Source organism: Neofelis nebulosa, chromosome 4, assembly GCF_028018385.1.
Source record: "Neofelis nebulosa isolate mNeoNeb1 chromosome 4, mNeoNeb1.pri, whole genome shotgun sequence".
In the NCBI taxonomy this organism is placed as follows: Eukaryota; Metazoa; Chordata; class Mammalia; order Carnivora; family Felidae; genus Neofelis; species Neofelis nebulosa.
In genome coordinates, this window is record NC_080785.1 from 50967318 (window position 1) to 51255675 (window position 288358).

Sequence of the window (288358 nt, forward strand, 5' to 3'; positions counted from 1 at the left end):
TTCTTATTGGTCTTAGTCATTTGTAAAACACTACTGTTTAATATTGACAACTTTGAAAGTCACTGAAAAAAATTAAATGGCAATTTAATGTTAACAGCTGCTTATGGTTATCAAATCCATCAAAGCCCTTCATGAATATATTAGGCACAAACCCACTGAATTACTGTTGCTAAAGACAGCTTGGTATTTTAAAATTGCCTAGTGAGAATAGATGTACTATAATAAGAGGAAGGACTCTGATCACAATTTACTGTGTTGTCTTTGAATATAGAAAGAAACCTAGGTCCGTTTCTAATTATTTAATGTTCTAAAATCTCTGCTAACTTAGCTATAAAATGACTCTAGAAGTGTATTAGAAAATTAGGTTTCATCTAAATTTGTTTTTTTTAAAAAAATAGCTACAATAACAAAACAAAAATAAAATTCCTGTAACAAAAATAATTAAAATTTAATAATAGTTCATATTGAGCCAATTAAGACTCAGAGCCCAGGGATGCCTGGTGGCTCAGTCATTAAACCTACGACTTTTGCTCAGGTGATGATCTCACGGTTTGTGAGTTCAAGTCCTGCACCGGGCTCTGTGCTACAGCTGGAGCCTGCTTCGGATTCTGCATCTCCCTCTCTCTCTGCCCCTCTCCCACTCACTCTCTGTCTCTTTCAAAAATAAACATTAAAAAAAAAAAAAAGACTCAGAGCCCAAATCTGAGTCTTCCAAAGTTTAATTAATAAAGCAGTCATGCTCTTCAGTTCCTTTCTTCTAGAAGACTGTCTTCTCATCAAATGTCGTTAAGGATGTTGTGGGGACCAGAGCTATCCTAAAGAAAGAGCAGGGCACACAGCATAAAATATACCCATGAACGCCTTGCTTGGTTTACACAGCTGGTCTGGAAACCATTCCTTGGAAGGTGTATGCAGCCTGCCTTTTCTTAGGATTTTTTTTTAATATGGTTTTTAAAATATATAAATGCTTATCTATTTTGAGAGAGAGAGAACGTGCGTGCACAAGTGGGGGAGGGGCAAAGAGAGGGAGAGAATCCCAAGCAGGCCCTGCACTGTCAGCACAGAACCCAATGTGGGGCTCACAAACCGTGAAATCATGACCTGAGCCAAAGTCAAGAGTTGGATGCTTAAGGATTGAGCCACCCCGGTGCCTCTCTCAGGATGTTTGAAATTCCAAAACACTGTTTTCAGTTATCTTTCATCCAAGCCACAGGGTGCTTAATCCAGGTATAAGATGACCTGACTGCTCAAACCAGTCTAGATTGAGGTGTACAGGGAGACAGTTACTCATCCACTCTCTTGACTCTGATTGGTAGAACTTCAGGGAGTGCAGGTTGGGATCATCCTTGGGAATGGGGTGGACTGGAAAGGCTTAATTTATATTGAATATATTTTTAAGTAATGTGAACACCCAACATGGGGCTCTAACAACCCTGAGGTCAAGAGTCACATGCTTTACCAACTGAGTCAGCCACCCCTGGAAAGGCTTAAACTATACCAGTGTCCTTGCACATTATCTCTTATATTAAGCTCCAGGATAATCTCTGTCTCTTCTGAGCCAAGAATAAAATGGAATCTTCAAGGTCACTCAATTTGGAACTCTAAGGTAGAAAATAAAGATTTTGAAGAAAATAATTACGGGAGAGAATCAAAAGTTCTTGTCTTTTGACGTAGCTATTCACGGTTCAAGGTGACTTCACCAAACCATGGAGGAGTAAAACAGTTTACATGGAAAGGAGGGAGGTCTGCATTCAATTTTATATAATATAAAGAATGAGCATTTTCTTGGTATGTTGTTAGTGCACATACTAACCTAGCCTGATTAGTAAAAGGCAACACAGGGACATGGGTCCATCCCTTCTCTGGAGATCTACCCAGAATCTACCAGAGATAAATCAAGACTGTAAGAATAAGACAGCCATAGTCCAAGAGGGCTAAAAGTAATCCAAACAAATATGTCCCTTTTACTGAAAGTAGGCAAGGTAAAAGACTTGGTTTCAGAACCCAGGCTGGAGAAACTTAGTTACTAGAACCAGGATATAAGGTCAGAGCCAGGTTACCATCAGGACTGACCTTACAATGGTGATGTCTCCAAAGCATTGAGAGTCTGGATAGGGGAAATTAACATCAGTTAAAGGGTGAAGAGGGCTGTTACCTGGGGAGAGAGCTGGGTAGCCCCTGACTGACAAGTCTGGAATGGGACGGACATTCTCTCACCTTATTCCTGATTGGTAGAATCCTAAAGGCATATAGCAGCACCTTGTTAAGAGCTCAAATCCGGTCTATATTAAGTTGCTTATTATTCTTTTAACATAATTGGCTAGGGCAGCAAAGTGCCTAAGCACACGTTTGTGTATATGCAAATGAGATGGAGAGCAAAAGAGAATGAATGTGTTTCCTTATCTTGTCAATAAATTACATTAATAGGATTAACAATAATCATGACCTAAAAACTGAAAAGGCAAGTTAGTGAGCTGCATCTGTCAGAACCTGTTGGCTCTGGTGGGTTCTGTGTCATATTTTTTAAGGGTAAATGACCTCATATGAATTCCAGTGAAAAAATAGTGTTTTTCTGGCTGGCACCACACAATGATAAACTCATCCCCAGCAGCCCTAAATGATTCAAATGAAGAGAGGGATAAGAATTTAGAAAATGACAACAAACCTTCACTTCTGAAAATTCTCTTATTTTTGATTTGAGAGAGAGAGAGAGTGAGCAAGGGAGAGGGGCAGAGGAGAGAGAGAGAGAGAGAGAGAGAGAGAGAGAGAGAGAGAGAGAGAATCCTAAGCAGGCTCCATGCTCAGTGTGGATCCCAATGCAGGACTCCATCCCACAACCCTGAGATCATGACCTGAGCCGAAATCAGGAGTTGGGACACCCAACTGACTGAACCACCCAGGTTCCCTGCCCCCACTTCTGAAAATTCTTTAAAAAGCCCATACTAGATGACTTGAAAGACACAGGTTTAAAAAGTTTTAAATAGGTATTAGGCCACAAAATAAATTCAAGATTTCGGGGAGCCTGGGTGGCTCAGTCAGTTAAGCGTCTGACTCTTCATTTTCACACTGACAGCACGGAGCCTGCTTGAGATTCTCTCTCTCCCCCTTTGCCTCTCCCTCTTCTCTGCTCTCTATCTCTCTCAAAATAAATGAACTTAAAAAAATCAAGATTTCAATTGCTTCTTTTGTCTAGTCCACCATATATATATATATATATATATATATATATATATATATATATATATATATATTTAGGTAATCTCTACACCCTGTGTGGGGCTTGAACTCATGACCCTGGGATCAAGAGTTGCACGCTCCACTGACTGAGCCAGCCAGGCACCTTTCCATTCTTATAATAGTACAAGTGTGTGCTTGGTGGCTTTGCAATCTGTCAACCTACTTTTCCTGGAATTCCCTTTTATGTGTTTCTGGCTGGGGTGGGTCACAAAAGAGATTCTTGTGTGAGATTTACAGGAGTGATACAGTAGTCACTTTGTAGCTCACATATATTGTTGCTTGTCTGCTGGTTCACCTCCGTGGCATGTGGCAGCAGCCAGGCCAGAAAGCCAGAGAGGGCAAGTTGCTCGGTCTTCTGCCGGATCCTCCTTTCCGTTTTGACTCTTGAGTCAAATGTGTTTTTAATTCTGGAACAAAGGACTCCGGCTTCTGCAGGATGTCAGGGTCAGGGGCAGCAGAAGGTAGCTTTTGTTTCAGGCGGTCCCCGTGACCATGGCTTGTGCTTCTGCATTCCAGCTTGTCGTGAGTCTCCTCTATCTTCCCTTCGTGACTCCCTGCCTTGTGGACTTCAAGCTCCAGCCACGGATCCAAAAGTAACAGCCTTACAGAGACAGTTTAACCACGTTCCCAAATTTTGTAGGGTCAAACCTCTGTGACAGATTTCTTCATATATCCCTTCTTATATCTTCATATATCTTATATCTTCGTATATCTCTTCATATATCTCTATCTCCATTCTGGTAGTTTCACTTCTCTGCTTGAACCCTGACAGAGATGGAGACAGTGAGAGTACAAAATGAAAAGGGATCTTTTGACTTCCAAAAGACCATTGACAGAAAGCTGGTTGAGCAAACTATGCAACTGAAAACATGGGTTACCTTTCATGGGCAAAGAAGGATGACTCAGAAGATAGAACCAAGACCCATAGAGATGTTATCCCAGGTGGGAATAGAATTGCTTTTAATCAAAGAACATTCGTTGGATTTTAGAATTGCTACGAACCAGTAATCACTGTATACTTCTTATTGTCCCTACCCCTTCTGAATAGGAACGTCTACAATGGTTATCTCTTTGTAGATAACCATCTCATTGTCTGTCTCACCATGCGTGTTATATGGAGAGCAGGTAACTTGTCTTTTTACTTCATAGGTCTTTAAGTTGAGAAAACTGTACTCGAGGAGCTGTGTTTAAGCAGCAGCATCCATACCCTGACTTGTTTTAGATAATGAGATGCTGGATTTTGAGCTGCTGTTGTAATAGGATGAGACTTTATAGGTGGCTTTGGGAGGGAATGGGTATATTTCGCATGGGAGAGAAATGTGAATGACTGGGTGGGGGGGGAAGAGGGCTGGCTGTGGTAGCTAGCTCTCAATACAGGCCCAGTGATTCTCCCCTCCTGGTATTCACAGCCTCGTATAGTCCCTTCCCTCTCTATAGCAGGTTTGGTCTGTGTCACCCATACGATATAGCAGCAGCAAAGTGATGCCACTTCTGAGATTAAGTGATAAAGACACTGCGGCTTCTGTCTTAGCTGTGCTATCTCTTGGATCACTTGCTCTGGGGGAAGCCCGTTGCCATGTCAAGAGGACATTTAAGCAGCCCGGGGAGAAGTCTATGGAGTGAGGAACTAAGGCCTCTTGCCAACAGCCAGAGAGGAATTGGAGGACTCCAGCCAACAGTCCCGTGGGTGAACTTCCTTGAAAGCTGATCCTCTAGCTACGGTCGAGTCTTCAGATGACTGCAACCAGGGCCACCCAGCTAAAATGTTCATGGATTCCTGACCGTCAGACACTACGCGAGATACTAAGTGTTTAAAGCCAAGTTTTGTTATGCAGCAACAAGGAACTATAGAATGCCTAAGTATAAAATATAATTTTTTTCCCCACATGCCTATGAATGCCAAACTAAAGAAAGAGGAGAGGGGTAGGGAAAAAAAGGTAAATTGTGTTTTAGCTCATTGTTTTTCTTCAGTGCTCCTTTAGATTCTTTTAATCCTAGGCCTATTGGCAAATATTTATTCAGCTAAATTTGAAAAACATCAGGAAGGGGGTCAGCTTTAGTTACAGGGATATATATATATACATATATATATATGTATATGTATATATATATATATATGTATATGTAGTTCTCTCTTTACATATCCATATTTACATCTTCATTGAACTGGAGGATTCCAGTTTGAGAAGACAAATATAAGATTTTCTAGTGTCTTCTTTGTGGAATGGTAGGGAAGCTGTTACTGCTCTAACAGGTTGAGATTTTAAATTTCATTTATTACTCTTTTTTTTTTTTTTTTTTTTTACCTAATGGGACTAGTTTAAAGAATGTAAAGTATGATTTGATTTCCTTCCTAGTTTTTGTTAAGGAAACATTTGGAAACAAGAGAAATAATATTTCTTCTGGCCTCTATTTATTTCTCTTCTGTCTTATAATCAATTTCAGTAAGTTTAACAATAAACAGTAAAAATGATAGAGTATACAAAGCATTGCCCAACTGAATCCATCACAAACCTGTGTCTGAGAATGGTTTCCTAAGTAGGGGAAATGTGTTTCACACAAAAAGTCCATTTTCTGTTATTGCCTTTTTTATTTGGACTACTAGATGCTATATATTTTAAGGCAATCTTAATAGTTTCCTGTCACTAACAAGAATGACTTGTCATAATGAGCAGTGTAGACACTGTCCATTTGATCCACTCCAGAAAACTGTCTATTTGATACAAGAGTAAATCACTTCAATTCCTTTGTGGGATGAGTGGAGTGTAAATAAATAAATGAGACACAAGCATAAAGAAAAAATGTGGTCAGTTCTATCAGAAGGAAACAAAGGATAGGAACATTTGGAGGCCTGGTTTAATAAAAAATGTGACAAGACAAAGAATTATATGTGATAACTGTAAAGGGAGGAAAGAATCCTCACTAATATAAAATGCCCAAGAAATAGTTTCTTTCTTCTTTAGGAAGGAAGATAATTTTGTAGTTTAAGAGTAATAATTCTCAATTCTTTGAAGCTGGAGGGCCTGTGTTGTAAAAAGACTATTTACTTTTACCTCCACCAAAAAGAATTCTAATTTTCAATATTCTTTTTTTTTAAATAAATTACATTTTATTTATTTATGTTCATTTATTTTGAGAGAGTACAAGTGGGGGAAGGGCAGAGAGAGGGAGAGAGAATCCCAAGCAGGCTCCACACTGCCAGCGCAGAGCCTGATGCAGGGTTTGAACCCATGAAACTGTGAGATCATGACCTGAGCGGAAATCAAGAGTTGGATGCTCAACTGACTGAGCCACCCAGGCGCCCCTCAGTACTCTTTCTATAATTCATCACATTACTAAATCTGAGTAGGAATTTCAGATTCCATTTTAGGGAGTTGGTTTGTTTTGGGTGTGTTTTATTATTATTATTATTTGTGTATTTTACTTCCATTATAAAGTTTTTGTCCTGTTTTTGTTTTTTAAAGTTTACTTATTTATTTAGATAATCTCCACACCCAACGTGGGGCTTAAACTCATGACCCTGAGATCAAAAGTCACACGCTCTTTTGACTGAGCCAGCCAGGCACCCCTGTTTTTTGCTTTGTTTTGAGAGGACTTCAACATGTTCTAATTTTTCCTTTTCCAATTAGTGTTTGTTGTACCTCTTACAGAATTGTACAAAAATGTCATTGCACTTGACTACTTAATTTTTTACTATTACTGTCTAGACTTTTTTTTGTATGAAATATTAACGGAGCCATTACTCTGTGAGATTTAAGGTTCCAAGTGGGGATGAAAGATATGTTATGACAAATTTTGTGCCATCTAGGAGCTGGAAAGTGATAAAGTGATTCTCAACATCAAATCCCAGGATGTCTACAAAGCAGGAAAGAACATACAATGGGAAAAAAACGAGTCTCCTCAACAAATGATATTGGGAAAACCGGACGGCAAAATGCAGAAGAATGAAACTGGACCATTTTTTAAAGTTTATTTATTTATTTTGAGAGAGAGAGAAAATTCAAGTTGGGGAGGGGCAGACAGAGAGGGGGAGAGAGAGAATCCCAAGCAGTCTCCACACCGTTAGCACAGAGCCCAATGCGAGTCTCAGACCCACAAACCATGAGATCATGACCTGAGCCGAAGTGAGATGCTCAACTGACTGAGCCACCCAGCTACCCGTGGACCACTTTCTTATACCATACACAAAAATAAATTCAAAATGGGTGAAAGATCTAAATGTTGAAAAAGGAAGCCATCAAAATACTAGAGAAGAACACAGGCAACAACCTCTTTGACCTCGGCCAGAGCAATTTCTTACTATCACCAGAGGCAAGGGAAACAAAGCAAACATGAACTAGTGGGACTTTATCAAGAAAAACCTTCTGCATAGTGAAGGAAACAATCAACAAAACTAAAAGGCAGCCTACAGAATGGGAGAAGATATTTGCAAGTGACATATCTGATAAAGGGTTAATATCCAAAATCTACAAAGAACTTATCAAACTCAACACCCAAAACACAAATAACCCAGGTAAGAAATGGGCAGAAGACATGAATAACACTTTTCCAAAGAAGATATCTAGATGGCTAACAGACACATCAAAAGATGCTCAACACTCATCATCAGGGAAATACAAATCAAAACCACGATGAGGTACCACCTCACACCTGTCAGAATGCTAAAATTAACAATACAAGAAAACAGGTGTTGGCAAGAATGCGGGGAGAGGACAACCCTCTTGCACTGTTGGTGGGAATGCAAACTGGTGCAGCCACTCTGGAGAACAGTATGGAGGTTCCTCAAAAAACTAAAAATAGAACTACTCTATGATCCAGCAATTATACTAGTAGGTATTTACCCAAAGGATAAAAAAAATACAGATTGAAAGGGTAAACACACCCCAATGTCTATTGCAGCATTGTCAACAATAGCCAAACTATGGAAAGAACCTAAATGTCCATTGACTGATGAATGGATAAAGAAGATGTGGCTGGCAGGCACACACACACACACACACACACACACACACACACACACCATGGAATATTACTCAGCCATCAAAAAGAATGATATCTTGCCATATGCAACCATGTGGATGGACCTAGAATGTATTATGCTAAGCAAAAGAAGTCAATCGGGGAAAGACAAATACTATATGATTTCACTCAGATGTGAGATTTAAGAAACAAAACAGATGAACATATGGGAAGGGAGGAAAAGAAGAGAGGGAAACAAAACCACCAGAGACTCTTAAAAGAGAGAACAAACTAAAGGTTTATGGAGGGAGGTGGGTAGGAGATGGGCTAGACAGGTGATGGGTATTAAGGAGGACACTTACTGTGATGAGCACTGGGTGTTGTATGTAAGTGATGAATCACTGAATTCTACTCCTAAAACCAATATTGCACTGTATGCTAACTGAAATTTAAATTAAAAACAACAACAACAAAAAGCCCCAACAAATCTCAGGATGTCTAGAATCAGAACTACCTGGGGCTCATTTAAAATGCAAATAATCAGGTCCCCCACCCTAAGTAGACAGAATTAGAATCTCTGGGAGTGGACCTTGAGACTCTGTATTGTTAATAGTTCTGTCATTGTAATGCAAACTGAAATTTGAGGACTATTGATTTAGTGAGGGTTGGAGGGTAGAGGAATAAACAATTTACACTGTGATTGGAACCACAATACAGTGTTTACAATACAATAGTAGCATGAAGGAAAGAGTTTTGCCAGGGCAGTTCTCATATGAAGTATGTGTGTGTGTGTGTGGGGGGGCATTAAGCATATATAAACACACACACACATATTTGGTATATACATATATAGAGAATATACACCGTATACAGAATACACACACACACACACACACACACACACACACACACACACACACACACTTACTTTAAAGACACCAGAACGTGTCTTTGGGGTTTTAGAGAAAATTGTTACGATTTACAGATAGAAGACATGCAATAAGCATTTTGTTGACTAAACGATCAGGTTGGATTGAACACATTTTATAATTCCATTCTAATCACTAGCAATTTTCTTTTTGATGTTGACAGATGGGACAGTAGTATCGATGTCTATTTAGCTATACATATTTTTTTTTTTTTTTTTTTGCTATACATATTTTTTAACTCAAAAGGCCAGTGACTAGAACTCCTCACTCTTCATTTGTACCGGGGGAAGTCGCCCCAACAATAAGAATCAGGCAGAAAAGTAATTTTAAGAGCCAATCGGATTGCTCTCTGGAGCAGTTCCAGACTGACCTCTCAGGGAAGACTGGCGGAAGATGGGTCTTGGTTACCTCATTCAATCGGACAAAGAAAGCCATAATAGTTTAGGGAGGCTGAAAATTCCTGCGGGTTACTACGCGAGGTGTTAAACCTCGGCCGGGCTTACCGTTGGCCAGAGGTCCCTTAATCGGAAAACTTAGAGGTACTATGGACACCTTAATTTTCGGGATCCTGGAGAAACGGTCAGCAGTTGTGGGGGTACCAGTAACCAAAATGGCTGCAAGGCGCTTCAGGCTCCGGATCAGCTGATGCAGCGGGGGTTCGCTCCCTTCCCACCAGCGGCTCCTCCCGCTCCCTTACGTAGAGGTGGGCGTGGCCTGTTCTGAAGCGCTTTTCCGAGGCTAGGAAAACCGAAGGATACACATGCGCAGTTCGGCCCCTCAGGCCCTTTGGTTCTCCTCCCAGCCCATCGCCCCGCCCCGATCTGCCGGGAGGGGCTGGGCCGAGAGTCCGGCAGCTGCTGGCTGGGGCTTTAGTGACTTCCTTGTTGTGAACCCCGGCCCGGCAGTGTCCGGACTCGTAGCCCCGCTGCCCTTAGCGGGACCGCTAGCCCGAGTCTAGGTCGCAGCCGCAACTCCAGCCCGTCGATTCCCTTTTCAGCACAGGTCTTTCCCCTCCGCACGCCTCGCGCTCCCTAACATGCCCAACCCCAGCAGCACCTCCTCTCCCTACCCCCTCCCTGAGGAAATTAGGAACCTGTTGGCAGGTAAAGAGCGGGAAGGGGGCGGGTAACGCTGCCGGGGCGGGGGCGGGGGCCAGGGGACGGCGAGCCGGTGGGGACAGAACCATTCAGAGTCTATGCCCTCCCTCCCCACGCTTCCCATGTGTCCTGGCCGGTGGGAGCGGGACTGGGAATGGGGAAAGGGGTTTGAGGAAGGGAGTGGGCGTGTGTTGAAATTTGGTCCGAGGATGTTGGGGGAGCCCTTTTTGATGAGCTACACTAATTGGATCAGGACATTTCTGTATGCATTGTGAGGGCGTCGTGTGCGTGTGTGAGAAAGAGAGGCGAGGGAGGGAGAGGGAATAATAATGCGTGTGTGAGAACTGGGAAGGGATCAGAAGTCAAAGAAGTAGTTCTTTGGTGGCCTGACCAATGGAGGAGAAGGGTGTAAAAATGCAAAAAGATGTCTGAGCTACAGGTGTTAGGGGTTGTGGGACGCAAGGTTTTGTCATTTCCCAAACTCCCATTTTTCTTAAACATTCATTGTGCTCATATTTAAGACTTTGAAAGAGGGTTTGATTCTCAAATAGCCACTTGTTTTCAGCCTGAGTAACATATTAAAACAAAAAAGGAAGTATGTATTAAGGTCCAACTTCCTGTGTCACACGATGAAAGTACATCTTTGCATCCTCATCTTCCCCTTTTAAGTCTTAAATGACCATTTATAGGAACTTACGTTAGGAGTTCAGGATGCGGTTCTTCAAGGCTGTGACGAATCCACTGCTATAGTGCATCACTATACTAGATATGGAGATGTGTATTTCTGCACAAGGCAGAAAATACATCTTTTTAGGGTAGCACAAATCTTACCTATCCTGATGCTCTTGGAATTCTTATCATTCACTTTGTCCTGCGTACATCAGAATTCTAGAAACTGAATTTGGATTGTTTTACTTGAGTCATCTCCTAAGTATTTATCTTTCAGTATTGCTCATGGATAACTGGATTAAAAGAGTTTCTTTTGGATGTATATTACAAGGTGCTTATTTTAACCCTTAATATCTGACATGTGGCATTTTAAATAGTAAGTTGCTATTATAGCAGTGTGAGACCAAATCTCCTAATACGCTGTTTTACTGGTTAGCATCATGAATATGATCAAGAGAATAAAACCAGTAGTGTGTGAATGGAGACTTGGGTTTGAACATGATTACAGGGTGATAAATGCATTTGTGGTGGTATAGTATTTTACTCTAAGAATTGCTTATTGTCATTAATGGGTACCACTAAGGGAGATATAAAGAACTGTAAAGACTGATTTAAGGCAGCTTTTATTCCATTATATGAGAGTTTCACACGAGTACTTCTCTTATTTTACAACAGTTAACATTTTCATTGTTACACTGCTGGAATTGTATGTTTAGAATACTATTTTAATAACCAGACCAGAGAAGTGTTTATCATTATTCCAAAAGTAGATGGCACCACTTTCAGGATTTTCTAGGTGTGAACTTTTTGAATTTAAGAACTAAAGTGCAGACCTCTGGGTGCACCCCTTTAAAGCTTGAGAGCTCCCAACAGTAAGCAGTTTGTTGTTTGGGTCCATAATCAAACATTTGCACATAGTATGATTTATAGGTTATGAGACTCATTATTCTCTGATCCCCATAATTACAAATATTTCGTGTGGCCCTTATTTTTGTAATTTAGTTGAAAGCTTAGAATTACATAATATTTAAATTATCTCCGAATGCTAACTTCCTTTATTTCTCTTTAGTCAGTTAATATGCCTGCATAATGTCTGAAATGAGTGTTTTAAAAGTCATCTTACTGTTGTTTTCATTTTTTCACATGACAAAATGCTTGTGAAAAAATGCTTGTTTTCATGTGAAAAAATGAAAACAAGCCACATATTAAAACACATGAAGTATTAAAAACAGATATTAAAATACTAACATTTTGGAGATTGTAAATTTGGCTTATACTTTATTTTCAGAGGACATTTTTAAGAGGTATGGATATGAGAAAATATCTATTGTCTATACTTTTTAAAGAAATGAAGCAAGTGAACCAGTGTTTTTCAGTTTTCTTTTTTAACTCATCATTCAAATAAAGTTGCTTAACATTTTATGTTTGACTGTAATTAAAATCTTTTGGGGGTAGGAAAGGTTTCGGGAATAAACGTTCTCTGCAGCCTTTTCACAGTTTCCATCCAAAAACTTCTGTTGGGATTGTACATGATTATTTGCATAATTCAAGTGTGTTGGGTAGTAGTACATGGCTAGATTTAAAAATTACTAAAACTCTACAGGGAGAGCATTGGCTTGCATTTTAGAGATTGCTGGATTACCTAGTACTTTCTTTGGAACCAAGAAGGAGATTTTGGTAGCCGTGGTTGTAGTTAACAGTTGAGCTCTCTAACAATGAATTCATGGTGCCGTGCTAGAATTCCAAGCCAGAGAAGACAAGGAACTAGACTTTTCAGGCACTTGAAATCCCTTGCCTACAGAAGAAAAGGATACAAGTCAAAAGATAATGCCTATCAAAATAACATTGCTTTGGACAGTTCCCTTTGTGTTTCGTGTGCCTATTTTCCAAAGCGTTATATGTCCTCTGTATCAAATGTTTGACATTTCAACTGCTTGATTGCGCTATAGGTGCTCAAAGGTATTCTTACCAATTTATATTATTTTCTCTCTATTTTTCTTTCTGATTGTAGCAGTTTTAGGCTTCGATATTTGTTCCCTTCTCCTCTCATTTCTTTCCCTCTAAAACGTTCTATCGAAATGCAAAAACCCATAGATGCTATCATTCTTAACTCACATTTAATGATACTCTTGGAAAAGTGGCTGTATAGTTTTGACTGTCAGCGATTTATATTTCTGTGGAATCAGTATATTAAATCTTGAAAGCCTATGCTCCTTATAAAAGTGTTGTATTATTCTTCTGTTACATGAATAGAGAAAAAGTTTACAGATTTTTTGTTAAAAGTCAATTTCGACCTGCCATAGGCACTACAGGCAACCTTTAATGTTTTTTTTTCGCAACATTGGAAGGAGAGGTTTTGCCTGGATAATTGGAAGCAATGGATAATTCCAAATCTTGTGCATTTAATCTTTTCCTACATCCAAATATTTTGACTAGGGCTAACAGCAAGAATAATCTTGATTTATGTGAGTTTTTCCTCCAGGCAGGCAGGAAAGTGAGAGGAACTAGAAACACTGGCCCCCAACCCCCTTCATTTGTTTAATCACCCTTTGAATACTGGAGCCTTAGTGGTTTGCAATCAGATATTCCCATTCATTCTCATACATTTGTTTTAGGACAACATGTTTAAAAAGGAAGCCTGTAAGAGGATATAAGTTCCTTTTTATTAAATTAGAAAATGACACCAACGTTAAAAGAAAAACATAGTGGTTGTCAGGACTATGAAAAATCAAAACCAAAACAAACCAACAATAAACAAAGTGGCCGTATCGTTTCTGCAATATCTGTGTGAAATTTTTTCACACAGCAGGCTTGGTTAGAAATATTGCATTTTCCCCTACTGGGGATTTCCAGAACTCTTTTTTTTTTTTTTAACCTTCACACATTAAAATCTATACAGAATGCAGTTCAGTTGAAATAGAGGGAGAATTTTTTCAATGCTGAGAATAGTATGGTTTGATTTCCACCTTTCCTAAGTTCTGTTTATAATTTGGTCAACATTTTGGGTTTATTTTTCCTATGAGAATTATTTATGGTACGTCTAGTGTCCCATAATTTCCTTCTGGGGCATTGGCTGAGTATGTAAAGGGAAGAGTGCCACCTACTGAGTCACCAATAGTCACCTACTTCTTTAGCACCTGGATTTTCCTACAGAGCAAGAATAAGCCTGCCCTATTTTGGCGGTAATAGCTAATGAGCATAAAGCTGATATGAAGACATTTGATCTCAAAGTGAAATCAGACTATGACACCTCTAAGGTTTTCTCCTCTAGAAACAGGAATATGTGTTTGTAAGTCAAGGGATCAAAAATTTTAAATTTCTTGTATGGGTCAAATAATGTAGATGAATTAAGATGTGATACTAAAAAAAATTATTTGCCTCTATTAAGCATATAATATTCTACCTTTTTTTAGGAGGGGATCTTTGGCTGACTTGTTTTCCGACATCGGTTTCCATTGAAAGTATTTTTATCTCAGATTACTAAATAAAGCTCTTGATAGTATGTATGGTTTTTATAGTTATTCAACCCAAGTTATCACTGGCTTTCTTTAATAAAAAAAAAGGAATCTAAATATATTGAAAAATGAGAAGTCTATAAAAAATTTCCAAATGAGTTTATCTCTACATTACCAGCATTAAAATATTACTAGAAGGAAGATAGAAACAACAGCATTGGAAAACCCTCTGGTGATTTGAAACACAGTTCAGTTGTCTCTCATAAATTTAAGATTAAGTGTCATATATGGGTGATAAAAGTGGCATAGGCTAGTTTTTATATACTCATTATTCACTTAGTTTGTCTTTTTCAATTAAAGCCAAGTCTATCTTTTTCATTCCACTGAGTTTACATTTCTTTTTCAATCACATACTGAACACATTACAATAGATGCTACCTAACAGTGAATCTAGTGTAAATCTCAGACTAATCTGTTATTCACTGTGGCTTCTTTGAAAATGAGTGGTAAAAAGATTTTGATTATTATAAGGTGTTATTTATCAAGAGTCATCTTTTAGAGGTGAAAGATGTTCATCTGTATTCTTCAACAGCCCAGTTTTCTATCAGAATAAATCATTTAGCCTCCAAAGCCAATTTTGAAAATTTTGTCAGATGATTGGATTCTAAGACTTAGGAATGTTTTACTTATTGTACTATGAGAACTCCTTGTGCTTGTTCACATTTCTTCTTCCATGTTTGGAAAATTCACAATATAACTGTAACCTGTAAAAGTGCTAGGTAATCAGGAGAAAGACATTGATTAAGGAATCAATAACTTTTCAATTAGCCATTTTCCAACTTTGGGCATTGGCTCCATTGATCTACATGTGCCCCGTTTGATTGATTTTTATGTTTTTACCAGTAGGTGTTTGGTCAGACCATACACCTCCCTTTAGCTGAGAAAAAAAGGCTTATTTTATTTTATTTTATTTTATTTTATTTTATTTTATTTATTTATTTTGTTCCGATGTCAGCCTAAAGTTTGGCTGGGACTCCTACCATGTTAAGTTTAGTAATAGTACCTTCGTGAATTCATAGTGAAACCTGGCCCAATTCATAAAGTAGAGAAAGATGTGCAATTAAGTAGTAAAGCCATTTGGGGGTGAGGTGTAATTGGTTTTACACTTATGTTATTGATCTGGGGCTGAGCAAATGGTAGTGGACTCAGTCCCATACAATTCAGGCCAGCACAGAGGCTGTGTGTGTGTGTGTGTGTGTGTGTGTGTGTGTGTGTGTGATGTGTTAGATACCTGTCCTAGCCACTTGGGCTCTAAGGGAAGACATGAGCGGTAGGCAGTTTTTCTGGGGGTCCATATGTACAGACAAAAAAGGGTAATTGGAGTACCACTCGATGATTTGGGGTACGCTATGTGTTTGCCTCTTAGGGGTTCCTATGGCTTTTGAGAGATTTTTAACTTCAACTGCTTGAAGATTGCTGAGCCAAGACATGATGTCATCTTTTCATTTTGTTTTCAGACGTTAATAGTTATCTACAGAGCAGTTGTAAGTCTGATCTCAGGGCCCTCTCCCCCAGATCTTTACAGTTGTACCGGGAGATAAGGCTTATTCTTGACAGTGTTAAGGGGTAACAGGAACAAAAATCACTACCACATTTACAGTCCTTGGGATAACTCTTTCCTTGGTGATGACTCCGGGGCAGAGGCTGATGGAGATGGAGCTAATTCTGGGGTTAAGTACCAGCGCGCTGACCTGAGGTCTGTGTGGCCGCGGGCGGGGCGGGAGCGGGAGTGGGGGTTAAACCTGCTGCATCGGGGCTCCTGGGAGCTGCGCATTCTCCACGCGAGCCGGGCGGGTCCCCACGCTTTGGTGACTGCGTGAATGGAGACCCCTCCCTCTGAGGAAGAGGAATTCTAACTCGCCAGGCCGAGAGGCTAGCGAGGAGGCGGGCTGACCTTTTCCTGCAATCGAATTACGGCTGTTCCCCGAATTACAGGCAGTCTGGAGTCAGTGAAATCTACATATTAACCGAGGGACACGACCCCTAAAGGAAGGTAGGAGAGGGCTAACACGCTTGCCAGTTTATCGTTTGCAGGGCTACTCAGGGCACAATCAAAAGCTTCAAATCTCTTTTCCGACCAGCCAGAGGAGCGCTTGATTTGTCCAGGACTTTTATTGGCCGCTTTTGAAATATTACCCTGGCTCTGGGCTACAAAGCCGCAGATCCAGTCGCGTTTGTCTGGCGAGGGCGCTACCCCAAACCCAGTGCTCCCTGCTCACAGCGCCCGTGACGCGGACCCTGGGGTTTAACAGTCGGAGGGAGTGGCGAGTGTTTGAGGACCGCGGAGCCGAAACGTCTCCCACGAAAGCCCGAGTCACTTTGCAGCGCTCGCCCTGTCTTTGCGCTGGACGAACGGGACGCCTGCTTCCCGCAGGGACCCGGTGGAAGGTCCCCCGCGCACCCAGAGGGTGTCCGGGGCTCAGGAGAGGCTGCTTTGGTTCAGTTCGAAAATAAATGGGCACAGTGTGGATTTTAAGAAATAGCCCGGAGTTCAAAAACTTCAAAACCGACTGAATCTGTGGGCACCAACAAACTAAGATTTCAGGAATCAATTCCACTTTCAAGTTCCTAACTCATTTGTTAAAAAAAAAAAAAAGAGGGGAAGACCCCCCCCCCCCCCCCAGAAAACAGCAAAAACAGTTCTTACACTTTTCACGTCTCCTTGGAAAATAATTTATTTTAAGAAATCGGTGTTTATTAAATCTTTTTAGTTGCCTTAACCCCCCTTCTGGGATTAATTTAAGAATAAATACATCAAACCTGTAAAAATACAGATCTTTTTCCCCGTGCCCGATCTCCGAATCTCCTGCCCCTCAACAAACAAACAACACGGATTCTTCCTAGAATCACACATTCTTTCAGCAAGCATTTCCTCATAAAATAGCATGGGTCAGTATTTTAAAAATATTTGGGGGGGAGTGTTAGGAAACCCTAAATAGAGCATTGCAGCTTTTTATGTTTTCCGAGTTTTTATAGAACTGAAATGACCTCTTACAGAAATAACTCTTGGGCTGTAATTCCTTCTGTTATTGCTTCCAGAGATTTAAAATAGATCCCGTTTGTTTAAATTTGGATTGTATAATGAAAATGTAAAATAGGCAATTAAATACTTGTGGGTGAGGGAATTAAAGACAAACACTGAGTGAGAGTCACATTAAGCAGACAATTCACCAATCATTGTGCAAGAGCTTCTCCCAAGTATTGAGTCCGGTTGGAAGAAAGAATCAGCAGCAGACATGCTGCTCCTTCCCTTATTCCACTTTGTTACTAGATTCATTCTAACCACCTCAGAGAAGCCAGTGATCTTTTCCATTTCACCTGATGTGTGAATGTCCAAAGGTTGCTTGTTTCTCTGTGTACAAAAATTAAAGAGTTTAGGAGAGAGCGATTTAAAAAAAAAAAAAAAGTTTCATTATTTTGAACTCACTTTAGAAATCTGAGTCTAATTTGCACTGGTTGTGGATTATGCCTCTATGTCCCCTTCAAAATATGGACCGCTCCATATTTTGTAAAGAGAAGCTGTGACATTTTGCTTTCATTTCATCTTGATACTTACTTGTAACATTAGTCATTAATGGATGTCAAACCAGAAAGCTATTTAAAAAAATTATTCCAGGATTAAATTTTAATTCTTTCACTTGTCATACTGATTTAGTAAAAGATTACCTCTATACATTTATTATGAATATATGGGATAACAGTTTAATCAACTTGCTTATTGGATCAAGATACTTTTGTAATCAAGAATTTAAAATCGATTATAACATTCTATCTCAAATACTAGGTTTTAAATTGTTAATTATAAGTACAGTTGAAAGACTGTTATACTGCTTTGAATTAATTATATATACTATTATCATATGCTTTTATCCTATCTTTTTGTCAGTGTGAGTTAGGAGACAAAGTAGTTAAATAAATAAAAAGAAAGTAAAATATACACACGTCTTTTCAATATGAAATATGGATGGTTTACAGTCATACCTACTTTTAAATTTTTTCATGGTCCTTTATATTAGATATCTCAAAGATTTGAACTCCTGAATAAAAATTAAAGTTGCATAATGTTTCATGAACAATAAGAATGGGGCTATTATAAAATCAAACCAGTAAGGATTAGTTGGAATCTTGTACTAGTGAGAACTAGAAAGCAGAATAATTTACAAGTTTACTAAATTTTAAAAAAAAAGGAGGCTCTGTGGAAATGTTATATGAATCTGTGAAAATCTTATTTCTAGGTTACTATATTTCTAAATAGTGGACAAATGTATTTTTGCCACTTCTTAACTTTATTTAAAAAAATATTTCCAGGTGGTAATACCAAGGCAAGAAGCAAGAACACACAAAACCACACAACAGAGGTTTTGGGGTTTTTTTTTCTTTCAATTTTTGAAGGTGGCTGGTCAGAATGGGTGGAGCAGGTAGGAAGGAGGGGGTTTGATCTGGGAATCTTGGTTAGAAAAAGGGATTTAGTTTTTCCTTTAAAACATTAAATATTGCCCATACCTCAAAATGGATTACACTGGGAAAAACAGGCCCTTGCCAGAGACATTAGTTTATATCGATATTATGTTGTGAATGACCCGTTCACATAGGAACTTCCCAAATATTATAAAATGATAGTAACACATGCATAAAAGCTCTGTGCTTGCTTTTATATGAGAGAATTTGTTTTATGGGGCACCGTAGTTTATTAAAACTTGTGCGCTTCTCCCCGGTTTAATGATGCCAAACATCCAAATAGCATTTGCTGTGCTAAGCATAAGTAGAGCATACAAATTTTATTAGCTAAGTGGTGAACAGATTTGTCCAACTTAGTATTTGAAACATATTTCAACTGTTATGCTTTGGATTGATAAATAACTGTAACAAATTGTACAGATATTAACACTTATGGGTAGAAACAATCATTGTCCTATTTGTCTTCACAAAAAATGATTCTTTCCAATAATTTGTATCCTGTTTCTTATATTTCATGGTTTAGATGTTGAAACATTTGTAGCAGACACACTGAGAGGGGAAAATTTATCCAAGAAAGCAAAGGAAAAGAGAGAATCCCTTATTAAGAAGATAAAAGATGTGAAGTCTACGTAAGTCACTTCCTTGCCATTTGTTACTTATTTCTTACTTAGAAGCAACTTTGTAGTTAACATTTTAATAAAGAATTATCACAGAATTAACTTTTTTTATGTCCAATTGAGTTGGTGTTAAATACTGTAAAGACAAAATATATGTCCTCTATAATAGTTTTTAAAAACCGACATGCTTATCATATTATCCCTTTTTTTTTTGTGGATGTTCTTGATTATATATTTTTTCTAAGCATGCTACCAAAATCCAACTGTTCGTTTGATTTTTTGAGGGTGTATTGTGTTTACGTGCTAGGACAAAGGTAGGTTGAGAATTTTAATATAAATACCTCTAGATATGGAAATGAGTAAATGTATGTGGTGCATTTTAAAGATTCTGATTTTACTACTCTAACTTCAGTCTCTAAAAATACTTTTATTATAAACCCATAAGCCTTTTGGAATTGTCATTTCAGGATGGGAAGTACTTTTTCTCTAAATGTGTGTTTATAATGCAGATTTAAAAATAGATTTGAATTATTGCCAACAAACAGACCTTGTTTTGGTTTGTCAGCCCTCATTTTAAAATATAATGTTCTTGCTTTCTTTTCCAGCTATCTTCAGGAATTTCAAGACAAAGGTAAATTTTCAAGTTTGTCAGACTTGACATTTTATTTTTCTTATGGAGAGGTTCGGTAGGGTAATCTAACACATACTGACATTTGATAGTTGGGATCAAAATTTAAATTTCCATATTGTATACCTAGACTTTCAAGATGAGAGTGCGAGCTCCCCCTGCTGAGAAAAAAATTAAAAAGCATATCCAGGATCTACTCTGCACAATCTGGTGCAGACATCTTATGTATTTGCTATCCTTAGGAGTTAATGTTTCTTAAAACACGTTGTGGCCGAAATGTGTTAAGAAAAGGATATGCTTGCAGTTACGCATGGAATGATTTGGTAAAGCACAGGTGAAATACCACGCCAACACCATTTGCCACAGCAGAGATGATTTTATAGTAGCAGTGGGCTCAGGAGGGCCTGGGGCCGGCTGTTCCGAGGTAATAATGTTTTTACAGGACAATTGCCTTAAAGACAGTATCAATTTATGTCTGGAAACACGGACAAAATTTTTTCAAATGATTTTTTTTTTTTATTATCATTGTGATTCTTTTGATGTGAATACATGTATGCTATGGAAATGTTCAAAGAAGGGAGTTCAGTTTGATTGGTTTGAAATACTTGAGAGTGCGGGTAACCTGATTGTCTTCCTTTAGATTTGAGGGTTGGTTGTTTAGCATGTTGCAAACCAAAACAAGAAAGGCATAGGAAGTTACTTTCACGTCTTCACTTCTGTAAGGGAAACTGGGTATGGCCCTTACTTCCAGGATGCTAATTCATAGGTCATGACCTGAAGCCTGGGGATGCTGGTATGAGGGTCACAACATGAGGTCAGCTAACCTATGTGAAGTTAGGCTCTGGGTCTGGGAGGAAAACAGTATGGCATCTTCTAACGAGGGCTAGCAGACACCACAGAGTAATTCATACCTCTGCCAACTGAGAGTAATGACGGTTTCAGTAAACCAAGAATTAACCAGACAACCCTAAACCCAAATAGTTAAAAGGAAACCGTAGTTTCTTTTCACATTAAATCGTCAAGATCATTGTGATTGGAGGGAATGAGATTTTTTTTTTCATATGGAAATCTTTAACACTATTAAACATTTTTTTAAATGTTTATTTATTTTTGAGAGAGAGAGAGAGAGAGAGAGAGCGAGCGAGCATGTGCACAAGTGGGGGAGGGACAGAGAGAGAGGGAGACATAGAATCCGAAGCAGGCTCCAGGCTCTGAGCTGTCAGCACAGATCCTGGTGCGGGGCTTGAACTCACAAACCAGGAGATAATGGCCTAAGCCAGTCAGATGCTTAACCAACTGAGCCACCCAGTTGCCCCAGAAATCTTTAACATTATTAAATAAAGAAAAGAGCAGGAAAATCCTCTTCCCCACAAATACGTACTTCTTTGTACTCTACAACCAGTCTTCAACTGTGGGCTTAATCATACTGCATTTTGCTTAGTTGAATATAGAAATAATGAATTTATACATTCTTATTATAACTTTTATACAGGGCAGTGTTTATAGAGGAATACTAGATTTCTGATTCTGTATTAGACATATTTTGTCCTGGTGATTATTTATTAAACTCTCATTATGACTTAATTATTTGTACATTAACAAATTTTAAGCTAAGAAAGCATGATAATGAAGTCATTGTGTAACTATATGATTCAATAATAGGGTAGGAGCTTGTTCAGATGTATAGATATTACTGAGATATAGTCTTTGTTTCTAAAGAGAATGGAGATTTGTACAGTATTTGATAGAAAGTGAAAAATGAGCCTAGAATAAGAGTTCAAATAACACAGAATTCAGAGATTCCCCATAACCATTTTTCTCTAAGTCATTTATAGTTTAATATTCCTATATTGAGTTAACTAATCACCAGGAGTGCCTGCTTAAAAGTAAGCCTGTGGATAAGTTAGGTGTATACCTTGGAGAAATACGAGATGCTGAGTAATTTTATGCCGTTATACCTTCAAAGTATATTCAGCTTTGTTCTAAAAACTATTCCTGTAGTTAGGAGTAGCAAAGTTAGTACTTAATAGTTGCAAAGTATTCAAGATACATTTTTTTTAAATAGGAAGTTATTAATTATCAGATCTCTACATAAATTCATCTAAGTGTATTTCGATATTGCTACTTTTTTTTTTAATTTAAAAAATTTTTTTTTTTAATTTTTAAAAAATGTTTATTTATTTTTGTGAGAGAGAGGAAGAGCATGAGCGGGGGAGGGGCAGAGAGAGAGGGAGACACAGAATTCGAAGCAGGCTCCAGGCTCTGAGCTGTCAGCACAGAGCCTGATGCAGGGCTCAAACTCACGAACCGAACTGCGAGATCATGACCTAAGCTGAAGTTGGACACTTAACCGACTGAGCCACCCAGGCGCTCCCACTTTTCTTTTTGCTTTTACATTTCCATTTGGGGTTTTGGGCTATCTTCATCCAAGGAGACCTGGGCAGAATTCCTTTTGGCTGTTTTCCTGCTGTCTCTCTCTCTCTCTCTCTCTCTCTCTCTCTCAGGTCAATATGGGGTCACAATGAAGTAAACAGAGGCTGTTTTCCTCCTTTTCACTGTTATATTCCTATTGATTTCGGCTATTTTATCTTTTCAAAATGGCAGTTAAGTACCATTTTAATATCATTAATGGAAGCAAAAGGGACCAGGTGAACAGTTCTTAAATAAAATGAATTAATTCAGAGTTATTCATTTCTATTAAGCGAATTAGTGAATTATTAGCTTGTCTAGTGTACACAGATGTTTGTCACCCTTCCTCCCTCCCTACCCCCCCCTTACACTGTAGGTGCTACCCCCTCATCCTGAGATTTCACAGTGCAGAATTTACAGTTCAGTGTTTTTCAATCCTTGAACTAGTTGAATTGATACAACTGTTCAAACACTGAGCTGCAGAGATCTTAGAGGATTTAAAAAGAAGTATTTCCTTTCTTTTTTTTTTTTTTGTGGGGGGAGAATAGTTTGTACTTGTAGGAACTTATTTTATTATAGTGGCTCCTAGATATTGAAGCTTGTTCATTAATTTTCTATTTGCTGTTTATATTCATTTTCGAAGCAAGCTGTTGTCTAAAGACTTCTGTTTTCATTTCTTTAATTTATTAAGGGTTCCTTATTTTATCTCCTTATATATTTAACTACTCAAGTGTAGACTCTCTCTTTTTTTTTAAGCTTATTTATTTTGAAAGAGACAGTGCAAATGGGGGAGGGGCAGAGAGAGAGGGAGAGAGGCAGAATCCCAGGCTTGAACTCATGAAACCGTGAGATCATGACCTGAGCTGAAATCAAGAGTCGGAAGCCTAACCGACTGAGCCAGCCAGGTGTCCTTAGATTCTCTTTTCAGGAGGTCTGATAAATTGTGACTTGAGAGTAAATTATCAGTTGATTTTCTAAATTCATGTATTTTACTTATATGTAAGAAAGATTTGAATGTAAGCAACCAGAACCCATCTTGCTTTGCCTGTTCCCTAGTATTTGAAATTTTGCCTACTCTATCTAGAGTAGAGAGCTCCTTCTTATAGCCTTCAAATATCATACATGATGGACTAACTATCCCTAGTTTCCTATTCTTAGTTGCAATATAGCCTGATAGTACAGAGTGTATGCCTGAATTTAGGCTTTATGCGCTAAAATTGTGCTACTTTTAGAATGATTTTAGAATAGAATTACAATTATTTTAGAATATTCCTGTCATATAACATGGTCTTAAATCTCTTAAATGTGACCTGAAGTAATTATTTTTGTAATGAAAATATATTACTAATTGAGTAAAGGCTGTTATTGACTGGAGTATAAGACAGAATTTTCTTTTTTTTTAAAAAATTAAAAGTTTATATATTTTGAGAGAGAGTGACAATGGAGGGGCAGAAAGAGAAGGAGAGAGAGAGAATCCTAAGCAGGCTCTGTGCTGCCAGTGTGGAGCCTGACATGGGGCTCTATCTTATCAACCATGAGATCATGATCTGAGTGGAAACCAAGAGTCAGATGCTTCACCAACTGAGCCACCCAGGTGCTGCTAAATCAGAATTTTCTAATATGTATTAGGTGTATGATAAAAATAAGTTTCACTTGTATCTTGCCCTTATATTAGTCTTTTTTTTTTTTACTCCAGTGATGATGTAGGTACAATTCATTTCTTTACAGATTGATTAAGATAATATGAAGGTACCTATGTGTGACACATAAGAGACAGTCAGTAAATATTATATTAATGTGTATTCTCAGATTCAACTTAATTTCTGAAGAAGATTTAAGTAAATCTTGTTTTATAATTCAGTTTTCAAGTAATTTTTGAGGAAATTATAAAATACTAAAAGAAGAGCAAGCATATTAATATGAGACAAATGTTTCAAGATAATATTTTCAACGTTTTTTTTTTTATTTTTTTATTTTTTTTTTATTTATTTTTGGGACAGAGAGAGACAGAGCATGAACGGGGGAGGGGCAGAGAGAGAGGGAGACACAGAATCGGAAACAGGCTCCAGGCTCCGAGCCATCAGCCCAGAGCCTGACGCGGGGCTCGAACTCACGGACCGCGAGATCGTGACCTGGCTGAAGTCGGACGCTTAACCGACTGCGCCACCCAGGCGCCCCAAGATAATATTTTCAAATTTGTAAAATATTAGTGTCTGTAGCTTAAAAATGTGAACATATTGCTTTCAGTTCCTTTTAAATGCCATAGCTAAAAAACTCTCATTTTCTTCCTTAAAATATTTTTCCTCTAATTAAAAAAATCACGTAATAGATTTTGTCCTTGAGACTTCATTGATATTGTTAAATATGCATAGATTTACTTAGCTATTTCCTTTGGCCTCATTTGTATTAAGTTTATTAATGGACTAAAGTGCTTTTTTAAATAGTAGGCCTGTCATGTAAGAAGGAATTCATTTCAGTTTGTTGTTATGGAATCCTTAAGAATAGCAGAAACGTCAAAAGTTTGGATGATGTTTAATTTCCTTTCCTTTCCCCTTTCTAACATAGTTTATGTTTGGTTGAAAGTTATCCCACTGATGAAATCTGAGCAAATAGCTTGAGTTCTCCCCTGGCGCCCCTCCCCCCCCCCCCCCCCCCCCCCCGCCCATCTCTGGCCTTGTATAAATGTGTTAAATATGTCTGAAATTATGGGGCCTATAGCAGAAGTATATTTCAGAGGTAGTGCTTGTTTTAAAGCTCCTCATATTTGTGTGCTCTTAAGTCCTCTTATTTTAGGAGAGTTATGAACAGAATCTTCTTACTTGTGGTGACGTACATCTTTCAAAGTCTTAAGACTTAAACTACAGATCCTATTAAGAAATGACAACTTAAATGCTTAATTCTGTCAATGTAGTTGTATATTATTACTTGAGAAATTAATTTGGACAAGTGAACTGAGTAGCGAATTAGAAATTAATTTGTTTTCACTCAAGTAATTTTTCTACTCAAGTTTGTCTTTCATGCTCTAAAGGAAGAATGGCTATCATCTGAGATTTAGGTGTATTAATTATTTATTTTAATATTTAACTGTGTTTAAAATAGGACTGTGTTTGACAAAACAAGCAGTAAATTGGTTAAATCACCTTCAATCATGGTAGAGATCATGACTCTTCAGTTGCTATTTGGGCTTCGTCTCCAGGCATTTAGGAAAATGTTAATTGATGATGAGTCATAGAAAAAGGAAGGGATAATAGTGATTTGAACTCAACTATTATAAATTTAAAAATGTTTATCAGAGAAATATGCTGCTGTGGTACGATTCAGCTTTGATTTTGCTGTGATATTTAAGTTGCCACTGAAATTATACGAAGGGAAGCCTTGGATCATTGTCTTTTAGACTGTTAACTTTGTATCGTTAATTAAACTTTTAAAAGTTGTGGGATAAATCAAATGGTTTTCTAGGGAAACAAGAAACAGTATTAATGAGCAACAACCCCATAATTATCCTTGTGAGTACATAACAGGGACACATTCATGTCTCTTCTTTGCGCAATAACTTTTACAAAGAAGTATTTTTAAACTGATCATTAATTTTATGACCACAGAAATGAGATGCAAAATTTATGCTGTTGTCATTGGCACAGGCTCAAGGCACCACTGACATTATGTGTGATTGTAATAGAATGGCTACCAACTAATGATTCTGTAGACATTTCATTTGAGCCTGCTTTTCTTTTAGATGTCTGATTAGGCTGTAATGCTTTCAATTATGTCTGTAAATTGTATTGGATACGTTTACCTGATGCCCATTGTTGCTTTGGAGTTCAGTTTTCTATTACATAAACACAAGTTGAACATTTACCTTTTAATTTATAGAAGACTTTGCAGGTATAGCTGCAAATACTCAGCCCCTGGAGAGAAAACAAAAAAAGCTTTGCACTACTCAACAGCGACCCCTGTGTTCAATTACAGGTCCTTGTAATACAGCTCTTTATTGGGTTGGGAAAAAAAAAAAAAACCAATTAGGAAGAAGGAAAAGGGATGGATCATGACTGGAACAACAGTAAAATGAAGAAGACCATTTTGAAAGATGATGTGTCCTTTCAACTTAATGCAGGTTGAAAAGGGAATAACCACAGAGATTTTTTTTTTTTTAACTTTCTGGGTTAATTCAAGGGAGCTTAAAAAGGGGGGAAGGGGGGGGAGGTAGAAATGAAGCCAGTAGCAATATTTAACTTATTTTGTCTTAGATAAATATAAATCATCACATTGATTACAAAAAACATTTGAAATGAGCTGCAGTCCTTGGAACGGGTAAGCTGAAGACAATTTCATGTTAATATAGACTACAAAACATTTTTATTTTAAAACAAAAACCACAGAAGTCTTTAGCATGTTAGGAACCAATGTGTATAAATGTTCTGAACTCATATTAAGTATTATTTAATTTATAGCTTTAATGATCTTTTTGCTGTGTGTGTGTGTGTGTGTGTGTGTGTGTGTGTGTGTGTATATATATACAGTTTTACATTGCTGGGTGTATATATATATATACACATATATATGTGTGTGTGTGTGTGTGTGTGTGTGCGCGCGCATGTGTGTATGTGTATATTCATGGATATACACATAAAAGCATAAAATGGATATTATTTTAAAAATCTTGATTTTCAAAGCTTTTTAACTTTTAATTTTTTTCTGTGTATTTCCACACAGAGTTTAATAGATTTAAGCCTGAGCATCTGAATCTTTTTCAAAATCACTTCCATGTGTTTATTGGTTTTAATCTTGTATTTTTATATTCATAATAGTGTAATAAGCTACGTACAAGTTAGGGTAGTAATGTATTTGAGGTATCCTGAAACTATTTTGTACACAGCAAGATTTATTTTATAGTTCATGATAGGAAATATCATTAGAAAACTCACACCATAACAGTTCTTACTTTATGAAGAATGTAAGGATACTCCAGCAACTAACACCAATTGAGAATTTTGTGATCTTTACTACTTTATGTTCCGTGAGCTGTCATTCCATGTCCAAACATACCTTTACTAGCATTTTATTGGGTTCCATCTTCCCTCATATTTGAAATCAGACCACTCTTCTTTCCGTAAGAGAAATAAGGGATCACTGAATGTTCTGAAAAGTACTTTGAACATTTTGAAAGAAAAAGAAATTAAGATCTAAAGAAAGAATTGTATTTACACGTCTTCCTTGGAATTTTATTTGGGGAAGGAACATCACCATACGGTGTGCCTGGGGTGGAATCACCAAAACCTGTAGGATAGTCTCCATTCTGTTCTTAACGCCTGATGGGAGAGAGCTTTTTCAGGATAAGGATGATGAATGCCGGCGAAATGCCAAAATTATAGAGAAATAGGAACATTGATTTTTTAAAAATTACTTTGACAGTATTTTGAAAAGGGCTGCTAGTTCCTCTACCAAAGATATGGTGAAAAATAGGGTGCTACCCATTAAGTGGGTATCAGAGGATACAGATATTTTTGGGGGGAGACTCGTAGCTCTTTCATCTGGATCTGCTTAGCGACTATGTTCTAAGAGGAATACTGTATGTAGGTCCTCTAGGATTCCCATGGAGATTTTCATCATGCTTTTTGGGTAATCCTTGAGGTGGCTGGTTTTCTCTTGAGTTGTTAACAGATAATTGATAGGTAGTAAGTCTACTTTTTTTTTTTTTTAACTTTGTTGACTTTTCTTTGGATGTGGTTGAATATGGGTGAAAAATGAGTGCTTATATGTAACTATGTAACCAGGCTAGCAAAGATCTGATACACTCTTTAAAAAAAAAATTCTAAATGAGTATGTGAAAAAAAACCCAAACCACAAGATTTTATTGTGGGGATTCAATGACTTCAAGCCAACCAATCCACCTAGGGTTTGGAAATCACATAGAAAATGGCTAGAACATTAAAAAAAAAAAAAAGGTAATATATCACTGAATGAGAATTGAAGGTGTCAAATTGTAAATCACTCTGTGTGAACTTACAAGGGTTATATGAGTTTTAAAGTAGTTTTTCCCATAAAGGATTCCTGCTCTTGAAAATGGAACTGAGCATTTTTAATCTACTCTAATGTAACCCTGTGATTTTTCATGAAAAGATAAAATGTTCATCTGGCTTTGAGTCATCAATTTCTCATTATAATTTTTCAAATTATTGAGTAGGTAAATAAAATTAATTTGAATTATTCTTTCTGTTGTGCTTTCCCTTTTGTTGTTGTTTGTTTATTATCATTATTTTGGTTCTGTTTCTTCTTTTGTTTGTTTTGGATACACACTCTGTTTTACCCTGCTTCTACTTTTTTGTATACATCTTTGTAGAGACCACCATCATTTTGGAACTGGTATCCTTTTGTCCCAGATATAAGCAGTTGTATGCTGACTTTCAAAAACTCGTACTTGATCTAAATTACAGCGATATACGTTAAAATAGGACCTGTTTTTTTACTTTGTTTTTTCAAGACAGTGACTAGGTTTAATAGAAAAATTTACCTCTTTTGACATAGTAACATTTCTTAAGGTGGCTAATTTGTAAAAGACTTTTCTCTGATTCTTCTATAGGTGATGCAGAAGATGGGGAAGAATATGATGACCCTTTTGCTGGACCCTCAGACACTATTTCGTTAGCCTCGGAAAGATATGATAAAGATGACGAAGCCCATTCTGAAGGTATGTGATATTTTTCCATCGAATGTACTTCTTGACCTTCCACCAGAAGACAATGCAATGCGCAGAGGTGATGGTCTTGTCAGAAAGCACAGAAATGCAGAGGCTTCTGTTAACTTACCTTTACCGGAACCTTTTAAGGAACAGAAGAGCTCTCTCTAGTGGTTTTCCTAAGTATGTAGTTCCTTCTTTTCCTAAGAAATTTCCTTCACTAGAATTTTTAAGAGAGTGTTTACATCATTGTATGAATATTATTAGTAAGTTTGTTGGTTAATTTAATATTATCAGATTCTTGCTTAATTTCATTGTGCTGCTTAATGGCTTCTTGTATTATTTATTTTATAAATAATGAAAAAGGTTTTTGGTCTTTTTTTTTGAAAACTTCATATAAAACGAGTTCATAAAATATTAAATTAATTATTCCTACATTGCTTTCTCACATTAAGACAGATTTTCATCAAATGCTTCTCTTAATGCACATTTTCATTTTTCTGATTGTCACCTAAAATCTCCCACGTTATGGAGCACTATTATGATGTTTTGCATTAATTGAATTAGTAATAAAGTTGATTGTTTATCTCTTAGTAATTTTGTTAAAACTCACCAAAGTTATGAAACTTCCTTTTAATATAGCATGTGCTTTCTCTGTTACAGCCAATTGAGTACGTCTGTATTGTAGAGATCTTATAAGGGTGATATATAGTTATAAATTAAGCATGTGTATCGATAAATTAGCTATGCATATTAATTCATGGCACTCAAAGTTTCACATAGACACAGAAATGAATAATGCCTTCTGCCACTGGATGATGATCAAACTGTGCAGTTCCATCTCTAAATACAATTGCTGAATGAAAATATGCTTCCTGCAACAGAGCACTCCACATTTTATGTTATCCAGATTATTCCCTTTGGAAACATAAATTGCTTTTATGAGGTATAAAATTATGTCTATTGCAGAACAGGGATAAGTCAAGTACATGCATAAGTGATAAACATTCTAACCACTGATTCAGAACAACACAATCTTTTTTTTTTTCATATTCAGAACTTTGCACAATGTGTAGCAATAATAATCATATCCATTTTATGTTGAATTTTACATTTTGGCAAAAATTTAATTTCTATTTTTAAAGGAAGGTATTTTTTTCTCTTATAGTCCCTATTTTTGAAAAAGATGCATGTTTCTCTTGAGTCACACTTATTATCTGAAACAGAGCATTACCCTTCCTAACCTGATCTTCAAAAGCATTTCTACTAGAAAATGTTTTATAATTGATGAAATAATATTTTCAGGCAAAACAATGAATTATTATTTGAATTGAACTATTTTTCAGACATGTGACAATGATTTGTTTTGCTTCTGTTAAGTGTTGGTAGATAGAAATGAGTGTGTATATGTATATGTATACAGAGACAGAGTATTTCCACTCGAGAGAATATATATACACAAAATGTTCATAGAATATATATGCTCAGAGTTTTAAAAAAATAGCATAAATATTTTGAAGTACAAGGGAGCATTATGTGCTTCTTAAAAAAATTGTAACCTAAGAAATCCAACAATTAAATATCTATGAGAGCCAGTGTTTTGTTAGAAAAGTGAATTGTTATTAAACTATAATGCATTTACATAATTATTATATTTTCTTTATTATGAGTAAATAATTTATCATATGTTTCTTTTCATAACCAAATATATGGGAAATACATTAATAACATGAAAAAGACTTACTGTTAAAAGATTAAATTATCAAAATTTGAATATTATTTAATAACATTATTATGTATATCATTAACTTTTTGTCAAATATTGGTGCATTTTCATTAGTTTTGATATAAGCAGTTCTTAAGCAGATTGAATGTTTAACTTTTAGTATTATTCATTTTTGGTATATAAAAACACCATATATGGTAGTTTTATATTTTCTTCTAAGAATATTGTAATTTAAAAACTACCACTTGGACTTTTAATTTCTACTCCGAAATATCATCTGGTCATGTCAGTTTCTCTGCCTTCAACATAGATTTGGTATGTGTGTTCTCTTTTCCTTGCCGAATAAATTTTTCTTCATTATGGGACCTCGGTCTAATGATATATTAATTATAAAAAGATAATGCATTTAACAATAAGCATAACTAAATTAGCACAGGTCACCAAAAGGCCTTTTGTCAAATCAGATTGTTGTTTTGTCCTTTTGACTTTTACCTTATGGTAGGCACTAACAAAGTATCTGAAGTTTGATGGATTATAAACTCTAAACATGATATGTATTTTTCATAATGCTAATGTAATTTTCAAGGTACTGTAAAGGTCAAACCTGCACATCTTTGTGTGCATTCTAAGTCTGTCTTTTCCTTTCATATTTCTTTTTCTCTGTTACTCTGGTTCAAAAGTTCACTCAGTTCCCAAATGGCTACCTAATTTTCCAGTTATTCCCTCAAGCCATATGTGTTTTGGTTTCTTTATGGTTTATTAGGTACTGTAGGAAAGTAGCATAAGTTATATCTTCTAATGAAATTCAAGCACACTTCAGTGATGCTTCGACTTGATTGCTGGTAGCAATTAAATCACAGCCAAGGAGAATAATGCGTAATCTCACAAGGTCCAGACACCCTATAGAAATTGAAAGGGGATGAAAACAGAAAACAAAAACAAAGTCTTCAAACCCTGCCAGACACACTGTTTCCAGCCTGCCTTTTTTTTTTTCTTTCTTTCTTTCTTTCTTTTTTTTTTTTTTTTTATTGGCCAACTGCCTGATTGATAGCAAAATCATAACTTGCTGCATGCTAACAGGCAGAGTTCACTTGTAGGTTATTGTGAGCTGATAAAGGGTTAGATGGAGTTTTGATTTTCGCATTGGACCTTGGTACACCAGATTAATGGAATTTCAATGAGAGACTAGAGTAGCCACAGCTTTGTCAGAGAAACAGATGGAGATTCTATAGTCATGTCTACTCATTAATACTAGTTGCCTGAAAGGTGTGCTGCTTCTCTATACAAAAGAGTTGATATAATTGATTTTTGAGTGGTGCATCGAAAAAAAGTATCTTATTGATGACTAGAATTGTAACATAGATGGTGACAGATTTTTGTATAGCTTGTAGCATAAAAATATTGTAGGTTGTAATTTTTTCTTCTCTCGCTTTGGAAGCACTTTTACTTTTATTTTTTTGAGAGGAAATACATTTTAAGACAATAGCAAAAAAGGAGAAAGTGACATGCTCAATTACCTTTTAAGAAAAACAGTAAGAGTCTGTATTTTATTTATACACGATTGCATGACTGCTGTTAGTTTCATTTTGATGTGGTAATATTTATTAAAAAAAAACACACTTACTAGAAATTTCATTTTATTAACTTTGTGCCTTTTTTTTTTCTGGAAAACTAAAACAATCATAATGGTTTCTAAGCTAGATTGCTGTTAGAAGTTTTATGCTATTGTGTGGCTGGATATACAAAAGTGTTAATATAAATGGGGCATGTCAATAATCAGATAAAATTGGAGAAAATGAAACTCAAAACCTTAAAGAAGAAGATTCCTCATTGTACGCGTTAGGATGCTTTCTTGGGCACTAAGATAGGAGATGCAGGGTAGCCTTTAGACACTGTGCAATGACTTGGGTTTCCATTTTTCTATTCTCAAATCATTTTTCATTCATTTTCGTCATCTGTGAAAGAAGGCTTCTAACCATGTAGCATTGTGGAAAGTCCCTGAGGTAAGGTGAAAGGATTCGATGAGCTAGAAGACATATATCGGCTGTGCCCATCGATGATAGGTCGAAGAATCCCAGTGGACATTTGTTACAAATCTGATTCAGTCCTAGACCATAATCACTTTGTGGATAAGATTCTGGAACCTCTAGGGTGTGAATATAGGAAGGCTAAAATGAAGCTAAAGGTATAAAACAGTCATCTATTGTCCTGGTATCTTCCTAACTAAAAATTCCCAAGCAACATAGGTTACTGAAAACCGTGGAGATCCTTGCATTGCAAGGACATAGGTTTATATGAAAAAAAAATCTTGGTTTAGGAGTGGAACTGTTTTTTAAAGCTTGGGGATTAAGAAAAAAAGCTAAGCCTGTCTTGATCATAATTCATAAGAGTAAAGAATGATTTTTTTTTTCTTTTTTGGTATACTTTCCTTTAAGAAAATCTAATGTATGAAAATTGGGATTTATAAAACATATAAATCACTTATTCCAAAAGATTGCTTTTAAAAAAGATTATCTCTGGGATGCCTGGAAATAATGAGCTCTCACAATGCATCTAAAACAAGCTTAGATATAAATCCATCTATGTGCACACACACTAAATTTAATGTGTGAATTTATATACATTGCGCACCAAACTTTTGAGGGAGATATCGTTTTGTGTAAAATTAGGTTTAGCACTAATCTGTTCTTGTAAAAGCAAGCAGTATGATGCTTTACTTCTCTCTGGGTTCCAGTAGAATATGAAACAATGTTTAAAACCAGGGGAAAAAGGTTCTTTCCCCACCTTTTTAAAAACATTTTATTTTGGAGTAATCTCTACACCCAACATGGGGCTCAAACTCACACCCCCGAGATCCAAAGTCATATATGCTCTACTGACTGAGCCAACCAGCCACCCCTCAGAATGTTTCTTTCAATACCTTACCATTAAGAGGAAGAGTTTTTGTACCATAGTATCATGTGATTTTTTTTTTAAAAATTTAAAGTTTCTTTATTTAGTTTGAGAGAGGCAGAGTGCTAGCAGGGGAAGGGAAGAGAGAGAGAAAGAGAGAGAGAGAGAGAGAGAGAGAGGTGAGAGAATCCCAAGCAGGCTCTGAAGTGTCTGTGCAGAGCCTGAGGCAGGGCTCGAACCCATGAAACTGTGAGATCATGACCTGAGCCGAAACCAAGAGTCGGATGCTTAACTGACTGAGCCACCCAGATGCCCCAGTATCATGTGATTTTTGATACTTAAATTCATGATTTTAAATTTTATTCTGAGAATTTAGACTAGTTTTGCAATTTGCATATATCTTTGTGTATATAATGTACATTACCGTTGCACTTGAGTTTTTTTGTTTGTTTTTTAATTTTTTGTTATTTTAGTATGCCAGTTGCTAGTTTGTGTGTGTTATGGGAAAATAAGAAAGGTGATTACTTTAGTTCTTTTGTAATGTATATAGCATAGTTTCAAGTACTTTGGTAGAAGTGAGGGATTATAGTTTGGGGAAATGATAAAAAGTAGAAAAACATTTAAGACTCAGGATATTTATTGTGTGATTGCAAATATAAAGTGCACAGATGTGAAATATTTTCATGATACAAAGGTATATCTAAGTAAATAAAAACACAATCATCTTTCTAAGTTTTATGCCAGGGAATGGGAAAATACATCAAAATAAAATGGGCCAATAAGACTATAACAAAGTGGACTAGATCAGAAAGATTGGGAAGGTAGGAAGACTCAACATAATCAAAAGTAACACACCTTTAATACAGCAAATTAGCAGGTATTTACACAGTATATGAAGGGTGCAAGATACCTGGACAGGGCAATGGGAAATTCAAAGATAAATAAGACAGCATTTCTGTTTTCAAGATATATGTAATCTGGGTGGAAGGAGAAGACAGTCACCTAAAATAAGGTGGTAATTAGCAAGCTAAGTTTCTAGTAAGGCAGATTCCAAAAACAGTTAACTAATGTGTGTTACACTGTTCAATTGATTTGGTCAGTACCTAAGCAAAAAGCTGGTTTCATTGTTTTTCCTCTCTAATTTGTTGACTAAGTCAGTCATATATCTTGACATCATATTGAATAAACCAAAGCATAAACTTTATGCCTATATTCTGAGAGGTTGTGGAGTGGATTGTGGAGGCTCCCCTTTTATTCAAGTGAGTTTTGTATGGTTCCTGAAGTTTGCTGGAGAGAAAGTGGGAAAAGATGCTGAAGAGAACGTTTGGAGCAGAAGTCCGAAAATCAGGTTTTCATCAGTAACTGCGTGTTCCTAGGGCCAATGCCTTAACCCAAGGAAGTTTGAGCCCCACTCACAGATCTTTAGGTGTCAGCACCAGACCAGTGGTAAAGATGTTTTTGGCTGCTGCAGAGCACCGTATCTCTTAAGACTTAGTTGCATAACAGGCTTTTCTTTCTTGCCGTGTGTATGTGGATTTGGCCTGCAGTCTTTGAATTTGGAGAAGTTGCAATATGGGGCTTCCTGCTTTCAGTTGTGTCTCCTGTTTGTAACCTGAACTAAACGGTGTATTTAGAGTTTTGAAATTGAGAAGCAAAATTCTTTAAGACAGTGGACTGACGGGGTGCCTGGCTGACTGAGTGGATAGAGCATGTGACTCTTGATCTTAGGGCTGTAAGTTCGAGCCCCACAATGGACGAAGAGATTAGTTAAAAACAAAATCTTAAACAACAAAAAAAGTCAGTGGGCTGATCAATTGGATTTTAGAGGAAGCCATGCTTGCCTTCACAGGATTCCAAAGGGAGCTGCCTTCCTCTGAAACAATACCTTAAAGGTGGCTGTGCTGGTAGCTGGGGCAGCATCTTCAAGGAAGGAATGAGTTAGTATTTATTGAGAAATTAGTCTGGCTCTGAACTAGATTCTTTCATGTACATTACTTCTTTAATTGGCTCAGAACGACACTATGAGGGAGACATTGTCCCTATTGTAGAAACTGAGACTAGTAAGGTTTAGGTCTCTTGACCAGAACATCCAACTAACTCATAAGTAGCAAACTTCAACTTCTTTGGGCCTTCTATGCCATGCTGCTTAAAGAATTAGACTAGTTTGGAGCACCGGGGTAGCTCAGTCAGTTAAGCGTCCAACTTTGGCTCAGGTCATGATCTCACAGCTCGTGAGTTCGAGCCCTGCATCGGGCTCTGTGCTGACAGCTCAGAGCCTGGAACCTGCTTTGTGTCTCCCTCTCTCTTTCTGCCCCTTCCCTGCTTGTATGCTCTCTCTCTGTCTCTTAAAAAATAAGTAAATATTTAAAAAAAAAACCAGAATGAGACTAGTTTTCTAATCACGAGAGACATGCATATGATTGAAAAAGAACAGAAGGATATTCAATAAGAGTGAAAGCCTTCTTATTCACCCCTCCCTGACCTGTCTGTTCTCTAGAGGTAGCTAGTTACTTGTTACAGTTTCTTCTGTGGTTACCTTAATAACTCCGGATACTCTACTTCTGTAGTATAATATAGAAGTATACTCACTTGATCAACCTTAAACAGTATCTCTTGACTCCCTTTATGATGGGTGATTCCTCAAACCTCTTCTCCTACTTCTTGTTGTGTTTGCTTTTGACTTAATGATGTTCTTACTTTGTAAAGTGCCAACCTCAGACAGTGCCTATTGACTCTTTGTTATAAAATATGAGGAAACTTGAGCACCTAGCCTTTCTGCCATCTCCCTTCTCGCTCTTCAATTCTAATTTTCATAATGAAATTATTTTTGCATTGTTAAAATCCATAGCATTTATATTTGATTCTGTGAGTTGACTGCGCTTTGTCTACGAGTTAGGTTTTAAACGTTGGTCCTTTTCCTTCCTGCTAATGCTTTTTCTCAAATGTCTGAGATCCTTGGTTATTGATTCATGTTTATGAGTGAAGGACCCAGTCAGATAGTGTAGGTAGCTTGTGTGGGGCTTCTTTGCTTTTGCATGTCTATTATCCTGCAAGCCTTTTCTTTTCTTTTCTTTTCTTTGCTTTGCTTTTTTCTTTTCTTTTCTTCTCTTCTCTTTTCTTTTTTTAATGTTTATTTATTTTTGAGAGAGAGAGAGAGAGAGAGAGAGCGCACCAGGGAGGAGAAGAGAGAGAGGGAAACACAGAATCCAAAGCAGGCTCCAGGCTCTGAGCTGTTAGCACAGAGCCTGGCGTGGGGTTCGAGCCCACAAACTGAGAGATCATAACCTGAGCCGAAGTCGTTCGCTTAACCGGCTGAGCCACCCAGGCACCCCTCTTTTGAATGGGAGGTTGTAAGTAAGGTGGGCGAGGCTTGACTCTAGGCAGCTTGCTGCAAGGCTCTTAGGAGCAGACGGGCAGACCCGGATTCCCACAGTTGTCAAAATAAGGAGGACGTTCTCAGGGGAAAGTGGAATGCTTTTCTTTAATTCCTAGTGACGGGCTTTTAACCCTTCCATTCTTTTTTAGTGTTGGGGTGTGGGCAGTCTGGAACTGTCTGAAGCTCTGCTCACTCAGCTCCAGTACCCTTCCCAGGAACCTTCCTCCGGAGCTGGTGTGCTTTGTTTAGAGGGTGGAGTTCAGAGTCTGGATGCAAATGCCTTAATTGCTGGCTGCTTTTGAGGACAGACCTGATGGTTCTACCTGCTTTGATTGCAGTTCTTTAACGAGTGGCCCTCTTCACCATCCGAGTGGCCCTCTTCACCATCCCATAATGCAGCTTGTAGCATTTCTGCGGCTCCTTTGCAGAGCTAGCACTTACTCTCCTTAGCATCCTCCTGGACCCTGGTTCCTCTACCGTGACTCCCTTACTCTTGTCTCATCTGCCTTTCAGTTGCTAGGAATTACTTAACATTTTTGATCCACTGGAGATACTGTTTCTTGACTACCGGTGCTATTAAGGTTTTATTCTTGGGGCGCCTGGGTGGCGCAGTCGGTTAAGCGTCCGACTTCAGCCAGGTCACGATCTCGCGGTCCGTGAGTTCGAGCCCCGCGTCAGGTTCTGGGCTGATGGCTCGGAGCCTGGAGCCTGTTTCCGATTCTGTGTCTCCCTCTCTCTCTGCCCCTCCCCCGTTCATGCTCTGTCTCTCTCTGTCCCAAAAATAAATAAAAAACGTTGAAAAAAAAAATTAAAAAAAAAAAAAAAAGGTTTTATTCTTTTTTAAAAGTTTTTTAACTTTTACGATTTTAAAAACTTATTTTGAGAGAGAGTGAGCACGCACACAAGCAGGGGAGGGGCAGAGAGAGAGGGAGAGAGAGGACCCCCTGAGGCTCTGCGCTGCCAGGCTAGAGCCTGATGCCGGTCTCAAGCCCACGAACTGTGAGATCATAACCTGAGCTGAAATCAAGAGTTGGCCACTTAACTAACTGAACCACCCAGGTGCCCCGAGGTTCTATTCTTTAAAAACAAACAAAAATAATTTCATGGGGGACTTTTAGGAGGAAAGGTGGGTGCTGTCTGTGTTCCTTTTCTAATAACATCAAGAGGCTGCTTTGTCCTAAAACATCTTCACAGGTGATCTGCTGGAATCATTCCTTGGGGAAGAAGTATGCTCCCTGGCTGCAGGTCAAAGGTAGTCCAGAAAGTATCAGTCAGACCTCAGATACAGTTACTTAGAGTGAGTGTTAGCTTTCTAGAAGAACCTAGATGCTGTAAGCAGTGGAGAGGCATTATCCCTTTCCCTAAAAGAATTGTAATCTTATCGTGGGTACAATACGTGTAAATCTAATATCTGGAAGCAACTTTATCAGCTCTGTTCCAACACAGAAATGTGTGACATTGGCACTAATGCTAGGAGCTAAGGAAAGGAAGACGCTGTTGCAAGCTGGTCTCGATGAATTATGTTTGATGGAACGAAATCGGAGTTTGAACCAGAACTTAACAAGGATAGGTAGAGTTTTAACTAGTCAAGAGTGGGGGAGAGAATGTTTTTCGGATAAGCTGAGGAAGTGATGACAATAGGAAGCGGGGCGGGAAAGCAGTGTAGTTTGAGGCACTGTGCAAAGACCAGCAGGGCTTAGAAAGTTAGAAGAGGTCTGGGAGATGAGGCTGGACAAGAGTGGCACATTATAAGCATTGGCTGTCTTCTCTCTTTAGGTTCTAATTTGTCTGCTGACCGAGTTCCTCTGGCTAAGGCACTACCTTTGTGAATTTCTTTCTACTTCTTTACAAAGATGTCCGTTATTTTAGGCCAAGGAGAACTTAATTATCGAGGATTGTAAATGGTGTCATAAGGAGTTGAATGAGTAGGCAAAATGAGCATCCATTTTAGACTTGTTGAGCAAGAGAATATTAATGATGAAAAGGTTTTTTGTTTGTTTGTTTTTTGAGAGAGAGTGAGTATGGGAGAGGGCAGGGAGGGGCAGAAGGGAGAGAGCGAATCTTTTTTTTTTTTCATTTTTTTAATTGCTTATTTAGTTTTGAGAGAGAGAGAAAAAACCAGGGAAGGGCAGAGAGAGAGAGAGAGAGAGAGAGAGAGAGAGAGAGAGAGAATCTGAAACAGGCTCTAGGCTTTGAGCTGTCAGCATGGAGCCTAATGCAGGTGTTGAACTCACTAACTGTGAGATCATGACCTGAGCCAAAGTCAGACGTTTAACCAACTGAGCCACCCAGGTGCCGACAGAGAGAGAGAGAGAAAGAGAGAGAAAGGTATCTCACGATCCTGGGCTTGATCTATTGACCCTGAGATCATGACCTGAGCCAAAATCAAGAGTCAGATGCTTAACCAACTGAGCCACCTAGGCACCCCTATGATGAAAAGTATTTTAGAAATGTTCAGCTAGTTGGAGGATATAGACGGGTTGCAGGGATGAAAACCTGTGGTCTGTGTGGTAAAAAAGATCTTTCTGTTAGGTCCGATGTGAAATGAAGAGACTAGACCAGGATAGTGAAACTGGGAAGGTAAAGATACACTTGAGAGAGAATGGAGAGAACTTGGTAAGTGGATATGTGTAGAATTTTAAACAGAAAGAAGCCAAAGATAGTTACAAAATTCTAAATAGGATGACTAGAAGAATTGGCTGAGATATGAACATTGGGAGAAGAACAGATTGGGAGGAAGTTACAAATGTTGGTGAGTTTGGGTTTGAACAGGTGAGTTTGAAGTACCAGTGAACATCCAGACTGCCTGGTACTTAGCTACATCCATGGGACTTGAACTTCGGTGAGCCTTAGCTTGCCCTTCTCATCCTAGTTTCGTTCTTTTGGGGGCAGATAAGGGATGAGACATACCCAGTCATCCTAAAACGAAGCATAGTAGTTGAGAACAGCTTCTGTGCTCATACTGTCTGGGTTAAAATACTGGCTCTTCATTACTTAACTTTGTGACCTCCAGCAAAATTGTTCAACTGATTTGAGTTTCCTCATCTGAGAAACTGGGGATTGTCACGCCAGGCTCTGTGCTGACAGCTCAGAGCCTGAGCCTGCTTCGAATATCGTGTCTCCCTCCCTTTCTGCCCCTCCCTGGCTTGCGCTCTGCCTGTCCACAGTAAACAAACATTAAAAAAAAAAATTGTTTAAAAGCCTTTCTGGGTCTATTTAAAAAAAAATGAAAAAAGAAACTGGGGATAGTAACACCACCCATATCCTATGGCCACTGTAAGGGTGAAATGGGTAAAGCATAGACTGAGCTTAGAATACTGCGTGGCCCACCATAAAGACATATTACATGCAAGGTATTATTGCGCTCCAGCCTATTTACCTAAGGATTGCCTTAGATCAAGGTTTCTTTCTGTGTTTGACACAGCAGTGTGCCTGAGGTGGTGTCCAGGTTTTGTACTGTTTAACTCCTATGTTTCATGGGCTAAGCTGGATCTTGGAGGATTTGCAGTCGGAAGTTTTAGGGATTCACAATAGGTGATCACTTTTTAAATGGAGTACGCTGCGTTGGAAAGTGTTACTAGTTAAGTTTTCCGTAATAAACTGATCATGCCTTTGTTCAGAACCATTCTGCCTCTCTGTGCCTTAACTTTTCTCTATCGAGGAAACAATGAGAATGTGAGAATAAAGAAATTTTGTGCCTGGGAGAATTGTGTGGATAAGCATCAGGAGCCCATGGGAGGAGTCCCTCATTTTATATGTGAACTCAATAGTCAGTGACTAGAAAGCTTGCAAACTTTTGAAACGATTTGAGTGAATTTGAGCTATGTTCGAAGATTCATGAAACTACACGTGGAAAAAAAGCGAGGGGAAAAGTGGCCGGATGTTAATAGGAAACAAGGGGGGACCAATCCGTGTCTCATTCTCATTTTAGAGTCAAATGGGATAATGTTAAAGACAATAACAGGTCCAAACAGAAGGAGTACACACAACTCAGATGCAGGGCTGGAACGTCATTAAGAGCAAATAAATGGTCTGTTAATAGAGGAGATTAAGGTAAAAACGGTTTCTTAAATTTTTACAAAGATTAAACATGGGATGCCCTCTTTGGTATCTGCTTACCAAAATATTTTTTCAAAACAGAATAGTCATCAGGGCCCTTGCTCCAGACTTCAGGGAAAATGGGATACACGTGCTGTAGATTTAAAAACAATATAGATACTATTAAAGAAAAGGTCTCTGCAAGGAAGGTGTCAGAATCAACTTGAGTAAATTATTTTTTTGAGGAGCTTTTTTCTTACATATGAGTAGTGCCTTGCAGTATAGAATTGGGGGTAAGATTGAAGCAATTCTTTTATTAAGCCTCCTAAAATTATGGCTTTTGAGAATGTATACAGTTATGAGGTTAAAAGGGATGACTCTGTTATAGAGTCCATCAACAGTTTGGGGGCAGTCTAGGGTTCTTAAAGTGTTCTTTTTTAAAGAATTAATACAGTGAACGAATCGAGGGTTGCTGGAGGGGTTAGGGTGGGGGTTAAATGGGTGACAGGCATTAAGGAGAGCTCTTTTTGGGATGAGCACTGGGTGCCATATGTAAGAAATGAATCACTGGGCTCTACTCCTGAAGCCAAGACTACACTGTATGTTAACTAACTTGAGTTTAAATTAAAAAGTATTAATCTTATTGGGGTATAATTAACGGAACCATAGAATTTACCCATTAAAGTATACAATTCGTTAGTTTACAAAAAAAATTTTTTTAATGTTTATTTATTTTTGAGGGGGAGAGAGATAGAGTGTGAGCAGGGGAAGGGCAGAGAGAGAGGGAGACATAGAATCCGAAGCAGGCTCCAGGCTCTGAGCTGTCAGCACAGAGTCCGACGCGGGGCTCGAACTCAGAAGCTGTGAGACCATGACCTGAGCCGAAGTTGGATGTTCAACCAAGTGAGCCACCCAGGCGCCCCACAATTCAACAGTTAAAAAAAAATTTTTTTTTTAAGTTTATTTTTGAGAGGCAGAGCCTGAGTGAGGGAGGGGGAGAGAGTGAGGGAGACCCAGAATCTGAAGCAGGCCCCAGGCTCTGAGCTGTCAGCACAGAGCCTGACACGGGGCTCGAATTCACCTGGGCTGAAGTCGGATGCCCAACCGACTGAGCCACCTAGGCACCCCTACAATTAAGTGGTTTTAAATAAATTCACAGAGTTGCGCAAGAAGCATCACTCTACCAATCAATTTTAGAACATTTTTATTTTCGCACAAAAGAAAGCCAATTTCTCTAAGCAGATACTCCCCATTTCCCCCCCTCTCTTTTTACACCCCATGAGCCTAAGCAATCGCAAATCTACTTTCTGTCTTTATAGCTTTGCCTAATTGGGACGTTTTATTTAAATGGAACCACAAAATATGTGGCCTTTTGTGCCTGGCTTCTTTTACTCAGTGTAATGTCTTCGAAATTCATCCATATGGTAGCATATGTCAATACTTCATTCTGTTTTATAGACTGATAATGCTTCAGTTGTATGGACACACCATATTTTGTTTGTCCATTCATCAGTTGATAGACTTTTGAGTTGTTTCTTCTTTTTAGCTTTCATTAACAATGCTGCTGTGAACATATGTGTATAGGTTTTTATGTGAATGAGTATGTTTTCATTTCTCTTAGAGTGGAATTGCTGTGTCATATGTTAACTCTAAGTTTCACTTTTCGTGATATTGTCAAACTGTATACCAAAGTGCTATGCCATTTTGTGTTCCCACCAGCAGTGTGAGAAGGTTTCCATCTCTCCACAACCTCTTCAACACTTGTTATTGTCTGTCTTTCTTTTAGTCATCCTAGTAGGTATTAGGTGATGTCTCATGATGGTTTTGATTTGCATTTCTATGATGACTAATGATGTTGCTCATCTTTTCACGGACTCATTGGCCATTTTTATATCTTCTTCAGACAATGCCTACTCAAAGCCTTTTCTCATTTCTCAATGAGGCTGTCTTTTTACTAAGTTCTAAGAGTTCTTTATATATTATAGCTACCAGTCTTTTATTAGATATATGACTTGTGAATATTTTCTCCAGTTCTGTGGGTTGTCAGTTTCACTTTCTTGATGGTGTCCTTTGAAGCACAAAAGTTTTAAATTTTGATGAAGTCTGTTTTGTCTGTTTTTTCTTCTGTTGCCTGTGCTTTTGGTGTCATATTTAAGAAGTCTTTACCTAACTACAGATTCTTAAGGTGTTCTTAACTCACGGCTAAGTTATTTCTTAAAATACTGAGCTCTTTTACTCTAAGAGTTATGAGATTAATGTGCTAGTTAGAACAGGGACATATTCTAGCTCACCTATAATGTTATTGTTGCTTAGCGCATATTTTAAAAATTGTGCAAATGGCAAAAAGTAATTTTCTTGCTGTGACTTTTCAGCTCAGTGCTCTCTTGAATTCTGTAGCCTTTAGCATCCTTTAAAAAAAGAATCCTTGCTTTGTGTTGTTACATATGATATCACTCCTCTCATTTCTAATCATAAATACTTATTGTATTCCATATATAAGTGTATAATCAAATGGATCTTTCATGTCGGTTTCACTTTAACAAATTATTTCAGGGAACATGTAGTCAAAGTAGATTATTTTGTTCATTTTATGGCTTTTTGATGATTTTCTGGGCTTTTCCATGTATAGTTATAGTGGTGAGATCTAAGCAGTGCTGGTATCATTGCTAGAAAAATGATTGCTCTTTTTGACTTTCAAAAAGAAAGTTGATTTGTTTCTTTGAATTCATTTCTTCTCCTTTGTAAGGATTCATCCCCCTTCCCCCACCCCCCACTCCATTTGTCAGTCACCAAACTGAGCAGTCTTGCCAGATTAAGGGAACTGAGACACAAGGAAGCTATGTGAATTATCTCAGTAATGCTACTTAATGTGTGGTCTGCAGACCGGTCTGGGTCTCTGATCTATTTGTTACTGGTCTGCAACAACATAAGTACAGAAGTTGAGAGTAAGCACTGAGAAATATTCATAGTATTTTGACATTCTGCATTAACCACATATATGGCCATTATTTTTTCCTAGTAATTCATATTACACTACACACACACACACACACACACACACACATATACATTATTTCCTGGTAATTCATATTTTATATGTATATACCTATATATGTGTGTATATAATTTATCATGTTTTGGGAAGAAAAACTCTTCCCCTCAGCTAGAATCATTGATCTAGAATCAGAGAGAGAATGAATTACATTGGTCTAGGACTCTTTACTTCTGATTTTTGGTTGTTTTTTCAGGAGCCCTATATCTTTCTCTGTATCTTCATCTGTTTAGTCATAGTCGTGTTTAATTTAAATATTAGATTCATTTTCATGATGGAGAAATTTTAGGAATTCTAATTCCATATATCTTGTCAAATATACTTTCAAGTTCCAATGTCATCATCAGCTATTTAATTTTATTTTTTCATGTGAAAGTCCTGAGAGCAGTGTCCAAGTTTGGGTGTTATGAACCAATGGCACAGCCTCAAAGCTTTTCATTTGGAATAACTAGAGAAAAGGTTAATGTGATTTGAATATCATCTAGTGCTTTTCCATGCCTAAAAAGCAGAAACAGATAGTGTTATCTTGAAGACTCTGTCAGAATAGTAATTTCATCTCAGAGATGTATTTTTGCGTCATTTTGTTTAAATGTTTTTAAAAGCCTCTCACTTTTTAATAGCAGCTATAAGCTTTACTATTTTGGACATGCCTCTCACTTTTTAATAGCAGCTATAAGGTTTACTATTTTGGACATGCCTCTCGCTTTCTTTAACACCAATTTAAGTTAATAAAAATAATATTTTAATATAAAAAATAGTAAAATTCTTACCATGGGGACAAAGAAATACATATATATTTCTTTCATTAATAAGGACTTGTTTTGGTTATTGGTATCCTGGGATCTGTGTCCTGGGATCTATGTATGCTATAAACCTCTAATGTGCTTAGAATAGGATTTCTTTGCTGAGAGAAAATGTGTCTTATAGGAGGTAAAGAATTGATTTTTTGAAAAATATAAGTAGGAAGAAAGTGGAACAAAGTTAGTTGTCTGTTTAAGGCAGAGGGCTAGATGCAAGAGAAGTTGAATTCGACAGATTTTACTGTTTGTTCTGTTAGACTGGGGGGAATAAGATGATTAATAAGACCTGTCATTGCCCCCAAGGATCTTACAGATTAGTAGAGGAAAGAGAGATGTAAATATCAAGTCTAATTCAAGGCAGATTGGTGTAATCACTGCTGCAAGACATATAGAGGAAGAAAGAAGGTGATAATTACGATTGGAGTGAAAACAGTCATGCTAGTCGGGGTGGCATTTCAGCCAGGTCTGGGAGAGTAAGAAGGCTTCTGATCTGTGGAACATGGAGGGAGTGACATTTCAGGTCTGTGAAACAGCTTAATAAAGGGATGTATTGATTCAAACTCTTAACGCCTGGGACAGAAGCTCAACCGAGCTCAAACTGGTTAACGCAAGAAGTAGGAAGGGGGAGTTTATTGGTTTATCTATGAGAGAAGGAAAGAGTTGGGGCCTTGCTTTGTGCCCACCTGCATCCAGGTGAGTGTTCAAACTGTAATAAGCATTCTCACTCACATCCTGCTTCCTTTAAAATGGCCACCAGCCACCGGCAGCTTCTCCGTTATTTTCTGTCAGCTTAGCAACCCTAATGGAAACAGATCTCTGAATAGTTGGTTGTAGCAGAAGTCCTTGGCTTGGGTCATGGTTATTCTAAATAATCACTATGGTCTGGGGTGGGGGCTGGGGGTGAGAAGTGGTTGATGGGGGGGGGGATGTAGTGCCACAATTAGCCAGAATGGGGTCACATGCCCAAAAAAGGAGCTGGGGGTTAGGGGTGAGGTCAGTCCCACCCAAACTACATAGAGATTGGGAGAGGTGTCATTCTCCAAAGGAAAATTGAGGAACTTATACTGAAAGAGAGAAGCAATTGAGGGCAGGCAAAGCCAGATACGTATTATAAGGTAAGATATTATGAAAGTATTACTAACCTTCAACATTGTAAATGCATGTGTGGGGAGGTAGGAGCATGAAGGGCTGGGGTGGACAGTATTATTAGATACATAGTCAACAGTAGGTAGCTGGTTAGAGGAGAGTGATGTAATTAAAGTGGTAGGTTAAAATTATTATTTAGCTTGCTAAATTTTGAATTATAGACAGAAGTGCTGGAGGCAAAAGGAAATGTTAAGAAGGCTGTCCAGATTGGTTACCTTTTTCTTTTTTTTAATCTCCAAACTTTCTTTAGGGTTGATTTTCCTGTTTAGTGAAGTTTTTTTGGTTTTTGCTTTTTTTTTCTTTCTATTTTTAAAAATGCTTCAAAGTTTTTATTTATATTCCAATTGGTTAACATATAGTATAGTATTGGTTTCAGGAATAGAATTCAGTGATTCATCACTTACGTACAGCACTCAGTGCTCATCACAAGTGCCCTCCTTAATGCCCATCACCCATCTAACCAATCCCTCCCCTGCCCCACCTTTTTTTTGCTTTTAACCTGTTTGCTGTTTGGCTGTCCTATTCTTGTCCTGATTATTTATTTATTTATTTATTTATTTATTTATTTATTTATTTTTTGAGAGAGAGAACCAGTGGGGAGGGGCAGAGAGGCAGACAGAGGATCTGAAGCAGGCTCTGCGCTAACAACAGAGAGCCCAATGCGGGGCTCGACCTCACAAACCGTGAGATCATAACCTGAGCCAAAGTTGGACACTTAACCGATTGAGCCACCCAGGTGCCCCTGGCTGTCCTATACTTTATCTCTTTTTAAGAGTGTATTTGGGGTGCCTGGGTAGCTCAGTCAGTTAAGTGTCCGACTTTGGCTCAGGTCATCATCTCAAGGTTTGTGAGTTTGAGCCCCATGTCGGGCTCTGTGCTGACAGCTCAGAGCCTGGAGCCTGCTTCAGATTCTGTGTCTCTCTCTCTCTGCCCCTCCCCTGCTCGTTCTATCAAAACCAAATATGCATTAAAAAAAAAAGTATATGTATAGAAAAGATTAAATAAATGAAGAAGATATTAAAATCTAAAGGCTTACAAGTATGAAAAACATAAAATATTACAAAATAAAGGAATTAAGTAGATGAAATAATCACCTACTTCTTAGCATACATATAAAAAGGTAGAGTTGTATAAATAGCTAAACAAAAATTTAATTTTTAGGTTATTTGAATTTAATTTGTCATTAATAAACCTGCCTTTTATTTTTATTATTTTTTTCTATTTGTATTGTTTTACCAAAAATATTGAGGCGGTTAACAAAGATAAATATACTACACAAAGGTTAAAAAAAAGCAAGTTTGGAAATCAGGGATGGGGAGAAGAAGGGTAGGTAGGAAAACTACAGGAAAATTAGGATTAGTGTTTGTATCTCAAATGGATACTGTGTGTACTCGAGACTTTTCCTAGACGCCACCCACTTACTTGGCCTTTAGCTTTCTACTAACCAGCGCAAAGAGGGAAGACTGATTAAGTACACGATTTATACCATCTTTCATATAAATAAGGTACCTATGAGTAGTAGAGGTCTAGCCAGCACTAGAACCTATGAAATTTCAAAGAGGCTTTAAAAAATGCCATGTGATGTGATAAAACCTTCAATAAAGCATTCAGTCACACTCTGGAATTCTTCCTTAAGAGATCCATCAACACAGGTACATAGATAGCATTATACCGAAACATGGTTTAGGACAAGTCATTTTACATGGAGCCAAAATAACTGTCTAGGTCAGAGGTTGGCCATCTGCAGTTCGAGGGGCAAGTCTGGCGTGCTGCTATTTTCATAAATAATATTTTATTGAAACACAGCCACACCCATTTGTTTATATATTGCCTCTGACTGTTTTTACGCTACAACAGCGGCAATAAGTAGTTGTGGCAAAGACTAAATGTTCCTCAAAGCCGAGAATATTTCCTGTCTGATCCTTTACTTAAAATGCTTGTCATTCCTGATTTAGATACACAACTCCCTGTAAATTAGTTTAAAATTAAGAAAGCATATAGAGCATGGAGAATAGAGGTCTTAAGTTCCACATTGGGCCTCTGCATGTATTTTGTTTGACCTAATTGGTATTTAGTTTTTTTGCAAATTTACACTAACCTAGAAAAATTCAGATTTTTGCCTTTTCTGAAAAAATTGGATAAGCTGGCAACCCTGGACTTCAATTGTGTTTGTTATTCCCCTCAGATGCGCCATACCTTTCCAATTTGCATTCCGTACTACACTGTTACCTCCCAGTTCTAGTCTTTTTCACATACTTTTTTGGTGACTAGAGAGATTTAATTTTTGGCCCCTGAATTAGAAGAATAGCCAAGCTGTACATTCTTCAGGTGTGTCCAATATAATATATTTTTTGAAGATTTTATTTATTTAGGTAATCTGCACACCCAGTGTGGTTTTGAACCTATAACCCTGGGATCAAGAGTCACATGCTCCACCAACCGAGCCGGCCAGGTGCCCCAAAATACATTCTTTGACTACTACCTGGAGTGTTGTTATTCTGTGTTACTTATAGTCACATCTTTTTAGCCAGCAGAATTAGAGGCAGGATTGATGTTCTCTTAAGAAGATGAGGAATGTCAATGATATGTGCCTAGAAGACCACACCTGTGCATGAAAGTGGGCTAAAGGATTTAGACCACAGGCAGACTAAATTTTCCTTGGAAGATAATTCTAGTTTTATCCCAATACAAAGATGAATGGCTTATCTCTTATATTTACTACTTTGGCTCATTAGTTGTCATATTTAACAAAGGTAAATATGGGTAAAGTAATAACAAAGGTAAAATAACAAAGGTAAATAGTAAATAACAAAGGTAAAATAACAAAGGTAAAGCAATAGTGGATTGAACAAGTAGAGATAAGGGTTGTGAGGAATATACCATAAGACAAGTAAAAATTTAGTTTTTTTTTTTTTTTTTTAATTTTTTTTTCAACGTTTTTAAATTTATTTTTGGGACAGAGAGAGACAGAGCATGAACGGGGGAGGGGCAGAGAGAGAGGGAGACACAGAATCGGAAACAGGCTCCAGGCTCCGAGCCATCAGCCCAGAGCCTGACGCGGGGCTCGAACTCACGGACCGCGAGATCGTGACCTGGCTGAAGTCGGACGCTTAACCGACTGCGCCACCCAGGCGCCCCAAAAATTTAGTTTTTGTGGAAGGCAAACTGGAAGCAGAGGAGAGAGACAGGGATTGGTGCACTTCTGAGAAGCAGAGGCCTGGGAAGGACCTGGCTGCAGGCTTGTGGTCACCTTGAGGGTGAAGACAAGGGATAGGGAATGAAGTACCGAGAGGGAACATAGTGAAGAACCAAAGGTAGACGTCATGAGTAGACCTGAGGTGAACTGTTGACACTTAGATTTTTTTCTCGAGGAAATGATACCATCTATAAAGAAAATGGGAAAATGGATTAGAAAGATCAAGTCTGTTGAACTTGAAGGAGGATTGAAAAATTCAGTCAAAGATATTTCAGAGGGAGTCTGAGATATGGGATAAAGATAGGGAGAATCATTGATTTATTTGCCTAAACGTGTTGAGTGTCATGAGAAAGATAAGACTTGCCAGAGATCGTAGAAGAAGATAGATTAGGGGGTTCCAAATAGAGACATCTGCTCCAGCTAAACCTCACAGGTTTACCAGGAGACTTGCTTCTGCTTCTAAATATGTGATCCTAATTTATAGAATTTTAGAAGCCATTAATTACTTTCATTCCTTGGTATGATTATATAGATATGGAGATATGTTTTTATCTTGATAATTTTCTTTGGCATTCCTTTGAACCCTGGTATGTTCTTAGGCTTTTCTTTTCTGTTTGTTTTTATTGTCTAGTTATATTCTTTCTTGTAATTCAGGCATTGTGTTTATTAACTATATTTTGTCTCGGCTGCTTAAACAATATTAAGCAATATTCAGGGCAGACCAGCTGTACTTCAAGGAACTGAAAACTGAATTTTGAAGGGCTTTAAAGAGGATAAATTTTGTACTTTATTATATCAAGGGTCAAATTGTATTGTTGTTAAGTGCACAGATTATGGTGTCACATATACCTGGGTTCAGTCCTGGTTTAGCATTATGACTTGGAAAAGTTATGTTCTTTCTAAGCCTTAGTTTCGTAATTGATAAAAATAGGGATACTTGTAGTATCTCTTAGGATTGTCGTAAGGATAAATGCATACCTGTCACATAGGACTTGCCCATTGTCAGCTCTTGGCTATTAAAAGTCACAAGATAACCAAGGTTATTGGATGGGTAACTTGGTTTTAATATATTTTTTCCTCTGGAATTTTAAAAAAATGGAGTATGATTGACATAAAACATTATATTAGTTTCTAGTGTAAAATATAACGATTCAGTATTTGTATACACTCCAGAATTATCTGGAATTAGCCTGTGGTTGAGCCTAGGTAGTTTACATTGTGTTTGACAATATATCATTTAATATTGTCATATTGTTGAATAACTAAAAGATGGGTTGATAGCTGTAGGATTGTTCTATGATTTAGTATTCAACTTTTTCCTGTAAATACGGGGCAGGCACTTAATGTGGTGGTTCACACATGTCACACCCTGTGTTAAATTTCAGTGATCTGTTTCTTTTTTATTTGGGTGAATTGTATTTAGCTTCCTGTCTCTGTCAGATAATAGGGAAGTAATGAAACAACAGCATACGAATTTGATCAAAATGAACCTTAACCCTGAGAACCATTAACAGGATTATTTTGACAGATAGCAATTCAATCAAAATGTGTATAATTTTGAAACTCTAAATGGCTCCATTCTTTGGTAGGATATTTGCATACTTGATGACCAAAAAACCAAGATACATAGTGACTCTAGACTTATATTAAGACAACATTTTATAAATCACGTTCATTTCAAATATACTTGGAGGTAACTTTTAAGAGAAATTTTAGTGGATCCTATTTTGTAAAAGGAAGAATTATTTTTTGTGATAATCGTTCCCTGTTTTTAAAATCAGGTTCTTAAATATTTGATTCTTTTCTAAAGAAATAAGCCTGTATCATGTAATTGTATGTTTCATGATTAAATAAAAAGTCTTACTATTGTTGTCTTAAGTTTAGTCAGCCAGAATTCTGATACTGATACCTGCAAAATTGCCCTTTGGATGGTAGAAATACATGAAATATAACTTAGTGTTGTTCTTTCTATGCACAATATTTATTTAATAGTAGCTCCTTTAGTTAAAATTGTTTCTTGATATATTTTTTCTTGCTCTGTTTTACTACCCATTGAGCTTTTATAAAGTGTCTGCACTCAGGAACTATTTCTTCTTTGTTGACATTATTTTAAACCCTCTCCAGTATTCTCTGTTCTATATGATTTTCATCTAACATTAAAATATATTTTAATACAGTTTGTGAATACAGACACTTCTATAAACTAGCTGTATTCCTCTGAGACCATAAAAACATTGCTAGTCTGTTATTTAGTCCAGAAATATGAAGGTTGAACAGCTATTTATTCCAAAATTATGGTGAGGGAATGTGTCCTAAGAAGTTGAAATGCTGATGTCCATTTTAAGTTTTATAACAGCATTTCAAACAAGCTATTTGAAGTATACATACACAATTTTAGTTAGATAAGGAAAAGTGAGTTAGGTATAGTTTAGATAAAGCATATCCTCTGAGATTAATTTTTCCATCACTGTGGCTGTCAGTGCCCACAACAGGGATTCAGATAGTGCATTGAACAACTCATGTTAGCAATTCATTTCTTGTCCTTCTGCAATATGCTAGAAAATGTATTGGAAAAGGTTTCAGTGAACATCGATCAAATTAGTGTGTACCACTGATTTGACTAATCCTTTTCTAGAAGCCTTGTAAATTCAGTCCTTGCTTTTAGATTCACAAACTAATTAACCAAAAAACTTTTTTGCCTTATCAAATTTATTTATTAATGAAATCTAATTAATCTGTTGCTAATTGGTTTTTGAGACTAAATCCAAAAGCCATCTGTCAAGGTGATTGCTCATATATTAAGTGAATCAAAACATATTTCTATTATAAAAATATATACTCCTAATATTTAAACAATTAATACTCTGAATTTTTAATACCTTAATATTCTTAATTTTCTTATCTTATTTTTTGGCCTATACTTAAGCTAGAGTAATACAAAACAGCCATGTACATTTATAGGTGCCAGTAGGCCAAGGAAGGGAAAGGTGGTAATAAAAAAAGCCCAAAAAATCTCCCTTAGCATAAGCTTCATCAGTTACTGCTGAGTGCATAACTATCTTGCATTTCAAAAGTAGAACTAAAACTCATATTAAATTTCTCATAATCATATAAATTCACAACGTGCCTTTTTCCTAGCATGATTTGCCTGGGAACATACTGTGAGATGCTAATGAAACAGTAACATCGCAAGATATGTTCCGAGTCAAATCATGCTAGGAAAAAGGTAAATGAACAGTAAATGAAATACTGTTTTATCAAACATTTAAGTCAGTTGTTCAGCCATGAGACCATCATAGTAACCATTATCTACCCATAAGTCCCTTTTTGGAACGTGATAAAGAATTTTAACACGTGCCATCAATGAATGAAAAGCAAAAGAAAACAACGACAACAACAAAGATAGCTTTATTTTTTCACAACCAAGCCACAACTAAAAGACCATAGGACTTCTTGTATGTGGCTCTTACGTGGTTGTGTCAGGTCACCATGTCCTTTGTGAGGGCCCATGGCGGAAGGCTGAGATTATCTTTGACTTTCACTACCTATGAGTTTATCATCCCCAACTCATAGTGGGCCTATTTAAACCTTGAACAATTCACTGGTATGGTATTTAAAATCCGCTGTTAGGGTATGATAGGAAGGATGTAGCGAGTTGGTGGTAATTGATTTATCCCCATCATGCTGAACCTCCCGCTCCTCTTCCACTTTGTTCTCCCTTGGGCAATAATCACAGGGTCGAGCTGCCAATCTGTAGACTTAATTTTTTCCAGCAGTAGCATCTGGCTCCTTGGCACCAGAAGTCATATTGGTTCTTTGTGGTTGCTGCTGAATTTGTCATATTGTTAGACAGCTGATAGGATGCTTCTTGCTATGTCATCCTAATTCTCTTTTAACTAATTATTGATTTTTGTTTAGAGAATCTTCTTTAGCCACTCATGAGAGCATGGCAGAATTTTATGGTGAGAAGAATAGAATGCACCTAAACAGATACTGTGTCAACCTTGAGATGCTCCTCCCTGTTATGTGCTAGCAAGTTCTTTAGCAGCCCCCCCCCCCTTTCAAGAGAGATTAATTTACAGTTAATTGTAGGGGTTTTCTGTTTCAGAGCCTTGTATCTCTATTTAAAAATTATTTCACTGTGTGTTCAAAATCCTGTTGTGGCTGCTGTCATTTCCCAATAGTGAACATTTAGAAATCCCTATCAGTGGCAAAGATAAGCTTCTGACTACTTTGTCCCATTTAAAAAAAATGGCCATTTGTGTATACCTTGTGTTTTATTTTGTAGATGAGATAGTTTTATTGGCATGCCTAGTAACACCCACAGATAATTGAAAGGACTGTTTATGAAAAAGCACATCCGAGTTTCAGTAATTAAAAAAAAAATTGCCCAAGCACACATTTCTATACACTTAAGCAGTTTTTTCATATTACATATAAACTACACATTTTTGTTGAAGGCAAATAATTACTTGATTTGCCCTATTTGTTTCTAAAGATCATGAACAAAAAATTATTGCTGAAATTCTTAAAAGAAGCTGCATACAAAGTAGTTCATTTTGACTAGTATTTATCATATTAGATTACATTCATTTTTGAAACAAGATGTATCTTCTAGAAAGTTTTTAGAAGCGCTCATTCATATAAAAGTGTTTCTCCTGAGTTTAAATTAGATGTTATTAATCTACATTGGTTAAAATGATGACAGGATATTCCTATGTTAGACACATGTGTTTCATGTACTTACTGTTGTTGGTATGTAGATGCTTGAAGTTCTTACACAGTGAGTTGGTTTGGATTATTTTACTACCACTAGTAAAATAGAAACCTACTAAAAACTGAAAAACTAAAACCATACTAAACACCTACTGAAAACTGGACTCTGGAGAACATTTTTATTTTATGTTAGATAAAATATACAGCTAACTTGCTGCAGTTTAGTCATGTTGTGATGTTAAAGCCGGTTGTTTAATTGTTTTGGTTTAAGTATATAGAGAAAAGGAGCACTAAATGTCACTTTGTAAGAAGAGCTAAGTCAGTTGTCAGTGAAATGATTCATGTGCTAACTGGTATAGTTAACATGCATTTTATTGTACTGTCTAGCAGGAGGAGGTGGGCTATAGAAAAATGAATTCTTCACTAAATAATTTACAACAATTATATCAAATTTTAATAACTTCAGCTAAGAAGGCACACATATGATTCATGTTTTCACAGTCACCTACATTAGAGATTAATTGTGCTTTCTTTAAACAGAAATGTACTCTTACAAATGTTTTTAATTGGTAAATCATGATTAGTTTTATCTTTATAGAATAGCATTCTTTGATCCGTTCTTGGCTATAACTTAATGTGAAGCTAAAATATTGCAGCTAATCTGTTGTCTGAAATGCCAGCTCATTAGAATTTGCCCTAATATCAAAAAATGCCCTGAATTGTTTGTTGTCTTTATCTTAACTCAAATATGTAAAGGGGACAGTAGAGCATTTTTCTTTGGAATCACAGAGAGTTCAGTGACCTTTCTGTGGCAAATTATGTAGAAAGAAAATATTTATATTCATTTAAAATAACCTCCGTGAAGAAATAGTCTCATTACCCTGTTTGATCAATTTCTTGTAGCCTGAGCTGTAGCATGCTGCTATTGCCATTGGTTGATGGAATACACTGAGTAGTGGCTAATGGTGATGGTGTTCATCAGGAAGGGTTCAGCCAGCGGTCAGCAACAAATAATTCAAGACTGTTTCTAAGTTTGTGGCTGGTGGAATTTGCTTCTTGCCCCAAGCCAGCGGCATTGCTGAGCTGGGCTATTTGATTAGAAGAGAGGCATATTTGCTTCTTAGCAACTGCACATTTGCACAACCCATAGTGCTCTACTGCCTCCAAAGGTTTTCCTTTTGTGATGGTAGAATAATACTTTATTGTTGATTGATAGACAAAAGAGGTTCCAATACAAGGCAAGCTTATAACCATTTTTGTTGTTGTTGTTGGCGTTGAAAATTTTCACCCGCACATAACATTTTTTGAAAAAGTATAGAATAAATATATGTATAGTGTAAATAGGCATGGGAAACCCCAACGGTTAGAATTTTAATATGCATATCAGCAAGAAGGTTCGCACAGCATGAATGCAATTGCATACTGTTACTTCTTGCCCAGCAGGTTCAATGATAGGAAATCAATTCTGACCCCAGTGTATGTTTGTACATATATTCCTACTCTGGGTGTTTGTATCTTCTCACTATAATTAATGCTAGAGAAAATTTAACTAATAATATTGAAAAGACAACGTTAGTGGAGTTGTTATACGGCTTTGTCAAATTTAGGAACCAGTCTTTATATAAGATTGGAAGTCAAATTTTAAGTTCTAGTACAGTGTGGGTATAGAATTTGGAACATATTTCTATGGAAATGAATCTGCAGAAGAACATGTGTCTTTAATAGAAGACAAAGGTATTTATAACCCGGCAGTTAAGAAACTAGTGAGAAAAGATAAATTTGGGAAGGACAGTCTGAGTTTTATGATCCTGGGAAGCCAGGACCAGAAAAAAACCAGGTTTTTTTTTTTTTGTTTTTGTTTTTTTTCCCCATGGTTTTATGGCTTTTCCTATTCAAACTGTATGGTTAGGACTTGAGTTTCAAGATTTTAAGGAAGATGGTATAAAAAGTGGTAGGAGTATGATGTTAATTTTACTCTTGCATTATTTTTTGATAATTAAAAAAATACTACTATACCTGAGAGGAATAGTGTAAAAACCATTTGAGCCTATATATTTTGATATATATAATTTAAATCCGTTATTTTGTATAAATTGTTGACATAATTCTTGGTAAAATGACATCACACGTATAAGATTAATGCAAGTTTAGATTTTTATATTCTTCTCTGATGTTATATGTAGAACATATGACTTTTCCAACTTAAGGGATGGTTTTTTTTTTCTGTTTTTGTCTCATAAGCTTCATGACAGATACGAGAGTTTCCATAGTTTAAAATGAACAACAGAAAGTGCATTGGTGTGAATTTTCCAGTTAACAAATCTTGAAATGTGTTTTGGGATTTAGGGAAAGTTAAGGCAAGTGCAGACATTAACACAGACATAAAGTGTATATGTGCAAATACTCTCAGTTCCCAATAAAAGGACCTTAGGGCATATCAGTATGCATAATATGGCCATCACTGTATTTACTTTCTAATAAATAGCCACTTTAGTGACAACCTAGAGCCCAAAAAAGGGGAAGGGAGTGAGGCTGAGTGATTAGCTATTGCAAGGCAGTAATATGCCCCGTCCTATCAAGCAGCTGTCCCTTTGCAATTTCAGTTAACATGTTTGAAACAATTCCTTTAAAAACAAATTGGACCTCCAGGAGGAAATGGAAGATACTTTTAAGAATGGTTTTGAATTGTTTAAAAATTAGCATGCCTGCAAGTCAATTGCCAAAGTTAGGATGTGAGTTTGATGTTAGAGAAATTAAGATTATAGCTTTTACGAACATTTTATTTACAAGGTAAATTATGGGAATTTGATATATTAAGGAAAATGTTCTTTAAATTACCAAAGTCTCTTGCAAATAGTTGTAGAAATGGCATTTTAAAAATTCTAATCTACTACATTAAAATTACTTGTATTTATTAGTCTATATCATTAGGTGGCACTTACTGTTAAATGTCCTTCCCCCCATTAACGATTTCTTATTTTGGGGTACATGGTAAAAAACAGTTTTCTTAGTGGAACTTTATAACAAATGTCATCTGCAGATAGGGGGATCTTTTTTATTATTAACTATGTTCTGCCCTCCACTTTCCATTGTGACTATAAGTACAAAGTAACGTATGGAATGACGTCCTTTTGGACTTCAGGTTTTACACGTAGGTCCATTTGTTGAGAAAGAAGAGAAACAGGGATGAATAGAGGTTTCTAATTCTCTTCCTCTAGGTAAGGAGGATGTAGGAATAGAAAAGGAGCAGGGTTGGTGGAGTTGAGGGAGGTGATGCATTTTATTAAATGTTCATCAGAGATTTCAGTGTATAGTGATGTTGAGCATTTTTTGATGTGTTTGTTGGCCATTTGTGTGTCTCCTTTGGAAGAATGTCTATTCAGGTCGTCTGTCCATTTTTTAATTGGATTATTTATTTATTTATTTATTTATTTATTTATTTATTGGTGTTGAATTGTGTAAGTTCTTTGGCTATTTTGGATATGAACCCTTTATTGAATATATCATTTGCAGATGTCTTCTCCCATTAAGTAGGTTGCCTTTTTGTTTTGTTGGTAGGTTTCCTTCACTGTGCAAAAGTTTTTTATTTTGTTGTAGTCCCAATAGTTTATTTTTACTTTTGTTTTTCTTGCCTTAAGAGACATACCTAGAAAAATGTTGCTGTGGCTGATGTCAGAGAAATTACCGTCTACGTTCTCTTCTACGATTTTTATGGTTTCAGGTTTCACATCCATTTTGAGTTTATTGTTGTGTATGGTGTTAGAAAGTGGTCCAGTTTCATTCTTTTGCATGTAGCTGTCCAGTTTTCCCAGGACCATTTATTGCAGAGACTGTCTTTCCCCAAGATATGTAAGCAGCCTACGTGCCCATTGTCAGATGAATGGATAAGGAAGATGTGGTATGTGAGTGTGTTTATACACACACACACACACACACACACACACACACACGCACGCACAATGGAATATTATGCAGCCACAAACAAGGATGAGACCTTGCCATTTGCATAACGTGGGTGGGTGTAGAGGCTATTATGCTAATAAGTGAAATGTAAGACTGAGAAAGACAAAACCATGTGATTTCACTCATATGTGGAATCTAACAAAACAAATGAATAAATAAACAAACACAAAGCAGAATCATCCTGTAAATACGGAGAACAAGCTAAAGTTTGTCCGAGGTTGGGGGTTGGACAAAATGGGTAAAGGGGAGTGGGAGATAAAGGCTCTCGGGTAAGGAATGAATAAGTTGTGGGAAAAAGGCACAGCATAGGGAATATGGTCAATGATATTATAATAGCAGTGTATGGTGACAGGTAATAGCTACACTTGCGGTGAGCATACCATCATGTATGGAGAAGTTTAATCACTGTTGTATACCTGAAATGAATGTAACATTGTATGTCAACTACATTTGGGTAAAAACACTTAAAAAAAGACAAATTTCAGTACACAGGTAGCTTCCTTAGATATTTAAGGTAAAATCTCTAGAGAAATATATCCGTATAAATTTTAAATCAGTATAAATTTTAATGGCATACATGGTGAATTATTGTTTTATTGTTGAAGAAGGTATGATCCAGAAAGATTTGGTGATTTGTCTAAAGCCACACAACAAGTTATGGTGGAACGGAGGTAGAAATCTAGATCAGTTTTTTTTTTTCTCCCAAAGCCTAGGATTTTTCTTTTGTAGGGCACTAATACCTGTCCTGCAGGTTTGTAGTGTGGAGGAACACGTGCTTTGGATACTGACGAGTGGAGATGAAATCTCTGATACTAGCTTTGTGACCTGGCCAAACCACTTGGCTTCTTTAAAGTTCACTTTCTAGTTAGATTAGCATAAGGATAATAATATCTGTTTGCATGGGGTTTGCAGATCAAATGAGATAACGTATACAGATTTTCTTTGTGAATCTGAAAGTACTTTACAGTACAAGATTATTGTCCTAATTGAATGGTGCATCTAACTTCCAGTTGGTTCAAAGAAGTTGAATTCATGTTTCTTGATTTCTAACCATGGGAATTATAGTCTTTTTATTGCTAGAAGGGACTTGGAACGTCACTTAGCATGCTATTTCGTCATCTTACAGGTGAACATTTGTGACTTACAGTGAATGGTTAGTTGGCTTCTCAAGGTCACATATCAAATTCATAATGGCATCACCACCACCACCATTTATTAGACTTTGATGTACCAGGCACTGTGCTGGGTATTTCCCATGTGCTATTTTGAATCCTCATAATATCCTTATATAGGAAGTGTTATACCCACTTTGCTGATAAAGTGAAATTTAGGATGATCACACTGCTAGGAACTAGAAAAGCCAGGATTTGAACCAGAATCTCTCTGAGTGCAGTGTCTGTGTTCCTAGTACACTGTAAACTGCCTTCCAAACACCAGGGCCCAGACTTCAGCCTCTGACTCTAGTTAGTGACACATGATGTCCTCATACCACATCTATGTTTTCTTTAAAGAATCTGTTCGTATTAGCTAGTGCAAAATTTGAATCATTTAAGTGGCCTTTCCTTCATCTGCATTTTAAAAAGTGAATCTTTTTTTTCTAGTTATGTGAGAGAATTCCAAGATGATAGGATTTCTTTTTTTTTTATTTTATTTTATTTTATTTTTTTCAATATATGAAATTTATTGTCAAATTGATTTCCATACAACACCCAGTGCTCATCCCAAAAGGTGCCCTCCTCAATACCCATCACCCACCCTCCCCTCCCTCCCACCCCTCATCAGCCCTCAGTTTGTTCTCAGTTTTTAAGAGTCTCTTATGCTTTGGCTCTCTCCCACTCTAACCTCTTTTTTTTTTTTTTTCCTTCCCCTCCCCCATGGGTTTCTGTTAAGTTTCTCAGGATCCACATAAGAGTGAAACCATATGGTATCTGTCTTTCTCTGTATGGTTTATTTCACTTAGCATCACACTCTCCAGTTCCATCCACGTTGCTACAAAGGGCCATATTTCGTTCTTTCTCATTGCCACGTAGTACTCCATTGTGTATATAAACCACAGTTTCTTTATCCATTCATCATTTGATGGACATTTAGGCTCTTTCCATAATTTGGCTATTGTTGAGAGTGCTGCTATAAACATTGGGGTACAAGTGCCCCTATGCAGATGATAGGATTTCTATGTTGAGGTTTTTTTGATGGACTTCTTTTATTAAAAAAATTTTTTTTTAATGTTTATTTTTGAGAGAGGGAGAGAGAGAGAGAGTGCGAGCAGGGGAGGAGCAGAGAGAGAGGGAGGCACAGAATCCGAAGCAGGCTCCAGGGTCTGAGCTGTCAGCACAGAGCCTCACGTGGGGCTCAAACCCATGAGCTGAGAGATCATGACCTGAGCTAAAGTTGGACACTTAACCTACTGAGCCACCCAGGCACCCCCGATGGACTCCTTTTACAAGGATAGGTATGAAAACATATTGGCCAACATAGATATTAGTAAAATAAATTTCATTTTAAAGTATAATCACCTAATTATTATTTTCCTTAAAGAAGGGAATTAGTGGGGCGCCTGGGTGGCTCAGTCGGTTAAGCGTCCGACTTTGGCTCAGGTCATGATCTCACGGCTCGTGAGTTCGAGCCCCGCGTCGGGCTCTGTGCTGACAGCTCAGAGCCTGGAGCCTGTTTCAGATTCTGTGTCTCTCTCTCTCTCTCTCTGACCCTCCCCCGTTCATCCTCTGTCTCTCTCTGTCTCAAAAGTAAATAAACATTAAAAAAAAAAAAAAGAAGGGAATTAGTGGCAGTTACAGTGGACTACTCTGAAACTTGTAGTATGTGTTTTTGAATTAAATGATTTTTCTTTTCTCCCTGGAAGATTTCTTAATATAATTTTGCTTGGGTTAATAGTGAAATGAGTTTGTATATCAAAAGTGCAAAATACCTGGGGAGTAGGTAATGGAAGCCTCATGGTATTTGATGCACTGGGAGAAACTGGTCAGTATAAAATATACCAAAACTGGGGGGGGGGGGGGGCGGGGTGCCTGGGTGGCTCAGTTAGTTAAGCCTCTGACTCTTGATTGTGGCTCAGGTCATGATCTCCTAGTTCATGAGATGGAGCCCTGTGTCAGGCTCTGCACTGACAGCGAGGAACCTGCTTGGGATTCTCTCTCTCCCTCTTTCTCTGCCCCTCCCCTGCCTCCTTTCTCTCTCTCAAAATAAGTAAAATAAACATTTTAAAAAGGTAAAAAATAAAATAAAATATACCAAAATGGCTAAGGCAATAAACACTTAATTGTGGGTTGAATTATTTTTCCAAAATGACATTATAATTCCTTCTTCAAAAATAGTAAAGTGCTATCATGCATCTTTAGGGTTCTGTACCATGGGACTGCTTTATAGTGAGATCACTTTATAAGGATGTTCTTTTGTTACTTTAGTAACTAAATCTTTTCTTCTGATGTCTAACATCTGCCTTCTAATGAATGACTTTTATAGAAATAATGTTTTAACAAAGGTAGTGTATTATGTAACTGGTATATAAAATCGTGCTTTTATAATAGACACTTTATTATTTTATAATATAATTTTTAGGTAACAAAATTTTGAGATAAATTAAGATAAATACAAAGAAACCTACAATATGGGAATACTTTGTGGAAAATGCTCCCAAAATAGATAAGGACGCTAATAAGAATTTATAATTATCCTGTTAGGGAAACACAAAGGAAGACAAAGTCCCTGCTTATGGTCATATACATTAAAAACTAGAACAAAAGCTAATGGTGATATAATATAAAGTATAACATACTTGGTGGGATGTTGTTTAACTACAAGTTAATTAACCAGTTTCTCTTTTCAATACCACTTTTAGGTAAAAAGACAAATAAATTTATATAAGTACTTTTTTAAAAAAGCTCTTTGTTGGGTCTAATATGGAATTTGTATATACTTAGCTCAAGAACTAAGACCTTTTATCTTGAAAGCCTAATTTAATGTTAGTATTCATAATCAGGACTTGGAGGCACTGTAAGATTTAGAAATATAAAAATTCACTGTGCTGGTACTGGAAGATTTTGTATGAAGATACAACAGCATGAGCAAAAGCTTGGAATTAATTATTCAGGAGTATGGTTGGACCTTAATAAAGGATTTTAGTGGATCTTGAGATATAAGGTGCTACCAATGTGGATTAGCCAGTCATCAACGGATAGCTTCAAATTCCAGAACCTGTTTAGACCTACATGCAGAGGAGAGGAATAAAAATTGTGGTATGGGAAGATAGTCTGGTATTTTTATGAAAAGTGGACTGTTCACAAGCAACAAAATAAAAAATAAAAAAGTGGGACTACATCAAACTAAAACGCTTCTGCACGACAAGGGAAACCATCAGTCAAATGAAAAGACACCCTATGGAATGGGAGAAAATATTTGCAAATCGTATACCTGAAAAGGGATTAATATCCAAAATATAGAAAGAACTCCTACAACTCAGCCAAAACAAACAGTCCAATTTAAAAGTGGGCAAAGGACCTGAATAGACATTTTTTCCAAGATACTCTAATGATCAACGGGTACATTAAAAAGTGCTCAAGATCACTGATCATTAGGGAAATGCAAATCAAAACCACAATGAGATATCACCACATGCCTGTTAGAATGGCTATCGTCTAAAAGGACAAGTGATAACAAATGTCGTCAAGGATGTAGAGCAAAGGGAACTCTTGTACACTGTTGGTGGGGATATAAATTGGTGTCGCACTATGGAAAACAGTATGGAGGTCCCACAAAAAGTTGAAAATAGAACTTCCATATGATCCAATAATTCTACTTCTGGACATTTATCCAGGAAATGAAACCACTATGTCGAAAAGATACCTGCATCTCCATGTTTATCAGAACATTGTTTATAGTAGTCAAGGCATGGAAACAACCTAAGTGCCCATTGACAGATGAGTGCATGAAGAAAATGTGATTTATATACACACACACGCTGGAATACTATTCAACCATAAGAAAGAAAGAAATCCTGCCAGTTGCAACATCTATGGACCTCAAGGGCATATGCTAAGTGAAATAAGTTAGACAAAGAAAGACAAATACTGTATGATCTCACTTATATATGGAATATTAACAACCACCACCACCACCGCCACCAAACTTAATTGAAAAAGAGATCAGATTTGTGGTTATCAGGGCAGGCAGTAGATGGTGGAGAAATTGGATGAAGATGGTCAAAGGTACAAACTTCCAGTTAAAAGATAAATAAGTACTGGGGATATAACACACATCATGACGGCTGTAATTAACACTGCTGTATGGTATATTTGCAAGTTCCTAAGAGAGTAGATCCTAAAAGTTCTCACAAGGAAAAAAAAAAATTATTGTTGTTGTAACCATACGAGGTGATGGATGTTAACTAAATTTATGGTGGTGGTCATTTCACATTGTATGTATGTGAAGTCAATATGCTGTACACTTTAGACTGATACAGTTCTGTTTACCCATTATTTCTTGAGAAAACTGAAAAAAAAAAAAAGTAGACTGTTGTGGGAAAACATGAAAGTGATCTGGTCACCACTGGCTCTTGAAATAAGAACCAAGATGTAAAAGACCTGGTTTTGCATTTCGATTTTGGAGGGCAAGAGTGTCAAATCTTAGGAACAAGGCAGAGGAAGCTGAGTGTACTAGTAACCGACACAGAAAAAGGAGGGATCAGAGAAAACTCCATTTGTAAGTCTAATGACGAGGAAATTGATTCTGGCATTTATTCATTCAACAAATATTTAGGGAGTACCTACTCTGCTAATAATTCCTATTATAAGTGCTGGAGACACAACTCTGAAAAGATAAACAGTTCTTGGCAGTGATGGGGATGTTGGGTAGAATTATCAGAGCATAGGAAAGCTAGTGCAGACATTTGTAGTGTATCCAAGATGTCCATCTACAGAGATGTAGCCATCTCTGTAAAATTTGAGGTTACACTGTGAACTCATCAAAGACATAGAAATAGAAGAACAAGGGACCTTAATGAGAAAGAAAAAAAAAAAGCCACAATAGAGATGAGAGTGGTTTGAGGGGGAATTAGTGTGGCAGAATGTCATGGAGAAGAAAGAGACAGCTTAAATTTAGAGAATAACAGAAGCAGTAGAGCGGTCACTGGATGTGAGAACTGGAGAAAAAAAATGATTACATTTGACATGGAGAAGGTTATTGTTGATCTTAAAGCGATTTGAATTATTTTCGATGCCTTATTACTCACTAAAGTCCATCCTTAATTCAGATTTCCCTAGGATCCTATCCAGGATACCACATTACAACGAGTCAGTATATCTCCTTAGGCTCCTCTTAGCTGGAACAATTTCTCAGACTTTTTAATGGCCTTCCAGTTTTGAGGAGTATGAGTCATCTCTTTTATAGAATATCCCTCAACTGGGATTTGTCTGATATTTTCCTCATGATTAGACTAGGGTTCTGGATTTTTGGGAGGAAGACCACAGAAGTAAAGTGCTGTTTTTGTCATTCATATCAAGGTATATGCTGTCACTATGACATATCACTGTTGGTGTCCGTCTTCGAGGTAGTGTCAGTTTTCTGCACTGTCAAGTTACTCTTTTCTCCCCTATTTTAATTATTTTTTGACTTGTTAAATTTTGATGTAGTTTACACTTACAGAAAATAATAGTACAAGGAATTTCTTTATACCCTCTTCTTAGACTCACCAGGTGTTTATCTCTCTCCATACACATGTATTTTTTTTCTTTTGTTCTGAACTATCTGAAAGCAAGTTAGCGACATCGTACCCTTTTACTCCTAACTAGTTAAGTGTGTATTGGTTGAGAAAAGAACATTCTCTTACATAACTGGTGCATGATTACCATCAGGAAATTTCACATTGATTATTACTATATTATGTATCCATAGTCCTTAATCAAATTTTATTATTTATTCTAATAATATCCTCTGTAGCTGTTTTCAATTCTGAGTTCACGATCCCATCCAGGATCACAGATTGCATTTAGTTATCATGCCTCTTTGGTATCTTTTACTCTGAGACAGTTGCTCAGCATTCCTTTGTCTTTCTTGACCTTGACAGAGTACAGGCCAATTATTTTATTGAATGCCCTTCGATCTGGGTTTGCCTGATACATCCTTATGATAAGATTTGGGCTGTGCATTTTTGGGAGGACTTCCACAGATCTGATGTTCTGTTCTTTTCAGTACTTTGTATCAAGAGGCAGATGATACCTGTTTGTTCCAATACTGGTGATATGAAACTGTGGTCACTTGGCTAAGCTGATGTCTCTTCACTCTAAACTTCCTGTTCTTTCCATTATAATTAATAATAATTAAGAGCTATCTAAGTAGCTATTCTTCATTGAGTTTTCACGTGCTAGTTTCAGGATCCACTAATGCTTTTCTAATTGTATGTTTATGAGTTGGCATTCCATTAAGAAAATAGTTTCCCTTCTCAGTGTATTTATTTATATCCTTATAGATTTACAGGTTCTTATGTTAGCCAATATGTTTATAGTCTGTTACTGTCCTTTACTGTCATTATTTTGATGCTGGGTTGTCCCAGATCTGGCCAGTGGGAACCCTTTCAAGTTGATTCTTGTGTCCATGTAATATGTTCCTGTTATTATTATTATTATTATTATTATTATTATTATTATTTGAGTACTTCATATAACAAGATGTTCATGGCTCATTTAGACCCAAGTCCTGGAATTAGCCTTTTCTTTAAGAAGTCTTGGTTCATATTAGTGGAGAATGGTGTTTAGATACCAAGATCTAGGTGTTCAATGTGCTCATGTTACTGGTAAATCATTGCTTCTAAGTTCTTATAGTGGAGAGGGCTAGGAAATATGTGTATGTATAATATATATGAATATTTAAAGATCTTTTCACATCACTGTATTTATTTCTGTATCTATTGTGGTAACTAGTTTTCAAGGGGCCACACCCGTAAGACACAGCTCTTAGTGTTCACATTTTCGTCTTGAATGTGGGCTGGCTCTGTGACTTGCTTCTGACCAGTAGTGTGTGATGGAAGTGATGCTGTGTGACTTCTAAGGCTTAGGTCATGAGAAGCCTTGCAGCTTTGTTCTGAGCCTCTTAGAATGCTCACTCTTGCGATGCTTTGTCTTGGAACCCAGCTGTTATACTGTGAGAAGGCCAGGCCATATGAAAAGACCATGTGCATGTGCTCTGGTTGATAACACTTGATGAGTTCCTAGCCTATAGTCCACATCAACTGTTTGGCATGTGATAAAGCCATCTTGGATGTTCTAGCACAGTTGAGTCTCTGGATGACTGCACCTCCTAAGCAGGCTTAGGATTGGCTAGTTTTGAGTGATTTCAGCAAACTCTTGGGCACTGGAGCAGTCCCTATTTGTCTAGTAGCTCTGGAATGATTAGGGCAGATAACTAATGGCCTGGAGTATAGGAGGTAGATAAAGAGGTGGTTGGGGGTGGGTTGGGGGATGTGGGCTTTGGGTTGGTTGGTTTGCATATGAAAGGCACACCTGGAAAGTAGAATTGGCTAGCCCTGAAGCGGCACTCTTCAGGATCAGAAAAGTCCCCGTGTGTCAGAACATCAGAAAATACATAAAATAAAAAGGCATGATTCACACAACTATGTGAGATAACGAAATGGTGGTTGTTTTAAGCTACTACTAAGTTTTGGGGTGGTTTGTTGTGCACCTTAAGCATCTAAAATGTCTGTTTATCTACCCATCTACTTATCCACCTATCCATGTCCTTATCTACTTACCTATTTACCTACCAACCTTTGAATAACTATTAATTCACTCTGGAAACCCCAATTCCAATCTAACATTACACACTACAATCCAATCTTTTTGCTTTCTGTCGTTGTAACTCCCATCTTCAATAGTGAGAAACTAAACTCCCATCATTCTCAATGTATTTACTCATTTGTTCATTAATTCAAAGAAAGTAGCTTCAGAATTGCTAACCTATATCACTATGAAAAGCAGATTCATAATTAGAGTCAAACGTTTGTTTATAGTATTTTAGATAAATACTACATACAACAAAATGCATAAATTGTAAGTGTGCATTTCGGTGACTTTTGAAAACGCATACACTTCATGTAACCTATACTGCTACCAAAATACAGAATATTTTTGTTGCCCCAGAAAATTTCTTTATGCTTTTTTCTAGTGAGTGCCCAGCCCTTGCCCCATCCCACCCTAAGGTGAGCCTCCCACTTTTCTGATTTTTCTTTACCACAGGTTAGTTTTACCTTTTTCAGGATATTCTTTTACTTTTGAGACAGAGACAGAGCATGAGCGGGGGAGGGTCAGAGAGAGGGAGACACAGAATTGGAAGCAGGCTCCAGGCTCTGAGCCATCAGCCCAGAGCCCGACGCGGGGCTCGAACTCACGGACCGTGAGATCGTGACCTGGGCTGAAGTCGGATGCTTAACCGACTGAGCCACCCAGGCGCCCCATTCAGGATATTCATAATACTTTTTACTTCCTCCACTGGTACTACCCTATTCTAAGATACCATAATTTTTTACCCAAAACACTGCAATGAACTTCTAAAAATCTCTCTGTTTACAATTCATTGGTTCCTAAAATTTTCTCCACATTAGTATCACCCACCCCCAGACATTTTGATTTAGGTGGCATGGCTGTGACCTTGGCATTGGCCCTTTTTTATTTTTTAATGTTTATTTATTTTTGAGAGAGAGAGAGAGAGAGAGAGAGCACAAGCGGGGGAGGAGCAGAGAGAGGGAGACACTGAATCTGAAGTAGATTCCAGGCTCTGAGCTGTCAGCACAGAGCCCTATGTGGGGCTCACCAACCTCGAGATCATGACCCGAGCCAAAGTCGGACACTTAATCGACTGAGCCACCCAGGTGGCACTGGAACTTTTTATTTATTTATTTATTTATTTATTTATTTATTTGTTTGTTTGTTTATTTATTTCAATATATGAAATTTATTGTCAAATTGGTTTCTATACAACACCCAGTGCTCATCCCAAAAGGTGCCCTCCTCAATACCCCTCACCCACCCTCCCCTCCCTCCCACCCCCCATCAACCCTCAGTTTGTTCTCAGTTTTTAAGAGTCTCTTATGCTTTGGCTCTCTCCCACTCTAAGGCACTGGAACTTTTAAAAGCATCCTGGGAAATTCTAATATGCAGCCAAGTTTGGGAATCACTTGCCCCATCTGTTTCAGGACTGGAAGAGAACGTAATTCTAGGGACTTCCATTATGGTGGTCTTCTCTGTTACATTGCCTCTTTAGTTCAATCAACACAGAGAATGTGCTTTGGACTGTCTTTAATCAGACATAAAAAAGTCTGAATGATGTTGGGGCTATCTGGTCTATTGTCACCAATGTCATTTCTTTTTCTAGAATAAAATCTTGGATATACCCTTCCTATCTGTTTCCTGTAGTCTTGGCCTAGGCTTTAGTTATCTTGCCCTTAAACTAGTTTTACAGTCTCTAACCAACCTGCCTGCCTCTTTTTCTTCTTCTTCTGCTTTGTACCATATTTTATACCAGCAGTTATGTTCCTCAAGTGTGCCATTTGAATCTGTGTTCAGAAATCTACACTAACCTTCCTGTTTCAAATGTGAGGTGTTTCAGACTTCTGGTCACACTAATACTTATATTTCACAGGGCTTTTCATTCATGTTTATTTTTCTCTAATTCATTCATGTTTATTTTTCTCTAAATATGCTTACCAATAATTTTCCCCGTTTTACCTTTAAGCCATAAATATTTTTTGCCTACCCCTTTTTTTCAAAATTGAGTTCCTTTTCTCCCTGAAAATTCTGTTCAGTACTTAGCTCTTGCATACCTTTTTTGTAGGCCCAAATCTCCTCGTTCTAAATACTGCAGTCACTCTGTATTTTTTTTAATTGCTGCTACATTGCTATATATGACATGATGTTTGTCATTAGTTGTAATAAAAAATAACTTTTTTTTCAGTTATCAGAAGCAAAACATGCTCATTTTATTATGATGATGACTAATGTGTTTTGAACACTTGTTATGTGCTTGGCACAGGGCTAACTGCTTTATATGGATTATCTTGTTTAATTCTTTGTAACAGCCTTATGCAGTAGGAATTGCTGTCCTGCTCATTTTGCACAGGAAGAAGTTAACATCTAAAGAGGCTGGGTCACATGGCTAGTAAGTGTTGGAACCTGAGCAGTTAGACTTGAGTAATTTTACTCCAGGACCTGCCTGCCTTTGTTTATTTTCCTATGGTGATAGAATACATGTAACATAAAATTTACCTTTTTTTTTTTTTAACCACTTTAAAGTATACCACTTTACAGTTCAGTGGTATTGAGTACAGTTCAGTGGTATTGAGTAACCACAGCTATTTCCAGACCTTTTTCGTCATTCCAGATAGAAACTCCGTACCCATTTAACATGAACTCCCCACCTCCCCTTCCTTATCCCCTGGTGACCCCTATTCTACTTTCTGTCTCTATGAATTTGCCTATTCTATGTACCTCATATAAGTGGAATCCTACGGTATTTGTCTTTTTGTGGCTGGTTTCTTTCACTTAGACGTAACGTCTTCGAGGTTTATCCATGTTGTAGCGGGTATCAGAATTTCATTCCTTTTGAAGGCTGAATAATACTCCACTGTACATATATGCCACAGTTTGTTTATCCATTCATTTGTTGATGGACTCTTGGGTTGTTTCCACCTTTTGGCCGTTTATAAATAGCGAATAGCCTGCACTTTTAACCACAACCCTCTTCAGGTACATAGCTATTTATTGCTGCCCAGTAAATTACCTAAAACCAATATATTATTTTATTATTATTTGTTAGTAAATAACAAACATTTTATTATTCTCACATTTTCTGTGGGTCAAGAACTTGCAAACAGTTTGGCAGTATGGTTCCGGCTTGGGGTCTCTCATGAGATTGTAGTCAAGATGTTAGCTGGGGCCGCATACATCTGGGAGTTTGACTGGAGGTAGAAAATCCACTGTCAAAGTGACTCACTCACATGGCTACAAGTTGGTGCCAACTGTTGTTCCTCACATGGGCCTTTCTGTAGCTGCTGGGGTGTCCTCATGGCATGGTGGCCCGCTTCTGCCAGAGCCAGTGGTCCAAGATACTGCCAAGTGGAGGCTATTTCGCTTTTATGACCTATCCTCAGAAGTCACATAGCATCAGTTGAGCTACATGCGATTCATTAGAAGCAAATCATGGAAGCTGACTTACATTCAAGGGGAAGGAGATTCGTCTTTACCTTTTGAAGGGAGGTGTGTCAAGGAATTTGTGAACATATTTGAAAATCACCACGACCAGTAAGCATAAAGGAGAAAAAAAAATCGTTGGTAACGGAAATAATCCTTTCTAAAATTGTGGTATATATGCGTCTACAGACATTTTTTATGCACGTCTGACGTCATATTCCATATACTGTTTTATATCCTGATTTTTCCGTATTATATACTAGAAACATCTTCCTGTGGTATTGTTTTTTTCTATATACTGGTTAATTTTTCAAATACTTGCCAAAAGTGCCATTTCATTGTTGTTTTAATCTGCATTTCTTTTTGTATCAGTTTTGAGATGTAATTGACATATAACATTCTTGACTTTTATTACTAGTGATGGCGAATTTTTTCATACTATTATTAATTGTATTTTTCGTGAATTGTCTTTTCCTATATTTACTCCTTTAAAAATTTGGCTTATTATTTTTCTTTATCAAATATCCATTATATGTTAACGATTCTAAAACATTATCATGTACATTATCAATATTTCTTCCTTGCTTAACATTTGTATTATTAAGAAAAATAAAGTGTAGAATTTTGGAGTTAAGATAACAAAGGGTATGAGGTCCAGCACTTCTGACTTATAGATCAAGATGCCTTATTTTCTCTTTCTCCAGATCTCTTCCTACCCTTCTTCCACCAAATCTTAACCTATTATACTCACTTGTCCATGTAGACTGTGCTCTGCTCATTACATAATAGGATTGATTAATTGCTACTTGCATTTAACACAGAAGCATTCCGTGATAACCCCAAACAATTAACCACTGATGATGTATTAGGTAAGAGCCACCAGGTTGTGGGAAAGATTTTGGCTTTTTAAGAATTAAGCAACTTGTGGACTGTCTGGCTGGGTCAGTTGGTGGAGCATGTGAGTCTTGATCTCAGCATTGTGAGTTCAAACTCCATGATGGGCATAGAGATTACTTTAAAAAAAAAAATCTTAAAATTAAACAACTTTTTTTTTTTTAAGTTTTAGAGAGAAAGAGGATGAGCAGGGGAGAGGGGCAGAAGAGGAGAGAAAGTCTTAAGCAGGCTCTGCGCTCAGGGTGGAGCTCGATGCGGGGCTCCATCCCATGGCCCTGGGATTCTGACATAAGCTGAAATCAAGAGTCAGAGTCAGATGCTCAACTGACTAAGCCACCCAGGCACACACCCTTGCCCTTCCCATCTTTTTTTCCCCAAATGGAGTTGAGGTGACGAAACTTTGATTATTTCACTTACAGTGCTGAGGATTGTACCTTGCTAGTAAATGTTGATTGGATTAAATTCATCCTCTTTTTAAAGTTATCAGAATGAGGTACTTATTAGTGAGAAGAAAAATTCAAAAATCTACTTATGAGTTTATCCATCCTTTGATCTAAGATAAGGTTAAAATATTTAATACTTAGATAATTCAATCTTATTAGAAAAGCTTAGTGATTTCTGGTGGGGAAAAGTGGTATGACTTAATATGAGGATATTCATCAAAAGGAATAAATTATTTACTGGAAAGGTCCAACATCTGAATCTTTTACATTCTTCTTCTTTGGCTGTGTATAATTACTGAAGTGTGTCTATCACAAGTGATAAGGAACTTGGCCCAAATTTCAAAGATGGAGGAATTTGATTGTATAAACTGAAGGAAATACTGTGTGGCAAGAATAATACTGAGTTTCTGTGGCTCTTATCTTATACATCATTAGGACTTTTTCTGTTTAGATGATAAAATGACTTTAATCTGGACGCAAACATTTATGTACTTACAATCAACCTTGTTTTGTCTATTCCTTTACCCATTTCTCCCTACCCCATTCTTTATATGGGGCAAATTGTTATAGACGATATGTATTGGCTTTGTACTATCTAGAAATAAAAATTTAAGCTTTACTGATCCCTATACTAAAAATTATAAAAGACCATCAATTATACCATTTTCAAAAAAAGGGGAGTGAACTTTTAAAAATTGGGTTCCTGCTGGGGATAGCAGCTCAATTGATTATAGAACTGGATGACTTTAGGGAATTTTCTTCTTTGCTTTTAATTTATTATGACCATTTTCAAATAGAAGGATTGGATTAAGCAGCCTCAGCTAATATATCAAATTCTTCATAGATTCTCATCCAATGTCTTCTTACTCTGGTCTTGGTTTCTTTTGAGCTCTAATTTCCTAGGCCAGGCATATTTCTTGACGGCCAGGCAAAGTAATTGTTTTCAAAGCCTGGATCTTGCTGGTTTAAAAAGTCTATCAGGGGGCGCCTGGATGGCGCAGTCGGTTAAGCGTCCGACTTCAGCCGGGTCACGATCTCGCGGTCCGTGGGTTCGAGCCCCGCGTCAGGCTCTGGGCTGATGGCTCGGAGCCTGGAGCCTGTTTCCGATTCTGTGTCTCCCTCTCTCTCTGCCCCTCCCCCGTTCATGCTCTGTCTCTCTCTGTCCCAAAAATAAATTTAAAAATGTTGAAAAAAAAAAAAAAAAGTCTATCAGTATTAGCAAGTGCAAAACTTGACTCCTTTAATAGTAGCTCTATAATTCATTCATCTGCTCTTAAAAATGAAGAATGTTTATTTTGCTCTGTGTGAGAATCATCAACTGTGAGAGTTAAAAGTGGTCTCAGAGATTATTTTACAGATGAGGAAACGGAAGAACTGATGTGTTAACTCATCCAAGGTCACACAGCCTGTGAGTAGCAGAAATGCTTCTATGCCTTAAAGATGGGTCTCTCTCATTTAGGGTTAACTTTCTGTCTGTGGCCCTTCCTTATTGGCCTAACTTCCTTGCCAGGTCATATGCGCAATAGTTGTTACTGTTTATAATGTTAAATTTTAAAACTCAGAACTAGGAAGAAGAAATCTTCCCTAGAGAATTTGGTGTGATTTCACGTATCGTGTGATTGAAGAGTTGTTCATCTTCCCCCCCCCCCCCCCAGGCTGTGGTAGTGAAGTGCCTGGCTCCTCTTTTCTGGATACTGACCTGTGAGGAATTTTTATGTAAGGATAGTTCACTTAAGACTTTCAATTTCTGATTCTAGGGCACAGGGTTAAGGAAAGGGCACTCTGGAGGCTTCCTGAAACTTTTTCTCATCTTGGAGAGTTAAGCGTTTAATTTCTGGTCAAACTAGTTTCGTTAAGGGTAGTAGTTGGCATTTGTGCCTGTTTCACAGGCAGAAGATTAGAGTCAGGGGAAAGTAAGCCTATCGGACCTGGGAAGGGTTATCCGAAACAGCAGGTAGGGAAAGAAGTTTAGCATTTCAGAAATAAGGCCCTCATTTCTAGCAAACTCCATGTCACTGCTGGTCTGGAGTAACCTAATTGCCATTAGGAAAGAATTGGTTTCTTAAAAAGGAAAAATAATGGGGAAAACTTCTTAAGAGCTTTATTACATTCTTTTTCATGCAATTATTTCTGTAACGTATTGATTAATATCTAACTTTAAGAATTTTATGTAGGCATTTCACCATTATGATTTTGAAATATGGAAAGTCCTTGCAAATATTCTTAGATTGCCTTCTGTCTGTCTGCCTTGTAAAAGATCCTTTTAGTTAAATGGACCATCCTCCTTAAATGATGTCATTAGCTCAGATTGAAAAGACATTGCCTGCAGGGAAATCATTTAATTGAACTAAAGTGCCTTATTTCTGTAGATCTGGGAGCAGCTCACTCACTCCTATCTTCAGATTAGATAATTTATATCAGATAATTTTTTCAACTCTATGAATGATAAAATGTTGAGGAAAGTAATCTTTTAAGGTATTTTGGTGTTTCATAGTTCTCCATTTATATCAGAGTTAGAATTGATGGTTCTTAAAATGTAGACTAAAGTCTTATTTTCAGACAAAAAGTGTTTTAGTTCATTAGACTAAATTATGCATTTGAGTTATGCAGGTCAGTGGTTTCAAAATAAATGTTTGTGACTTCTATAAAAATGAGTCAAGTAATTTTGCTCTTGAGATCTTTCCTCACTTTGGCTCTTTTTTGTTTTGTTTTAAAGTCAGATACTTTGAGGTATCATTTACATACAATAAAATTCATCGTTTCATGTGTATAGTTTAATGAGTTTTGACAGATGTATGCAGCTGGGTAACCACTACCACAGTCACAGTCCGGATGAAATACAGAACGTTTTCCATCACTATGAAGTGTTCCCTCATTCCTCTTTGTGGTCAATTCCTTATTCCCATTTCTAGCTCCTGGCAACCACTGATCTAATTTCTGACCCTATTGTGTTGCCTTTTCAGAAGGTCCTAAGAGTGGAATGATACAATATACAGACAGGGAAGTTTGGCTTCTGACACTTAACCTGATGCTCTCATGACTTATCCATGTTGTTCTATATATTTACTTCCTTTCTTTTTGTTGTTGAGTACTATTCCATTGTATGGATGTACCACAACTTGTTTATCTGTTCACTAATGATGGATACTTTGACTAATATGAATATGTTTGAGACAGGTCTTTAGGAAGGCATGTGGTTTATTTCTCTTAGGAAGTGGGATTGTTGGGTCATATGATAAATGCATGTTTAACTTTGTAAGAAACACCCAAATTGTTTTACAAAGTTGCCATGCCATTTTGCATTCCCACCAGCAATGAGAATAGTTGCTTTGCACCCTCACCAGTGCTTGGGATTGTCTGTCTTTTCATTTTAGTCCTTCAGGTAAGTGTATTAACGATTGTACTGCCTTTTAATTCTACTAGTTGTATATCTTAATTTTAATCCTTGAATATAAGAATTTAAAATCAGAAACAACCAAAACACGGCATCTACCTGATGAATCTCTTTTAAAAGAGTGGAATCTCTTTTAAAGATACTGGATTGGTTTGGTTCATGATTCTAAAACTGATTATGATCATCCCAGTTAAAAAAAAAATGTCTCTTGAACTCCATGCATTCTAATCACTTTTGTTATTATAGGACTAAGACCATTATCATCAAGTATACTGGACATATTCCTTAATATGTGACATAATAACGCAGTTGAAGCAACACATGACTCTTCATCTTTTGGAGTTTGTCCTGTTAAGAAAGATTTTATTGAATTTCCTTGGCAACCGTACATATGCTGAAATTAAAAAAAATTAAAACAATAAGTTTTAAAGTCTCAGTGTGTTGTTCAAGAGTTGTACCATTCTACAGCTTTTTTTTTTTTTAATGTTTATTTATTATTGAGAGACAGAGACAGAACATGAGCGGCGGGGGGGGGGGGGGGGGTGAGGGGGGAGGGGCAGAGAGCGAGAGGAGGAGACACAGAATCTGAAACAGGCTCCAGGCTCTGAGCTGTCAGTACAGGGCCCCATGCAGGGCTCAAACCCACAAACCACGAGATCATGACCTGAGCCAAAGTTGGATGCTTAACCAACTGAGCCACCCAGGAGCCCCACCATTCTACTGTTTAAATGTATTTTTTTTAAGGAAGATATTTCGCCATATTTGGCTATTAAGATCTTGATCTCTATCTTGAAGTTTTCTGGTGTCTTAGCATAATAGGAAGTATAGCTATGCTCACGGCTTTTTATATAGTGTGACTGTTGAGTAATAATTTTAAGGTCCTGCTGATATGTGGTTTCTGCTTTCCACTTGGATTAGCATTGTTTTGAAAGGGGGATCATTATTTACATATAAATTACGAGGGAGAGAATACGGTGCTGTCCTGTTTTCTTTACAGTCTACAAAGCATTAATTGTTTTGTCTTGGATGCTTTAAAAAACCTAGCAAGGCAGGATATTAGTATCAAAACAGAAAATGTTTTATTAAAGTAACTATTATGTGAAAGTTCATGTTGAGGGAGAAGATAGCATCAAAGAGAACAGTAGATTAAATTACATCAGTGATTGAATTATAAGTGGTAAAACCTTTTCTCAGTGTGTCCTCTGAAAGCTGGCTTGCTCTTAAATAACTGTACCTCATATTTTCCTGTATCAAAATGTTTCATAACTCATGTTATAAAACTCACATGTAAGATTTCTAAAAGTTCACCTTATTAAATTCAGATGATTTCATGTTATGCAGCTCTTCTGCAGTCATTTGATGTGAGCCTCACCCAAATCAGTCGCAACAACATTCAATTTTCTGCTAGTCTCTAGTTCAATGCTAGGTCAGCAAACTTTTATGGAGAAGGGAATGAAAGGGCAAACTGGTCTGGAACAGGTAATAGGCAGCTTTTTGTATCCAGGTGAGAAGGTTCTTTGCTTCCAGACCTAGGTAATTAGGGGGGTAAGAATCCTCCAATAATTCAGCCAATAAAGGTGTTTAATGATAGAATGAACAGTTAGAGGTGATGATTAATTAGCCTGGGCACTTTGGGCTGGCCAGTGTGCATGCTGTAGTACATACTGGCCATCAGCTGGTAAGCACGCAGTCTTGTAAAGGGCTTTCTGCTCTGACACTGGTCATATATCATTGCAGCTGTGCCCTTTGATTACTGGGAGGGCTTGCAGAGTGATTAATAGCCAGGATCAATGTTTCTGCCCAGCACATGACATTTGGTCACAGAGCAACCATATACTTATTCCCCTTTGGCACAACGCTTAGGAGGAATGAAGGATGAGACCTGCCAATTTATAGCTGAGGAGCTTCCAGTTTATAAAATGAGTCAACTTTGACTGTACAAAATTATTCCCCATTGAAATAATTAGTGCAGCATTAAACACAATTAGAACTAAAACTACAGGAGCATGCTTGCTGAATTCAAGCCAGTTGACAGATGGTTAAGGCCTGATATTTGGCTGCCTATGATGACCAAGAGTTATTATTTTGCTGAGAAAATGAAAACGCTTGAAATTGAACAGTGGCTACTTAAAAAAAAAAAAAAAAAAAAAGCAAGTAATATGATGCAAAGTTCCCACTGAAATACACTGGGATGGTGGGCATGTTCAGTGGGACAACTCTGTAAGTGTCTGTTACACAAACACTGTTGAATGTATCTTTGTGTGAACGATGCTTGTTATTAATGCAGTGCACATCCATTTAAAGCACATCCTGTTTAAAACAAAGTTGGTTACGTGAGGGCTACTTCAATAGGGTATGGCCTTATTTTGTGACGTGTGTTGGGGCTTAGCTTACTTTTAGTGCCACTTATAAACCCTGCTAGAATAGAAGTTTTGTTGGACATCAGATATCATTAAAAACTTCACTACACAGCAAAAGTGTTTGAGTTAACATTTTTTTTAAATCTCAAACCTTTACCTTGGAACCTTATATGTAAATTAAGCTCCCTTGTGTTAATTATGTCAGCATAATGGGAAAAAGATTATTTCCCACCTTCGCAGCTTTTTCATAAATTAAAGTCCCTATACCCTAAGAGAGTAGAACCTATATATTGTGGTCTTGGATTTTGATAATACTACTTAGCCGATAGTGGTTCACATTGCACTTGAAGTGCTGGCATTTGTAGTTTACAGTATATTTTACTATTTCTAACAGCAGTGTTGGATGTGCTGAGTCATTTGTGTGTACCATATACTTTTATAATTGTTTCCAAGATATTTGCATATATGTGTGTGTATTTGTATATGATAATAAGCATATGCTTTGAGGGGTGTAGGAGAACTTAGGATTTGGAAGAAACTCCCCAAGAAATTTATATGAATAGAATTTTAGCTTTCCGGTGTCCACACTTAATTCGAGCTGGAGCTGCATTTTGTCCTCATGGAAACAAAAAGTCAATTTTCTTACTGGATTTTTCTTCTGAATCATTAAAAAGGGATCTAAGACTAACATGCTGTTTGATAGTTATGTGTCCCTCTATTTACAGTTAGAAACATGTAGAGCCAGTGTGAATCCTGGCAGTTTGGGGTTAATCGTTTAATTTATGACATGTCTACGTTTCTTAATTTGTAGTGTAAGAAAGATATGCTAATTTTTACCTGTATTTATGTAGTAGCTTTTTTAATTTTTTAAGAATTCCAAGTGCTCTCTGATTTCTCCTATAACATCTTTCCTTTTCCTTTTTCCTCTTAACCTCTGGGGCGACTGGCGGATACAAAAGTTCAGTGTTTATTCAAGAGCACAGCCAGTGACACAGCTGTTATAAGAAAGCAGGACTTGCTTCTAACTACCTACTCTTTTGTTGCTATGACTTTATGACGATATGAAGTCAGATTTCATGAAATCTAATAAAACATTTTTAGTAGTATTTTATAAATATCAGATCCGTTTTCTTTTCTTTTTTTGTTTCTTGAAGCTATGGTGATTCTGTTCTTATCTATCCACACATGGTATTTATTCTCTCTTGATTAATATAAATTTCTGAGTTGGTGGGAGTTTGAAAAGAGGTGATTAAAAGTCATTTATGGCTGTGAGTTAGAGCAAAATTCTGATCCCAAACCAAGGAACTTTGCTTTATTCTTACTTGTGCTAATCAGAGATAGCTGGATGTGGAATACATAAAAACTAAAAATGAGCTTAATTGATTACTTGAAGGCCTTAGATTTCTCCTTTACTTCGTTTCCTGTCCCATATGGATATATAGTAAGAGTTTATATGCTTAAAAATTATTTATGGGTAGGGGCACCTGGGTGGCTCAGTTGGTTGAGCGTCCAACTCTTAGTTTCAGCTCAGGTAATGATCTCCCAGTTCTCAGGATCAAGCCCTTTGTTGGGTTCTGTCCTGATAGTTCCCAGCCTATTTGGGATTCTCTCTCCTCTCTCTCTCTGCCCCAATCCCCCCCTCCAGCTCCCATTCTCTCTCTCTCTCAAAATAAATTGAAGAAATTGTTTATGGGTAAAACAGATGCAAAGTGTTGAGTTAATTGCATATTAAATAGTAGCTCTCTAAAAAAGAAAGATCTATGGAAGGAAGAGAGATAAGATTTTCTTAACCTTAAAAGAAACCTGGAGAACTCTATAGTTTAGGTAAAATCCAAGAATTATATGCTGAGAGAAACGAGGTTTTCCAGAAGTGTCTCTCTGGGGAGAAGGTATTTGTTTAGATAGAGACAAATAATGATGTACTCCAGAGGCCATAAGCCTACTCTGGCTAAGGCACTTGTTTATTATATGAAGGACTTCCCCTTTTCCTGGCACATGAGCACGCACGTGCGCGCGTGCGTGCTCACACACACACACACACACACACACACACACACACAAACCCTTTGAAGGTACCAGTCTCACTTCTGCCTTGGGTCCTATGCTCTGCGTAGTACTTTGCCTGGTCCTCTCCCGCACTCCTTCACATCCCTCCATGTGGACGGGACTGACTCCTTTTTATCCTTCGGTTCAGCAGTCTCCTCTTCAACAAAGTCTTCCTGGATCACCCTTTCTAAAGTAGTCCCCCAACCTCTGCCATCGTTCTCTATCCCACTTGTCTGTTTTACATTCTCCATGGCACTGTCCATTATCTGAAATTATCTTATTTATGCGTTTCTTTACTTACTTGTTTCTTTTCATTAGAATGTAATTTCTGTGAGGGTGGAGACCTTGTTTGTCTTGTTCAACATTATATCCCCGGTTCTAGAATGGTGACTCTTTAATAAAAATTGGTTAAATAGATGAATTTAACTTTTTAATATATATTTTTTGACATCTATACTTGTAGATGGGAATGGCATGGAGTTAAGTTAGTAGTTTTTGTGCTATATGTGTCTCTCTTGGAGGGATTGAATAGCAACCTTAGTTAAAAAGAAAATTTTTTTCTTGGGCATTTTCATCCGTCCTTTTTTTTTTTTTAACCTTTTTTAAAATGTTTATTTATTTTATATTTGAGAGAAAGAGAGAGAGAGAGAGAGAGCGCAAGCGAGCGTGGGGGAGGGGCAGAGAGAGAGAGGGAGACACAGAGTCCAAAGCAGGCTCCAGGCTCTGAGCTGTCAGTACAGAGCCCGACATGGGGCTCAAACCCACTAACCATGAGATCATGACCTGAACCGAGGTTGGACACTTAACTGACTGGGCCACACAGGCGCCCCTTCTCCGGTCAGGCTTATTAGTCATTTGTATGATATTGCCCATATAGCCTCTAGACCTAGACAAGAGGGGACTTTAATTGGGCCCTTCTCTAGTTGTACCCATTTGCAAGCTACAGTCATTGGAATCAAGGGGAGGTGCGAACTCATGTATACATTTCATTTCACCTTACCTTCTGAACTGTGCTCTGGGGACTCAGAGTCCCTGAAATCCCTGCCCAGATGGCCCCAAGCTTGCTCCCAGGGTCTGTGTGGGCCTCTCCCCTGGGGTTGTCCTCTGGTAGGTGGACTGTATTACTGGTGTGTATACACACAGGCATAGGGAATAGCTGTGGGTTTTGTGTAGGAGGATGTGGACATATCATGGAAAGGTGGGCCTATGTCCAAGGCTCCTTGAGGGTGTGGGATGGATCCGGGGAAAGGAAGAGAAGAAATGTGGAACTCTTGGGAAACAAGATTCTAAATGTGACCCTGGCCTTCCACCTTATCGTAATGTTGTCTATTTGTCAAATTTGAAGGGTAAACTGTGTTTTAATGAATGATTTTGTTAGTTTGATATGTAACCTCTTAATATTTAATATTAGACATATGTTATGTAGGCCTCTGTTTGTTGCAGGCGCACAGTTATCAGGGGAAGGTTAGAGTGTTGTATCTAACACTTAGCTTCCTCAGGATCCTGAAGGCATGGCGCCCTTCATGCAGAACTTGAGACTATTGAAAATGTGTAGCAGGTTGTAAATGTAGGTGAAAAATATTTGTACATCCTATGAGGAAAAAATGATAATTCGGATTTGCTCCAACAAATTTGCTCCAAAAATGATGTTCATTTATTTTTGAGAGAGACAGAGACAGAATGTGAGTGGGTTGGGGCAGAGAGAGAGGGAGGCACAGAATCTGAAGCAGGCTGCAGGCTCTGGGCTGTCAGTACAGAGCCTGACGTGGGGCTCGAACTCACAAGCTGTGAGATCGTGACCCGAGCCGAAGTCGGATGCACAACCGACCGAGCCACCCAGGCACCCCAAGGAAAATTTATTTTAAAAATATTAAGTGTCTAGAGTGAGATTTTTTACTTAGTGTCCTGTTAAAAAAAGAATTCCCACCCTTAAGTCTTCAGACGGAAGTATATTTGTGTCTGCAATTTACTTTGAAATGCATTAGACAATAAGATGAGTTGAATGAATGGAAGGATGGAAGCTCATATGTGATAAAGCAAAAACAGAAAAATGTTAATGATAAAATACAAATGGTGGGGCGCCTGGGTGGTTCAATTGGTGAAGCGTCCAACTTCAGTTCAGGTCATGAACTCACGGTTCATGAGTTCGAGCCCTGAGTCAGGCTCTGTGCTGACAGCTCAGAGCCTGGAGCCCGCTTTGGATTCTGTGTCCCCCTCTCTCTCTCTCTGCCCCTCCCTCCCTCCCTCCCTCTCTCTCTCAAAAATAAACGAACATTAAAAAAAAAATTAAATGAAATAAATTTTCCTTTAATTTGATAAACTTTGTTATGTTCAGTCACCAACAGTGAGTTTGAGCTCCCACCATGTATCAGTCTTTGTGGGAAGATGCCTATGTTGGGAGACATGTATAGTAGCTTGTCATGTGGCACGTGTGATTTACGTCTGATTTTGTTCTGTTAAATCTGACTTTGAGAGGGCGAAGGTGATCGTGAAGGACTCATGCCCTTCAGAAACAAATTCTAGGGGGGGACTGGAGACACCAACCTAGAGAATTACAATGCAGAGTGATAAATAGTGATTTGCTGGGAAATGTTGAATTACTGCCTCTTGTGGGGAAAACACTCTGATTTGTAACATTTGTAACATTTACTGAATTCCACTGTATGAACACTCCCACATGACCATGTTGGGAGGAAAAAAACCCCTTTCTTCAGTCAACTTCTGTCTGAATGGTGGTGGTGGTGGGAGGGTTGTGTCTTACTGAGAGTAAGAGGAGAAAAGACCAAGTTGATTCCGTTTGTGTGGGAGCACTTGGTACTAAGTCACTCCCTGAATAGCCAGAGATAGAAGTTTATATACCAACTTAACAAAAGGAGGAGATTTAGCCTTCTAAGGATGGAAGGTTCTAGTGAGGCTTGGTTACACAATATTTTTGAAATGTCCTGGTGCCCAAGGTTAGTCGCCTCCCTGGCAGGAGCCTTCTGGAGTAGATGGGGTGAGGGCGTTGTGTTGTGGCAGCCGACTCTAGTAAAGCTCTGTTTCTGTCAGACAAGGGGAGTTTAGATAAGATTTCTTTCTGCATCCACTCTTGGGTTTTTGGTCCCTTTAGCCAGTCTCAAGCAGCCAATGTGATGTCACTGCAGAGTTACGAAGAGACGGTAACAGCTGGCTCGTGATTAGCTCCTGCTGCTCCAGCGTACCACCAGAAGTTGTGTAACAGAGGGGAGTCCATAGACAGGATCTTCCATCTAGAGGGAGACATCTGGAAGAGATGGTACTTAAGCTGACTCTTGAAGGATGAGTACGAGTTCAATGATGAAGAGTGGGAGATTGGGCGAGGTAATGCTGGGTGAGTCGCGTGTTTGTTCGGATCCTACAGGATCTTGTATATGTTGCCAAGGAGTTTAGAGGTCATAAGGGAAACATTTGGAGGATGCCAAGTTAGGGCAGTGGCGTTTTCCCCCCAAAGCATCAACCTAGTAACAGTATGTGTTAGAAGAAGACCAGAATAAAGGCAGGAAGGATGGAGAAGAGAGGAAAACCAAGAGATATTTAGGAACGTGAGTAGGTAAGACTTGGTGACTGACTTGGAGAGGACAAAGTCAACGGTAAGTCCTAGACGTTGGCCTTTGGCAAATAAATGGGGAGTGGGTATATTTCACCATGGCAATTCAAGGAGGAGGAATGATTGGGAAGATTTAAAAAATATTCATTTGGAGCTGCTTTGTGGACATACAGGTGGCAATGTCAGCTGTTCGACATGAGTCTGAAGCTCAGGAGAGCAGTCTAGCATAATAATATATATATTTCAGGAAAGACAGAATTTGGTACCTTTATCATGTTCTTTTTGTGCATGTTTCTAAAACATTTGTAATGTTTTAGAAAATTAAATTTAAAATTAAATAATAAAATTAAATTTTATTTAAAATTATTTAAAATTGTTTAAATTTATTTTAATAATAAATTTAAATTTATTATTAAAATAATTATTTAAAATAATAAAATTAAAATTTAAAATTAAAACATAAAATTAAAACATTGCATTATTTAATATAATCCATTTTGAGTTAATCTTTTCTTTTTGTAAAAACAAAGACAAACTTCATTCTTTAGAATTAGACCTCTTTAGAAGATGTCTAAGATAATATTTATTGATTATAATTTGATTTACCATATGGGGATTTACATCTGACTTTGTTCTGGCCAATCAGAGTTTTTGGCTGATTGAGACTTATCCCTACCTTACATTAATTATCAGTTACCTAACTACTAGGTTAAGGTGATTCTTCAACGGCAACAACAAAAAAATTCCTCAACACGTATACAAATGATACCATGTCTTGTAGCAGGTGTAGTAGTTGATAAAATCGTCAAACTCCTGCTAGGTGCCAGGATTGGGCCACGTATTGGGGATACATCAACCCTGGCCCCATGAAGCTTAAAATCAAGTGGAGAAAGTCAACATTAATCACACAGGCATAGAAGCGTGTAACAAGAGTATTATTTACAAATTCACATGACATAAAGGAGAGGTACATGACGCTGATGGGCAATCTGACCCATCAAAGAGGTCAGGAAGGCTTCCCAGAGAAAGGAACAGTTGGGCTGAGGTTTGAAGAGTGGCCAAAGAGTGGGCGCTGCTAAGGAGCTGTTTCCGAAGTCTGGGGAAGAGATGACAGTAGCTTGATCCAGTGTTGGAGGTGACGGCCAAGACAGAAGTGATGGAGATGCTTAAGGAGTCCAATCATGAGACTTGGTGATGGATGAGCAGCAGAAAGGGAAGTGTGAAAAGTTGAGTCTTAGCTTTTGATTTAAAGCCCTGCGTTTTTATTTAGGAGTTGTTATTTAGTATTTAAATGAAATAAAAATGGCAGCTACACAAAGCCAAGAGATAATACCTAACTTCCTTTTCAAAGGTCCCCGTTAATGTGTCTCTTTTTGAACTAAGGATTTGTTGCAAAATTGATTCATTGACCGTGTAGTCGCAGGTAGATATGCAAATATCTCTGCCGGGAACAGTAGCATCTAGGTTGGCACGTGCAAGTTCCATCTTCTTTTGACAAATATATGGAATTTTCACTGTTATGAATTGTAATTATATGCCACGTGAGCAAACATGCCTTTATTTTTTTCAGAAAGACTTCATCTTTTTTTTTTTTTTTTAACTAGGAGAAAAGTCCCACGAAACATTCTTTTTTCTCCACTGGGTTTTAGATGCAGCCTGCTCTGTTCAGAGCTAATGTCATGTAAGAACACTGTTTGACAGACTGTCTTGTATCACATTTGTATTGATTGTATATTGCGGAGGGATAAACTTTCATCTTCCCCTTTTATTAAAAGTGCGTCTGTTGGCAGGGATTTGGTGAGATTGGATAAATATCTTCTTTTGTTGCGTTAATGAAAACTGGCAGCGGCTCTAGTTATCTTGTTAAATAAGCATTGGTAAACAATACTAATATCACAAGAGAAATTTTTATGTTTTAGTTATGAACTCCGTAAGCTTTCAGTTGTGTAGCCATATCCTTAATACAGCAGTATAGCTTCAGACCCAAAGGAAACAGTAGAATAGCCTTTTCCACTGTTTTAGCCATGATTTTTTTATTGGTATGTTGCACTGTAGCAAATTGGAGAAAAAATTGAGCCCATGAGCTAGATATTATTCCTTATGTGAAAATAAATTTTGCTGTTTGAACACTTAGAAGTTAGGAAAGCTGATTATATTCACTTTGGTTTTATAAATGGAGAAATTATGACTGAAAGGGTCATATATTTATATTATAAGTGTCTAGATTGGCAAACCATGGCCTGCCGCCTGTGTTACAGTCTGTTCTATAGTAAGTTCAGAGTGGTTTTGCATTTTTATTTATTTATTTTATTAAAAAAATTTTTTTTTAATGTTTATTTATTTTTGAGACAGAGAGAGACAGAGCATGAACAGGAGAGGGGCAGAGAGAGAGGGAGACACAGAATCTGAAACAGGCTCCAGGCTCTGAGCTGTCAGCACAGAGCCCGACACGGGGCTCAAACTCACGGACCGTGAGATCATGACCTGAGCCGAAGTCGGACGCTTAACCGATCAAGCCACCCAGGTGCCCCAAGTGGTTTTGTATTTTTAAATGATTAAAAAAAATCGAAAGAATAATATTTTGTGTCACGTGAAAATAATATGAATTAAAAAATTCAGTGCCCAGTTTGTGGGCCACAACCATGCTCATGAATTTATGTAACACCCGTGGCTACGTTTAGGCCGTAGTAGACTGAGTGGTTGTGATAGAGTCTTTCTGGCCCCAAAGTAAAAAATATTTACTCTCCTCCCATGGTCTAGATGCAAGAATGGGAATTATTTAGGTGATTCAGAACCCATTGCATGGTTTTGAAAGAAGGGTGATAGAAGTATGGGTTGAACTAAAGCAGAATGAAACATCTCTACCAAATAACAGCAGCAGCTGGCATTTATTGAGCATTTGCCTTTAAGTACTGTATACACCTTAACTCATTTAATCCACACAACTCTGAGCTACCAGTTTGTCTCATTGTACAGTAAACAGCACAGAGAGGTTAAGCAACTTGTCCAAAGTCAGCCAGTGCTGAAAACGGGCTAGTTGAGCTTTCAAATTTGTCTCGGTGGTTTTCTCACAAGTATGTATATTATAAGTACTTCCTATTGGTGTTACGTTTCTTTTTGTAAATTTTTTTTATTTTTTTAACATTTGTGTATTTTTGAGAGACAGAGACAGACAAAGCACAAGCAGCGGAGGGGCAGAAAGAGGGAGACACAGAATCTGAAGCAGGCTTCAGGCTCTGAGCTGTCAGCACAGAGTCTGACACGGGGCTTGAACCCATGAACCATGAGACCATGACCTGAGCCGAAGTCGGATGCTTCACTGACTGAACCACCCAGGCGCCCCACATTTCTTTTTTTTTTTTTTTTTAAGTATTTATTTATTTTGAGAGAGAGGGAGCGAGCATGAGAAGACGAGGGGCAGAGAGAGTGAGAGACAGAACTCTAAGCAGTCCAGAGCCTGAGGAAGAGCTTGAACTCATAAGCTGTGAAATCATGTCCTGAGCCCAAATCAGGAGTCAGCCACCTAACCAGCTGAGTCACCCAGGCACCCCTAAGCATCGACTTTTGATTTAGGCTCAAGTCATGATCTCATGGGTCACGGGATGGAGCCCTGGGTCAGGCTGTGTGCTGGCACTACAGAACCTGCTTGGGGTTCTCTCTCTCGCTCTCTTTCTGCCCCTCCTCCACTAGTGCGTGCACATACTCACGTGCTCTCTCAAATGATAAATAAACATTTAAAAAACTAAACAGGGGCGCCTCGGTGGTTCAGTCAGTTGAGCGTCCGACTTTGGCTCAGGTCCTGATCTCACAGTTGGTATGAGCTCAAGCCCTGCTGCTGTCATTGGGCTCAATGCTGCTGCTGTCAGCATAGAGCCTTACTAAGGATCCTCTGCCCCCTCCTCCCTCCCCAGCTCACACTCTCTCAAAAATTAAAAAAAAAAATTTTTTTTAATTAAAATAAAAAATATATGGACTTCAAATGTTTTTTTTCCATTGTTTATATCTATTTTTTTTTTTATTTTTTTCTATATTGTTTTAATTGTTTACATTTCCCAGATCAGAATCCTCCAGTGGTTTCCCCTTATACTTAAAATGAAGTTCCGGTTTCTTGGGGCGCCTGGGTGGCTCAGTCAGTTAAGCGTCTGACTCTTGGTTTCAGCTCAGGTCATGATCTCACAATTTGTGAGTTTGAGCCTTGCATCGTGCTCTGTGCTGACAGCTTGGAGCCCGCTTGGGATCCTCTCCCACTCTCTGTGCCCCTTCCCTGCTCGTGTGCTCTCTTTCTCCCAAAATAAATAAACTTCAAAAAATCAAGTTCCAGTTTCTTAACAAGGCTGATGTATGTTATCTTGCATGATGAATCTCTACCTATCCTGTTCGGGCCTTCCTTCCCTCACTGTGCTGTAGCTACACTGGCCTTATTAAAGTTTCTTGAACCAACCGCATGTTCCCCTGCTTTTACACATGCAGTTCATCCTGCCAGAAAACATTCTTAGTCTTAACCTTTTCTTCCTTCACATCGTTTCGGTCTCGACTTAAAACTCACCTACTCAGAGAGGCTTCTTGATCATCTCTTCTCAAATGAGTCTCCTTTTCTGCCCCCTGCGTTAGTCTTCATCCTTTTTTGTTTTGTAAGAGCGCTTAAGGCGCTCTTTGTAGTATTTGTGTTTATTGTTTGTTCTTCTGTCCACCTCCTGCTGTATTGTAAGTTTCATGAAGGAAGGAACCAGGGGTCTTATTTATCATTGTAATCTTCATGCTTAGCACAGAACGCAACATACAGCAGGCTCTTGCCAGGAAAGTAATGAGTGAAAGAGAACTACTTTCACTGCTACGATTTTGTCCGGGGACCTCATCACAAAGAGTTACTGTGGCTGCCTCTTAAACGAAAAGATCTCTTAAATTCATTTTATGCTCCCAATTCCATCTTGCCAGATAGATTTTATAAAATACCACGTTGATAGAATCATTCCCTCTCTCAAGATCCTACAGCAGTTGCAGATTGCCTACTGAATCAAATCCAGATTCCTCTGCTTGTGTTTTAAGGCTCTCCATAATCATAATCTTCTACTTTGCTCTCATGTAACCCTTTGCTTTTATTAGGCTGGCCTCTTTCACAAACCATCAGCATTTGTCCTTTATGCTTTCTATCTTCCAACACTCAGAAGAAGCCTGCAGCTTCCATGTCTTGTCCTATAAATCCAGCCTTTCGTTCCTAAATTCCCATTGTAACAATTGCCCGACCCACACTTAGAACTTAGATTTTGATTGTGTATTTGAACAGATTCTCCAATATAAATCTCAATGATACTGAATGTCCATTGTGAAAGTTTTGCCTCACTATTCAATCAGAAGCTAATCCTAACTTCAGAGTACATTTTATAAATGAGACGAATGGAGGTGCTTTGTTGTATGGCTATCAATTTGGGGATCAGAAAAAGATTAAAATGATACTATTTGTCTTGGATATTAATTGGGATGTTTAATGTCAGTGAACAAAGTTGCATTTTATCTTTACTAAATTTCACTGAGCCTAGTTAGGCTTCAGACTTTTTCTGATCTATAGCATATGGAGAACTGCTTACAAAATTAATGGAACCCCATTTCATTAATTCAGAATTTTGGTAATAAGGGCTGGAGGTTGTGTTATCTCTGAGAAAAGATGGGTTTAGTCATGGTGCAAAGAAAGGTCATAAAGAAAATATCTTATTAGAATCATTCTTGTATTTTGTAAACAGGTATTTAATGACAGCAATTTCAAGTAATCTTCAATAAGTTTCTAAAAACGTATTACCCCCCACTACATCTTTATTTGGAATTATTGATAGATCCAAATTTCTAGTCACAATCAAATTAAGAACACTTAACATCACTGTGTTTTATGAAACTTTTTTTTAAATTCAATTTTGTCACCCATTCATTTTTATTGCCTGCTAGTTCATTTTAACTAGTGGATTTAACTTTCTGAGTCCTTTGAAATTTCAGATTTAAGTTTAGAATTTCTTGGCTATTAAGGCAGATATTACATAGTCTGAAAAAAATATCTTTTTAGCTGCTTTTAATGTTGACAAGAAAGATCATTGTACTTCATTGATTTGTTTTTTGAATTGTATCAAATATTTGAAGGAGAGGAAATAAATCTATTTTTACTTTAAATTTATTTTACATATACTGTAGTATATATGTAATGTTTGAATTATGTTCACATTACTTTTTTTCTTAAATTGCTTATTTTTGAGAGAGAGAGAGAGAGAGAGAGAGTAGGGAGGGGTAGAAAGAGGGAGACAGAAGATCTGAAGAGGGCTCTTCATTGGCTGCAGAGAGCCTGATGTCGGGCTTCAACTCTTGAACCGTGAGATCATGAGCTGAGCTGGCGGTTGGAGTTGGAGGCTTAACTGACTGAGCCACTCAGGCACCCCTATGTTTATGTTGCTTATTCACAAAATATATTCCTTTTAGACCCCTTAGGAAATATATGTGTTTGATATAAGGTGTTACCTGCCTTCTCAGGTAAATAACTTGCTTGAGGTCATCCAGCTATTGAGTGGAAGAACTTGAACTGGGAAATCAGTCCTGTCTAGCTCCTGAGCTCATGACTTTGACCAATGTGCTGCACTCTTCACAGACATACAGATGATCTCAGCCCTTAAAAGTCTTTAAGTACTTTTAAGTGCCTGGGTGGCTCAGTCAGTTAAGCATCTGACTCTTTTTTTTTTTTTTTCAATAGAATTTTTTTTTTATTTTTATTTTTTTTATATATGAAATTTATTGTCAAATTGGTTTCCATACAACACCCAGTGCTCATCCCAAAAGGTGCCCTCCTCAATACCCATCACCCACCCTCCCCTCCCTCCCACCCCCTATCAACCCTCAGTTTGTTCTCAGTTTTTAACAGTCTCTTCTGCTTTGGCTCTCTCCCACTCTAACTTCTTTTTTTTTTTTCCTTCCCCTCCCCCATGGTTTTCTGTTAAGTTTCTCAGGATCCATAAGAGTGAAACCATAAGGCCTCTGACTCTTGATTTTGACCCAGGTCATGATCTCATGCTTCATGAGTTCAAGCCCCATATCAGGTTCTGTACTGTGTCAGCACAGAGCCTGCTTGGAAATCCCTTTCCCTTTGTCTCTGCCTCTACCCCTTGTGCTGCCTCTCTCTCTCTCTCTCTCTCTCTCTCTCTCAAAATAAATAAATAAACTTAAAAAAAAAGTCTGAGTATGTATGTAGCACTGATTGTTATTAGCAGAATTATAGAATATGGAAAAAATGGGCCTGGAAAACTGTCAAATACTGTTCTTTGCTTTACTTCATTTAATCTTCAGAATAATCTTATGAGATTTGTGCTCTTATTTACTTATGTAGCTGGGGAAACTGAGGCTAAATAGAAGTTAAATAACTTGTGTTCCCAAGGGGGCCTACAGTAAACCCAGCTCCCCAGCTCTGTACTTTTAAGTACTATGAATTGCGCCTCCCTGAAATGTTTTTTTCCCACCCCTTAAAAGTAACTGCTTTCTTATTCACCAGTAATGATTTTCCCGTAACAAACAACTTTTAGACTTGTCACTATAATTCTTACGGCATGGCAGTGTTCTGACTCTGATCTCAGTGGTCAGAGATCAATTCAGGCTCATTGAAAGGAGTCTGTACCACCTTTTGTTGTAGTAGAACTTATGTAAATGTTAATTTATGGGATTGCCATGTCAAATTTACAGCTCATAAAGTTATATATTTCTAGGCTTTTATTAGTTTAAACACATACAAATCAGTTCATTTATAGATCCTGAATTGTAAAGCAATGCACATATAGTATTTTACCAGAAACTTAGCCTGTTTTCCTGTTTTTCCCTGACGATCCCTTCCATGCTTCTCTTCGACATGTTTTCTTCCTACTCCTCCCTGCAAGTATTTTGTTGTTTGTTAGTCTTGACATCACGCTCGAGATTTGTGTGACGGCGTGTTGTCCTCACTATTTAGTACTCTTATGTTTGTATACAAAAAAGGAACAGCTTCTTTCTACAGGCATTTTGGGTACTCATTTATAGTCCCACAGTGATGATATTATTTTGAAACACACTGCTACCCTGTGGATAAGCAGAAGAATACACCGCCTAGGGGTGTGGACTTACCAGTCTATTATCAGTTCTTAAAGGCATGGCAAAAATAATAAAAGAAGATTAAAACTAAATCATTAGGAGTCCTGCACCTCTGAGGAAATGTAAATTATTGAGAAAACTCTTACCGTGTATTATTTTAATATTTAGCAAATTTTGTGAGAAGCAAATTTTATTTCCTTTTTTTCTGTTATCATTTAGTTTCTTTGGGGAGCAGAAAATCTTACAGTATCTCTGAAAAACCCTTAAGTTAGACTTTATTTTGTGTTATGGTCAAGTGTCTAGAAGATTATATCAGCTACCTCACTTCTCTTTCTGGCCTGTTTTGGGAGTTATTTGAATTTCAGCCTTTGGAGTTGAGGGAACCAAATGGCTACCATCTCCTGACAAGCTGTATTTTATGTTAAGATTTGAATTTGAAAAATTCAAATTGAAAAATTTGTTCTTTTCTTTAAATTTAGATTGTTGTTAAACATTTAAAATTTCTTTTCCTCTAAATATCAAATCAATTAGGGATTTCAACCCTTGACTTCCTAGAAGCCCCAGCTGCCATTTTGGTTCCTTCAGAGAGCACTCCAGATTCCATATTTGGAGGCCTGAATCCCTAGTGTGTAAGACAGAACATTTGGGAATTGCAAGTCATTTGGAATGGGAGAGCTTAAGATAGAAATGTATGAAAGGTGAAAGAACACGGAGACATAGGCAAGGGGTAGATTTTTAATGGCCTTGTTCATTGCGCTAAAAAGGTAGGCTTTATCATATATGCAACAGGGAGCCGTTGCAAGACTTTAATGTGGAAATGACCTTATCAAATTTGCATCCAGGGAAGTGCATTTAGCCAAAGCTTGGAGAATGACCTAGAGAACACCAGAAGGAGGGAGAAGCTGTTGTGATGATACAGGTGAGAAATGACAAGGGCTTAAGGTAAAGAAATGGTCATGGGGAAGAAGGGGATGGAATAGCTTCTGGAAGTATTTCAGGAATAGAACTGATGAGACTTGGCGATGTGAAAGTGAAGGAGAAGTTGCATCTGAAATTTCAGGTTGACGAAACAGATGTGCTATGGTTCACTGAGTCAGGGCTGTAGGAAGAAGAGGAAATGGTTGGAATTAGGTCAGTCATAGGAGAAGAGGGGTAGTGGGTTAGTTTAGTTTTGGGCATACTAGATTTAGAAGGTGAGCCACCTAGTAGTCATTTGGAAACATAGATTTGGAATTTCGGAGGAAGATCCTGGTTGGAGTCTTCATCTTCTAGGGAGTAGCAGAAGTTACATGCGTGGGTCAGATGACCCTGGGAGGGTGTGGAGATTGTGGAAGGTAAAGCTCTGAAGATGGAATATGGGGAGGGTATGAACATTAAGGACTTTGAGGAGGAGGAGGAGGAGAGTCTATGGAGGCAGACTGAAAACGAACAGTGTAAGAGGAGAAGAGAGAATGGTCTGACCAGAAACGAACGGAGAAGAGGCTTTGAGGGGAGGGATGAGTGGTCAATAGTGTCATTTGCCTCAGGAAGACCAAGAAAGACAAATGTCAAAAATTGCCCATCGATTATGGAAATTAGGAGATGGTAGTGACTTTTATGACACATCTGTGGAACAACACGGGCAGAAGTCAAATCGCGGTGGGTTGAGGAATGAATGAGAAGTAAGTAAAAGAGGAGCAAACGAATTTTTAAAAACAACGGGATAGTAGCAGACCGTGGTACCCACACACCTTGGAATATTACTCCACAATACAAAGTAATGTATGACACACATAACACCTCAGGTGAATCTGCAGGCAGTTATGCTGAATGAAAAAAGCCAATCCCGGAAGGGTGCATACTGTAGGATTTTGGAGATGACGAAATGAAAGAAATGGAGAGACAGGGCAGTGGCTACCAGAATTTAGGGAAGGGGCTGGGTGAAGTTATAAAAGGGCAACACGAGGGACCCTTGTGGTGTTGTGACTGTTAAGTTTCTGGGCTAGAATACATACATTAACCTAGACGGGTGATAAAATTATATAAAACTTAACACACACGTACACACTCAAATGAGCACAAGCAAAACTGGGACAATCTGAATTTTGATGGTGGCTTATACCATTGTCAATATCTTAGTTGGGATATTATACTAGATTTGTGGAGTGTTACCATTGGGAGAAACTGGGCAGGGTATACAAGGGACTCTCTGTATTATTTCTTACAACTGCACGTGAATGTATAATTCTCTCAATAAAAATAAAAATAACTCAAGCAGTGAAGGGGAGGAAAGAGGGCACAATAACCAGAGAGAGAGATGCAATGTTAAGGGAGGGACTTGAACATGTTTATATGTTACAGAGCAGGCAACAGTGAAGAGAGGGAGAGATTCACGATACAAGGAGAGAGAACTTTCTTTCTTTCTTTCTTTCTTTCTTTCTTTCTTTCTTTCTTTCTTTCTTTCTTTCTTTCTTTCTTTCTTTCTTTCTTTCATGTTTATTTATTTTTGAGACAGAGCATGAACGGGGGAGGGTCAGAGAGAAGGAGATACAGAATCTGAAACAGGCTCCAGGCTCTGAGCTGTCAGCACAGAGCCTGACGCGGGGCTTGAACTCATGGACCACGAGATCATGACCTGAGCTGAAGTCGGCCGCTTAACAGACTGAGCCACCCAGGCGACCCGAGAGAACTTTCTTTAAATCAGGAGGAAAAGTAGAAGGATGAGTGTGAATCTGTGTTGTGGCGTGTGTGTGTGTGTGTGTGTGTGTGTGTGTGTGTGTGTGTGTGTATTTATATGGAAATTCGAGAGAATTACCCCTTGATTGTCTGTCTCTCTCTGATTCATAAAAACGACCCTAATCACTGCAAGTTAATTTTTTTAAATCCATAGAGGTAACAGACTTGGGTATCCTCTCTTTAAGAAGGTCCCTTTAAAGTAAGGTTTAGCAACTCCTTATTCCAAATCAACATGTGTGATGTGATGTTATTTATCCACCAGAGGCAATAACAAATTGTTAACTGGTAGCACTCTTCTCTCTTACTGTGATTGCCGTCTAATCTAACTCAAAATACTTTCAGTGGGGTTAAAAAATCTATACAGATTCTTGGCGCTATCCCTGTCTTTTCTGAGCTATCATTTGAATCAGCCCACAGTATATGTGTTACTATTTATAGCATATCTTGAAACCCGAAGTTTTAGAATGGTATTGCTTGCTTACTAGGCTTTGGCAAAAGGAGCAGTGGCATGGTCCCCATTCACTCAGAGGAGTGAATCTGCATGGTCCCCCTGAACTAAGGGGACATTGGGCTGCTTAGGGATTGGTTACTCTGGGAGAGATCATTTTGACTGGTAGCATATATAGGCCTCTATTTACACATATACAGCCTGATCTTGCCCTTCCTTCGCAAATACACATCAACAAGGCAAAGAAGCTGGAATTATTTCTCTCCTCCTTTCTTCTCTTCAGGATGCCTGTTGCTCTTTCTCAAGCCTTTCTCTCTTCAAAGTTGTCCTCAGTGTGCTTTTAGTCTGATTTTACCTGTAAAAAGGATTGATGTGCGGGAGAAAGAGAAGTATACCGAGGGATCGTTCTTCAACCCTATCTTTCCAGCCGGCCCTGGGCTTCCCATGTCATACCTTACAATACCCTTAACCTGGTTATTACTGTTTTGATTGTATTTGATTTGGGTTTTGTATTAAGCTTATGTAACACACACAGTTACTGTCTCATCATGTGTTGTTGTTGTTCACTTGCAAGATATGAGCTCGTTAAAGGCAGGACCTGTGTTGACTTTGTCTTTGTCTCTTTGAGATCTAACATTGTTCTTGATATAGGCCAGGTTCATAATAAATGTTTATTGCTCATTGAATAATGACGATCATGCCTTGTTGACATGGAGTAAAGACTGTGTGAAAAATATTTTTTGTTCTGAAATAGAGTTCGTAATTGAAGTTGTGAGGTTTAGATGGAAAGGAAAAGGGAGAAATTGTTGGAAGGTACCCAGCACTTCTTCCTGCTATGCAATTGCAGAATCACTGTATTAAATTGGTGTTTGCTCATGCTCCTTTGGAAATGTATTAGCTAGAAGATGCAAAGTAAATCTAACTGAGAAAAGCCTGTAGCATGCCAAGAAATGCCTAAGGAGAATGCTAACTTAATACAAATTATCTTGCCTTCATCCTCAGGAGGGCAATAAATTTCAGTTCGTATAGCCTGAAATGGGAAAAAGGAGCGTTTTCACCTTTATATCCCTCAGTGGGGAGACAGGATGAGGAAAAAGTAAAATGGCATCTCATTCTATTCTTCGATGCCCTCAGCCAATCTGTAAGGCACAGTCATAGTAAGGGGGCAGGAGCCCATGTTTATGGCTACCGGTTGTGGGCCTACATAATTCATACCTGAATTGGCCTCTTTGTTTTGGGGGAGCTTAAAGTGAGTCCAAACTCCAAACCATACAAAGTATATTTCTGGAGAATATTATCCTCATCCCACATGGGTGCGTGTTTTATAGATGACACACTGAATCATCAAGATCGTCAGTGGATTTATCTAATAAAACTGCTTGAAGGCCTGTAGAGCAAGCTAGGTGTTGTCATTAGAGCCGGCATCATGATAAGCACGCAGAATTTCCCTTTAGTGTTAAAAGTTTATTGGTTACATATTCTAAGCTCTATGCGTAACTGAATGAACATGTAGTGCAACTATAAAGTATTTTATATCTGCCACCAATTAAAGCTACATGCCATAAAAATAATTGGCTCCCACAAAACAAACACACACATGGGTTGAGTTTCACTTGGAATTTCCTCTGGCTGGCTGAATGTTTGCCAAGTGCTTTTGTAAAGTGCTGCATACAAAAAAAATCAGTAGGCCTTGGTTTTTTGGACATATACCTAGTGCATGTGGACTTCAGTGAAAGCTTTATTTCCTGTGGAGGGCATCATTTGACTTTATGGCCCACCATTGTGACAGCAGTTTAACGTAAAAAGTAAAGCTAATCTTTTGGTTAATAACCCGTATTTATTCAACACACACTTGTTAAATGACTACATTCCAGGCACTGGCCAGCGGGAATAGGAAGATGAATAAAACTTGAATGGTCTAGTCCTTAAGTACCTATGCCCAAACCTGCATCTGCCCAAACCTGTACATCATGAAATATAACGTTCTCTTTGCTGCTTTTCTGGTGTCATCTTTTTGCCACATATTGTAAGAGTCACATGACCTGCTTCAGCTTTTATTTTGATCATTTAAATTATTTTTATAAAAAAGTCCATTTTTGCTTCATATGCAGTATGTATTTATTATTTTCAGAATCTGCTAAATCTGTGGAACTTTGTCAAGCTTTGTACATTTATTGACAATCAGCTTGTTAATTACCATTTTATAGGTGACGAAAGTAATTATTAAGTCACAAATATAGAGACAGCCACAAAAGTATTTATTCCATTTTAGCAAATGTGTAAATATTTATTCTATACATGTTTTTACATAAGCATGAGTATTCCTATATGTTGTATGTAAAATGTACATACGTACAGCTGACTCCAGCCAAGAAATTGTACCTGTGCCCTGGTATTGCAACTTTATAAAACTCTGTCAGTATCAATTGCATCACCTCCTTATCATTCGATGTACGTTAGTTCTGTTTTATTCTTCAGCTGTACTTGTTAACTTCCTTTCCTTCAAACCATCAAGGCAAGTTAGGACGAGAGTCCAGATTTGTTTTCTTTGTTGAATCTTGGAGAAGAGCTTTAGAAACCAGGCTCTTTGATTAGAATAGGCTGGCGTACCTTTTGGTTTGAGTCCTCAGGTCCCAGGTTCATTATCACTTAAAAACCTTACTATCACTGGCTATACCTAGGGGTAGGTTGGCATGTTAACAGGTTATATCACTTATTTTACAGACAATGCCTTCTTTCTCTTTGTTGGAGTAAATTTATACTATCTAACATGAACAATAGAATAGTGACTACTGTGTTATAAATCATAACAAGAAGCTTCCTGAGAGGAATTACGATTTTATTTCCTTTGGAATGTTATTAGGTAAGCCTCACCTAAACAATTAACATGCTTTCCTCCAGTTGTAGTGTTATTTTTTTCTGATGGGCATGAAAGATACGTGATAGATACTTTTAAGAACATTCTTGTGCAAATCAACATTTTAGCATTGTCACAATGTAGAATACTACTTGTAAGGAAGCTTACAAATTATCTAGCCTATGTCTTGTATTTTACAAGTGAAGTCTAGAAAGGTTGAATCATCTAGGTGCCTACAATTAAATATAGGAGTTGACAATAGTAGTCTTCTGACTTCCAATATATTTTTTATTTTTCTTCCCTCAGGGATGACTATAGTGTTACTATTTTTTATTGCATAATTTTTCTTGATATCTGCATTATGAGATACACCCGGTTGTGCTCTGTGTGCATGTGCGCACACACACACACACACACACACACATATCAAGTCATGTTTGCAGAGTTTACCAGAGCAAGAATCAGCTATTTCTCTTTCCTAAATATTCTGTTCCCTAACCATTGTTGTTTTTCTAGCTTTCCCCTTTTCCATATTAAGAGTATTTAACATGTTCATTTGTTAAAAAAAAAAAAATGTTGAAAACTGCCCTTTGCAATCATGATAGAAGTAATTCAGACAAGAATCATCAATAGATGCTAAAACTTAGTGGGTGAAAGTTGGAGGAGGAACAGGATCTTAAAGAATCTTCTCATGAGATACTAACTATACAGTGAAAAATAGCAAATGTGACAGGGAGAAGTTGGCAGATACTGTTGGGAAAAATTGACATCATATGATTCCTGATATGGTGTGTTGAACCATAGTCAGTGACTTTTGAAAGAAAAATGTTTTGCCTTTGTATTTGTAGAATTCTTTAGAATAAAAAATTCAGACTTTAGGTCTTGACATCTGAATCTACAAAGAAATGTATGGCATTACTAGATCGCTTTCAGTGTGACCACTAATTTTCCTCTTTTGAGATTTTCTAATATGAGAAATCTTCATAGTTTTGGTTCTATTAATGCAACTAAAAACATAGGAAAACTGGCTTTGTTCATACTTCAGCAAGTAAATATTTGGTATTTATTAAAATATAAATGGAAATATTTATAGAAATCTGAAGTCTCAGACTTGAAGATAACATTTTTTTCTTTTTCAAGTTTTTACTAACTTCTAGTCCATTAACATACAGTATGATATTGGTTTCACGTGTAGAATTTAGTGACTCATCACTTACATACAACACCCAGTGCTCATCACAAGTGCCCCTCCTCCCTTGCCCACCATCTGTTGTGTTTCTTAAATTCCACATATGAGTGAAATCATATGGTTGTTGTCTTTCTCTGACTGACTTATTTTGCTTAGCATAATACTTTCTAGCTCCATCCATGTGGTTGCAAATGGCAAGATTTCATTCTTTTTGATGGCTGAATAATATTCCAGTGTGTGCATGTGTGCGCACATGTGTATCACATCTTCTTTATCCATTCATCAGTAGATGGACATTTGGGCTGTTTCCATAATTTGGCTATTGTCCATAATGCTGCTATAAACATCAGGGTTCACGTACCCCTTCGAATCTGTATTTTTGTATCCTTTGGGTAAATATCTAGTAGTGCAATTGCTGGATCATAGGATAGTTCATATTTAACTTTTTGAGGAGCCTCCATACTGTTCTTCGGAGAGTGGCTGCACCAGTTTGCATTCCCACCAGCAGCGCAAGAGGGTTCCCCTCCACATCCTCCCCATCTGTTCTTTCCTGAGTTGTTAATTTGAGCCTTTCTGACTGGTATGAGGTGGTATCTCATTGCGGTTTTGATTTGTATTTCCCTGATGATGAGTGATGTCGAGCATCTTTTCATGTGTCTGTTAGCCAGTTGTATGTCTTTGGAAAAATGTCTGCTCATGTTGAAGATAACGTTTTCTTCAGAACATGTAACTTCAGTCGGTACATGACACACAATCCTCCTTCCCCCTTATACCCTATAGGAAAAACTAATGCTTGACTAGCAAGTTACCTTAGTCAAAATGTATTGTTAAGGAGGCCAGTGTTGCATGTTTGATCTTATATGGTGTTATTTTGTTCTCTGGCTGTGCATGTAACATTGGCCAATCGGCTTGAAAACTTACAATTTTGGTTACTTGGTTGTCTTAAGTAAAAGTATGAAAAGTTTTTGAAAGCAGTTATAAAGTGCCCTCCTTTGAAACATTCAGTTACCTTCATTTTAAACAATGTTTTTTAGAAAATTATTTTAGTTGCATTTAAAAATATAAGCCATTTATTAACATCACTATGATTTCTTTATTGATTTATTTATTTACTTATTTACTTACTTATTAATGGAGAGGGGAGAGAGACAGAGAGAGAGAGAGAATCCCAAGCAGACTCTGTGCTGCCAGCGTGGAGCCCAATGTGGAGCTCGAACCCACGAACCACACAAGATCATGACCTGAGCTGAAACCAAGAGTTGGATTTTACCTGACTGAATCACCCAGGCACCCCTATGATTTAAAAAAAAGCCAAACATTATCTTCTTTAGAATTTGCTAGGCAGCATTATGTGTCTGCATTTCACACACACACACATATATACACACAATTTATGTATGTGTTTAATGAGAGAGAACACTAAAATAATCCTATGTATAGAGGCTCCAGGAATGTCATTAAGAGGTTCAAAGACAGCTAACAGTAAGCCTAAAAAATTCCAATGATTAAATATATAGTTTATACAATAGATGTGTTTTTTTTAAAAGTTATGTATAAATTGAACTTTGCAATATCATAATTTAGATGTGCTAGAGAACTATCACTATTTCAAGATAGTGTGGAATAGCATTGGTAACTATGGCCTCTAAGTAATTTCTTTTTAATTTTTTTTATAAAATGTTTTATTTATTCTTGAGACAGAGAGAGAGACAGAGCATGGGGTGAGGGGAGGAGCAGAGCAAGAGAGGGACACAGAATCCGAAGCAGGCTCCAAGCTCTGAGCTGTTAGCACAGAGCCCGACACGGGGCTCGAACTCGCAAGCTGTAAGATCATGACCTGAGCCGAAGTTGGCTGCTCAGCCGACTGAGCCACCCAGACGCGCCCCGCCTCTAAGTAATTTTTATGGTTCAAAAGAATTTTGAAATTTATTTTTCTTAACTATCGGAAAACTTCCTTACTTATCTAATGTGCCGTATTCTTGACATGGACGGATCACCTATAATATTGAACCAGTATTGCTGTCTTTTTATTCACGCTATATAGAGTGAGTTTCTTTTAGTAAGGCTAATTAGAACCAGTTGTCTTGCAAGATTTGGTGATGTGTATAATTCTTCTTACAGCAAATTCAACTCACTAGCAAATTATTTTGCTTACTATCTGAAAGGCTATTAGATTTTAAGATTGCATTTTAAAAATATGCAATACACCACATAAGACATTTTGGCATTACATTACAGATGTCACCCTAAATTTTTGAATGCTAGTCATCATTTTTAACCTATTAAATTCACTTTTTAACATTACATATGGATGTATTACCACCAAGGAAGGTTTAAAATGGTCCGATTTTTAAAATTGCGGTATTGGCTTTCAGTATTTTGAAGACTGGTTGTTGCATTAAAGTGGAATTTGGTACAGAAAGGGAATATTACTACAAATATTGAATTAGAAAATAAATTGGAAATGCTTTCCTTCCTGGCTCTTGTTCTCTCTCTTCTTCCCCGCACTGCTGAGTGTTTTTGGTTTTTTTTGTTTTTTTTTTTAAAGACCAATTATCTTCTCTTCATTTCACTCTCTCTGTTTTATTCCTTTATTACGACTGGCTTCTGCCCACGCTGCCTCTTCCCTCAGATCTCAGCAAGATGATTATATGCTCCTAATATCCATATTCAGTGAACAGTTTCTAGTGCTTCTCTTCCTTGGCCTTTCTGAAACAACCGATATTTCTGACCATTCATTCATTCCTCTCCTAAATTCTGTACTCTTTGGGCTTCTGATCAGAACATTCTCTCCTGGTCTCAGCCTTTTTGTGGCCTCTGCTTCCTGTCAGGGAGAATGAGAAGTATAAGACTTATGAGCATGCTTGGTATTCCTTATTGGACACAACTAACCAGGAGTTGTACATGTAAAGGACTTGTTCATGTTATCTGAAAATAAAAAATAATTTCATTCAGTATATTGGGTTAGGAAACAATTTTTCTCTCTGTACTTTTTACTCTTAATTTGACATGAATTTGCTTTTTCTTTTCCTTCAGTGGTCTCTATTAAGGATGCATAGACTATCAGAATTGCAATAACTTTGTTAAGGAAATGTATGTTTGGTCTTTAGATAAAATTTAATGTATTCCTAAAGAGGAGTTTGTTACATTCGTCTAAAATTGTTAAGGGTGATTAAACTTTTTTATCTCACAATTTTATAGTATCTTTCTGTTAGCACAGAACACTTTATTTATAATACTGTCAGTCAGGTATATCTATAAAAATGTATCTTTATTTCCATCCAAAGCTGTAAGTATGAAAATGCTTTTTTTTTTTTTTTTGAGATTTTCTTCAAGTGTAGAACTTTGGAGTACCATTAGCTGAGAACTTGTACTTCATATATAAGAATTCTCCAAATGGTTCTGTACGTATGATCCTCTTTCCCTGGCCAGAAAGCTTCTATTTACCTTGACCTAAAAAATTAATAACACAACATGCTTTATGAAGAGGCATTCTGGAATCCACCACAAGACTTTTCAAACCAAAAATAGGGATCTATTTCCGGAGGAGCATGAGCTCAATAAATCAGGCGACGAGCTGGGAATGGGTAGTCGTGAGCCCATTTGTAAACTTTGGGATTCTGAATGTTAATTTTAAGCTTCCTTTTGAAAAGGCCTGTGTTTGTAGAGCTTATCCCGTCAGCAATAACCTGTGTCAGTTGTCAGGTCATGTTTAACGTGTGGAGATGTATTAATCTGCCATAGCTCTAGCGCTATGCGAGGCCGGGATAAATAGAGGGTTCAGCAGATGAAGAGGGATTAACTGTGTAGATTGAGCAAACTCTTCAATCACTGAACCAGTGATTTTACAAAGGATTAGCTGCTGCTTTTACAAATATTGATTACTGATTTTGCTACTCAGAATGGAAATGACCTAACTTGTGCAGTTGCTGTGCGGTGTGCTATGTGAAATGTGCATCATTCATATTAATGGATTTGTCATAGGCATTACAGAAACAGACAGATTTATTATAGCAGCAGTTGCTAGAACTGTTATGGTTAAGGCTGTGTCAGCCTATCTATTAAAACTTCAGGATTTTTGAAGTTTATAGTATAGCCATAAAATCCATTTTCCAGGTGGAATTTGGAATACCAGTTCTAGCCTGGCACAATTATTTTTGTGCATAGTTTTGCATGAATCAGTTTGAAGGCATTTAAGTTGAACAGAACAAAAAATACATTATTCTGTTATTTTTGTATCTCCCCCCCCAAATTTAGATTATTTCATTTTGAAAAAAAAAATTTAAATCCATTGTAAATGTTTCTTTTCCAACCAAGAGCATGCCTAGTACATGTGGACTTCTAAGAATCCATCAGTATTTTTCCCAGAACAAGATTTGTCTTGAAGCTTTTTCTTCAAGTTTGTTTCTATAATCTTCAATAGTTTGTTTAGAAAATACAGAAATATCTGGATAATTAATAATCAATGCCTGGAGCGCCTGGGTGGCTCAGTCGGTGAAGCGTCCAACTTCGGCTCAGGTCATGATCTCACGGTTCGTAGGTTCAAGCCCCACATCAGGCTCTGTGCTGACAGCTCAGAGCCTGGAGCCTGCCTCAGATTCTGTGTCCCCCTCTCTCTGCCCCACCCCTGCTTGTGCTCTGTCTCTTTGTCTTTCAAAAATGAATAAACATTTAAAAAAACGTTTAAAAAAATAATCAATGACTAATTTGTTTCACTTAAGTGGCCTTTTTTACAACACTAAAAAAACAGTAGTTTAAGAATTAGAATGATCTCTATAAGAGAAAATATTTTCTGTTAATCTTTTTTAAGAAATCCAGTTTTCTTGCAAATGTTGCATTATGTTGCAATGGGAAGGCTTTCCAGAGTTGAGCTGTATCTTGAAGGGTGAGCTGGCAGCTTTCTAGGCAATGAAGGTGGGTGGCATCGTGAAGAAAGGTGAGGGGTAGCACATTCTGGGCCACGCAGAAGCTTGTATAGATATGTGAGACATGGCCTACTTGAAGAATAGGTACGTGGTCATTCTCACGTTCATAGCCAGGTACGTGAACATTCTCAAAGTGTAATACCTTCATATGAATTGAGAGGGTTGTTTTCAGGCTGTATTATCTTACCATAATTGATTAAACTAAATCTTTTAGATCAGTGGTTAAAGCTTTTCTAGCTATGATTTAAATAATATAAATAGATATAATTTAAATTACTTAAAAACATGTAGACATTCTTTTTTTCGTTTTCACTTAAAAATTCTATTATGTGAACTTATAAATGTAATGCAAACAAAATGCTGTATCCTCCACCAAAAAAAAAAAAATCCCTAGAAGAACTATTTGTCATTCTGAATATGTTCTTCAGACAGAATTGTACAAATGTGTGTGTGCTAGAATGAATATCAAGTCAGATTTTTAAAATTAAAAATGGGATATCACTGTACATACTATTCTATGCCTTATATTTTCACTTAAGTATCACGATCATCCCAACCTGAGTCTCTTGTAGACAGCAAATAGATGAGTCTTGTTTTTTTATCCATTCTCATACCCTGTGTCTTTTGATTGGAGCATTTAGTCCATTTGCATTCAGTGTTATTATTGAAAGATATGGGTTTAGAGTCATTGTGTTGTCTGTAGGTTTCATGCTTGTAGTGATGTCTCTGGTACTTTGTGGTCCTTGCGACAGTTCACTCAAAAAAAAAAAAAGTATCACCATCACCTTTCTACATTAGTATCTATCTTACCACATTAACAAACATAGATCTACATATGCATGTTTTAAATAATAAGCATTATTTAAGACAGTTTCAAAATGTCTTTCTTGCCAGATATGTTCCATTTTTCTGTTGTCACAAATTGTGTTTCAGTATCTGTTTTGGCACATATACCGTTATGAACCTGTGCTTGATTTTTTAGGGTAGATTCTTAGGAGGTGAATTCTTAAGATATTGTCAACTTCTCATGCACCCAAATGTAGGAAGTTACATTCTCACAAGTAGTACATGAGAGTATCATCTCTTCCCATCCTCCCCACTGTTGTTTTTTTTTCTCCCCACTGTTTTTTCTAAAGATTTTATTTTTAAGTAATCTCTATGCCCAACGTGGGGCTGGAACTCACAACCCCAAGATCAAGAATTGGCATGCTCTACCGACTGAGCCAGTCGGGTCACTCCCCGTCCCCTACTGTTTGATGTTATTAATCTTTTTAGTTTTTACCAGTCTCACAAGTTAAGAGCAGTATCCTGGTTTAGTTTGTTTTCTTTAGTTTTTAGTGAAGTTTGTTCATTCATTCATCAAAATTTAATGAGCACTTACTGTGTGTCCCAGGCACTAATTTGGCACTTAGGGATACACAGTAGACAAGACAGTGTAGTCTCTGAGCTCGCAGGACGTACATTCTATTAAGGGTGAGGAAAGCCAGGGGAAAGCCAGTAAATCAGTAAATACTATCTTTTCTCATGTTTATTAGCCTTTGTCCTTATTCTGTGAATTGCCTGGTTCGTATTCTTCACCTGTTTTTCTGTTAAACTGTTTATCTTTTCTTATTGATTTGTGGGAGTTCATTGTCTATTGTGACATCCATGCAAATATTTTTCCTACCCACCCCTTGAAAAAAATCATCATTTGACAAATTAATGGTTGTCTTAATTTTTAACCATGTATGGAATTGTAATACTATACCTGATTTCTAGTGTTTGGTAAGAGATCATTGGACCGAGAGTCAAATTTCCATAATTTAACATGCTGTGAGGAATTTATAAGAGCTATTTCTTTTCCTTTCTGTTTTTTTTTTTTTTTTAAGTAGGCTCTATGCCCAACATGAAGCTTGAACTCAGAATCCCCAGTTAAGAGTTACATATTATACCAACTGGACCAGCCAGGCACCCCAACAGTTATTTTTCTCTATGTAACATATTTTGATATTAAAAAAAATACATTAGAACTTTGAGTCTTGCATGAGGCTTGGGGATATCCAGATGAAGGGAACTTAATTGAATTCATTGATTTGTTTAATAACTATTATCTCATTATTGGGAAGATAGATGTAACATGGTGTATGTATAAATGTTTTTATGGTGAGAATATACATCATGGTCTCTTCATACATGATTTAATTATAGGCTGACTTTGTAGAAAACATGTAATGGAATATCTTTTCATAAGAGCTTGCCATATCTGGATTGCTTTTGAGTAAGTTGTGTCATATCATTTATTCATATGGACTTACAGTGGGATGTATATTTTTTGGATTTGAAGTCTTTTCCCATGTTTATAAGAGATCACTGTGTGCTTCAAATATTCATGAACAAAGTACGGATTCAGAGTCAGACTGTTTTACAGGTTTACAACCCCCCGCGGTAACTGTTGGCACCCCCACTGCAAGGAGAGGCCACAGTTGCGCTGGCGCTCCCGCGAGGGTTGCAGAGACCGTCTGTTTGCACGAAGTTGAGTCCCTTGTTTCATGTTGCCAGCACACACTTTATTCCATGAGGCTCCTTTTCAAAGTTTTATTTTGACATTTTTTTAATGTTTTATCTTTATTTTTGAGAGAGAGAGAGAGAGACAAAGTGCAAGCAGGGGAGAGACAGAGAGAGAAGGAGACACAGAATCCGAAGCAGGCTCCAGGCTCCCAGCTGTCAGCACAGAGCCCGACGTGGGGTTCAAACTCACGAACCGGGAGATCATGACTTGAGCCAAAGTCAGGCACCACCCAGGCACCCCTAATGTGACATTTTTAATTTGAATCAAAAACTGACACTTCAGTGGTGAAATTGTTCTGGTAATGACTGACGGCTCTGAATTGGGCAAAAGGGGAGCTCTGACAGTCAGGTTGTGTCAGCTCTGTGAACCCCGGGGCTGGGAGAGTGTGTGCAATGAACAGAGTCCTGGATCGCCTTATGATGTCTAACTCAGAATAGACACGGCTTTCTATTTTTGGCAGGTGATTTTTTTTTACATCGTGGATACTAATTTTTGAAAAATAGGTTGAAATCACATAACTAAAAATGGGCGCTTTTCATACTCTCTGTTCTGTCCCAATTTCTTTGTCTCCTTTTTATCGTATCTCTTGCTTTATGTTGGTTGTTACAAAGTTCAGGACCGCGCTGGAGTGTTACTAACTGTGGAAGTCGGCAGTAAGGTGGTGAGTGAGCGAAAAGGAGGATGACCTCTTTGCTCCCAGTTGGGGTCGCCCTCACCTGCTCTCCTGCTTCTCATTCTTAATTTCCTCATCAGTTCTTTGGTGAGAGAAGAATTACATTTTTATAAAATCATTTTAATGATTCAAAAGTTAGATACTCTATAAATAAAAATCCTTCTCCTCCTGGGCATTTACATATCTGGCCCTTCCCTTTTCTGTTTTCAGTCTTGTGCCGGTCTCAGAACTGTATTTTATCTACTTATTGACATTCCTTTGATTTTGCATTGAACATGATCTTAGAGCATGTGTTTAAAATCCTATAAGACAAGCATTAAATGAAGTTTAAAAAAAAACGCACCGCTAAGAGCAATGTAGGTACTTTACTTCAAAATTGTACTTCTGCATTGTAAGTAAGTACCCTTGGTAATGTTGCTGCACACTCGTTGGAGAAGCACCGTCTTACGATCTCTTACTCAAAGGCTAGTGAAAAAAGACGAACGTAGGAATACAGCCCAACATTGTAGGTGGTGCCATAGAAATGTCTCTCTCCCTGGCCAGTCTCACATATGGCTGTTAGCAGTTACTCCCGTCTGAAGTTAATGATCAGAAAGCATTAAGCGTGTGGTGTATTTTTATTTGCAGGCACTAGGAAAAAATGCTACACATCAATTCTTCTAATATTGAAGTTTCCATGTGTATTCTTCGGTGATTTACTCCGTTTCATAGATAACAACGCTCTTGCAGTTATCCAGGTGTACATATTATCACCGGTACATACTAAAGAGTAGACTTGGGCATTTTATCATTCTCAGGAACATGTTGTTCTGTGGATGTTTTGTTTATGTGCAGTAGGCATATGCTTAAACTTTTTGCATGCTAGAATTATTCTGGCACTGAGGTAGAACTTTTATGAGCAATTGCTGATTTGTTCTTGTGTTAAGGTGACCTTCATCCAGGTATATGTCCCCGTAAAGCTGTTATACTTCATAAATTTATATGTAAATTTATAAATAAAAGTATCACAACATGACTACCAGCTTGGCTGATTGTTAAGGGATAGGGCTCTTAAGCAGTAACATAAAAGCTGTGTTGGCTTCTTGCAGGGATCATATCTTCTGCTTGGGATTTAATATTTACCAGAAGTTCGACGAAGACAAATAGTGTTTTGGAAAGATTGTCTGAAAAATGTGCAAGGTGTCTATTCCTGTAGGTATTCTATGGTCTTATCCTTGAGTTTAACAAAGCTGTTGGAGAGCTTTGTACTTGGGCTACCAGGTTTGTGCTCGGTAGAATTACTTTTAGTAAATTTTGCTTTGGCATTTTGCTGTTGGCTTGACATGAGTGATGTTATACAAAGCAGCCCTGTGAAACTTTTATTTTACCTACTATAACAATGTTATTGAGGACATTGAGAGCGCATGGGAAAAATTTCTTTCTCATTCTAGTACCAGGAACCGGGAACAGTGGTTGTATATTCCTCCCTGAGCAATGATCTGTATTTATCTAATGGGCAATGAATCACATAATTTATTATTTCCTGCTTCATGTTGGTTGTTATAAAGCATATAACTGAGTTTTTGGCCCCCTCCTGCTGCGTGTAAATGACTTTGTAGTTCCAACTTGTTTTGTGTTCTACCCTGACTCCTAGCTTTGTCTTGATTTATTACTTTTTTTAATTTGAAATAATGTCATTTATAGAAAAGTTTCAAGAATAGTACAAATAATTCCTATTATACCCTTCGTTTAGATTTTCTTAAATCATTACCTTAGAAGGAAAACCCATAAGGCTAGCAGGAGATTTTTCAACAGAAACTTAACTTTAACATTTTTTAATTCAGGTAGTTGCTTCCTCTCTGTATATACACAATTTTCTCCTATTTGCTTTAATATCCATGCCAAATGTTATCTGTACAAATGCCTGTAAGATGCTTTATTGGAGGGAAATGAAGCAGTATGTTATTATATAAACAATAATAGATAAAAATGATTTCATACCTATATTGAAGAAAGAGACTTAAGGAAAGACCTGTTTCAGATGGAAGGAAGATAAATTGTGTGTGTGTGTGTGTGTCTGTGTGTGTGTGTGTGTGTGTGTGTGAGAGAGAGAGAGAGAGAGAGAGAGAGAGAAAGAGGGGAAGGAAGGAAGGAAGGAAAGCAGGAAGGAAGGAAAGCAGGAAGGAAGGAAGGAAGGAAGGGAGGGAGGAAGGGAAGAAGGAAGGGAGGAAAGGGAACATCCATGTGTTTTAAGAGGATACTTTAACACTTTGAATGGCAGAACAGATTAAATGCCAAAGCCCTTTTGATTTAAATAAAAATTAAGGAGTTCTCTTCTTAAATGAAAATAGGTAATACATACTAAAGCATGGAGAATGTTTGGGGATATATTTACTTTAGTAATCAAGCCCATTTTAGTAATCAATCAGAGTAGAGCCATAAGCAGAACCTTATTTCAGAATAATTTCATATTTGATAGTTTTCATACTAGATATTTTTTACTTATTTTAACCACCCCTCAGTAATAAGGTTCTTTTGGGAGATGGGAATAGAATGACAATTGTTTATATACGTGTTCTCTTTCTTCAGAGTAAAAACATATACATATGCTTTATTATATTATATAATATGGAAGATGTTCTAACTGCATATTCCTATTTCAGACACTTAAGATATATCCTTATATTATGAATGGCTCTAAAGTTTTGTACACAAATAGGAAAAATAAATGAATAAAAATAAACTTAGAGAATGTTACAAATTAGAAAAATGTTATTCATATTCTGAAAATAATTGCAAAATTTTATAGTTTTTAAAAATTAAAAAACTTTTTTTAATGTTTATTTATTTTTGAGAGAGAGAGAGCATGAGCAGGAGGGGGTAGAGAGAGAGGGAGATACAGAATCGGAAGCAAACTCTAAGCTCTGAGCTGTCAGCACAGAGCCCAATGTAGGACCTGAACTCACAGTCTGTGAGATCATGACCTGAGCTGAAGTCAGATGCTTAACCAACTGGGCCACTCAGGCACCCCAAAAATTTATAGTTTAAAGCTCACAGCATTAAACAGTTGCAAAAAAAAAATTGTCCTATGGCCTATGGGAAAATAGAACATACTTGAATGGGAAGGAGCTAAAGAATTCAGTCTAAATTGTATTAATTTTTTAAAAAAATTTTAATGTTTATTTATTTTGAAAGAGAGACAGAGCACGAACAGGAGAGGGGCAGAGAGAGAGAGGGAGACACAGAATCTGAAGCAGTCTCCAGGCCCTGAGCTGTCAGCACAGAGCCTGGTGCAGGGCTTGAACTCATAAACCACGAGATTGTGACCTGAGCCGAAGTCGGACGCTTAACCAACTGAGCCACCCAGCGCCCCTTAATTATATTCATTTCTTATTTTTGTGTAATTTGTTAGATACCTCTTTTAGTCACATAAAAGAATCTCATTTTCCTTCTATACATGTCTGTTTTCCCTTTTCTGATTTGTTCCGTGTGTGTGTGTGTGTGTGTGTGTGTGTGTGTGTGTGTGTGTGTTTAAACTAGAATGGGAGTCTTTTTAAAGACATTTTTAGGAAGCAAAATTGACTTCTCTAAAATCTTGTAGAAGATGAAAGAGATATCCTAGAATTTTAAATTAAGTATTTTAAATATATCATTCTGTTACTGTTAAGGAATTAACTGTAAATAATTGTGATTACTTTAATGCTGTAGAGTAGTAGTTCAATGCTGTTTTCTTATACAGTTTCCAGTAGATGGCATTCACTTATCTGATCAATGATAGAACATAGCATTTCAGGGAAGGGAGGCTTTGATGGACGGACCTGGAGGTCCTGGTTCCACTGCTCACTGTGTGTGACCTTGGTTTCCCATTAGTAACATGCAACTGATAATGCCTCCTTCTTGGGGCAATGTGGGAAGGAAATGAGATGATGACTGCATCATGTTTAACTAGTGGTTAAGGCTTAATAAGTGTTAGTTGTTGCAATTGTTATTACCTTACTGAACCATGCTGATATTTGCTTATATGTATTTGCTATTTAAATTATGATGCTTTAAAAAAAAAGAATGCTTAGAACTTATAGTCTAAGGATATGGCAAATGTTGTGTTTCATACAGAGGTAGTATAGGGAAGGAAGGAGGAAGACCAATTTTAGTTATTTATTAAATTTTATACGTAAGTTCTTTGACTTTTTAAAAAAATGCTTTCAACAAGTTTTCAGTGAGGTTCAGTTTATTTTTCCTGGCTGCCTACGTTAGGTAATATTTAGAAAATGGCCTGGCATGTAATATACACTGGCAAATATTTATTTAACAAGTGAATGGAGTGTTCCTTTTCATTTATCCTAATCTTTACTATGTACAATACCATCAAATATTTTTTTCATGCATCTTTTTTTTTTTGGCCAAATATCTACAGCTGGAAAGAAATTGGCATTGTTAAGAGCTATTTGGCTTTCATATTTTATTGTAGTTGTTTTATCATTTCAGCTTTCTTGTTTTCTTGTGTATGGAACACTGGACTTGGCAAATTTGAATTGCCATTTACAGTAATAGTAATAATAAGAACTAACATGTCTTCGAGTTATCTTAAGTGCTACCCTACTAAGTCTCCACAGTAATTCTCCATTATTACTTATATTCAAAGATTGGGAAAGTCAAGGTAACAAAATTGAGTAACTTGTCTAAGCCCCGGGGCTAATGGTCAAGCTGCAATTTGAATCCAAGACCCAAGGCTTTAACCACAATTCTAAGATGCAAAATCAGATTAGGGGCGCCTTTTTGTATTAAAGATGAACATCAAATTAAAATTCAGTTCATAATTTATATCTTTTATATTATTTAGAGTATCTGTGAAAATTGTGATATTTAGAATTTTATTTTTATTTATTTATATATATATATTTTAATTTTTTAACGTTTATTTATTTTTGACAGAGAGAGACAGACAGAACATGAGTTGGGGAGGGGCAGAGAGAGAGGGAGATACAGAATCTGAAACATGCTCCAGGCTCCCAGCTGTCAGCACAGAGCCCGACACAGGGCTTGAACTCACAGACAGCAAGATCATGACCTGAGCTAAAGTCAGACGGTCAACCGACTGAGCCACCCAGGCGCCCCTAGAATTTTATTTTTAACTGAAGGAAAAAGTATATTCCATTTTAAGCTTGTATCTCATTCTCTCAAAGTATTTGTATATCAGAGACTTTTTTAAAAGGTGGCGCTTTTTTTCTGAGTTTAATTTTTGTGACAGAAGATGATTAAGATATAGGTGGATATTACATACACACACGCATGCACACACACACACACACACACGCATACATATAAAACCAGTAGCCAATTGGTATGTGTAATGAGGGATACAGTAGGTACAATACTAGCCCCCCAGAGAAGTCCACATTCTTATCCTTGAATGTGTGAATATGTTACTTGGCAAGCGGGAATTAAGATTGCAGGTGGAATAAGGTTGTCAGTCAGCTGACCTTAAAATAAAATTACCCTAATTGTTATTCAGTTTTTGCTTGGTGGCTTTCAGAGTGACTTGGCACTTTACAAAGGGGTGGAGAGACTAACAGATGGCAAACCTGTGAGTTGCAGCCTCTGCTTTTGCCCCCCCCCAGTGTCATCCCATGGGCCACTGTATCAGTCTTCAAAGCCTTGTCCCCAAGGCTTAATCTCCTTGGGAATTCTGTGGTCTTAAGAATAGGAAGCTGACCATTTTTGTGTCTAAGCATGATATGAGCCTGCTTTTTTTCTTTTTTTAAAAAAATTTTTAAATATTTATTTATCTTTTGAGAGACAGAGAGACAGAGCACGAGTGGGGGAGGAGCAGAGAGAGAGGGAGACACAGAATCCAAAGCAGGCTCCAGGCTCTGAGCTGTCTGTCAGCACAGAGCCTGATGCGGGGCTCAAACTCACGGACCCTGAGATCGTGATCTGAGCTGAAGTCAGATGCTTAACTGACTGAGCCACCCAGGCACCCCGAGCCTATTTTTTTTTAAAGAAATATTGTTAGTCTTAGAGATCACCAGTACTAGCATATTCATTGGTTAGTCCTTTCTGAAAAAAGTAATAATGGGAAGGGAGAAAACAAGCTCTGTGAAAGGAGCATGCTAGGCTAACATACTTAACAATTATTTTAGTTACTGTAGTGATTCTTTTTTTTAAAGGTTATCGTTGTTTGATATGTCCATTGAACACATAATAATTTTCTTTTTGCCACTAAAAACACTGATTAAAATGATTTGAAATTCCAAATTTTATATGTGGAGGGGAGAATTATTAGGATATGAAAAATATTTAATGTATATCTTTCTTTCACAGGTATTCCAGGCCAAGATTCTAGCTAGAAATCAAACCTGTGGAATGACAGAAAATAATTCCTTGCTAGATCTAAAGAAAGTTATCAGTTCCTCTACAAAAAATATGTGACGTACAGTTTCCACATTTGATATCTTTGAAAGTTGAACCCATCTTGGTCCTTGGCCATTTGTTACCGAAAGAACAAGAAAAACATTAATGTGGATATGTTTAATAGAATCCTAGGATTGGGAGGGCCTTAGAGATGATATGATCTGTTTGTTTTTTATTTGTGTGGTTTTTTTTCATGTTTTAGATGAGAAAACTGATAACCCAGAGAGGCTTAGTGACCCAAGGAAGGTCACAGATTTGCAGTGCTGGGATGTCATTACAGACCTCTCTAACCTATAGCACGCATCTTAAAATCAGTATCAATGTAAAACTACTCTAGCTGGCTGCTATAGCATAAAACCATTTTATTTAATATTTATATCCAAGTTAAATTTAGGTTTCTCTCCCTTGCTAGGAGATAGACTTTCTGTTTTGCTTTGTTTTATTTTACAGGTATACTAGTGAAATTTTGTAAAAGTTTTTTTAGAATAAGAAAAAAGTGTCAGCAACTCTATGTCTTTGTATCTATTTTTGTGTGTATGTGTGTCTTTGTGTCTATTATATATTCTCTAGAAACAGGGAAAATGGAATCTAACGTTTGTGCAAATGTTAAGTAAAACATAATTAACTTGTACTTGTGGAATAATGAGTTCTGAGCCAGTAATAGCTCTGGGAACCGAATGAAGCTCATTTATAGACTGTTTCCTAAAGCTAAGTACTCAGTGTACCCTTCACTCAGCCAGAAGTCGCTACAAGATACTGGACATCATTTGGAAAAATACAGGAAACAAAGAGGAAAGCATTTTTTACTTTTACAGAAAATTACAATGATGAAATACTGACATCTGAAAATAGACCTTAGTTCTGATGACTGCTTCTTAAGAAAAATGAACTTGAGGGGCACCTGGGTGGCTTAGTCAGTTAAGTGTCCGACTCTTTGATTTCGGCTCAGGTCATGATCTCATGGTTCATGGAAATGAGCCCCGTGTTGGGCTCTGCACTGACAGTGTGGAGCCTGCTTGAGATTCTCTCCCCCTCCACCCCTCTCTCTGGTTGTCCCTTGCTTGTGTACTCTCTCTCTCTCTCTCTCTCAAAATAAATAAACTTAAAAAAAAAAGAAAAGAAAAGAAAAATGAACTTGAACTAGAGAAGTTAATCTAGACAATAAAATAACCCCTGAGTTGATCAAGGTAGAAGAGGGTGTTGCCAGCATGAAATGAGAAAATGATTAGTATTTTTGGAAAATCGAAGCCTAATATGTGTTTTAAGTATAAAGTAATCACTAAGTGGATAGCTATATAAAAAATGGGGAGGGTGTCTGTTTATCAAATTTAGCACTGCTGGAATGACAAGGCATTTAAAAAAGTTTATCACATAAAAGTTTAGAAGAGATCAAAAGGAAGCCCTATCCCTTCAAAGAGGTAGCCACTTCATGGAACTCAGTATCCCAACTGTCGGGCAAAAATGAAGAATTTTAAAAGATTTAGACAAACTCATGGATGTTTTATTCATATAAATTGAGAGAATAAAAGATATTGTTGAGGAACTTGTCCTTAACTTTTTGCGGTTCAAGGAAAACCCATTGTGTGGTTACAGTAGATGAAGATCCAAGCTCCAGGGTGAAAATTCTTATGAGCAAAACCAGTCTTTTACATATCTCCTTTTCCCCCTAGTATTAGGGAAGAGGAATCAGTTGTGTAAAAGTGGAGGGGAAAAATGATATTGATTGAAAGTTTAATGTTCATGTTGAAAACTATACAAATGCTAAGTAGTAAAAGGGAAAAGCCAATAAAAGATGAGTAAATCAAAACCAGTAAAAGGTGATATTCAGAAACCTAGCAGGGATTTTATACAAAGTCTAGATTGAAGAATCATAAAACTGTGAACATATTAACACAGCAAAACTCATAAATCATAATAATTTATTGATAATAAGATAGTAAAAATGAGGCTTTGGATTCCTTAGAAGTGTAGCATTTAAACTGGACCCCAAAGTTGCATACCAAAAAATAAAAAAAGGTAATGAGAAGCAGTTGTCTATTTTGAAAATGTCTCTGAAGCACTCTCATCTCTTGACACTTACTCATAGTTCCACATGAAGAGCTAGGTAGGCAGGAAGGAAACTAAATAAAAAGTTAATTCCAGGACTTAGTAGTTAGAACTCCTACAGATTAAAAAAAGAACTCTCTAAATTGTGCTTCAGAAATGGTGCCTCACTGTAAGTCTTAGAAAAAAATAAATGTGTTTAAAGAGGTGTCAGACAGGGATATACTTGCAAGTGTGTGTGTGTGTGTGTGTGTGTGTGTGTGTGTGTGTGTGTGAGAGAGAGAGAGAGAGAGAGAGAGAGAGAGAGAGAGAGAGAGAGAGAGAGAGAGAAAGAGAGGAGGAGTGGATTAGGTGACATGGTAGTTAGTGTTGGAGAAGGCCCAGGAATTGTGCATTGAGACACTCAGTGCCAGACAACATTGTGAATTAAGCAAGATTTTGTTTATTTAGATTATTTTGAGAAAAGACGTACAAAAAAGAAAGGATGGTCAGCCCTCTCTCTTCCCTCAACTCTTCCCCACCCCCCAACTCGTAACTCGCTCTCTCTTCCTCGCCCTCGCTCCCTCTTCTACTGAAGGGATTCCCAGGATGTTCAAAGTCTTTTCTTCTGAGTTAATCATTTTGTGGTGTATGTCAAGTAAAACATTCTGTGGTCTACACCTATTTTTCCACTTTTTCCTATCCTCTCTGCAGGAATGCACCTGTCTACCTTACAGTGCTAAGATAGGTTTTATACCCAGCCAAAGTAATGTGAAATATACCTAAGTGATACTTCCTAGAAAAGAAAATTCATATTTTTCTCTGAAGTTGAAATCATTATTTTTCACTTCGAAAAATTTTAGTTAAGTAAATAGTTAAAACTTTAACTTCTTAAATACATTGCAGGTATTTAAGCATTCAAGTATTTTTCTTCTTAGATTCAAGGAAAAATGTTAAAACAATAACATAATAAAGTTGCTAAGATTGGGGAATACCTTAGTTTTTCGGTAATTTGTTTTTGATTTTAATACTTTGGAATTCTCCATTTTTTTTTCAGATTCTAGAATCTACTCCTTTAGCTTGCTGGTATACTACGTCTACTATCTACATAGTTTATTTTTAAGGCAAAATTTTCCAGACAAATTTTTGAACTCTTGAGTTATCTTTTTTTAAAAGTGGCCCTGTCAATAAAATACCACCCTAAGTATAAGAAAATTCCACTTCTGCCTTTTTCCCACTGAGTTGCTAGGAATATAGTAGGCCCTTGATTCTTGTTTATTTGAATTCATTGTGACCTTGTTTGTTAGCATTTTGCATGTCTGAAATTCCCAAATTATAAATCGGAAAAAGGCCCATTCCTTGGCCATTCTTGTAGGGAATGTCTAATATTTTGAGCTGCTTTAGAAAAGCCAGTAGTATTATATAAGAAATACGTGCTCGTTTTATAAAAAGGAAACTAATCTTTGTCAGTATATGCTTATTGTCTCAGAGTGCCAAAAACTTGTGGCCACTTAACCTATGAAGTAATTGCCTGCCATATAAATAGGCTGCCCTAGAGAATGGGTTAATTTTTTTTCTCCCCTTAGTTAGAATATAATTTCTTCATCAACTGACTTTCACCTAACCAAAAGGAAATCTTTGAACTGCTTTAAAAATAACTATAATGCTTAACTCATGCAGTTACCAAATCATGCTTTTTTCCATCTTTCTGATTAAAATTCTCTAGGCATTGTTAAGTAGTCTTACATTTACATTGGAACCCCTTCATTTGTATTAATAGGTACAGGTACACTAACATGTAGTACTGATATTTATTTGTGATAATGAAAACTAACATTTAATAAAAGCCTACTATGTGCCAAAGGATTCAGGCTCCGTGCTAAACTGGTTTCGGGGACAAGGCATGAATTTTGATAGTGAAACAACTGGCAGTGTAATTGTGAATTTGTTGTTGTGTAATTGGCTATGTTGCATAGTTTCCTGTAGTGAGATAATGTAATTTTGGTATTTGGCAAATGTTTAGCGGCTCTGTGTTGTTGCCTGCCAGACAGGTTTATATTAGCTTTACCTTCCTTTTCTTCGTGTATCGTTGTACCTACATTTGCAGACTCTTAACTCTTTGGATCAATCGGAATGTTCTTCAATGGTGACATACCGTTGACCGTTGTAGGTGTAGTGATATGAAGTCTAACTGATGTGAGAATGCATGTTTTTTAAAGAGAAATTACTACTTGTCATATCTTGTTACCAATTTTCAATTTCTACCATTAAAAAGTATGAAGTGTTTATATAGTTATGGTGCTATGCAAGTAATTCAAATGGTTCTTCTAAGAACTTAAAATCTAAAGTCCTTAAAGGGATTACTATTAATACACCTTTTTTGAAAAAAATTCACATGTGCACATTAACGCACATATAAATGCATATAAAAACATAAATAAATACACTTTAAAACTTCACACGTGCATTGAGCAAATCCTAGATATTGGACAAATAGCAAATTTAAGAAAATGAGATTTCAGTCAGAAAAACTTGATTTTTTCCCCCCTTTAGGAATGAAATAAAAGATTTTATATTAGAAACATGAAATTGAAGTTCATAGTAAGTATTGCTTGTGACATCAAATTTTATTGTGATTTATCAGGTGGAAATCTTTAAGGCAAAAGCACTAGGTTATGTGTATATTCACTTACTAACTTCTCATTCCCTCATGTTATTACTCCTCTTTCCTCTCTCCTCCTTTTTTTTTTTTTTTTTGGACCAGTACATTTCTAAACTGGAAAATTATGCTAAAGGCACCTGTTTCCCTTCAGAAAAAAGTTTTCTCTTAGGATTTAGAGTGTTTATTTTTTATGTGAAGAACATTTATTATGCCCCAATGGAAGTGAGAGAGTCATGGGACGACTTCGCAGTGAGCCTTATTAGCCACGTGGAGGTAATTAATGCCTCCCATGACCAGTTAAAGCAGCAGCATCAGACCTTAAGATGGAAAAGTGGCCTCTTCTTCTACAGTTTAATTTTATCTAAGACGAACAGTGCTTTAGAGTTTGTTTCCATCATCTTAAAGATACAGAAATATTTATAGGATGTGTGCAGTGAATATTCTTGGTTTTACTGCTGTGAACAAACCATTTGTAAATTTTTTCATGACGTACAATAATCGTGTTAAAATATTTAATGAATGTGTTTGCCTTCTCATTCTGAAATGCCACCTGTATGATGCTTCTTGCAATGAGATTTTGTGTAGTTGACTTAAGAATTCTACATCCCAATTATATAAAAGCCTGAGCACAAGCAAAGAGCCACAGAAATTAAACTATGATCCTGCTAGTTGGAGAAGTGAATCCTTTATTTTCAGGAATCTTATTTAGAAAGAAAATTTTCCTAAATAATTTTATGTTAGCTAGAATTTCATGTTTCTATACGATACAATATTTCTGTTTACTTTTTGTCAGTGTAGCCTAGGTTAAAAAAAAGTGCTATTAGTCATTATTTTTTTCTTTTTTAAACACCTAAATCAAACCATAGTTACCTTCTTTAATTTAGTGGTTGACTAGGACTTGTTCACAAAAATAAGATTTCTTTATGTGATCTTTATTTTATATACAAAAATACTATAGTAAATAACTTTTACCTTTGTATGGATCAAATTTATTCTGAGAAAAGGAAACATGGATACATTGACTGAACAACTACTCAGATGTTTACATTGGCTCTCCCTAAAATTTTATATACATTTCAACATCAGTGCACTGTTTAAAGGTATATTTTAATGATAATTGTTTTGGTCATTGAGTAAAATTGATCTGCAGGGAACTGAACTTGGTACTTTAATTAATTTTAGAGAGACAAGGAGGGAGGGAGGGAGGGAGGGAGAGGAGCAGAGGGAGAGAGAGAGCAAGAGCGAGCAAGAAAGAGAGAGAGGAGAGAGAGAATCTTAAGCAGACTCCACGTGCAGTGTGCAGCCCAACACAAGGCTGGATTCCATGACCCTGGGATCATGATCTGAGCCAAAATCGAGTTGGGCGCTCAATTGACCGAGCCACCATGGTGCCCCTTGGGTTTAGTTTCAAGCTTTATTTCTTAAAGACAAATATCTTTATTTTAAACATTATTTCTTGAAGAAAAAAATCTGATTTTATAATTACTGCGATCCCTATACTATTGTTAAAAAAACAAAAGACTTAACCTGGTAATTCTGTGATGAATCTGTACATAATAAACTTCCTACTATTTGTACATAATAAATTTCCTTCCTTTAAAAAAAACACTTTAAAAAAATCATAAGCTATATTGATGTTTTTTCCATTGGGTGTATTCCACAAAAACTTGTATTGGATTGGTTGTTTTCACTTGTTAGAATTCTAGTAAAATGCTGAGATAACTGTATTATATTTCTAATGAAGTTTGTAAAAATATTGAACACTTGTGAAATTATTGAATAACCTATTATGCATGACCATGAATATATGATTTCTAATTGACTTGACTTTTGGCTTAATCTTTCATTTTTTTGTAGGTATCTAATATTTGTTTGTGATAGTTCTTTTAGATCTTTTAACCTAGTTTTGGACTCTCAGATGTCCTAGAAAAACCTGAAGCATTCAGTTGAATGTCTACAAGGTTTCTCTTTGAGTACAACCAAGAAGAGATAGTATTTGCTATGTATTTAGGGAAACCAATTTTGGCATTTGATTTTTTTGGGAAAAATCATTTTATGATTTATTTGGTAGGGATGGAGATACGCAGGTAAAAATCAACAAGCATTAAAATCCTTGAAGAGTTATTCTAATATAAATGTAAAGAAGCATATGTGATTTGTTTAAAATCCCTAACTTCTCTTTCAGGGGTTTATGGCATTCATTGATAATAGTTCCCCGATTGTTTCCTTATAGAAGGTAGATCGTAAAGTATTGCCCTGTAGAGATTATCTGGCTACATAATATTACTGTAGTTGAAGGAGCATAATATATTAAAATATAGGAGCTCAGAGCACTTTTTTGCTCTTGAGATTTATAGGAGAGGGACAAGTTTATGAATGGACAAAGCTAATAGACTCGAATTTAAATAATTTCGGTAACGAAAAGAATGCTGAATCTAATGCAGTCTGGTACTTGGTTTTTCTAAGGTGGATTACTCACTACTTTTTTCTCCTCTTCTACTTCCTACAGGAAACCAGTTTCCTCCAATTGCAGCACAGGACCTTCCTTTTGTTTTAAAGGCTGGCTACCTTGAGAAACGCAGAAAAGGTAAACTGTAAGATTCTAATGAAAAATCTAAAAATGGCTTTATCCTTGCATAAAACATGCTTGCAGTATACATGTGGAGCCAATATTCTCTTTAGGTGATTAAAGAGTTTTAAGACTGTAAGAAAATCTGAACAACATTATCCAAACCACAAAATACAGTTTTTAGTTCTATATAATTTTTTTTAAAGTTTACTTATTCTGAGAGCAAGAGAGAGCAAATGAGCGGGGGAGGAGCAGAGAGAGAGGGAGAGACAGCAAATCCCAAGCAGGCTCTGCACTGTCAGTGTGGAGTCCAATGTGGGGCTTGAACCCATATTTCATGAGATGATAACCCGAGCTGAAACCAACAAGTTGGACACCTAACCAAATGAGCCACGCAGGCACCCCGCTCTGTAGGATTTTTAATAGAACATTTGGTCAGGTTTCTGGTTGCCAATCTTGATTATTTGTAAATGATTCAGGAGCTGTTTCCTGCCTCTTAGAGGACAGCTGCGGGCCATGACTGTATTCTCAAGGATGGGATTTCTCACCATTCTCCCACCCAGCTGAGCAGCAGGTTATCCCACACGTGACCTGGCTTACACCATGTCTGCTATGATTCCCATCAAGCCTGGCATATTGTCTGCCATTTTCTGTTATTCATTCAGTGTTCCTCTCCATTGGCCATGATAATTGGGAGTTGACCATATGGTCTCGCTCTTTCAGCACCAACATATAACGGAAATGGACTATGGAGGTGGTGGTATTATATGGGAAACAGAAAACAGAAAGTCCCTTCATTACCATTTTGCTTTTCTCCCAGGTAGTCCCCTTGGGCCTTTCTATTTATATTCCATTTGCTTCCCTTGGTTTTCTTAGCTGAATTTTAAAGCTGAGAGAGATAGTAGCAGTCATCTAGGTCAACTCCTCCCCCCCTCCCCCCCGACCCTTTTATAACAGATGAGAGAAGGAGACCCAGATGAATCCCTTCTCTCAAAGCTGTGTAGTCAGATGTCCTTTTGACTGTCCCTGTCAGGAAGGTGTGTTAGCCACAAGTGTCGCAGTCCCATCTCTGCTTCACTTTATTCCTTTTTAGCTTTGTTTTTGTTTTTTGGTTTTGTTTGTTTGTCTCTTGGAGAAGAAGCTACAAGTTAATTAGTCATAGAATTTTAGAGCTGGCAGAAACCTTAGAAGTCACATTAACAGGTTTTTCGTTTTAACGGTGTTACATTTATACTATATATGTAATACATAGTATCTAAACTGTTCCTTTCCCCCTTTTATTGTAGATCACAGCTTTCTGGGATTCGAATGGCAGAAACGGTGGTGTGCCCTCAGCAAAACAGTATTCTATTATTATGGAAGTGATAAAGGTAGTATTGGGGTTCAATCATACTGACTTCTATTGTGGAAGGGTTTTAGGGGCCATTTTATACCCCCTTTTTAGTACAGAATAAACTGAAGACAAAGGGAGAAAGACTAACTGAGCATTTTAATATTTGCAGTCTCAGACTGTGTAATTCTATTTTATTATTTGCCGAATGCTCCAAATTCCAGAATTCCCTAAAAGTTAACACAGTTGTGTTTTATTGAGTTAGGAAAGAGATGAAAATTTATGTGGCTTTTCATTTTAGGAAATATTTATCATCCAAGGTAATGTAGAATTTCTGGAGAAGTGAAGACCATTAGGGTTGTGAGAGTTTTGAAGGGAGGAAAAGATATTTTTTTTTTCTTTCAGATGTTTTAAAAGAGACATTTAGATGAAATGAAATGCGTGCAATACCTTTCTCAGCTTCTTTTAAATAACAACAGCAAACACCTATATAGAGAATGCTATTCTAAGCGCTTTAGCTATATTAACTGGTCCAGCAGCAACTCTGTGAGGTAGGGACTACTATTAGCTCTGTTTATTTTGCGGTTGGGAAAACTGAGGATTAACTGAGGTTAAATAATTTGGTCAGGGTCACAGAGCTGGTAGGTGGCCAGTGTGGGATTCGAGCCTAGGCTTATGGTAGAGTCCACGCTCTAACCAGCAATTTGGAAACATTAAGACCATTTATAACTTTACATGCTAATTAATACATCTCTTGATCACAGCTCACATAATTTTAAGTTCCGTATTTGAACGAATAAAGCATAAAATATTGAAATTTGAAGAATATCAGCTTCCTTAGTTTTGTTTTTTTTTCTAGGGAAAGCAAGTCAGAAGTTGAATATTATAAAGCAAAGGTAATGTAGAAATAGCTAGCATCTGTTTCTGGAAAGGACCCGTAAGGAGAAAAAAGGCATAGAAGTCCAGTGTCACTGATTCCCATGGAATCATTTACCTTATCAGTGTTTTTTGGAAGTTTTGTTTCATTTGACTTCACTTGCAGGGTTTAGGTTTTTTCCCTTATTCTAGAACCTTGCAGATAGGATCATTGTACATATTTCAGGTAAATTTGAAACACATAGGTGATGCTAGAAGTTGGTCTTACCTTTTGGCAACTGGCATTAACAAATTAAGAATTAACTTAGTGGTTAGTTTGCATTACATCACTAATTTACAATAGATTCCAACGGAACAATGGCATCAGCGAAGTATAAACTATAAACAGCTATCATCAGGCAGCCTTCTTTCTTCTGCTAAGGGTAAGTAGGTGATTGTATCAGAAAAATTAACCCAAGTTCAGTTATTGATTACCATAGGTCGTAAGTATAAATGATTATGACAAATATAGTATGCACACCATTGTGAATTGAGATCAAGATCTTACTTTTCCACAGAGAAAGACCTTCTATTTCATAAGACTAGGGGAGAGAGGCTTTACCTCCTTGTCACTCCGGCTGAGTTAGGTTTCTCATTTCTCTTTTTTATTTTTTCCTTTATTTTGAGAGAGAGAGCGCTCATGGGCATGTGCACACGAGTGGGGGAGGCGCAGAGAAAGTGGGAGAGAGAGAATCCCAGGCAGGCTCCAGGCTCAGGACGAAGCCCAATGCGGGGCTCCATCCTGTGGCCAAGAGGTCATGACCTGAGCTGGTATCAGGAGTCAGATGCTTAACTAACTGAGCCACTCGAGCACCCCCTCATTTCTAATTTCTTTAAGAGTCCATGACTACTAATGTTCGTTTCCTCCACTCCTCCTAACTGGTATATACCAAATGTTAGGCCAGAGATTAGCAAGAACTTTCCCAAAACTTAAGGAAGGTTTATATTTGTTTCAAGTAAGTATATTTATTTCAGTAAATAAGTTCTAGTTATTTGTGGATGCTATTAGTTAAATTCCTACTTCTGTTCTTATTTGATGGGACCTTGTGGCAATAACATCTTTGGCATTTGTGTTTTAACCATTTTGTGGTACATTTAGCCACCTATACCACCACTGCTTTTTAAAAATTACTTTTTTAGGGGCGCCTGGGTGGCTCAGTCGGTTGAGCGGCCGACTTCGGCTCAGGTCATGATCTCACGGTCCGTGAGTTCGAGCCCCGCGTCGGGGTCTGTGCAGACAGCTCAGAGCCTGGAGCCTGTTTCGGATTCTGTGTCTCCCTCTCTCTGACCCTCCCCATTCATGCTCTGTATCTCTCTGTCTCAAAAATAAATAAACGTTAAAAAAAAAATTTTTTTTTAATTACTTTTTTAGTGTTCCTTTCTCATGTGGGTATTTGAAGATCTGGTGTATATTTCCATCAAACTCTTCCGTGTTGTTATGAAGTATCCGTTGAGGATTCAGGTGTGTTTTTGTGGTTCTTTTGGCTGCTTCCCTTAGAATTTTTGGCTAGTTCTTCTTTGGGGGACTCAGAAAATAATCTGTCTTTGAACACTTTTTTAATTTGGCACGATGCTGAGTTCCTTCCTTTGTATCTTTTTCTTTCTAGGAAAATGTACCTGTCACGTGAAAGTTTTACTTTCTTTTGTGAAATTAGATAGCTGATTTGTACAGCCTGGTTTACTGTATGTATGAACCACTTGTCTAACCCTTGGAAAGAGCTATTTAGATGTATGAGAACTGTAATCCTCCAGCTAAGCAGGATTTAGATAAATGGATTATAGAGGCACAGAAGGAGTCGATACCACTTACTAGGTTAAACTGTACTTTGTTACTATTTGACAGATAACATAGTTCACATTTTATAACTTACGGTGTGTGCCAAAAAACATTTTGACCCATCAGGGTAGTAATGGCTTAGAAAAAGTAGTTCCAGCCTCTAGGGAAAATAATGCACTTACCTTTGTACTCATAAATATCATTTATATGTATTATTCATGGTCATTGGCTGCCCTTAAGCATATATACAGTACATATTTTATCACTTTATGAAATCACATCCATCCTTTTATCTCCTTCTTCTTCCTTTGATTGTCACAAATCCTATTCATCAAACTTCTTAGGTCTTAGCTATTCAGAGTGCCATCAAGGTAGTCATTCATTCACTCACTCATTGATTCATTTTTTGGTTGAATAAATATTTATTGGCTAGTTGGTAGATACTAGGCACTGAGGTTCCAAAGATAATCCGGCCTTAGAGATACCTGAGAGTTTTTTTTAATGTTTATTTATTTTTGAGAGAGAGAGAGGGGCAGAGAGTGAGCGGGGAAGGGGCAGAGAGAGAGAGGGAGACACAGAATCTGAAGTAGGCTTCATGCTGTGAGCGGTTAGCAAAGAGCCCGATGCGGGGCTTGCACTTAACAAACCGTAGGATCAGGACCTGAGCTGAAGTTGGACGCTTAACCGACTGAGCCTCCCAGGTGCCCCTCATTCTCTAATTATCATAGGAGGCTCCAAGAGGCTAATATGTATAGGATAGTAAGAGAATCTTTGTGTAATGTTTATCTTAACAATAGCTATATGTTATGTTAGTCTAATAGACCATATCATAGTTGTCCGATTTCCAGTTGTAGAGGAAAACAGTAGGTATAGCCAAAAAAAATAGAGGCAGGCTTTAGATTCCCGTTTTACAGAAATGCCAGTAATTTGTTCATTCTCCATTCCCTACCACCTCGCACTACCTTGTTTTTTAATTGCGTGTATACCTATGGTTGAAAATGTGTTCAAAAACCACTTGATTTTTATGCTTGTGGTGTAATTTTATTTTAAAGAAAAACAGAAGGTTTTGGAAATACCTCAGATTTCCTGTCGCAAGACCATATGAGCCGCACTTTTAATTCTAACTAAAGTGTTTCCCTTTGGACTCATATATATTGCCTGGGTTTATTAGGCAGAGCCCCTTGGGGCCCCTAAGTAACCAATATATATGTAGCATATAGTATTTTTCATTTAAAATAGTAATAATTTGATATTTCCTCACAGTATAATTCAAAACACCAGAAGTGTATTTCACGTGGCTGAATTAGCACTGGCAGCTGTATTTCTGTGAGCTTTACAGACAAGGAAAAATGTTCATATATCTTTACCTGAGGGCCTAGAACAACTTGTTAATCAGTTTGATGAAGTTTAATGCAAAGGCTTAGTGTTAAGGGGCATATTTTCCTCTTTCCTACTAATAATAAGCATTAAAACATATGGAAACAAGAGTTATTCACCCAGGAGAAAGGCCTTCTTAAATATAAGAAGCAGATGTTAACAAAAATTTCTGCACGCTTTGTATGTCTTTCTCTTCGCTAGCCATTTGTACCAAGTTAACATTCTTGGTATAAACAATAGAAACCAACTTTGACTCTGCAGAAAAGGAAAATTATTGGGAGAATATTGGCTCTCAGGCAGAATTGACGGGAAGGCTAAACAACCAGGCTCAGAAGGCAAGGACTGAGAGAGGTAAGGTACCTAGAACTTCAGCCCAGTCTCTGCCCCCAACGAGAGTCTAACTGGGACACACTGCTGGCCCTGCCGTTGTGCAATGCCACGGACACGAGGATGGTGTCAGAGCTCTCCCCTGATTCTCTTGTTAGTCAGTTTGGATGTAGGTTCCAGTTCAGAGCATCTGACTGACTGACCTAGACCAGGGAAAAACCTCCCTCCCTCCCTCCATCTTCTGTGGTGAGAAGCTGGCTCTGGCCCCCAACAATCTCAGGACTGACATAGGAAAGATACTTAGATGTCAGATGTCAGGCATCTTCAGATGGCAAATGCCCACAACCTATAGGGATGCTAAATGATCTGAAATTATTTAGTTGCTGTGTTTAGTAGGAATTATTTATTTGTTATCTTGAAGTTGGTAGGAGACTGGTTGGTGTTTTAAAACCTGTTGTCTGAGAGCCAGCAAAAAAGAAAAAGCAAGCATATTTGTAAGAAAAACGGGACTGATTGGATTTTGGTAGGTAGCGATGGAGTAGAGGGAAAGAATATGGGGCAGTGGATGTGGAAAAAGGAAGAAATCAAGAATGATGCTCCGTTTTCTGGTTTGGAGTCTTCAGTTAATGGAGGTGCCATTGATCGAGAAGGAGGACACAACAAGAAAGATCACAAGTGTTGCAGGAGTGGAGATAAGGTGATCTCCATTGTGGGCATGTTCTCTTCATTGTGCCCATAAGACATTCAAGAAATGAAACATATATACTGGGCAGATAAAGGTTTGGATATAAAATCCTGAAGCTGGACGAAAAATAGGGAATTATGAATCACAAGATACGAATAGAAGTTGAATCCTAAGGATTGGGTAAGATTGCCCAGAGAAAACCGTAAAGCAGGAAAAGAGCAAGATTTGGAACATAATGCATCATGGCTGTTTAAGAGATAGACAAAGGTAGAGGAGCCCATGAAGCAAGCTGAGAAAGTCGGACCCAAGTTGCAGAAGGAAATGCAAAATAGCATTCATCTTCTCTAGCAAGATTTCATAAATTACATGTTCTAGAACAGTGGTTTTTCAAACATTAGTGTGTGTCAAAATCACCTGGGTTGCTTGCTAAAACTTTGGTTTCCCACACCCACACCCACACCCAGAGATTTCCACACAGCAAGGGCAGGGTAGTAGCCATTTCTGCATTTTTAATAGTCTTCCAAGATCTAACATAGTTGGTGATTCTTGAAATATACTTTGAGAAACATCTTTCTAGGAGACAATGTGAAATGGTTGAAAAAACAAGGCTTTTTTCAGACTTAGGTTAGGGTCCTGGCTTTTATAATCTACTGGTTATATGGCCATGAGCAAATCAATTATTTTAAGATTTGTTTTTCCATCAGTGCTGGGGATGTAATAAATAACTTCTTCCTCTCAGAATTATTTTGTGGTATAGATGAGATATGTTATTAAATTCCTGGCCTACAGAAGGAGCTCAGGAAGTGTGAGTTGTCTTTTGGACACTTAGCAAACCCAGAACACAGCTGTAAACCTAAAAGCCAGTGAAAAAGTAGAAGGAAATTGCTATCATTAACCTCACGCATTTTGTTTTGTAAGAGATCAGAGCCGCCTGCTTTTTACCTTGAACCTACTGAATTAGAATTGTGTAAAATTAAGTTACTGATTTAATAGATTTTATTATCTAGTTTCTCCTGGCAGACTTCAGTTCTGTAGACATTAAATTTGAACAGCATGATATGGGCAAGGTTAAAGTGTGAAATAGAAGCTGAAGGAAATTTGATAGAGGGACAAATACCTCAAAAATCCTGAAGGCATTAATGTTATAAAAGCTAGATACTCAAATAATACTACTAAATTGTCAAGAAAATGTTAAATTATGTTTGAAAGAATTGTTTGAGAAGTCAGGGAAGTATATCTTTCAGAAAGATTTCCATTATAATGACTAACATTTTACAGATGTTTGGCACTTAAAGGAATAAGCTTGGGCTATTTCGGAAGTTCCCATAAATGCAATACTTATTAGTCTTTTGCAGTTTTGGGTAAATCAACTTATATGACTTAATTGGCATGTTACTGTTTTTAACACTTCGTCTCAAGTCAAGAAGTGTTCTTGAAACTATCCTAGAAGGCGTTGTGGAATTAATCTATATATATATTATTATGGATTGCCATATAATGCTATGGTTTTCTCCTTTTTCTCTATCTGGAAGAGATGCTAATGTGAAGAGAGAGGAGCAGAGTCTTATCAAAGCCATGACTACACCCATTTCATATCTTGAGTTTTTTGTCCCACATTGTCTGATTAGAAACATGGCTACTGGGGTGCCTGGGTGGCTCAGTCAGTTAAGTGTCCGACTTCGGCTCAGGTCATGATCTCATGGCTGATGGGTTCGAGCCCCGCATCAGGCTCTGTGCTGACAGCTCAGAGCCTGGAGCCTGCTTTGGATTCTGTATCTCCCTCTCCCTCTCTCTCTGTCTCTCTCTGCCCCTTCCCCACTCGTACTCTGTCTCTCTGTCTCTTAAAAAATAAACATTAAAAAAAAAAAAAAAAAGAAACATGGCTACTTTATGGTCATGCATGTACAAAAGCTATTGAGAAAGAGAAAGAATTATGAATTTCCCTCCATTCTCTTCAGCCTTTCTGGTTCCATACCTTTACCCTCACTTGCATGCTTATATGATTATTTATTCCCAAATAGTCAACTGTCAGCTGAATAGGTCTAGGTATTGGTTTATTTTTATTATTAGTTTTACTTGGTTAGAAAACACCGCCTTTTGTCTTGTAGTCTTAGTCTTTCTTTGGCTGAGTGAGGTTTTCTTTTGTTGTATCTTTGGTTATTGACTCTGTGTTATTTGTTACTCTTCTTCTGGATCACCCATTTTTTCTTACGTTTTATTTTTGTTAGTCTTCCATGTCTATCATCTTTCTCTTTTGTTTCTCTTCCTCCTTATTTTTTTTTCCTACCTATTGGGGTAGAATGTTTTAGGTATATCTGATTTGATTTTTCAACGATGTTCAAAATTTTCAACTTTTTATCACTTTAATCATTTGTTTTGCTGTTGCATTTTTCATTTCCTTATACGGTCTTTTTCCCTTATTTTACCAGCTCCATTCCAGTTTCTGTCCCAGCCATCTCTCTTTTATTTTATATTACATTGTTTCATCTTTCATCTCTCTCAAATATTTTTTTTACTTTATAAAAGATGCAGAATAATTTAAAGTTTATATCTGTTTCTCCTTGTGTGCTCTTGCTTTCTATATCTTGAATGCTATGTTATGTTTTTGTAGCACATGGTATTTGTTTGATTTTCCTCTTTTACTTCTGTCTGGATGTTATATATCCTTGTCTCTATAATCTGGGGTGCTTACTTCTATGTTGGATTCGTGGCCTTTCTCTGGCTTATCTCACTAGAGAGAGGTTGGTTGTGTCTTCCTCTTAGATTCTAACAGAAGATCTGATACAAAGCCCCATAGCATATTTCTGGGGGTTTGGTCTAAAGTGGATCAGCACGTCTAAGGAGAGGTCACCTAATTTGGCTGCCTGGTTGTCTTATTTCTAGATAATCTTGCACAAGAAAGTTTCTTGCTCCCTGCAGCTCTTCCTAACTCAGTCTTTATAGTGCTGATTTTACATCTCCAGATGTAAACCACTCCTCACGCATTTCCATCCCAACTGATGTTACATTGCCAAGAATTTCAGACCCAGGTTACAGATAGAAAGCATGGGCTTTAAATGAGACGGACCAAGTGATGAGAGCATTTGAGCCCTTGTGCAGCAAGGGAGCCACGTTCTTTCATCTGGTCTTTGAAGTTCCTTTTTTTTTCTTGGAAAGTTTAAAGACCTCTCTCACAATTGCCCTGTGTGGCTTTAATATTTGGCCTCTGACAACTTCCATTTTTTGTAATGAAATCTTTTGGCAGTCTAGTGGATCACTCACAGGGTAAATATTCCTGGAGCACTTAAATTTGTATTGTGTGTGTGTGTGGGGGGGGTATGTGTTGCACTGGGAAGGTGAGAAAGGTCTAGTAAGGTGTTAACTAGATTTTGTCCCACCATACCTACAATACCCCCTCAGTTGTTTTAAGAGCTCAATATAAATTTTTTCCCTGAATGAATGAATGACTTAGTCTTCTTTAAGGATTTAAGGTTAAGCAACAATGCTTAACCATTTCTTTCCCCAATATTATTTTTTCAGTTAGATGTTTTGTAAAATATGTCCCGGGAGTACCAGTTTCATAAAATGTTCTATGAAAAAAGGGTTCCATGTACAAATAATTTTGGGAAAGGCCACGTACTGAATCCCTCTCGTGGAAATGCAAGCATTATGTAAATATATTAAGGGCCTCAAGAAGGCCTGGATTAACAAAACCTGGTTAACTCTTTTTAGCTCAGCATTTCCCGGACGTATTTTGTCATAGAAACCTATTAATACCTCATAAAACACACTATGAGAAATGCTGCTCTAATCTTTGTTGTTTTTTTCCTGAACATCACAGAGTATATTGTAGGCTTTTTCCACGAGGCAAGCTTCTAATTTTTAGATCATGGAAAGAGATGTAAATTATGACTTAATATGATTAGAATGTCCAGATTTCAGTCAGGAATTTCTAACTCAGATTTTTTTGTCCTCATTTGGTGTTTTGAACAAGATATGATCTTCATAACTTTTTAAAAATGTGTGTTACTTCAGGCATTAAATTAGTATATTTAAGAAAAGGAGATAAATATTTTATTGGTGCACAGAGCCAAGAGACCCCTCCACCCCATGATATGGAAGCATTTCTGTATTTCCCCCGAGCTCAGTAAAAGAGACAGTTGCCCTTACTCATGATTTTAATATTGTGTGTTAATCTAGGAAGTAAACATATAGTTGTACAGCTTTTCTATCAAAATGGTATAACTGGGTGAGTCGGAAAGCAGACTAATTTTATTTCGGTTTCATAGTATTAAATCTTTTCTTGTATTCCTACTTTATTTGTCTTTAAAATAATATCTGCCTAAGCTCAAGTTGTCTTTTCTTTTGGATCTTTATCATGCGGGATTCAGATGTGCTTTCCTAGTTTACCATTCACTGACTGGCTAAGAAGCCTACTTTTCTTTGGTTTTGTTTCAGCAACTAATACTTCCGTGCAGGCTTTACGTCCCTCTCCATCCAAATGCTTTGTTTTCCACTTGTAAGTTTTTATAATTAGTAGTTTTGTTTTGCTTTGCCTTTTATTTTATGCTTTTAAATCAATTCTTTTTATGTTTACTTTTTTTGTTTTAGAGAGAGAAAGTGTGTGAGCAGGGTAGGGGGAGAGGGGAGAGAGAGACAGAGAGACAGAGAGAGAGAGAGAGACAGAGAATTCCAAGTAGGCTCCGCAGTAAGCGTGGCTAAGCATGGCTTGATCCTGTGACCTGGAATCATGACCTGAGTTGAAATCAAGAGTCGGATGCTCCACAGACTGAGCCACCCAGGTGCTCTGCTTTGCTTTTTAAATTTACGGTTTGTAAAATTTCAGTTTGTACCAATTTAGGAGATATTTTTGGGGAAGAAAACCTGTGATTTAGAGCTTTTCAGAGGTGGGATGTTGGAAGGCAGTAATGAGAAGGGATGGTGGTAAAAAAAAGCCCAGTGAGTTTTCGACTCCAGGTTTCCCCACTGGCTCATAAATCTGAGAGAGCCATGGATTTGTAGCGGGTTTTTCCAGCAAGTTCTGAGTTCCCGTTCTTGTATTTTCCCTACACGTAAGTATCCTATTTCCATACTTCCTTCTGAATAAGACTGTATAAAATAAGACTGTATAAGACGTCTGCAGACGTCTTCCTCTCATTCCCTAAGATATCCTTTTTAAACCCAACCATCTCCAATACTTCTGTAATTTTAGAATTAAAAGTGTTAGCTAGAAATATTATTTTAAACATTAAATACTATGAAAACAATATGAACAAAGCATAACCCCTTCCAAGAATTGACAAAGAAAATCTAAATAAAAGATAATCAACTGGGCATTTATATTCACTGCAGTAAAGGAAAGTCTGACTTTCGTTTTATCTTCAACAGACAAGCAACAGAAAGGTGAATTCGCAATAGACGGCTACAATGTCAGAATGAATAACACTCTCAGGAAGGATGCAAAGAAGGATTGCTGTTTTGAAATCTCTGCTCCTGATAAACGGATCTATCAGGTTGGAGTTTTTGTGTTGTTTTGAAATTAAGTTGATAAAAGGTCCTGATTTCATTTATAAAGACATTAACATTTCGTTAAAACAACCCTCCCTGACATGTTAATAACAATAAAAAATACTGATCTTTATACAGTGAACATTCATATAAGAGGAAGTACATTTTTTTTTAAAAATCTCAGATTCGTTCAAGTGATACCTTCTCGAAAGTGAACAAGCGAATATGTAATTTATCAACTACTTTACATGTTGCATTTTATATCTGTTTTAATAGAACTGTGTGATTACTTAAAAGAATTACAGAGCAGAAAGAGTAAAATTATCAAAAGAAAAATATCTGAGCGTTAATGCATACTGTATTGCTTAGGGTTGTGGGAGAAAATGAAGTTAAAGGCACATATCAGCTCTGTGATTCGAGAGCTATCAGCTAGCATCAATATGGAATGTATGTTTAATAAGTTTTAAATATCTGAGATTGCAGTTGAAAGCCAGTTAATTAAGTTGTCAGGTAGTGTGTTGGAATCTGACAAGAACATTTTTAAGAAAAGTGTACCCGGCAGTCTAAAGAAATTCATGGGTGTCTTCTAATTGTCAAGGGCAAATTTTGTTCATCAGTTCTGTCTTTGACATTGATGAAGAGAAGCAGCTTTTTTTCCTGCACAGCTGCCAGCTGCTGATCAGAGTTTCAAATCCATCATCCTCTGCTTCAATTACGTAAATTTGTCAAAATTAACCGTACATTATAAGGAGCATCCTTGCAAGAAAAGTAGTACGAGACATGAAAAGAATTACTAATGGTCTTAAAGAAGTGATAAGAGTGTGACATGCCTTTCATATTTCCACCGTGGGGATTTTTCTTACTCTTGTTTATTTTTTTATCAGTTCACAGCAGCGTCTCCCAAAGATGCTGAGCAGTGGGTACAGCAGCTGAAATTTGTATTACGCGGTAAGAGCAATCAATCGGACTAGTCACGGCAGTCTTTCAATACTGAATAACTGAATGAATTTGGATTTTCAAGTATAAAAGGTCGTTGGCTCCTATGAGGACGACCGAGGGAACATGATGGTGCGCTTCAGAGCTATAAAAGTGTTTCTTCTCTAAGTACCAACTGGCAACTTTGCAATTCACACATTTGTGTAGTGATCTTTTTTTTTTTTTTTATAACAATGTTCCAAGTTAAGGATATAGCATATGATAATGTCGTGACTCTGTAGGGCTGCATCAGTTTAGAAAATAAGGTTTTGAAAACCACGTTCGCGTTCTTAAAAAATTTGCCTGATGAACCACGTTTTTTCAGACATGGGATCTGATGTTATTCCTGAAGACAACGACGAAAGAGGGGAACTGTATGATGACGTGGACCATCCTCTGCCAACCAGCAGCCAGCCACCTGATGATGAAATTTATGAAGAACTTCCAGGTATTTATCGTCCGGTGATTCATTTAAGGATTTTAGGGCTTGTTTCATTTTTTCTCCCCCCTCAATGTCATATATCATCACGTTGACAACTGGAGCGGAACATGGTGAGCTATTAAAAACAAGGACAAAGAAAATCCCTCAAAACCCTATTTTATGAAAAGGGTTCTGCTTGAGGTATTTCAAGCGCGTGGATGTATACTCATGGAAAGTGAGTGGGATGTTAAAATGAAGCAGAGACAGTCCTAATCTCATGGGACTTTTGGCTCATTAGCATTGTTTACGCGACATAATTTTTTAATTAAAAAATCGACTTGCCTTACAGTTTTTTCCCACCAACTCACACATCGTTTTTTATTTATATATCTTGGAACTTGCATTAACCAGAAGTTCTATGCACACCCCATATGTCAACAACTTCTGCCTCGTATATTTCTCTCTGCTGTGGCGAATTGCACTGTCTTAGAAGAATATTGTCAAACTATCAACAAAAGCCTTTGAGGCTTGAAATTTTCTTGCTTGATATTTTATCATCGATATGGATAGGTTTTCTTTTTCTGCACTTACAGGCATTGTTGAGTGTTTATATGCCTCAGCATCTCTTACATAACATAAAATTAATTCTCTATTAGCTGTTTGACTTGTAGTTTTGAGGATCAAGCAGGACACAGAAAGGTAGGCATCTGGAACTTAGGGTACCTAGAGTGGGAACGCATTCAGGGAATCACTGCATTACTAAAACTATAGGTTGAAATGAGCTTTTTTCTAGCTATTAAAAAATCAGTAGAGAAGAAAAAGGGATTATGAACAATGTAAGTGAGATTTAACCAACATCTCACGTGGAGAAGTTGTTTTTCTCTGAAAATTGGTTTCAGAAATGCTTAAAATGTTCCAAATTAACGTGCAAATATCATTTTCAGTGAAGTCAATGGAGCATAGTAATAACTAGCACATGGACCTTAGAGTCAAAGTTTAAATTTGGGCTGTGCCATTTACTACCTCAGGGACCTTAACCCTTGTCTTCTCCCTCATCTAGAATTCTTCATCTTCATCTATAAAATTCCTTTTTTCTTCGTCAATAAAATGGGGTAATATCACCATGAGGGGAGAGTGAGGTGACTGTATCTGAAACTCTCAGCACAGTGCTTGAATCATGACAAGCCTGCACAATAAATTGTAACATCATCGTTATCATTTTCATTATTGTATCCAGTAAATTCTTTTTTTTTTTAATTTGTTTTTCATGTTTATTTATTTTTGAGACAATGCAAGAGACAGAGTACAATCAGCAGAGAGGGGCAGACAGAGGGAGACACAGAATCTGAAGCGGGCTCCAGGCTCTGAGCTGTCAGCCCAGAGCCCGATGCGGGGCTCGAACTCACAAACCGTGAGATCATGACCTGAGCCGAAGTCGGACGCTTAACCGACTGAGCCACTCAGGCACCCCTATATCCAGTAAATTCTTACAAGTGCTTATATGAGGATGTAAGAATGGTTTTCTGATCAAGTAAGAATTAATGATTGTAATGGTATTATAAATTCAAGTACTACAGAAACGACTCAAATATGCATCTACATATTGTTTTTTACTGCCCATGGAAGATGATTAGTCTAAAAGCACAAGTTTGTGGGGAATAGTAATCTGGACATTTTTATTATTTTAATGGGGCTATATGTTTATAGCCTTTTCCTTTCTGATTTATCCTAGGGAAATGGCATCTGCCATAGCATTAGTTATCCTCAAGTCGGGAAGAATATTTTCTGGCTGCTTGTTTTTAGTCACACCATATCGTTAATAGAGTTATTTGAGTTTGAAAAATGTCCGAAAGAGCTTGTGAGAATGTATACTGATGTAAAATGGAAGCGGGCAGTGCCCTTGAACGTGGTATTACTGTCGTACACATTGTATTCCTTTAAAACCCTGCAAATGAATGGGTTACGTTACAGCGGTCGAATTGTCTGTTAATTAAGTTCTGTGTTTCTTCAACTTGACCATCCTGTCCCCACCATCCCTCCCCCCCCCTTTCATAACAAAGATCCAAGGAAGCTCTCCTTTAGGTGGCTTGAAATCTTGAAAGGATGAAAACATCTTGTATTTTCTCTCACTGCAGATATGCTGCTTCATCCCTTTTTTTTTTTTTTTTTTTTTTTTTTTTTGGCTGAGGGCCACATAATTGTTGGAAATAACCGTTACTCCTTAAGGAGTCTTCCTTCTTGCAGAGGTGCTGGAAGAAATCTAAGCTGCTCTGGGATTCCTTGCCCCTGCCTGGGATCCCAGTTGCCGTACAAAGTGATTGAGCTCGATAGACCCTGCAACAGTGCCCCTGGGAAGGAAGCCGGCGTAGGCGGCTGTGGATTGTCTACTTCTTGCTTCCCCAGTGTACCCAAAAGCCGCTTCAACATCTGCACGGTGCAAGCTTGTCCAGTTGGAGCCAGCCGCTGCAGAGGGGATTTTTCTTAGCGAAAGTCCTCAAGTCGTCTCTCCGAGTGTGAGGGTTTTTTTTGTTGTTGTTTGGTTTTGTTTTTTGGACTAAAACTAGAAAGTCACTTTTCTTTCTTTAAAAAAAGGATGTCCCATTCAGGATAAACGTTGAGGTAGTTGCCTTCCCCTCTGTGAAATACGAATATAATTTGGAGAGGAGGTGAGAACAGGGGAGGGGCAGTGAACACACTCGCAAACTGTGGGTATTTTTCCAGTTCTGGACCAAAAACTATGTCTCTCTGAAGTCTGACTGGTTAAATTCCAAGAATTAATTCCTGCTACCATTTCAACACACTTTTCTATTACATATGGTTGAAAATCCCCTTAGTTGAAAGATGAGGCGTACACATATGAAGAAAAATCGGTTTTCAGTGTGTTACTGTAAATCACAAGGTTCTTTTTCTGAGAGAGTAGAGCTCTCACTCTAAAAAATATATTTTTTTAAATGTAAGTAAACCTGTAGTGTTTAAGTCTTTTTTTTTTTTTTTAATTTTTTTTTCCACGTTTTTTATTTATTTTTGGGACAGAGAGAGACAGAGCACGAACGGGGGAGGGGCAGAGAGAGAGGGAGACACAGAATCGGAAACAGGCTCCAGGCTCCAAGCCATCGGCCCAGAGCCCGACGCGGGGCTCGAACTCACGGACCGCGAGATCGTGACCTGGCTGAAGTCGGACGCTTAACCGACTGCGCCACCCAGGCGCCCCTGTAGTGTTTAAGTCTTAATGATAAGAAGAAAACATTGTTTAAAAAATCGTATTGCAAAATATCCCTTGAAAAAAATGTTTGGTTCTGTGGGACCGTAAATAGTTGCCTTGCAATTGTTTTTCAGTGAGGATCTTCTAACTTTATTACAGGAGCTTCTCTTTCATTTCTTGTTCATTAATTTTTAAGTAACTTCACAAAAGAATAAGAATAAATTTGTAAGATTTCTTTGTGTTTAGGGGATTTATGCATATGCAACTCTTCTGTAAGAGTTGAAAGAGTGCCGTTTCTGGGGAGTGGTAAAGCCATCTGGCTTTCCTTCACATACACTAATGGCTTCAACATCTCTTATGGCTTAGGACGCCTTAGCCTAGGTCAGTCAGGTTTGCTTACATTGTGGTATTACTATAGCATATTTGTGTTTGCACAGCTAATATATTGATCAAAGCGTGTTTACTGTTTCATAACACGGTAAGGAGTTCATTTGGCTTAGAACAGATTTCAGAAGTCAGTGCGCATTGTTTTCATTAGAAATACAGAAGAATCGTTTTTATTTGATTTTTGAATCTTCAAAGAGGAAACAGTGCTTGAGAAATTGCTGCAGAGATCGTCACAGCTTGCCTTTCTCTTCTAGTTACCATGTCACTTGATTTTTCCCCCCTTTAATGTCAGGAAATTGTGTAGCGACAACAATTAAGACTTTCTAAAGATATAGACTGAATAGAATCAGCCCAATAACAAGGACGGTAACCGCCCATTAGCCTATTAAATCTATAGCTTTACAGCTACAGGGGAATTGCCTTTGAAATTCTTCTGGCAAGTGGACTGGAAGAGACAGGGCAATATAAAACAGGAAGATGAATTTCTAATTCCATTAACCTATTTTTTAAGTGTTAATTCATTTTTTTTTTTTTTTTTTTTTTTTTTTTTTTGTAATGACAGATTGAACTATTCTGAGCCAGAAGCAAAGGATATTTTTATCCTTTGGTCATTCAAATACATTTAAAATGTATCCATTCCAGTGTCTGTATCTAAAATGGAATATAAAGTAAAATGCAGCTATAGATACATATTTTTCAAACTATTACGGATACATAAAAAAGAACAGTGTTTGGTTACTTAAATCTGAAGCAGTTTCTGGCAAGTAGACACGAATGACGTTAATCAGTAAGTGGTCCCAACCCCCGCCCAAGATACATTTTAGCTTTGCTTTCCTGCTGAATCCTTATCACTCCTATTACAAAGTTAATATCAAGACTATAGGGGAGTCTGGAGTCTCTGATATTAACATCACTGTAAGGGAGAACATCTATAAGTTAGGGTCACTGCACACTTTCAATTGTTTATGTTTTGGTCTTTGCTGAATATAGATGTGACTTTCGTGTTGTTTATGTTGCCTGTTTCATGATATGGCATGAAGCTGTGGAATAAATACAGTTGTGACTATCACGTAGCTTTTTCTCCACCTTGCTGTTGGCATTGCAGCACATCTCAAAACCCAGAATACCTGCAAAGCATAAATGGCTACTGGTAGAAAGATAAACTAACCCATTTTTGCAACTTGGAGCTCCATCAGTGGTCCTCAGCCACCAGAAGTTTTGGCCCTCCGGGTACCTATAATGATTTCGGAGGCATTTTTGGTTGCCGCAGCTGGTGTGTGTGTGTGTGTGTGTGTGTGTGTGTGTGTGTTACAAACATCGAGTGGGGAGAGGACAGGGTTGCTGCTAATGTGCAGGGCGCAGGGCAGCCGCCACAACAGAGAATTATCTGGCCCGAAATGTCAATAGTGTTGAGGTTCAAAAACCCCCAGCCACACGCATGTAATAGAAAGCTTTCGGTTTATCGCCTTCTTATCTGTATCTCTCGAGTGATAGAAACCCATACCCATGCTCCGTGTAGGAGTTTGTTTTTATGGCCACAACATGGGCCATAAACATATACGTAAACATATACATAAACATATATGTTTTCTTACATCTAGAAAACTAGGATTACATACAGCGGTTCTGGGTTACAGAGGACAAAATGGACTCGTCTGTCACTCTTTCCTTCAAGGGATTGAACTTCTGTCAGTCTTAGTGTAATGAGAAAACCGTGAAAGATGACAAAGGAGGGAAGCCTTTCCTCTGTTTTCATGAGCATAATCTGTGAAGGAAGAGTCTTTTTTTTCGATACTGCATATATGTGTCTCTCTCATACAGATACTTGGCTTATAATACTCTGATAAGGCTGCTCTTTTGCAGCTGAAATGAGACCAGTGGGTGAGGATTGGGTCTTCTGAAAGGGAGTCAGGCCTCCTGGGAGAATGCAGGGCCGAGCAATTCCAGGGCCGCCTGAAGTTTGGCTCCTGTGGGACTTCTCTCCCTTCTCCCTTCTTGGGCCTGGACTTTGCAGAGGTTCATGGGCTCGAGATGGTGGGAAGACAGTTTGTGTCCCTGGAGGTGGGCAAGGAGGCAGTGAGGCAGCCCCATGAGGGATAGTGAGGACGGGCTCACGTGAGTGTGCTTCACAACAAGCCACACCAGGTGCTTCTTCCTTATTCTCTCTTCATTTCCTTTTTGCTACTGCCGAGTTTTAGCTTCTAAATCTTGATTTTCCAACAACACATGCTCACTGGGAAAACCTTAAACATGGCTGACGTGCACAAGACAAACCCTCTGCCCGACGTAAACATTAATGGTTTGATATGCATCTTTTGTCTTTTCTTTCCCATTTACAAACATACAGATGCATATACAGATCTTTGTAAAATAAGATCCTTTACGGGGCGCCTGGGTGGCTCAGTCGGTTGAGCATCTAGCTTCGGCTTAGGTCATGATCTCACGGTTTGTGGGTTTGAGCCCCACGTCGGGCTCTGAGCTGACAGCTCAGAACCCAGAGCCTGCTTCAGATTCTCTGTCTCTCTGTCTCTCTCTGCCTCTCCTGCTCACACTCTGACTCTCTCTCTCTCAAAAATAAACATTACAAAAATAAAATAAAATAAGGTCGTTTATTTCATTTCCTTTTTTTGACTTTATTTCCTTTCATTTCCTTCCTACTATTATTTTCTTCCTTTTCTCCTTCGTTTTTCCCCCTCCCTTCCCTTTTCTATTTCCATCCTTTGTTTTCTTCCTTGCTTTCATTTCTTTCCTTCCATAAATATCTTGAGCACCTGCTCCATGGCAGACCCTGTATACAGGTGCTAGGAACTCCCCTGTCATTCCTACATGGGTCCTAAAGGGGTACAGCTATGCTTTCCCTTTCTGGCCCGAGCCTTGACTCACTATTGCACCCTCAGTTCCCTGTGCTTATTTATGTCTTATGTATATACGCTGTTTTCATGTCTCATGAGTTTGTTGTACTGGCTTTTCTGATACAGGAATCCTGTCTTCCAGGGTATAGTTTCAGAACTATTGTGACACCTTCTCTCAGACCGTCCTGCTCCTCCCCTCTTCCTCTCCAGCTGCCCTTTATCTTCTGGCTCTGTCCCCCTGCCCTGCACACACAGAATACCTTTCCCTATATCTGTGACCAGTTAATTTGCTGTGATAGAGAGCAAGGACTTTGAAGGCAAACCTACATTTGAATCCCGGTTCCGCCCCTGCCTGTGTACGTTAGCCAAAAGGCAAGCAAACACAGGAAAAGTGGCAATGCAAGAAACAAGAACATAGACATGGGCAACATGTGTCAGTAACTTTAACTACAGATTACTCTTAAACGAGCTTTTTATTTTTTAATTTAATTTAAGAAGTAAAACTAAATTTAGCTAACAGTTAAAAAAATTTATCTGGGATGAGGCACCTGGGTGGCTCAGTCGGTTAAGCTTCGATTCTTGATTTCAGTTCAGTCATGATCTCATGGTTCATGAATTGGAGCCCTGCATAGGGCTCTGTGTTGACTGTGCAGAGCTTGCTTGAGATTCTCTCTCTCCCCCTCTCTCTCTGCCCCTCATCTCTGCCCTTTTCTCTCAATATAAATAAATAAACATTAAAAAAAAAATTAACCTGGGGCAAGTGGGAGATGGGAGACAGTGAAAGCATGCTAAGTGTTGTGCAGGAGGAGAGAGGAGAAAAATACTGAGTAACCGTAGTCTTTGTTAGGAAATGCATGTTAAAATTTCCAAGTACTAAAGAAATAGGAATGCAATCTTGGGATTCCCAAAGCAGCAGAGGGGAAATAAAAGATGATCACAGGGAAAAAAAAAAGAATTCAAATCCAAAAGAAGGCAGGAGAAAGAAAGAAAGAGCAAAGAGAGAAGATGGTAAAAATAAGCCCAAATTTTAAAAGTAATTACAATAAATAGAACTTGATTAACTCAATCTAATAAAGGACAAATTATCACATTGGATTTTTTTTTTTTTTGATCTAGCAACTTACAGGAGCTATTTCTGAAATGAAACCACGTAGAAATTTTCCAAGTAAGAGAATGGAAATAAATAAACCAGGCAGTCATATTCAAACAAAGCTACTATCCACATTAAACGCTAGACAGTGCAAAATTTAGGGCATAAAGCATTAATAGGACTGGAGAATGACCCTACATAATAATGGTAAAAATAAGATAAAGCTTAAATGCACTTAACTGCATAACCAAAAACTTAGAAGATAAATTTGACAAATCTTCAATTATAGTGGGAGATTTTTACATACCACTTTCAGAAACTGGTAGGCCAAGGAGGCAAAATATTAGTAACTGTATGAAAGATCTAAACCAAAAAGATTGATGAACAATCTAGTCTATCCAAAAAGATATTTAGTACACATAGAATAGTTATGGAGATTGACCATATGAGTTCACAATAAAAATCTCAACAAGTTTCTATGAATCTCTATCATACAGACTGTGTTCTTTAACTGCAATGAAATTTAATTAGAAACCAACACTAAGAAAGTAGTTGAAAATACCCAAGCCCCTGTGTTTGGGGGCTGAAAAACAAACTTCTGAATAGCCTACAAGTCAGTGGAAATCACAAAATATGTAGTTGTGAGAGACAATGTAAATAGTACAAATAAAAACCCGTGACATGGGCCTTAAAAACTCTATTTAGAGGGATATGGTGGTGAGTAAAACACATGAGAAAATCAATTCCTAATGAGCTGGAGCTGAGAGAACTATAAAAAAAGATGAAAAAAGGCTGTAAAATAAATGCAGTAATTAAAGAGACAAAAGAAGGAATGAAAACTCTAGTAAGTGAAAAAGGACGCTATGAAAAAAGATCAGATTTCTCTTTCAAAGAACCAAATAGACTCATTGTAAATTATTGGTGGTCTGGATTATTTAGCCACCAAATCGTAAATTTTTAGACTCACATATTTATGTTTACATTGCCTAGGGAACCATTAGAATAATTATTAGAACACCCTATTCTAATAATATAATCATTAGGAGAATCAGAATGTTTAAAATTTTGAACCAGAAGATAAGCAAATGTCAGCCACTCTAATCAGACCAAAATGCTCACATTTATAAAACAAGAAGAAAAATTACACTCATGAGCCTGGGCCGTTAAGAGTTTTCTGTGAATCTTAGATGAAGAACTCTAAATCTGTGCCAGAAGGGGAAATATTCACATTGTAAGCTTTATATCTATACATAACTGAGCACTCTATTTTTAGCATCGAGAAATCTCAAGGGTTAGCTTCAAGGTACAGCTTCTAATCACCTTCGTATCACCTTTTTTTTTTTTTCCTAATGTTTTATTTATTTTTAAGACAGAGACAGAGCATGAGTGGGGATGGGGCAGAGAGAGAGGGAGACACAGAATCTGAAGCAGGAACCAGGCTCCGAGATGTCAGCACAGAGTCCGATGCGGGGCTTGAACTCTCGAACTGTGAGATCGCGACCTGAGCCGAAGTCAGACGCTCAACTGACTGAGCCCCCTGGGCACCCCTCGTATCACCCTTTTTAACTGTAGTCTTCATTCTGCAGATATGAGTCACTTTCCAAGTAGAATATACACAGATCAGAGCCTGCTTTTGTTTTTCATTCCTCCATGTTTTCAGAAGATAGAATATGATAAAGTTTATAGTAGCTTTACAAAAACTTATTTGCTTCTTTAGGTCCCAGGGGGAAAAAAATACACACACATCCATATACCTGCATGAACACAGACGTCTATAGAGACAGACACAGCAAGAGAGCATCAGGCTTCGCCATTTTTGCAGATAGGTCAGCTGGGAATATCAACTTCCTAAGAGTACTCAGCTGCTTACTTTAAAGCAGTGATGAATAAGAATGGACAAGTTCAACAAAATGTCAGTGATAAATATAAGCACTCTTCATATCTGGCCTCAGCACGTGCTGCAGTGGAGTAAATGCAAGCCTTCAAACAAAGTGGGGGAAAAAATCCAGTCTTAACTTAAGCTCAAGTGAAATTTTGCTTTGATTTTGTTTCAAACAAGACTTTCTTCTATAGATTTGTCCCCCTTTATTAGAACTGATTTGGAATTTTTACAAAGAAGTAACAACTTCTTATACCTGTGTCTCTGTTAGCCCCTTGATTTCTTAATGCAGGAGCTGAGATGGGGCAGATAATTTTTCTCATAGACAAATAAGGAAATTTAGATGCAGAGTGGCATGAGGAGGTCTCTTTGGAACAAGATCCCAAACTTCCTGGCTCCTTGTCCGGGCTGTTTTCCGTATTCCTGATCCTGGTGCAAGGAGATACAACCTAACTCCGTTTCTCTTTAGCATAAAAATTCACGGGAGAGCCATTTATCCTCACCTGCTCACCCTTTCATCCCTGGCAATTTGATTTTGTATTCTTTTTTATTATTATTATAAAGAGAGAGAGAAAGAGCATGCATGCTTGGGGGGAGGGTCAGAGGGAGAGAGGAAGGGAGAGTATCTTAAGCAGGGTCCAGACCCAGTGCAGAGCCGGACCTGGGGCTTGATCCCACGATGCTGGGACCCTGACCTGAGCCGAAATCAAGAGTTGGATGCTCCACTGACTGAGCCACCCAGGCGCCCCATGATTTTGTATTATCCCTTAACTAAAACAGCTTCCTTAAAGTCACCAGCACTCTCTCAGTCATCAGTTTCTGTCCTCAAATTCACCTCCAGAAATTTTATTTTGCCGACCACCCCTTTCTTCTTGAAATTCTCTCCTCTTTTGGCTTTTGCCATCTTGTTTTCCTGTTATATGTAGTATTTATACCTAAGCATCTCAGCACTGTTTTAGATTTCCTCATTTCCTGATGTTTACTGATTGTTTTTCTGTTTATCCATTATTTCTTTAATAGTGAAGCTTTTTGCTTGTACTTTGTCTTCTCATTATACATTCTTAGTATTATGCATCCAATTAATGGATTCAACAAATATTTATTGAAAGTCCATTACATACCAGGTTCTATTCTAGCTGTGGGGGGTTTCGGCATAAAAAAGGCAGACGTTGTCTCTATTAAGATAATTATGGTTTATAGCAAGTGCTATAAAGATCAGAGGTTGATATGGGAGGAGTAACTGTTTTATAGTCTGTGGTCAAGGAAGGGGTGGCATTTAGGGGCACCTGGGTGACTCAGTCAGTTGAGCGCCCAACTCTTGGTTTCGGCTCAGATCATGATCTCATGGTTCAGTGGGTTCGAGCCCCACCTCAGGCTCCGTGCTGTCAGCGGAGCCTGCTTGCGATTCTCCCTCTCTCTCTCTCTTTCTCTCTCTCTCTCTCTCTCTGTCCCTCCCCCACTCATGCATGCCGACAAAAATAAATAAACTTAAAAAAAAAGAAGACATGGCATTTAAACAAGCTTCTTGGATAAAACTGGTAAATGCAGAAAGTCAAACGAAGCACTTTCTAGGCACAGGGAACATCAATGCAAAGGCCCTGAGGCTAGAGAATGCTGAGGTGTTCAAGAACCACTGGTAGCCCCTCAGAGGTTAGAATGGGATTGAAGAGGTAGGCAAAGGAAATCATCTAGACTAACATCTAAACATTTAGAGCAAAACAAAATGTCTTCACTGAGTAGCTAGTTCATCAAAAGATTTAAAAGGTGATATGATAATTATAACAGTAGAAGTTAACTCTTAGTGTGTTCCAGGTACTTTCCTAAGTATTTTCTCATTTACTAAGTATAAATATTTTATGGCCTAGGTATTATTACTACCTCTATTTTATAGGTAAGGAAGCCAAGTGGTGGAATTAGGACTTGAACCTAGGCATTCTGGCTCTTAGCCAATACCTAAACCGCCTCTCAGCAGAAACTTGTGAGAATCGCTTTGTCCTTAGCTATCAAGTAAGCACTTACTGGCACACGTGTACCAAAGATACCAGAAAGGGTAATGCACCAATCAAATTTCATCTTCACGTCTGACCTCTCCTTTGAGCTTTGGCCTCCAATTTCAAGTGACTTTTGGCCATGATGTCAAACTCCTGTCTAAGATCAAATCCATCATCTGCCTTGTGGCTCTTTATCTTTCTTTTCTATTTCTATTAATAGCATTAATAGTCATGCAGGTTTTAAAAAATAAAACTCAAAACCATCCTTGATTCCTTCCTTGATCCCTACTCCCCGAATCCAGTCAGTTGCCAGTTGCTACTGATTCTGCCTCCAAAGCATCATTCATCATCTCCAGTGCTCTGCTCACTCAGGCTTCAACAGTTCCTCAACCTGAGTCATTATCAGAGCTCCTAAGTGCTCTCCCCACTTCCCATGTGTATGTCTGTCTCACCAACCAATTTGATCATCTATTCTATGCACTGCCAACAGATTGATCTTCCTAAAACATGACATGGTCACAGTTACCCTTGCTCAGTAGCCTTTGTGGGTCTTCACAGCTTAGGGGATCAAGGCCAAGCTCACTGGCCCTTCCGTGATGTGACTTAACATCCACCTTTCCACTCCCATTCCCACTTCTCAGACCCTTTATCCAGCAGAATGAACTCTTACCCACTCTTTATTCCCGCCCCATGCTCCATCTCAGTACCTTCATCCCCTATATAGCACTGGGTGCCTTGTCTTAAATCAATGTGCTGAAGGAATGAAGTACTTAAAAGACAAAAATTCACTCACATAGCATAAGATAACACTTTTGGTTGATTTTTTTTCCATCCACCCAGTCCACAATCAAATCTACCTTATTTTCTAATATAGTCTCGTTAGCCCCAAGATATAGAGTGGATGCCCATGAGAAACGAGTAAGAGGCCCTTGAAAATTCTCTATATTTAGGGGGCACAGTGCAGTCTCTTAAAGTATAGAATGGTACAATACCACACACAGCATAGTATTACGATATGGTACTAAATACATTTTTACTGTGTCCTCTACCATCCCGGGCATCGACACTTTTATCAGGAATGTCTTAGCTGATGTTAGGAGACGGCATATGCAAAAGAACTTAAAATTACCTTTATAAACAGATTAATTTTTCATTTAATAGGGAGAATATTTTCAAGAAACATAAAATTCAGAAGTTTCGTAAGTCCTATCTTCTACTGCCACAAAACGTTGGATGGCTGTCCGCTTCCCCCAGGACAGAGGGCGTACTCCTTTGGCATTCAGAGATCTTCCACAGGCTGATGGAAACCTCACATTCCAGCCCACTGTTTATTACGCTGCACTAACTCTCCAGTTTCAACAAACTGGCTTATTCTTCCTTCTCCCTCAGACATCCTTGACTTTTCTCAATACTTTTGTTCATATATATCCATCTATATGGAATGTTCTCCTTTTAGTCCAGTCCCTAACCAGATTTTCCTGACTTTCCAGGCTCAGATCAAATCCCGTCTCCCCAGAAAGCCTCTTCTGCCCATCCCAGCCAAAAGTGACCACTGCTTTTCAAGCACCGTATGTTTGAAGATGAATCACACACAGCTTTTGTGGCATTTTTAATGTTGTTATCCACCATGCTGTAAATCTTCTGTTACTTTTCATGTCATTGTTTATTCAGCAAATGGATGGATCTTTATAACTTATCTTTATTAATATATTTATTATACATACAAGCTCCTTGAGGGTAGGTATCAAACCTTATATTTCTTGGCATTCCTTAGAATAATACTTAGATAAGTGCCCTCCTCATAAGAAGTGTGAAAATATAATAATCTAGTCTTCATTTAGAGGGGTCTGTTAGTTAAGAGAAACTCTTTTTCTCTCCATGATACTTCTTTTGCTAATAACAGCAATTCCTACAGAATCTTAAAAGGATGATTGTACTAACCAGTATATTATCAGTGGTATATTGAAGCATGGCTGATCTCCCAAAACCTCGTTAAAATCTAACATTACTGTTCCAGCGAGCATAGTCTCAAATAAATAAATTCGTGAAATGTAATACATTGAGTGATGAAAAGCTCTAATATCATCAATCTTTTGCCCCATTAAAGATAGATCATCTACTGTGAGCAACAGGACCGACTTGAGTTACCATTTCCCTCTGGTAGGTTAGTCATCTCAAGCAAGACATTTCCCAGGAAATGACATTCTCCTCTGCTCCCACTCATTCATTAAAGACCACAGGTTTTCACTCTTATGTGGATCCTGAGAAACTTAACAGAAGAGGGGGGAGGGGAAGGGGAAAAAAAAGTTAGAGAAGGAGGGAGCCAAACCATAAGAGACTCTTAAAAACAGAATAAACTGAGGATTGATGGGGGGCGGGAGGGAGGGGAAAGTGGGTGATGGGCATTGAGGGGGCCACCTGTTGGGATGAGCACTGGGTGTTGTATGGAAACCAGTTTGACAATAAATTATATATTAAAAAAAATTTGTAAAAAAGAAGACCACAGGTAAAGTAGGTCTAAAGAGCACAGGACCACAATGTGTCCTGTGTATGATTTTTAAAAGCTGACATCTGCAAGGACAAAAATCAGGGTTTAATGTCAGCAGTAAGAAAGTGATGAGCTTCGTGTTTAAAAATAAACTCAGATATGGAAAGTTGCATAAGCACCATAAGGGAGTGTGAAACAAAGAATTAACGATTAGGTAGTTGTGTGGGGAAAGTGTTTAGAAGTTATCTTTCAAGCCACGACTTTGATTCGGTGGGTGTGGAAGAGTCTTGGGAGGGTCTAGAAAAGAGGAAGGCTGTGGTCAAGATTCAATTTGCTCACTCCTAGTACCAGCCATGGCTTACATTAAGTCTTTTGTTTCCCTTCTCTGCTCCACACCCTTTCCTTCAATTAAGCCAGCTCCTTTTCCCAGCCCACTGTTTACATGTCCTGCTCCTGATTTTACATTGCCTATTACATGCTCTCATATACCAGATAACCTCATTTCACTTCCCTTGTCCGCCTGTGTTTTCTTTCAAAACTTACCTTACATCTTAGTTCTTCCTGGAAACCCAGCTTGATTAGGCAGGTCAAGATGAAGGTCATTCATATTCATAATAAACTATAACCTCTCTACATATTGCTTAAGGCGTAAGTGTAAGAGATGGTAACCTCAGAACATGTAGATACACATATCTAGACATTTTTAAATATGTGGGTTTTGAGTCTAGTTGTTTGATATTTCCTGGGGGTCCAGCATTAATTTAAAGGTATTCAGAAGTAATCATTTAAAATTCTTTTTTCTTTAATTTTTAAAAAATGTTTATTTTAGAGAGAGAGAGAGAGAAAGAGAGAGACAGTGCGAGTGGGGAAGGGGCAGAGAGAGAGACACATACAGAATCCGAAGCAGGCTCCAGGCTCTGAGTTGTCAGCACAGAGCCTGATGCAGGGCTTGAACTCATGCACCGGGAGATCATGACCTGAGCTGAAGTCAGACACTTAACTGACTGAGCCACACAGGCGCCCCAGTCATTTAAAATTCTAATAAATGGACTGAAAAGGAGCAGTGAAGAAAATGCAACATAAAATGAAATGAGACAAGAAAAAAGAAAAAAGCCTAACTTGTACATGAGCAATTCAACTATTTATTATTCATGCAAGAAACTTTTGTTTTAAAGTTTTTACTGAAATTCCAGTTAACATACAGTGTAATGTTAGTTTTAGGTGTACAATATAGTGATTCAACATACAACATCCAGTGCTCATCATGACAGGTGCACTCCTTTATCCCCATCGCCTATTTAAACCATCTCCCTGCCCACCTCCCCTCTGACGGCCATCAGTTTGTTCCCTAGTTAAGAGTCAGTTTCTTGGTTTGCCTCTCTCTTTTTCTTCCCTTTGATCGATTGTTTTCTTTCTTAAATTCTACATATGAGTGAAATCATATGGTATTTGTCTTTCTCTAATTGACTTATTTGCTTAGCATAATATTCACTAGCTCCATCCACGTTGCCTGCAACAAATTATTATCAATTATTCATGCAACAAATATTTATTAGGAAGCTATTATATGTCAGGCACTATTCGAGGCACTGGGGATACAGTATTGGCCAATAAAACTCAGTTAGTTGAATAGCACTATAAAATAATCGGTAAGAAATAGTTTTGAAGAAGTTATCAGAAGACTGAGGAGAGACTGATAAACAATGATCAAAGCCAAGTCTATGCCAGTAGATGATCTGTCTATCTGAAAGGATCGTACTCAGTGAACAAAATGTGGTTCTGAACACCAACTAGGAGCGTTTTGAAGGTGAAAGTGAAGTGATCAAGGTAAGGGAGTTTATTAAAAACATGTTCGGGTGGGGTAACTATTGGTATATTTGGAAAAGGCCAGATTATAGCATATTCAATGTCATAGGGAGAGAGGGGAATTTGTATTCATGGAAGGATTGGACAAAGAGTTAACAAGAAAGAAAAAGATTTTTAAAAACAAGTGCCAAGCCCCTTTAACATCTAAACCTATTTTTTTTTTTTTTTTGCCCCAATAACAACAACAACAACAAAAGACTTTCCAAAGGAAGTGGTGGAAGAAACCCCATTGCTTGAGACATTAAAAACCAGATGGTCCAAAGCCCCGGAAAATATTCACGCGGGATCAATCCTTCACTGGGTGAAAAAGCAGGGGGACCAGTGCAATTTGTGTTTCGAATCTCTGGCTCAGCAATGCTCTGAAAATAACGATTTATATTTCCTCTGACCTTTCCTTAGTTTCTTAGCTCCCCTTTGTGGTCTCAAAGCATTCTGTGTTGACTTCTGTTAGGGCCGGCCACACAGGATTTGCCTGTTTACTTGGGCATCTCTTGTGCTGGCTCCAAGCATTGCGAGCTTATCCCTGACCCCGCAGGAGTGCCGTGTGCCCCGGGTTCTGGAAATGCGCCTGCACGATGGTTTTGCATTTGCTTCTGCCACAGCCCCAGGAGTTTCAGTCTTTGAGTTAAATTTCTTGGCTGGGGAAAACCACACTTGAGGACAGTATAAATTTGGAACTCACATTGTACAGGCCTGGGGTTTTGATTTCTCACAGGAAACCCTTTCCCTCCCCCTCTGACCACCACCATCCAGAGCCCTAGAAAGACAAAAAGCTTCCTTGTGGTTTCCCTGGGTTGGTGGGGGTCTTACTTCCAGCTCTCTGCTTCTCATGGGCCCAAGGCCATGTCTCCTGTATCTGTGAAGATATTAAAGCTCCAGCCTCAACCCCAGCCTGCAAATGGTCAGCATTCTCCTTTGAGCAACTGAGGAGAGACAGGTCTGTTTCAGCTTGGTTGACCATATCGCTAGAGGCTGAATTCCTAGTCAGTAATTGCAAATACACAACAATGGAGACTTAGCTGAGTTATAAGTCCTTGATTTATATACTTTAATTCAAGTCAAATAAACAAAAATTGGAGCATATACGAGGCAGATGTGAGGTGTCTAATATTTTTCTCCTGAGCACCAATGGTCTTTATACTCTTAATATTAATTACTTCTTGATAGCAAAGAAATTTTGTTGAATTTGTGACGGAAAAGATCCTAAGGCTACTGATTACAATTTACAGGAAAAATGACATTTGTATATACATAGAACTACCCAGAAGTTATATCAACATAGAGATCCGTCCAGATCCAAATGTATGCTCTGCTTTTATAACTGAAGAATAATTTGTGTTTGTATCTGAGGTCATGTCAGATGAGGTTAATGTGGTTACATGAGACTATATCTTAACAATGGGGTTGGCATTCCAATCAAATGAAGTTCTTCTAATTTAAATAACATATTTTACTCCCTGTGCTGATCAATCATTTTCTCTCCCAGCAAGTCAAACCAGTTTTTGCACTATTGATTTGCAAAACTTACATGGCATAAACATTATGTGACAGAAGTTGTTTGTTATTAAGAGAGAGAATATCATCTCTAAGAAACTTGTCATCTGGAAATAGGAAAAATCACACCAAGTAATTTTATTTGTATCATGGCTTTTTCACTGTCGGCTCCACTTGTGACAGCTGATTTCATATTAAATATTAACAGTATTTTTTTTATGCTTGAATGCGCCATAGTAGGAAGTAGGTTTTACTCAGAACTTTCCTGGTGAGAAAGTATATCATTCCAGTTTAATGATACATCGCAGACCAGTTATAAAGAACATTTTCTCTATCTAAGACAACTAGGCTACCACTTGGATGTCAAAATTTTGAAGCTTTACTTTAGTGTTAGGAGGTTGTTGTTTTTGGAGATCAGAATTGGTAAAATATTGGGAGTTTCATTTGGTTTGTACTAATATAAACAGGCATAGCTTTTAGAAATCACGGATGTTCATATACATTATATATGATTATAATGAATGAGCTATGGAAACAGTCCATCTGTTGTTGGATTTTTGATGTGGAAAGCAAATTAGAATTTAGTTTTTTTCATTTTCAAGAAGACTAATACAATAAAAAAAACTTGTGCATTTAATTTATTTCTGGTAGTGGTAGGACAAGTCTTATCAGTAAATTTTTATGGAATTTCGGTGATGTCTACTTTAAAACAGGCTAACTGAATTGTGTTGGATCTCTTGGGTTTGTGAAGTGTGTCTGTGATTTGTGCTGTTTTGATACTACTTTTCAATATATGAAAATACCCACGAGACAGGCTCCTGCTGAATTTCTGGTCACTGTGTCATCAGTGCTACGAGTGCACGTTGTCAGTTGTTTAAACATTGTGAAATCCACTGTGGGCTGGCAAGAAGCATCTGGGAGCCAGACTTTTCCTGTGGACACATGCCAAGGAGTGTATTGTATTTCCTCGCTAAAGTGAACTATATTGAGATCATTTTTCTTTTTGAGTTTTTTAATCCAGGAATTATTTTCTAAAGCTAAGGAAGGATCACATAATAAAATTGTTTATAACTACCTGAATTCTGGAGTAGCTGGTTGACAACTACTCTTATGTAGCTACAGTAGGTGTTGTAAGTCATGCAATTAAACTACTTTGGGTAGCGAGCAGTATTCTCCTAATTAGACTGCTCAGGAAAGTTGATATGTCATTTCATATACTCTCCTTCAATCGATGATTTACTCTACGTATGGACAATGAACACTGAATGACCCCTTGAATAAGTACTGTAGTTGGCATGTCATTAAATGCACATGTTTGATTGCATTATTTAATCAGATATAAACCTTAAAATGCATTTTCATATACACAATTGCAGAATAACCTTTATTTTAACTAAACATGCCAGGAAAAGTTTGTAAAATGTCATACTTAGCTTTAAAAAATCTGAACAGTTGTGAGTCTGGGATGGGAAAACAAGAATGCTTTGTCATACTGGAAAAGAGGCTGGGGGGTTAGCACTGACACTGCCTAGACTGTAGTTTCCTAAGGTGGCAGGGACTCGTGTTTCTAGAATGGATACATTTACTCCAAGTGTTACCCTGCGTCACTGTTGGGTGAGACCTTAAAAAAGGAAAGATCTGGTTTGCCTGCTATGGACATTAAAAATCCCTTGGTCCTTTTACATGAGAGCAGACATTTTGTTTATGATGGCCTTATTTCTGGAATCCAAGTAAAAGACACTTTGCAGATGGGAGTACAGCTTATCCCTTTAGAGAGGCAAAACCGAGCAAGTGTGGTTTCTCACCCCCCGTTTTTTATTAAGTTTCAGGTATACAGCTTTATAATTCACAGTACAAAGTGATCACCACTGTAAGTCTAGTTACCGTCCATGATAGAGTTGACCCCCTTCCCTTCAGTAACCACTCGTCTGTTCGCTGTATCTATATCTATGAGTTTGTTTTTGTTTTACTGTCTTTGTTCCTTTGTGGAAGGAATACCTCTTCTTTATTCGTTCATGTATCAGTGGACACTCTGGTCGTTTCTATATCTTGGTTATTGTAAAAAATGCTGCAGCGAACATGGGGTGCATATTTTGAATTTGTGTTTTTGTATTCTTTGGATAAATACCCAGAAGTGGAATAGTAGTTCTAGAAGTTTTTTTTTAATGTTTTTAATGTTTATTTATTTTTGAGAGAGAGAGAGAGAGAGAGAGAGTGAGAGAGAGTGCAAATGGAGGGGGGGCAGAGAGAGGGGAAGACACAGAACCTGAAGCAGGCTCCAGGTTCCGAACTGTCAGCACAGAGCCTGACGCGGGACTCAAACTCACGAGCCGTGAGATCATTAACTGAGCCGAAGTCAGACACTTAACCGACTGAACCACCCAGGCGCCCCTATAAGTGTGTTGTTTTCTAAGCTCAAACTTTTATTCTTATGAACTTTAAAGAACATCAAATACTATTTTGCAGAAATGAACACCAAGACCTCCATCAAATGGGCTCTGTGTGCCTAACTTCCCCGTCTCCCCACTGCGGGTTCTACCTTGCTTCTTTTGGCAACTCCTCTCTGCAGAAATAAACTACTTCTAGAAGATCTTTCATTGTCTAGACACTCTAACATTTTTTTTTTATCATAACTTTGTGTGTCAACAAATACCTCTTAACTTCGAATTAAAAATGCCTGAAACACGTCATTCTGAAAGCCCACGCACAGCCCCTCGTAGGTACTTGGAAATTTTTATTTCCAGAGTGCCATTCTTTTGTATTATGTAAAGTGCTTTAATTTGCTGCATTTTTCTTTTTTTATTTTTTTTATTTTTTTTAATTTTTTTTTTTTCAACTTTTTAATTTATTTTTGGGACAGAGAGAGACATAGCATGAACGGGGAAGGGTCAGAGAGAGAGGGAGACACAGAATCGGAAACGAGCTCCAGGCTCTGGGCCATCAGCCCAGCCCAGAGCCTGACGCGGGGCTCGAACTCACGGACCGCGAGATCGTGACCTGGCTGAAGTCGGACGCTTAACCGACTGCGCCACCCAGGCGCCCCAAATTTGCTGCATTTTTCATGTCTTGCTGCCGTCAAATCTGGTAAGAAACTAGAGCCGTCTCATTGAGGATTAATCAGTCTTCTTGGGCTCCCGGCTAGGACAGCGGCACTCCTTGCTTCAGGGCTTGGCCTTCTTCTGTTTTCTCATCAGATTCAGCCTCTGAGAGGGAGGTGACGGGAGATGATTTTTCCATTTGCAAGCCGCCTTCCAACTGAAAGAAAAATGGAAGGGGCAAATGCCAAGCTTTCCACTTTTTGTGGCCATTACAAACATGACTCCTCTCCTGTTTTTCAGCAGGGTACGCTATTTTTCAAGGGAGCTATTTTTTTCGTACTGTCAGAGGTAGCCAAGTTATTTTGTCATTGAAGAGTGTTTAAAAAAAAAAGAATATATGTCAATATGACATCATGAATATTAACTTTCTCATAAGTTACATGTTATGGCAGTGGGTTAAAGTGCTGTTTAATTAATTAGCCAACACAAGAGCAAGTGATCTGTGGAAGGTCCTCCATCGAAAGGGAGGAAAAAGCGTAGTGCTTCAGAACTTGGGTTCTGGAGGCAGCCTGCCTGGATTCAAACTCTGGGACTGCTTCTTACTGCTGTGTTATGCTGAACAAGTTACCTAAATGTTTCTGTGCCTTCATTTCTTCATCTGTGAAATGGGACTAACGGCAAATACCTTCCTCACGGGGTTCAGAGGATTGAATGAGACGTATGCACGTAGTGGCCGGCATGGTGCTTGGTATATAGGCAGCCCTCAGATTACTATTGTAACCACTTGATTATAAATCTTCACTGTACTGGGCATTATACTGGCCACTCGAACCTCATTTCATGCTCACAATAGTGTTGCTCTTTTCCAGGTTGCAAATTGAGGTTCAGAGAGTTTAGTTAGCTTGCTGAATTTGCACAAGTGGTAAAAGAGGGTAATATGAACTTCCGGAATACAAATTTTACTTGCATTTCTGTGGTTCCACTATGTCTTTGGGGGTTAATATGGGATCCATTTCCGCTTTACTGGCTCCATTATAGTTAATTTTATATTAGTATTATTTAGTGAGGTATACCTATATTTTGAAGTTTAAAAGGCAAGTAACACCTGAAGATACGATGCTCTAATTAACTTACATTCAAATTATGATAGAACACAAACCATTGAACTCTTAGGTAAAAGAAACCGTCCGAAGGGATACCTCTGTGTCAGTGGTTCTCACAATGCGGTCCTGGGACCAACAACATTGGCTGGAAGCTTTTTAGAGTTGCACCTTGCCAAATCTGAATCAGAAACTCTAGGGGTGGGGCCCAGCAACCTGGGTTTCAATAAGCCCTCTGAAGTTTGAAAACCACTACCGTCGGTGAACAATACGTCATGGTGATATGCCAGAGATAATTGATGTAGTTCATAATATCTAGTCCCAAACTGGAAGTTACATATCACAGAGGGAGCATGTGGTGGTAATAGAAAAATACAAGTGGGGCTGTTATTTGATAATTGTCCTATAAATATTAAATATTCAATACTGTGTGTTCAATCTCTTCCATTCCTTGGATTTAGGGCTTCTGAGCAGGTGGTAACTATTGCTTTCAAGCACAGCCGATGGAACACAAAGGACTGAGAGCGACAGACCGAGTGACTTTCTCCCCAACCTCAGCTTCTTATGGCTGGGACACACAGAGCTAGGGGTTGGGATGGTTAGGTGTTTTGTTTTCTTATTTTGGGGGGAGGGGCGTGACCAGGGGAGAGGCAGAGAGGAAGGGAGAGAGAGAATCCCAAGCAGGTTCCGTGCTGTCAGCACAGAGCCCGACACAGGGCTCGAACTCAGTAACCGTGAGAGCATGACTCGAGCTGAAATCAAGAGTCAGACCCTTAACCGACTGAGCCCCCAGGCGCCCCACTTGGGGTTTTTAGTATTTAGCAACGAGGAATGTTCAACTACGAGGAACTGACACTAAGAATCTGGAGACGGAGGAAAAGCAATAAGCAGTCATTACCATTGCATCTTGTTCCTTCTTCAGGTATAGTTTGAACGTAGAGTAGCATATGAAACAATGAAGGAGGCCAAAGGATATAGGAAATAGGGAAACTGCTGCCATATCCAGATTTAACTGTGGAAAAAATTAGACAAAAGCAGTTGTCACCTTAGCATCCAACAAGGAAAAAATTGGCCATCAGCCAGACATTTGCAGACTTTAGGAAGGTAGATTTCAGAAAAGTCAGAGAATGAAGAGACACAAATGTATGGTATTAAAGACGAATGAGTATTTTAAAATACCATTTAATTCCAAGTGATCCCAATGAGGAAAATAGGGAGAGGAACTAAAATCCATCAGTATCTTTGTGCTATTATAATCTATCCAATTAATACAACTTTTACAGGGTCCTATATCAAGCACTGAAATGGCCAAATAACCAAAGGAAATATGAAAAGAACTGACGTTTGTAAATTAGGCTAAGTGCAGCAAAAGGTGCCCATAATTGCTATGTGGTCTTGTTTGGTTTTGAAATTTGGGGGAGGGCAGTAATTCCAAGAAAACAATCAGTTTCTATTTTATTTGTTCCTTTTCTGTCAAGATTATCCCCCTGATAAGACTGGTAGGAGGTAACAAAAGCCCAGGACGGGCAAAGAGATTCTAATAGAATACCCAGCTAACCAAAATCCATTTGATTTTCATTCATCAAACGTTCATGGAAAACATTTTTTGGTCCCAGCCCCTCTGTTAGGCCTGGTTGGAGAGTTCACAGAGGAAAAGGACTGGAGAGTTCACAGTCGGAGGAAAAGGAGACGAGTAGACAAATGTCTGTAGTGCTTTATGAGAGCGGTGATAATGGAGGCCTGTACTGAGGCTGGGAGATCACCAAGGGGGAGTGCCCAGCTGCCTGGAGGGGTTTGGGGAAAACACTCTAATTGGGGGACATTTGAGCCATGTTTCAAACATGAATAGGAGTTAAGTTTGCCTCTGGTTTCCTTAAGTGTACATCAGAAGACTTGCAAATGAAATCATTGAATTACTGTCACTGATTTTAAAGGAAACATGCAGGAAGAGAGAGATGCCCCAAGTATGGAGTCTAGCAATTAAATGGTGAGCTCTTCAAAACGGGTAGAAGGTTGCAGTATCCGAAGTTGGGTTTCCTGAAACAGACTCTGAGACAGTTGTATGTACAAGACTTACTGGTGAGTGGTCTTGGGAGATACCGTCGTGTGAAAGCAAGGAAGGCAGAATCGGGCGGGAGAAACTGGTCTACGACACAGCGGTGACTGAGGCCTCAGCCAAACTCTTGGGGGGCTCTGGGTCCGGGATGCTTCTTCAAGGTTGTTGTTGAGGCGAAAGGGGCATGTCTTTATGTTCCTACATCAGCTCGTCACTGGCTCCAGGCTGTCCTCTGGGAGGGGTGTGATCTTGAGTGAGGCAGCTCCCTGTAGCTGAGGACAGTTCCTAGTGGGGGACACAGCTGTGAGCCAGCAGCAGTCCGAGTCCCAGCAACTGGAGGACGGCTGCGTCAGGCCTGAAGAGGGCTTCTGGGAGGAGCGCCACATTATCCACTCTGGATGGATTCTGCAAACCACCGCAAAGTTTAGGAACTTTGAAGTGGACTCTAAGGCATCAAAGAGAGTCTTCTGTGCTATCTAGAAGATGAAATAATGATTACCAGAACCCAGAATGAATGTATTCAGGGAAATGACAGACATGTGACTAGACTTAAGTAAGTGAGGCATTTGGCCAAGATTGTCATGAAATTTGTATGGGTGTAAAGACCGTTGGATAACTGACTATACAGCTGTGCCCAAAGGGTGCTGGTTAATTTATTTTGTGAATGTTTTAGAGCTTAATTCTCAATATTGGCATACCATTGTATTCGTTGATGCCTAGATGAAGATATACAGGCCATGCTCTCAATAGACTGAAGTCATGGATCAAATCTAACAAGATGAAATATAATAGGGGATCACACTTGCTCCAAAAATCTTGTTGCACAAGTACGAGAAAGGAAAGACTTGGCTTCACTGCAAATGGGAAGAACACCTAGGGATTTTGGTCAACAGCTCAATATGAGTCAACAGTGTAATGAGATTCAATCCTGAGATTGGGTGCTTTGGGAATATAAAATAATTATCAGATAGTGTTCTGGGTTACCAGGCTATCAGTTTTTCTCATGTTGTGGATCAACAACGTTTAGATATTTAACTAAAATGACATAGATGAAACTAGAGAGTATAATGCTAAGTGAAATAAGTCAGTCAGAGAAAGACAAATACCATATGATTTCACTCATAGGTGGAATTTAAGAAACAAAACAAATGAGTAAAAGGAAAACAGAGAGAAAGTGTGGGGGGGTGGGGCGCAAGCCAAGAAACAGACTCTTAGCTATAGAGAACAAACTGATGGTTACCAGAAGGTGGGGTGGGGGATTGGTTAAATAGGTGATGGGGATTAAGGAGTGCACTTGTTATGATGAGCACCACGTGTAGTATGGAAGTATTGAATCACTATATTGTACACCTGAAACTAATATCACATGGTATGTTAACTGGAATTTAAGCAAACACCTAAAAAAGAAAAGAAAAGAAAACATAGGGCAGTGATTCCCAAACTTTCTGGTCTCAGGAGCCCTTTACAATTTTAAAAAGTATTGAGGACCCCAAAACACTTGATTTATGTGGGTTCCACCTCTCCATATTTACTATATTGGAAATTAAAACTGAGAAATGTTAAAAATGTTTATCAATGAGTTTAAAAATCTCAATGATAAACCTATTACCAGTGAACATAAGGTATTTTTAGGAACGAATAGCTATAGTTTCCCAAAATATCAGTGAAAAGAGTGGCACGGTTTACATTTTGGCAGATCTCTTGAATGTCTAATTTATTTTTTTTATTTAAAAAAATTTTTTTTAACGTTTTATTTATTATTTTTGAGACAGAGACAGAGCATGAACGGGGGAGGGGCAGAGAGAGGGGGAGACACAGAATCGGAAGCAGGCTCCAGGCTCTGAGCCATCAGCCGAGAGCCTGACGCAGGGCTCGAACTCACGGACCGCGAGATCGTGACCTGAGCTGAAGTCGGCCGCTTAACCGACTGAGCCACCCAGGCGCCCCTTGAATGTCTAATTTAAAAGAATACTTGTAGACTCTCAAATCTGCTTCCGCATTCACTGTGTTGAGATATGTTGTTTGGTTTAAGTCTAGGTAGCATATGGAGAAACCCAGCCTCACACAGGTATATAGTAGGAAAAGGCAAGGATTTTAATAGTCATAGGAGCTATATGTTCTTTGATAACTGTACCCAAACTGGACAAGTTAAAGGTTAGTTGCAAGGTGGAATCCAAAACCGTATCAATGAACTTTCTGTACTTTGTTACATTAAAATTCACGGGTCTGTCTTATACTTTGACTGGATCTCTTCCCAGGCGTGTTTTGTAACATCATGCATTGGTCATTTGGAAAGTATTGGTTCACTGCATTATGCAGAACTTCCAAATATTGGTGAAATGATGATACAGTTAAAAACTAGGATTCATTAATATTACCACCAATCTCATTAGAAAAGTCTTTCAATACTGGGGAGCGGTCAAGCTTACGGTGGCAGATCTAAGTTTCTAAAATGCTAATTTTTGCTTGAAAGCTTAAATTTTATTGTGGCAATCGTTGTCAGTTGTTTTCTTTGAAATAACAAGCTCACTTAGTTCATGTTTGAGAAAATATCTGCCAGATTCCCAAGTCTGAGTAACCGCAGTTTGTCTGTCACTCATTCATTCAAGTAAAAATGGTGTCCCATGAAAAAAAGCTCGTTCAGCTTGCCACTCAATCTTTTGCACATCTAGAAATGCAGCACGAGTGCTTCATGCATTCTTCTGATTTTGTCACACAGAATATTAAATGGACGTGTTCTCAGGGTTGATATTACATGAAAATAATAATTTGTACTGCTTCCCCGCGGACATTCTTCGGTGAAACTGGCTTGTTTGTTTTTAATGCTAGTGCAAAGCAGTGAAGAGACAGTGACAGCTTGGTGCCATTGCCTTGATTTATGCTGAGGTGTCAGCCATTTACCCATCATGCTCCGCAGCATCAGTGCAAATGTTAACACAATGAACAAGGCAAATGTCTTCATTTTATTACGAAAATAGTTTTGACCTCATAGACTCTCCACCTCCCAAAAGGGTCTCGAAACCACTGCTGTTAGAAGGGATGTGGAACCGATCAGTCCAATGGGTGATGGTTCCCCTTATGTTCCCGTGCTCTTTCTTTCCTAGGCTGTTGAAAATGAGGTGAAGGTGCACCTCACGAGAAGAGGGTGAGTGTGTTTGCATAAACAAACAGGAAATAGAGCCAACGCCTCTAACAGCTGAGTTCTGGTTCCGTCTGCTTTTTTCTAAGGTGATAGTAGACAGTTGTAGATCCATATAAAACAGCCAAGTTACCATGAAATGATCTCAACACCACCCTGTTTATCATTAGATGGTATTTTTTACGGAATAAAATTTAAACCACAATCTACATTGAGAGGAAATATTTTACTTTCTAAAAAGGAACTCAGAATAGTTTATAATAAAATACAAATACATTTGGAAGGAATGGATGATTCTTATATATATGTATATTATTTCATATGAAATAATGTATATATTTCCTAATAATGAAGTACGTATATATTTGGATATTCCTATTACTCAGAAACTGAGTAGAGGTGGTCTAGGAGAAGATGTTAATAGTGGTTACGGATCAGTCTTGGATGATTTAAAAAATGTAAATATATATATACACACACACACACACACACACACACACACACACACACACACACTTGCTTATTTCTGTTGTCTGACTGCCAGCAATGAACAGATACTGCTTTTGTGGCAAGAATAATAATAAAAAAAGATTAATCTAAATTAAAAACCAGAACTATTTTTAGTGGCAAACTATAACTGTACCAGAAGTCCACAGCCAGATCGAGGTTACTGTACCTGAGAAACAATTTAATTTGACTTTCTTGGGTTAAAAGAATTTTAATATCGCAGAACTTATTATAGATGTGAATTAAAAAGCTACGAGTTTGAGCTTTACGGAATGGTTAGGAGAATTTTCTATCGTGGGATGGGTGAGTAGAATATGCCCCGGGACAGGGAAGAGCCACGTTTCGTTGTTCCCTTGTGCCTGGTACTCCTTGGGAGTAAAGCCTTCTCCTGACTCACAGTCCCTTCTGACTGACAGGATCTGGCCCGTTCAGACCTTATTTTTAACCGACATACTTTGCTTACCATAGTTGCCTGTGGGTGATCAAGTCTGTGTGAGACTGCTCCTGAAGAGAGAAGGACCTCTGGAGCAGCAGAGACTTTTCCAGAAATGTCCGCAGTGCATGTTGCATAGAAGGCAGTGCAGGGAGAGAAGAGCAGAGCGCAAGTTTCGTGACCTTGGCCCAGTCAGTCATTCAGGACCCCATTAATGAAAGAAGGAAGTTGAACTAGATTATAGCTAAGGTTTCTTTCCCTAAGATTTTGTCCAGACTCTGCCAAATGAAATTCTTGCTTGAATTTGAGGTTGTCCCCAAGATCCCAACCTTGATGCTGGCAAGCTTAATGTCTGTGAAAATTTATTATTTTTGCATTTTCAGGTTTGTGTATAAATGATTAGCTTTAATATAGTATAGAGATGTACTATGATCTTAGGGAGCTTATTTTTGCTTTTGAGGGGCAACTATCAAACCCTATAAGAATAAAATGTCAAGGTTGAAAATTAGATGGTATGATTGAATAACTACTGCTTATTTTGTTGCCTTTTATATCATATTAACCTTCTTGGTTGCCAAATTCATAAGCGGTTGCAAAACACCTAGTTTCTAAGATAATGACCCTGATACTGCAGGCTAATTGGGTATTTTTTTCCCCCTGGAAATCCGATTGTGTCATTACCCTGTCCCAGTCCTGTTCAGAGTGCTTTGTACTTTACTGAGATGAGAATTACAGTCTCAAGGTCACAGGTGTAACTAGAACTCTTTGTTGACATTTTATTATTATTATTTTTTTTTTTTTTTTTGAGAGAGAGAGACAGAGAAAGAGAGAATGGGGCAGAGGCAGAGAATCTTAAGCAGGCTGAGTGCTCAGCACAGAGCCCGACGCAGGGCTCCATCCCGCAACCACGAGATGGTGACCTGAGCCGAAACCGAGTCAAATGCTTAACCGACTGAGCCACCCAGGCACCCGAGTAACTAGAACTTTAACGGTAGGCCCCAGTTTGCCTAATTTCCAGGAGAGTAAACATGACTCTAAATGTACCATTTCAGCCATTTTTATCTTTCTTGAAGTTCATATAATACTAAAAGGCACACGTTTCTATCTTTAAAAAAGTATAGGAGATATATGCCAGTCTGTAAAATATATGTCAGTCTATTAGATAGAAAAACCCTACAGAAGTGTCATATTTTAACTTACCAGTATAGGCCCCTAGGGAACTCACTTTTCCTCCTTGTCTTGGTGTGAATTCCCTTGCCCGTAGCCCTCTGACCCCTGCTCTTCTGCTTTTACCTACTGCCAGCTTCCGAGCTGCGCCCCGGGTGCGGAGAGCGAAGAGGGGCTCAGGTGCCATTTGTGTGAACCTCCTGAACCCTCCCTCTTTCACACTGTAGTGCTGGGGCTAGCCAGGTGTCTTCATTCCCCTCGTTGCATCTGTCCCATCTTCTCCCAGCCAGGGACACATTGCTTGCAATGCCCTGGAGCCAGAACCCTTGGAGAAATGTGCAGGATAGTTTGTTGCTCTGGAACGGAGGCAAACGTCTTTGTTGGTAAAAAGACCTGCCATGTGCTGTCTGCATTTGACCATGTTTCCCTTCTTGAAATCCAGTGAAGAAAGAAAAGCTGGCTGGCCTGGGAAAAAATTATGAAATGTTATTTCATAATAAAATAGTTGACATATTTTTGCAATAATGAGTCACACTAGAGACCTTTCCAGAGTACGAAGTGGCACGTGCTGGCTTCAGGGCACTTGAGCGTGTGCACATCAGAGGTGGGGAAGGAGGGCTGGGAGAACGGAAAGGAGATGTGGGTTGGGGGCATCCCAGCTTGAAATTCTGTTTCTAAATCCTTGCTTGTGGGGCGCCTGGGTGGCTCAGTCGGTTAAGCGTCCGACTTCGGCTCAGGTCATGATCTCGCGGTCTGTGAGTTCGAGCCCCGCGTCGGGCTCTGTGCTGACAGCTCAGAGCCTGGAGCCTGTTTCAGATTCTGTGTCTCCCTCTCTCTGACCCTTCCCCGTTCATGCTCTGTCTCTCTCTATCTCAAAAATAAATAAACATTAAAAAAAATAAAAAATAAAAATAAATCCTCGCTTGCAAGGATTGCTTACCTTACGATGTCCTCGCGGGGTGCCTGAGACTTTGGCTCAGGTCATGATCTCACGGTTTAGGAGTTCGAGCCCCGCATTGGGCTCTGTGCTTATAGTGTAGAGCTTGCTTAGGGTCCTCTCTCTCCCTCTCTGTCTGGCTGTCTCTCTTTCTCTCTCCCTCTCTTTCTCTCTTTCTCCCCCTCAAAAGTAAACATTGGAAAAAAAAGAATAAAGGTGTCCTTCGCATACAATGCTATGGTAGAGCAGAATCTGTGCACTCATGTGGAAATGTTTTCCGGGTCCAACAGACAGCTGGTATGCACATGAAATTTTAGAAAACCATCTATGAGCTGAATAGAAGGTGAAAAGAACTGGCATTTGCTGCAGTTTCAATCCCTGCTCTAATTGCACATGTGAACTCGGACAGGTTACTCAAGCTTTGTAAATTCCATTTCTGCATCCATAAAATGATGTAAAAATACCTGTTATCACCTCATACAACGGTTATGAGGATTTAGTTACATAAGGGATATAAATGCAAACAGCATGAACATTCAAGCAATAAATGTTAACTTTTCTTGAGACAAATGTGTAGTTTTGTAATCAAATGAAGCCAGGGCAGGTAGAAATCTACACCCAATCTTTATTTCAGAGCATAGCTTTTGATTCTGTGTTTTAGGTCTTGAAAATACATTGTAGTTCAGCAGAGCCGTTTTCTGAAGATGCTTAGTGAGAAAGGTAATCATTGTGTGTGAGTCGAAGGTTTTCTGATGTTGTCCTCCTCTCCCTGGAAGATGTGATAAGATCAGTTTTCAGCCCTGATGTGAACATCACACATCCTATTTTGGTGCCAACAAATTGTCCTCAACCTTTTTCAAGCAACGTCAGCTGTCTTTGTCATTTGCTTATAGCTTTTCTCTTTTGGTTGTTTTGTCCTTAAAACAAAGAACGTTAGTAAGGAAGAAATAGCCATTTTGTATACAAACTGCATAGCTAGACAGATTCGTGATTCTTATTAGGGTAATAATCCATCTGTTATGGAGCTGGATCAATTTGTAAATTAAATTGATTAATCTAGCAGGGGACAAAAAAAGGTCTTGAGTTCTCCCACGTAGGCAAATGGTAGTCATCCTAAAAAGATTTGGGAGGACCCCGTTCTCTGCTCTTCTCCCTTTCTCTGCTCAACTCGGACGGAAGACCAAGTATCTGCTGAAAAGGGGAGCGAGAATGGAGTTCAGGCTTTTGGGTTCTGAGTGCTCCTGGAACTTCCATATTTTTGACCGGGCTCTCATGTTAAAACCTTCTGGTGACTACCAGAACATGTCTGATACTCGCTGATTAGTTTAGTGAATGTACAACTGTGTTTGAATTATCTTCTGCAGTGAGTTTACTGTTATTTTCATCTTGTCTGATCAACAAAATCTTCTGATGATTCTGCTAACAATGTGTGATTGGAATAATAGCATCACATGTTGCAGAGTTTTGTGCTGCAGCTGAGAGGCATGTAAATACAAGCTGCTTATTTGCAAGAAGCTTCCAGATTTGCAATATGATTGCTATGGAAACCACATAATGAAAACCTTATAACCATCTGTGTGGTTTGATGGATTTTACCGCATAGCTGAGCTGTTTTTGTTTACTGTTATTAAAATGTTGAATGGAATATATTAACCCCACAAACATTGGCTATTTGAGGTATTAATTAGTATTGTATAATGACATTTGTGACTCAACACCAAAATAAAATATGTTTAATAATAAACCTAAATAAAACAACATGTGTATATATTTCTAATATATTGAGGAGGTAATTATTGCCTAGAATTTTCATTTGTCCTTATATAGTTTTTGAGTGGTGTAGAGAGTTTTTCTCTGTTAATAAATGAACATAGTAGGATTTATTTTCATGATTTTGAATCTGTTTGTTCACTGCATATTTATTGAACATCTCCTCTGTATCAGATTCTGTTCAAGATTTCAGTCTGAGTTTCTCTCCCTAAGATTAAAACACACACACACCGCAAATTTTATTTTGTTTTCTTTTGTATGGAAGCTGTTTGTATTGTTAGCCCAAGATAAAATGAGTTGTTTGAACATCGTTAAGGAAAACTGATGTATGAAATGCAGAAGCTTTGACCTGAAAATATCATTACTCGGTTTAAAATGGAGAAAGGAAGTTTTTTAAATGAGTATTTCCTCCTCTAAAATACTACTTGTTCAGCATCTCACATTGAATTTGGATACTTCTCAGTAAATATTGATACTTAAGTAAATATTTTAATAGCATTATTCTGATAATTTACGAATACATTGTGCACATTTATAGCACTTAAATTTTAATAAAATAATACAGTCACAGTAATAAACTATTCTAAGTTCATTGTTTACTTTGCCAAGAGCAGAATTTTCCATTTAATTACCGTAATTAGTTTTTGTGATAGCTTGACCCTAACTTTGGATGGTAAGTCTGTATCCCATGATGTCTTCTTAAATTTTTTTTTTAACGTTTATTTATTTTGAGAGAGAGAGACAGAGAATGAGCAAGGAAGGGGCAGAGAGAGAGGGAGACACAGAACCTGAAGCAGGCTCCAGGCTCTGAGCTGTCAGCACAGAGCCCAACGTGGGGCTCGAGCGAGATCATGACCTGAGCCCAAGTGGGACACTCAAAAGACTGAGCCACCCAGGCGCCCTTCCCATAATGTCTTCTTAAGAAAGAGGTGCTTCCTATATTGTTGTGCTTAAGGCTTTTGACTTGAGGTCAAGAGCCCTTCACGACTTTTGACTTTACTCAACTGTCTGATTTGTGACCAGCTTGGAGGAGAGGGAGCCCTGAGGAAAGAGAAAGTATGACAAATAAGTAAAGTTTTCTCCTTCTCCTTTGAAAAAATTAACCATCTATAAAATAAGTTGGTTGGACCAAATGTCTGTAAAACTTGTATATGAAAACACCCTAATAAACCGTTTACAATCACGAGGCCTTGAGGTTTGGCATAAGTAAGATAACTGTTGTTGAAGAGAAAAGAGACAGGATTTGGGTTTTTTTTATTAGTTCTTCCATGTATTAACTGCTCTCTGGCTGACTCATATTAAATTGCCGACACTGCGGTCAACTTAATGTGTATAAAGTGCCAAATATTTCCAGCTGTTCCCTTCTTTTGGAGCTCTCCTTATTTTGTTTGAGTTGAGTTGCAGAAATTCAAAGCAGTTGAAGGTTTGTTTTAGAAGTACAGTAACCCTCAAGCCTGAGTTAAATGGTGAATTTTCTGAGTCACCACTTTAACATTTGCATGAGCCTCCTAACTTTGCATCTAGTCCCCTGTAGATGCAAACTTGCGAAGCCTTCCAGTTGCCCCTGGACGTTTCCCCTGGGTTGCCCCACCGGTACCTTCAATCTCTCACGCGGCTCCTGTGTTCCCTTGGCAAAATAGCTTATCTTGGCTATTCTTTTCTTAGGAATGGTGTGTTCCCATTTCTCTGCCAACTAAGCTCACAACTTGTGTCATCCCTGGTTGCTCTTCTTCCCTTAGCCCTCCACATCCAGGCAGGCACAAAGCTTATCGATTCTGGTTCCTTTTCCTCTCATAACCAGCTCCTTGCATTTCCTCTGTCCTTCAGTTAGGACTTCCTTCCCCTTTAGCCAGACTCTAAGTGGTCTGTCTCCCCCCATGCCCTCCTTCAGGCTCTCTGGGACAATGGGACCAGATGACCATTCCACAAGCATAGTGTTAGTTCTGCCCTTTCTCTGCTCAGAAGTCTTCGGGGGCTCTTACTGCCTACCAAATCAAGGTCTAAAGTCCATAGCCAATGTTCATGGCCCTTCAACAGCTGGCCCAAACTACTAGCCTTCTCTCCCATCCTGTTCTTCCCCTTTGAGTACTGCATTCTTTAGCCAAATGGATAGTACTGAGCTTTGTTGTTTTGCTTATGACTCTCCCTCTGTCTAGAAATTTCCTCCTCCCCATCTCTCTCCATTCAAATTTTCTCCATCCCTCAGAGTCTTCGTGGTATTCCCCACTTGGGTGGTTTCTAGTCTGTGTTCCTTCAGTTCCTTGTGTCTCACGGGTCAGGTTTTATGTCCCTCATCCCATTTTCCTTCAGGTACTACTGTCTTCTGTGCCCTCCCTGTAGGCTCTCAGCTTCCTGAGGGAAGAAGTTTCCTACTCTCTTTGCCTCCCTGGTAGAAGCTGTCTCTTACAGGTAGTTAATACTCAGTGGATTATTTAATAGCCATAATGGCTGTGTTTACCTATTTTGCATACTTTACTTTAACGTTTTTTTATTTTTCTTGAAATTATGATTCTTTTGAACACAGTTTTTCTTGGGCATGCCATTTTGTTCATACATCCCGCCTGAAATATCTCTAAAGTGTATAGAAATCCTTAGGTGAGGAAAGTGGTCGTATAATAAATGTTTCTTTAATGTAAAATAATTAAAGTCTATTGACTCTGTTTAAAACTCTTCTCATTTAGTCTTCTCCTATTTCTTCCTATAAGCGGGGGAATGAATGTGATAGGAAAGTGTGGGAATAACAAAGGTAAGGCCCAGAATATATGCAGGGTAAAGCACATGGACATTATGATCACAGTCCTGAGTTGGAATAATAAACAGTGGCAGTGTCTTTACCTTTTTGAACCTCAGTTTACTCCTCTGTGAAATGAGGATTTAAAACTATTTATCTGTGAAGTCTTAACATCTGCTGTGGTATATGACACATAGTAGATCCACAGTATAATTTGGGGGGAATTGTCCTGAAGGAGGAGGATCCTTTTGGTATTCTCCCATGAAGATCAAGGGAGAAAACATGAAGGGTCTGATACTCAATAAATGACTTATAGGTTAACTGTATTTTATATCACACATTTTCCCTGTGTTCTACTGATGGTTAGGGACCGTGGTTTTATCCTGCCTCGGTATAATGTGGTCTGTCCATATAGTGCTGGGTGTTACTTTCCTGGATTTCAGGGCTGATCTGGATTTAAGAGTGTTCCAGAGGACTTTCCAGTATGCGAAACAAAATATGTGAGGCATCAGCACGTATCTTAAATTTTATCAAGCCAACTGGTAAGGTCGCTATGTGGCACTAGCTAGAGGTTTGTTTGTTCAGCTTTAGATTATTGACAAAGGAATGTGAATGTTGAGCAGTTTCATTCTTTGAGGAGGAATATTTATGCGTCGTGAACTTTCAGTTTTGCTCGTAAAATCGGGTGACTACTGTCTTGTTATTTCTGAGGAAACCCTTCAGCGTGCCATTTCTGTTGTTTGCTTACAGAAGAGGAAGAGGACAGTGCTCCCGCAAACGTGGAGGACCAAAGGAAGACGAGTCAGGACAGTGCTCTCCCCGCCACAGGTACTGAATCGTGAAGCTTCTTGGGAAGCTTCTTTTGGTTTTGTTCACTTTCCCTTTCGCCACTTTTCTTACAGCTCTAAAGAGGGTTTACCCAACTCCCCCGAAGTTGGCTGCTTCGATCTGGGTATCTTAGGGCGGATAAGCTGCTTAGTCCCATTTAGGATGCATGAAAACCACTTGAGAAGGATTTATAAAGTAAGCCAATTTATACAAGGTATTCCTTCCTGAATTACTTTGTAATGACTCAATTAGCTTTCATTTCTGCACAAAGGAGATTTAGTTGCATAAATTAGCTTATCATCATTGAGGAAGTGTCACTGCTAAAGGACAGTTTATAGATACAACATGCAGTTGCTGTCAAACCTATAAGAATGTAATATAGACATCTGTGTATACTTTGTGCTTGAGCAGAACAGACTTCTGCCATTCAGAGACCAACAGGGGACAACAAGTTGCCCAGGGGACTGGCAATGTAGACATCTCTGAAAAGGTCAACTTGACACAGGCTCTGACAATCGACCCGCAGCTCTGTCTTCTTTGATAAAAATCAGATAAACTTAAGACCGCTAATTGATCTGCAGCCTGTTTAAATGTTGGCCATGCATATCTTCATTGCATATGATTAACACAGAAAGCAAATGAATTGGGTAAGAAATGCCAGAGTCCGGTGACAGCGGTTTAAAAATTGGAAAAGGACACTGATGGCCTAGAAGGCTAGGAAGGATATTCCCCTTATCCATTTCCACTTGGCACATGGCCCCAAGTACTAATTATGACTGAGCTGGGAAAAATAACCACACATGCTGTGTACAAGATCACATGATATGGGCGACTTTTTTTTTTTTTTTTTTTTTTGCGGGTTGTTATTTCCAAATAGCAGGAGATAAACCATATCTGGAGGGCAAGCACGAGGTTAGCTTTGATAAACCAGCAATTATTTTACACGGCAAGAAGAGAGGGGATGCCTTCTTATCAGGACTTTTACACCTCTTCGTAGCCACATGTCAGCTGGGGCAAGGTCTCCCATATCATCCTGTGTCCTGCACAGAGCTATAGTTGAGGGTCACCTTCCCTCCTCTGATACATTCATACATCACTCTTGCCAGCTGTCAGAGGCAGGGTGGACAGGAAGTGTGTGTTCAGGAAGTAGCTTTCCCGAGTCCTTCCTACCATGACACGCGGAAAGGAACCAGAGGCCTGACTTCCGGACCTGGACAGGAAAGCAGGAGCAGGCTGCTGCAGAAGGTTTGGTTTCCTTTTTTTCAGAAAGGAAGTGAGGACGAAGTCATTAGATGTTAGCACTCTGGTCCTGTAAAAGGCAGCTATAAAATCCTAAGACTGAGCGAAGCCTTGAGGATGATCCACGGTGGTAATTTAAGTATGTGTTTTAGGATGTATCAAAAGCTTCTGCCGAAAGCACGAAGGGTTTTTGTTTTTGTTTTTGTTTTTGTCAGTGCAGGTGTAGAAGCAGACACACGTAGGTATCCCGTCCACAAATAGAAGCGTTCTGGCTTAAAAGCAGCTGTATTTTTCAAAAACCCTTTTAAAGTACCCATCTCCCAAATGTTTGCCTTTGAGGGAAGAAAGAAAAAAGTCAGTTTTTCTTCAAAGGAATGCACTAAGTCCATCTAGCTTTCCGTGCAATAGCTGTAAAGCGCTGCAATAATTCTTATCTTTAGTGACATGAAATTCTTTTCAAGCAACAGTTTTAATGCTTTTGCATAGCAGTGACCTTTGCTCTCTTCGGGCTGTCGAAGATGTAACACTAGAAGTTTGTTTGCTGTGCAGGGCAGTGGGTTGACAAGGGTATTACTATCTTGCCGAGCATCACATGACGTGAACTTCTAACCTTACTCAAGAATGTTATATATTTTTCACATTGAGCGATTTTACTTAAAAAAGGAGAAAAAAAATTCAGACTGAAGTGCAATACATAAACAACATAATCCTGTATTTCTTATACGTTCTTTTATGTTCAAGCTTGCACATCTTGCATGTTTATATGTATGTACAAAATGACTCCATTTGATTTTTTTCAAAAATGTTTAATGTTTATTTATTTCTGAGAGAGAGAGGGAGACAGAGCACAAGCAAAGGAGAGGCAGAGAGAGAGGGAGACACAGAATCAGAAGCAGGCTCCAGGCTCCGAGCTGTCAGCACAGAGCCCGAAGCGGGGCTCGAACTCACAAATGACATAATCATGACCTGAGCCGAAGTCGGAGGCTTAACCAACAGAGTCACCCAGGCGCCCCTGATTTTTTTGAACCCTGTAGAATTTGCTTATCTTTCTGAAATCGTTTTTAAACGACTGCTCGAGAAGAGATTTTTCATTATCTTACATATTGTATGTTTCAGCCACTGCCATCGTATTTTTAAAATCCTTTTTTGTTCTTGTAAAAGTATCTCCAATGTTTAGCCTATTTTTCCTAATGATTCTGTTATTGCCCAATGATCTGTTTTTGAGTGTTGGAAAAAGCAAGAACGAGTATATTGTTTGAATCCTTCAGAGGCTGGCTAATTTAGAATGGTTGTTTTTTCTGTCTTTACCTTCTCTTTTTAACCATTCATGCCTCTCAGGACAGGAAACATAACGAGGTGAGGCTTTTTGTCATTTTGAAAACATAGATCATGATGCGGGAAGATTAATCCATGCAGTGATAACAGCTAAAGAGACTTACTTGTATTCAGAACGTGGGATTATCTGTGGCATTACATTTTTGTTTTTTAAAAACGTATTTTACACGGATTATTTTTCGGTGTATAGGTGAACAATGCTAACTCTTGTGAGCTCACTGTGCTTCTGAGGCTAGACCCGTGCGTAATTTTTTGAGGATGGTTAGCCATACTTAAAATTTCAAAACTTAAAATAGTGAAAAGTAAACCAGAGAAGCTCACTGCTCTCAAAGGAATAAAGCAATTCCTAATTTTTATATCTGAAATTCATACCAGGGCACCTGGGTGGCTCAGTTGACTGAGTGTCCGACTTTGGCTCAGGTCATGATCTCACAGTTCATGGGTTCGAGCCCCGCGTCAGGCTCTGTGCTGACAGCTCAAAGCCTGGAGCCTGCTTCGGATTCTGTCTCCCTCTCTCTCTGCCCCTCCCCTACTCGCACTCTGTCTCTGTTTCTGTCTCTCAAAAATAAATAAAACATTAAAAAAAATTTTTTTTAAATAAAATTCATACCAAGAATTTTAACGTTACTTTCCTGAGGAGACTAAGGCTAATAAATTTTTATCATCAGGCCTTCTCGTTAGTTGTGGTTCTCCTGCTTTATACCTACTACTGCATTCTGAAACAGATAGAATAGTAAATTGTATGTGTGTATAGCCATGTGACATAAACAACTTATTATTCTTTAACAGAGCTCACATATGGGACACAGAAATGAGGTTGGTCTTTGGGTAACATCATCATCAAGATTATCGAAAACACAGTAGAAAATGCATCTTTTTCCCAGTATTGCCAAGTAGCTAGCTCTGTTGCCTCTTTACAGCAGTGAGATTTAATGAAATGCTCATGATGCACATCTAGGGAGAAATGCATCTTGCACACGGTGGGGGTCTCCCTTCCCCTCATGTGCTCCTGTAACTCCCATTAGTGTTAATGGGAGTTTCACCAAGCGCATCGAGGGGAAGAGAGACCCCAAAGTGATAAGGATTATGTGTTAGAAATCACCATATACTTTTCTTTTCCTTCTTTCTTCCCCCACCTCTTGAAAATCTATTGAATGAAAAACCGTCGTGAGAATATCTGAAAAAGGAGGAGCAGGCAGCAGGCTGGGCAGCTGGGGACGCGCTGGGACGCTCGAGCTCAGCCAAAACTTCCCTCGTTTTAGCCCAAGTTTTGTTTCTTTAACCTTTTTGGATCAAGCCTCAGGCTGAGCAACATTGGGAACACACAGGAGCCTGGGCCGGGGAAGCCAGCTATTTACATCCTTTTACCTCCTGGCCGGCGACTGTGGGGGAGGGCCTTGCATGTGAAATGATGTCATCCTCTCTTTGCTCTAATTCCTTGACTTTTAAACTGACACTGACGGACTGCTTGGGGCGCAACATTTGACCCATTTAGCAGTTGATTTAATCGGACTAGAATGTCTCAACTTCCAAATCTCTATTTGTCTAAATAAGTGGTTTTTAAAGGAAATCAGTCACTTTATTATTAAGTAATTCTTTCTAAAAGAAAAAATTGACAATGTTTGGAGTGATCTGTCCAGCCGGAGTGCCCTCTAGTGTCCATTCATGGAATTTACTTAATAAATTGCTTTGTGGGGGGAAATGTAATGAAGGGTAGCCACGAGCATTGTTAGTTCTTGGTTGGATCCCCGGGCTTGTATACATGCCTGCTGGTATCGGTGACGAGTGCTCAAATGCTGGAGTGGAGAGGTCAGTACGGAGTCTGTCTCTCTCTGTTCCCCTCCCTTCCTCCCTCCTTCCTTTCTTTCACTCCTCCTCCTGTTTTCTCTCCCTCCCTTCCCCCTTCCACAACCCCCCCCCCCCCCGCCCCCGGGAATTTTTAGAAAACAGGAGAAAAAACTTGAATAGGATTTTGCAAGGTGGCATATTCTAGCCACTGTTTATTTTCTTGAAGCTTAATCGAGAAGTATCATCTTCCTAAATTGTCACACTCCACGCTCCTCAGATTTTCTCTTTGGCTCGAAAAAAACCTTTCGGATATTAGAAGTTTGAAGACTTCTAACAAACTTAGCACTTTGTGTAAATCACAAACCACGCGATATAAGATGAATACCCAGAAGACCTGCTCACGTGAGGAGTTGTGTTGGAAATGCCAAGAAGCCTGCTGTTTGAGAGCCATATAACAAAACTAGGATGACAGGCCTGACGCAGCATGCGTCCCCACAGCTATCCCCTCAGAATTCAGAGCTGACATTCCAATGATGGAAGTTGTCAACACGTATACGTTCTGCCTGGTTAGTGAATACACGGACATCTTATTGATATCGCTTGCATTCTTTTTGCGTTAACTCATCAAAACTCAATTATCATGAAATTAAAAACAGGAAACAGTTCTCAGTGTAACAAAAGCATCCAGTGTATTTAACTCTGTGCTGTGTTTCAAGAGACCCACATTGTATAAGTGACAAAGCATTTATTACCCGGTTTATTGTGGTATTACAGAGCGGAGAGCGCTAAATAATCAATCAGTTAATGGTCTGTATGGCAGTTTGAGCACATCACATCCATTGTGCTTATGCCGTTAGAAGGATGAGCTGGTAACTACAGTGTATGTTGCATGTTTATTCAGAGCGTAATGTCCTAAACTAGGGCTGACAGAAATCTTGAAAAATGCAGCTTCAGCTTTGGCAATTTCAAAGTTGCTAAAATATGTTAGAAATAACTTTTGTGAGAGGCTTTCGGTACAAAAGTCCCCAAAGATAAGAGCTGGAATTACCCTCTGTGTTATTTCCACTTTACCCTCTTCCTCTAACCGGCTGTAGATTTTAGAATTTTTTTACAAAAAATTGTTGCCGAATTTGGGTTATTTCTATGCCCTACTGACTCCTTTATTATTCTTTATTATTGTTTATGAAGTGTCCCCAAATTTTCTCTCCCTCCCTCCCTTTCTCTCTCTCTCCCTTTTTTTATTCTTTTGTAATTTTTAGAAATTCTGTAAGGTGGTTGTTTCACAGTGTGTTTATCACATGTCATGGATACTTGCTCATCATGTGGTGTGGCTGATTCACCTTCAAAACATGTTGCAAGTGGGTTTAGGTCCATTGTAAAAAATAAATGGGAAGGAACTTTTTGGTGCTGGCTTGATGAGAGCACATGGCAATTACAGGCTTTGGATAAAACAAGAAAGGGGGAGAGAGAAAAGAGACATTCAAAATGAGATCTTTTTTTAAAGAAGGTCTCATAATGATATAATTAGAAGAAGTGGGATTTGTATGTAAGGGTAATCAAATGTTCTTTGAATCAGGACGGAATTTTTTTAGATTGTTTTGGTGGTGAGAGGCCCTTTAGTTTCTATTGGTTCATGTTTAAGCAAGGACCCGTTACATGAAAGCTCTAACTCATGTTTTCTCTCTCTTCTTCCTAGGAGATAAAAGCACCGATTATGCTAATTTTTACCAGGGTTTGTGGGACTGCACAGGCGCTCTTTCTGATGAGTTGTCATTTAAACGTGGTGATGTGATTTACATTCTTAGCAAGGTAAGGAGACACCCCAGCTGACAACCGTAAAGGGTGAATACAAAGCTAGATTCTTCTGCATCTGGGTTTACAACACTGGGGAAAAATGCCAATTGGAATTCCTCTAGGTCCTTGTTAACAATTGGGAGTTCACAATAATTAATTATTTTGTCAAGTGAAATATAATCAAATTTTAAACACAATCAGATAACAGGATTCAACTTAGCAGTGTGTTTACCTATCACTTCAGCCTTTGGCTCACATCCACACCCTGCCTTCTCCAGAAACAATATACTTATGTGAAAGTTAACATTGTGAGGTATTAGGTTATTTATTATGTTTTTCTTTCCTCTTCCTTTTTATTCTTCTGTGTGCTTATTCTGATTTTGTCTGCCATTCACTACTGGAAACACTGTTTATAGTAGGAGTTTTTCATCTTTATGTAAATACATTGGTGTTCCGACAATTTAAAAGCAATGTTTTTTTCTATTCAGATAGGTTTAGGTAATTTTTAACAATTTAACATAGTTGTATTTGTAAACGTAATGACAGAGTCTGTTGCTATGAACTCACCTCTCTCTCTCTCTCTCTCTCTCTCTCTCTTTCTCTCTCTCTCTCTCTATACACACACACACACACACACACACACACACACACACATATATATATAAAATCTCTCTCTCTCTCTGTTTCTCTCTCTGCCTCTTAAGATACTGGATGACTCAAATCAGTGTCTCTGCCTCTTAAGATACTGGATGACTCAAAATCTTTCTGTCCTTAGATCTAAAAGTCATGTTTCTTATAGTGGTGACATGTGTGAGCTGCCTTAATTTTCATATCTAACTTTCCCTGCTGTAATATAGGGATTAAAAAACTTGCTCAGTCTACTTTATGAAGCTATTCTAGAAACAAATGATGTATGAAAACTAGTTAAATGTAAGTAGGGAGATGTTCTATAAATCATAAGTCTAGAAGTTTAATGTGGTTTCTTGATTAGAGAAATATTTTGTACTTTTCCAAAAGATAATATGGCTTGCTAGATACAGAAGAGATTTGGAAATAAGGTCATTTATTGAATGTAACAAAAGATGGCTGGTGGATAAAATCATAACCTAGGAAATCATAGAACATTGGAATGAGGAATCTGCATGATGATCATCCACTTATTCTTGGTTTTACAGATAAGGGAACTTGGGTCGAGAAGGGGCCAGAACCAGGACTTAACCAGGCACCTTGACTCCCAGACCAAGGCTGTCTGCTTTTCTCTCGTGCATCTTCCTTCCTCCTTTCCTCCCTCGTGTGTAATTTGAAGCTGTCGTAAAGCATCTACAATGTGCGAGGGCCTGTGCTAAGCACCAGGAATCCAAAAGGAATACTACAGAAGCACTTGTAGGTCATTGGGGGAAAATTTTTAACAAGTAAATATAAGCAGCCATGATCATTGCTAGTTGAGGTGCCCAAAGCTAAGACTTCTCATCTTTCTTCGTCCTCTGTTCCTTAGTATGTTTGTTTTTTTGTTTTTTAAAGAAATACAGGTTTAGTTCTTAGAAGCTATAGATAACCAACTCTTGGATGAAGCATTACAAGATTATTGAGCACTTTATTGTTCTGAATTAAGATAACACTTTTTTTTTTTTTTGAGTTAATTACTTAACATAGAAACCGAAGCGATTCATTTCAGTTCAAGAAAGTCTCTTGGAATTATTCCCCAAACGTACTTAGCTCGCAGTTTCTTTTGCCAGCTGAGCTGCAGTTGCGTATAAAATAAAAGGTTGATTGGCTTCTACTTGGAATTCCAAATTATAGGGATAAACGGCATGGAGTCATTATATTATTACGGTAAAATGCGAAACTTCTAAAAGCCATGTGGGTCTGCCCTTAAAGCCTTCTTTATGACTCATGCTGTCTTTGTGGCTGAAAACCTCAGAGTAGCGACCTCCGGGGCAGGCTGTCAAACAAGTAGCATTCCCATTGCCTCCGAAAATTACTTTCTGTTATTATGAAAGTAAAGGTAGCGTCATAGGTGTATGTCACACTTCTGGGATCCCAGGGAAGGCACTTTCTGTTCTCCCAAACCTGTTTTGTGGAGATTGTAATTTTATGTGTGAAGCCTGGTCATAGAGCTAAGGTTAGCAGTGGTCTGGCTCAAAGGAAGAGTATACCGCCATCTAAAATTTCTAAATGCTATTATTTGGGCATGTGCCTACCAAAAATAATTCCTCTCTCAGCCCTTCACAAGGCGTGAAGTTCCATGGGCAGCATGATTTCACGAGAGGCCTCCTAGAGCTCATTTTGGTTTTGGAAAGAGGCTAGACATTGTTCGCCAGCGCATTATCGCTTATTGGCGGAATGATTTAATGCCAGTATTTATCCCACTGCGGAGCTGGTAGAATCAACCAGGTAAATCTTGGTGAGGGTAAAAAGAAAGGACACTTAGCTCTCCCTGGATGGAATTTGGACAAATTTGGGGCTGTTAGTGGGCATCTTGGCTATTGGTTTTCAAATTGCTTTGGGAGTCAGTATATGTTTGTGAAGACTTGCACTTAGCGATTTGGGGGGAACAGTTTCAGGGAGGAATCTTTGGAGACTCTAATAATTTTTTATTGGCTTGGTCTTCCAGTTTTTACCAAAACTTTGGCCAAAATAGACCATAAAGCAATATCATAAATTCATTTTCATGGGAATGACAGCAATTTGAATGTTTAAGACTACTGTAAATTCAGGGGCGCCTGGGTGGCTCAGTCGGTTGAGCGTCTGACTTCGGCTCAGGTCATGATCTCACAGTTCGTGAGTTTGAGCCCCACGTCGGGCTCTGTGCTGACAGCTCGGAGCCTGGAGCCTGCTTCGGATTCTGTGTCTCCCTCTCTCTCTGCCTCTCCCCCACTTGTGCTGTTTCTCTCTCTCTCAAAAATAAGTAAAATGTAGAAAAAAATTTTTAAAAAAGACTACTGTAAATTCAGAACTCAGGCTCTTAGAAGAGAGTGAAAAATTGCTCAAAAGGACTTGTTTCTAGATTAAGGTAGATCTATATATTGTTATATATATATATGATGAAGAATTCCTCAGAAGGACTTGTTTCTAGATCCAGGTGGAGAGAGAGATTTTTTTTTTAAAGTACACTTAGCATAGAAATCACCAGCATTGTTGTAGGTCTAGAAATGTGTTTCATGTTTCTCAGAGTTATATTAGGTTTTGTGGCTATAGAACGAAATTTTACCATTTTAATTTATTTTTTACACCATCTAGTGGCTCAGAATGAGTGGTGCAGGTAATTGCAGCTAATGTGCACAGTCAAAATGATGTCATAAATTCAGCTTGAGATCTAGCTATGGATTATTACTTTCCTATGTCGTGTCAATAAAGTATTAGTATTAATCATAAAATTTTTAATCATTCAGAATTGAATGTAAACATTGTATACATACCTTTTTAAGGAGTCTTAATGCAATATTTGTAGAGGCATAAAAAATGTGTACCTTGTGAAGAAATTAATGCCACAATTTTTCTAATAAATAATGCCATTTGCAAGATTTGAAAGAAATACGCCTTGCTTTTCAAAATTAACTGATCTGTATTTCGCAATATTTAGTTATCACTGATCTGACTTACCTTCCAGAAGGTTGTCAGTTCTGAAAATACTCTTTAAAAAAAAAAAAAAAAAAAAAGGAAACACAAGACAGTTTAAGAAAAGATGCATTCTTAAATACAATTTGGATAAATCAAGGACTAAAACTGGTGTGCATTGTAATGAAGAGTGTTTTAATTTTGTAAATGTAATGACAGAAACAGACTGAACTGATGTGACCATTGGGCTGTCTTCGTTAAAATTCACTGTAGGAATATAGTTTCGTTTTAAAATTCAGTCTTCTTTCTCTGTTTTTGCAAGGAAGCCTTGATAGGGTGTCAGCTGTGCTCAGTCAGCCTGGGGGTGATTTATGTATTTCAGGCGTCTTTTTTGAGAGTTATACGAGTCTCAGACTTAAATTTTTTTCTCTAGTGCAAATCAAGTGTTGCAATAAAGAAGGGTAAGCAGATCACCTGGCCTGCCCCCCCCTTCCCTTTTTAACATTTTTCAATTAGCAGCTGCCATGTGACCCCTGGCTGAGTTCGCCTCTCTTTCAAAGTGTCTGGCATTTTCTAAGTTTTAACCTTTGAAGCTCACTAATACTAAATTTAAGTACTGCTTACCTAAAAAGGAGAGCCAGTGACTTTTTGCTTATAGTTCTTTCCATGTAGGGTCACTGCTGTTGTTTGTGTATTAGAAGAAAACCCTGTTACGTACATCAGTAGTTCAGCAGAGATTTAGAAATCTTTTTATTCTCCCCTAAAAACAATGGCGCACATTTACAGGGACAGATGAAAATGGGGTTTGTAATTTTATTGACCGCTACGTTGCTAATGAATTAATTCTAAAACTCACGGCCCAGTTTCTGATTCATTGGATCGGGGGGGAAATCATATTTGAAGTAAAAAAAAAAAAATCTTTTTAGTTTTTTAAAAAAGGAATCAGGTTGTTTAAAATCATGCCAGATTCCATTACTAGGTTACATGTCACGTTTATTACCACCTTAAACAAGGACATAATATCCTAGTTAATAGTATTTACCTAGAACTATGTTTGTGAGGTGTTAGGATTTTAATAGCAGGATCCAGGTTATATGGCTATAGGCGTATTCCCTTGCCCCGAATACCTCTTTGGTTATATGACTCTACTTGCTGTTCTGGATTTACATCGTCTATTAGTTTATCTTTCAATCTGTGCTCATCGGTACATGGCTAACCACATTCCTATTCTTACTTTTAAAGCAATAAATTATTTTTAGAGACTTAACGACAGCAGAGCTATGCTTCGGCAGGAAAGAAGCACGCTACTTTGTCTGGTGTTAACAGAAAAACAAGGGGGTGAAGAGTCCTGGGCTATTTTATCTGGTCTAGGACACATGTGACTTGAGCATTGCAGCGTCTTAAGAAATTTTTTATTAAGTGAAAAACAGGAAATGTAGGTTGACAGTGTTCACTCATGTACAGTAAGGACGCTTTTTTTTTTTCCTTTTTTTAGTATATATTGGTTGGAGGGTCAAGCATTGTCTCCCATTATATCTGTGAGTTTTTTTCAGCGATTGGTGAATTGTGACTGTCACTGACCGTTTGCTTCTCATTGTAAAAACGTAAAGATTCCATGACCAGGATTTTTCTGGCTTTCAAACCTACCAGAAAAAGGAAATAAAATGAAAGGCCTCCGGAGCTCTGCTGGCAGAGTTACTTTTCAGGTGTCTTCATTTTCCCTCCGTGACCATCTGCCCCCGCGTGCCACAAATAGCATAACCAACTGCTGAAGAATAACTAGGACATCTCAATATAGGACATAACGTTGTTGATGCTCAGCTAGCTCCCAAAATGTGGTTATGTCTTCCAGCCTTTGGGGAAGGAGGAGGAGTAGCTGTATTGTGACCGTGTCTATGTGGGTCTGGTGGCATTTAGTTTCTGTGCTGTCGATACGGGAGTGTTGTGGGTACACAGTGAGGCCAGGTAGACCTGCTCTGCTCACACCCGCCCCTCCCTCAGGAGACAGTCTGGTTCCACTCATGGGACTCCTCTCGTTATCTAGGTGGGAACAACACGTTCAAGTCCTTCCCTGTGTTCTCTGACCTCAAATGGAAGGAGCGTTTCAGGAAAATGTTGACAGATGAAAGCGGGAAGGTGATTCTAGAAAGTAGGTTGGGAGGCTCAGAATAAGCCGGAGGGGTCAAGGAAAAACCGGCAGGCAGCGTCCAAGATGCAGGGTGGGCGGAAGTGGCAGGGGCTGCTATGGGCTGCAAGGCCTGTGCGGTTTAATCCTGCGCGGAATAAGCCAGGGTCTGTCAGAAGCAAAACAAAACGACTTGAAAGACAGCACCTTGTTGATAATTTTTTTTTTTTAAATCCTAAATTGAAAAGTCCATGATCTCTTAGGCGCTTCTTCTCCCCCACCCCAAAAACTCAGGAGCCCCCTTAACATATATGTAGCAGCATTCACTCCTCTGAGATGTTCCCCCCCCCATCCCTTTACAGGCCACATTCCCTTTGGAAGAGCAGGGTAGAGAACCGCTCATAATCAGATTGCCTGGGAGTGCACTCCAACACACTTTTTTTGTTGCTCTGGCATTTTCCTATACCCATTAGTGGGAAGGGAGAGGGAGGGAACAGCAACAACAAAAAGAATTCGTTGCGTACCCACAAGGACCCGTTCTAGGCACTCGGTATGCTTTCGCTCATCTGATCATAAGATAACTCTACGGTGTTACGGTGTGTTAATTTTCCAGAGTCGGAAACTGATGCCCAGCAAGGTTGTTATGTGAATCACCCAAGGACACCAACTAGAAAGTACCTTCTCCTGGAATCAGTGCAGGTCTGACCCTGGAGTTTTCTCTTTTTACACTGCTACATCTAAGTGGGGACTAGGAGTTTCCATTTCTCTCTCTTTCCACCCTGAACTCGTTGAGGCAGACACTGTGTCTTAAGTATTTTTATATCCCTGATACCTAATAGTATGGCAGATATATGTTTATTTGTGTTTGTGAAAATACAGGTAAAAATAGGAAATAATCCTGACCTTCTTAAAACAATTTAGAATGATAGAATCATAGAGTTAAGGAAACCTTAGTGCTAGTGCTTTGCTTTATAGGTGAGGAAATCTCAAGGCTCAGTGTAATTGGGGAAAATAAATAAAAGACCCAAGGAAGAAATGACTACCCCTGTGGAGACCTTAAAAGACTGGAGTTTGGGCACTTGAACTAACAACACAGCCTGGAGCTTCTCAGCAGCCAGACTACAAAAGGGAGAGACAAGGAGCTAATAACCCCTTTTAATCAAAAAGGAGGGATCTTGGCTTTTCCCAGATCTGGCTACTTTAAAAAAAAAAAAAAAAATCTCCACTAGAATTTCTAGAATCTTCACTGATTATCTGACCTTAACAACTTTATATGACAAGTACAACAGTGACAGATAATACCCTCAACAAAAAATTTTAGAGTAAATATGACAACACACTTCATAAAGGCAGTTCTGTGAGGGTCCAAATGTGTCACCATTAGACTTCTTGATTTATGTTAAGTACATAACTGGATTATTGTGGAGTCTCCGAGAGTGCCATAAATATAAACCCAAAAAATCATCCCTAAAAAACTTGGGGATGGCCCAAGGTTCCATACCTAATTAGTAAAAGAGCTAGGGGGTGAGACTCTGGAAATTCTGGGAAGATCGTCACAAGAATAATCAGGACCTAAAACCCAGTAGATTTTCCTTTACACCTGCCACACTGTTTCTGCCTTTACAGGGTTCTGTCTTAACCTCTTCCATACATACAATACATTCAACTCAATTTGTTTCTTCATAGAACTGGAATTACCTGGTCCCAGTTCAGCAGGGGGACAGATCTCTTTCTACAGGTGGAATCTAAACTCTTTAGATAAGGTCTCCTGTACAGCTCATTGGAAAACGGGGTGGACAGCAGCCAGCCACAAGTAGGAACGACATACTTCAGACTGAGAAGCTGAATGCACTTCAGAACAAAAGTTTGTTTAGTCATTACTAAAATTCTTCAAGTATATCTAACATACACAAAGGAAGAGATAGACCTATTGGAAATCACACTTCTTAGGAAGATGTCTAGGATTGTCGACTCGTGCATCATCCAAAATGAGTGTGGCATCCATCATCCAGTCCGTATTTATTGAACATCTTTTATACATTGTGGGGCAGACAGATCAAGTAAGATATTGCCGTGATCTCAGTGAGTCTGTACTTTATTTTAGTTGCAGGAACAGACCTAAAGTACATAAAATGAGGAATAAATGCTCAGCTTGGAATGAGAGACGTAAGCGTGGATTAAATAATTTGGAGAAAAAGTCACGACAGCTAGGTAACTTGAGTTGGGTGTTGGTTGCTGATTAGGATTTGGGTGAGGAAGGGGAGATGTTCCCTGGGGAGGAGAGCACCGCGTGCAGAAGCAGGAATGGGTGGAAGGTTGGACTGTGTGGACCGGAGCAGTGAGAGACTGTTGCCAGCAGGGCAGGAGGGAGCAGAGCTGAGGAGTTTGCAGTTACCGCCTGGGAGCTGATGTGAGTTTCCGAGCAGTTCTTGAAACTGACCAAGTCAGTTTCTGGGAAGAACAGAGAGGCAGAGTTGATGCAGTAACCCAGGGTGAGGTGATGAAGGTCTGAACCAGAGTGGCGACAGTTGGAATAGAGACAGGTGGGTAAGCTGGAGAACAGTCTTGTACAGGTCGGTGAAATACACTGGGTACCAAGGCCACTTTCTACCGAATATGATTTGACCTTTTCTTTGCCTACCAGTATCTTTGGCTCATCAGTCTGAATAGCAGTTTTTACTGTGTGGTATTGTGAATGTGGACTGTGTAGAAACTTGAATTAAATGAGTCTTGACTCTGGAATATAAACTAAAATTTGTTGTAAGAATTGAATTCCTACTATCAGCTCCTTTGCTTGTCCTGTATCTCTCCTGCTTTAAAAATGGAGTGCACAGTGCAGGGAGGAAAAAAAAAATAGTAATTCTTCAAATTAGCGTAATTCAAAGTCACACCTGCGTAGTGAATTATAAAGTAATGAGGTTGATTTCCATAAGCCACTAAGAGACTTGGTGTCTTAAAGCAGGTTCACGGAGGGTGGTGTTCAGGCATCACAGAGGACCTTAGAGAGTGTTAGTGTCAGTTTCCTCATTTATCAGCTTAGGAGATGAAGATTCAAGGAGTTCATGTGTAGATAATAATAGTGAAACACTAAGGTTGTCAGGTTCCTGTTGTGCACTTTAAGGGATGAAATGATGGATGTAGGAGAAATGAAGGGATTCTTACAAAGTTTCTAACTGGAGATAGTAAAAAGGAACAGATCCAACAGGTACCCTTGAAGAAAGTAATTCTGTATTTTGCATGGGTATCTGGTTTTCATATTACTACAATGTTTATGAAAAATCGAGACTATCACAGTGAACAGTTGGAAAACAGCAGTGAAGCCCACGGGCTCTGAAACCCGATGCATTTTACATTTGTGAATAAAATTAACTTCATTTCTGCAAAAGGCTAGTATGTTTCGAAGCACAGATGTATGTTTGGGGGACAGGACACACGCACAGTCTTTCACCCGTTGCATTCAAACAGATTGGTAACTAGTGTCTGGAAGGGGGAGTGCATCACAGAATCTTATTAGTGTCTCAAGTTTCTGTTAAGGTGACATTCTTTCACCTCATGGTTTGCAGAAAGCGGATGAACATACTTGAGAAATGAGAATCACGGTGCTGAGAAGGACTTAAGTGAACGCTGGGGCCTTATTTAAGTATTTAAGTGTAAGATAATCAACAGGCAGAGAGCGAAGATTTAGCGAATGAGTAAACATGGGCATATGGCGGCTGTCATGTCAGGTACAGTCGGTTTCACATGATCAAAACGAGCCCTCTCCCCCTGCTTATTACATAATCGCTTTCGTTTGTTGCTTAACAACTATTAGTCGAAGCCTCACATTTTACTACAAAACAAAACAAATAAAAAACTATTTCAACGGCGTGAAAATGGATAACAGGGGTGAGAGCACAACTGGGCAGTGCCACTTTACCATTATCTTCCCGGGTTATTGGGCAAGTTTGGCTTTTTTTGCTTCCTCGCCTGCCACGTTGCATTTTGCCTGGAAGCCATCCATTTTGCAGATACTGAATTTCTTTTGAGTACTATTTTTATACAGTAAGCATCGCCACACCTCTGGATCTTGATAGCATTAGTACGGGAGGAGAAAGAAGCTTTGTGTTAGTAATTACCTAACATTGTCAGAAGCTGACTGCAGGCCTCTTTCTAGTGATAACAGAATAACCGCATAATGTAGCTTTATAGCACATGATTAATAGAAAATAATTACACGTCCTACAAAGGGATGCAATATTTCTTATAAATTGACTGGAATGGTTTCCTGTAGATTAAAGGACTCTTCATTATTTTATCAGTCCTCCTGAAGCACAGCCACTTGCCTATGTTAGCATTTCAGTTGATGTTAAGAGCCGAGTAGGGTGAGGGATACCAGATGGCATACCTTCTCGTACCTGAGACCTCGTGTGCCATAAAGGTGGCATGATGCTTCCTAACCTTTCAGAGATTTAGATGGCAGCCTGGAGTGGTTGTTTGTCTCTTTCTTTTTTGTTGTTTAATAACAAGATAAGGTTTGAGGGTTGTTGATCTTTTTTTTTTTTTTTTTAACGACCCACCCGCGACTTTTAGAACAATACTATAATTAGCACGTGGACGGTAAGACAACATTGTCTGGATTGCATTCTTTCCACTGTAAGTAATACATCATTTGTAATCACATTTATTTGGGAGCGGCAAACAGGGGAGGCAGAGAGGCAGATCTGCTTCTTCAGAAGGAAAGCTCGTAGGATACTGAATCTTGAGGCTCAAGTTTAGAATACCGTACTCCAAAGCATCTTCTTTCCAATTTATAGGCTGCAAATGGTTTAATTGGGATTCATGTTGCTCAAGAGGCTCATACAGAGGATGGTAATGATAAAAGTAAAAGCTTCTGTGTTTGCAATCTTGTCGACATACTCTAATGGCCACAGTGTAAATCCATAAATTTGCCTCCTAGATTTTTACCTCACTGTATTTTATCTTGCCTCTTAATTCCACACAGGAGTGTTCTGTGGAATCCTCTACAAAGTAAAGTAATGAACGTTCTGGTTTTTTATTTTTACCCTTTTCTGATTTAAACCTGTGATAGTTTAGAAAACTTTTATGAGCAAATTTCATATGCTTTTGAATTGTTTTAAATTAAGTGAAGCATTTAAGATAATTTGAGTCTGAAACTTTATTTTTTCCTAGAACGTTACTTCTAAGGGATTTGTTTGCAGCTGCATAAGCCCCTCCCCCCTGTTTTCAAGGGTACTTTCTATTTAATGAATCTGACCAGTGACCATCAGGCAGAATTCTCTCAAGTGTGAAGTGTGTCATTGGTCCTTTGGTGAAATGATTCATTGGAAATCCATTTTCTTAACTTTGGATGTGAGTGAGCTTTTTGAGAATGATGATATGCCCTCAATTGAGGGTACAGATTATAACCAACGTGGAATATTATAAAATGATATGAGCATTCTTGTTTGTATTTGAATTTAAACCTGGAAGCCCAGATTGAGTACTAGTCTCTGAAAGCCGATTTGGGTCTTAATATGCCCTCTCATTGAATATGTTCTCTGTCTGCCTGTTGGGGGCGCTGGTTCCCTTGCTCTTTACAAACATTCAATTTTTTTTTTTTTTTTTTTTTAAAGTCTTACATTGACATTGGGTAAGAGCTTTCATACTCAGACCTACCCTGTTAACTATCCACTTTGAAATCTTGCAGTGTAGGCCTTTTGCCTCTGGAAGGTTAAATACATTTGTTTTGTTAAGCATTAGGCTCTAATTGTATTCATTGCCTTAAAAATTGAAAAGGGCAGTTTTATTAGGTTCCTATTAAGATATAATGGTTGCTAATCATAGCTTTCAGTAAGTTGGTGTTTTCTTCTGATAAATCTATCCCATGTAGATTATAGTCATTATCACTAAGTTCGGGCATCAGACTATTTTCATTGCTTTTAGATAGTTTTATCCACTAAATTCACACTATCGTTGAACTTTTAAACTTAAAACCTTGAGCCCTCCATCTTCATTAACCAGAGCTGTGCCCTCTTGAGAATAAGTACAGGATTAGCCTTACCCCCCCATCTCATATTTTCCTTCCACCTTTTTCTTCCAATAAACCTAATTCTTGTACAACCCACCGTTTAAAAAGCACATAGAGGTTTTAATCCTGTGTTCTATCGATAGACCACATTATCAATACACACATGCTAATGTTTTTACATTTGTATTGAAGAATTGTATGATTTTCCTTTCAGCTGGTCAATAGCATGCTAATCAATACAAATGTGAAGTCTGTGCTAGTCTGAATATTCCTCCCCACCTGTAACTCAATATGCATATGCACATTTATCTAGGACTCAGATGTTGGAAAATCATAGCCTATTGAATTACTTTGGGGATTGATTTTAAAAATTTATCTTCCATGAAAAATTAAATTTGGGTCCTACAATGCTTTTGCCGAGTATTGCTTTTGGAAGATATTATTCTTGAAACTTGTAATTCATTTTACTTTGTTTGTATCTCACTAAACATAAATAAATTTGAGATAAAAATACATTAGTCAATCTGGCAGACATATGAGACCAGTTACAGAGTGTTCGTAATGCTTAAAGCAGTGTTGTATCTGTCAGTGGAGGCAAAGGGGAGAAACGCAGGTACAGGTTTATCTCACGTTGCAAAGTAAACGCAGCAGTGACTCATCAATCACTCTTTTTTTACAGCTAGATGAATATTTTGCCTTTATAACTTGAGATCCTTTATTTCTTATTGATCTTCTACTGTAAGGGTGACTCCTAACACCACCTTTAAATTCCTGCCACCCATCCTTTATCTAATGAAGTTTATGATTAGTTGAAAGCAATAATAAATGCCTTAGGGAAGCTTTTTAAAAGGAGCCTTTAAAAATTATTTTGTAAAACAAATATTTGTGGATATTATTAGTGTTTTCTTATTCTTTCATTTGTCTGTTTAAAATGTCTACACACATATTAGATTTTTCTTAAGAGGAGGCGTAGCTCGACATTCTAAATGATCTTTAGTCATATGAGTTTAGTAGGAATTAGTTTATTGTGAAAAAGTAATTCTTTCCTTGCTAGATGATAAGCTTCTTGAAGGCAAAGATAGTATCCTAAGGATCTTGGCTATAACCCTGTAGCATCTAGAGCTGGTGTTTGTGTAGAAAAGTTGTCTCCCAGGCCACGAGTGTGCTTGCCTGTGCGTGCATGCGTCTGTGTGTGTGTCTGTGGGGGGGGTGGGGGGGGGGAGGGAGAAGGGAAATGGGCCCCGGGAACTGACTTCCTCATGTAGTTTCATTTGCTAAGTTCTTATCCCAAGTGACTGTTTCTGTGTTCTATACGGAGTCATAAACAGGCTTTGTCTTACACGTTAATTTAAATCTTTGCCTAACAGCATTTTTAAGTGTCCAGAAACAAACAAACAAACAAAAAGATTAAAATGTTTCAATTTGCAGCTCAAGCTCTTGTAACTTTATAAAAAGAAATAACATTTCGAAGAAGTTGCATATAAACGACATTGTACTTATACCAGTCTAAAGGTTAATATTGCATATTGTTTTCAATTAGGAATACAATAGATATGGCTGGTGGGTAGGAGAAATGAAGGGAGCCATTGGCTTGGTGCCGAAAGCCTACATAATGGAGATGTATGATATTTGAGAGTCCTGGGTAAGTACATTTTAATCCAATATTCTGTAATAGCTCATATGTTCTCTTGGTCTCTGCATTATGAGTCTTTGCCTTTTAAAAAGTCTTTGTAGTTTTCTGATAGCACCAAGATCATGCTTCCCCCATCATCATCATCATCTTTTTTTTTTTTTTTTTAAATCTGGTTTAATTTTTAAATAACTTCATAGAATTTACTTTGGAAATAGATTCATTTAGAGAAAGTCCCTTTGCTAACAACTGGATGTTTTCCCAAACCTTCTCCTCTTTAGTAAAGTGTCACTTTTTACGGCCTTTCTGAGGAGCTGAATTGACAAAGTGTTCATTTTTCCTTGGCTAAAAATGTAATTTTTTTTCTAAGCAGGAAAAATCAACATTTCAACTGAAGAAAAAAATTAAGCTGCAACTTTCCCTTTCTGCCTGCAGAAAAGGAAGATTCTTCTGCTAGTCAGTAAATGCTTTGGATTTAGAATCATCTTGAAAGCCTGCATGGCAGCTCATAACCTTTTTGTGTTTTCTTGAACGTTTGTCTTTAACTGTTATTTTATGCATTCATTATAATATTCCTCTGATGTGAAATTAAATAAAGAATATTAATGTAAATTAGATGCAGGCAGGAAACTTGTACCTGTTGCTATTCTGCTAAGAAATAAATGTAGTTTTTATTTACTCATTTGATTTGTGTGAAGAATTCAGCATAATTTTCTATGTACTGCACAGTCCCTGCTACTTTCATTATGAGTTGTAATTTCTCTTTGTGTTGGATGTCAATTATATTTTAGAGTGTAATACGTAATTTCATAGAAATTTGAATTGAGTATATCATGCCAACTTCTGGTAGATGCTATCTAAAGAATGTGGCTTTGATAACCATCTTAGTACTTATCTTTCACACAGTAGTAACATATTTTCATGAAAGAATCTTACTGATTGGCAAGTTTCCTTCGTGTTAAATATAGCCACAAGAAAGAAAAGATGACAGGCTTCCCGATGGCAGTGCACGGACACCTGTGACACATGCAGACCAGAACCACGGTCCATGCCGAGCCCTTTCTCAATAGCAAACATCCTGATTAGATGATGGACTTGCCAACGTTTTCCACCACCGTTCTGTATTTAAATGGAATAAAATAAAAAATTCATAAGAAAGCCCATTCTGTGTAATACAATGGCCTAAAGAGTCTCCGTATGCAGTTTCAAAGTAAGGAGACCTAACGGAGCACTGCCTTATCCTGCCCGATCACTGCTGTGCTGTTAAAGTCCCAGCACAGAACAGTAGAACCCCAGATCTGAGTCTCCTGTACACTTCTCAGAGCAGTGAATAGAAAAGGAAGGGCTCAGAGAGGAGAGCATAGAAATCATGGTGGGAACACGTACCAACAGGCGAGTGGAAAGGTAGGGTTAGCCGACACTGGAGGTCTGTGTTGTGCGGCCGGAGCAAGATTTGTGGAACGATTACATCACCTTTCCGTGTATATTTGAAATCAAGGGTATTATTTTCAATGCCAACAAGGTAGCAGTGTGGCCTTGATACATATCAAAATGCCCTGCTGATTGGATAACTATTTGATGTGGATAGACTCATGTAATTTTGAATCATTGATTGGGGGGTACCACCTTTGTTGAACTTTTCAGATGTTTGTTTTATAAAGGTAAAAATGCTAACCATGAATGAGTTGAAACCCCCCTTTATTTATATAAAACTATTTATAAGCAGTATTTCAGAGCTTACATTTAACGTTATCTTCTCAATACTGTGGTCATCAGATTTCAAATGGGATGAAGTATATATTTTAGTTTTAGGGATTGCGGGTCAAGTCCAGTTTACATAAATTAGACATTGTCAAGTTAAAGCTTTCGGAAATGAATTTGTGCACTCGTCAATCTATTCCTAATAGAGACCCGTTGGAGCAGGTTGAAATCATCTCAGCATAGATGAAGACAACTGGAGACAAATTTAGTGCTCTGCTTTTCAAAGCCTGAGAGACGAAAAGCAAAAGCAGTCGTGGGTCTCCCCTGAAAATGTAATTTTGGTAATGGATACAGGTTTCATGCTTCTGGTTGAAGGGAAGATTTTCCTGCTCGGCCAGTAGGTGGCAGCAGCTTTTCATCACATACCAAAGCACTGGGCAGCCCCTCCCCCACTCGGGCACAAACTGGAGCTGCGTGTAAAGCATGTAAAAGAGTTTTGCCTCCTTTTACAGTTAATCCAGGAGAGGGAGTCCTTTGCCAACTGATGACCAACAATTCCAAGCTAGATAGTCTCTGTGAATGGTGACAATACAGAAATAAAGTGTTAACTTCTGTCCAGAGCTGCTCTGGCCTTTGTTCTTGTTTAACTTGAATATAGGTGGGAGACAGGAAGGGAAACGAAAGATTTCAAATTAGAGTGATAAGAAAAATAATCATTACTTTCAATGCATGACTCCTTTGTATTCATTTGGCAAAATCATTTGTATACTACCAGGGAGAAAGTTTTCTTTACACCCTTGACAATATATCACACTCTCTTCAAGATCATAATAATATCATTAATGTGAATTTAAACAACATGGCTTGTTAGAAAATATGCTAATTGCTATGTTCTCATTATGTTTGCTTAGCTTTTATTTGTTTTTCTATGAACAGTTAGAGAGCTAATTTTTTTCAAAGGTGATTGTAAGTCATATTTTATATAGCATTTTGCTTGATTATTTGCTCTGTACTGAATTTGTACTCTATTGCCATTAGATCTTACAATAATGTTCCACTCTGCAAATTTTTAAGGTTCAAATAAAGTTTAATTGTTTGCAAACTGTTATGATGCTAATAATTCAACAGCCTGCTGTGTTACTAATGAAATTACTTTGTTATGATTAATTTGGAAAATAGTGTGTTGATTGTAGTAATTAAGCACAACAAGGTGAAGTAAATGATTCTAATGCCATCTGGCCTCCAAACTGAATGAAGAAATGAAATAGAGCTGTCATCTGAATTTATTCAAAGAAGTAAGGATAATACAAATGACTTTCATTGCTATAGGATTTACACTTAACCACAGCTCACTCCATTCTGTTTTTTGCCACTTTGTTGCATGTGACCCTTTCTCTTATGAAAAACGTTGCTTAGCCTTGTAATTGTTCTGAATACTTTATATTATTTTCAGTTGACTATTTTTACCTTGTGTTCATTTAATTACAGATAATTACATAAAGTATCGTAGGACCATAGAAAATTACTTTTCAGCCATCTGTAAGTGAAATCTATGCATGTGGGAGGTGGGTTGCTATCAGTGTGGAGATAGGATGAAGAGTGGAGATTTCATTCAGTTGTTTCTAAAATGTTTCCAGTTAAGATTCCCCCATAGTTCGAATGATTTCTAATTTCCTGTAATTTCTCCTGCCTAAACTATTGCTGTTCACGTCATAGAGGCTGGTACCTTCCAGGGTCATGATTAAATGCAGAACCCAGAACTGAGTTCTATAGTAGAGATCCAGAATTGCAGTTCAGCCACCATAGGGAAACTGACCTTAGCGTACGTGTGGTCTAAAAGTTTGAACTTCACCAGTGAGACCGAGCAAAGTGTTGCAAAAATTTCTAACTCAAGAAAGAGTGCCTCTAAATTTTGGATAAATCGGTTGTTTGTAATTCAGTTGAATGGAATTATAGACACAATCTGTATAGAAATCACTTTTACGTCTCTTCTTGAGTTCAAGAGAGGCGAGAGTATTGAAAAGCAGTCTACAGGGTAAAGAAGGAGGTGTTAGAGATTAAAACATGCTCAAGCCATAGAAAACTTGACTCAGAGGTCGAAGGAATATAATTAATATCCATAACATAAAAACATTTGTTAAAATGGCTTAGTTTGTGACTCAAATCCCGAGTATTCCAAAATACAGAGAAACAAATAGTGTATTATTAAAGTATCTTTCTACCAACTTAACCTACACTCAAATGCGTAATTTAAACAGTTTATGCTCTGGTGTGGGAGCAAGGAATGTCTAGACATCCGCAGCTTCAGCCTACATATACCGGTCACCACCTTCTAGCTGAGTTCTAGAATAGCCGTTAGAACCCCTGATTGTATAACATTTTGCGGGGATGAGGTAACTACTCAGAAAATTATATGGTCACAGTAACATGGAATGGCATTTCATTAACGCCAGGTTTGAAGAGCTTTTTCTTTTTTTCCCTAGTAGAATCTGCTCTATCATTAGTTGGACACAAACCCAGGATTTATTGCCAGCATGGTACTTCAGAGTATATGGTGTGTGTCCAGTAAATATTTGTTAATTAACTGATTTGGCAACCTACCGTTCTCTCAAGACTTGAGAGTTAAGAAGAAAAGAGCCTGACTTCTGCACCTAGTAGAGAAAATGCCTCCATGAGTTAATACCTCAGCTTTCTGACCGACAACATTCTCCCCATCAAAAGATCAGTCCCTTTTACTGAGTCTTTAAAAGTAGTTTCACTGTCCCCATAACACTATCGGCAAGTGGACTGGATTTGATCGGTGGCAACAGAATTGAGGGAGATGGTAAAAAACAAAGTTGAGTGTGCCGCTCGTCTTCAGAGGTTTCCTGCCTGCCTTTGCTGTTCGTCGTAACTCTTTTCAAGAAGGCACAGCCGACCCAGGCAGCGTGGGGCAAGTGATCTAGTTTCACTTTCCATTACGTTCTGAATGGCAGCTGGCTTGGATTCCACCTGGCCGACGTCAGAGAGGCCTTCTGACCTTGGAAGCTGTGGCCTTGAATGGATCACAAAGGAATTTCGGAAAGCGGGAAGTTGCACTGTGGTTGCCCAATCCAACCACAACTTATTTTCCTGGTCTTCTTTTTTTTTTTTTTTTTTTTTTAACCTTTACTCCCTATTTCTTGTATTATTACGTCAACTGGAATGCTTTGACTCCCCGAGATGAAAGGAACCATAAATGTGGAAAGTAGCCTTAGTCATACCAGTGCCCAGGGTAGGTCTGTGATGGTGGGAAGGAGGCGGGAAGCTCAGCAAGTCAACTTGTGAATATTGGCAAAGATGAAAATAGAAATCGTCTCAAATGCCCACTTCTTTTATATTTATTTATTTATTTGTTTGTTTGTTTGTTTGTTTAAAGAGAGAGAGACAATCCCAAGCAGGCTCCACACTGTCAGCACAGGGCCCAACGTGGGACTTGAACCCGTGAGATCGTGACCTGAGCCGACCCGAGAGTCGGACACTTAACCAACTGAGCCACCCAGGGGCCCCTCAAATGCCCATTCCTTAGGCGATTTTCTTGACACTGAAACTTTGGAAAGTGTTTTCCTAGGTTACTCTCTTCTCCCTTTTCACTTTTTTCAATGTCCATTACTCAGAGAGGTAACAGAGAACAGCACTCGTCTACTTTCTGTTTATTGGCCTCAACTTCGTAATATAAAAATATCACTCCTGCTAGCGCGAAAGCGGGTGCCATTTGGTAGCTTAAGCGGCAGTTTGCGCCAAGTGTCCTTTTCTCCGAGGAGAAAATTCCTGACAGCAACGTACCCCAATTAAAATTGACAGCTTTAGGGGCGCCTGGGTGGCTCAGTCGGTTAAGCGTCCGACTTCGGCTCAGGTCGTGATCTCTCAGTTGGCGGGTCTGAGCCCCGCATCATCGGGCTCCGGGCTGACAGCCCAGAGCCTGGAGCCTGCTTCGGATTCTGTGTCTCCCTCTCTCTCTGCCTCTCCCTCGCTCACGCTCTGTCTTTCTCTTTCAAAAATAAACAGACATTTAAAAAAATTTAAAAATGACTATGTTAGAGGAGGAGAAAGTTCCAACAAACGAGTAGATTGCCATACGCTGCCCCCTCTTCCCAGCCCTCTCTGGAGTCCATTTAGCAAACCTCGTGCTCTTTAACTATTATGTCGAAGTAATAACAATTTGACGAGCAATAACAATAGCCAGCAGTAACTGTTTATTATTTGTCTTGCTCTGTACTTTGCATTGAACCCTTCTAGCAACGCTATGAGGTAAGATCTGTTGTTTATTCCCATTTTCCTGATTAGGAAACTGAGCATAAGTAATTTGTCCCAACGTCCAGAGTAGGAAGTTCCCGGCCTCCCTCCCTTAAATGCAGCAACATTCTGCTTCCCAGTACTGTGACAAATTCAAACCAAATGCATAATTCTAGCATATAGTAGGCACTCAATAAAAGCATATTGACTACTGGCGATGGCACCATTCTTATGAAGTAGTCTGGAGCAGGTGAAAAGTTCAAGAATTGATCATCAGACAGCAGAATTTGCCTCATTTAGTAGTTGAAGCAGCCCATGGTGACTGTATCAAATCTGAAGCAGCTAATCCACAATGAAGGAGAAACTTTAACACAGGAATCTTTCTATCCTTGAACTTCCAGTCTGGCTGAAAATAGTCAAGGCAGCAGAGAGCCGAGAGAGGACACCAGGCCAAAGGGACGTGCCTCTAACGACCTTTTCTCATCCTCTCTGCCTCTCCAAAAGAAATGCCCCAGGCAACTGACCAGCCAGGAAAGCCTTAGAAGTCTTTAAAGTGGCTGCTTCTGTCTCAAATAGTTAAGTAGTTTTAATTAGTTTTGTGTGTGTGTGGAGTGGGGGGGGGGGGGGGGGGTAGGGGAGGAGTGGTAAATGGATCTTTATTTTTTTCAGTTTAAAGAATTATTATTAACTGTTCAGCCCTTTTACAATCAATAAACAAACTTCATTATAAAACTTGTATAATTTTGTAGCTTTTATTGGTCTTTCCGACTCTAAGAGGTCTTATTTCTTGGGCACCTACGTGGTACCTTGTACAGGGCTTCATAAAGTCTTCTGTTTTGTTGTTTGAACAAATGCTTTGAAAGAAAAAGAAAAAAAAAACCTTTTTGTATGTCAGGGATTGGAAGCTAGCAGGGGTGGGGGAATAGGAGATAAGACTAACATCCGTTTTAGGGCTTTGCGGTTTCGCCAGAGGAGGGGTAAAATTGAGCCCTTTTATAGTCGAGTACATCCTGCACCATTGGCTGTCTCGTAGCCCAAAAGAAGGTGAACTGAAGTTCAGTTTCCAAGGGGTACTTCATTGTATCGGCTACTCTGAAATGTTTCCATGCCTAGTACTCAGGACAGGGAGCAATGGACTTTGCATTGTCTTGCTCGCCAGCAAGCAAGTGGATCGAGTTGGTGTAATATAACCTGTCCCATCCAGGCAGATAAGTGATTCACTCCTAATTCCCAGTTCAAACCCTTGTGGTCCGCCCTTCGTTCATCTTCCTCCACTTTCCTCCTCTTCCTCAGACTCTCCCAAGGAGCTCCGTCCTATGAGGCATGATGTGTGGAATTCTTTACCACTCTACGGAGTGATTAATATCAGCCGTGTTCTCTGCTTTCCGTGAACCTGCAAAAACAAGGTATATAACTGTGTGTCTATCCCGTTAACGTATGTCCTGCATTGAGAAATTGAAACGTAGCTATCTTGTGAGTGTGTGTTGTTGCCTCCTATCTGTTGCTTTGCATCAGTCGGTCAGCATATTTACTTTATTCTTTATTATCATCTCAGGACTTGCTATTTCTCTTCCTATCTAATTAAATGATTCCATTTTGAATAATTACATTTAAGTGCCAACAGTGTGCTAGGGGCATTTCAAACAGCATTGTCGCAGTCTTTTCCAAGAAAACTCAGGGTCTAAATAAAATAGACAGGACATAAACTCAGGGAAGGAGAACAGCCCCAGGTAGTCTTACCTTTGTGCAGTCCTTAGCAGTTTAAATCATTAGCAGTGTCCTAAGTCATTTAAAAAAAAAAAAAAAGGCTCTCTGATTTTGTTAAATCTGAACCTAGGAGACTATCTTGAATATAAGCTGGGAGTAACACACACACGCACACGTGCACACACACCCTGGAATGAATCTCTCTATCTTTCTATCTAATTTTTTAAAGTGTACAGTTGGGAAGGTAGGCGAGAGGGTTTCAGTATTGGTTCAGACGAAAAGATTGATTTCTGGAATGCTTGTACCTACTGAATTAAGTGTGTGGGGAACCAAAACCAAAATATTAGGTGTGTGAATGATGTGACTATCTTTTAGAGTTGCTGCCAGTTATGGTAAAACATCGTTCAGAAAGCCGAGTGGCCCCCTACCGCTTTAGGGAAAAAGACTCTGGGGCGCCTGGGTGGCTGAGTTCGTTAAGTGTCCAACTTCGACTCGGGTCGTGATGTCACGGTCTGTGAGTTCGAGCTCCTCATTGGTCTCTGTGCTGACAGCTTGGAGCCTGGAACCTGCTTCTGATTCTGTGTCTACCTCTCTCTCTCTCCCTTCTTCGTTCTCTCTCTCTCTCTCTCTCAAAAATAAATAAGCATTAAAAAAAATTAGAGGCAAAAAGACTCTTTTCTTTCAGTTGGGGACAGAGTTGCACCAGCCGAGCATGGGTCGTAGGAAGACCATTAGAATTGGGGTCAAAATTCTAGTTTCGGTTCTCGAATGCACTGTGCCCTAGAATAAGTTTCCTCGCCTGCAAATACCAGCAGCACTGTTCTTTCTTCCTCCCAGGGTGTAGTTGGGCTCAAGTGAGGTTATATTTGGAGGTGACTTGACAGACCAATGACAGCGTTAAATAGGGCTTTCCTGTGTTGGAGGTATGAGAACTGAAATGAAGCAATGGGTCAAAATAAAAATGTCTCCTTCCCACCAAAAGCAAACGAGGGGAAACAATTGTAGCACTCAGCCCTGGCTGTGCTGCTGTTTGGGATAATGTTCGTGGGCAGCTGCTTTTATTATTTTATGGAGAGAATTAACGCGAACCATCCTCAGGGAGTTTGGGATTGAATTCTCCTGTAATCCTAAATGCATTTTTTGAATCAAGCCACTGTTTGTCCAAGCTATGGTTACTTTCTGTTAATCGGGGTTTCAATAACAGAGATGTTAACTTCCATCTGGAAAATTTCAAACTAAACTTTTCTTTTGGTATTAAAAAACCATCAATCTGAATAATAGGTTTTAGGTGTGTGTTGTTCATAGTTGGTTGGACTTAACTTAGCCTTTGAATATTGTTTTGTAACAAATACTCTAAGGAACATTTTGGTACAGGTTCCTTTTGACCAATACCTACTCTCTTTATGAACCGTGTCTTCCAGATGGGGTAGCATTGATTGTTCACCTGTGAATACGCACTTTGGAGTTAAACATTTTCTTCAGGTGCATATCTAGGAATGAGACCATCCGGTTTGATCAAATTAGGCTTGTAGAGTAGCACTAGTCTCAGGGTGGAGTTTGTGAAAATATGGGACTGGAGATCAGGGCAAACTGGAATCTTATTACATGTAACCTTAATGCTTTAATGTTATAACTTTAGGCAAAGCTAATAAAAAATGCAAAGGACTCTTAAATAATTTAAATTATCTAAAAAATTGAGCATATTCCTTCAAATAATAATGGCTTTCATGATCTGATTTTTTAAAAATTCATTTCTCATATCTTGAATTACTTAGAAGTGTAGATATCAAAGTAAGTTTGAGTTTATTTAAGATTATTAAATATATTTGTTATCATACAGCGTCAGAGAAGATTCCATTTTTTTAGCCTAGCGGTGATAATGTATGTTATGCAGTATAGAATTCCAGCAACATATCCAATAATGCCATTATAGCATAGAATTAATTTTTAGCACTTCTCTTTAAGATAGTGCTCTACAATGTGATTCCTTGATTACTTTGAACCAGTATTCAATTCCACTAACTTTAAAAATAGTCGCATTGTATACCTGTTCCTATCTGCTTTCTAAAATAAATGCTTCTCTTATCATCATAAGCTTTACTGGGAAAGTATTCCTGTCATGATGCATTTTCATGACTATTTTGGTCAAGGAAAAGAGTTGGGCATACAATGAACTGTGGTAATTGTGATTAAAATAAGTCAGATCATTCTGAAAACTCTTCCTCCTCTTCCTAAATAATTATAATAGAGAATTTTTACTTGCTAGCACACCGTCCTTTGCTGCTTCTGGTGCTGTGGCGGATAGCAATAAATAGTGTGTATTGATTACTACTTAATTCTAATGGAAGTATACTAAGGCTGGCAACACATTATAGCTTAGCATTTAGTGCTAAGTTTTTAAACAGTTTTTAAAATTTAAAAATTGATAGAATTGCCCCGAGTATGCTTTGGTTATTGGATTCGTATCATGCTATAAAATTATTCTCATTTCCTACCTTTTCTAAAGATTATTTTGTTCACAATTTATTTTCCTGGTACTTCATTGCTATTTTTGCCTAACTGAAGATCTGTCATTTCCATTTGAGCTCGGTTTGAAAATTACGAGCACCGTATTAGAGCAACACGTTTGAGATCAGTACAGAAGCACAAAAAATTAACGGGCGAGAGCCACGTAGAGATTTTAAATTTAGTAAAAGTATTCAAATGTGTAATTTTAATCCATTAATCTGATTTGAGACTCCTTTAAAAGAAATATTTCTCCCTTAACGAGGTTTTCTCATTTGAAACATATTGAGAGGAGAAGACTCTCGCCTAAAATAAATACTGGGTTTTGTTTTGTTTTGTTTTGTTTTTTGAAGAAAAAGGCAAGGGGAGAGCTTCCCTAATACTGGGCTATAATTTATTCTTAGTCAAAACCAGATTGCCATTTACATACTAGGTATTAAAGGCTAGTTGTAGTCATTAAAGGTGGTCTCTCTAATGCTTTGCATTAAGATATTCAACACAAGATTTATTTTCGAGCTATTTCAGGGCCACGAGGGAAGTTGTTTTCTTTATGAAGGGAATTCTGTATTTTACTTCATTATTTGTAGCCCTTTTTTTTTCTTTTCTTTTTTTTTTTTTTTTTTTTTCGTAAATATAAAACAGAGAAGGGGGAGAAGGGGAGGTGGTTGTTTCTTTGAATCTGAATACAGTCTGTCTTCTTAATGAACCTGCAGCAGTACCCAGAAAACAGCTCCTTGGAAATAAACATGCTAGAAGTGATTTAGCCACAATGTCCAGACTGTGTAAACATCTAATTATTACAATAAAATTGTCAATAAATTTACATTACTGCTCCCTTTTCAAACGTTAACCAACTTTTTCTTCGCTTGATAAAAGAGCATAAATTGTATTTTTTATGTGTTGGTGTTTTTGTTTTCATTACACTTCTTGCTGCACTGTAGACAAAAGACTGCAAACCTTAATGCCCTGAGTTATTCCTGGATGGAGAACACTCCTACAGTTGTTTATTAACGTAATGTGCTGTGTTTCCTTTCACAGGGACACGGCCTCAGCGGCTTCACAATCTGATCTTTAGTCACGGCATTTAAAAAAAAAAAAAAGAAAAAAGCCATAGAGCTGGTATTGTGGTCGCTGCCGCTTTAAGAGAGACACAAAGAATTAAGGCCTCTTATATTCCACTATTAGAATGGGAATTTAAGTTACATTAGAAGCACAAGATAAAATGGTAAAATGCAATAATTTCCTTTAACAAAGATTACGTCCAGTTTTCAGAATTATGATATCATGTTGAACATAATTGTGGAAGAACTCCCCCCCCACCCCGTATTTCTTATATAACTGGTACATTAACATTAGAAAAGCAGAGTGATATTGAATTCTAATGAGGTCTGGCCTATATGCTCTGCTAGGAGAAGAATGAGGATAATTCATTTGTATTCTACAAAGCGCTCGGAAATCCACGCACATCCCTGTGGCTTCAGTGCGTGGTGCTGATCGTCTGTTCCTCCCGGGGAGGGGGTGGGATTCATTGCTTTGAACAGCATCTGAGCTGGGGAAGATAGTTAACCACTTTCCTGCTAGCTGTTGTTTCCTAATGACTATTTAATATGGTTGCTCTGTATCTGCATTTGCTTTACCTGTTCTCTCCGAGGGTCTTAAAAATTGCCACGCTTATTCTGTTGGTGACAGTGCACCTCCGTAAAAAGCCAAACAAAGAAAGCGGAATGAAATTCAGCAGGGTAAATGTGACTTCCCCATCCTCAGTAAACATGTCGCTTTTAAGTAAACAATGAGATGACAGTGAGGTATTTGTTCATTAAAAAAAAAAAAAAACAAAACCTGAAAAATGCTCCATTTGATCTGATATTGGCCGTTCGAGGAAAAACTGCATTCATTTGTGAGTCTTGCTGACATTCTGAGAAAACAGCCCATTTTGGAAAGTTATATTTAGCAAAACCAAGGAATGAAAGATTTTAGCAAATTGCCACGTAAAATGATCTGCACAAAAAGGCATTGGGGAAGTGAGCTAAGGCCTGTGCCAAACAGATGGTACCCCCTGCTGTGTTTTTGATTGAAAAAGAAAGGTAACATTTGCAGCCACGTCAAAGAGACAGTGATCAGCTGAACAAATTGGTCTCCGAAGTACCCCATCGCTGGAGCAAACCCCGCTGCAGGGGACAAGTGAGGCTGTATTTCAAAATAATGCTATGTTTGCGTCTTTCCGAAGTGAGGGGATATGTCCCCTTCTCATGCGGCAGAGGGAAGATGAGGTCTTTGTTGAAGGCGGCGGCCGTATTATCTGCAGAATAAGCAATAGAACTCAATAGCACAAGTGCCTGTTTTCTCTGATCACCCCCGAACGCCTGCAGATGATATTTGGGAAGACCCCGGCGGCTTTCTGAGTGTTGTTCAGCGTCCTGTGTGAGGTCTCCAGAGTTTACAGAGAAGAAATTGGTACACAGTTTACAAAAAAAAAAAAAAAAAACCACACAAAAAACAACTACCAAAAAATAAACAGAAAAAACAGATGGAAAAAAAAAAAAACAACACCACCAAATCATCCAAAGGCATAGTTGGGGGAGGAGGAAGAAGGAAGGGGTGATGATCGGGAAACCTCTCCTTGCACTGGAATTCAATTCCAAAATACAAACAACACCAATGGCAAAGAGCGTGTCAGTGCGCGAGTGTGAGTGGATGCGAAGGAGGGGGGGGGGGGATTTTTTTTTTTTTTTTTTGGCTCATCTCAGCTGGCAGCCTTATTCCGCTTCAGTAAAGACAAGGTACAGAAATGTCCTTTGGGTGACATTCAAAACTCGATATAAATCCTCTGCTTTATGAGACTGCAGCGCAATAAATTACTTAGCCTAATTGTAGATGTAATGAATTACCATAATTAGTCATGGGCTACATTAAATTAATCAGCATGGTACATTATTTTGCTAAATTACATCTTTGCCTTCCAAAGCCACCAGTGCAGCAATCAGTGTTTTTTGCAAGAGGGGAATGAGGCTATAATGAGAAGCCTTTCTGCTCCTAGAACAGTGACAGGATATGAATTTTGATGGGAGGCAGGAAGGTTTGGAAACACTGGAGTTTCAACTTGTGCCTGAAGTGTCTTTGGTTGTTAATGACACCCCCGTCCTCATGCAGGGGAGCAGTGGGCTGTATCTTGTGGAGGTTGTAGGAGATTCCCCTCACAGGGGAAGAAAAACACTTAGATGGTGCTTTAAGGCAAATAATATAGCTGATACAACAAGTCACAAAGCAGTGGGGTGGCAGAAAGATAATGTCTTTGAAAATATTAATAGATTTAGAATGTTCTCTTACATTGGTTGATGAGATTTATAGTTACCAGGTATTTTTTTATGATGATTATTATTATTCATACCGTTTGGATCCGAGATAAAGCCTGTAGCTATTCCTGTTTTTTACTTAAACCTCCAGCTGTTCAAAACCTTGCTTCTGCTTCTCAGTGGGTGATCTGGAGGCAACCCACATATGATCTAAATGTTATTCACTATTCAGGAAAACGCTGGGTGTTCGCGGAGCTCACAGACCCATATTTCTGGGTATATCGGTACCTTTACTAGCTTTAGTTGAAGGCTTTTGTTTTTGTTTTTGTTTTTGTTTTACAGTGGAGTTGGGGGCCCATGCTGTCAGGCAGAGCCCCAGAAAAGAGATACTTCATTTGTGTTAACTCTTTGTATGAAATACCTTTGTAAGCTCCACTCTCTGGTGTTTGCTCTCAAACCCTGCTGCCCGATCCCTTCCGGTCATGTGCTGTTAGGAAAGAGGGCCTCTGCGATAAGGTTGTCTTGATCCCAGATCAAGTTCTTCTGGGTTTTTGTAATATTTTCGAGAGTCTCTCGGTTCATTTTAAAAGAGAACAACTGTTACCGACCTGCCCATCTGTGTAATGGAAACCCAAGCAGGGCTCACAGGACATCTTCAGTTGTGTTTGTTCTTGTCTGCTTACACCAAAGGAAAACGAGTGATCAGCCAATTTGGAAGCAGCGTTACAGTGGAATGATACGGAGAAGGACTAAAGTACGCACACAATCTTTAAATAGTGGAAGTGAATTAAAACCTAATATCCAAAGAAGTATACAAGTAAAGCTTGGTCACAGCTGTAGAAAAATGCATAGGGATGCAGAAAAGCTCTGTATTGTAATTTGTGTTTTTGTCCTGGTGGGAACCCATTTAATTAGTGCAAGAAGGTATTGAATTTTAGCTTATCATGCATATTGTTTTCCAGCTGTACTGAAGATTGCCAAGTTTCTAATGGCCTGACCCTGTTCTGTAAATCAGCAGTAAATTGCGGCATTTACACTGAGCAAAGGCAAAGGGCTCATTCTGTTGGGTTTGTGCTGTCACAGGAACCTGGGCTAAGGGATTAATGGGCTGATGTTAAACATCTGTCCCCTGTCTTTGGGGGGACGTAAACACACAAAGAGGGAATCTAATGCCATCTACTAAAAGATCTTCAATGAGAGGAAGCCCTTGCTAACATTTCCATCCAGTGGCACCTTAGACACATTGCCTCTTTATGCTAAAACCCCACAGCACTAAGGGCCCTATAAATAGTCTCCATGTGACAGCTCGGAGAAGAAGAGAGGTTTCCTCCAGACATTAGTTGTGCTAAAAGATTCATCATTACCTGCAGTCATGAAATAAATCTTTGATACTTACAACTATAATATCCATGCTCTACGTTTTATTGCAGATATAGGTAGACAGTCATTATTTCTGACACTTTCTCAGCATTACAAGGAGTACTCTAGGGGAAAAACTAGTGCACAATGCTACAGAAATAGATTGATATAACCACATGGAAACCAGTTACTTTAGTGAGCCATTGTAACCAACACAATATTCCCTTAATGATATTAAACAGTCACATAGATTCCAAATTCCGTGTAAGACTCCTATCTCAAAACAACCCCAGTTATCTACAAATTAAGTTGCCAAGAGGCAAATTTATTTTCTTCACATCACATGGTAGTTCACAAGAAATACATTCCTGAGCGAGAACGGATTTTTTTTTTTTTTTTAGCATTAAAGTTTATTATTATATAGGGGACATTAAAACAAGACGATGGTCAACAGCAATCACTTTATAGCACTTGCGGGACATTAGAAATCAGTATATTGAGAAGCCTCCAGTTAAAGAGGACTTGGAGTGGTTACCGTGCAGCAGGCATTGGTGTCGCATCAATTGCGATAACATGATATGTCATAAAGACGAGGTGCGAAGGTTGTCTTTGGCCGTGAGCTCTTTAAGAGAGAGGCTCTTGCATGCTGTTTTTGAGCCCAACAAGTGAGTTACGGAATCCTGTAGGAGTCCCTCCTTACCCACAAGTCACTGCTTTTAGCCATGGTGGTCGGCTTTTCAAAATCGCTCAAGTCATAGCCAGGGCAGGATTTTAACTTCCTCTTTAGTCTCGCCAAATGCCCCTTGTTCTCTCATTTTCCGTGATAAGAGGCCGGAGGCTAAAATGGTGGCATATCACCGGTCTGTGGGAAGCGGATTTGCCCATTCGGGAATTCTGTGGTTGTAGTGGAGTGATTGGGACAAGCATGGTGACATACTCCTAGGGCCGGAATCTCATGGAACCGCCCGGTCGCTACATTGGCACGTGTTCTACCGTGGCAGCTCTGGAAGGCTATCCGGTCCACCTGGGGACCACCTGTTTTCACAGCCCAGTCCCCGGATCACTGAATTCAACTAGTGGCAGCCCCTTCTGAAAAGAGTCATCAATTCAAAAAGAAATCTTTGTGTTTGCATATTTAAAGCCAAGATAATTATTGGCAGTCTCTGCATAACAAATGTAATTTCAATTAGACTCTTTTTCTAAATTAAAAACTATTGCTCGTGTGTAATGAGTATTCCTAGTTTTTTTTTTTTTTTAGTGCATTTTTAATGTTTTTATTCGAGGAACATTAAGAGCATTGAACAAAACGCTGTCCAGTTACTGTATAATGTTAACAAATATGCCGAATCCTTCGTTTCTGTGCGAGTAAGTGAAGCTTGTGGAGCAAGACGGGGCAAGCCGATGATCACCGAGATTTTCAACGCTAAGCTAGATGGGACAATATTTGAAATTACATGGCTACAGAATAGATTCTTTGGCTTGAAAGTTGCCAGGAGTTGTCAAATTCTTCTTAATGGCTTACTGTCTCTAACATCTTTTTAAAGTTTATTTTTGAGAGAGATCAAGTGGGGCAGAGAGAGAGAGACAGAGAAGCCCAGGCAGGCTCCACACTGTCAGCACAGAGCCCACGGTGGGGCTTGAACTCACAGACCGTGAGATCGTGACCTGAGCCCAAATCAAGAGTCAGAGGCTTAACTGACTGAATCACCCAGGCGCCCCAGTATCTCTAACATTTGATAATGTTGTACGTTTCTTATGTTGAAACATTGTTGAAACTTCTACCCATACCTCGGCTATTGGATCAAATTAAAAACAGTATATGGCCTTCTGATAGTATATGAAACGATTGGTTGCAAAGAAAAATTTTGTCGTGGGACTCAGGGTCATTTTGGTATTCTCCGGCAGATTCCAAAAAGATGGAATTGAATAGAAAAATCAAACCAGACATCCTTATCTCCTTGCCTTGCTAACTGGTTTCTGTGGCTTTCACCGCCTGGAAGCTTATCACCAGCACATAGCGTAGCAGTTGGGGCTGTCGTTGTTGATGAAGAGAAGTTTATTTTTGGTGCTGGCATCATGGATAAAACAGCCCAGGAAAAGTGAATATCCGAATATATTCTCTCCATCTGACATTGTATCACTTGCCTCGGGCCTCTCCACAGTGTTGTTTCTTTCTATGTGGAGAGAAGCAATTAAAAAAAATCACCTGCTAAAATGGAGCTTGGATGTTGCTTTCCCATTTTCTGTAAGCAGGTTGGCTATTTTGCCCTTGAGCCTTAAGAAGCGTTGCTGATTGGCTGTTTGTTATTTTTTAATAATATATGGCATGCATCCAAGTAAGCATTCCGATGACCTCGACAATAAAATGTGATTCTTGGCTGCAAGGTCTATGGGGGGATGGCAGGCTGCCAGCCACTCATACATCATTTACAGGTGGCTGTTTCTGACAGGCCGGTGTTAGTTATTGTAAATGAGTGACAGTCCCTATAAGTCACCTGTAAGCCTTACTCCACTGGCCTCGGGCTTCCCGGATGCCCCGGCCCCTTCAGCACACGTGCTCCTCCCTGTCGAAGACCCTCATTCACAGACCCTCCCGTGCACGCTGCTGTCTGCCTGGGCTCATCAGTACGTGGCACTACCTTGTATGTGATTGACGATAATTAGGTTTCAACTGCCTTCTGATGCAGAAATACTATTAGAGCACGGCCAATTCTGGTCCTGTAATCTTGCCTCTGAAAGGGTATTGATTCACTCTTTCACATTTTTAAAAGGTCATGGCAATAATTCCATCTGAACTGTGCTAAGTGAAAATAGTTTGTAGAAATAATATGGTTGCTTCTTCGTTCCATGGTAATTGAAAGCCGCAATGGCTTGTTTCTTTTAGTATATTTTAATTACATGTGTCTCTTCGTCCCATCTTCCCCTGATGGAGTGTTTGTGAAGTTATAAAACAGTCGGCCCGCTGTGTGAAATGTCTTCTGACTTTTGGGCAAAGAGGACTTTTTTGTTTTCCTACTGTGTGAAGTGAGGCCTAACCGAATACTTGGGTCATGTTGCCTTGTTAACGTAAGGCTTAAAAAGGGAAGACGTGATCCTTTTCCCTGGCACTATCACCTGCCTGCCTGTTTCAATGAGATTAGAGCACACTGGCCTTGGTAAACAGGATACCAAATTTGCGTGCTTTCCACAAATTTTCATCGTAGCTACGCGGTCCTTTCTGGGTCGACTGAAAACTAGTATTCTCGGTAGTTATCAGCCCATAATCAAATGAATTCGTTGTGAGCGTGCAGAGCTCCGGTAGGGTAACCACCCCGGGCAGGTGACAAGAAACTACGAATGCCGTAGCGTAAATTACTGGGAAACTCAGACTGCAGGTAGAGACTTTTTTCCTACGTCTCCAGCTTTGCCGAGGCGAAAGAATTTTAAAGTGCTTGAATCGCGTGTTTCGTGAAAGGGGCCGATCAGACTTTATGCTCTGAGCCACTCTGTATATGTCTCCCAGTTAGGGGGTGAGGAGTGGGGGGGAAGCCTCAGCTGTTTCTAATCTCAAAAATGAGCCCGTCATTGTACTTGCAAACTAAGGGGCATATTCTCACCCAGAGCGTGGGGATTTACGCACATAATTACCATTAATGCTAATGGCATTTATGTCTGTACAGCCCCGCACATCAAGATGAGAATATATTTCCATGTCTTCATGCTGTGAAAGTCCATTTAATATCATTCATTTTACAACTTATTTTTTAAGATGATGTCCATATTCTGTCATGGCGTACATATGCCTAGTTAAAAGTAAATGTGGGAAATATTGGGAAGAGATGTGATAGCTAAACTTGTTCGCGTGGATGAAATATGGCTGAACTCAAATCCATTCATACTCTTTAAACACAACGCTCTATTCGGCTTTGAAACTGCTGGCACGCTTTTCATGGTGTTATAAATTTGTCAGCCTAATGGGACGTTTTGTAGATGTTTTCCTTTTTAAGTGCTTTAACGGGAGTCGGTATTCCATTGATCCAAAAATTCAGCTCAGCGTTTCATTTCTTCGAGATGGGAATCATACACTGAATGTCTATCAGAGATTAAGTGGTGGATAGTGCCCTCCATCTCATCAAGGAAAGGCAATTCACTCCCTGCCGAAGTCTCCTCTCTTCTGGCCTCCGGGAACATCTCAAGAGGGGGGCCTGGTCTGCGGCCGGAGATGTCAGTGGTCATCAGAATTTGAGGTTGTTCCACATCTACATCGATTGTATGATTCTCTTTATACATCAGGCCCAACAGCCTATTGAAAGGCGTCTTCACGTCTATGCTGGCCAAGCAAATTCAGATCCAGGTCTTGATTGATCTGTCCTGGGACTTTGACCATTAAACGAAAATGATGGATCTACCTCACCTGTCCGATCTCTGAAACCTTTCTCTTTGAGCCAGCCCAAAGCAAAAGGGTTCCGTGTTTAAAACGGAGACATAAGAATCCGACAGGCATGCTGAAATCCTTCCTGAGAGGTCTCTGTGGGTCTCCTTCAAAGGTATACGGCCTCCTCTGGGGGAAAGAGAAGAGCTTCGTAGCAGATCTCAGAAGGCTGTGCAAAGGAGCGAGGTCACTTCTGAACGGGCTCAAGATGGCCAACTGTGCCCAGCTGGGTGGCCTCAGGCACAGCACTGGACCGGAGTCTGTTTCCTCGTGGATAAGATTGAGCAGGATGAATACTGAGTGTTTTTACTGCCTTGAAATTTTATAACCAGTGCCATGCCATATTTGGCTTTTATAAACATTAGGATTATGGTGAATTACAATGAATAATCGAAAGGAAACACTGGCGTCCAAGGGGTTAGGCGTGCGAGGAGGTGAGACTCCAGAGTATTATTAAATGTCTGGACACAAAATGCTAGTAGAACAGCTACGATGCAGGCCCAGAGCCTATGCCCGAGTCCAGACCACATCCTGATATGTGATTGCTTTGCGTGCGACTTGCCGACTTGACTCTTACCAGCCTGGTAAGTTCCCCAAGCTGTGCTGTCAATCACTGTGACATCCAACCTCCAGGCGTGGAATGCACTGGGCACCTGGTGAGGAAACGGTTCCTCACCTCATCTTGCCTAGCATGACCAAACCGGCAGGCTTTCCCGTACCAGTCACCAACATTCCCTGGGCATTTTCCTCTTAAAGTCACCGCTTCCTCAGTCACACTGATCACAGAACTCTTGCGATCCAAAAATTCAGCTCAGCGTTTCATTTCTTCGAGCCGGGAATCGTACACTGAATGTCTTACCAGAGATTAAGTGGTGGAAAGTGCCCTTCATCTCTTCAAGGAAAGGCGGTGCACTCCCTGCCAAAGTCTACTCTCTTCTGGCCTCTGGGAACATCTCAGGGGCAGGGCGTGGCCCTCCAAATTCCCTGGATTCTCGTAGTGTTTCAGTTTTCTTCTCAGTGCCCTAGAGCCCTGCTTTGTACATCCATGGCCCCTTCCACTCCACACCATTGCAGGTATTTCTGAAAAATTACATGATGCTGCTTTATTACATTATTCTCACGTTTAGAAATAGGGCTTCTTTGGCATTACTTCAACACCTATTGGGCCCCTACTATGTCTCAGCCTTGGGCGAGAGCCTGGGGACAGAACTGAACGAAACACCATCCATGACTTCTAGGGCTTGATGAGTTAACATTTGTATAGCATTTGACAATTTCAAAAGACTTTCACATACATTTTCTTGTGTGCTGTGCACAATGTGGAGCCGATGGTACTCTTATTTCCATTTCAGAGGAAAATGGAGACAGAAAGACTGGATAAGCTGTTCAAGATCCCCTGGTTTAGAAGTATGAGTGTTGCCTCAAACCCAAGTCTTCCGGCCCCACACTCCTTGGTCTTACCTCTCTACCACGCGCCTACTCAGAACGACAACTCAAAACAGAGGTATGCCTGGTAAGCCCTTCTTGGGGTATTCCGTTTTTCTGAGAAGCATCAGACACTGTGAGCGAAAGACTAGAACAAGGGCCATAGTGCTCCAGAGAGGCTGGCAAGCGGTTTGAGCCAAATCCAAGCCTTGCCTGTTCGAGTCGTGCCTCCTTCAGGTGCTGAGGCAAGGACAGCCCATCCACTCTTGAAGTTTCCAGAATCACAGTTGGGTACTTTTTTGAACTCACACCATTGAAAACTATCAAGGTCAGAATATGATTGAAGAACCTTCTCCCTCTCTCTTAAGTTGCTGCGTTTATATGATATTGTTTTCCACTAAAGAAGGTTCTCTTAAAAATGAGGTTGAGATCCCTAAAGAAATTGCTTCAATCAGCAGCAGGGCTTAATGACTGTTAATGGGAAGTGGAGATAGGATAGTAAGTGTTACTTTGATTAATAAGAGAACTGCAGAGAATTTAAATTGTGCCACTGATGGATTATTTTCTTCAAGCTTGATAAGCACTTCTCATTTGTTCTTAAATTTGGTCAATACTGTTAAAGGCAGCAAAATGAAGTATAATTAATTCTATTACGGCTGCTCAGACTAAGTGTTACTAAGAAACAGATTATGATGCAGGCGACAGCAGAACTCACTGTGTTGACAGTCCGATGCTTTGAATACCTGTCGTTGCTTGCTGGCCTAAAAGAATGAAGAAAATATTTCTGTATCGTGATTGCGAGATACCTAAAACTCTTTTTATCACCTGCACATGTTCCGCTGACCTAAATCAGGGAGTTATCAATGCCACGACCAGCTGCCACTAAAATGATCCCGCCTTGGAAATATAGAGAGTAAATAAAAGATTGGGATCATATATCAGTTAAAACATTAGGAGCTGGATGCTCATTTTGAATTAATCACTAAGAAAATGAGATATTGATTTGATGTTGAGAGAAAGCTTTACATATTTCCTTTCCTTTCAAAGCTTCTGCCCCATATGATGAGCCACGCTTTTCTTTACCTTTGCTATTAATTTTACTTAGAAGAGTGGATAAACAGATGACATTCAGAGAAAAGATATCTTATTTTAGCAGGCAATTTTATTTACTCTGAGTACTAATGCCTACCATGGCACGAAATTAGACCCACGACTTCCCTTTTTTTCTGAAAACAGCAGGATTACACCAGCGTTTCCTGAATAGCTTTTTCCCTCCCTCCACCCTTTTTGAAAATCTATCACTATCTATTTATTTAAAGGACACAAATGACTTTATAAGTCATGCTCAATGTCGTGCCTGAATGTGGATTGATACATACGCGGTCTTACCTCCTGATTTTCAGCTTCTCATTCAGTGATTCTCATCCCTACACCTCATTCTCCAGGGTATCACTGGTTAATTCCAGGAGTGCTTCCAAGCCTTAAAATGAAAATAAATTAATTCTACTTCATATTTTTTTTTTTAAGGAAATAAGCAATGTGTCAGTCCTGTTTCACAGAAGCCACCAAATAACAGCAGGCTTTTACAACTCCAGAAAGGCTGGGAATCAGACTCCCGCTGCACATGTGTCCTTCTGTTCGCTATTTCTATTTCCAAGTCTTGCGCTTCTTCCAAAGTGTGTAAAGTCACTGGGTGAGTAATCCTGGATTAACCTAAAACCTAAGTGTGGTGGGCTGATAGGGCAGTTGTAAAGTTTCCCTGAAGTTCTACTTCCGTTATTAAAATTGTAAACCTTATCTGTTATGAATTGAGGACTAATTCTCCTGCCCCGATGTCCCATAAACATAATTTCTAAAGACGGGAAAATTATAGGAAGTGCGTTTTAGACCAGAATGCGAAAGTCAAGCTATTCTAGAAGCCATTGGCGGGAGAGCTTATTTTTGGAGATAGAACACAGCGTCTGAGAAAGAGCCAGCAGCTGCCAGAAGCCCAGGTTCTGGAGCTTCTTATGCTGCTGCAAAGCTCTGAATGACCTTGGATGAGTGAGTCTCTTAATCCCTCTGGGACTAAGTTCTCTCCTCGGTAAGGTGAAGGGCTGGCCCCACTGATCTCCCTCAGCCTTTTCACCCTTGAAAACGCTGGCCTTTCAGTAAAGCTCAAGCCTAGGATATTTAAAGGGTGCTTTTAAAGCTCAAAATGACGTGGTCTGTGCAGATACTAGCATTCCCACCGTGCCTTAAGCTCACGATCTTCTGGGGCGGGTAATTCACTCTGCAAATGGAAAGTGGCCCCTGCCATATATCTATGCTAGAGACAGAATGGCTTGTCTCTGCCCTCAGGGTGCTTGTGTGCTAGTGGGGGTGCGGGGCGGCCATAAGCAGGGGTACAAACCCTCCATCCAGTAAGTGGGGTACTTTTTCCAGAAGTGCGTTGAAGAGATGCAAACCAGGAAGTGTTCACGTGATAAAACAGGCTCAGAGACAACTCTCTGGCAAGGGGAAACCAAGAGCGAGAAAACTGACCACCAGAGGAAGGTAAGTGGAAACATGGAAGGGATAATTCAGCCTGCTTTCCTGAGTGATTAAGGCAGAAATAAGCCAGGTACTCATCTACGTCGGCTCATTGCTTTGTCTGAGCTTCTCTTTTCTATTATATATACTTTCAAAGGGCTCTTGATAATTCAAGGGATAAACAAAACAAAACAAAACAAAAACAAGCAAAGGAACGATTGTTTCCGTTTCTTTTTACCCAGAGATTCCCAGCCATAACAACTCCAATCACCTTGACTTTGGCTTTCCAGATTGCTGCAGACAATTCAAGTTTAAAAACTTCTAGCTGGACTATTTCCATTCATACCGTATCTCTCAGTTTGCCCGTAGAATTTGGTACAACTTACGACTTTAGAATTACTGTATAATGCTCAGAGGTGTGAAACACCATTTCGAGTAATGCCTTTCTTCAGTTAATATAGATAAATATTGATGGCAGGCAGCAGTAAAACAAGTCATTAAATTCTTCAGTGCAAGTGTGTCCCACACATTGCTGGAAGCTACAGAAATCGCACCAGGCTCTGAGAAAACCGCTGCATCTGATTAGAGAGTGCTCACATACACCCCTGGCTTGCTCCTTCCAAACTGGAAAACAAGGGAGCGCGGGTGAGGCAGGAGAGAGCGCGGGGTGGGGTTGGACTTCCACTGCAGGTCTATTCTGTCCACCCTTTCTTCTTGCTACCACCCTAAGGAATTCCTGGGTGAGCCAGAAACCTTTGAAAAATGGCAATCGGTGGCAAATGGGAGCTCTGGTGCCCTGAAAACAAAGCAACTTTAAACCTAAACCAGTAACCCTATAAAAGCAGCTAAAGATTTGGAGGGGCAGTACCCCCTCTCCTCCACTGCTGTTTCAATTATTTGACTTCAGAGTCTTTGTGGCGATGCGGAACTTGGCCTGGGTCACTTGGATGTGTGGGGGTGGGCGGCTGGCTTCGGGGCCCAGATAACCCGTCTGTTGCTTGATTCCCTGGGATGAAAAATGAAGGAACTGCTTCCTCATTTTGTAACGCCACCCTTAAGGATTGCAGCCCGGTATAGATTTTGAAGCGCCACGGTGTGGGGTATCCTTTCTTCAAGGTGTTTTTAATGGGCTCCGGGTTGTCAAAGACACCGCTCTGATAATGAGGCTGAGCCCCGTGTGAGGAGAGAGCTCTGTAATGAGGGAGGAGGACAATTTGTTACAGTTATGTGGTTACTTGGCCATAATATCTTTTTGAGGTTTATTAAATCATATAAAATTTCAATTTACACTGTAATATTCTATAAAAGATGGAGCACACAGAAGTAATAAGTATGACAACATTTCTTTCATTTATGAATCGTATTGTTGATTGTGTTAACACTGCCGCATCCAGCAGCAGGATTATTTATGTTGGGACAGTAATTTTCTATCTCCAATTTAATTGTGTAAAAGTTAATTACAAACTAGAATAAAATGAATGCAGTTATGGAAGGCAGGGAAATGCTGAGATAGGGTGTTATTGGGGGAAAATATTTACTCAGGCTCTTCCTCGTGGAGATAGTTGTTAGGGGAACCCAGGGGCTAAGGTGGCTTTTGTTGCATGAAGAGAGGCCCTTGGTTTTATCTACTAGGAAATGAACTGTTCGGTAGCTTCCTATGTTCCCTATGTTCTCGGTGTTCCCTGTGTTCTCAGTGACCATTCTAGAAGCCCCTTCCTTTCCCAGTGCAGCGGCTGGGACCCAGACAGGTTACAAAACCTGCCCCAGTCACCCTGCAAGGTCGGGACAGAGTGAAGACTAGAATTCAGGTCTCATGATACCAGGTCAGATGACTTGCACTTAAATGTGGGTGTATATTCGTTTCTGCCTTAAAGAGTCAGGGAGGGGGTTTAGAAGAGGCAGATATTTTCTCCAAATTTCACCACAAGGCGATCTGTGCCAGGGGAGAAGGCAAATTGCAATGTAAGTATTCTCCAGTCGGGGACGCTCGCTTTCCCTCTCCCGTTGAACTCTTTTTCCACGTTGCCATTGGTAACAACCAAATTCCTCCGGGAGACTTCCTACCAAAGCAGAAAAGCCAGGTACAACCCTGCAAGGGTGGCTCCAGCCAGCCCTGACCCCCAAGAGTGAGAGGAGCACAGGGAAAGAGACTGGAAGCAAAAGTGAGAGAAGCCTCAGGCCTCGGCCTAGGAAACCCCGGGCCTTCATTGACTTCCCCTGTCACTTCTCCACATGCGCTGTCCCCTGCTCCCCTGGCCTTGCCCAAGAGCCTTTGTGCCTCTCGCTGAGAAGGCGGGTGAGCTCAATGACACCCACTGATTTCCCGCCACATTCGCTCCCCTTTCTCCAGACAGATGATCTCTTCCCCTTCCCGTCCTCACCACCGCACTTGAACCATTTCGGGGCCCGTTGAAATATCAAGATTGACTTGCTAGGTGAAAGACTTTTATATTTAGTTTTTAATAGAGCAAAAGTGACTCTAAATTTGTTAATATTCTTTAGGTTACATAGGACAAATTACAGATAAGTGAATCAGTAATGAAATTTGTAATGAGAATTTCTCAAGTATGAAATGTTGGCGCAAGGAAAGTTAATTGCGGGGTTTTACAGCCATTATAGTTTATATCATAAATGCAAAAATGACTAGGGCCATTTAATTACAGTAGGAACACACTAAATTTTTATGGAGTGCCATTTTGTTAAAGAGGTGCTCGGAGCATTAAGAGCAAATACCATTCTAACAGTGGGTCCAGGTAGCTTTCACAACATCAAATAAATATGCTATTGCTACAAAATTGTTCCTTAGATACTATAATTGACATGATGACTAATGAGATGGGTTTATTCTCACAGCTTCACATACTCAATTTACAGTGTCGGAAAGTTATTTTTTCTGCCATCCGTAGACCTAGAAGGAACCAGAAAAATCCCTCTTGGAAAACACTATCTCTGCCGCTTCTCTAATTAACCTTCAAAAATGCATTTTGAAATATAGAAGTTGGTGCCTGGCATAGAAATTGGATTGTCTCAGGAAAAAAAGACCCAAGTGCTAATTTGTTCCTTATTAAATATCTGCCATGTCAAAATTACAGGCAGTTAATGTTTTGGCGCCTTTCAGCAGGGCTAGGGACAGCTTTTCCTGAGGGCCAGGCACAGTGGGGTGGTTCTGGGTACCATTTACCCCAGAAAACAGTGTTGTCCTCGTTGACTGCACCCAAGCTCAAGACTCCCTGTCACTCTCCCCTCAACCCCCAGTCCAGCCAGGTCCCTGCAGGGGTCAGATCCCCTGGTCTCTAAGGGAAGGAGGGAATATAACAGGACAGACGGAGAATCCTCATTAAAATCTGTCACTTTGGGGGATGCGTCGCCCTCCTCACCTTCTCATTCCAGGCTTCAGGAGCTTCCAGAAGACAAAAGAACATTTCACGGGGAAAAAGAGCTAAATTAACTCTGGACCCCTAAAAGTGATTCAAATTGTTTTGGAAACCTAGAATGGTAGTACTCTCATTATTTTGAAAACCTAGGACAGTTTAATCTCTCTCTATTGTCCAGTAAATTCCCAGGGAGGATATTCTTCTAGCCAGTATTCCTTTTTCAAAAGCAAATGAAAGATATATGCGGTTTCCCATGTTTAATCAGTGGAACTGAATTCAGGGACTGTTGGTTTGTTACACCTGCATTCGAAACCCTGCTCCGCCGTGTAGTGACCATGATACTCTGAGCCCCTTTGTCCTCGTCTGATAAGCAAGAAAGTAATAATAATACTGATTTTCCAGAGATGCTGTAGGACTCTGATAACTGAGTGAAGAATGTGTAAATATAAAAGCGGGATATCACAGGTTCTTAGCATTATTCACAATAGCCAAGGGACGGAAGCCACAAAGTGTCCACTGATGGATGAATGGATGAACAAAATGTGGTGTCCAGACAGTGGCCTTAACAGGAAGGGAATTCTGACACCTGCTGTGCCATGGATGAATCCTGAGGCCCCTCTGTTGAGTGAAATGAGCCAGCCACAAAAGGACAAGCGCTCTACGATGCCCCTCGTGTGAAAGACCCAGTAGTCAAAATGTGAGTGGTCAAGTTCATGGACACAAAGGTAGAATGGTGGTTGCCAGAGGAGAACGAGACATCGTTGTTGAATGGGTGCAGAGTTTCAGTTTTGCAAGATGCAAAGAGATCTGGAGATGGTGGTGGTGATGGTTGTACAACAATGTAAATGTACTTAACGCCAGAAAACCCTGTACTCTTAACAATGGTTACCATGGCAATCTTTATGGTTACCATGGCAATCTTTATGTTATAGGCATTTGATCACAATTGTTTATCTGTTTTTGGTGTTTACTTATCTATCTATCTGTCTGTCTGTCTGTCTGTCTATCTGTCTATCTATCTATCTATCTATCTATCATTTATGGACATTTACTTTATTTTAGGTAATAAATCTATAGTATAGATATATAGGAAATATATATAGTATAGATATATAGGAAAATATATCTATACTATATTTTCTTGCTAGATTGTTTCAGCTTTGGTGCTTCCAGGTTCATTGCTGTCTTCTTTGAACAGGTTCTCATCTTTTGGGGGGCATTTTCTTGTTTTCTGGCATTAGAAGATGTTCCAGACTCATCTTGTATTTTCCATGTCCTGGCTCAGAATTGGCCACTTCTCCAAAAGCTCTGATTCTTTTTATTGGCCAGCGCTGTGTAGATACCCAGATAGCTATGTTGTAGGTGTGTTCATTGCTCCTGGGTGGTAATGCCTTTAGGCCTTCATATATATATATGTATATACACACATATATGTATATACATATATACACACATGCATATGTATATACCTATATACACATATATGTGTGTGTAGATACATATACATATAAAGAGAGACAGACATAGATAGATAGATAGATAGATAGATACGAATATGATTTAAAACTAGTATCACAGGGATCATTTTATACTTATCCCTTTTCTTACTTGTAACATCTTTCTTCTATGGTGGAAACCACTGCTCTCAAATTCTAAGATGAATTTACCTATTTATTAGTTCTATTATCTACATAGATTAGTTCCAGACTTGCTAGCTGATAGTCCTGTGAGAAACATATTTGCTAACCACCTCACAGCATTTATGCTGCTTGTCTTTAGCCTTACAGTAGCCAGTCAGGACACTGTTTTCCACAGTTGTTTAGTTATTTTCTTCCCCATCCCTTTAATGTAGTTCATTCGCAATAGAGCTAGATTTAGTTTTAGTATTTGTATTCCATTTGCCCCCCCCCCAACACACATCCTGATTGCTTTGAATTATTTATTTATTTGGGATATGTGAAGCATTACTTTGATGCTTAAGTCAAACTGTACATAAGATGTACTCATAGAAGGATGGCTCTTTCCTCCTCTCTTCTGTTTTCCTCTTCTCTCCACTCCTGTCCACTCACCTGCTGTAGGTAGTAGCCCATACCCTTCGTTTCTGGCTAACCCTCTCTGCATTTCCTTTGTGCAAATGAGCACATGGCTGGGTATTTTCCTATATTCTCTCTTTTTACACGAAAGGTAGCATACTCCAAATACTCTTTTGGACTTTACTTTTTTTCACTGAACATTAGGACATGGAACCTTCACAGTTTTCAAAAAGGAGCGTACGTTTCAAAAGGCTGAGGAGTGCTGGGGCACCTGGGTGGCTCGGTTGCTTGAGCATCTGATTCTTGATTTCGGCTCAGGTCATGATCTCATGGGCATGGGATCGAGCCCCACGTTGGGCTCTGTGCTGAGTATGGAGCCTACTTTGGCTCTCTCCTTATCTCTCTGCCCCTTCCTCTCTCCCTCTCTAAATAAATAACCAAACAAGTAAATAAACAAACTTCTTTTTATAAGGCTGAGAAGTGCTAAGTAGACTAGACAACCTCCAGCCACTTTGAAATAGAAGGACTCTAGCAGAATACTAGAAGGATCTTCTAGTCTAGAAAACTAGTCTAGGAAGACTAAATTGGCCTTGCTTTCAAAGAGCCTACAATAGAACTAAGGAGACAAAATGTGTATTCATGGAAAAAATTGTCAACCTTCTGAAACGAATTGCGTCTTCTCATTCTGCCGGGAGAGCAGGTATCAGATAGCGATAATTTTGTCAAAGAAATTCCAGTGGAAAGAGAGCAACGCCATAATGATACGAGCTGAATGCTCTGGGATTTACAGAAATCCAGAGGTGTGGCTGAAACTGATGTAGATTCTGGCTCGTTGCAGGTCATGTGTCACTTAAATGTCTTTAGTCCACCGTGTTAGGTCCCTTATCTCAGTGCTTCTCAGACTTCAGGCGAGCACACAGATTCCCCACCCCCCCCCCCCACACCATCTTGTTAAAATGCTGCTTCTGATTCAGTAGGGCTGAGGTGGGGCCCGAGAAGGTGCATTTCTAACAAGCCCCAGGTCATGCTGTTGCTGCCAGGCCACAGACCACACCCGAGTAGCAAGACCTTATGTGGCATCTAGGACTCAAGTTCCAAGATCCTGCTCCTTCCTTATGGAATCAATATGCTTTCCAAATATGTGAAAAAAAATCCCAACAAAAAGCTGAGTCCTATTTCCAGGCTTTGCATTTTCCTGTTTACCAAACTGTCTGGCATTCCTGATCTAATTGTAAGACAACAGCACGAAAACATTAAAGTAAGTTTACTGATGCATATGATTCATTATAAAACCAAAGCTTTATATTCACTGGAAAGCAGATTCTAAGCCTTCACAGATACACCTGCTGTGCGAGGCAGATTAGATGGGGGTATTCACCGAGCTGCTCTGATGTGTGCAAGACTGGATTGAAGTTAAAATTACCTTGAGTTAAAATAGCCCCGGTGGATTTTGATTGTGCTTCCATCTAAGTAGGGTTAATTAGGCCTTGGACTTCATGATAGTGATCGGTGTATAACACCATGCTGACTCTGCAAAAATCCCCTATAACCTGTCTCAGGTTTCCTGAATTGAATTCTTGTTCATGCATATAGAATGAATACACTGACACACGGGCTCTCCTTGATGTTTTTAAAAATCTTTTCATAAAATATGTATGCTTCTAAGTCTAAGGAAGACACGAAGCGTATTTTCACACCAGCTACAGGTTGTCAAAGATTTTTCCGTGGTCAGTGCCAATGTGTAAGGGTTAGCACACAAATCCTACGGCACACTTAGGAGGTAGTGACTTAATTCAAATGTTCTTGGGAGAGGAGAATATTTGATAGATTTAGCAACAAGCTCTTGCCTAGTACGATATCTATGGGGCATCTGTTTTTTCATAGAAGTAAGACTTGATTTGACCTTGCTAGATGCCACTTGTGGCTTCTCAAGAAAGGCCACTGATGTCATCCAAGAACTTATGTAGGCTTGAAATCAGGGCATTTCCCCCCCTTCTCCCTCTCCCTCCCTCCCTCCCTCCCTCCCTTTCCCAACCCTCCTGATTACATTTGATTATTTAGCCTGATCGCCTGTCTGAGTCTGTGGTTCTGGGGGGTTTTATTTCCACCCTTCCTTTACTTTCCATGCTCATTGGCCCCCTCCCCCTGGCCCTTCTCCTCTCTCATCTGAGGGTATACAACAGCCTCTTCCCTGCCCCTGAGGCCGTAACTTCAAACTCCCCTCTGTGCCACTGCTGTCTGAAGAAACTTTCTAAAGCATGGCTCTGATCGTGTCACAGCTGCCCCTTCCAGGGCTTTCCATGGGCCATCGAATTGACAACAGATTTCTCGACGCAGCCTCAGTCCAGCCTTCCACTTTGCCCTTGTTATGCACCACCTGCACTCTGTGCTCTAGAAGGTATTATTATTCCTTCAGTGACCACCCCTTCCCCACTTTGAGCCTCTACTCTTACTCTTATCTCCACCCAGGTCCTCACCCCACCGCACCCCGATCTTTGCCTACCGTGGTCTCACGTACCTTGTAAAGCCCATCCTTCTTCCACGAAGCCTTTCCTGATCCCACAAAAGGGAATCATTTTCCAGGCCCTTCTGACCTATGGCACGCAGCTTACGACGTACCACATTCTGCCTTGTGAGGCAGCTGGTCTTCATCTCCTTGTGGTGGTCATTGTCATGGGATCAGATTACCGAGTCCCTCTTTGAGTATGTGGAGCCATCGATGTGTCCTAGACGATGTGTAGGGAGTGGGAGGAATGTGTGTCCCTTCTGGGATGAGCCTGGCATGAGCCCTCCATGTTTGTCTCTTCTCCTCTCCTGGGAGACCTCAGTGTTCGAGATGGGAGCTGCCTCGTTAGCCCATGTCCTCGAGTGATCATAGTGAACAGAGACCCTAGTTGATCCGCCTTGGACATGTAGCATGACGGAGAAACCAGCTTTGGTTTTGGTCAACCAGCTTTGGTTTTGAGGTTGTTACCACAGCAAAACCTAGTTCCGGGGGCTGTAAGATCCACCAGCTGGGAATTTTGCCTTTTGACCGGAAATGTCTATGCCACCGCGCATAGTGCCTACATGTGATGGGAGCTCAGGTATTATTTGTGGGATTAAATTTAACCAAACGGCACCCAGTGTAGAATGACGAGGAAGGCACTGTGGCCTAGTGGTCAGGCGCAAGCCCTCTGGAGTCAGGCTACTACCTCTCAGCTTCATGATTTCGGCCAAGTGACCCCCACACCCTAAGCTTCAATTTCCCCCTCCACGAAGGGGACAATAACTCAACCTCCGTTAGAGGTAGAGCCTAGGCTCTTGTGAGGATCAACTATGATAATGCACATAGACGCTGTCAGCAGCCAATTAATGTCCGTCGTTGCTAATTTTTTCTGTCTCTGTTACTGCAGTCCGTCTCCCAGTACTACACTGGTATTTCACTACAGGGCAGGGCAAAGAAGAAGTATCTGGAAATCAGGTAACATTAGGATTAGAGTCGCAGCGGCCAGGGACAAGAAGACTCCACGCCGAGGACCCATGCGGCCCACCCTTGCTGCTGGCCTCCCCCGTCTGCCGACTTCAGGCAACCCAGTTGCCAGACTCTTCATAACTGGAACCTTCAAGGCCACAGGCAACCTCCCGAGGACCTTGAGTGGGTCAGTGGATGTCAGGTTCTTTACCCACATCTCCTGCCTCTGACTTTAGGCTTCACCAACAAGATGTGTGTGTTGCTACCGAAGACTGAACATAAGCTAATGTCACCAGCAGGGAAGAAGAATAAGCAAATGTGTTAATTAAGGCTAATTGGTCTATTTTTATCTCCAATCACTTTTTAGAACCAGAGAAGAAGTCATTATAGTCCGTTTTGTCTCCAGGAAAAGATACTGTATTTGCATTTCTACATATGGGCTATGTTTTCTATGTCACACATTGTATTAGGATCCTAAACACAAGATTTTCTATATGGTCACCTGTAATCATGCCTAAGTCTTAGGCTAATGTATAGCTTCCCTTCTACATTTTTTTAAAAGTAAGCTTCTATGCCCAGAGTGGGGCCTGAACTCATGACCCTGAGATCATGAATCACATGTTCCACCAACAGAGCCAGCCAGCCACCCTGATTGTCCTTCTTAATAAAAGAATAAACAGAACTCAAAATTTTTTCCATTGCATTAACTCACTAGTATTTACTGAGTGGCCACAGTCCCTGACTCCCAGAAGCTTATATTCTAGAAAGAGGTTCCAGCAAATGGCTGACATGGTGAATCCAGAGAATTCTGACAGACATGGAGAAGTTTCTAGAGGATGTCACAGGCTCTGTGCTTGAACCCGGTGAATATTTTCTCGTTGACTTGGTTGAACGCAAAGAAGAAATGCTTATCCAGTCCATAGATATAGCCTACCAGTGGGAGAAACAGTTAGTTTATTGATGACACAATCAGGATTCAAAATGTCTTCAATGGGATAAAACATAGTTCAAACCATAACAAGGAAGCTAATAAAAATAAATGCAAAGTCCTGCATTTAGGTACACAGAATCCATTACTGAGACGCAATGTGAAAACAACAGCGGGTTTCAGGTAGCCTTGAGCTCAGCAGGTGCCAATCACAGGGGTGTTTGCTACCTGTTTGAAATACGGTCTTGGGCCACAAGGGCCCTGTGGTTGAGTTCACTTGGATGCCTCCGTGGAAGAGAGAAGGTGAAGGAGATCAGGATGGTGAAGCGTCTGTAAACAATCTGAAATGGGAGATATTTATTTATTTATTTTTCATTTGTTTTTAATGTTTTTATTTATTTGTGAGACAGAGAGAGACAGAGCATGGGCAGGGGAGGGGCGGAGAGAGAGGGAGACACAGAATCTGAAGCAGGCTCCAGGCTCTGAGCTATGGGCACAGAGCCCGACGCGGGCCTTGAACTCACAGACTGCGAGATCATGACCTGAGCTGAAGTCGGACGCTCAACCGACTGAGCCACCCAGGCGCCCCTGAAATGAGGGATATTTAAACCAAAATGTACTATCGATGTGCTAAAAATATCAAGGACTGTGAAGTTAAAAACGGAGAACATAGGTTCTGTCTGTTCCAGAGTGTTGACATCAACTTAGCTTGACATGTCTCATAACTAACACCAGCCAGTGGTGGCTCAGAAATGAGCCTGATGTGAAAGCTTTCATGTCAGCGTGTCACTAGCATCCCCCAGGGATCTGTGTAAGGGAGAGATTCACGCTGGTCTTTGCTCTAAGCGGCTCTGTCCAGTACTATACCAGATTTGTGGATAGAATGGACTTATTCCGTCATGGGATTTTCTGTTCTCTTATAAGGACACACTTTTTAATTTTGTAATGGGAAGCGGTAGAAAAATAGGATTTGCCTTATATACATTTGCCCTAATATATACTTAACCATATAAGTATATAACACATTTTTTTTAAAAAAGACAATCAGTACAAAGAGTTTTTAGCTGTCTTGCCCAATTTGCAAACTAGACCTTGCCATGTTGGTATGCTCTAGGCCCCAGATGCTATCACTAGATCATGAGCTGCCGTTCTAGAAGATTAGGATGGCTGGGTGACCATTTCACATAGGCTTCTCCAAGCCCCCTGGACAAATTTCAAACCCGTTGAAATTCCAACGTGAAGGAAGTTTATGTGGCTTTTTTCCCCCATATAATAGATGCTCTGTCGAGTAGCGTGTTTCGTGCTGTGACAATTCATTCCCGCACTTGTGACAGGACCGCCGGCTGATTTCACTGTGCTCAATTAGGAGAAAATGCATATTTTAATCTGCCCCGTGGTGAGGTAACACTTTGCTCAGTGGCCTTGGCAAACTGGCCATTTAACCATTTAGGTGGGTGGAGGCTTCCTCTCCAGCCTGTCATTCGGCTGCCAGCAGCCTCTCCATTCTTGCTTTGTTGCCAACACTACCCAGGTTGCGGAGTATAAACAATTAAAGGCCACTCCATCATTCTTCGAGCCACTGTGCCGCGGCCCAGCCCCTTCGGCAGTGGTCGCCATCCTGGCCTAGAGCACACAGCTCAGTGCTGTGTGCACGCACTTGAAATGTCATTCCCTCTCTCCTTTCCTGGCCTGCGAGGATTCAGAGCCCAGCATGGAAGCCTGCACATGGCCCCTCGGCCCAGGGTCCGTTGACTTTGCGCCCAGGCCAAGGATAGAATTCGGGGCCTGACTTTGCTGGAACTGAGAAAGCTTCTCCAGGCCGGCCGGCCAGCTCAGATCTGGCATCAGAGTCCAGCAACCATCCTGGAAATCTCGCCGAAGGTCACTCCTCGAACTGGCCATGCCCACCGCCGTCTCATCACCACGGCCCCCACTGCTGCCACAGAGAGCAAAATTGTCCCTTTCTTTTCCTATTTCTTTTTAAATTTGCCGATTAGTGAGATCATCCATCTCAGGTATTTTTCCTCCTTTCTTTTTATTCCATCTTCCTCCTTCTGTCTAGCCTTGAGATTTCTTAGATCTTCAAGTTGACACATACGACCTCAGAACTGGGTAGGGTGAGCCTCGGGTGGAAATCATAGTTGGTGGACCGCTGTGCTCGTGGAGGTCTTTGGTGTCCCCAAGGCTCAGATGTACCTGGGATCTGATCTTGGAACTTCCACTAACTGATTTAAGTTATTTAACCTCTCTCTCTCTCTCTCTCTCTCTCTCTCTCTCTTTCTTTAAATTTTATTTATTTTGAGAAAGAGATAGAGTAGGGGGGGTGGGAAGAGAGAGAGGGAGACAGTGTGGGAGAGAGAGAGAATCTCAAACAGGCTCTGCACAGTAGCCCCACACGGGCTCGAACCCAAGCACTGTGAGAACATGACCTGAGCCAAAATCAAGAGTCGGATGCTTAGCCAACTGAGCCCTCCCCCCGCCAGGCACCCCAAGTTATTTAACCTCTCTTAAGTCATACTTTTCTCATTTTCAAGTGGGGAGAATAACAGTCCTGCCCTTCCGGGTTCTCTGTGAGGATGATACTTAGATACCTAAAGAGCTCGCATTTACTGAGCCCTCTCTCTATGCTCTCAGGAAGTGCTGAGATAGATGCATCATCTCATTTAACTCATGGACCAACCCTCTGATTATCCCCATTTTTTTTTTTTTTTTTATAAAGGCAGGACCGACCCTCACAGGGGTGAACAACTGGCTGAGCATAAAGCCTGGGACCAGGGGCAGGGGCTGGAAAAAGTTTGCTTTGTTCTCTTCCGAATCCCAAAGCGGTAAGATGAAAGCCAGAGGCCCGGAGGGCAGAATCCCTCAGTGTCCAAGCTGAGTGTCCTCATGGCCGATGAAATGTCCACAGAGCGTCCTCAGAGCCACACATTTTCCTCTTCCCATTTTGAATCTGGGAAGAATCCCCAGATTTTTCATTGCCCCTGATTGTTTTTTAATCAACGTTCCCCAAACTGTTTCCTCTGACTCTGCGATTGACAGCCTCGCATCGGGCTCAAGCCACCAGCTGGGCCCAGGCACAGATGCTCTGAGTTTCTGTTGACTGAGTGGAAATCACTGAACCTTTTGTGTGAACCTGCCTAAGGACCCAGACCAGACAGTGGAGTGGGGACCAGACGACTGTAAATTCTCTGCAGGATTAGCCCATTTCTGATGTTTTCACAGAGCCTGTGACTTGTTGCCACAAGTGCCTTTCACTAAATCACTGCGTCCCAGGGCTGGGGGAAGAATCGGCCCCAGGATCCAGGGGGAGTTTTCCAAGGAGGAGATCACACACACCAGCCTTTCTTCCCCCTTTGCTTCCCTTCCCTCCTTGCCGCCTCCCTGTTCTAGTAAAACAGCATTAAAGCATTAAGGGTCCCTAATGGAGTCTTGGGTACCCTTGAAAAGGTTGAGGAGGGGAAGCCAGCATCAGCACCCCAAAATGAGTGATGCCACCCAAAGGGCATGCTGGATGGTTGGTCCAAAGGGTTTAATTTTCCACGACATCATTTTTGCCTGGCTTTTCTCTAGAGATGCAGTGTGTCCCATCCTTCTTGCGAAATTTCTTTTCATCACTGCACTGCCTTTCCTATAAGGCCCGTGTCTTGATATCACAGAAATGATCTCCCACACGAACACTCTTCCTGCTTTGAATCCCTGCTTTGGTGCCGTGATGTCTCGTGTTGCCATGGATGGACACGTACGAGCTGGTGAGGAGGTGGGAATGAACTCTCCACTTAGGTTTGTAGAAAGCCTTCTCAGTATCGTCCTCAGGACCCCACAACCAGGGTGCTTCCTTCTGTACAGATCCCAGGCTCTTGAAGAAAATATCCTGTCAACCCTGCTAGCAAGGTTCCCCACAACTACCTTGGATCGCCTCATTTCTCGTTCCCTTTGCCCATCACGTGACTTCTTTTCCTTTATAATTTAGTGTGGGGAATCATCCCCCTGGAAGTGAGCAGAAGGCAGAAAACAAGGGTTGGGCTTGATTTAATGCTCTACTCTCGCCATCTTGAAATTATGAAAAATTTCCAAACAGCGGGCGCCACAGATTATGTAGCTGGTCCTGGAGACGGCAAACATTTGCTGATCACTTAGTACTTTCTAGGCTAGTGATTCCCAAACTTGACGGCACATCTGAATCACTTGATGGGGCCTTTAAAATCTTGCTGCCCAGGCCACACCCCAGACTGATGAAATCGGAATGTCTGGACATCAGTATTTTATAAAGGCCCCCGGGTGTCGTGACTCCATATCCCAGCCACTCTTAAGAGAAGAGGTATTCTTACTCACCTGGTGCAGGTGAGGAAATGGAGGCCCAGTGAAGCTGAATGGTGTACCCAAGCTCCCACCCTATGCTGGGGGGTATCCTTGAACTCAGTCTAATCTGACTCTAAACCCCAGTTCTTTCCGTTCAACCACATGACTTAAGCCTGCTCTGCTCTTGGTCATTTGTAAGTTCTACTGGCTTCTGAATAAAAGCCCTTTCTACTATTAGGAAGTTCGTCCTAAACATTTCCTCGCTTTGGGCCAGAAAAGGGGAGAATTTTGCATAACTGTTCACACACATTCAGAACGCTATGCAGGACGCGCAGGCAGACATCCAGAAACATCCCACGGCTAGCCAAGCCACGACCACCTGGAGTCAGTTCTGCTCTGAGGAGGAAACATTTCTGACCATTCCCCCGTTGAAGCCTGCCCCCTCCCTTGGGCAAGGGCACCTCCTTTCAGAGAAAGCCTTCAGGCCTCCGTGAGAACACATTTGCCCTTCATGGGGTTCAGCCTTTCACCCCATCCCTCCTTGTCGGTACATTCAAAGTCCCTGAAATCTGCAGGGCATCAGAGAACCGACTTTGTTCCTGTGCAAGCACTGCCTGAATGTGCTTTCTTTCATTTTTGCCTTTTTTCCTGCCTGAGGGATTTTGTACAAGCTCTCAGAGTCTCCTTCCCTCTGAGTTCATATGCTCTGCACCCTCTTTTCTATTTCTGGCCTGACCCTTCCCCACAGCTGGGCCCAGCCAGTCCAGGGATGGCTGAATGAGCAGGCAGGCTGGGGTGGCTCCTCGTGCCACAGACGGTGGCCTCAGATGGAGCTGCCCTCTTCCTGCTATCCAGCACCTGCACCTGGCCTCAGGAAGCAGAAAAGACGCGGGGAAACCTCCTCACCCACAGAGACCGGCTTTCCGGAAGGCACCAGCAGGCCCATGAGACAACCTGGCACCCCCATGTGTGGCTTGGAAGCTGCCTGCGCCCCTGTAGCCCGAGGGTGTGTTTCTAGGCGCTCAGCTGGGCTGTTTTCCCTCTTTTCCTCTCTGCTTTGGCCTGACATGCTGAGCGGTTGGGTTGCTTCAGGCCTAAGTAAGCTTGTGCTTGTCTTTTGTACCCCTAAATGGGCATGGTGGACCCCGTGCCACCCTCAGACCCTGAAAAGAAGGACACTTGAGGGAGGCAGGGGGGCTTCAGAGGGCGTGAGGATTTCAGGTGGAAGGATCTGACAGCTGTGCAAAGGAAGTCAATTGTTCAAAGCAGGCTTCCTCGGGGTTAATTAGAGTATTTGGGAAAAGAATCTAAATTAAACAGGTGCTCGGGGCTTATTTGCCTTCCCTACAGTAATTGGCTTTTATGCGGGATAGAAAGCTTTACCATCTAACAAAGATGTAGCCCAGAAAAGTCTTTGCCCAGACAGCTAGTTTTCAGAGGTGAGGGACATTTGGCCGGGCGGGGATCATCAGCAGGGTATGGGTGCCAGGAGGACAAGGCTCTTCCCCACCCCCTGGGCTCCAGCCCTTGACTGGCTCTTCCTGACCAGTCTAAAGCAAACAAGTCTTTTTTATGGAGCAGACCTTCACGAGCCAGCTTTCTTCCTCCCCGTCTGTGGACAGGACCCTAGTATGTGGGATGGTGACGCTGGCCTTGGTGGAGCAGCAACTCCCACTTGGGAGCCACGAAGAGCACATCAGTACATCCCATCACAATTTAACGAAAATGCGCTCATTTCAGTGTCTCTGAAAGATTGTACAAGGCCGGGCGAATAGAATCAATGAGCACAGTGGTGTCACATTCAAAGGAGCCTGACACGTTCTCTGGCGACGTCCCCATTGGGGACAAGCGAGTGGACGATGGTCTGGGGTGTTAATATTCCCGTAGGTCGCTTTCATAGTCAGAATCAGCCATCTTGCATCCTTCGCAGACACGCTGGTGTCTTATTAGAAATGCAGTGGATAGAATTTAATGCAATTGAAAAGAAACCCAGCAGACTCTAATCTAAAGAATGTCATTTCAGGAAAATAGCAGCGACTTACAATTTACTGCCCCTAAATTGGAAAATCACTTTTAGAACATCGTAAACTTTTAATTGCATGCAGCATGGAAACAGACTTAAAACAGAAAGGCGGGGAAAGAGGAGCTCACGTGTACGGAACACCTTCCATTGAAGGCCAGTCAGTCACAGCGTTTCATTCCATCTGAACAGCAGCCACATGACACTAGAGTGACTTTCTCCGAGTTAGAAATGACGAAATGGAGGCCCAGCAAAGAAACGTGTCTTGCCCAAGGTCACGGGGTAGAAAGTTGCAGAGTTTGGATTTGAAATCAGGCCCGTTTGGCCCCAACGCCTAAGTATCTTTGAATCTCCCGTAAAACGTATGCACGGAAATGCTTTCTTTCTTCCGCAGATCGACTCCAACAACCGTCACGTAGGGGTTCCAGAAATCGGCGGCCTGATTCTGCTTCTCTGTGCTTTTGATCTACTTGTGGCACGTGAGACATTGTGCGCAACGCCATGAGAGACAGGGCAAAGAAGGCATGGGAAGGTTCCGCTGACTTCTTTCTAAATTGCATTCGGGAAGACGTCACCTTTGTCAGCTCTTCTTGCAATATATTTAGAAAGTGGGTTCGAATACGTCCGGGTGTTCTCCCCGAAGGCACACACCCCTGCTCTGTGAAGTCCAGAACTGAGAAGGTTCCAGAAAGTGTGGTCCAAAGCAGGCAACCAGTCAGGCTGAGGAAACCACGAAAGCCCTCTCCTTAGACAGGAGGGTAACCAGAGCTGTACTCGGACTCCACAGTTTATTTTTCCCATGCGGACAAGGGACGAAAGCCACTTTGCAGAACAATGCTTCCGAGGCATTTTATTTGCAACACGATCCTTTGCAAGAGGTGAGCTAAGAAGCAGGGTCAGCTCACACAGGGACTTCTCTCCCCTTGGCTGGCCCACCTAGCAGCATCAGGCCGCATCTCCAGGAGGGAGCGGGGGAAGCCCCCAGTCCTTCATGGGCACAGTAGGTTCCGCCTTATTCTGGTACAAAGATGCGTGTTTGCCGCAGGTAACCTCACACCACCCGGCACACGGCCGCTGAGTTGCACGGCGACGTATGAACCCAAGTGACGCCTTAATGTATCATGTTAAATCACATCCCACAGCTTCTTGGATCCGAGAGAAAGTGACTGGGCCAGAGGGAGCTGCCACATCTCTTTCTTCCATTCTCTTTTACCTTCTAATTAATTTTTCTAATGGGTCCTTGATGTAATAAACCATTTATCATGTGCACCTTCTTCTGAGGCTTTTCTCCTTCCAAGTTATTAACATGTCCAGGGCTTTCCTAGGGAAAGTGTCTAGGCCTTGGCTGCCTGCTGTCCCCAGGAGAATGCCAGGTACGTGTCATGGCTATCCGTACCGTGTGCACAGATAGCGCTCCGTGCCAGGCCACCGTTGATTCAGTGATTGTACTTTTTATCCGGCAATGGCCCTGAATGGAGACAGAGCCAGGAAACAGAGCTTCATCTCGTGAGGCTCTGTGGAGAGAGCCAGCTCTAGAAGTCGCTGGCCCAGCTGACGCACAGCTGAGAGCCTTAGCAGGAGCACCAGGGCCTGAATGGGGAGGGGACGAGTCTATTAAGGGAGGCAGCTGCCAGAGGAGACGGAATCACAGAGGGGTGTCCTCCTGAGAGCCAATGAGGGCCTGGAAATGATCCTATGACTTCAACTTACTCTGATCTGATCTTCTTCCATAAAAACTGCTTGGAAAAAGCCCAATTGTCATACAACGCGCTCCTTTTCACACCTAACACTGCTAGTGTCTACACCTATTGAGCATTTACTGCAAGTGAACGACTATATATACACCATCTCATCCGATCCTCACCAGTGCAAAGGGGTGGGCAATAGCCTGTGTGACAGAGAAGAGAGAGATTTGCCTAGGCCACAAAACGAAGGTAGGAAACTTGAGACTTGAGCCTGGGTCTCCCTGTCCCCAAGCTAACTGATCCTCATGCTAGACACACGCCTGCAGTTACGCCCTTGGGGCTTTGGCCTTTGTGATAAAATTCTAAGCGGAGTCTCAGGCAAAGAAAACATCCAGCCCCCACTGTATTTGCTGCCTAACCTCGAAAGGTGCCGGCCATTAAAGCTAGATTGAACCCAAGTTCTTGCTGAGACCGTCTTGATATTTTGGCAGATTCACACCCTTGATGAGATTGCTGTCTACGATGAAAGTTGATTCAAGGTCTTGGGACCATTTTTCACACAAGACCCCCGTTTATTAGTGGGGAGTGTGTTGTAGGGACACCTGGCCAGCACTTAATTTGACCTGGTAACATAGAAGCGAGGAGCCCCTTAATCTGTCCCCCTGAGCCAGCCCTGCCCCCTGCTGACGTGTGCCTCATAAATTCAGCCATTGTGTCTGTGAGCGCCTTGGCTGGAGCTGGTTTTATGAGATATCACGGTGCTGTGCTGTGCACCTGTGTAGCTGAGAGCAGAATGTTCGCTTCGGGGGTGGAAAAAAACCAAACGAACCCAGACCCTGGAAGGAATTCAAGCACGATCCCCTTTTGTTAGCGGTCAAAGAGGAGCACGCAGCCTGGAGTAACTTTGCGAAAGGTAATTGAAAGAAACTCACGAGTCCCTACTTCACATCCATATCCTTTAATCCTTTGGATAAAATTTCACATGCCCAGCGAGGTAACAGGCATTCTTTTGCTCCCCCGACCAGCCAAGATTTTAACGGGACCCTTCGGCTTCCTCCCTTCCCGCTGCCTTTGACCCGGCCACAAGTAGGATAGGAGCTACACTGCGGGATTGCCTCAAAATAGAGCACTTGGCAGAAATGCTCTTTTGAATGTTGCTGTTCTCCTGTATAAATCAGAAATCCCCAGGTCTAAGTGCGTAACCCTTTCCACACCATGATTGTGTGTCGGCTTCCAAAGAGCAGCACATGTCGCCCCGGCAGGCAACAGAGCAAGGATCCCTTGGCTGTTTTATGTTAGCGATCTGTGGCTCAAATAGGAGCCACCCCAGTCAGGAGGCCATGTGGTCCAGCAGACAAAGCACTTACAACGAAGGGAGAGAGTCTTGAGATGCAGTCAGCCTGCTTCTTCACCTTAGGTCAATCAATTACTTTCCTGTGTTTCAATTCTTTTTTCCACCGGTATCGCGGGAACAACATCTATTCGCCCAATTCCTAGGATGCTGCGAGAATTAAATTACATAGTAACAGCAAAATAATTTGGCTTCATTGGAATTGGGCATCGCCTGAACCTGAATGGAATGAATGTGCAATTCTTAATGGCTTCCATCTTATGGCCAAGCTGCCTTGGGACCAGAACAATAGGCCAGGTCTGGATGCACAGGGAGGGGGCCGCGGGACCAAAGAGAGGCCGTAAGCAGAACGTGTTGCATATGATTGCACTGAAATGCTGCAGTGTCATTGACAACAACAGCCCGAGTTCCCCACTCAGCAAAGACATCGCGGATTCCAGTGGGTGTTGACAGGGAAGAGGGAACATAGCTCTGAGTAGCAGAAACTTTATTATAATTATTATCGTGATGGGTTTGGATTAGATTGCCATCTCTAGCCCTCCAAATTGTTCATCCACTCGAGACTTTGAATCTGGAAAGTCTGGCACAGACAAACATGCACCTGAGTAAGAGAGAGTGCCTCTGCTGTCTGTTTCTCTCTCTCTCTCTCTCTCTCTCTCTCTCACACACACACACACACACACACACACACAAACGCATGTGCACACAATGTCTGTAAGAAAGAGCACTAATAAGCCCCACTAGTGTTCCCGCCGCTCTTGGAACCCCTCAGACGTGACCCTGTGTCTGTTTGTGTGCACAATCATGGCGACCGTTGCATTCCATTTCATTCATTTCCACCTTGCTCTCTTCCTCTGCCTGGAATGTTCTTCCCCCAGATTTTTCCATGGCTGGCTGGCTCTTCCTGTTGTTCAGATCTCACTAAAATCTCACCTCTGTGGAGAGACTTTACCTGGCCACTCCCACCTCAAATAGCCTCATCTTGTTTCTTTCCACAGGACTTTACTCATCAAACCATTTATTCCCTGTGATATTTTTGTTGGCTCATTTTCTGACTTCTTCCTGTGGCAGAGACAAGCAGGTACCTCCTGCCATTCATTCTTTCTTTGTTCTTTAGCAGCAGAACCCCAAATTTTAGCCAGGTATGTGGTCAGTCAGAACAAGACCACATATCCCAGTATCCCTGGCAGTGAGGCATAGCTATGTGTCTCAGTTCTGGTCAATCAAATATAAGTAGAGGTATCTTTAGAAGGAGGAGAAGCACTCTTTTTATTCTCTTCTTCTTGTTGGCTGGGATGTGAATGCAATTGCTAGGACTTAGGCAGCCACGTTGGACTCTGAGGTGAAAGCCTCATACTTAGGACACCAGAGCACCAAGATACTAGGCTCCTGCATCTTTGATGGCATTATGGTGTGGCCCTACCAGCCCTGGGTCATGTCCCTCTGGACTTTTATGTGACCGAGAAATTAGGCTGTAACTTGCTAAAGCTATCGTTATGTCAGGTCTTCTGCCATTTGCAGCTAAACTGACTCCTAACTTCTAATGTCAATTTCTACCCCCACCTTCAAACCTCCCTCCCAAGAGAATACAAACTCTATAAAAATAAGGATCGTACTTGCCTTGTTCAGTGCCCTATGCCCAGCACTGGAATGACACCCACACATGGTAGTCATTTGGGAAATGCTTATTCAAGGAATAGCTTGCTCGTGTCTCTAATTTCTTCCCTCTACTGGCTCCTTTCCCTCTCTGCATTGCACTGTTTTAGTTTTCTTTTAACCTCCCTCCAATTTTCTTCTCCCTACATGTCCCTGAAATATACATGTTTCCCCAGTTTATGTCCTGGGCTGAGGTGGGAAGTACTAGGTATTTCCGTGTTCACATCTGCATTTCCACAGACCCCTCCGAGCGAAACCGCCCTCCCCACAGTCCAACTATGGCCACGGACAGGAACACCTGCTCCCGACCCGCTTCTGATCGGATGGGGGTTATCAGGTGACCCAGTTGCAGGCAATCCATTGGCTTGTCAGAAACCTCCGTCTTTGCCTGATACCAAATAATAAACTGTGCTCATGAGAGTGCGTCTACCGAGAATATTTTTCAATTTACATTTTAAACTTACTTTATGTGAAAAATACTGATAAATACATAAAAGAAAAATCACCCGCCCTCAAATTTTGCCACTTGTAAAAGACATTATATACAGAGGTGAAATTTCTACCCCTTTCTTTTCCTGTGTCTGCCTAAGAAATCTTATCCCCTTGAGATAATCAGTATTGGCAGGTGCATGTTTTTCCTGATTTTTTTTTTTTCTATTTTTAAACAGACATCTGTATATATCTAGGTAGATGTATGGGTATTTGTGTGCGTTTATTATGTAGACTTATCCTCTGTATATTGTATAGTATATTCTGTATAGAATCTCTCTGGGCCAAGAAATGCAGATTTATCAGGGACTGATTGATCAGAATTCTTTGAATGGATGTCCCATAATATATTCCACAATTCCCTGCTGATGCAACGTTCAGCATGCTGCAATAAACATCCTAGACAGATTTCCAAACTTCTGTGCTGAAAAGTGGGATTGCAGAGTCAAAGAGAATACGCTTAAATTTTTTAAAAATGAATATCATCAAATTAATCTCCAAGATGGTTACACCAAGTTTACCTTGCCACCTACATATATGAGGATTCCCATTCCCTCATTCTCTCTTTAGCACTGACCGTCACCATTCTTTTTAACTGTGGCCACTTATTTAATAAAAGAATCGTATGTCATGACCTTTGTGTTTGCACTTTTTCCCGTACTGGTGAAATTATCTCCAGAGAATGAGGTGTGGAGCTAGAGTTGAAAGGCTGCGCAGGGAGAAGCTGAGAGGTGTGAACCGCCATTTTGAGGAAGAAAGCAGGGTTGAGGTTTCGGGGGAAGCAGAAGGCATGGGGACAGGAGGGGTCTGAAGAGGTGACGGAAACAATGGCAAGCCATGGGGGGAGGCGACAGGGTAGAGCCGCGGAAGTATGTGTGTGGGCGGTAGACTAGGTGACAGGCTGCACACACACCAGCTGTGCGGCCCTGGTGTTGCCTCAGAGGCCTAGAACCTTCCTTCCCCCTTGTGCTTGTCCTTCTCGTCCTCCTGCCCCCTGAGGCCTGGCTTTAACTGAGACCACTGTTTGGTTTGCTTTTCCTGGATATCCCCATTATTTGACATGAGAAAAGCCGCTGTCTTCTCACCTTCTCTCCGCTGTCCTCCATGGAGCTCTGAGACATCTGTTTCCTCTGTGTCAACCCCACTCAGCCCCGATGGTCCCCATATGTGCATCTTCTGTGCCAGCCTCCTGCTTCACATTTCTTTTGGCTGGCAGGATGGCTTCAACACAGTGTCTGGCTGGTACTTCAAGCTCAGTGTGTCCAAACCCACCCAGCTCTCCATCTACCCCCCAAATGGAATCATCTAGATTATCCCATGTCTCTGCTGATTCCCACCATACTCCTGGCCACAAAGACTTGGAACTGTAAAGAAAGACTTTAAAAAAAAATGTTATCTCCTCTTACACCTGCCCTCGTTTATAATTTTTTATTTTCTTTTCAATCATGGTTAAAATACATATAACATGACATTACCACCTTAACCTTTGTTAAGTGCGCAGTTCAGTAGTGTTAGGTACATTCTCATTATTATGCAAATATCACCACCATCCATCTCCAAAATTCTTTTCACCTTGCAAAACCGAAACCCTATACCCATTAAGCAACAACACCCATTCCCTACTCTGTAAAGACATTTGACCCTTCAGCGTCACCAAGGGTGGGGGCAAGATCACCCGTTTGTCTACAGGATCTGCTCCAACACTGCCGTAGGCAAATAAGGCCACGGGCAAGAAAAGTTAAACGAGTGAATGCCTTACTTATTTCATCCATGCAGTGCCCGGTAATTACTATTTACTCAGGGTCTAAAACCATGCAGTTTATTTTTATTTCTCAGAACAACTCTCCGGTGGTGTTTGTTTTTTTGGTTGGTTTCATCGATGGGGAAACAGAGTCCCAGAGGTTAAGTAACAGCCTGGCTAACACAACCTATAAAAGGCAGGCTGGTGACACGGCCTGACACCAAATCTTCTGCTTCTCCCTGGCTTGCCTCTTCCTTGGCGGCGGCCCCCTCGGCCACCTCCTGTGTCTGCGCCCTCACTGGCAGTCGGTAGCCCTGGGATTGGGAGGCTCTGATACGTCCCTCCCCTCCCCTCCCCGATCCTTCTCCGCTTGCTCCTGTGGATCAGGTTTGCTCAGTCCCAGCTATGCCCTGCTTGACTTCCTCATGTTTCTATAGACATGCACATCCTCCCCGAATGAAGTTCAAGCTCACTGCCTGGCATTTGAACCCTCCCACGCATGCTTCCGACTGCCTTCCCAGCTGCTGCTTCTTCCCCGTTGTCCCAGCCATGCTCCAACTTACATTTTCCTGCCTCTGTCCCTTTGTTTTTCTTATTTCGCATGTCCCAAATGCCCTTCTCCATGCTACCGCCAAGAACTGTGTCCATTTTGTTTGCCATTGCTTCCCCAGGACCTAGAACAGCGCCTGACACAAAGTAGGCACTCAATAAAGTTTTACTGAGTGAAGGAATGAATGGGGCAATGCCTCCTACGGTTTCAGGTGCCATTTCAGTTGCCACCCTCATCAGGAAACCATCTCCAATACTCCCCATACGACTGGGTGTCCTTCTTGGCCCCTCATTTGTTCTTATCTTTTCACATGTCATAGTCTGAGCTAAACTAAATTTTTTGGCTACTTGTCTTAGCCTTTCAATTAGATTGCAAGCTTCTTGAGACAGAGACACTGTGTTTTTAAACATTTCTATACCTCTCCCTGCACAGGCTTATGCATGTGAGTGCTTGTGTGTGTGTGTGTGTGTGTGTGTGTGTTCGCCCACGCACGTGCACACACACACACACACACACACCCCACAGACACAAGTGCGGTGCTGTGCATCCAACAGTGTCGCTCAACATGTGTTAGTTGATTTGAACTGAATCATCTTATCACCCTTCCTACCCTCTCTTCCTTCTGCAGGCACCGGGACTTTGTCCCTCCTTTCCACCCCATTCCTGCCCTGGCCCCCACTTCTCCGTCGTGTGGCCACTACAGTGTTGCCAACTGACACCCACGGGCCAGAGGATAATTTACATCGGCTGTCATGCTATCAGCTCTCCCCACACAGTGCAACAGGTAGAGGATGAAAACGGATGCTTACGAGAACCTTAAATGTATATGGCAGAGAAGGCTGCCAGGCCAGGAACGGGGTGGTAAGAATGTCCAATACAAATCTGACATCTGCTGGGATAATAAAACTGATGAGCATTTAGGGCACTTTTCCAAGGTGCCAGATACTACTTAAGTATTTTGCGTCCTCCCTGTAAACCTCCACCATCTCACCCTGTGAAATGGCTATTATTATCTCCATTTCACAGCTGAGGAGTGACACAGAGAGGTTAAATAACCAGCCCAAGATCACCCAGCTGGTAAGTGTCAGCATCTAAATTCAAACCTTGCCACCAAGGGGAGACTGAACTTGTCAGGGGAGGAACGAGATGGTCCACCAAGGGCTTCAGGGAGAAGAGAAGTTCAAGACAAGCATTTGCTGTGAATCTGGGGGAGGTGTGTATTTGAAGGGGACCACGGTCGCTTTGCTTGCGTCTCCAAACTTACCCGGGGGCTGGTCTTTCAATAAACGAACACTGAGTGAGCTAGAGTGGCATCTCCAGATAGATAGATCCTTCCTGGGGAAGCCAGACACCAAAATCACGCCCGTGCTTCTCCAGGGGCATTTCAAAGTAGAACATTGCGTTTGAAAAAAAACTCCTTTCTATGAGGCACTTAGAGCACTTCCTAGATCGTAGGTAATTAATCCATGGAACACCCTGGGAGGAGTGGGAACAGGAGCAAGAAATACTGCCTTCCTTTGACTGATGGAGAAATTAAGCACAGAACCAGTCAAGTGCCTTTCTTGATGTGATATAGGAAGTCGGTGGAGGACGCAAGGAGACTAATTCTCCTCCTGGCTCAGCGTTTTGTCCTAACAGCTCTGCTGGGGTGGGAACGACCCCATGCACACTAGCTGGCCATGAGGCTTGAACGCAGAGCCATGACCCAGATTTCCCAAGGACTAAAACATTTATTTTATCTGATGTTCAAACCCAAAAGTCCTCATGAAAAGATATCTAAAAATAAATAATCATAATCACCGCTTTCAAGTTAACCTAAGGTTACACCTCTCATTCATTCTGTCGGGGTGGTAATTTGTGTTTGTTTCCTAGAACAGTGCGAGGCACATAGTAGGTGCTTGCTAAATGGTTACTGAATAATGAGTTTCTTTGTTCACATATTTCACTTTGGTAAGATCAGTTGGAGTCCTATTTTAATGACTAGGTGAGCCTAATTTTAAAATATCAGAGTGAGGGGTGCCTGGGTGGCTCAGTCGGTTAAGAGTCCAACTTCGGCTCAGGTCATGATTTCCTGATCCGTGAGTTCGAGTCCCGTTATCAGGCCCTGTGCTGACAGCTCAGAGCCTGGATCCTGCTTAAGATCCTGTGTCTCCCTCTTTCTCTGTCTCTCCCCCGTTCGTGCTCTCTCTCTCTCTCTCTCTCTCAAAAAATAAACATTAGGGGCGCCTGGGTGGCTTGGTCGGTTAAGCGTCCGACTTCGGCTCAGCTCATGATCTCACGGTCCGTGGGTTCGAGCCCCGCGTCGGGCTCTGTGCTGACAGCTCAGAGCCCGGAGCCTGTTTCGGATTCTGTGTCTCCCTCTCTCTCTGCTCCTCCCCTGTTCATGCTCTGTCTCTCTCTGTCTCAAAAATAAATAAACGTTAAAAAAAATTTTTTTTTAAACATTAAAATAAAATAAAATAAAATAAAATCAGACCGAGTGTTTGCATGTCAGTGATGATGATAATGATAGTAAATCTTGACCTATTGCCTGTGAGGTTCTACTGGTGATAATTTTTTTTCTAAACCTATGTCTCTTAAATGACTCTTTTTTGATTAGCCCACTGCTCTATCAGGAGGCCACCTAGAATTAAGAGTATAGTTGTAGCCATGGATTAGTATGAAATAAACTAATTCATTAGGGGTTCAACTATGCTCTGTTAGTATAGGGTTCAATTTGACCAATGGATGCTGACCTGTTTCCTGAAGAACTCTCAAGTCTGATTTGAAACCTCTCCCTAAGTTACATTTCTAAGACTAATCTGCATTATCGATAGAACACAGTTTTCCACACCAAGGCAATCTTTGGTCTAGCCTCTACTTGAGCAGTGCCCAAGAAGTGGAGCATCAATTCAATTTCATTATATTTTGTCCTTCCTCCTCTACCTCTTCCTCTAAAAACAATCCATTTTGTGTGACATCCAAAGAGAACTGTGATAAAGGGCTATGATGATGGCAGTCATTACTATCGTCCATTGGTAACTCCCTTTCCCCTCCTTCCAGGTGCCTGGTAGGATTTCATGTCCCCATCTCTTTGCATGTGACTTGCTTTGGCTAATGAAACATGAGCAGACATGATGTGTATCGATTCCAAGCGGAAGTCTCTAAGACTTTAGGTCTTGCAGGTGCATGATTTATATGTCCCCATTTCTTTGCTCTGGTGACTGGCGACATTCTAGATGGCGGAACCCTGAGTGAGGACAGAATGGGATAGAGCTGCCCCACCACCTGAGAATACTCACATACCTGAGTGAGAAATAAACCTGTACCATTTTACGCCGCTGAAATTTTTGTTCGTATTGGAGTATGACCACACCCACCCCGACTGGTAAATGATATTTCAAATCATCACACTCTGGTTTTGAAAATGTAATTCCATCTCCCCGACCCCCTCGGCATCCCCACAACCCATCTCTCTCTCTCTTTCCCTTTCTTCTAGAAATTATACTCTTACTTGGCAGATGCTGTTATGATTCAAACAAATTCAATATCCAATAGTTTGGTTTTTTTTCTCTCATCAAGAGAATGATAGACCTCAGAGACTAGAGGCTTTTATCCTAGGCACCCACGGTCCTAGAGGTAAGGTTCTTCTTGTTGGAGGGCCCAGCGTGTGACTGGAGCTTTGAGCGATGCAGTGAGTGCGTCAGCCGCCCTCCATCTCCAGTGACAGCACAGTGCATCTCAAGGCCAGGACTAGCAGCTGTCCTCTTCTTGTAACAGTCACACCTTGCTCATCTGTTTAAAGCGGTTACCCCTCCTGCATACGAGAACGAGCTAATTCAGTAAATATTAGAGTTTCGGTGAGCAAGAGGCCTGAATTCTAGCGACTGCCTTATGACTCTTTTCTTTTTAAAAAAAATTTTTTTTTTAACGTTTATTTATTTTTGAGACAGAGAGAGACAGAGCATGAACGGGGAGGGTCAGAGAGAGGGAGACACAGAATCTGAAACAGGCTCCAGGCTCTGAGCAGTCAGCACAGAGCCCGACGCGGGGCTTGAACTCACGTACCGTGAGATCATGACCTGAGCCGAAGTCGGACGCTTAACCGACTGAGCCACCCAGGCGCCCCTGACTCTTTTCTAAACCCAGTTTTCTCATCTGTAAACTAGGGATGATAGGACTCATTGTCCACTACTTAAAAATTAGTATGTGTGCATTGTTTAGACCCGGTAAAGGGTGACTAGCGTGCTTCTCATGGAATACGAGCCCCTGACCAATATCTACAGCGCCTCTCCTGGAAAACCAGCTCCTGAACAAGGCAAAAAGATCTGTTTTGAGCAATTTGGGTCATCTGATCAAACAAGTCTCTACTGAATCACTGTTTTAAATATTACTAGACTTTTTTTTTTTTTTGGAGCAGTTTTAGATTTACAGAAAAACTGAGAAGTACAGGGAGTTCCCTCAAACCCCATCTTCCCCTGTGCAGTTTTTCCTGTGATTCACATCTTGCATCAGTGTGGTGCTTTTGTTGTAATTGATAAACCAATATTGACACGATATTATTAACGAGAGTCCATAGTTTGTATTAGAGTTCTCTCTGTGTTCCATGGTTCTATGGGTTTTGACAAATGCATGCTGTCATGTATCCACTGCTGTGTGTTTCACTGCCCTAAATATCTCCTGTACTCACCCTATTCATTCCTCCCTCTGCCCCCCAAACCCCTGGCAACCCCTGATCTTTTCACCATCCCTATAGTTTTGCTCTATCCAGGATGTCACATAGCTGGACTATTACAATATTTAGGCTTTTCACACTGGTTTCTTTCACTTAATAATAGGTATTTAAAGTTGCTTCATGTGTTTTCGTGGCTTGATAGCTCCTTTCTTTTTATTTCTAAATAGTATTCTATTGTGTGGATGTACCTTAGTTTGTTTATTCATTTACACCGAAGGGCATCTTAGTTGCTTCCAATTTTTGGCAAACTTTAATAAAGCTGCTATAAACATCTGTGTGCAGGTTTTCATGTGGACACAAGTTTTCAGCTTATTTGGGGAGAGACCAAGGAGGACAACTCCTGGATCATATGGTAAGAGTATGTTTAATTTTTTAAGGAAGTACCAGACTGTCATCCAAAGTGGCTATACCATTTGCTATGAATGAGAGTTTCTATTGCACCGTATCCTTGTCAACATTTGATGTTGTCAATACTCTGGATTTTAGCCATTTTAATAGGTGTGCAATTATATCTCACTGTTGTTTTAACTTAGAATTCCCTCAAGATACATGATATTGAACGTATTTTCATATACTTACTTGCCATTTTTTATCTTCTTTGGTGAGGTGTCTGTTCCTATTTTTTTGCCCACTTCTTAATTGGGTTACTTGTTTTCTTACTGTTGAGCTTTAAGGGTCCTTTCCATATTCTGGATACAAGTCTTTATAAGATATGTGTTTTGCAAAAATTTTCTCCTGGTTTGTGCCTTTTTTTCCCCACTTTCTTTATAGTGCCTTTAACAGAGCAGAAGTTTTTAACTTTAATTAAATTTAACTGATCAAACTTTTCTTTCGTGGATCATGTTTTTAGTACTGTATCTAAAAACTCATTGCCAAACCCAAGGTCACCTAGATTTTTTTCCCCTACGTTATCTTCTAGAAGTGTCATAGTTTTGTATTTTACTTTTAAGTCTCTACTCCATTTAGAATTACTTTTTGTGAGGGGCGCCTGGGTGGCTCAGTCGGTTAAGCGGCCGACTTCGGCTCAGGTCACGATCTCGCGGTCCGTGAGTTTGAGCCCCGCGTCGGGCCCTGTGCTGAGAGCTCAGAGCCTGGAGCCTGTTTCAATTCTGTGTCTCCCTCTCTCTGACCCTCCCCCATTCATGCTCTGTCTCTCTCTGTCTCAAAAATAAATAAACGTTAAAAAAAAAAAAAAGAATTACTTTTTGTGAAGAACGGAAGGTCAGTGCTTAAATTCATTTTTAAAAAAAATAAAATGGGGGCGCCTGGGTGGCGCAGTCGGTTAAGCGTCCGACTTCAGCCAGGTCACGATCTCGCGGTCCGTGAGTTCGAGCCCCGCGTCAGGCTCTGGGCTGATGGCTCGGAGCCTGGAGCCTGTTTCCGATTCTGTGTCTCCCTCTCTCTCTGCCCCTCCCCCGTTCATGCTCTGTCTCTCTCTGTCCCAAAAATAAATTAAAAACGTTGAAAAAAAAAAAATTTAAAAAAAAAAAAAATAATAAAATGTGTTGTTCAGGTCGGACTATTTTATTGAGTACTGGATCCCATACTTTCCACTGACAAAACACAGCAGAATGAGGAAATACTTATTTCTTCATGAAGGACCCTTCCCTTCCTAGCCAAGTAGAAGCCTGGGGTCTTAAAATGGTAAACTAGTCTGTGTGGCCCAGATTTTTGTATTTCACTTGACATTAAGATAGTGACCGGCTATCTTTTTAAAATTTTTTTTTTCAACGTTTTTTATTTATTTTTGGGACAGAGAGAGACAGAGCATGAACGGGGGAGGGGCAGAGAGAGAGGGAGACACAGAATCGGAAGCAGGCTCCAGACTCTGAGCCATCAGCCCAGAGCCTGACTCGGGGCTTAAACTCACAGACCGCGAGATCATGACCTGAGCTGAAGTCGGACGCTTAACCGACTGCGCCACCCAGGCGCCCCAGTGACCGGCTATCTTAACTGGAAATTAAGAAAGGGACCAGCAACACACCTCAGCCTCAATTTCTCTACCTAGTGACCACAGAGTCACCATTCTCATACCTCAGTGCTTATGCTAGGGACCCAGGAAGCCAATGTGCTAAGATACCCTAATCCACTTGCTGTGGACCAGACGTAGTGTGACTCGATCAGAGAAACACCTTCCAGATTCCAGGAGGCAAATCTTCATGTTTTCATTTGTTATGGATAGGTTTTTCGTGTTTTTTTTTTTTAACTTTTTTTTTTTTTAATGTTTATTTACTTTTGACAGAGAGGGAGACAGAGCATGAACAGGGGAGGGGCAGAGAGAGAGAGGGAGACACAGAATCCGAGGCAGGCTCCAGGCTCCGAGCTGTCAGCACAGAGCCCGTCGCGGAGCTCGAACTCACAGACCGTGAGATCGTGACCTGAGCCGAAGTCGGTTGCTCAACCGACTGAGCCACCCAGGTGCCCCTGGATAGGTTTTTAAAGTAAGCTATTTGAAGCACCCGTGTCCAGAGTGTAACAGCAAATCTAACAAATAAGTTCCCAGAATTGGTCTTGTCTACACCTGTACTTTTCTGCCCGGCAGGTACTCAGCTTGCCAGGTAACAGGGTGACCCGGAACAGCTCTCTCTTTTCCATCAGTACTGCCTCTCCCTAGGGCCGGCTTCTCTTTCCTGGCACTTGGTTCCAGGATGGCCTGCTTGCTTTGCTTCAGTGCTCTCTGAAGAGCTAGTGTTGAAAATAGCCAGTGTTGCTGTACTTCATGTACACCCACGGGCTCATTTGCTGAAGCTTTCAAACTTGCAGGCCATTTGACACATGGACCAGGAAGCCTGATGACCCACCTCTGGGTTGCACGTATCGACATAGACTCACCCTCTCACCGGGGCATTCTCTCCTGAAATTCCCTGTTCCTGGGACTAAAGCACCTTTTTGAAACATCAAAGTCAAAACTCCTTATCCCCATGATCTGACCTGAAAACCAATGCCCATCCAAGCATCTCGCTCTGTAAAACAGGACTAATAAATGCCCACAAGGCTGATGCTTTGGGTAATATGACGGGAAAGTGTTTGGAGTTCTTCGGAGGAAAAAGGATATTTAGGGGCTAAATTGCATTACAGTCAACGGAATAAGAGCAGAGTTTTTAAATTGCAAGATCTGGTGACAGTTTCTCGAGTGAAACTAGTTGTTAGAGCACATGAATTTCAATTTCCAGGTCAAACATGCCCAAGCTGTTCTGCAGGAGTTTATGGCAGGCTTCTGATGTAAGTTCTGTGATTTGATTTTATTGGTTTCTGGCATTGGGTCCTGTATTATGAGCAATTCCTATAAAACGTACTTGGGAGCTATTCTTTTCCTTTGAAGAATATGATACTGAAACAAGTTTTTAATAAAGTGTTTTGAAAAGGCAACAGGCTGAAAAAAAGCTGGGCAAAGAGTCAAGCTAGTAATGAACTGAATGTGTCTCTAATTATGTTGAATTTACAAGTAATAGAATAAGGCAGGGTTGGCAATTACTTTTGAGTGAAATCGTGTGCCTGAAGGAAGAAAAAGCTTCCCTTAAAGTTAGGGAAAATGAAAAAAAGTGCTGTATCATTACATTTTATTTGAAATATCTTTCAATTTAGACCTCCAAATGTCTAATCGGTTCAAAAACAGATTCCCAATAAACATTGTGTCGAAACGGATGGTTTTCTGAAACCTAAGTTTGGTTTTGATCTTTTTTTTTTTTTTCACACGTGAAGCCTTGAGTATGGACATCTCCTTGCTATGTAGTCTTAAAGCCCATGGATTTTCAAGGTGGTGCCCCAAAGTAAGATTCAGAAAGTGATTAGAAAACGCTCGATAGAATGCTCACACACCACGCTGGAAAACTCAAGACTTAAACGAATTCGAGCCTTCCGATAAAACAACTTAAGTGGATGTATAAATAATTCATCTGATGCCCACAGAACTGCCTCAGCATCATTTGTCTCTAATAAGCCAAATCCACAAATGAATAGGGCGCTGGCTGGCATCGGGGCTCGTGTCTCTCACCATGTGACTCCGAATCGAACCCCATCTTAACCAGAGAATGATCCATCATTTGAGCAGGTAACAGGCTAGAGCAGGGAAGCCCTGGGGATACGGGGTTTGCCTTCCCAGAATCACGCCATTCTCGCAGCGAGCTCAGGTCCTGTGTCTGCAGGTGCCAGCTGAGGTTCTGGGTGGCAGGACAACTGTGGGCCAGGACCCCTGAGGCCAACAGCTTTCTGCTTCAAGCAATTCGTTCTCTGTTGTTTAAATGCACACTCTGTGGTCCTGAGAGCCTTCCATTTCATTCCCACAATACCGCACCAGGTTGGTATTATTATCCTTGTCCCTGTTTCGTGGGTAAGGAAAGCAGGATTTAGAAAGGTGTAGCATCTTATGCAATGGCCTGCGGCTAGCCCATGGCAGAGCCAGACTTCAATTTAAACAGTCTGGGTTTCTAACTGCTAGACTATGTGGGGATACTAGTGTCCTCCTAAGATGCCCAAGTTCAGAGACGTGTTCTGGAAAGTCAATGGGCACAGGAGTCAAGCAGCTTCACGGGTAAACTGAAAGGCAGAGAATTCAGTGGCTTAGTAGGATCACAAACGTAGTAAGTCAAGGGCGAGTTGGAGATCATTTGGGGGGAGCCGGCTTCCCAGGTGGAACAGCTGCTTCACGAGTGTGGGGCTGGTGTGTGACATGCACACGACTGACCTCGCCAGAAGCAGGCATCACAGCGGAGGTTCCCATCTTGCTCTGTTCCCCAAGCACCTCCCTCCTGGGATTGGGCCTCGGCTTCCTCATCTATCATCTGAAGGGAGATAGATTTTCAAGTCTTGCGTTCCGTTTCATCCCTCGAATTCGATAGCCACGGCAGCCAGGAAGGATGCTCCAATATGGAGGCAATCATACTTCACCCTGCTGGATACGGGGCTCTAGTGGTGTGACCTCGGTAGAAAGCTTACAGAGTGGTGGCACTGGTTTGTCTCCTGTCCCCATTCTCTGCCGACAGGCAAACATGACCTCCTCCTCCCCCCCCGCCCCCCCCCCCCCGCCGCCCACTCCCAATGATAAAAGGACTTGGGGAGGCTTAAACTAAAGTATTATGACTTTTCTCTAACTGCTCACTACCATCTTGGGCGAAATTTGTGCTTATACGTGAATGACTCTATACTCTTTTATCCTTCCCTGGAGCCATTTCATCCACCAGATTATGAGTCCTTGACTTAGGAAGTGAGATTTTACCTTTAACGTCCTAGAAAATCGCTGTAAGATATGTCACAAGGATGAAACAAAGTCATTTTTACCTGGGGCTTTGATAACCCTTTTAGTCAGATGCTTTTGCATCAAGTGTAATCCTGGGCGAATTTACTCTGCCAGGAGTTAATGCCTTTAACAACGACGCATTATGGCCAACGCCACTGCCTGTCAGGTGTTTAACATCAGGATCATAAAGAACCTGTCTGCTCCAAGTCTGCTTTATCTCTCATCTCCTCCTGGCAGATTGGCATTTGCCTCTGTTTTCTCAGTCTGTGGATAAAAGACCAGAGGGATTGCTTCAGGATTTGGACTTCTGCGTAGAACTGCATCAGCGTCGCCAGCCCTAAGACATCCTTTATTTCCTTACCAAAATCCAATGCAATTTGTATTCTGATTTCAAAGATCCCATTCGAGGTGACCTTTAGGATGACCCCTTAAAATAACCGACATGCCAGACCGCAGATCCCCATAGAGGCAGGGTCATTGTTTGTCTCTTGATATATTCAGCGGTCTGCATTCTAATGTTTATGTGTCCCCAAATAGTTTTATGATATGTCGTCATTCTTATCTTCGGCATTCTGATGCCTGTTTTCTTTACTTTATCTGTTAAGCAGAAGTATATTTCGTGTTCAAAGCGATACATCATAAAGGTAGAAAAAGGTGAACCCTTTGATATATTACAAGTCTCTCATAGCATGAAATAACTATTGCCTATTATTTTCCTCCTGACGTTTTTATTTTTAAGGGAATTTCACTTGATTTGTGGTGCTGACACCTCTGATATGTTGTTTCCAGTGACCTTACATCCAAAATCAGTAGCGTGTGACATTTGATGGCCCAGATAAAAAACATTAATGGTGGAAGAGAGGGTTTATTTTCCTGGTCATAAATTAAGTTTAAATAACTCTGAATTTATTTTAAACTCTCCAGTACTTTTTACTGTCCAAGCAATAAATGTATTTATTACTGGGGGCCTACCTGGGTTTCCAACACAGAGCCCGGCTGCTTTGATTCCTTCCCTTCTCCCTCACAGAAAGCTCATCTCACCTGGAAAGGCCGATTGGCACAAACCATTCTCTAATTTCCACCAGCAGGGATCAGAGAGAGGGCTGCTTATCGGAGGGGTAAACCAAAAACGTTTTTGTTGCCGATCAGCTTAAGAAAAGGGGGAGTTCATAAAATACTCGCTGATGCGGGTAATCCAGTTCGGAACGAATTCTGTTCGGGAATTAGGAGTAGAGACCCAGGCGGGAGCAGTCACGGCCCGGTCCCTCTACAGCCTCGTGTAAGGGCTTATGTTCCGTCCTGATGTAATTTTCACAGAAGGGGAAGCCCATTTCCTCATTTTGATCTTTACAACTTTCCATCTTTATGTGTGTGTTTTTTGGTACTCACTCGCGAGATGTATCGTACAATTGTGTGGAGGATTTCTCAGTAGAAAACATTTTATGATTTAAAATTTTCTATCTGTATGTTTGAAAATTGCCTTGTATATTTTTTATTGAGATATAATTCACATACCATAAAATTCGCCATTTTAAAGCGCACAGTTCAGTGGTTTTTAGTACATTCACAAGGTTGTGGAACCGTCACCACTGTCTAATCCCAGAACGTTTTCAGCACCTGAAAAAGAACCTCCTGTACCTGTTAGCAGCCACTCAGCACTCCTTCCTTTGCCTGGCCTCTGGCAACCACTAATCTACCTTCTGAGTCTATGGATTTGCCTCTTCTGGACACTTCATAGAAATGGAATCACAGGGGCGCCTGGGTGGCTCAGTCGGTTAAGCGTCTGACTTCGGCTCGGGTCATGATCTCGTGGTTTGTGAGTCAGGCTCTGTGCTGACAGCTCGGAGCCTGGAGCCTGATTCGGATTCTGTGTCTCCTCCTCTCTCTGCCCCTCCCGTGATCATGCTCTGTCTCTCTCTGTCTCTCAGTAATAAATAAACGTTAAAAAAAATTAAGAAAAAAAGAAATGGAATCATACAATATGTGACTTTTTGAATATGGCTTTTTAAAAAAGTGTTTATTTATTTATTTTGAGAGAGAGAGAGCGCAAGCGAGGGAGGGACAGAACCGAAGCAGGCTCCAGGCTCCGGGCTGTCAGCACAGAGCCCAATGTGGGGCTCGAACCCATCAGCCACGAGGTCATGACCTGAGCCGAAGTCGGATGCTTAACTGAGCCACCTGGGGGGTCCCTGAATATGGCTTTTTTTAGTTAGCATGTTTCCAAGATTCATCCATGTTGTGGCCTGTACCAGCACTCATTCCTTTTTGTAGCTGAATAATATCCCATTATATGGTTATACTACATTTTATTTATCTGTTCATCAGTGGATGGTTTTTTATTTAAAATTCCTGTCAAAAGTTGCCTTATACTTAATTCCTTGAGTATTGGTCCTGTTTGGGATATTTAAAAAGTTCGACCTTCGAAAAAAATGCTATAAAGTATACGCTATTTTAATATCTTCAGTAATAACAATCACACATCACTTGTTGATTATGTATGAATTTGATCTGGCCACAAAATGGGAGGAAAGTAGTCTAAGCAGCTCTTAATTATATGAGTAGGGTAGTAAAACAATAAGTCATTTACTAAATCCAAATTCACATTTAAAGATTACATGTGGTTCTTGAATATATGGAATGCTGTTTAAATGGCTTTTCACAAAAAGCGGCCACCTGATCCCTCTTGGGACCTCAGGACACTTTTCCTTGGAGTACAGCGACATCCCATACATGTTTATCCTTCACTGGACTGGAAATTCTTTGTAGGCAGGAGCTGTATCTGCTTCATTTTTACCTCCAGAGCCCCAACAAAATGCTTTGTGGGTACAAGGCACTCAGAAAGCAAAAACTTGATGAATTAAACTGTACGCTCTTTTGCTCTCTGTGCTCAGTGAGAAAAAAAGAAGAGACTTCCAGAAAGCATTCTGATCATTGCCAGTTGGCTTCCCTTTACCATTTATGTAGAGAGAAGTAAACAGTTCACACTTGTGTGGCTTGATAAACGTCCACAGAGTGAAGACACCTGTGTGACCACCACCCAGGTCAAAAACCAGCCCCCGCACCCCCCTACCCCCGCCAGCCCTTCTCTCCAAAAGCAACCACTATCCTCACTTGTAACACCATAGGTGATTTTGAACTTTACATAAATGGACCTTTCTCTTGTGCTCATGACATCTTCAAAATAAGGATAAAATCAAAGTTGGCAGACTTATAAATAAGCATATGCATGATATACAATCTTTAGATTCTAGGCAGCAAAGACTGAACTAACAGAACACAATGCCCATTTTCACCTCTGACTATACTGAATTAAAAAAAAAAAAAAATCCCGGGGCACCTGGGTGGCTTGGTCGGTTAAGCGTCCGACTTCGGCTCAGGTCATGATCTCGCCGTCTGTGAGTTCGAGCCCCGCGTCAGGCTCTGTGCTGACAGCTCAGAGCCTGGAGCCTGTTTCAGATTCTGTGTCTCCCTCTCTCTCTGCTCCTCCCCTGTTCATGCTCTGTCTCTCTCTGTCTCAAAAATAAATAAAGGTTAAAAAAAATTTAAAAAAAAATCTCTCATGATTGATTTCTTACGTTTTAATGATCATTCATTAAACTGCTTAACCTTCTGAGCATAGAAAAGTGTGAAGTAAGCCATGTTTGCCCATTTCCTTTCACCTTGGATATTTCTACTTGCATCCCTTCCTTCTCTCAAGGACTTTGTCTTTGTCTGGGCCACTGTCACCAAAATACCATAGACTGAGTGGGTGGCTTGGAAACAACAAGTATTTGTTTCTCACAGTTCTGGAAGCTGCAAAGTCCGAGATCAGGGGACCTGCAGATTCAATGTCTAGTGAGGGTCTGCTTCCTAGTTCATAGACAGATGGTGGGTGGTCTTCTCACTGTGCTCTCAAAGGGAAGAAGGGGTAAAGGAGGCTTTATAAGGGGACCAACCAATTCTATTCACAAGAGCTCTTCGCTCACAATCTAATCAATTCCTCAAAGCCCCACCTTTAAATGCCATAGTTTCAGTGTATGAATTTGGGGGAAACACAAATATTCAGTCTATAGTAGACTCCTTCCTAGTTCCATTCCTCGGAAGTCATTGTAAAGGGTAAACTGATCAAACAGCAAAGTGTTCAATAACAACTATATTGGCCACCTCTTCCTAGCAGATCTCTCAGTATTTGAAAGGACGCACATCCTCAGGAGGACTAGAATTTGGGATGGTGTTGCTGTAAGCCTGGGTGTCCTGAGAACAGGGAGCTCAGAGGAATAAGCATCCGAGTTCAGCAAATCTTTTGACAAAGTCTATCCTGTTATCCTTGAGGACCAGAGGGAGAAATGTGTGACTGGCAGAATAACAGCCTGACACTGAACGGGGAAGTAAAACTAATTCACCAGATGACAGAATTATGACGCAAAAAGGTCTTGACGGTCTGGAGCGATAGCCTCAAACTCACTGAATTTAATGGCGATAAACATAAGGTTCTGTTATCGAGATAAATAACTAATGACACACCTACAGGATGAGAGAGGCTGACTGACATCCATTCGGGTGTAAAAATAAGTCCCAAGGATTTCAGTTGATTATAAGGGCAACATGATGTGACTGCCCATACTGCTTTAATCACAGGAGATGATGAGGCCACTGTTCCTCTTTTTTCCTGCCATAGTCAGAAGCATCTGGTGTATTTTATTTGCTTTCGAGCATCACATTTAAAAAGGAAGATGGTAAAATTCGCGAGGGTTGAGGAAGGAGGAAAGGGTAATAAATGGCGGGGAAGCCCGGGGAAGATACCAGGAATGATGGGAGGGGATGGGCATTCATAGTCCCAGGGGGTCTACAGCTCTCTCGCATCTGAAGGGAGGTGAGAGGTAGCACGGAGGGGAGCTGCTAACTTAGGTGTGACCTCAGAAGGCATCTGACCTTTTCGCAAGTTGTGAATGGGCTGGGACCAGATGATCACTAAATTCATTCCAGGAAAAAAAAGCTATGAGTGTTATGCCCCGTAGAAACCAGAGAAGTATGTGGTTCAGTCGTAGAGTAGTATACCACTCAAGAATAGTTTGGCAACCAGACTTCATTAAAAACCAATGCGGGTGAAAACTTAACTTTTCTCAAAGGACACTCTATTTACCCCTCACTCATTGTGATCCAGCCACCTCCCGCTCCTCTGCTACCTTAATCCTTCTAAAAGCCCCCAGAAGAGAACTAGCATTTGTCAAACACTTGAGACGTGCCGGATCACTTTTACACGTAGGGTCTCATTTAATTTTCCCAGGAACCCTGCAAAAGATACATGATGGTGACGATGATGATTTTATGTGTGAGAAAAGGCCTCTCAGAAAGCATCATTGGCCCAAGGTCACGGCTGGTCAGGGAAGTCCGGGATTCGAATGGAGGCCTTTCTCTCCCCGTGGCAGCAGCCTCACAGAGCTTAGCTGCGTTTGTCTGAAGTCAGCCTGTCCTGTCGGCCACGGCTGACAGATCTGGCTCCGTGCTTCCGGCCTGGCTTTCGATCTAGGGACAGAGAAGCAGGCTGATGTCATGTGGCAGCGTGTTTTTTCCTAAGAGAACCTTTCCCCTGTTCTCTAGTTTGCCCTTCCGTGTCAGTATTCCTCCGCTTCCGGCCTTCTCAATGTCCAAAGTGCAGATGAGCCCTTCTCATACTCACCGAGAAACGCAGTGTAGAGTGAGCTGAGCCAAAGAACAAGGACTCCGGGTGACAATTTTGCATTTTCTTTAGACCGCTGCCAACGCCAGATGCTTGACCCGCCCCTAGTTCGCTCGTCTTTCAGGTACGTGGCTAGCTCTTCAGTCTCACAAAGGCCTCTCCAGAGTCAACCAGAGACATAGGAGGTGTTTTCAGTTAATTATATCATGGCGGATAAGGCGTGCTTCAGGGGTAGGACAGTAGGCTCCAGGGCATGTTGGCCCTAGTTGAGTCATAAGGTGACGCTCCTACGTGCGAAAGAAGATTGGCTGTCCACACGCAGTGCCTAGTTCCGTGCCAACAAATGTGTCTCCAATGAATAAGTGAATGAATGAAGGCATGCTGAGTGTCCTGCTCGGCCAACTCCCGCCTGTCAGTGAGGCAGGCCGGGAAAGCTGCCGCTTCCTGCCAGCCTGAGTCTGTGGTGGCTCGAGAAAGTTCTGATTTTTGAGAGTCAAGGAGGAGGCACATTGTACAAGGCATAGTAATCGTGTCCTCTTGTTCCTGAAATAATTTATTAACGGGGCAAAGTTGGTCCCAGTTTGTGCAAAAAAAAAAAAAAAAAAAAGAAGGAAAGAGAAAAAAAAAAAAGAAAATTTGATTCTACAGACCAGATCTCATCAGAGTCAGACCGAGGACAGCTTTGAAAAGTCTTTTAAGCACACCACGTATGGAGAATTCTGAAGAGCCACATCCATTTTCTTGTACCCATTTGATCCAGAGGAGAAAAGCCGTGCAAAGCATGCGTGGCAGAGGAAAATGGGTAATGGGGCAAGAAAACCCTATACAGTAAGAAGAAAAAGTCTGACCTTTTAGTGTCTTTATGGAAGAGGCGGTTCGGGTCACTCTGTCTCGGTGAAGGACAAAGCTTCAGGGAAGAAAGTTGACCTTCCCATGCCTGGGGCTGAATCTAGAGCTGAGCACTGTGGTGAGTTCCAGCGGGAGGGTCCCTCCCGTGCAGGAAGGCAACATCTCACTAGTGTGGGGCACTGATAAGGATTTGATAAGCTCTTTCATTCATTACTGATGGATGCCTTCCAGAAGATCTCCACAGACATAACACCTCTGCCAATTATGTGAAGCCCTTTCCCCCCCTGCTCTTCATCATTTACCCCAACACCCTTTCACTGCCAGGAATTCATGCTTTGTCAGTGGTCACCGACACTTCTGATTTTACTTGGAGGCTTGGGAGGGTTGGGAAGTGAAGGAGGAAAGAAGGAAGCCCTGGAGTTCGGTTGTCTCTTGCCTTTTCAGCAGGACCGCCTGGTTGCTCACAGCCCGTAATGGTGAGCAAAAGGCTGTGAAAACCAGACCCCCCCCCAACCCCATTTCAGACCCTCCCCCATCACCGACTAATTGATTAACCAAGGGTTCGTGAAGAGAATGATTTGATGAGGGTAATTTATAGAGATGGTATCTTTTGTCATCATTTGTCTTTGAAAACATAGAAGAAAACTACTTTCGAGAGGACATAGCCCGCCAACATGAGCAATGGCGGACGGGGCATCATCAGTTACAGCAGACTGCTCAATTTTGTACCTTTTCAGCCAGTCAAATATCCAATAACCACGAAGGGAGGGGAAAAAAAAAAACCCACATCTTCACTTTCTGTGTTTTAAACTTTTCCAGCACTGGCTTATGAAAATATTTGGGGTTGTTCACTGCTCTGCTCTCTGTAGCATAAACATTTATTTAAATGGGGCTGTCTCTAGTAATGAAGAATGAAGGAAAAACAATGGTCTGATTTTGACAAATTAACTTGTGATTTGGAGAGTCAGTGAAGCAGGGAAGAGACATTCCTAACTATACTAATTAAATGAGCTTGCAACATTTATTTTAATGCAATGGAACCAGCCATATGAAGATGAACATTTTAATTTATTTTGCAGTGACATTATGAAAAATCTCACTGCTGCAGATTATCTACAAAAACAAATCTCATCAGCATCTAGGTTTGTGCAGGAAATTTCCATCTTTCACACGAGCCTGACCTTCCCCAGTGGAAGCAAGTACGAACGAGCTAAGTTACTTGAAAAGTTTTTCTGAAGGTTGTCTTTCCACTGAGGCCGGGCTTTATGTTCAAATGACTTCTGTGCCAAACACATCCATTTTTCATGGTGTGGCGTAGATGAAAAATTCCGAATCCATTCTACGGGGAATGCAAATATAGCTCATTAGTTCTAAAACATTTTTCATGAAAGGCTGCAGACTATTCGCCAGCAGATGAGGCTGCCTAGTGCCAGCCAAGAATGAACACCACATGTCCCACTAATTGTTTTTTAAAGTTGTTCCTTTCCTCTCTGGCACCCAGTAGCTATTGAAAATAGGAAACAATATGAAAAATGGAGGGGGAGCCTCGCTTACTTTGACATTATTCTGTACTTGGTGTCTTGTCTTTTTTCCCCCCCTCCCTCTCTCTCTCTATGCAGCTGTATTCTAAAAGGAAAAGACACGGTTTTGTGGATGACTGAAGCATTTCTGCTTCTCCTAGAGACACATAGAGTGCATGTTGGCTGGAGAGTCAACTATTACCTGAAGGCAAGTTCTCTGGAACCTTCTTCAGTGCCACAGGCTCAGAGGGTGGGCTGGCTGATATAGCACCAGGCAGACAAAATGGCCTCCTTCCAGAGAGGGGGTGGGTCGGCTGCTGGCTCCTGGCCACCACCTCAGCCAGCTTTAAGGAAGTCACACAGTCCAGAGATGTCTTCCAGACTGACATTCCCACTGGAGCTCTGCCAAGGAACCTCAGAGAAGAGCCGACCACCTCCCTTTCCCAGCCAGCACTGTCTTCTGGCTACGGTTGGAGGCTTGATGGGCACAAACCCCTCTTAATGCAGATCGTTTCCCTCACCCCCGCCCCCACCCATTGTTTCTCACCTGGGGGGCCTAAGATGGTCTAGCTGGACCACACTGCTGTGGGTAAACTTCAGTTCCCTGTGGGGGCTCTCTCTTCCTACCCACTCACCACAGAGGCTGTAAAGGAGGAGAGGCCACACCCTCCTGGAGTTTGGGCCAGTCCTCTTCAAGTGCGCTCAGTGCACACCAGTGCCCTTCATGGGGTCTACACTCACCGACAGGTGCTGAGCTCTCCAGCGTCCAGTTCCCAGCCTGCCAGAGCCTCCCAGTCTCGCTCCTTTTGCAACGTCCCTCTGAGCTCTTCCTTCTGCCCTGGGTGTAGGAAGCAGCTGAGAACGCATTCCTCACCCCAGCACATCCTCTGCCCTTGGCGTTTACAGGACTAGTGGCCACTGGCCCAGCAAACACACACGGCCTGAGGGGGAGGTGGGGTCCACCTGGGGAAGAAGGGTTTATGCTCCACCCTGACCACAATAACCTCAGCAGGGTCTCAAACCCCTATGCCGCCCACAAGCATCGTGCAGTTACCTGGGCAGCTCCTTGGTCCCCTAAAGGTCCCAGAGCAGTCTGGATTCCGTCTGAGAAGCAGGATAGCCAGCCGTCCTCCCTTGTTTGGCAGGGTGGTAGGTGTCCACTGGGGAGGGTCACATTGTTGAAATGTTCTTCGGGATGGAAAGCAAGCCCCTCGTGGAATTATTCAGAAAGTAACTACATTATTGTTGTTAACTCAACAAAGGACATTGCCTCCAGTTCGTTCGTTCCAGTTCGTGCTATCAGCTATTTGAGGAATGATTGTTTTGTGCAAAGAAATCACGGTGCTGTGGGTGCCTAGGTGGCTCGGTCGGTTGGTTAAGAGTCTTATTCTTGGCTCAGGTCATGATCTCCCAGTTCGTGGGTTTGAGCCCCACATCGGGCTCTGCTGACAGTGCGGATCCTGCTTGGGATTCTCTCTTCCCTCTCTCTCTGTCCCTGCTCGACTCACACACGCACACACACACTCTCTCTCTCAAAACAAATAAATTTAAAAAAAAAGTCATGGTGCTCAAAAGAAATGCACAGTTTTCTCATGGCAGGGAATTAAAGTGAATTACAAGCAAATCCATCCATAGGACAAGGTATTCCCACTTCTCTCCTACCATCTCCTTACAAAAGCCAGATAAACCAGTTAAAGATTATAAAGATCATAAATCACAGGGTAAGATGAGCCCACTTAGGGTTCTGTTGGGGCTCACTCAACCAATAGCCCCATGGAGAATTCTTCCAGCATTCTTTTTTTTTTTTAATTTTTTTAATGTTTATTTATTTTTGACAGAGAGAGATACAACGCATGAGTGGGGGAGAGGCAGAGAGAGAGGGAGACACAGAATCCGAAACAGGCTCCAGGCTCTGAGCTGTCGGCACAGAGCCCGACGCGGGGCTCGAACTCACAGACGGCGAGATCATGACCTGAGCCAAAGTTGGACGCTTAACCGACTGAGCCACCCAGGCGCCCCATAATTCCTCCAGCATTCTATGAGATGATGGAACTAGGTGTCCTGGAATGAGCACGATACATTTGAATATGAGTCCTTAAAAATGTCTTAGAAACTGACCATCTGCAAACAGTGTCCCCTGATCTTGCCCCTTTAATGGCCCTCACTCCAGATCCCCGTCCAAGTCCCAAGACAGCCCGGCATATGGCAGGCATTCAATCAATGTTTGTGAAACAACAAGGTTAGAAAATAGTCTTTGGGGGCGGAGGGAAAAAGCATGCAGGAGTGACGGTGGGTCTTGGCTGCAGGAGCTTCTTTGGAGGCTTCCGAACTCAGGAAGTACGGGTTCCTGTCTGGTCCAAAGCCAACCTACTGGCTAATAATTCCCAGTGCTGGAGGCAGCACCGTGTGGTGGCTCAGGTAGGACCCTCTGTCTGCATTTGATCCAGTTCTGATCCTTGCTAGCCCTGTTTCCTTGGGCAGGCTGTACCCTGTGTCTCAGTTTCTTCGTCAGCAAAATGGTGACAGCAATAATAGCACCTTCTTTGCAGAGTTGGAGTGACACTAAATAAGCTACATAAAGATGGCCCTTTGGCTGGAAAGACAAGAAAAGATGAAATAAGAGATCTCACGCTCTCGTACAGCTGAGACCTCAGAGGGAATCTTGATGGGGACCTAGCTCAACCCATGCTGTTTTACAGACATGGGCTCTGGGGTCCTAAAATGGAAGCTGACGGTCCCAAAGCTAACGTCGGGACTGGTGCCCAGCCCAGGAGTCCTCAGCTCGGAGTGTGAAACAGGCTGCAAAATCTCCAGACACACTCAGGTCCCATGGGGGAGGGGCAGCGACATCGCTGCTTAGTTGGTCGATATTTATCGAAAGCCTGCGCTTGGCACCCTTTTGTGTCTCTGCTCAGGAGAATTCACAACGTAGCTGGGAAGACACAAATATATGAGAATTACTGCAAATCTCGTCTAACGTATCCACAGCACAGCACAGCCTACGTATCGTAAGCGCGTGGGAGTCAGAATAAAGGGTGGGACGGGGCAGGCCTCATTTGTGCAAACTCCCAAGATGCTCACTTTCATGGAACATGACAGTAGTTGGCCTCGTCCCCAGCCCCACCTCTCCTAGGGAAGAGGCACACTCTCCAGTTTCCTCTGGAGTGGGGCACAAATTCAAGTTCAATGACAACTTAGGTTACACCTTTATTTGCCTGTGACTAAACTGGCCTCCCTCCTGAGTCCCCAGCAGTAGGAGGGGAAAATAAACAAACTGCCCATTCCTGTTTACATACAGTCCAGCTGACATAACGGTCCTTTTAGGGGATGTCAAGACTCTTTTTGCTAAAAATATTTTATCTTTCAGAGATCAACCCCCCTCCTACACCACCTTCTTTCCCTCTGGGGGTGTTAGAATATGCGGAGAAAACAAGGTCACACCGAGCAGCAGATTAGAGATTCTTGGGCATGAGATCTTCAGCCTCACGTGTTCACCTGGGACCTGCTTGTTCCGTAGACGGTGGCGGCGAAAGTCTGGTTGGTGACGCTCCCAGTCGTGTGCTTCTGCTGGGTCGGGGCTCTGCTGCAGCCCCCAGCTCTGACTCAGGGATCCGTTCTGCAGCCCTTGCTATAGGGTGACCTCATCCCTGGGGACCCTCTCTGGCAAACTTTGGGTCCAGCCAGACTCTGAGCAGCCTCTAGGCCTTGCCTATGCCACATAGACCCCAAGAGATGAATTGAAAATCAAGCCTTAGGGTCTCTGTCTTAGTCTGATTGGGTTGCCATGACAAAATATCATACATAGGATGGCTTAAGCAGCAGACATTTATTTCTCATAGTTCTGGGGGCTGGAAGTCCTAGGTCAAGGTCTGGCAGGGTCGGTTATGGGTGAGAGCTCTCTTCCTGGCTTACCTTCTCACTGTGTCCTCACGTGGCCTTGCCTCAGTGTGTGCACATAGAGAAAGATATGTCTCTCTCTCCTCTTAAGACCACCAGTCCTATCAGATGATCCCCCATCTTTATTACCCCCAATTAACCTTAATTACCTCCTAAAAGCCCTATCTCCGGATACAGTCACATTGGGGGTTAGGACTTCAACATATAAACGAGATGCGGGGTGGGGGTGGGCGACAGTGACAACGTGGTTCAGTCCTTAGCAGCCTCTGTCTGCCTAGCCACTCTGTGAGGCCAAGTTCCCAGGGGCACTCTGACAGAGGATCTCTTTCCAGAGTTCGGAACAGGACAGAAGGGACAGTGGCCTCTCTTGGCCCTAGCTGTTGTCTCGTTCTGGAGAAATGATGTGGATGTGGCTTGTAGATGAGGAAAAGAAGCTAAGGTGACATTTTTAACAGCAAAGCAGAACATTTGAGACTTGGGAGACCCGAGTCTTAATCTTTTAATGATTTTCTGTGTGACCCTAAAGCAACATCATCTCCCCTTGGGCTTTATCCCTTGTTCCCTAACATAAGGGGGTGTTGACCTGCTTCCCAAGATGGTTGAGGGGAACCAGCAGGAGACGTAATTGCAGAAGTCTTTTCTGAAACCGTGAAGACGCTTTCAGAGGCTGTGAATAAAAACAATGCAGACGAACATACGTCCTTTCCAAATGCATGACACCTGCAGAGTAAAGCCTGAGCTTCTAATAGCTGAAACCCCAGTTCCCTGTGGTTTGTAGAGTTGCTAAGAGGGGAGGTGAGTCTACCCATCTAGGGGGTGAAGGGAAAGCTTGGGGAAATCTGCCTAACTGAAGGGAGATAGCTTCTAGGAAATTCAGGACAACACAGAAAGCACTCTGCCCAATCCTCCAGTGACAGTTTGTCAAAGAGAAGCAAATCCTTCAGGACATTCTCTTTAATATACTTTTAGTAAATGTTTTATTGCAGTGGATTATGGGAATTAAGGGAATGAAGACTCCATACCGTATTTTTCGAAAGCAATATTTTTAGAATCACAAATTATATTGAAATTTTTATACCAAGAAAATAAAAACAAAGATCAAAAGAACTAAACAGCATTTATATATGTCTCTACAGAGATATATATGTATATTAGCAAATTGAAATATAGCAAAGACACACAAAAACACCCACATGAAAGAGATGCAAATTATATTTTTGACACATTTTCAGCACAATCACCTAATACAATTTTCTTTTATAGGCAGAGGTAATAAATAGTGCAAATGTATATTTATGGTGTATTTGACAAATGGATTTGCTTTGAGTCAGAAGGAAAAGCTCCAGTGGTTTTACTGTGGAAATGCTTCTCATCTACCTGGACTAAATTGCTCCTCTTTCTTCTGGATTTCTCACCGTGACTGAGTCTGAGGGGAGAACCACCTTTTGGTCTCAGAGCTTGGTACATGCCTGGAATCAAGATTTGGAGCATACCCGAAAATCGAGATGTCATTGTATCTGTGCGTGTTGGTGTCGTGTCTTCCCTCTCTGACGACGTGCTCCTTGAGAGTGAGGACAATGCCTGTCCATGCCGGCTACTCCTCCACAAATCTTTCTGCATCCACAACGGTCATTTGCATGGAAGGGGGACATCATTCGACTGTGTTGGTGTGGTCAGGGAAGCAGACATGTGCTCCGTGCTCCAAGATGATCCTCTCTTGCAGCATGTCTGAAAACCAGACACTTTTCATCCAAGATACAAGAGTGTTTCCCCAGCTGGTGAACTTAATTTCCAAAGATCCACCTCTCCCCTGTGTGATATCGGGGTGCAGGTGCTGACAGATCAGTGTGGTCAAAAGGGGCAGACTTTATGTATTTATGTATTTATTTTAGTGTTTATTTTTTGGGGCAAGGGGAGGGGCAGAGAGAGAGGGAGACGCAGAATCCGAAGCAGGCTCCAGGCTCTGAGCTGGTAGCACAGAGTCCGACATGGGGATTGAACCCACGAGCTGTGAGATCATGACCTGAGCTGAAGTCGGGCGCTTAACCGACTGAGCCATCCAGGCGCCCCTAAAAGGAGCAGACTTTAGATTAAACAAGCAGAGTGGTACGACCTACAGGGCCAGGTAGGTGAGAAGCAAGCCCAGAGGCTCAACTCCGCCAAGGAAGGGGCAGCTAGAAGGTGGGAGTAGGAAATGAGGTTCTGGGACCTTTGACTCTTAGGTAAGAGACCCCCCCCCCCCCGCCACCCCCACCGCCTCCCAGCCTGCGCTTGGGGGAAGGCTGCCCCAGGCCTTGGGCTCCGATATTGCCAGGGAAGCCAATGGGTGAATTTGCCCTCAGAACAGGAATAAGACACCGCCCCCCGGGGGGCAGATGGAAAGGGGACTGCAGGTAGATAAGGACAGGGAACAGTCATCAGACCCAGCCATAGCCCAGTGGTGCTTGCCTTGGGGACAATTTCTGGAAGAATACTCACACTGGTGGCTAATTTCATGATAAAGTCTCAGCAGGTGAACAGCCCTTTCTCAGCAGGTGAACAGGATGCCTCAAAACCAGAGTCTGGTGAACTTGCCAAGCTCCAAATGCAAGGGAACTTCAGAGAAACAAGAGGCCCTGATGGTTTGTCTGGCCCATCCAGGTTCCCTTTTTTGGCCCTGCGTCTGTAAGGAAGGCTTCATTAGGAAGGACCGGGTGTTTCCTTCTTCTTCTATGTGTGCACGTCGCCAGGCCTGCAAACGAGACCCAAACCACCCCCACCACGCGGCTGTGAGCAGATATATTTAAATTTCTTTAAGCTTGGGTGACATCCTCGGATGAGGAGCTCTAAGTACCAAGAATTATTGTTATTACTATGTAGTTACTGCCTAGCATGCAGCGAATTACCCTGTCCTGCTGTGTAAAAGATGTATAGTGGGATGGGGAAGTGCGGAAGGAGGAGAGGCGTGGGGATGTGAGAACCAGAGTGAAAAGTACTCAGGAGGAGCCAGCCCGACAGGAGCGCCCCGTGCATGGGCTCTTCACTTTTACGGCTGGAAGCAAAAACCGATTCCTTTCCACTCAGCAAACATAGGACACCATGAAGACGCTAGGACTGGAGAAGAAGCACGGCCCAGGGCCTGAAGGCATGGAATTGTATCCCCAATTCCGAAACTTAGGACTGGTGCCTTGGACAAGCCAGTGAGTCTGTCTGGGTCTTAGTTCGTGCCACCTGGCCCATAGAAGGCTCCAAATAGCTACAGCAATTCCTGTTACTACTGGCACTGCTGCTATTATCCGGCCTTGATCCAGTTGTCAATGATCTGCAGGACCCAGGACATTATCTGAAGCACTGTTTTCCCAGGATTTCCCAGGAGGGGTCACCAAAGAGATCCAGGAGAAATGGACACTGGCAGCCACTGCGGAACCACCCAAAGGGGTCTAATGGATGCCTCCCAGAATTGCCAAGGAATTCTGGGTCTCAATTCAACCTAAAAACAGTTGTTGAGAGGTGGCGGTGTTGTTAATGAACTCTGGGTCTCTGTTTATGGAAGAGTAGCCAATATGGCCCACCTCCAGCTCCCCACCAAATCTGGAGACTATTCCGGAAACCACTGCTGACCACTGTGCATCCAATTCCTCTCCAAGGTATCAGGAGCGGATGTGGGGCGGGTGGTCTTTATCGAGACTTCACACTGCACCTCTGCTTCATCTACACCACACAGGGCAGGGACAACCTCTGTGGCTATACAGTCACCATACAAGCTTTGCCAGACCTTTTATGAGAAGTATCAGACTTCTGCCCACAGAGAACTAACGATAGAGGAGGTAAGACAAAGCCTCCAGGGAAAGATGACTGACAGTACAAAGTGAGGGTCGACTGGAGAGCAGTGCAATTCAAGTTCAGATTCAGAGACTCCTGAAGTTCAGCTTCAGTAGTCAGAGGCTGCTTCACTGCTTCCTGGGAGATCATGGCACAACTCAGTATAAGAACATCAGATCTAGATTGCAAATAAATACCCACCCCCACGGACACACAATGGTACACTTAGGTGATGTGTAGATGCTGTCGAACCAAGGTAAAAAATGATCGTGTCTCAATAACCAGGTGCCTGATTTACAGATGGGTTGACGCTGGTAGTTGGCTTTTTTCCCACTCAATTGTTTGAAATGACATGATTTCGGGACATCTACCTAAAAGCCCACCCCCCTCCTTCCAGGCATTGATGGATATGAATTGATTAAAAAGAACAGGCTTCACCCTGAATAAAAGAAGCACAGCCCAGGAGTGGCAGCAACTATTGGGCTGTTGGGCATACGAGCTGTGCCCCCCACCTCTCACTTCCCTCTCTTACGGGGGTTCCTTCCACCCATCCCCACCCTGGTCGCTTCCTGCAAGGTGGGACTTCCGGCAATGAGTATGGTAAGTGGTCACTCACCAGAAGGTTAATTGAAAGGTGCCCTTTCCATCTTCCCTCTTAAAGGCTCAAGAATATGTCTCAAATGCCTCTATCACATTAATAGAAGGAAACAAACCCTTTTTAAAAAGGAAAAAAGACCCCACCGAACAGAACAGGCTTTGAGACGCCAAGCAGGCTAAACTCCATCGGCACATTTTATTGATTTCTTTTCTATTTCAGGGAAACAGGGCAACTCAGAAGACTGAGAAACACCCAGGGCTTCCAGATGAGGCACGGGGCACACCTCACGAATGCGTGTGTCCTGTTTAGGATGGAGCCATTTTCAAACCTGCTTCCTGCCATCATGCCAGACCTTAGTGAATTAATTTAGGTTTAGAAAAACAAACACCTTCTTGGTATGTGGTAGCATTTCACTGGGCTACAAAGTGGGATCAGAGGGGTCTGAACGTCTCAGTCTCACTTATGAGACAGAATTTCAGGGGCCGAATAAAGTGCCCTGTGTCACCCATCTGCTTTCTAGACAGGGCAGGGAAGGTGGAGGAGGGTTAGGGAGAACTGGTGTGTGAGAAAGCAATGGGTTATTTTGAGGCCTTTTCCTTAAAATAGTGAAAGAATAATTGCATTGCCTGCTGTACTAAAAGTTTTCTTTTTTTTTTAATTTTTTTTTAATGTTTTATTTATTTTTGACAGAGAGAGAGACAGAGCATGAGCGGGGGAGGGGCAGAGAGAGAGGGAGACAGAGAATCCGAAGCAGGCTCCGGGCTCTGAGATGTCAGCACAGAGCCCAACACGGGGCTCGAACTCATGAACCGCAAGATCATGACCTGAGCTGAAGTCAGATGCTCAACCGACTGAGCCACCCAGGCGCCCCTGTACTGAAAGTTTTCAATAGATGATCTGGCTTTGCTCTTAAAAAAAAAAAAAAAAAAAAAAAAAAAGTACAAGAGACGTGAACTACACAACATGCCAACGAGAGAAGCTAATGCCTCTATTGTTGCAGATAATTTTTACAGAAGATTGTCCATTGCAGATTGTGACACATTCCCGACACATTCTCTCCCTCCTGCTCCTTCTCTCAGTTGGCTTTGAGGAAACACGCTTCCAAGTTTGAGAATTCATCTTGTCTGATTAATGATGTGTACATAGAGATTTCTGTCTCATCTTCCTTCTCCTGGTCTTTTTTATTCCGTTGTTTGCTGTGCTACAACCCCGCGGATAGATGGTTCTGCCGTGATAAATGTAAAGTTTGCATAAGCCATGTAACAGCAGGACAACCTATTATCACTGTACATTTTCCATGGCTGTGCAAACCTCTGTAGGCTATTTTATTGCTAATAGATCCACAGAGAAACAGTAGTGATTTTACGACTCTTTTTAAAATGGAAATTCATGTTTGAGAAATACAACTGGGAGGAAACAGATGTAAACCACTTAAGCATTTGCAGAAAATTGAGATGCACACTCTTATTTACAGACCTACATAGCCTCCATCGCTTTATTTTCAAAATTAAAATAAGCAATCTGTTTACCATGGGAAATGAGGAACTGTAAACTTGTTGGTTTTCCTTTTACATGGCAATGGCCGCCATCGTTGGGTTTAATGGCAGAGGTGAAACAGGATGGCAATTTTTTCCCGTTAGATTTTATTGTCTATAACACATTCCCTCCGTAATCTGTGCGAGAGGTAGGCGAGTGGGAAAGATTTTAGTATAACTGTATGTCTGAACTCACATTATGCTCTAACAGCTAAAATGATTATCGCACACATTAGAAGGATTTTAACCAAGTACTTAACACTACCTGTAAATTGCTTAAAATATTGGAAAAGCCGACCAACCTCTGCAGAATATGCTTTTATGTGTCCAAATGCAAAAGCACAACCCATCCAAAAATGTTTATTCTTGACTTGTCCCAACCTTCTCGTATATTCGGGAATTGTGAAAAATCTCATATATCGGACAGGAGATGTAAATTGAAGCGTCATGGAACAACACATTGACAATGTCTATGCGTTGGGTTTATCAGAGCGAGTTCCTTATAACATGTGGAGGCCCCTCTAATTTTTATTGTTTGGGGGTTTTTTTTGTTGTTGTTTGCTTTGTTTTGTTTTAACGTTTATTTATTTTTGAGACAGAGAGAGACAGAGCATGAACGGGGGAGGGGCAGAGAGAGAGGGAGACACAGAATTGGAAGCAGGCTCCAGGCTCTGAGCCATCAGCCCAGAGCCCGATGCAGGGCTCGAACTCACAGACCGCCAGATCGTGACCTGAATTGAAGTCAGACGCTTAACCGACTGAGCCAGCCAGGTGCCCCTGGGATTTTTTTTGTTTGGTTTTTTTTTTTAGTTTTGAAACCACACTTTAAAAAATTGCGGGTAAATATACATAACATAAATTTTGTCATTTTAGCCATTTCTACGTGTACAATTCAGCAGCACGAGGTCCATTCACGGTGTTGTGCAACCACCACCGTCTCCAGAAATTGTTCATCTCCCCAAACAGAAACTCTACCCATTGATCATCAGCTCTTTATCACCCCTCCCCAGGCCCCTTGCCACTTCTGCCCTACTTCCTGTCACTACGAATGTGACTGCTTGAGGCACCTTACATAAGTAGAGTTATACAGTATATGTTCTTGTGTGTCGGGTTCATTTCACGTAGTACAATGTATTCAGGTCTGTCTGTGGTGTGGGACGTGTCAGAATGTTTTTTCCTTTTTAAGCCTGAATGGTATTCCTTGTGTATACACGCCAAATTTTGTTATGCCCTCACCTGATTTTAACATTGAGGAGTACTTCCAGCACCACGGGGATGGCGGTGGCCCGCCTATTGCTGAGCCCCGCAAAGCAGCCCACAGCAAGCCAAGGAGAAGGACAGCGGCCCAGCACCAGATCTACAGAGTGGGGCAGGGAGGCCTCCCCTGCGTGATCCATACCTTTCTGGTCTCTGTGTAATTCCCGGCCTTTTGAGTTCATCCCGGATCTTTACTGTAAATGTGAAAGGAGGCTAAGCCAAACCCTCTTAGAGACCGAAATTCTTCTTGGAGACAAGTTATCATGGATTTCAGCCCAAGGTCAGAGAATAGGACACGTTCTCCGTGTTCCTTTGCAACCTCAGTGCCCCCGCAAAGCCATCCCTTCCACCATCTTGGAGGAGGCATTGGAAAGACTCCCTGATCCCAGCTCTTGGGTCACAGCCAGCAAGGCACAGCCACAGCGAGCCAGCCTCTGAGCAGACTCATTCTCAGTGAAAACCATACTGTATGGAGACGGCATTGAGTACATTCACAAACCGATTTGCCATGCACTCCTCCCTTTTATACTGGGGGAATGAAGTGCCACCATTGACCTTGTTATCTCATGGCCCGTGTGATGTATAGGGGCTTCTGTTCACAGCCCCTGTGGTGACATAAGCTAATTACGGACACGTGTGGAGGAAGCTTCACGACTCAACCGCTATCACTGCCCACAGTCACCATGGTTTTCCACGGACTCACTCCTGTTCGCTGCATTGCTGCGTGTCGTTACCAACAAAGCGGGGGTTTTCACAGTACCTGTAAAATTAATTTCTGTCATTGGTGTATTATCTGATGATTAAATAACCTTGGGGTTTTGCCTAAGCATCTCTGACATTTTACAAGGGAAAATGGACATTTGTCAAGTGCAAGTCTTATTAATGGAGAGATTCCGTGGCATCGACAAAAAATTTTCGTATACGTGTATTTATCCTACACAGCAACAATCCTGTGAGGTGTTGAGGATAGCTCTGTGATCCCCACTTTATTGATGAGACCAGGCGACTTGTCCACGGACTTCAAGCCAAGGTGCTGTGTCTTCTAAGGCAAGCCACCTGCCCTTCCCAGCAACGCTGGCCTCATCTCAACGCCTTCTCCCTTTCTCTGTTGATGTCCTCTCCCAAAGTGCTCTCACCATTCGCTCTTTGCTTAGCACCTCTGCAACCATTTTCCCTTCTTCTCTCCCATGCCTTCCTCAAAATTTTGCCTTCACCTTTGACTTCACTCACTCCTCAGCCACCTTCCCTGGACCAGGAAACACTTGGTCCTGCCTCTCCTCAAGGCTCTGGATGTTGCCAGGCTCGGGCCACCTCCTCATCCTGGTGACAGTCTCCCAGAGGCCAAAAGTCAAATACGGCTTCTCCTAAATCCACTTCTTCCACGCCTGAAACATTTTTCCTGTTAGGCGTTGCATCGAGATACTTTGTTTTGGTTTTGTTTTATTTGGAGTGTTTTTGTTTGTTTGTTTTTGGTTAGCAATCTGATTTGTCTGTTCATGACCTTAGGAGCCATCATCTTTTCTCTCTTTAAATTCTCCCTGTGCTCTCTTTGCATCTGCTCTAATTCACCCCCCCCAACCACGCCCCATTCACGCTCCCAGAATGTCCCGCCACTCTCACATGTACTAACATTCATGCTAACGGTTCTTCAGTGTTACCTAAATATCAGACATATGTTCTCTTAATTAATCCTTGAAATAACCGCATGAGATAGGTTTCGTTATTAATCCCATTTTACAGATGAGGAAACTGAGGCACAGAGAGATTCCATTAACTTGCTCAACGTCACCCAGCTGGTCAGTGGAGGACAGGGGTTTGAACCCAGGTAGCCGGACTCCAGAGCACATTAAGTGCTACACCCCAGGTAGCTCCCTGCAATTCGTCACCATCTGCCGCCCTCCCTGTCACACTACTTCCTTCTTGAAGAGAATGAATAGTGTACTTGACCTTGGTCTGCTAAGCGAAATAGCAAGAAAGTTCCTCCAACTTTCCTGACACATTTTTTTTTTTCTTTTTGCTGGCCTCCAGAACAAAGCCAATGTATCTGCTGATGAAGCTCAAGGACTAAATGACTTGCGAACGTGGTCCTGGGTTCCATTTCAGCCAACAGCCGGAGGGCTGGCTGGCTGGGCACCTGTTCCTCCCCGGTAAGGAGCATTCATACCATATGCTGTCTCTCTTATTTTCCTCTACCTTGCACAGAAGCTTCCAGGAATCTTTTCAGTCCTCTTCTCTTCTAGCTCTCCTGGAAGGTGAAAGAGGCAAGCAGCCAGTTCGGGCCTTTTCTCTGACCTTGGATTCCTGCGCATCTCTTCATCATCACAATCTGAACTGCAGCTGTGTCTTGCTTCCCTTTCCGGCTGACTTGCCCTAAATGCCACCGTAATGCCTCTGAGCCAAACCAGGGGAAAGGTGTTTCTTGCTCTGAGTTTCCAAATTCGTGCAGATTCATTCTGGCCACTACGGGTGTTCTGGGAATTTCCTTTCTTTTCCCCGTCCCCTGCAGGCTCTGCCCAACACTTATCCAGTCATTTCCTCCCTCTTCGGGTTCCCATCTCCTGTCAGCCGCGCCCAGATACATGGCTTCGTTGAACATGTGTTGAATCTCACAGCACCTGCGAGATGCGGAGAGATGGGTGCTTATATCCCCAAGGGATGCTTCCGAGGGAATTCGCTTCTGACTTACTTAACATGATAACTTCCTCTTCTTCCAGGAAACCTTCCTGGATCACCCTTCTCAGTCACTGGCCTTTCTCTGTACTCACAGCATCTACTTTCTGGCTTCTATATTCTACAATTCATCCTATTTTGCCTTGTGGCATTACTTGCATTACTGTCATGAGTTGTTATTAATGTCTCATATATTTATGCTTTTGTCTCCTCAACTAAATTTTAAGTTCCTTGAAGGGGTTTATACTTCTGGATATTCTTCATACTGCCTTGATTTCAATAATTTCGCTATTTGATTTAAGCTCTGGTTGGATAGCGAAATACATGTTATAGAGTGCCCCAAGCGAGAGGATTTGGTGAGTCATTTTGAAATTCCATGAGTTCTAGTTAATCGTTTTCCCTTTTGCCAATTGGCATTCTATTTCTAAATGAATGAACGAACAAAGGAGCTAACAACAAGCAGGCTATCCTCCAGTTCATCATCAGAAATAAGAAAATAGTTTTCCAGCATGACTATATGGCCTGAAAATGGCGTTTTTAAAAACTATCAAAAATATGAAACAATCCCTTTATGGGCAGCAGTATTGTTTCCGGGTTAAGAAGATGCATGCTGTGGATTGAATTCTGTCCTCCCAAAATTCGTATGTTGAAGTCCTAACCCTTGGTGCCCATTGTATGTGATCACATTCAGAGAAAAGGTCTTTAAAGGTGTGATTAAGTTAAAATGAGGTGCTTAAGGTTGGCCCTAATCTAGTATGAATGTGTCCTTATAAAAAAGAGGAAATTTGGACCACATGGAGAGAGACACAGTAGAGGAATGACCATGTGAAGACACAGCAAAGAGGTGGCCACCTGCAAGCCAAAGAAAGAGGTCTCAGGAGGAGCCACACCTGCTGACGTCTTGATCTTGGACTTCTAGCCTCCAGAACTGTAAGAAAATACATTTCTGTTGTTTAAGCCATCCAGGCTGTGTGGCATTTTGTTATGGCGACCTGAGCAAGCTAATACAATGTAATTTGTACTCAAACAAACTTCGTATTTCTTCTCTGTCATTTAGTCACAGACCAAATGCCTTGGGGGCATGTGATTTAAGTTGTTCGTCAGTTTCCTCATCTGAAAAATGGGACTAGCCACACCTATGTCTCTGTGTTGGTAGGTGACAGAGTTCAGGGTTAAAGACTGGGCTTTGGAGTGGGATGGTCCAGAGTTGGAGTCCAGGCTCTACAGCATATCAGCGGTGACATCTTGGGGAATGTTCCCTAACTGCTTCATGATGTTTTGATGAAAATTAAATGAAGGCTGTCACACCAATTCTCAGTAAATATTAGCTTCTCTTTCTTATTCAGGGGAAAGGAAGTCTCAGCCAGTGGGTCTCAAATGCCAGATCATCCTACCAGGAGGTGAACATATCAAGTTGTTTTGGCCTGATGCTACTAAACGTTTAATTCTTCTAACTCCCTTTGTTGTGATTTTATACTCACAGCACAACCTTCTGACTGTGCTTCCCCAGGGCTCTGCCAAAGACCCTGGTGACTGGGTGTTCCAGCTCCTCTGACAATGGCATTTCTCGTTGTGATCCTGCCACTTACCAGCTAGCTTGGGCAGCGACTGAATTCCTTTGTCTTCATTTTCTAATTTGCAGAAAGGGGAGAATGTCAACTGGATATCGTGATAAGTCGAGAAGGAAAAGTGGCAATAGAAACAACAGCAGCTAACAAATATGGAGCACTTAGTGTGGGGGGAGGCACGTGCTAAGTGCTTTGCAAACATGGTCTCATTAAATGAGATATTGATAAGTCTTGGTAGAGTACCTGGCACACTATAAACACTCAGTAAACGGTGGCAGGTAAATGACTGTGGCGAACAGGAGATTTTTCCCATGTAGCTTATTTCTAGGAGTAGAATATGCTGATTGTGCCCATCTATTTTGCCCATCCAAGTATTTCAGGGCATGTAACAGATTTCTGAATTTGAAATGATATATTGGCATTCTGCTTTAATGCCTCCATGTCAAAAATATGGTTAGCGTGTCCATTCCCGAGAAACAGATCACCTCTGGGTGTGCTGACAAAGTCAGATTTCTAATCTTAAGAGACAAAAGACTAAACTTTGTTTTGGAAGATTCACCAAGCTCATGAATGGGGGGGTTTCTTTCTTTCTTTTTTTTTTTTTGACCTTCTGATTATGGTAAACTGTTTTCAGTGGGTCTGCTATAATCCACTGTGTGAATTTAGCATAATTCTCGTAACCATTTTAGCATAATTCATGTAACCGTTTCCTTATTCGAAGACATCTCAACTTAATACTTTTTTTTTTTTTTTCACAAATGACACTACAAAGAGCACGATTGTGTACGAGATTTTGTTTGGGCTGTGAAATGTTTTCAAACAAGCTAAGTGATGTTGGAATGATGTCAATTATTGAGTTCACCCACCAGCCTGCCCTTAAAGAACTCTGAGGAACGAAGCTGGCTCTCCTCTTTCTTGCATCTGGTGCCCATGGTAGGCCCCCTGGAGGAGGGTGGATGGGACTGAGATGGCCATAGGGTAAGAGAGGCAGAGGCTTCAGGACCGGTCCTCTGGGGTACGCAGGGAGTCACTGACCAAGCCATTTGCAGAGAACACGTCTCGTCTGCTAACTCATTGTCCCTGACTCTAATCGTCAGAGCTGGCAACGCAGGCTGCACTTTGGAGTTGGTGCCTTCAACAGCCATGTCTTCAGGGGGTGCATGTGGGGCAATCAAGACTATTGAGAATGTAAGTTAAGGTTATTGCTTCCAGCCACACACATTCCACTCGCAGGCTGATTAGTACACTGAAGAGCTCTCATTGACATTTCGTGGTTTAACATAAAGATTTCTTATGCATAGCTCAGGAAAGAGAGACAGATTTTGAAACAGCTGTCTAATATCTCTGTCAACATAGAAATTAAATAGATTTAGGAACTTCAGAAAAACATACGCGCATTTAATGCCCAGTAATGATCAATTCCAATTTCCAGTTGCAGAAATAGGAATTGTTTTCAATGTGTTCTGTGGGTTATTCCAGATAAACATCTGGCATCATTTTATTTCTTTTTAATCATTTGAATGGTGATATTATAAGTCTATCTATTTATTTGTCCGGCTATAGAGCTGATGATACCATGAAGATATTGAAATGATCCCATGCCTCCATTATCTTTCAAATGAAAAGATTAAATTGTCTTAAAGTAACCATTTCACATTCAGCATATATCAACTTTGAATTACAGACTTCCTCCAAGTTAGTAGCAATTCTTTTTTTCTTTACCACTGATAATGAAAGACAGAAACACCACCTTGCCTTCAGGGTCAGAAATGTGTTTGTGTTGGAATGAGAGCAACTCTTTGTTTTCCATATCGTAGAGACAGTGCACACAGAAGAGAGATCCAAAACTCAAGACTAGGGTGTGATGTTCTTTTAGTCGACTTGTTAGTCTCAACCAATCAAAAAGACCATCCTCATCTAGGCAGCTTGTGAGTGAGAGGAGAAGCTTTTCCTGATCTGGGTTCAAATCCCAGCTTGCTCCTTTCTAACTTTGTGGCCTTGATCAACGTGACTCACTTCTCAGAGTCCCAAGTTCTTCATCTTCGGCACAGATGAATAATAATCCGTTATTAATGAAATGCTGAATATGGAGCGTCTCCAGACCCTGAACATGGTAGGTGCAGAATAGATGACAGCCATCCTATCATGAGGACAAATCCAAAGCCACCGAGCCCTCAGCTTAGTCTACTCTGCACTGAATTTGAGAAAATGGGCTGAAATGAATTAGGCTAGGTACCTGCAAAGGTAATCCATTTATTTACCCATTTGTTGTTATAATAACAAGAGCAAAAGGAAACTAACTTGAGTCTAGATGCCCAACCTCTTCCTCTCTCAGAGGAGCACCTCAAACAAATGAGCAGTTCGGCTCCTGTTCAGGAAGAAAACATGGGAACTCACACCCGCCGAGAGCAATAGAAATTAATCAGAATTACAGATCATGTTAGTAAGAGGTTACTTTGGAACTCTGAGAACAGTTTTAGTTATGGTTGATTTAGGCTAGTGTGAGATTGTAAACAAAACATGCCTTCGGTCTGTAAGTCCTGTAGCTTCTTTGGGGTAATTTTAAAGAAATACAGCAGTGCGTAGAGTTACAGCTCTCCATGACCTTCCACGAATGCCGATGCACATCTGGGCCAATCAAAGGTGATACTACACTCAGTAAAAGCTTGGTATAAAGTGGTTTTTCTACTGCATTGAATTTGCTGTCCCCTAGAAAAGGGCTAACATCCCCATTCCTGAGCATTGGATAGTATTTCAAGTGCCATTTGCTTTACCCAAATCAAGTCCTTAAAAGTGGCAGTTCTAGGGGAGCCGGGGTGGCTCAGCCAGGGTGGTTAAGTATCCATTTCTTGATTTCGGCTCAGGTCATGATCTCATGGTTGTGAGATCGATCCCTGCGTTGAGCTCCACGCTGTGCTTCGAGCCTGCTTGGGATTCTCTCTCTCCCTCTTTCCCTGCCCCTTTCCTGCTCTCTCTCTCTCTCTCTCTCTTCCTCTCTCTCTCTCTAAAAAAAAGTGGCAGTTCTATTTTCTGAACTCATAGGCGATATAGCATGTGGACCAACAGCTTCGGATCCCAACCCTGGTTCTAGTCGATCCTAATCATGTGACCAGTTCCCACATCTGGAAAAGGAGAGTAATTGCGGAAGGTGCCTCAGGAGGGAGAAGGAAGCCAAGCTAATGCCTATGATATATGTTGCCTACCGCCTGGCACATAGTAAGTGCCCACTAAAATGATGGATTAAATAGTAGCTGTTATAGATAGAAATAATGCTGGCCCACAAATCTGAGACCGAAAATAAGTAGGAAAATCCCAAAGAACATTATGTGATCTTCCTTGTACTTCCCTTTTAGTCTGGTTTTCAAAAGAAGCCACCTTCAAAGATGCCTCTTCCCCGACTGCCCTGAGGTAATACTGTTGTGTGTTTTGTGTTAATCCCTCTCTGTTTCACCTAAAGTTTTCTATATATCCCTGAAAGCATGTAGTTTTAGACTTGCCTCCATTTTCTCTTTTTGTTCAACATTATGTCCGTGAGACTCACTCTTGCTTTGTCGTGCCCATAATTTATGCGCTTTCGCAGCTGTATTCCTTGCCGCAAATTTCCACAGTGTATTCATCCAATCTCTTGTTTATGGCCATCTGGGTTCTTTCCAGTCTTTGCTTCTATGAGCATCCTTACACATGTCATCTGTAGCTGGCATGCAATAATTTTTATAGGATCCTTATGATGAGCAAATTTTAGAATTTTACTGAATTTCATACCTATTACAATGTGCATGTAGTTTTTCTCCTTTAATTTCTTGATGTGGTAAATTAAAGTGAGAATTTTTCCTAATATTGAACCAATGGTGAATTTCTGGAGTAAACTCTGCTTGATCTCTTATTTGTTAAAAAAATTTGTTTTACTTTTATTTTATTTAGTATTTAGAGCACACGATCTGTCTTTATCTAGATTTGATATCAAGATTATACCAGCCTCAATAAATTACTTAAAGTCTTTCCTTCTTCTTTCTTTCTTTTCTTCTTCTTCTTCTTTTTTTTTTTTTTTTGAGAGAGAGAGAGAGAGAGAGAGCTGGGGGGAAGGAGAGAGGATCTCAAGTAGGCTCTAAGTGCAGCTTGGAGTCTGAAGAGGGGCTCAATCCCACAATCGTGAGATCACGACCTGAGCAGAAATCAAGAGTCCCCCAACTGAATAAGCCACCCAGGTGCCCATTTCCTCCTTCCTTCCTTCCTTCCTTCCTTCCTTCCTTCCTTCCTTCCTTTGTTTTTAATGTTTTGAGAAAAGCTTGTGTAACATAACAATCACATATGACTTATGTCTTGTAAGTTTGGTAGATCTGGAGTTTTCCATGTGAAAATATTTTAATGGTTATTCAACTAGATTTCCTCCTTTATCAAAAGTACTTTGGGGGCGACTGGGTGGCTCAGTCGGTTAAGCATCCGACTTCGGCTCAGGTCACGATCTCACGGTTTGTGAGTTCGAGCCCCGCGTCGGGCTCTGTGCTGACAGCTCAGAGCCTGGAGCCTGCTTCAGATTCTCTGTCTCCCTCTCTCTTTGCCCCTCCCCTGCTCACACTCTGTCTCTCTCCCTCTCAAAAATAAATAAACATTAAAAAAAAAAAAAGTACTTTGGTCAATTATATTTTTCTAGAAATGTGTCCACTTCATCTATATTTCCAAATGTATCAGTAAAGAATTGTCTGAAATATTCTTAGAGTCTGCTGCACCTACCGCTTGTTCCTTTTTCTCCTTGACATTGGCAATTGGCACCTCTCTCTTTTCGAGATGAATCTTGCCAGAGGTTTGTCCGCATTGTTAGTCTTTGTGGAGAATCACTTTTCAGCTTGGTCAGCCCTCCCCGCAGTATTTTTGTCATTCTTATTTCATCAACTTCCGTCCTTTAATATTTCCTTTCTTCTACTTTGAGTTCACTGTGCTGTCATTTTCCTAATTGATTATATCATTAATTTTAAGCCTTTCTTCTTTTTAGTACGTGTTGATCTCTGTGAAAGTACCGCTTTCGCTGCATCCCACAAGATTTAAAAAAAAAATTAAAACTTTTATTTTGAGATGGTTATGGAGTCATATGCAGCTGTAAGAAATAATACAGTGAGAGCACCTGTATCCTTTGTCCAGTTTCCCCAGTGGTAACATCTTACAAAACTACAGCATGAGATCACAACCAGGATATCAGCATTGACACAGCCAAGGCACAGAACATTTCCATCACTGCAGGGGCCGCTCATGTCGCCCTTCCCATGGCCACTCTAGTTTCCTTCCTGCGACCACCCCCTCCTCAACTCCTGGCAACAACTAATCTCTTGTTTGTTTGTTTAACTCTGTTCTCTGAAGAATGTTATATAAATGGAATCACACAGTATGTAACTTTTGGGAATTGGCTTTTTTCACTTATCATAATTCTCTGAAGATGTATCTAGACTATTGGATGTACCAATAATCAAAACGTGTTCTTTTTTATTGCTGAATACTATTCCATTGTATGGATGTACCACAGTTTATTCCACCATTCACCCAATGAAAGATATTTGGGGGCGCCTGGGTGGCCCAGTTGGTTGAGCGCCTGACTTGATTTCAGCTCAGATCGTGATCTCACAGTTCGTGAGTTTGCTCCCCGCATTGGGCTCTGCACTGACAGTGCCCCTTTCTCTCTGACCCTTCCCTGCTCACATGCTCTCTCTCAAAAATAAACTTTTTAAAAAATTGGAAAAAAAAAGATATTTCGTTTGTTTCCAGTCTTTGGCTATTACCAATGAAGCTGCCATGAACATAAGTTTTCATTTCTCCGGGATAAGTTCCCAGGAGTGCAATTGTTGGGTTATGTGATAGTTGCATGTTTAGTGTTTTAAGAAATTGCCAAACTGTTTTTCAGAGTGGTTGTACATTTTACATTCCTACCGGCAACGTATGAGTGATCGAGTTTCTCTGCATCCTTACCAGTATTTGGTGTTGTCACTATTTTTTTTTTTTTTAGCTGTTCTCATAGGAATGATATCTCATTGTAGTTCTAATGTGCATTTCCCTAGATTAAAGATGTTAAACATGTTTTCATGTGCTTATTTTCCATCTGCATATCTTTTTCAGTAACATACCTCTTCATGTCATTTGCCCGTGTTCTAATTGATTAGTTTTGATTTTTGCTGTTGCGATTTGGGAGTTCTTTATATATTCTAGATACTAGTTCTTCATTCCACAAATTTCGTTGATAATATTTTTCTTATTTCATTTTTCATATTAAGCAACTTCTCATTTTCACTACGAACCATGAGTAACCATGGGTCCTTTAAAACATATGCTTTAAATGTTCAAAACAAGTGGGCTTTTAGAAATTATCTTTTTGTAACTTAGTTAAAATTTAATTTCATTGTTGTCAGTAAATGTCAGTAAATGACACATACCAATTATCTGAAATTTGTCAACACTTGATTTTGGCTTATAATATGGTCAACTTCCATCATTGTTTTCTGTGTGCTTGAAAATAATCTCTATTCTCGCATTGTTAGAAATACTATTTATGTATATCCATCAGAATAATCTTGTGATGTCCAATTTTCTGTGACTTTTTTTTTCTCTGCTTGATTTATCAACCACTGAATGTCTCCCTCAGTGATGGCCTATTTGTTATTTCTTCTTAGAATCTGTCAATTCTTGTTTTATGTGTTTTGAAGATTCATCACTAAGTACTTACAAGTTCCTAGTGCAATCTTTTAAAAAATATGTACTGATGTTCATTATCTACAGTAATGCCTTTCACCTAAGGTCAGTCTGTTTTATCTGATATTATTTTATGCTAGTTTTCTTTTGGTTACTATGTGCCTGTTGTGACAGAGTGGTTCCTGCAACTCTGTCTTTCGTGATATGATTCTTCCTTTCTCACACTTTTAGTTGGAGACTTGGTCGTCTGAGTAAAGACTACATTCCCCAGGCTCCCTTGCAGCTAGGTGTGGCCATATGACTAAGATCTGGTCAATGAGATAAAAACAAATGGGTTGTTTGGCAGCTTCCAAGAATCTACCTTAAGATGTAACACAGGATATTCCATGTCTTCTTCTCCATCCTTCCTTCATCCTCCGTCTTGGAATGCAGATACTATCATCTTGGACCTACTGCTTAAATCAGCCCAATATGGAACCATGGGATCAAAAAAGTCTAAGTTTCTGACAGGAGGGAGTGCCACAGACACAGAAAAAATAAATTTCTGTCTTGTTTAAGCCACTGTCATTTGGAGTTTTCTGTTACTTGCAGTCAAACCCATCTCACAATGATATACCTATCATGTTTTTTTCTTTCTTTTGTTTTCAAGTTTCCATTTTCTTATATTTTATGGAAATTAATTATAAACACAACTTGTGGTTTTGGTTTTTGGTTGTTGTTTTTTTTTTTTTGATGCTGTTGTATGTTCTCTTTTAATTCAACCCTGATTTGATGGCCTTAGTCTCTTAACTAGAAAGTTTAGTCCATTTCCCCTGAGTGTGATTATTAATATATGTAGTAAGAATTTTATGTATGTGTTTATTTATATCCTGCCCCAGATCACTGAGGTTTTAAGACCACTTACAGAGGCAGAGCCTTATGGTAAGATAAAATAAAATATAAAATAGTTAAAGGAATTGAGGAAAAGCAAACTGCGTTAATTAATTAATTCTCATTCCCACTTTTATTAATCAAAGACATGAAATTGCTGATAAGAACTTCTGATTAGCACGTGATAACTCAAATTATCCTTATGAAATTCTACCAGGATCACAAAATAAGATAAAAATAGTATATTGAATTAAAATATATTAATGATCACACTCAATGGAAATTGAGTAAACTTTCTAGTTAAGAGACTAAGGAGATGAAAAATAAGCTTCTTTTTTGGCCTGTTTGCCTTATTCAAGTTTCATTATACTTTTGGAAATGTTATTACCCTAGGGGCCTATCCTTACCTTCATTTACCTCACTTGAGGAAGACTTACTCTGACCTCCACCTGAAATCTGGAAAAATTCATGCTTCTTTCATTGCTCTCATTCCTGCATAGACTGCTCTCCACTTGACAAAACTTTTCTTGTTCTCGTGTCTCAGCCTAAGTGTCACCTCCTCCTGGAAGCCTTCCCTGACCAGCTCATGAACTTGAGCAGACAGCCTCTACAGTGGACTGCCATCACACTCTAGCAGGGTGTGTCAGAGCTTCTGTCTCCTCATGTGGTTGCCTGTTTCCTTGTTTACACCTTCAAATAAACTGTTGAATCCACTGAAGGTGGGCTCTGTACCTAAGTTTTTCACTGTTGTGCCTCCAGTGTCCAGAGCAGTACCTAGCACAAAAGACCGTGAACAATAAGCGATTATTTGATTGGATGGATGGATGGATGGATGAACTGATGATGCCAAGGCCACTGTAACTAATGTATATAGGATGTAACTGATACCAGTACTCCAGATTACTGGTTGACGTCTTCTCCTCTCCAATAACCCTGAAAAATATTTCCACTGGTGAGTCCCACTGACTGGCTCTAACTCCCCAAACTGAAGAGAAACTGGCCACCTTTGGTGGGTAGGCTTTAAGATGGCCCCCAATAACCCCTGCTTTCTAGCATTCATGGCTTTGTGTACTACCTTAAGTATGGACTCTCTTCCAAAAAATGGAATATGACAGCATTGATAAGATGTTACTCTGAATATTAGGAAGACTATGACTTCTGTCTTGAGTTCTCTCTCTTTTTCAATACTCACCCTGGTGAAAGTAAGCTGCCATATTGTGGTTGGCCCTATGGAGAGATCCACATGATGTTGTGGTGCCTTCTGTGCAATAGCCTGCAAGGATCTGAGGCCAGCTGACAACATGAATGAGCTTGGAAGCAAAGCCTTTCGCACAAGTTGAGTCTTGAAATTCTTTGGCCAACCGTAGTCCTTGAGGGCACCTCACGAGAGACCTTGAGGTAAAGGCATATAACTAGGCCACTCTTGGATTTCTGACACACAGAACGTGTGAGGTAATAAATGTTTCTTGTTCCAGCTGCCAGGTTTTGAAGTAATTTGTCATGCAGCAATAGATAATATACCACTGAGCGGCAACTCTAAGGTAGCCAGGCTCTGTGCTATGCACATTCATCTAGGATCTCATTTTGTTTTGGTATACATCTTCATCACCTGGGAAATGTGCTAAAACACACTTGTACAGATTTAGGAGGCTCAGAGAAGAGTTCAGTTACCTATGTTTTTAGTAGGTCCCCAGAAGATTGTGATGCACCCCAAGTATAAGAACTAGTGCACTTCTATTCTTGGGTTACCCATTCCTTCCTCTTTGGCAAGGTGGGGAAGGGCAGAGGGGCAGGAAGCTGCCACATCAGGTGGCTTCGCTAGAGCTAGGCTGGTGTGTGATGACTGTCATCCATGCCTACAGGAGGCGCCAGAACTAGGGAAGAGGGCAGAACAGTGAGCTGAGTGGACAGCTCAAGTTCCTCAATCTGTAAAAGAATTGCCCAACCTGTTGCCAACAGCGAAGAGGCCATGACTGTTCGGGAAGCTGAGGATCCAATGGGAAGCTGAGAAGTGAGAGCAGTAGGTTAAGGGGAGAGGCTAGGGCCACTGTGGAGGTCAAGCACTGTCTTCTACTTGTGGTGACACGGTGGGGCAGCTGCACCTTAAACACCAGCATTATCTGACAATTGGGGCAGACTCAATTAATTCGTGATTTTCCAGGAATTACTGACTGAGAAACTGATCTTTGGCAGAGAAGAGCTGCATGAACATAACCCCTTGATCTACTATTGGGTCAGCTGGTTCCTTAAGAGACTGCTGTTGTGTGAAGGCAAGACCCCAGGACCCTGAGAACAGAAGGCCAAGGTTGGAATCCCAGCTCTGCTATCACCACCGTGTGACCTTGGACAGGTCAGAGTCATCTCCCCAAGGCTCAATGTCCAAATGTAAATAGGAATAATGCTTACCCTATCGTTCTACTCTCCATGAATGGAGAATGCTCAGCACAAAGTCCACACTTAGCCAATGCTGGTAAGTTTGAGAGAGGTCTCCTTGTGGTTTTGTTTGCTATGTCTGTGATTGATCGTCCAGCAGAGTGCTTTACATACAGCTAGTACTCAAAAAATACCCGATGAATGAACAAATTCCTAAAAGTAATAAAAAAAAATAATGTAGTCAAAGTGATGCAGCTCGTTGAAAAAATGAGCAGGCTTATCTGGTCTCGAAACTTAGCCATGCTCAGCCCTGGTGAGATTTTGAGGCAAATAGACAAATAACAGCAGTAAGGACATGAAGGCTATTTAATAAACAAATAAATGAATGGTCGAAACTAAACTACTGGGTAGACATTGAATCACAATATGTTAAATATCCACCCGGAAAAAAATGGTGCCACGTATTTGCATCTGCTGTTAAAATTCAATCAAATATTTAGTTACATCCACTATCTGGATATCTGGGTTAAGTTAGCCAAAAGACTGATGACTGAGTGAATTTTTTCATTTTAATTGAGTCTCTTTTGAGATCATGCAGGCTGACATACTCTTGGGGACACAATGAAGGAAGAATTCAAGGAGGAGCCATCCCCATGAGACTTGGACTGCCTCATGAGCTCAGGTTGCAGACAGAACTTCAATGACACCAATGTCACCATTGCGAGTTCACGACGAAGGAATCATTTCGGAGTCTCTACTTGTAGATTCCATTAAAATAAAATAGGGCTTTAAAGTTTTCTAAGACCTCTATCTCATAGTTTTTAATTAATAAGAATTGCAGTATCACTTAAATATATAATCTTCTTGGAGCTATAAAGTCCAGCTGGCGGCCAATTACATTTTAATCTATTTAATGAAATTTCCTAATAAAATATCTGATCAATGAATATTTGTGTTGTGTATGCTTTCCACTAATACATGGTGACATAAATGCCTAGTCAGAGGTGCATGCGTGTTCAAATACATCAATACTGTTTAGGCTCCTCTGTCTTATAGATTTATACCTAACTTGCTTTCAGTGTTTTCTGCATTTTTCAGGCAAAATCCCTTGTTCAGTTTAAATTTCTAATATTGAAATTTATATCCACGCGTTAGTCACCAAAAGGAAATCAGTTACTGTTACCCACCGCTAAGTATTTTACATGCAGATTTTGTAGAGTTGCACTAAACCAACCATTGCAAATCTATGGTGTGCCAATTTGCTGCCTTTTTTTTTTAAAGTATATTAACTGCGGGATCATAAAATAAAAGAGGTGAGAATTCCTCACCCCAATCAATGAGTCAAATGCAGCTGTTCACAAAGTCCGGGAGTTCAACTAAGTACTCAAGTGAGTCTGAACATTTCTCTCCTTAGTCTACTACTGTTTGTGCAGTATTTTTTTTTTCTAACCCCAGGAAGCAAGGATTAAGTAAATAATGAATAAACATGTCTCATTGAAGCGACTTTGACATTTCATACAGGTTTACATGTTAATTAAGATAAGATTGTTCTAGTCCCCCAAAAGGGTTTTTTTTCCCCTTTGAGCAACAAGACTGAAATATAGTATAAAAGTGTATGAACACTCTGTTAAATGCACAGATTTAACCCCGCTGTTTTGCTCCTAATCATTATTAATTGCCTCCAGTGGTGGACATTAATTTCCCTATTGCAGCAACATGCATCTTGAGCTTGGGCATATCCTAATACATCAAACGGGACAGGTGATATAATTCAGTTGGTCACAGCTGGAAAGGAGACAGCCACCCACATGCAGGCAGTCTGTCAACCTTAGTTACACTGCAGACACTACCACAGCCTCCGAAACAACATTGTACATTTATCTCTGGGGATAACTTTACAAGAAGTATGGCTGCTTGGTTCATCTTATTTAATCCGTTATTGTCTTAGCAGCTTCAAGAAGGAAACAGTTGAAACTCAAAACTCTGAATTTGTTTCCAGTCGTTGAAGGGGGAATAGCAGAGACATATGGTCGGACTCACGGTGTAGATAAAGTGATAAGTGCTCGGTTCAGTGTAGTTTAGATTTTAAGATCGATGTCACCGCAGGATTTGGCGTGAATCGCCGATAATGTTTACTATGATGACACTTCAGGGTCCTGCCTTGTTCTGGAGACCTTAAGGAGATCTTGACAAGTTGCCCATAGTACCTTGTGTTTACACATGAAAGGCTCTTCGGAACAAAGTTAATAGCTTTGTTATCCTTAAAGATGAACTCGAAGCTCCTTAGTGGTAACATGGAAAAGAGAGGTAGGGTGGTTATTAGTCTTCGATCGTATGGCCGAGAGAAGTGAGATGGTGGTGAGGCTGTGTTGAACATGAGCCAACATCAAAGCTATGGCAAGGACTCCAATCCCAAATTTTGGCTCCAAAGCCTGGTTCTCCCTGCCAAAGTTACTTCCTCTTCCACTATAGGAATCATTCTAGGTTAGAGAAAAGCAAACCCAAGCCACCATGAGATATCACCTCACACCCATTAAGATGGCCGCTATCAAAAGAACAGAAAATAAGCATTGGCAAGGCTGTGGAGAAATTAGAACACTCGAGCTCTGTTGGTGGGAATGCAAAGTGGTGCAGCCGCTAGGGGAAACAGTATGGCGGTTCCTCAAAACGTTGAAAATAAAACTACCGTATGATCCAACCATCCCACTTCTAGGTGTATACCCAAAAGAACTGAAAGCAGGATCTCGAAGAGAGATTTGTACATCCGTGTTCCAGGCATTATTCACAATAGGCCAGAGCTGGCAGCAACCCAGATACCCACCGACAGATGAATACAGAAAATGTAGCATACACGTCTAGCGAAATACTGTGCAGCCTTAAAAAAGGAAGGAACTCTTGTCACATGCTACAACACGGATCAACCTTGAAAACATGCTAGGCAAAAGAAGCCAGACGCAGAAGGACAAAGGCTGTGTGATTCCATTCATGTGCAGTATCCAGAGTAGTCAAAAATCAGAGAAGCAGAAAGTACAAAGGGCTGGGGGGAGGCAAGGAAGGGCAAGTGGAAATTAGAGTTCCGTGGGCATAGAGTTTCAGCTTTGTAAGATGAAAAAGTTCTACAGATCTGTTGATGTGCATATACTTACTACTGAACTGCACACCTAAAAATGGTTAAGATGATAAATGCAATGTTATATGGTTTTTACCACAATAAAAAAAAATACACAGAGATAGATACATAAACAGAAGCCTAGAGGAACACCTTGCACAATATTAATAGTGAGTATCAGAATTACAGGTGATATTTTCTAATTTTTTTCTTCTGATATTTCTGCATTTATCATTTTTCTCTATAATGATATATATTGAAATTCTGTCCAGAACACAACTTGTCAGAGTAACTCCATTTTATGAAAATAGCCCAAAGCCCATAGATGTCTTGCCCAAGGACGGAGAGTCAGCAGAAACCGGGAGGAGAGTTGAGTCTTTTTCTCACTCGGCAAGGCAGGCAGACACAGAAGCCCTCCCTTCTCTCTTGTTCCACACTCATAGGTACAGATCCTTTCACAGGATTCACTGGACTTTCTCTATCAAAGCGTCCTTGGGATTTTCCTTGTCACCACTCACTCCCTACTGCCCAAAGTCAGCTCAAGTAATACCTCCCAGTAGGATGCCACGCCTCAGGACACTTGCCTTGTGCATTTGTCATATCCTGCTTTGTAGAATAGCTCTATGTGAACCTGTTTTCTCTCTCTCATTAGAGTAGAAGCGCTTTGAGGGCAGAGCCCATACTTGCTACGTTTGTGTATTCCCAGACACAGCGTCTACTCACAGTGAACCCTGGAAGGGAATGAATGAATGAATGAATGACAATGAATAAATGAATGAATGCGTGACGAAGTGAATGAATGCATGACAGGATCGCTGAACTCTCCATGAGCAAATAAATCAAGCCAGCTAGGACATTTTTCTCATGAGTTCTGGGTTGGTTCTTATTTCCTCCCAAATAGCGATTCTTATCCTCAAGACTTCTTTGTGGTCATTCCGATTTTTATTCCTTGCACTTAGTAAGTAAAAATTATAATTATAATAAGAATTATAATTTTTGTGACCCTGTTATCTCAGTTCTGTATTTTAAATTCTGTGGATCTATTTTTATCTCAGTAAAGGCAAATTTTCATGTAAATTTAAATTTGCTTTAACATTGTTCTCAGATGTTTTTTCACCAAGACAGGTACATGTATTATATAATGGTGCTGTTCTATTGGATGTCTCCAATGTGGTCTCCAGGGGAAAAGTTACAGATGGGTCCTATTTTGTATGTTAGAGATGCCTCTTTGCGTAAATAAACTTTTCATAAGTCAAATTATAGTTTGGCTGTCATAGGGGTGTCACCGTACCAATGGAACTTTCCAGAAGGGTTCTTTAAAACAAGATTTGCAAAGCAAGTAACCAGCCATCATTTGTACAGTTTGTAAATTTTGCAATATCAGATTTTCTAGAAGGGCAGCACAAGGTTATATCTATCAGTTTTATCATTAGGTTAAAAAAAAAAAAAACATAGCAAAATACATTCAGTCACAGCCCCTACATGTAAGGCATACGCAGGTCAAACCGCCACCAAGAATCAGGATTTCCTCAGACAAATCCCAGGCTTGCCATGACTGTCCCTCTTTCGTTGCTTTCATCTCCCCTGCTTTTCCAGGGGAGATTCTTGTAGGATCCAGCCCTCCAGAACAGTTGTTGATTTTTCTCTCATTCCGCTTTCTCTTTGAAGAACCTTAGTACCCTCAGAAATCCCGCCTCCAATGCATTTGTCAGCTTTAACTAGAGGGCCTGGCTTGGCCTGCAGGATTTGCTGTCCCGAGCCTGCCTGCGGAGGAGGTCTGGCACAACGTGTGTGGACTGTTTTCTGCCCACGCGGAGGTGAGCCCCTCAGCCAAGCAGACGATGAAGGCCTTCAGATGGCAGATAGGCCGCCGTGCGGCCGGCACCGCCTCAAACCTGGCGCTCCTTTGGGATTGCTGTCAGGGACTCGTGGGTGACATTTTCGTTATCTAGGCAGAAAGTGTGTTTGGGTTAAACTGCCAGTGCCGCCGTGTCACTGAGTTCTCTGCTGAGCCCGAGACAGGCACTCCCTATCAGCGATAGCTACGGCAGGCCCCAAGCTGCTGCCTCTCCAAGCAGCCTGCTTTCTGCACCGCGGTGTTTACAGGGCATCACGGATGGCCGCCAGGACTGGGATTGGCCTTCTCTCCGAGCTTGCGAGGAACAAAGACTGCTCCTAAAGACACACGTGGAGCAAAAAGCCTGACAAAATGTCCTGTGACTTCAGACGCCTTTTACAACACCGTGTAGTCGTGCTGTTAATTAAAAGAGTTAAACTTGGGAACTAGACTTTGATGCAATATGTTGTTTCCATTCTTGGAAATACATTCACGAGGAGCTAATAAATAATCCATGAATGCTAATCTTTTTAAGTCATTTCAAAGGGATGAAGTCAGCCTGGATAATTGTAAATGCAATGGCTCAACCCCAACTCCATTAAAATGGAAAGGTGTGAACTGATTAGACCCTCAGCTGCTTTTGATAGAAGTCTTAAATTCAAATGCCACATCATTTGTTTTTAGCAAATGGAGTAATTACAATAATATTTTCTTCATTTTTAAGGTCAGATCCCTTAAATTCTACATGCTCGGGCCTTAATTTAAATGCAGCCAGAATCATTTTCCTTGCATGCATTAATTAAATGCGTATGTAGTTTAAAGGTAACATCCACCCTTATTTTCTCTGGAGGGGAAATAAATAAATACTCTAGGTGTCTAACTACAAGGTTGGAGGGGAGATTTGTAACGTTATTTCATTTCAGATATTATTAGTGAAACTGAAATGAACCTGATTTTCCACGCTACTAATTCTATTCTTGCTGAGAAAGGTAGTTCTTGTTTAAAACAAAGGTGTTTTCTCCTACTGCTCTAGCTTTTCAAACCTATTGTGATGTTAATAAAAAAAAATTGAGAAAGGATTCGCTTGGTGATAAAGTCAATACTTTTTAATATTCTCGTAGCATCACTGCCCAAAGCAAATTTTGTAAATATTTCTTTCTCACGGGAATTGTGGTATATTAACAAAAATGTATTTTTCTAGGATTTTGGTAAATAACCTGGGAAATTTCTTATAAGGGAAAACTCTGCAAGAGTTTATTGTTTTCAAGTGAGCCTTGGCATTTTAAATGAGCTAAAAAAAAAAAAAAAAAAAAAACCCACCTAAAACTGATTTCTGCTTACTATAAATTAAAAGGTTTCCTTTGGCCTCCTTCCTCCTGACTGTCAGGGAGCTAAGCTCCGGAAATCAGCCAATGTGCAGAAATTAAGTGATGGAGCCGGAAGCAGTGGACGCATTTATTTAGGACTGGGAAGTCTGGTTATGGCTCGACCCGAAAACCTCCAAACGCACCACAACCCTGTGTTTTTAAAATACTTAAATTTCCTGTGAGCACACAGCTGTGGTTCTATGGTCAGGATTCTAGAAAAACAGAAGGAAGAAATGCAATTCAACAAAGCCAGGTTAACACTGGCCAGACAGGGAGCCATTGACTCAACTGGACTTGGTCCCTGGGCAGAGTTCCAACCAGGTCTATTAGAATACCTTCTAAACCATGTATCTGCAGAAATGCTGATTCCAGGCTCTAGAGGGCCCCAGGTGTCTGTGCTCTGGTGATTATGGTTGCAACCCTGGGGAGGATCCACTCACATTTTATTTTCACCTATTGATGTACTAGAGAGAAAGCATAGGGGTGAGAGTGGGAGCAGAGGACAGACCCGGAAATGTGTAGCTTAGGCTAACGGAAGCTGGGCAAAGGCAGTTCCCAACACCAAGAGTGGACTCTATGTTCACGAGCTCTCCATCCCGGTTGGGTGAGCTTGCATATAATTTATCTTCACCAACACTCAGCTTTCTCATCTGTTAGAAACTTGAACGAGTTGGCTCAAAGGAGAGATTATGAAAGACATGTTTAAGGCTGGTGAGGAGGCTAGCTTGAGGGAAGGGTTTGACAATAACCCTAACAAAGGATTTTGGATGTCAGTGTAATCAACAAGGGAGTTGATAAGGGTGAAGTTTCCACTGTGGATGTTTTGTGCTCCAAATGACAGTGGGACCTCACCTAACGGCCAGGCGAAGAATGCAGGAAAGACAGTGGCAGGGGTGTGAGGTCACGTGGCCTTGACCAGGTGGGGCCAGTGGGACCAGAAGGAAAGAGCTAGGGTTGAGGGCAACTCTGCAGTTTAAAGCATGAATCTATGGGGTAGCGAATGAGACAGTAGGTGGGGTTGAGGATACTGTATTTTGAGTCAGAGCAGAATTTTGTGCAGACCTTGGTGATAACATTTTCTGCAAGGATCTTTAAGACTGTCACTGTCTTCTTAGCTTGTAATGATTTGATTGCCCTCATCTGTGTTCTTCAGGCAGAATATTTATTACCTGCATGTAGACTCATAACGGAATTCTATATGCCTAGGAGTGCAATAAATAATAGCTGATGTTAACCGAGCACTCACTGTTTGTGTATCAGGGAGCGAGTTAACTTATTTAGTCCTTACAACAACGCTAAGAGGTAAATACTGTCATTATCCCCATTTCACAAATGAGGAAACTAAAACACTGAGAGGTCAAGTGGCTTTTCAAAAGCTAACCGCCGAGTGAGTGGCGAAGTGGGGATTTGAACCCAGGTAGCATGGCTTCAGGGTCCTGGCCTTTGAAGTCAGGGAAGGGACAAACACTACACAGTCTGCCCAAATCATGGTGATCCTGTTGGGATGCAAACCCAGGTCAGATGCTGAAACCCCAGGCCCTTTCCTTCATTCCAAAAGTGACCCGGAGACAACTTTAGCAAGTCAAAAGCCACGTTCAACACATGAGCCAAAGCGAAGCTGAGAACTCAGAGAAGCAACTTTGCAGTATCGTGCAGACATAGACTACAGTAAAACCTTGGATTGCGAGTAACTTGTTCTGCAAGGGTTCTGCAAAATGAGCAAACATTTCTCATAAATTCTAACTTGATAAACGAGTGATGTCTTGCATTACGAGCAGTCCGTGATGCCGAATGTCACATGATCACACTGAGCCAATGGTTCTTCTCTCTTTGTCGCCATGGGATTGTGGGTGATCGTCTCTCATGCTTGGATGCTTGGCTTCAGGCCATGGTGTTTAGCAGAAATCAGTGATTTTTCCAAATGTTGGAAGGTGCCCACAACAGACACTAGTGTATTTTTTGTCACTTCAGAGCACCTATGGACAGTTGTTTGCTTTTCCATACAAGAGTAAGCTTGGGGATGCTTTGCTTCATTCTAGGTCATTGGATAGGTTCCTTGTTAAATTTGCACGAAAAGAAAGATTCCATTGAGTCAACAGACAGCAGTGATTCCATTAGTGATAGTGAAAGTTGTCCTACACAATAACCCTCCTCTCTCTTGTTTCCCTCACACCAGCCACAAAGATTTTCAAAGGTAAGTGCTGGTTAATTTGTTTATTTTTCTTTATATTTTGTATTTTCTTTATTATTTTATATTATACTACAGTATCATAATCATTTTTATATGAATATTTTTGGGTTGTGGAACGAATCTTCTGAGTTTCCGTTATCTCTTATGGGGAAATTCACTTTGATATACAAGTGCTTTGGATTACAAGCATGTTTCTGGAATGAATTTATGTTCGCAAACCAAGGTTTTACTGTATATTCTTTTTTTTTTAAGTTCATTTATTTATTTTTTGACAGAGAGACAGAGACAGAGAGAGAGAACGTGAGAAAGGCAGAGAAGGAGGGACACAGAGAATCCCAAGCAGGCTCCACACTGTCAGTGCAGAGCCCGATGAGGGGCTCGAACTCATGAACCAGGAGATCACGGCATCAGCCAAAATCAAGGGTGAGATGCTTAACTGACTGACTGAGCCACTCTGGCACCCCTCTCTTCATAGACTATAGAATTTGTATAAAAAGAAGCATTTTCTTTTTCTTTAATTTCTTACTGTTTATTTATTTTTGAGAGACTGAGAGACACAGAGCGTGAGCATTGGAGAGGCAGAGAGAGAAGGAGACACAGAATGAGAAGCAGGCTCCAGGCTCTGAACTGTCAGCACAAGCCTGATGCAGGGCTCGAACTCACAAACTGCGAGATCATGACCTGAGCCGAAGTCAGACCCTTAACCGACTGAGCCACCCGGCACTCCTGGAGGCACTTCCAAAAAATGTTATTAGATTTTTTTTTTTTTTTTGCACACTAAGCTATAGATTATACATAGTTAGAAAAAGAATGGTAGTGATAAACTCTAAATTATTATATTGTGAGGGTGGAGTGGGGTGGGTGGAAATGAGAGCCTATTGGAGGATGGGTTCTATAAAGGAGAATTTTTCACATTTTACCCACTGCCTCTTCTCTATTCGAATCTTTTATAGTGGTACCATATTTGTGTATTATTTTTCAAAATTTAAAATGAATTTTAAAAATAGATAGAAATAGAAACTTCAGGTTCTCAGGCAGCACTAAGGAAGTTCTAGTTATCCAATGATAGAAACACATTTCTACCATCGGTATTCTGAAGACAAGTAAATAACTCCAAGGTAAGTAAATATTCTATCTATATATGTACATGTGTTCCCAGAAATATATGCGAATCTCACCGAGATGGCAGGCTGCAGCTGTACACAACAGGCTACTTAATTATCCCTCATTTTATGAAAAGAGGAAGCTCACAAAAGCCTCATAGATTTCAGAAGGCAAATCTGCCAAACTTGGTAGATGTAGAAGAAATGATCCCGTATCAAGATAAGGCATCAAGCCTTAAAGGATTAAGAAGAAGAAAAAAGAAGGGCAGTCAATATTAAGTGCCTGATATGTGTTGCTGGGTTCTCCTGGCTGCACCCGGCAAGGTCACGCTCTCAGTAGCAGGGTTCTCCCGATACGCCGAGGGATAGCAAAGTTTCACGATGAAACTCACCTGTAATGTGCTAGTCTTCTCACATCGGTTTGCAAGGTAGCAAGCGAAGCAGAGTGACACGTGTCCTGTTTTGCCAGGGATGGTCCCAGTTTACCCCTGTTATGAATAGTGCTCCCCTTCACCAAGTATCTGAGTGTGGATGACAAGTTATACGGATCGGTATACTAGAGCAAAGCCCATGTCTTGCCAGGCCCAAGGAAGAGAGCCGCCCCATGCGTCCTGTGCACAGCAACCATAGTCCCTTCCCGGTCTTCCTGTCTCTGGGCAATCACAGAAATGCCTTCATCCTCTTATCCCATCTTGCGTCTCAGTCAGTACCCCGTCCTTGCCATCACCCTCGGGCTTCTCTGAGAGACAATATTCGAGGTGGGTAAGACCTCCAGCTCTCAGCTGAGACACATAGGAGTTTGTAAACCAGCGCGGCTGGTTACCAACTACCGAAACCTGTTTTATTATCTGTACAACGGGAAGAATAAAAGCATCGAGGCACTATGTTGAAGTTTTGAAGATTCATGTGATAATGGAGGTAAAGTAAGCACTGTAATTATTCAGTAAATGTTAGCTAGTATGGCTTTTATTACAGACATACCA

General features: G+C 40.1%; 1 protein-coding gene and 4 long non-coding RNA genes across 8 annotated transcripts; 3 read left to right on the plus strand and 2 right to left on the minus strand.

Annotated features, from left to right (window-relative positions):
• Positions 1-703: 703 nt before the first annotated feature.
• LOC131508403 (uncharacterized) lies at positions 704-2410 on the minus strand. 2 transcript variants are annotated; one of them, XR_009259998.1, is made up of 3 exons: positions 1499-2410; positions 1288-1371; positions 704-815 (listed from the first exon to the last, which is right to left on the minus strand). It is a non-coding gene; the product is annotated as an uncharacterized LOC131508403 (long non-coding RNA). The 2 variants fall into 2 exon arrangements; XR_009259997.1 differs by having other exon boundaries at positions 704-1371.
• Positions 2411-2521: 111 nt separating this feature from the next.
• Positions 2522-9871, minus strand: LOC131509241 (uncharacterized). The gene is made up of 3 exons (XR_009260386.1): positions 9629-9871; positions 3401-4002; positions 2522-2613 (listed from the first exon to the last, which is right to left on the minus strand). It is a non-coding gene; the product is annotated as an uncharacterized LOC131509241 (long non-coding RNA).
• A 112-nt stretch (positions 9872-9983) lies between these two features.
• On the plus strand, positions 9984-190606 carry SKAP2 (src kinase associated phosphoprotein 2). Of its 3 annotated transcripts, none has more exons than XM_058724772.1 (13): positions 9990-10228; positions 19388-19493; positions 20087-20112; positions 29099-29206; positions 120019-120096; positions 121365-121448; positions 131857-131981; positions 132861-132924; positions 133277-133399; positions 168250-168327; positions 174386-174498; positions 187714-187815; positions 188177-190606. In XM_058724772.1, the coding sequence occupies exons 1-12, from the start codon at positions 10162-10164 to the stop codon at positions 187804-187806; spliced, it is 1065 nt and encodes a 354-aa protein (XP_058580755.1). In that variant the 5' UTR covers positions 9990-10161; the 3' UTR covers positions 187807-187815; positions 188177-190606. The 3 variants fall into 3 exon arrangements, with proteins under 3 accessions (XP_058580753.1, XP_058580755.1, XP_058580754.1); XM_058724771.1 differs by having other exon boundaries at positions 9991-10228; positions 188174-190606; XM_058724770.1 differs by lacking the exons at positions 187714-187815; positions 188177-190606 and adding an exon at positions 184736-185730 and having other exon boundaries at positions 9984-10228.
• Positions 123680-128367, plus strand: LOC131509242 (uncharacterized). Its single transcript, XR_009260387.1, has 2 exons — positions 123680-123785; positions 123931-128367. It is a non-coding gene; the product is annotated as an uncharacterized LOC131509242 (long non-coding RNA).
• A 3806-nt stretch (positions 190607-194412) lies between the features above and the next one.
• On the plus strand, positions 194413-229218 carry LOC131509240 (uncharacterized). Its single transcript, XR_009260385.1, has 5 exons — positions 194413-195164; positions 208386-208537; positions 209986-210151; positions 210883-215040; positions 223478-229218. It is a non-coding gene; the product is annotated as an uncharacterized LOC131509240 (long non-coding RNA).
• The last annotated feature ends 59140 nt before the right edge of the window (positions 229219-288358 follow it).

Coding starts and splice junctions, on each gene's coding strand:
- SKAP2 (XM_058724770.1), top strand. CDS start 10,162: ATGCCCAACCCCAGCAGCACCTCCTCTCCCTACCCCCTCCCTGAGGAA. Junction 19,494..20,086: donor ATAAAAGATGTGAAGTCTAC/GTAAGTCACTTC, acceptor TTTCTTTTCCAG/CTATCTTCAGGAATTTCAAG. Junction 133,400..168,249: donor AATTTATGAAGAACTTCCAG/GTATTTATCGTC, acceptor GTTTGCTTACAG/AAGAGGAAGAGGACAGTGCT.